Source organism: Thunnus maccoyii, chromosome 18 (assembly GCF_910596095.1).
Source record: "Thunnus maccoyii chromosome 18, fThuMac1.1, whole genome shotgun sequence".
Taxonomy (NCBI): Eukaryota; Metazoa; Chordata; class Actinopteri; order Scombriformes; family Scombridae; genus Thunnus; species Thunnus maccoyii.
Window position 1 is genome coordinate 15,106,186 of NC_056550.1, and position 230,049 is coordinate 15,336,234.

General features: G+C 40.6%; 8 protein-coding genes and 1 long non-coding RNA gene across 27 annotated transcripts; 3 read left to right on the forward strand and 6 right to left on the reverse strand.

Moving 5' to 3' along the window:
• Positions 1-600: 600 nt before the first annotated feature.
• On the forward strand, positions 601-15,330 carry gprc5ba (G protein-coupled receptor, class C, group 5, member Ba). Its single transcript, XM_042393986.1, has 4 exons — positions 601-1,460; positions 9,008-10,037; positions 10,272-10,393; positions 11,741-15,330. Exons 2-4 carry the CDS (start codon positions 9,008-9,010, stop codon positions 11,783-11,785), a joined length of 1,197 nt encoding a protein of 398 aa, XP_042249920.1. The 5' UTR covers positions 601-1,460; the 3' UTR covers positions 11,786-15,330.
• Positions 15,331-18,401: 3,071 nt separating this feature from the next.
• iqck (IQ motif containing K) lies at positions 18,402-34,036 on the reverse strand. 6 transcript variants are annotated; one of them, XM_042393884.1, is made up of 11 exons: positions 33,471-34,036; positions 33,253-33,380; positions 33,007-33,157; positions 32,804-32,901; positions 32,028-32,080; positions 31,812-31,889; positions 31,540-31,624; positions 24,881-24,992; positions 20,414-20,545; positions 19,865-19,915; positions 18,878-19,042 (listed from the first exon to the last, which is right to left on the reverse strand). In XM_042393884.1, exons 1-11 carry the CDS (start codon positions 33,520-33,522, stop codon positions 18,942-18,944), a joined length of 1,041 nt encoding a protein of 346 aa, XP_042249818.1. In that variant the 5' UTR covers positions 33,523-34,036; the 3' UTR covers positions 18,878-18,941. The 6 variants fall into 6 exon arrangements, with proteins under 6 accessions (XP_042249822.1, XP_042249818.1, XP_042249817.1 ...); XM_042393883.1 differs by having other exon boundaries at positions 18,878-18,995; positions 33,471-34,035; XM_042393888.1 differs by lacking the exon at positions 19,865-19,915 and having other exon boundaries at positions 18,402-18,917; positions 33,471-34,031.
• Positions 34,037-35,216: 1,180 nt separating this feature from the next.
• Positions 35,217-71,348, reverse strand: sun1b (Sad1 and UNC84 domain containing 1b). Of its 7 annotated transcripts, none has more exons than XM_042391988.1 (23): positions 71,214-71,348; positions 58,680-58,777; positions 47,430-47,621; positions 47,030-47,283; positions 46,134-46,391; positions 45,820-45,954; positions 45,204-45,332; positions 44,268-44,351; positions 43,276-43,383; positions 43,021-43,140; positions 42,785-42,878; positions 42,268-42,326; positions 41,617-41,819; positions 41,132-41,404; positions 40,402-40,494; positions 39,783-39,874; positions 39,512-39,656; positions 39,068-39,382; positions 38,849-38,933; positions 37,711-37,826; positions 37,358-37,525; positions 37,174-37,266; positions 35,217-37,084 (listed from the first exon to the last, which is right to left on the reverse strand). In XM_042391988.1, exons 2-23 carry the CDS (start codon positions 58,760-58,762, stop codon positions 36,968-36,970), a joined length of 3,216 nt encoding a protein of 1,071 aa, XP_042247922.1. In that variant the 5' UTR covers positions 58,763-58,777; positions 71,214-71,348; the 3' UTR covers positions 35,217-36,967. The 7 variants fall into 7 exon arrangements, with proteins under 7 accessions (XP_042247922.1, XP_042247921.1, XP_042247920.1 ...); XM_042391987.1 differs by lacking the exon at positions 71,214-71,348 and adding an exon at positions 64,544-64,722; XM_042391986.1 differs by lacking the exon at positions 71,214-71,348 and adding an exon at positions 61,061-61,412.
• Positions 41,685-42,317, forward strand: LOC121883625. Its single transcript, XR_006092251.1, has 3 exons — positions 41,685-41,775; positions 42,049-42,127; positions 42,240-42,317. It is a non-coding gene; the product is annotated as an uncharacterized LOC121883625 (long non-coding RNA).
• A 70-nt stretch (positions 71,349-71,418) lies between the features above and the next one.
• On the forward strand, positions 71,419-87,009 carry LOC121883623 (centriolar coiled-coil protein of 110 kDa-like). Of its 5 annotated transcripts, XM_042391994.1 has the most exons (15): positions 71,484-71,628; positions 72,373-72,583; positions 73,399-73,527; positions 74,533-75,760; positions 75,991-76,112; positions 76,339-76,516; positions 77,094-77,203; positions 77,347-77,463; positions 77,602-77,703; positions 77,785-77,901; positions 78,184-78,257; positions 78,389-78,454; positions 78,577-78,636; positions 79,069-79,147; positions 85,699-87,009. In XM_042391994.1, exons 2-14 carry the CDS (start codon positions 72,419-72,421, stop codon positions 79,142-79,144), a joined length of 2,544 nt encoding a protein of 847 aa, XP_042247928.1. In that variant the 5' UTR covers positions 71,484-71,628; positions 72,373-72,418; the 3' UTR covers positions 79,145-79,147; positions 85,699-87,009. The 5 variants fall into 5 exon arrangements, with proteins under 5 accessions (XP_042247930.1, XP_042247927.1, XP_042247928.1 ...); XM_042391996.1 differs by lacking the exon at positions 85,699-87,009 and having other exon boundaries at positions 71,419-71,513; positions 72,412-72,583; positions 79,069-80,260; XM_042391993.1 differs by lacking the exon at positions 85,699-87,009 and having other exon boundaries at positions 71,434-71,513; positions 79,069-80,260.
• Positions 87,010-92,987: 5,978 nt separating this feature from the next.
• Positions 92,988-107,554, reverse strand: LOC121884839 (nuclear GTPase SLIP-GC-like). Of its 2 annotated transcripts, none has more exons than XM_042393873.1 (24): positions 107,411-107,554; positions 103,273-103,354; positions 102,815-102,930; positions 102,538-102,585; positions 102,386-102,415; positions 102,109-102,142; positions 101,839-101,928; positions 101,344-101,437; positions 98,927-99,143; positions 98,592-98,807; positions 96,807-97,013; positions 96,526-96,701; positions 96,170-96,263; positions 95,998-96,085; positions 95,687-95,808; positions 95,176-95,349; positions 94,918-95,072; positions 94,631-94,748; positions 94,295-94,403; positions 94,077-94,210; positions 93,766-93,847; positions 93,548-93,629; positions 93,395-93,459; positions 92,988-93,257 (listed from the first exon to the last, which is right to left on the reverse strand). In XM_042393873.1, exons 2-23 carry the CDS (start codon positions 103,337-103,339, stop codon positions 93,417-93,419), a joined length of 2,496 nt encoding a protein of 831 aa, XP_042249807.1. In that variant the 5' UTR covers positions 103,340-103,354; positions 107,411-107,554; the 3' UTR covers positions 92,988-93,257; positions 93,395-93,416. The 2 variants fall into 2 exon arrangements, with proteins under 2 accessions (XP_042249807.1, XP_042249806.1); XM_042393872.1 differs by lacking the exon at positions 107,411-107,554 and adding an exon at positions 106,866-107,000.
• A 2,234-nt stretch (positions 107,555-109,788) lies between these two features.
• On the reverse strand, positions 109,789-120,732 carry LOC121884838 (nuclear GTPase SLIP-GC-like). Its single transcript, XM_042393870.1, has 24 exons — positions 120,599-120,732; positions 119,169-119,250; positions 118,711-118,826; positions 118,435-118,482; positions 118,283-118,312; positions 118,019-118,052; positions 117,751-117,840; positions 117,257-117,350; positions 115,711-115,927; positions 115,376-115,591; positions 114,377-114,583; positions 114,096-114,271; positions 113,739-113,832; positions 113,567-113,654; positions 113,254-113,375; positions 112,684-112,857; positions 112,426-112,580; positions 112,139-112,256; positions 111,803-111,911; positions 111,576-111,709; positions 111,262-111,343; positions 111,044-111,125; positions 110,891-110,955; positions 109,789-110,753 (listed from the first exon to the last, which is right to left on the reverse strand). Exons 2-23 carry the CDS (start codon positions 119,233-119,235, stop codon positions 110,913-110,915), a joined length of 2,496 nt encoding a protein of 831 aa, XP_042249804.1. The 5' UTR covers positions 119,236-119,250; positions 120,599-120,732; the 3' UTR covers positions 109,789-110,753; positions 110,891-110,912.
• A 1,893-nt stretch (positions 120,733-122,625) lies between these two features.
• LOC121884771 (nuclear GTPase SLIP-GC-like) lies at positions 122,626-144,213 on the reverse strand. Its single transcript, XM_042393764.1, has 24 exons — positions 144,096-144,213; positions 140,262-140,343; positions 139,636-139,748; positions 138,571-138,600; positions 137,009-137,042; positions 136,777-136,860; positions 135,914-136,001; positions 134,855-135,071; positions 134,506-134,718; positions 134,161-134,349; positions 133,860-134,035; positions 132,809-132,902; positions 132,647-132,734; positions 132,333-132,454; positions 130,018-130,191; positions 129,751-129,911; positions 129,482-129,599; positions 127,488-127,596; positions 127,245-127,378; positions 126,951-127,032; positions 126,737-126,791; positions 124,430-124,498; positions 124,167-124,228; positions 122,626-124,024 (listed from the first exon to the last, which is right to left on the reverse strand). The coding sequence occupies exons 2-23, from the start codon at positions 140,326-140,328 to the stop codon at positions 124,177-124,179; spliced, it is 2,469 nt and encodes an 822-aa protein (XP_042249698.1). The 5' UTR covers positions 140,329-140,343; positions 144,096-144,213; the 3' UTR covers positions 122,626-124,024; positions 124,167-124,176.
• A 52,730-nt stretch (positions 144,214-196,943) lies between these two features.
• Positions 196,944-218,320, reverse strand: pdgfab (platelet-derived growth factor alpha polypeptide b). 3 transcript variants are annotated; one of them, XR_006092322.1, is made up of 7 exons: positions 216,852-218,320; positions 215,456-215,552; positions 210,737-210,880; positions 209,270-209,460; positions 200,751-200,877; positions 200,029-200,153; positions 196,944-199,286 (listed from the first exon to the last, which is right to left on the reverse strand). XR_006092322.1 is itself a non-coding variant. In XM_042393047.1 (6 exons), exons 1-6 carry the CDS (start codon positions 216,912-216,914, stop codon positions 199,273-199,275), a joined length of 636 nt encoding a protein of 211 aa, XP_042248981.1. In that variant the 5' UTR covers positions 216,915-218,311; the 3' UTR covers positions 196,944-199,272. The 3 variants fall into 3 exon arrangements, 2 of the variants coding, with proteins under 2 accessions (XP_042248981.1, XP_042248980.1); XM_042393047.1 differs by lacking the exon at positions 200,029-200,153 and having other exon boundaries at positions 216,852-218,311; XM_042393046.1 differs by lacking the exon at positions 196,944-199,286 and having other exon boundaries at positions 199,312-200,153.
• Between the last annotated feature and the right edge of the window lie 11,729 nt (positions 218,321-230,049).

The window sequence follows — 230,049 nt, forward strand, 5'->3', positions numbered from 1 at the left end:
AGGCAGGTATTTTGAAAGTTTACTATTAAAAAATTAGCCTATAAAGTGATAAAATAAAATAACATGGGAGCAGGTCTTTGTGGAATGCGTATGGCAGCGCACCAACTGGTTCTGTTGCTGTTGTGGCTCAGCCGGTAGAGCTCCTTCTGTGCACATGTTGAAGTGTCCTTGAGCGAAACACTGCAGTGCCCTGCATGGTAGCCTACTGCCGGTGGTGTGTGAGTGTGTGAATGAGGGAAATGAGAGGCAAATTGGACAAAAATGCAGCACCATTCCATTTATTTAGCTTGTCATTTGGAAGAAACAGATCAGTATTATAGTAGACATGATGTGATTTCTATATTGGTGAACTAATGAAATTTACCTTAAGAACTTTATTCTGAAACATGTAACCGGAAATTAATTTTTAATAGTTTAACTTGGCACTCTCATGTCTCGTGGCATACTTTCTATTACTTTGGCTCAGTCAACGAGGGGAAAAACAGTTCTACAAACTGGAACTAAGCAGGAATAGAGTCCGAATAGTGCATACAGACTAACAGTGATATTTAAAATAGATTTTTAGAAGGTGTGTGTGTGTGCGTGAGAGAGAGAGAGAGAGAGAGAGAGAGAGAGAGAGAGAGAGAGAGAGAGAGAGAGAGAGAGACAGACAGAGACAGAGAGAGACCGGCTGCGCGTCTAGAAACGATTTAATAAGGTGCTTCCCCTGTCAGTCGCCAATTAATTTATCTGTGAGTTTAACAGGGTTCCGTTAGAGAGAGGCAGGACAGAGAGGAATCAGTGGGGACTGTGGAAGCTCCGGAGAGCTGTCACTTTCTCTGTGTGTATGTGTGTGCATGTGTGTGTGTGTGCGGAGAGGGATTATCATTACGCACGTTATGCGGAGCGCAGTTTTGTGATGCATTCAGTCGAGAGATGTGCAGCGGGGAGCAGTGAGCGTCAGCCCGGACATTCAGCGGCTTAATCAGCGCTATAGCAGGAGAGGAGGATCCGGCTGGTTTTGGGGCACCGTTTCTACGCATCACAGGATTTCGAGACATTGTGTGTTTTGTTTATTTTTGTTGAATGCTCCTTTATTGGTGCAGAGTGAAAAGTCAAAGATGCGTACCACTGAACAAAGGATTTAGGGGAAAACGCCAAAAAATTATCTACCACAATTCAACTCTGACACCTCGGCGCGTTTCGTCTCTTCCGTCTGGACTTGTCAGGACTCGGTATTCATGCCCATTCTGCCTCTGAGGACAACGGACACGGGCTGAATAACCGGGTTCCTCTGGTTTGAAAGCTGGAGGAATCATCTGGGTTGATCGCGCACAAGTCCATGTGGATGGAGAGAGAATACGCAAACACAGCGAGCGGAGCTCATTCCGAAATGTGACATTTTTTGTCCCGTCTCCTATCAAACCTGACAGCTGTGCATCTGCCTTCGTTCTCCATCGGATTTGTTTACATCGATTAAGGTACGTGCTGCTCACCATGTAGCCCGTGTAGGACATTGATTAATAAGAATGGGGGTCGGTAGGGGAGTGTGATATATTCAGTGGGTATAGGACTATTTTGGCTGAATAACCCACAGAGCATCTCGGTTATTTTGAATGCATCTCCTCTGCTTGTGTCGTAACAAGGTTGTTTCGGTGTTTATCACCACTGAGGTGGAAGTTGCATCACTGACAGCAGCCCTGGGAGAAAGGCGATGTCGATGCACCAAATGTAAAGGTGTATGAAGCAGAAAAGGCACGCTGTGTTGTAGAAATGTTGCAGAATTGTACATTTACGCACAAGGCTTGGCACAAATGGCCTTGACCTCCAGGGCATTTGACAAAACCATGTTAAGCTTAACCAAAGGCAGGTCTGTGGAGGGCTTTGACCTGTGTGAAATCTAATGAATGACTGGCTGTGGCACATTTTTCTCACGAGGATGAAGACGGTGGTTTCTTAGCTGCGCTGCTATTTTCATCCCACAATACACAGGGATATTTTAGGAGTGCCAATCACTCCTCCATTCTTTAGTTTAGAGGTTAGATGTCATTCTTTATTTTTGGATCTCTCTCTCACACACACACCTCAGTAACAATGGTCTTACTGCTGGTCCCTCAAACAAACACACTCTTCTGGAATCCCCCAGGGACCCTCCCATGTGGCCAGCATTGTTCAGAGAGGGGGTTTGCTGAAAAAAGAAGAGAAAAAGAGCATTCTCTATATGTGAGTTTGCATTAAGCTGCTCCTTAGGTCAGCTAAAACCAAGGGTGTCCCTTATATTAGACATGTCCCTCCCACGCTGGCCTCATAACAAGAGCCAGGGCCCAGGATAGGTTGTCTAAACTCAGAAATTGAACTTTAGATACCCTCTTGAGTCCAATTAGAGAAAGGACATTTGTATGGAAATGGATGTCAATGTATAGATTGACTTTCTGTTGGTCAACAGATAGATGATACATGAGCCTTGAGCCAGTGTCAGTGCGGTATTTGTGTACTCAGAAAGCTCCCGGGCCTATTTTGGAGTGTTCTGTGTTCCATCATTAATCAATATTCAGCAGAGTGGAGCTGTTTATTTTCAGGCTGCGCTTTCATGAGTTAGTTAGCTTCCTCTTGGGAAAAGAGGATGCTACAGTATCTCCTTGGGGCTGATGCCATATGTACCTTGTTTGTATGAATGTGTGTGTGTGTGTGTGTGTGTGTGTGTGTGGCCTCTTCCTGTACACATGACACAACGAGGAGTGCGAGCCCACATACACGGGAACTTCCCTATGTGCATTTGCGATCATGCGCACACCCCTCCCCTCAAACACACACACACACACACACACACACACACACACACGCTCCAGGCACATGGCTCGCTCCAATTCTTCCTCCGCACATCCGGCTGTTCCTTGTTTCTCCTGCTCACACAGCCCCTCTGATCACTATCACACTGTCTAACCATATCTGATCTCTCTGGTGCTCCTGTGATCAACCCCCATTCATCTCACCTTAGATCCCATCAATTATCTATAATATAACATGCTTATTGATGTCACATGAAAGCAGAACACATGACACCGGAGGTCTGTGGTTCTGGTTTCAGGGTACAGTTTTGGGGTTTGGGATGATCTCACATCTGACCATCAGTTGTTGATGTAGACAGAGGAGTAGGGAAGGGGGGGGTGGAGGGAGGTGTGAGGGTTGAGATTAAACATTGGCACTGTTAATTGCCAAGTCAATTAGCATATGGTCTTGCTGTGAGCCCAGTCACATGGTAATGAGGCCTAATTAGGATGGCCAGGGATGTCTAAAGAGGCAAGGGAAAATACTTCCACTGTCAGTTTCTCCATGCTGACACCCAGAAGACTGGTGCAGTGAATGGACTACCTCTTTCTCAGTGTCACCCTTCAATCTCCTTACATTTTTCTCCTTATCCTTGCTTTTCCACTGCATCTGGGAGTCTATTTTCCCCCAAAAACTTCCTCACCAACTCTTTAAATATTTTAGCACAGCCATAGGTCATACCTTGATGTATGCTGCATCTCTTCCCCTCTTTTGTCTCCTTCATCCCCTTTCTTTACTTTCATCCTTTTATCTGTCTGTGGGATTGGTGATGTCACTCTGGAGGTTTAGAGATGGAGGCAGAGATACAACGATGCAGTGCACTTTGTGGTTATTATGCATGTTTGTAAAATAAGAAGTGGATGAGTTTCCAGTGGTGAGCTAAATACATTCCTTTACATTTGGTCAAGAAAAAACATAAATGTCTGCAACCATATCTGTCCGACAGTGAAGTCCATCAAACAAAAATCATCACAAATGGATTGGAGTAGACTGCTACAATAAATATCTTGTCAGAACATTAAAAAATTATGGCATACTTGGTGTCAAAGGTATTGTAGATATGTTTTAAAGTATGAAACTATGCATAGGAAATTTAAATGGCTCACTGTGTGTGCTGCTGTTTAGCTGTGATGTCATGTCAGTTTATTTCAGCCAACCTGGACCAGATATATCTATCTCAAAACTACATGCTTCAAAATCTCATGTAAATTGGCTGTGTCTTTGCAATTTTCTGCGTAGGAGGTCTCTGATTCCAGCTGAATGCATCGTTGGAGAGGCCATGTCTCCGCAAAGTTCAGTGCTTACAACAACCATGTGTCTTTGAGTGTGAAAGAAACATCCTGTCTGTTCTGGATGCCAGCTAAATGTCAGTAATGTAAATGTAAAGAAGGTTTGTTCAAAGAGAAATAAGTATCAGAGAAGTCCTCAGTTAAGAGAGTCTGGTCCTTATTGGTACTCATTACTTTTGTGATGTCTCTCCATTTTTTCCTGGACATTGTTTCAGACCAGATTCAAACTGTGGAGGCCAGTTCAAACTGGTTGTTCTTACTCAAGATGCAAGTTGAGAAAGAAATTGCAAAGGTTAAAAGACATGTCTGATGAAACTTAGCCATTAAAGCATACAAGCTTATTTAGAAGCACAGATGTGTTTTTAATCCAAAACAAATCCCCATACAGTGAGCCAAGACATCCAGACAGCCTGGGTTAATGTAACATGACTGCTATCTAAGGCATTATGTAAGCCCAGCCACTGATGTAAGATGTTCATTTATGAACTGTCAGAAAAGGAAAGGTCTGGTAGTGTTAGAATAGACAGTGGATAAGGCATCATTAGTGAGCAGATACCAGCATAAGTCCTGCATAAATGACCTGCTCACCTCAACAGCTGGATCCATGTGTTGCCAGACACATAGGCACAACCATACACACACTCGTATTGACTCACACACACACACATTTTCTCAATGATCGTCCCTTCTGAATAAAACAATAGGAGGGAAAAAAAGGAGAATTGTAGCAGGTCGTCAAAATGCAATAATCCTCCCAATTATCACCATGGTAATTAGACAGCATCTGGTTGTGTGCTATGTCTGATAATTATACAAGGCGGTAATTGTACAGGACTGCTCCCTGGATTTCACCATCCCTGCCTATCCAGCCGGGAGCAGATTTGAATGACTGCAGTGCTACGCATTTGCACTCTCATGCCTGTATTCCTGTTGTGTGTTAGCAGCAACAGCAGCAACAGAAGCAGCAGCAGCAGTGCTATAAGGAATGCACGCTGCATACTTGCCACATTCAGCTTTGTGTGAGAATGTGGCGCCGTCACACACACACACATGCATAATACATGCCACCAAACAGAATGTGATATTTACATGCAAATAGGCCCAGCACACATGGGCTTAGTGCCAGCCTGTGTGTATATATATATATATGTCTGTGTGTATGAGTAACACGTGCAGCATGCAGAATGCATGCAACCCTTCTACGTGCAGAATACAAAGATGGACCTCTGAGTGCCAGCAGGCTGCTTGGCACTGAGGAAGATGATGCCTGAGAAACAGCAGCCATGCAGCAGAACTAGCAGGAGCTGGATCCTTCCCCCCCGTTACATAAGATACCCAGCAAAAATAAAGGCAAGGGGGTAGGAGGGAAGGAGGTGGGGGTGAGAAAGGAAAGGAGAGGAGAGGAGAGGAGAAGAGAGGAGAGGAGAGGAGAGGAGAGGAGAGGAGAGGAGGGGAGGGGAGAGGGGAGGAGAGGAGAGGAGAGGAGAGCAGAGGAGAGCAGAGCAGAGGAGAGGAGAGGGGACGAGAGGACAGGAGAGGAGAGGAGAGAAGAGGAGAGGAGAAGGAGAAGGAGGGAAGAAGGAGAAGCCAAAATGGTGGGGGTAAAAAGAGGGAGAAAATGGGAGAGGAGGGTGTAGATGCATCTTTCACAGCACATCTTCAAATGTAGCAGAGAGATGAGACTGCTCTGGCTGCTCTGGAGGAGAGGGGGCATTGAAATCTGAAAGAATAGAGATTTTGAAATGGAGGGGAGGACAGAAATGGCTGCATGGAGCGGGAGTGACAGAAAGAGAAACATGTCTAGAAAGACAGAGGGAGGGGAGGGGAGAGGAGGATGAGACGGCGGCAGCGTCCTCTGTGCCGCACAAAGCGGAAGGCCAGGGGCTCTCTCTTTCTATTTTGACACGACTCATATTAGTGAGGAGAAGGAGGGGAGAGGATTTGAGTGTGTGGCATGTATGCTGTAGGTGTGTGTTATGTGCTGTAAGTCGTGCATGTTTGTGGAAGGTTTGCATGAGCATTTGCGATTTTGTACATGCATGTCTGGCTGACTGCGTACATGTGATTCTGTGATTGCATGTGTGTTTTGCCACTGGCAGATCTCTGTGTGCGTCCATCAGCTTTCAGTTCGCCAGTCTGCCAAGTCACACTCAAAAAGCAGCCAGAGAAACCATCTGTGCAAGAGGGGGTGACACGGGTGAGAGGGTGAGCGAGTGAAAAAGCGGGCACTAGTGTGCAGAACGCGAGCTCCAGTCTTTCTGTCTCTTGATGTGAGTGTCCCGACTGACCGTGTGGTTTTACAGGCTCTGTCATTAGAAGGTAACAAGAAGGTGGTGAAGAAGAACAAAAAGAAAAGTGCAAAAAAGACAGAGGAGGAGCAGTCTGCGAGGCTTGTTGTGGATGAGTGAGCCTTCTCTCTTTGTCTCCTTTCCCTTTTGTTTTATTCCTGTCATTTAGAGATGGGGCGTAACCATGGTTATCAGGGGCTCACTTGACAAACAACATGATGTTTGGAGTTCATCAGGAGTATGTGTGTTGTGCAGGCATGCATGTTGGTGTTTGTGTGTGTACAGATCCATCACTATGTTTTCTTTTTTGTTCTGGTGACTCATCCCTCTGTAAGCACTGATTGATGTTAATGTAGACCAATAATAACCGGCGGCTATGAGCTGCCGCGACAAGGAGAGAAGGAGACGACAGGAAACAGAACAAAAACGAGGCTGAAATTATGACAGGATACGAGGGAGTGAAGAATTTTAGTAATGAGGAGGCATGGAGGAGGAATTTTGGAGGGTGTAAATCTCTGAAGGATACATGAAAGAGCTCTAAACAAATGAATATGCACAAACCACACATCTATATGCACACATGCATTTTTCACTGCTTTGCCCTCTGGTCTCAACGATATAAATAATGAATTTTCACAAGTTGTAAACAACTGCTGCCTTAAAATAGATTTTAAAAAATGGATATGAGGAAAGACACATCAAAAGCCTGTAAGTAAATGGATGGACCAGCTATGCTGTCAGTATCCGTGTGTAGATGTGAGTATGTGTTTTGTGTGTATATGATCCAATTTCTCAGTTCTTATTGTCTTATTCGATGTGAGCTCAGTCCCTTATTAATGTTATATCAATAATGTTTTTTTCACATTTTCATGGCCCATTCTTGTGCAAAAGTGGACACATCTTTTATGCTAAAATACTGTATAAGTTTTACTGTAATAACCTTCTTGAAAAGTTACAGGTTGATTGCATCAAAAAGATACATCATACAATCAAAAACAAGGCTAGTCTTAGTACATTGGTGGCAAATCTCCCCCACCTCCTCCCACCTTTGTTCTAATTTGCTTGTGGAAAAAAAATCAGAGTATCTAGTGGCTGCATCAGCCCAGCTCCGTCTCTTTCTCACTGTCTGCCCCATTTAAGCTGCATGCTGGAAGGACTGTGTGTGACCTGTGGCCCTGGCTGGTGTGTATTTAAACCTAGCTTTCTTCCCTGATGGCCATGTATGTATCCCTCCCTGACTTACTGGCATATATAGAGAGAATTTGAAGCTGAAGATATCCAGTGTCCTTTATGTGGTATGTAAATATTGTGGCACAGTCTATTTGTGGACACGTGGAGATTTTTTATGTCAAAACTACAGTGAGTCTGAAAGTCCTCTGAAATAAACAATCCAAAGTGTAGCTTCAGGCACAGAGAGAGAGGGGTGTGTGTGTGTGTGTGTGTGTGTGTGTGTGTGTGTGCTTTGTGGAAGCTGATTGTTTAAAACACTAATGTATGAGCCAGTTTGGAAAGAATTTCTGAAAGCTCAGTGATGCAGCGGAGACAGTTGACAGTAACCTGGCAAGAAAATGTGTTTGTGTGTGTGTGTGTGTGTGTGTGTGTGTGTGTGTGTGTGTGTGTGTGTGTGTGTGTGTGTGGTTTTGTGGCCGCTTTAAGTACAGATCAACCTCCCATAAAACACACGGCTTGTCAGGTGAAACGACAGCGCTGATCATCCCAGCAAAGACCTCAATGAAACGGAAGAATGTTTATTTGTGTGTCTGTGTGTGTGTGCCTGTCTGACAGTTTTGATGAATAAAGGAAAAGGAAGACTGAGACAGCATTGATTTTGCAGTTTTTTTTCTTCACTGGGACGCTTCTCTCAAAAGTACATGAGTGTTTGTACTTGTGCTCCAGTTGCTGTGTATTTTCATGCAGTGTATAATACATTGTCTCATGCCTTGCTAGATGCCCTTAGATGCCTGATAGTGAGTAGAACTGCTTGTACGCACTAGTTCCCTCCTCTGTATCTCTGTTTTTTCATTAAAATATGCATGATGCTGCAGCTCTCCTGTCAGTGCTCCGGCAGCCGGTTCACTGGACGAGACTGGACATATCGTACACCTCTAAACTCTCAGTAGAAAAACTGCAGGTGCTCCGACTCTGACCTTACGTCTTTGTGAATGAACTAAAGGCAGCTGCTCTGGACTTTTCTGGATTTGTTGGTGTTTTTCTTCCATGTGTATGTTGTTTATTTGGAGGGGGTTTGCAAAATGAAACCTTTAAAGCCTTTAAAAGGTTCAGAAAAGGGCAGAGCTCTTAGTATTGGTGAAACAGGATGTGTGTGTGTTTTGTGTTTGAAAAGGCTTCAGTCATTCACCCTGCATGAACTACTGTCCTTTGTTTCCTCTCTAAAACACAGCAGTGGCTGATTGTCTGTATTGTCAATCACAGGCGGATAATTGCTGTGGGAATGACTGACTGCTCAGCTTTGTTGCTTTCCAAACATTTATGACCAAAATGACTCACTTTTCATTCCCTGTCTTTCTCCCCTTTCTCTACACTGATTTCCTCCATATTCCCTTTGCCCCTTGTTCTCTGCATCATCGCATTCTTTCCTCTCTTTTGTTGATTTTCTCATAGATGGCGTTCCACCCAGTCCTCCTCCTGCTGCTGCTGACTGTTACCCATCGTGCCAACAGTCAAGACTCGGAGGACTCTGAGGCTCTCCCAAGAGGCTGCGGCTGGGGCCTTGTGCGTCCCTACACCCTCCTTTGTGACCTGGACTCCATATGGGGTGTGGCTGTCGAGTCAGTGGCTGCTGGTGGGGTGCTGGCTGCCCTCTTGCTAGCCTTAGTCCTGCTGTGCCGCTTACACCACATCAGCGAGGCTGAGAAGCGTAGCGGCGTGGGACCCATCCTCCTGCTTCTCCTGGGCATCCTTGGTTTGTTCGGCCTGAGCTTTGCTTACCTGATTGAGCAGGATGAGTCGTTATGTCTGCTCCGCAGGGCCTTGTGGGGTCTTCTTTTTGCTGTTTGCTTCTCCTGCTTGCTGGTGCAGGGTGTCCGTTTGCGCAGACTGGGCCGGGAGCGCCGGAGTCCCGGGGGCTGCGCTCTAACAGGCCTGGCGCTGGGTTTGAGCGCTGTGCAGGGCATCATCGCTGCCGAATGGTTACTTCTGACCGTGCTGAGGGAGGGGCGAGATGCCTGTCAGTACCTGCCTCTGGACTTCTCACTAGCCTGCAGCTATGTGCTAGCCCTCCTACTAGCCGCGCTGACTGCCGCCTCCCTGGCTCTGTGTGGGAAGACACGTCAGTGGCGCTGCAATGCCATCTGGCTGCTGGTGAGCTGCCTGCTGTCACTGCTCCTGTGGGTGGCCTGGGTGGGCTTCTATCTGTATGGCAATGCCTGGCTAGGGAGGTCCCCAGATTGGAATGATCCGGCACTGGCCATCGCTTTAGTAGCTCAGGGCTGGCTGCTGCTGATCTTCCATGCCATTCCTGAATCCCACATCTGTCTGAGACCCCCACCACAGCCCACTGCCCCGGATTACTTTGACACCTCCCAGAACTCGACACGGATGAGGGAGACCAGCTTTGACGAAGATATCCCCCTCTCTCACAGGCAGTTTGTGGAGAACCAGGGCTACGGATACAGCGACGAGAACACTGCAGGTACAGTGCAATCCAATATTTTAGAGCAGACAGGATATATATGTGCGGACAGACTGTAGGTGGAATGTAGGCCAAAGTGAGTAATAGAACACCAGGAAAATGTGTATGTGTAGCTAGAAATAAGTACAGGAGGAAATTTCTGTGGTGCCGCATTACACAGCAAGTGTTTCTTTCTTCAAGAGAGACAGTGATGTGTTGAGTCACAGTGAGTAATCTCTGTCTTTTTCATACCAGGCTTGAGGAGCGGTGGCGGTGCCGGGCAACACAACAGTAACACCGGCGCCAGGCCCAGCGCTCCTTTCCGCAGCAACGTCTACCAGCCCACCGAGATGACCATGATCCTGAACGGGGGAGCGGTGAGTACATCCTCCCAGTCACAGGTACACGCCGCTTACATGCCGCTCTCTCATTCGACCGCCCCGACAAGACTGCATGCACATTTGTGCGTTCCAGACTGTACGCCATTGCACAAGAATGAGGGAGAGGTGTGAGTGTGTGTGCACTATGCATCTGCGTGTGCATGTTCATGTGCCTGTGTGCGCTGTATTTTGTAGGCACATGCATGGATGGGTTGGTCATGAATGGTCACTCATCTGACATTGATTTGTGCACGGGTGAGTGTGAGAGAGCCTCCATGTGCTCCTGTGTGTGTAAATAAGCTGCGATGCTATCTGTCCACTGAGTGATGCAACTGTCATGCCCTTCATTATGCAGGATGAATGGGCACTCTGGCTGGCACAGATGAATTGCTTTCCAGCCGCTGTGTTATGTATTTAGCTGCCGTACAACAGCACGACACAACACCTCACACACTACAGGAGGCTAAAAACTGCTGAACAACACTCTCTACTGACGAAAAGATAATTTGTAGTCACTATTCTTAGAGATTGCAGCTAGCGTTTTCGGTCATGCTAATTTAGTTGACCAAGGGAATGTAGAGACTCCTCCTGAGCTGCTCTGCATAAAATATCATTAGTTTGCAAGAGCTGTTTTTGTGGTTCTGTGTGCATCCATTTGAAAGGCAGACCTAGTTTATCTGGCATGATTCATATTCAAAGGGAAGTGCTTTGCAGAAGGAATGAAAGACATTAAATAAGAATTATAGCCTTTAACACAGCACAGGATAAAATTAATTTAAAAAGATAACAGCACAGAGCACTAAATAGAAAAGAGCTTCAGTTGCAAGTGTAAGGTGGATAATGGTTGAACTATGTCCGGTAGAGTTAACAGAATAGTTTGACATTTTTGGGAATTATGCTTATTCACTTTCTCTCCAAGAAATGAGAAGATAAATATTACGTTGCCACCATTAGCTGGTTAGGTTAGCTTAGCAGAAAGACTGGAACCAGGAGGAAACAGCTAGCCTGGCTCTGTGAGAAGTATTTCCCCAAAACGCTTTCATAGCATAACATAGTTTTATCATCTGGAGTTTTGTTCCAGCTTTATGGTGCACAATAAGTGAGTGCTGCTTCTCCGTGGTTTGCCTTAAAATCTGGGACAGTTAGACATCTACCGGATGACCCAAAAAAGGTTTATCTTAAAGTAAAAGGCAGTCAGAGATGTATTTTGGTCCTATAAGCAATGAATACATTTGTAGACAAGCAGGTGTGTGTTTAAAGATGCATGTGTGAATATATACTTGATTCTATCCGGAAGGTTTTTCAATTGCAAACTTAATTTGCTTCCTTTTCCTTCTCCTACAGGTCCCCTCTGCCCCTCCAACCTACACGGGGAGGCAGTTGTGGTGAGCGAGAGGATTGGACAGAGGATGTGTGGTAGAAAATGAAGAGGATGGAGAGGGTGAGGAGGGAAGGGTACAGGATGAGGGGCCAGCCTGGTTGGAATGAACTTAAAACATGGGCGCCAACGGGGCCCTTTCACCCTGTGCACAGACTTGGGACTTGAGCACTGACTGTGTGCCAATCAACTACTGTATGAGTGTGTGTGTGAGAATGAGAGAACGTAGTGTATGGAGGACAGAGCTAAAGTCTTCTGAAGCTCTTCTAGCACACAAATCTCCATAGAAGGGTTGAAAAAAAAACTCAAAATATGACCAGCAAGTGAAACAAAAATACGCAGATCTGAAAATACCAACATGCAGTATTCTTTTTGTTTAATTTGCTCTCCTGAGACTATAGCACTGTAAAGCATCCTTGAAAACTGTGAAATCTATCGTTTTTTTTTCCTCTCTTCTATCTCTCCTCCTGTCAGTCAGAATGCCTGACTGACATTTCTGCTGCTCCTCACAATGCTGGCGCTCAAGTGGAAACATTTGGCTCTGTCCTCCATGCATCCACAGCATAGTTGAAGACAGAGCACATGGGCAACTGTACAGTTCGAGCACCGCCCTCTTAAAAAGAATCCAACCTCTGTGGGTGTGTATGTGCAGGATATGAGAAAGTGAGTGTGTGTGTGTGTGTGTGTGTGTGTGTGTGTGTGTGTATTCCCTGCATCTCAACTCTACCACCTCAACAAAACCCTCCCTCTCCAGACTGTTACACCCGACCCTCTGGCTTCCTCCTCCTCTTTGCCGATCTCTGTTTCCGGCCTGCATTTCTCTGCACTGTCTGTGAATATAACACATAACTCCTCTCACCTTGCCTCATCCTCTTACCTGCATGGACACTAAAATGTGAAACAAGCTGTGAAGCCTGAACTGTGATCGGCAGCGAGGTCCCTGTGACCAGAGACGCAACAAAAGCAGCCTGGAGCACCTGAACGGAAGGACAACAAGCTGCTAATGAACTGCTGTTAGATATACAATGGAGTAGAGTGGATTCTGATTGGATGTTGAGGGCGCCAGTCATCAGTGGGGAGGTGCTGGTTCATGAATCTAGGTCAGACTGCTGTGCTCTCCCACATCTCCGGTGGCCACTGGCGGTTTGAACCAGCCAGGAGAAACTGTCACTTTATATCAGCAGGAAATGGAGCAAGGAAATTAAAAGGTCTCCTGTTCTTTGTTCCTCTATCTATGTTTAAGTGTGCGTATGTGTCGTGATTTTATGCGTGTTGGGGAGATGATGGAAAAATTCAGTCAAGGTTGCTTTCTGGTGCTAAATTTCTCTCTTTATTACTCCTCCACACAACTTCCCAGTGAGGCACAGGAGTGCAGAAACAACACTGACAAGCATTAATACAGATACAGTAGTCAAACTGTGAGTGGCAGACTATATTTAGAGCGGTGGCTGGTGTGTGGAGATATCTTAGAGCCTTAGAAAGATCAGATTTACAGTGCAAGGTAGAAAGAGGGAGATCAAACATAAGCTCATGCAGAGGATTGGAGTAGGAGGAGAAGGAGGGGTTTGAGGAAGGAGATAGCAAGGTCCAAGGGGAGTCTATGCAACAGTGAAATCTCTGTGACTTCCTTCAGTCAGCCTCTGATCTGTGTGAGAAAATGGCTCCCTGGTCCTGGTCCATCAGTGTATTTGTGCATGATGGTGGGGGGGGGGGGGGGCGTTGGCCGTGCTGCTCTGCTCTGTGTGGTTGTCTTCTTCATCTGGTGAAGCGTCTCTACCCCTCCTCTTCCTCCTCCTCCTCTTCCTCTTCATCCTCCTCATGTCTCTCTGTGGTCGGCGAGCTGAAGTCCCCCCGTGCCAAGAAGGACTCTTGTTTCACTGGAGTCTCCGATTCACGCCCTTTCCTTTCATCATGACACCGGCTCTCTCTTTCACCTGAGAAGCTGTGTACATAGTAGTGCTGTAAAGCTTTGCTTGCTTGATTACTTTTTTTTTTTTTTTTTTAACTGTAGGAGTTTAGACACCAGTGTGGTATGACCCACTGGAGAAGTGACTACTGCAAACTGTTTTTATCTGATTTTTTTTTTTAACTGGTTTGCTTTGTGTTCATACATTTGCTTGTTGCTTCATTATGCTTTTATTTTTCTCTTGCTGGTGTCTTTTTTTTAACTAGCATTTTTAAAATGTTTTGCCAACACTAGATATGCTTTTTTTGTTTGATTAATGTTCAAGGAGCATAATTATCAGTCAAATCAGTGGTCCACTCTTTGCTGTAACAGTTACGGGGATACAAACACACTTGTTTTTTTTTTTTGTTTTTTTTTCCGAAAAATGACAATGGCTGTGAATAATTTTTGGCACTTCATGCAGTAAACAGTGACTTATTCTGTGATGCTTTAGGGATAATTATAAAAAGCAGAGCAGGGAGGGCTGAATAAACTAACTTTAAGCCAACCAATAGTCATGGTGGTGACACCTGGTCTTACAGCAACACTCGACTAAGAAAAGACTGAGGGTCAACCCTTGACTGCTGCTGTATGTTTATGTCTTACCCACTGGCTATTCTAAAATAGGACTGGTACCGACAGGGCAGCTCCATGCCCAAAGAGAGCTTGTCCTGCTACGTCAGGCTCTGTTTGGGCTAACCCTGGTCGTAAACAGGCTACGTCTCCAGATCTGTGTGCCGTAGCCCATGAAGAACTGTCCTCAGGGTTTTGGATGATCAGCAGTAAGGAGACAAAGCTCTGGAGACTCAAGTCAGAGCTGAGGGGGGAGGTTTCAGTTCTTGTGATGTTTTCACTCAATATGGAGTACAAAAAAAAAAAAAGAATAACATGTGACTTTGTAGATTTTGCACTCGTCGACTACCTATCTGTGCATGCTTATCACCATTTCTACATGTAAGACCTTTCTCAGACATACTTTTGAATACTAACTCTATTTATGTAAGGGTCATGTGACAGCAATCATAATTTCAGTGTATATCAGATGACACACTTAATGTCTGTGCTTTCTTAAACACAAAAGAGAGCTGGTTCTTGAGAAGCAAAGAGATTACAGGTAGGGGAAATGGTCCAAAATAGTATGATTCCCCGAAAAGGAACTAAATGCCATCATAACTGGACCTAATTATTACTTCCTCTGTTAGCTTGAAGACTCGAGGGGGGAAAAAGAGAATTTTCTGACTGATATCGTCTCTGTGTTTAAAATCAGATAGACTGTGGTGAAATTTTGCACAAAACTTCTATATGTTATGTTTGTCATCCCCTGGGCAGCCCATTGAACACCCATCCTCCCTGGGTTTGACATGTCTTTGCCTGTCGTCTCCTGATTTGTCTTGCCTTCAGACTGTTCCATCGGGGCAGCTGACAGGGGTGATATTGGTTTTCACAGCTGTGACCGTGCAGTGACGCAGCATGCCTATGTATAGAACTTGATTCCCCTGATTAGAAAAATGAAAAAAAAAACAAACAAAAAAAAAAACCACGGTTAACTCTCTTGTTTCTGTAACCGATTCAGGAAAAAAAGTTCAATAAAAGTGTCATGTTTGTAGTTAACTTTTACTGGATGTGTTTTTTTTTCCCCCACATACATGAATCCTGATGATTGTCATAAAAGGCTGAATTTTTGAGGCAGATACCAACATTGATATTTGACAGTTTAAAAATCTGATTATATATAAATAGATATTTGTTTTTTGACAGAAACGTATTGAAAGAACCCTCGAATTTGGTTATTTATGACCAAAAAGGACATCTTACACTTAGAGCCCAGACAACTTTATTCTTTATGTCGGACAAACTAATTAATCGAGACACAGTTTTTCTTTATTTGTGGGCTTTTATTTAAAATACATTGGAAATCTAGGCAAAAATCATTATAATTTTTTAAACCAAGGGAGTAAAGAAAAAATAATTTGAAATCTTTTTCAATCTAAGTTATATTCCCCATCTGCAATTTATAAAACATGTTACAGGTTACACTGCTTGACGCCTGCTAAACAAATAACACAATATGTAAAATTATGACATTTCGGCACCACGCCACACATAAGCAATGCCGCTGTTCTCTAATGCCGCCATCAAATTTTACATACTCTGATGTTTTAAGTGAAGAAGATGCTTTTGAACAGCATTTCTATTGCCAGTTTTCTTTTTTGTCATTTCAATGCCATTTTCAATCTATGAAATGAAACTGTTAATGACATGGAAATGGGAAACGGGATTCCCGGGAATACCCATTCAAACCATTTCCCATTTCCTGAGAAATAAACTTTTTCTTTTGAAAACATTTAGAACATATTGGAATATATTTAGAAAATATGCAGGCCTACAGTTTACTTTCTTTCTTTCTTTCTTTTTGAAAACATCAAATTACTTGCTTTAACAAATTTTGCTTGTTTATACAATGAAGAATTGTCAAATAGCCTATCACATCCATGAGGCTCATCTCAGCAGACAGATCAATAGACTTGGTATTTCATATTATTCACATATATTCTAAAGTGACATTCAAGCTGTGTGCAAAGTTTCTACAGTATTATGTTCATTGTAATGCTGACTAATATGAATTCTGTTCTTTTGTCTTGATTATTATTACCACCAAGTAATACACTACAGCAGTCAGGTTGGGAACACATGGGTTTATGCATATTTCTCCTTGTTGCATTTAGTGTTGCTTGAAATATGACCAATGCATTTCGACTGTGGCTGAAGTTGTACCTCAAAAACAAGTCCAGTCCCCAGGATTCCTGGGATAGTGTGCTTCTGTTCCCGGATAGACAATGTCTCATTTTCAGGAAAAATATTAATCCCTGCTACACACCAGTTCTATTAATGAGGGTGAGTTTCAAAGTAGAGCCAATTTGACACAATGGCTCTTGGTTGTTTAACAAAAAAAATGCATGGCTAATTAGTTAGCAAACAGAGTTGCCAAGCGCAAGGCTAACATTAGCTGGCCAGCTACCACGTGTAGCAAACCATTATCTATCTGTCCAGCCCGTTCTCGTTCCCATGGCCTCAAATACCAACGCTTTGTTATGCCCCTTGGCGTCTGATACCAACGCACAGTTCACCCTTTAGCGCCTGTATGAGACGCACCAGGTTTTCAACTAATTCCAATGTAAGCCTATCCACATCATTATTAGACACCACGAGACTGATGACGTCTATAAAAGGTGACAATTTTCCTTCTTAGGAAGAGGCGGGTTGGGTAGATGGCTACATAGTTGGATGGCAAAAAGTGGCTTTAGCTGCAGGAGACCACTGTTTGCTTCCTGCCTCCAACAGCAAATGTCACATTTCCAACCTTGACTCTAGAGAGTTTTTTGTCGTGGTGTTTACTGTTGCCATGACGACATTAAAAGTGATAATTTTAACCCAAAACACGATCTTTCCCTAAACCTAATTGATAGGGAAAATCTTGTATTCATTGAATAATTGTTGAAGAGACTCCACAGGCTCCAGTTGTTGCTTACTTGAATATATGAAGTTTATTGAGAACAAATATCTGACGTCATAGAAACCTTTGGCACAGTGTACACATGGATACAGTCATACCAAAAACTTAGCACAAACAGGAAAACAATCACTTCTTATAGAGTTGCTCAGGTCACACCACCAGGAAGGGGAGAAAGAAGGACACATGGTGTCAGAATGAACTCTAATTGGAAAATAACGCGGGCAGCTGTTGTTACGCATCCAAGGCTTACCTTATATCCCAGCCTGGCACCGTGAAGCTAAAACGTTTTTTGTATGAGACCTTGGAGGCCAGAGTCAGGCCCTGTAGATAAAAAGACTTAGCTCATAAGTTGAACATTTCCATAAATTGAACATTGAACATCTCTTCTTCACAAATGAACATTTTTTCTCTCACATTAATCAAGTGGTTTTTGTGCCTAAACCTAACCAGACCACACCAGTTTCTCTGAGTGTGTAATATTGCTGCAGATGGGTCTACATTGGATTTAGTTGAAAGTCTGGTGTGTCACTATAGAGACACCTTGGGGTACCTTTTGCGTCAGCATGAGATGCCAGAGGGGTGTGACAAAGAGTTGGTATTTAAAGACCTGGGATGAGAACAGGTTGATCTGTCCATCATTTATTGTTCACTCGTTTTCACCGATTGAACATCCAACAACTATAATACGAATCTTACTGTTGTTATTCTGTCATGTCAAATTCCGATGTTTGATCTGTCTCTCGGAACTATGAGCTAAAGGTAACTAGTGAGTATGACAATTTGAGAGGAACATCTGGTTGGATGCAGCTCTCACTGTTTTTTTATACCATCGAAGTCCACAAACGAGATAGAGAATGAATGGGAAATTATCTCTCTACCTTTTTTTTCTTGGATCTACACTGATCTCATAAATGGCCTCTATGGAATCCAAATGACGGAAATCCGTCGTAGCAATGAGAACTTTAATCCCTGCAAACTTCACTATGTTTTTCCTTCATTCATGAAGGTCACATAGCCTGCTGTTTTACCAATCAGAACAGAGTGGGTTCCTTGGGAGGTGGGCCTTAAACAGAGCTAAAACTGCCTGTTTCAGACAGAGGCTGAACTGAGGGGCGGCATAAAGGGTCTGTAAAAGATAAATAAGGAATGTTTTTAACTGTAAATCATGCAAAGATATTCCACTAGAGCTCCAGATTAAAAATACAGACATGGAAATGTGCATGATATGTCCTCTTTAGAATCAGTGTATTCCTAGACCACATTTTCTTCCACCTCCTAGGACAGGGCTAAAATGTTCCAGTTTTACTGTCCAAACACCAGGATGTCAATCTGTAAACACAGTCGTATTCTACACTTCCACCTTCAGACTGGAATCGCAGCCCAGAGCCAGTTGTTATCTGGCTTTGCTCTGACAGCTTGGTGCCAACTCCCTCCTGCCGCCGTGTGATCCAGTTTCAGTTGGGCTCAGTGCTGCCAGACTCTGGCTGCACTATCAGATGTCCCCAGAATGAAATGGGCTGTTTTATCGCCTCACCCAGTGGCAGCTGTCTCCCAGGCATCCGCATACCTGCAAAAGGAGATACATGACCCTCCTCATGCTTCACTGTGAGGTGCTGTACATCAGTGACTGGGATGGTCAGGAAAGCCGTCCGTCACAAGATCGCCTTGCTGCTCTGCAGAGACACTGGAGAGGGAACCAGAAGTATCCTCACAGGTACGTCGGGAGCAAGGAGTGGTGGAAATATGCCAGAAGTGCACTCAGCTTAATTGACACAGAGTCAGGAGAAGACACTTTTAACCTGCACAGTCCTTTAAGTTGGCATGAAGGAGAGCAAAAAACTACAGTCAGCTGAGCAGTAGGCAGCCTTTTTATCCTGAATATTTTTGCAAATCAAATTTCATGAACTTTCCATGATCCGTGACATTTAAGATGATATTTGATCACAGCAAAAAAACAGACAGCTCAAGGTGCTGGTCTCAGCATGCATGATGCAGTATGTATAGCCATTAGGAACAACATGCAGGAACTATATTAGAAAAACACAAATATTCTAACAATGATGTGAATATCCAAATATAAAATACATAATGTACAAAATATACAAACAAAGTCCCACACAAGATACTGAAAAAGCAGATTACATGTTTCTTTTTTCATCTGTGACAATTACCAGCTTTTCCATTAAATACATATACTAAGCCTAAGCCTAACCAGTGACAGGGGTCGCAAATTAGCCTCGGCTAGAAATCCTATATGCAACACATCTGTTTCATGTTGTTTTAACCTGTTACAATGTTTTTGCATCATCCCTGAGAAATAAACTGCTAAATAAATAATAATGTTAAAATACTTATTGTTTAATATTGTATACAATATATCCTACTTGCCTTACTGAGGCTTAAGTTCAGACTACAAACTCAAGCAAATATTTAACAGTGTTATTATCACTTGTAAAAATCTGAGGAGGATATTAGATATTTAACATTCCTTTTTGATGCACTGTCAGATAGTTGCCAATCACCCACCGGTGATGTTTTTAAACACTATGTTTTTATCCTCTGTTTCACTGACAGGGTAATTTCCTTTCCTGATAAACAGGATAAAATGTGCTGCTCTGCCCACCGAGTCACCTTTCTCTCTGGCCTCAAATCCTGGCTTGAATGGAAACGATACATCCTCCTCTGTGGAGTGATATGTATTACTCAGGAGAAAGGAAATGACAAGTCAAGGAAATATGATTTGGTTATCTTCCAGTGAGCCATCAGCTAGAGGTGCTAAAAGGTAACAGTCTGTTACAAGTGTGCAAGAGGTTTCACTCCCGACAATATAATATGTGGACCGTACTATAAGGGTAAGTGATCCATCATAAAGGCAATGAAAGCAATGAAACCAATCAACTAATTAGACACGGATATCAGACCATAAATCCATGTCCAATTGGTTACAGGGCGTTTTTAATGGCTTGTTTGACTGATCACTTTGGTCAGTTTGACATCAACCTAACAGAGTTTAATAGCCTCGAAATACCAAAAGAAGTTTGTAGACACAGCTAATGATTTCAGTTAATAGTACCAGCAGATTAGGTCACGTTGTGAGTTCCTAGGAAATGAGTCAGTGATGGTGCGGAGGCTGCGGGTCAACCTGCGTAGCAGTGTGGAGGCTAGGGGTCAGCCACTCACCGCTGTCAGAGGTCATCTGGTTGGTGGGAGTGTGGACCACGGTGCTCTGAGGGGTAGGAGAAACCACCTGGATGGATATCTCTGAGTTGCCTGGCAGAGGGCTTTCTGGAAGATCTGCCATGGCCGAGCCCACTGAAGACAAACAAGACCTGCATCCTTAATATGAATAGGTTTCATTGTTTCTTTAGCAGAGTGTCACAAATGTTTATGGTGCACCTCAATGATAAGCTTTACTTTTGAGAATTATGCCATTCTGCTGTGCAAAAATGAAAAAAAACTCACAGAATCATCAGATGGATCCATAAATGTTCTACTAAAATGCCCACAAGGCTTTTTTTCTGTCAGGTTTTCTCGACTTTATTTTGCACATTTTTATTTTTCAAGCACAAATGGATAGATATCAATAAATCCTTTTAGAAAGACATCTTTGCAATCCTCCTCTTTATATGCAAAACTACATAGATATGTAATTATACCATGAGCTTTCTGTATTGATAGGTGCATGTTAAAAGATAGGTTAACATTTTTTTAAAGGTGCCCATATGAACATTGAAACAGGCTTTTCTTGCTGTAATCATTGCTCCTGTTCATACTGACAATTAAGAGATCCAAAAGCGCTTCCAATGTAGGTGATGGGGTTCAAAATCCACAGTCCTCGTTTTGAGCAAAAATCTATTTAAAAGTTTAGCAGTCTGAGTTAGTCAAATATAGAGGACATCTTCCACACTTACAGTCTTTTTAGTAAAAAAAATCCCTCTTTTTGTCTTGATGGACAGTGTCTCCCTGTTCAGCTGCAGTGGAAGGATTGGAAAAAAAAGAGGGAATTTGGCTCCCAAAAGACAGTAACTTTTTAAGATATTGACTTGATTTGACTAATTTGGATGGCTGAAGCCTCATATTAGTTTCAAATAAACTTTTAAATACATTTTTGAACAAAAGGAGAGCTGATTTTGTCTCCCATCACTTACACTGAAAGTGTATTATGAAGGGATCTTTTAATGTTTGGTATAAACAGGGGGAATGATTACAGCAAAAACAACAAATGTTCATTTGGGCACCTGATTATTGTTTTAGGACAGACTTGAAAAATTGTGAGCCTATCTTAAAAGGCCTGAATGATTGCCCAGTTGCCCACATTTTAATAACACCCAGGCTGAAAAACAGGGAACCTGTTAAACATATGATTCAGCCAGTTAGTGACACTTGCTCACTGTGCCAGCTGCAAGGCCTTTGTAGTGGCCTTTTGTTGTCTACTAGTGAAAAGGCAATGGCTTTGACATGGATGGATGTGATACTATGTTGAATAGACCACTACTGTATATTTGGCCTTTTACACTACAACAAAAGCCACTAGCAGATTGTAACCGGTGGCGGTGAAAGATGTTTTGATTGATTTACACACTAATGACTGTAACTGTGGCAGTGAGTGAAGTGTTAAAAAGTGCTGATTAAAGTTTGATCATAGTTTCATCTTTCGCGTCAACATCTGTAGCAATGCAGCTCATGTACCAAAAATAATTTTCTTGTTAGAGATACCATGACTGATACTTTTAATAATCTGCCCTCTATAAATGTGATATGGAGGTCTTTATAATAAATGAAAAAGACATTAAAAATGCAGAATGCAACTTGTGCCAGACTTGGGAATAATAACTGTAATGACGTACACATTTATATAACTGCTTCATCTCATGATACCATTGACAAGTAGTCATTACTATTAATACCATTAGGGGGAAACATGTTTTTTCAAAGTTAGTTGACTACTTGGTGCTCTCATGGTAAACATCTAACATGTCAAGGACAGTCATGTGATTATTCATGAGCTGTTGAGAGCTGCACCTGTCCCATAAGCCGTGACCTTTTGACCTTGCAGTATCAGTGTGTGTCTGCTCTCTGCTTCATTTTGCTCTGTCTTTTTTTTTTTTTTTTTTTCCTCTCCATCTCTGACTAATTCTGATTTCAGACTGTGAAATGTGAAATGGCAGTAGAGGTATCGCATGCTGGTCTCCTCGGGTCAAACGAGATGAGTGCAGCTGTTGCTGGGTCGACTTAAAGAGCGTGTATACAGTAGGGAGGGGGCTTCCCTGAATAATTTCTTCCTCTTTCTAACTCACCCTCTCTCTGCCTCTCTGTCCCCAACCTAGGTCATTTATCTCAGTGCCGGAGAGCGGTGCGCGCTTCATTACATCCAAAACAACAACAGGCAAAACCAACTGCAACTTCAGCAGCACTCTCTTCCACTCCCTCCCTCCCTCCCTCCCTCTACGCCTGCTTCTATCTCACACATTTCTGTTTCTCTTCCATTCTCATCCATGTCAGATTCAGTTGAAGAGGTCATAAAATGGCCGATGAGGACAACAGTCTGGGCAAACACTCTTGTACACTCACAAACACTCTTTTACACACACAGACACACACACACACACACACACACACCTCCCCAGGCCCCCTGCTAGAATGTCAGGTCAGCAGTCATGGCGCAGTAGAGGTAGCAGCAGTTAGCAGCAGCAGCACAGTGTGGCTGTGGCACCCCAGTGGAAGAATGAATGGTCGTCGGCCTGCACCGCGGCTGCAGTGAACGCCTTTGTTGTGTGGAATGTGTCAGCGTGGAAACGACCTGCGTTTATGATAGTGCTGGTCATTGTGTGTGCGTGGCGAAAACGACCAGTTTCGGTGTGAAAGTTGGAGAGGGGTTTGTGTTTGTCATCATCTATATGCACATTCATTCAAAGCGGCCATAATCAATATCTTTATATTAACAATGGATTGCATGACTACTTGAATGTGAAAGGGGTCACCAATAGAGCCACAGAGAATAACCATCCGTCTCTGCAGTTCCCCTCAGTTCTACAGAGTTTTATAGCATCATTCAGCTCATTGATTTGAGGTTTCTGGCCTGTAACTTTACTGTTTCTCACTGTGTTGTTACTGGGGCAGAACAGGCAGCTATTTTAAGCGAAAAAGCTCTAAAAATCTTTGGTACGATATCTGTCTAGCACCAAACTACAGACAGAATTAGAGACTAGCTGGTAAACATGGTGGAGCATTTAACTTCTAAAGAGACAGATATTTCCCTCAGGAGTTGTTGAAGCGCAAACCAAAGCTAAAATGAGAATGAATATTGGATTTGAATAAACATGACTCTAAATGAATGCTATGTTGCTCTGTATCTGCTAAATGTGTCTATAGGAAACAGTCTGCTAACAAGTTTTTATATCAACTAAAAAGGTGATAATTTGTCAATGTTATGTTCACAACTTGTTTCCTCTGCCCTTAAGTGGCCCAAAAAATCAGTTATTGCGGGTTAAAAAAAGCACAGTGTATCCTTGTCTGTTTTTCTTTTTTCAGTAGGTTCAGTCAAATTTGCTTAGTACTGCCTCTCAGGGAGGCAGAATCTGGACATTTCAATCGTTTGTCCATTACTTTTAACTCTCTATTTTGACTTTTCTGTCCACTCGCGGAATAGTTTTCATGCACTCAATTGCACACAATTGGAACACGTGGTGGTAAGGTGACTCACGAGGGTGGGAAACAAAACGAAAAGGTGAACAAAAGGTGTGTCCTGTTGTAGCTGGAAGGCCACTAGCTACTAGGACAATAAATATAGAACAATATCAGCATCGCAACAATGTGTAACCCTATTTGTGTGTCCTCCAAAGAATGTGAATGTATTTTTTATTTTTCTACCACAATTAGCCCAATGTACCCTCCGGCTGCATAAGTGCCTCTAATTGGGAGTTGTGTGTGTGTGTGTGTGTGTGTGTGTCCAAGGACAAAGTTTTGTCACTCTCCTTGAGCTCCAATTCCATGTCAGTCATACTGGACATGAGCCTGCATTCTCAGCTGCTCTACTCTGTCCTTCGCGTGCGCTCACAGTTCACACACATACACACTCAAAGGCTTAAACACATTTTATCATATACCTCTCTGTTTCCGTCTCACTCCCTCTCCCCTCTCGTCTCTTTCTTCACATGTATCCCCAGCCCCCATCCTCTGCTCTATCTCTCTCTCTCTCACACACACACCCTGAGCCCTGAAGACATTTTCTTTCTCTCCTTCACTTATCATCTACTCTCTCTCTCTCTCTCTTTCTCTTCCACTGTCTGCTTTTCTTTCTCTCTCCATCTTTGTCACTGCCCTCATTCTCTCTGTGTCACTACTTTCCTCATCTCTCTGCTTCAACTTCAAAGCCTCGTTGGGATGCATACTGTATCTTTGCAGTTTGCGTGCATGTGCCTGTGACTATATATTGGTGTGTATAATGCTGTATGGGTTGATATCTATGCATTCTAGCTTCTGTGTGTGTGTGTGTACGCGTGTTGGCTTACTGCCTGCATATCAGCAGCTGTTGTCGGCCACAGGAGAAAATTCAAGATCAATGGTATTGTGTTGCCAGCAAGCCTGGGGCCTGGCATTCAGTGATACCATGTCAGTGTGTGTGTGTGTGTGTGTGTGTGTTCTCACCTCTGCTCTCTTGTCGGGCCCAGAATTGCTTGACAGTTTTGGCAATGTCACGGTTCTCTCTCAGTTTTTTCTGCCACTGGCGCAGCTCCTGCACATCTGAGCGTGCCCTAATCTATAACACACACACACGCATACACAGCACACGTGCGCAGGCAGCACATGCATAAATTCAAATGAGCAAACATTATCAATAACTTAATTATGTTGCATGCTAGTCAATACTCAGGCCAGTGGTGTCTACAAAATCCTATTGTAAGCGTTCATAATGTTTAGATAATATATTGTGCTTCTATAACTGTGTGTGTCTGTGAGTTTGGATGCTCTCATTTGGGTGTGTTCACACTCTTGGCAACAGAATGAATAAATCAGTCAAATTCTGCTGAGGATCAATGCAACCTAATTGTCAATAAGCTGTCTTTGATTCTTCTCTCTGTCCGGCCTGTAGTTAGCATGAGTTGTGCTTTTGTTCTTGGAGGACACCCCTTGTAGTTGCTGTGAGTTCGTGTGTGGGCTGCAGGCTTTCCTGAGAGATTGCTTAACAGGCTTGCTGTTTTAGATGAATAGCAAAATGTCCCTTAAGAGCTTATTCTCCTTTCCCTTCTTTATCTCCTCCTACTACTACTGCTCCTATCCCACTAACTAGGCCTGCTTCCCTTTATTCCCTCCTTTGTCTCTGGTCATCTCCCGTCTTTCCTCTCTTTTCCTTTAGTACCCAGGTGCGACTCTCCTGAGAAACAGTCTCTTCTGCCAACATCTTATTATGTCTTTATTCTCCAACACATCAATGTTTCATCCCTCTCCATAAATCTCCTCTTTACTCCATATTCTCTCCCACTTCTCCTCTCTCCAATCCTGTTTTCCTACCTCTCCAAAAGTGGGTCTATTATATAACATGCAGCCTGGCAAATGGGTTGAGGAGCGGGTATGACTAGTGAGCTCTGATAGTTAATTCACCGGGTGTCACAGTGCTGCAACAGCCCCTCTGCTGATGGGAGCAAACCATAGAAATGGAAATGAGGGTTGAGGGTCAGTAGGGGTGGTGAGGGGTGGGAGGGTGGGTGCGGGTGGCAGTTGGGGGGGTGGAGGGGGTGGTGGTGGTGGTTTGGAGTCTGTCGTGTTTGCTCACCATCGCTTTGTGTCTGTGTGGCCATTTCTACTCTATGTCACTTTCCATTTCTGTCCACTTGTATGTGTGTGTCACACACACATACAAAGACAAAAACTGTTTTTCTCAGTTCCTGGAAAGCTGACTTTGTGAATATACAAGCTTTCTACAGGATGCTGACAGTTCATGTGTAATAGTGAGGAGACAAAAAGCTGAGTTGAGTGTGTGTGCGTGAGTGTTCTGAAGCCTGTCTGTGTGCATCAGCACTGCTGATTAGCGGGGGTGAGGTATTGTTTTGACTGTATGCATGAAGCCTGTCTAGGGCTCATTGTGTGTGTGTGTGTGTGTGTGTGTGTGTGTGTGTGTATACGTGCTCTCTATGAGCGTTTATACATTTAAACTTGATGTACGACTCCAAATTCAGTTTTTTGTCATCTATTCTTCCTAGTTTGAATCCATCTGTTAACACAGTATCTTTTTGGTATAATCTCTGTTTGTTTCACTGTGCACGTGAGTCACTCTACTCATGCTGTGAGGATGGATGGATGCATTAAGGTTGGTATTAAAGCAGTTAGAAGAATTAGCAAGGCATTGAGAGGGTGCACGCATGCATATGGAAAACAAAATCACACACACTCAACAGCAGCACAAAACACTAAAAAGAGAATCTCAATCCTATTAAGCTCTACTGGCATCTGTTCTCAAAGTCGACATCACCAGCAGCACAAACAGAACCCCCTTACACTCACCACATACCCACAAAATTCATACAAGCACAACGTGACACAAACTGTACACAGTATGCCCTCCTCACCCTCTCTCTCTCTCTCTGTCTCTCTCACACACACACTTCAATCCCAATGCACAGCCTTAAGCCGCCTTCCTTTTTGTACAAAGCTGCCTGTGAGACTGAATTCCTCTCCCAGTCTCACACTCTGCAGCAGCACAATGGCTTCTGTTTGGAGGAACCGGCTGTAGCCGTGCTGACAGGCTGCACAAGACCCAGGCATCGTAGCTTGTTCTATACCCTTCACACACACACACACACACACACACACCCATCTCTTTGTTGCGCAATGCTTTCATCAAAGTTTAACCATCCAAACAACCTGTAAATTGATTTGTGCCTCTGTAGACTCAAGCGCAGTAAGTGGTTACGTTGTGACCCCACTGTCCACTTAGAAGTAAATAAGATCTAGAATACTGTCAGTATTACAGAGGAAAGTGGATATCCCAGGACTACCGGTGTAGGCCTTTCATGCTGTGACCAGTCCATCACATTCATTCATTCAGCCTGTCCCTACAATCCCTCTTCAGGAGGGGGAAGTGAGGTTGAAGCAGCGCTACTGGCTACTGGAGGTCCTGAGTGCCTGTGACATATTTTCTGCATGAGTGTCACTGCATGGCTCTTCACCGACTAAACACTGGACCTCCATTCAAACCATTCATCTGTCGTGGCCCTCAGATCATTCAGTTGGAATCACAGACCTACTTCTGCTGTTGACTATACAGCTCTCTCTCTCTCTCTCTCTCTCTCTTTATGTGTGTGTGTGTGTGTGTGTGTGTGATTCTTTCAACCAGCTCTAGGTTATGTCAAGTGGAATACCACTCACTGTGCCCCACTTTTTGACAAAAACTGGGACTACTAATGCAAGAGGAACTTCCTCAGACATGTCAGGAACATAACAGGGCTACTATTCTTATTTGAATTTACTTACCTAATTAAAATAAAAAATGTTTAAAAAACATTTTTTTAACAGATATAACATAGTTACTCTAAGAAAAAGAGCATCCAATTCAGGTGAGAAAATCTACATCTGCAGGTTTAACTAAAATCTAATATTTGTTTGACAGTTTGAATGCCGATTTTATTTTTACAAAATGTAAGAAAACAGTGAAAAATGCATTTTATTATTTCCTGCAGTCAAAGTTGAAGTTTTTAAATGTATTATTTTGTCTGAGCAACAATCCTAAAATAACCATTTTACTATAAATGACAAAGATAACATTACATTTGAGCGGCTGAACCAATAGACTTTTTTGGCATATTTGTTTAAGAAATGACCAAATTATTATTTGATTATAAAAATAGTTGCCGATGAATCTTTTGTTGATCGACTAATTGATTAATTGACTTATCAGCTGTGGCTCTGCACCAAAATTACCATGGAAATGACTGAAGAATTTAAGTTAAAAAAATGTGTGTATATTGCATAAATCTGCTTCTGCAAATGGAGACACTGGAACTGATTATGCCTACTTCTCTACCTGACCACAACCCCCCTCCCCTCCCGGATATTGACAGCCTACAGTAATTGTAATGCCTATTTATTACACAGCAGCCACATTACTCCAACTCAGCTGACTAGACCAGAGAGAGTCTGAGAAGTCTTAGTGATTAGTGGTGTATGTGTGTGTGTGTGTGTGTGTGCATGTACATATGTGTGCATTACAGTAGCAGGCATGGATGAATGGATTAGAGTTGGGCTAAGGCACACAGCGTAAAGAAGATTATGTAATATGTTTAGCCCTGGCAGCGCTTTATAGTTCTACGTGAGTGAACCAAGAGACAATCGCATTGTCTGGGTCATAGATGTGTGTGTGTGTGTGTGACAGTGTGTTTCTGTATCTCCACTGCTGCTCTTCTTCAGTCTTCAATATGTTTTGATGGAGATTAATAATGGAGGGATAAAATTCCAATCGACAAAAATACTGTCTTTCCCCGCTTTCCAGTCTTCAGTCTGTCCGTCTTTCTTACACACACACACACACATAAACACACACACACACACACCCTCTGCAGTCAGCGCTGCGTCAGGCAGGTTATATAACAGAGAAGAGAGTGTAAGAGTGAGGGGAAAAGAGAGGCTGTAGGGGGATGGACGGTTGAAGAGAAAATAGTATATTGATGAAAAGGCGTACAATTTGGATAAAATATATATAAAAATGATTATCTTAGCATTAAGAAGTCACATAGAGGAATCCTCATTGAATCAAATGTTGTATTTTGCACTTTTCTACAGCAAAATACCATAATCATAAGTCTTGAGAGTTTTGTCAGAATGACAATGGGATAATTCTATTTGCAAAACACATAAATACAAACAGGAACTAATGAAGTTTTACAGTGCATCAGTGCTTCACAGATAACTTCGTTTGTGCTAATGTCCTCATCTGTGCTCTGCTGCCCGCTGTGTTGTTACTGCTGTTTTTCTTGAGTCAAGGTAACAGCAGCCATGACACATTACGGAACGCCTGTCAGGACTTTGCTCAGTGCCTACCCAAAATATCTCTGCCCTGTGTGTCTTTAATAAGTTATGATCCTCTGTGTCTTTAAGAGGCCAACCCTCAACCTCAGACCCTGATTGTTCTGTGTTCACAGCCCCCACAAGCCTCTCAGAGGCTTCATCCTTCATCTCTCTGCCTATTCTTACCCTTTACAGATGTATTTCCCTCCATCTTCCCCAATTCCTAATCTGAGGCCACTTTACAGAATCAGCTTGTCTCGTCTCTTTCCTCCCTTTTGTCACCCTTCTATCTTTCCAAAAATGCTCCAAACATAGCCCTGAGCTTCATCCTTATATCCTCCCATTCTCTCTTTGCTTTCTCTTTTTTTCTCTTTCTGGATGTGTCTCTCTTCCTCTAAATCCCTTGGGGTGGCAGGCTGCAGTGCTATCAGTGGCCCTACTGAACCTCTCTTAGTTCAGTGTAAACACAGTGAGGAGTGACAGTCAGCTGACTCACTGCTGCCACCTGATGTGAGCAGAGGCTAATCCGATTTTGTGTTGTAACAGAAAACAAGAGGAGGTGTTGCCCCCTGCTGGTGCAATAGTAGACCAAATCTGAAAGCATGTACACACACCTTAAAGGTACACTATGCAGGATTTCCCTAAAAAACAATGTATAGACTCATATAAAAGTAATCCCTCCTAATCATCACTTATGACCCATTAGAAGTGTGTGGTGGTGTATGTATCTACAGAGACCCTGCCCTCTACCTGTATTTTTTTATTTTCTTATTATTTTGCTGTGTTCGAGACATTTCTAGGCGTCAAACTTTGGGCAGTGGGTGTGTAGCCTCCAGCCAATAACAGTGCGCAGGGTGTGAGGTCGGGACTCGTAGCATAGCGACCAGGTTACATCACTGTCTCTGTCGCTCTCCTCTGTTCCGCTCTGCTCTCTGTCTCTGTATCATGGATGTATAAAGAGCAGCAGGTCTGTGTGTCTGCTTGACCGAGGGTGGGGCTGAGCTACACAAACACAGAGCAGAGAGGCCGCAGTGGCCAGGATGAAGCTCTGCATTTACACAAAATTCGATGATACAGCACTTTCCTGCAGGTTGTGCGGAGGTGCGGGCGTGTTTATTTGTGCTTTAGAACGTAACCGCCGTGAAACAATCAGTATTTTATTTGTCTGATTCATAACTTTGTTCTCGCCAGCGCCGCTCGCTCTCTTCTTTCACTCTCTAGCTCACTCGACCACCACTGCTCCCTCTCTCTAGCTCGCTTCTCTTTCTCTCGCCAACTTTGAATGCTGTGCGTTTACAAATGCTAACTGACAATCCTGCATAGTATACCTTTAAGTAAATCTTTTCATGCATAACCCCTTACATTCATCTACATGCCCACGTACATGCATGTGCAAACATAGATTTTCAGATCATTCAAACAGAATGTGATGTACGTGACAGCACAGCTGGCATCATTTCCTCTCAATGGTTTGTGCAGCAAAACTGAAACTGAATCCTCTCCCAAGCAGGGAAGGACAAGAAACAAAAAAAACATAAGAGCTTCTGGAGTGACAAACAAAAACATGACCTCTGCTTACATCCTTACACCATAGGAGATTTATCTGTGTGTGAAGCAGAATGAGAGTGTGTGATCGTGGGGAAATTGCTGCTGTTTGCCTCTGGTAGTGCCTATTTATATCACGAAGCCCACACAGGAAGGAATTAAGCTCGGCATCACTGATGACATAATCAAACTGCTGAATGAAATTGCAGTCCCTGTGGATAAGGGGGGCTTTTCAGCAGGATGGGATTATACAACAAGATTGCACTGTGGGCCAATGCACTCACAGCAGGGTGCGTATTGTATCATAACGGACACATACACACACACATACACATACACATACATACACACACACACACACAGGCAGGCAGGCTCACTGTGTGTGGGGTAACTGCAGGGTTCCTTCACGCTTTCGACTTCAAAATCCCAATTTTTTCCACACTGTAACTGGAAGTGGTAATTGGAGTTGGTCAGCCGGACTAACCCAGGCAATATCACTATGCAGAAGTTGTAGTGAGTACACAGCTAAAGCGTAATATGAATTCAGAGTATTTTCCCCCTGTATTTTATTATCGTAATTCCTGAATCTTCTGAGATTTTCCAAACTTCTCATGCTTCTTTAGGCCTGTGTAAGCCACCTGTCATTTCTTCTAACTATGTCTATCTGCATTCCCAGTCCTAGCTATGCTTTAGTGCTTTGATATACGATTGGACATACAGCCTGTAAACACCATTTTGCCTGTTAGTTTTGTCCAGCGTACCTTGTATCCCCTCCAGAAAGCCTGGATGAGCAGAGCAGCCTGATCCTCTCTCAGCAGCAGAAACAGAGGGATGGGAGGCCTAGGACTGAAGATAGGGAGAGAGAGAAAAAAAGGAAGAGAGACAAGACAGTAAATTTATTTTTTTTTCATAATTATTTTCCTTGAAATTAATGTTTTAATTAATGTGCTTTTATGCAGAACTGGTCACTGTGAAACTCATGAATGCCAAAGTCTTGTATGTGTGACAGGTGACAAACTGAAGAGACACTCACTGCATGCTGAGCCAGTCCTTGACAAAGTGGATGTTATGGAAGTTCAATGGGACCTGTCCTTGCCTGCGGGGGTTATGGCTGAGAAGAGAGGAGGACACATGACACACACATATACTTCTCACACATAGAGACATTTAAGAGAATTCATGGGATGAGGTGACGTGAGTGTTATAGAGTGAAAATAGATGTGTATACAGTAAGTGGATGGGCTCTTACTTGTAGAGCCACTCAGTTAGAAAGTCACATGGATTAAATGCTGTTGTTTTCCTCTGAAACACAAAAGAAAACAATCAATGTGATGCAAAATGCAGTGATGGAAAAAAGTATTCTGATCATAAAATTTAACATTACCACAATGTAAACACACTCCATTACATGTAAAAGTCTTGCTTTCAAAGTAACAGCACAAAATTTACAATATGTATTTAAAATATTAAAACTAACATTACATCAAAAAATGACCCTTGTCAATGTTATATTGTTATAGATTATATCAATTCATTATTATTACTGATGCAGTAATGTGTAAGTAGCATTTTACTGTTGTGGCTGATCAAGATGAAGTGAATTTAAATTACCTCATATACTAAAGCGTATTGAATCTATAACAATGAACCATATTTTATAGGCTGATTATATGTTTTGTGGGTGAATTCTTAATCTAAAGTATACAGTGATTACAGCTATAAAAAAATCTAAAATGTAGTGAATAGTTTTAAGTAAAAAGTAGCAGAAAATGGAAACGTAACTGCAAAGTACCTAAAAACTGTTTTAAATCACAATACTTGAATAATGTACTAATAATAATAATAAATTCCACTTCAGACAGTCTGTAGACTTTGATGTGGTTTGGCATGGTATATTTTACTATTTTTACCATTACAAACAGTGCAACCAAACACACAAATTACTTCAGATTAATTTAAAATGTAGCAATATGGGTTGCCTGTTGTTTGTTTATTAGTTACATATTTATCAGATGAAATTCTGACCTGGAAACAGCCCTGTTTTTGGGCTTCTTTCAGTAAAGCCTCCAATCCAGGCAACAACACTGGAAACACTCTCTGTTCCACGAACTGTGTGACAGGACCTGACACACACACAAACACACACACACATACACAATATATGGACCAGAATGGCAGAGACATTTGCACACAGCTTAACCCTGCAAACCAAAGTCCATTCATCTTACGTTGATGGAGTTGTGGAGGCGATGTAGTGTCCGTTGTTGATAGGGTTTTCTGGCTTGAAGGTGGAGCTTTTCCTAACACAGAGTATCCAGTGAGAGCAGGGTGGCACAGAAGAGGGTCAAAGTCTTTCAGGGGATCATCATCCACAAACATCTAATGGAATCGGTGATTGCCATAATTACTTCAGAGGATGCTGGAGTGACATGAACCAGACTAATGTAACAGACAGGGATATTTGTACAGCTGACCTTGGTTGTGGTGTGTCCATAGAAGACAGGGGAGTGTGTACTGGCGCTGTACTGGGAGAGCTGAGTGCTCTCTGAGCTGGTATCTGTCCACACAGCATTGGGAGGACTGGGCTGCTCAGCTTCATACTCTCCAAAATACATTAAGCAAAGAAACAGCTTTTATATCTAACCTTTTACATTTCACAAACACCTTAGCAAACGGAAAATGATCATCTTACCTTCACACACTTGTTGCCAAAGTGATTTTTTGGCATCGATTATCTTCGCCATTATTTTGCCTGTTTTGTTCTGCGGTTGCCAGGGACTCCCGGTTGCCAAGGAAGTAAGCACATGACTTCCGGTCTCAACACAGTTAGGACTGCAAAAACCTTGGACGGTAAGTTCGACAGAGAAGCACTGGACGACACTTAGAGGGCAAACTGGTCTTCAAAAACAGAGGAATAACCAAAAACTTGTTCCCTAAACCAGCTAACCCTCTTCTTATGAACCGAGTGTTACGCTTCATGATATCATAGTTGCATATTTGAGCTACAAAGCGTTACAAACTAATGAACTTAAAAAGAAATGAATCTCAGATGACCTCGTGTACATCCGTGCTCACAACAGGCAATGACGTATTTTTGTCACTTCAGCTCCTTTGATTGTTAAAAATACACTGTAGCATTTCATTTTAATGCCATAGTGCTCATATTAGCCGCTAGAGGGTACCCAATGATACTGTATGTTTAACCCTTCAAGATTTGGAGGTGAAGTCTACTGTAGAAATAAACTGAAAAAAGTTCAAACAAAAACAGACAGACATACTATATTATCCTAGTTATACCAAAATAAACTCTTGGTTTTGTGTCTTGATTTCATCTTCTCTGTTTTGTTTATTTGTCTTAAAGGGTAAGTTTCTAGACGCTTGAACATATTTTCTCAATTAAGTTTGTAAATCTACTTGCTTTGCCCTGATTAACTCTACTGTGGATGTTTTTAATGGGGTTTCTTAGTTTGATGAGTGAAAATTAAAAATATTTCAAATTAATGTGTGAACTAGGGGAAGTAAAGTTGTACATAATTTGTTAATTACAGACTCCAAAATATCCTCTATACAAGATTGTACCATACCATTTTGTCGCACTGCATTTGGGCTGTCAGCTTTCTCTGTGAAAGCCACAACTCAGTGGAATGCCCTATCTGATGATATGAAGTTCTGTACTTCAATCAATGAATTCAAGGCCAAATTATACAAATACTAAAGCTAAAGCTATCAACTGTGTGACCACTGAGTCTAAACTCCATCTATGGTCTTCTCATTAGCACAGGTAGTCTTGCTTTTAATTTGGCAAGTTCACATTATTAATTTCTAATTGACATTGTGGGTGTATGTGATGTGCTGCTCTGTGTAGCTTTGTATTTTGTATGGTGTGTTGTGTGTTTTCGTTTTTGCTGTGTACCATTTGTTGTTGGGCATTTGTATGTTTTGTGGGGGACAACGGATGCAAATTAGCTTCGAGCTAACTCCGGTGCAGTGCATCTTTAATGTTTAGAACTGCACACTGTCCCAATCAATAAATCAAATCTACAATCTTTCCAAATTGAAGTGTTGTTAAGGTGATTTTCACCAATTCACATTATGGATACATGACAACCACCATAATCCAACATAATGTTTTGTATGTTTTCAGGAGTAGATTAAAAATCAATATAAGGTATCTGTAAAGGTGTTTGGCATCTTGTATTTTTGTTTTTCATCAAAATGTGATTTCATTACTTATGTGTTCATTTCTGATACAATTTCAGATCTATTATTATTGGCTCTAAGTAAATGGTGTTAATGATCAACCAAAACCAACCAACCCAAAAAAACAAACTACTGAATTGTAAATAGTCTTTTTCCTACAAATATTCAAAAACAAAAAAAATGCACATGTAGATGCAGATCATACTCTTTAACCATGATTATGTTATTCAGACAGTTATTCAAAATTAAAGTCTTTATTGGAATATATTCCAAAGCAGTTAAGTCATCTCATGACTGAACAAAAATAGCCATTTATCTTAAAAAAAAAAAGAAAAAAGTCCCAAGATGATTCCAAAATGCACTGAACAGCTTTTGACAAAATGTACATCGCAGTAAATCATATCTCGCTGTCACTAATTGACTTGTTAATAAATAATATTGTGAACAAAACATTTTTGTACATAACATTTTAGACATCCCCATATTTGCAACCAAAATTGATGACTACACACACCCTCATTTTTTAAACAAACCGTGAAGACCTGTGCCACAAACATATCTCTGACAAGTTGTTGCAGTGCATCCTCTGACATTATCAACCCCTGACCCCCACCCCCCGAAAAAAAACAGAAAAAAGCAAAAACACAATGAGCAACAGCAGAAATAATGGTAGTAATACAATAATAATAATAATAATAATAATAATAATAATAATGACGGGATGATTTTTATAAAGCAACACTGATAAAGCAGATATTACCAACTATCAACAATGAAATATACAGATTACATTCCTTCAGGGTATCAGAATAGAGGGAGCCCATGTGAGGAGGACGTTTGTAACTGAGCTAGAGGGAGACAGCACATCCCATTGGCTTAGAGTCCGCTCTTGATAGAAACAGCAAAGAAAAATCACACTCTTGTCTACAGGAGTAATTGTATTATTTACCTTTCAGCATTGATTGGTAATTTAAGATCCAGGCAGAGAGGACACACTCTCATGTAAATCCATGATGCATTAAGAGTACTGTTCAGGAAGAGTCACATGCTAGAATTAATCCTGGAGTCCATCCATAACCATACACATATTTTATGTCTATGTTGCTTAATGTAGATAGTGAAGAGCCTCCTATTACTCCAGTCACATAGAGCTCAGGTCAGTGGTTATATAGTGTTGCTGTGTGGTTAAAGGATGACTTGCATCGTGCCTCCATTTGAAAAAAACATTCAGGGCCTGTCCGTAGGCAGCATGTTCGTTTCAAAACAAAAAATTAGTTATGGCTATATGGATGCATGATGGCAAGCCTTGAATGTAGTGATCAACAGTAGAAAGCCTTGCATGTCCAGTATACACCAACTGTGAGTATGTTGCAGTCCTGCAGGCTGCCAAAATAGCTCAATTAAAGTCATTGCAGAGACCTGACAGCAACAAAGGGGTCGACATGCCTGGACAGCTTCACAGGCAAAGGTGCAGTGGCTTTGATCCTGAAAATAGATTCTAACAGGAAATCAAAGTTAAATACACATGAGTAAGAACACAAACCAAATCAGACTTATATGAAGAAATGGTGGGGATGAGTCTAACCCCCCTGTTTCAACCATCCACCTTCCCGTAGAAGTGGAAGGTGCCAAGAGTGGGGTGGATTTGTCCGTTCAGTGGAGTCTGGCGCCCCCATGGGCTGATTCAGTGCAAGAGGTGTCTTATGAGAAGGGGACTGGACTTTTAGCTTCTTCCGTGGTTCAATTCCTCTCCTGCCATCCTCAACATTCCCCGTACCTTCCTGTGATTCTTTCAGTGATACAAAACACATGTCCGCGATTCAGTCTGGCCACATTCCTCTTAACAATCCACAACTTCTGTGTCTTCATGTCTTTCATACAAAAACGTCCACAAGTACTGCCGAGTCCCCTCCGTTTTTAAGAAGTAGGCGAGAGCTATGTACAGATAGGGTGATATGTCTGACATGAGTGTGTATAGTAGTGATGGATTCACTGAGGCCGAGGTTCTCCGTGGACTCTGAAGCGGTACAGGCAGGTGTACTCTGGATGCCCCCAGTTAGACAGCACCCGCACCTCAATTATCTGGAAGGCCTTATCATTCTGCTCCTGAAAGAGAAGAGGGGAAATACTCAGCGCCTGCTGGAAGACACTGAATTTCCAACAAGAAGGAAGTGTGTCTTTGACAGACTGATTACCGTAACAGGGAAGGTTTGCAGTGACTCCCCATCTTCATTGTATACGTATTGTCCCAGCAGCTTCCCTTCCTCTTGGTACTCATCATCTAGACCCTGTGCACAAAGAAACATCAGTTAATTATAGACGCTTGCATGAGTTTACGAAGTGTATGATTTCGTGGTTTTATGTTATTATGCTTCTTACATAGACAGTGAAGTTGCGTGGCGCACTGGTGATGTTTCCGGTTGGGGACAGGGCTTTGGGAATGTGCTCCACGCAGAAGGATGTGGGCCGGATCCTCAATGAAAGCCGGATCACCAGATAGCCCTGAGAGCCTTTGAATGCCCAACAGTTACCTGGGTACACATCAGGCTGATGGAGGGAAAGCAATAGAAATTAGTTTTGTAACAACATCCAAGACTCTGACTGTGAGTGATTCTAATCAGTTATATTTACTCAACAACATCCCCCCCCTAAGATCTTAAATCTATCATAATAACATGTTTCAATCACCAGTAAGATATTTCTTTGTTGGATATTCTCATAGTGAGGCTCACCTGGATGACAACACGCGGAGACTGGGAGAAGTACCAGAGTGGCAGGCCAAACAGACTCATGAGGGCTGTCTTGGTTTCATATGTCTCAGAGCAGCGTGTACTGAGGATGCTGCCACCTGAACACACACAGAGGAAAAATAAAACAGTTGTTACGCTTAAAAATATAATTACAATTTCCTGGCCCACAAATTAGCTATTCATATAAACTGAGGTTAAAGGCTAAGTATATTTATCATTCCACATTTGCAGGACAATTTACTTTGTGTGAAACATTTTTGGTTTTACATGCTTATATCACTGTTTGTTTGTTTTTTTCTTAAAGCCATCTGTCAACAGTTAAGGCAGGCACCATGTCCTTATAAAGATGCATAATTCTGGTGTGTTGTGTCCTTCGACTGCTGGCTCCTCTTATCTCTCCTCCTAAAGAGAATGACTAAGGAACCAAAATCTGCATTTAAGTTTTCTCTTCACACCACCAGTAGAGCTGCTTGTGTCAAAGCAAATATTCCTCGTGTTCGCCCACTTGTGTCCTCATCATTTGATCCTTCTTCTGTAAGTGCTGTCTGTATCTGTTAGCACCACAATGTGCCTTTGTTTTAGTATAAAGCATACTTTATTCATGTCACTTCACAATTGGAACTCTATAAAAAGGCATAAACTATGTAACGAAATCAATTTTCATGGCACATATATCTACTGCTGTGCCTTTTATAACAGTTACAAAGCCCAAGCCTACTGTTTTTTTTTAAAGATTTTTTGGGGGCAGACAGAAGAGCAGCAAAGGTCCCTGGCCAGAATAAAACCTGTGACATTACAATTATAAGGTTATGTGTCTTAACCACTAAGTTACCAGGACGCTTTGATGCTCACACCTACTGTGAAGTGTATCGCCCATGTAGGTCAGCAAACCGCTCAGTAACAGACTTGACAATGGAGCCTGAGCATCTGCTGTTAATACTCTGTTGTCCTTTGGCCTGGCTAATGCCTGCATGCTCGTTATATAAGAGACATACTGTTCTGCACATTAAAGCAAAGTACTGAGATATGGAACAGCTAGCTCGCTAATCTCTACCATTCATTAAAGGGTTAACTACTGGCTTGCATTAAGGCCCAGGATGGACAGGCATTGATGTCTTACCTCCAGACTCCAGGGCATAGTCCACCAGACCCGTTCGATCCTGGGAGTAGAGCTTCAGCGCGTTCTGGACAATCAGCTTCACTTGCTGGGATACAGACCACAACACAGAGTTAAAGATTAAATAAGAGCCTCAAAACAACACTTTTAAAGAACTCATCTTAGATTTGTGATTAAGATGGAAATCCACAGTGATGATAATGTTGACAGAATGTTGATTACCTCTTCTGTCAGTCCTTCAGTAGAGGCAGTGTGCTGGACAGTCCCAGTTACTGTCTGGATGATGGTCTTGGCTTGGGACTCTGCTTCTCCCAAGGTCTGGGCTCGGTTAAGCTCCAGCTGCTGGGACACGTTTCTCAGGATACTCAGCTCCAGTGAGGCCAGTAAGGCTTGCAGGTCAGGCGTGCTCACGTAGCGCTGGGACAGCCAGTAGATCAGAGACTCAGGCACCTCTCTGCGCTCCTCAGCTGACTCGCTGCTGCCGAAGAACAGAGCCTGCAACTCCTTACGTACCTGGGAGGACACCTGAGCTGATATCTGGAAAGGGGATAAACAAATATATTGAATAAAGACATTCAATGGACACTGAATATCAGGAAAATCTGTTATATTTTATGAAACAGCATCACAGAAAAGTCAGATTAAGTCAATATTTGTGTTACTTACTGTCTCCTGCAGAGAGCCCAGCTGCTCACACTTGCCCTTGCATCCTGCAACACCCTGCAGGTCTTGCCTGATTTTGCCCAGTTCCAACTCAAGTCTCTGCACCTCTGCCAGCAGAGCATCATGGTCCTCCTGCTTCACACCCACACTGAGAGAAAGACAGAATCCACATATCAGCTGCCATAATCTTGACAAAGTTTCTTACAAAATTTGCATAACACATAGAAGAGAAACAAAAAATGAGGAAAAATCAGTCAGCATGGGGTTTTGGTACCTGACAGGAGCTGTGTCTGCTGCTGAAATGACAACTTCTTTCTCCCGTTTCTCTTTCTCGTGCTCATACAGCTGCTGCTTCTGTTGCACCTCCTACAACACACATGGGTAACCATTACTAAATACAGAGAAAGAAAATTTCACTCTTAGAATTGTGAAATCTCCTAGATAACAGATATACCAGGTCAATGATAACTGTCAATGATGACTCACCTGTCTGAGCTTGTCTGGATATTTGATATTTTTAACATCATTGTCTTTATGGTTGTGTTACATGTCTCATCATTTCATGCTATTATGATAGTTTGTTATTTAATAATTAGACTCCATGCTTTGTATAACTGCATGTTGTGTCTTCTTGTTAATGTTCGCATCCTCAGTCTGTGCTTTTTCATGGATTATAATATTTTGCTTGTTTTTATATTTTATCTTAGTTTTCCTTTTGATAGTAAATTTTACAAGTTTTAATGCTTTATGTTTATTGGCCAATTCAACACTGGGTCCAAGGACAATAATTATAAATTAGATAAACATTGCTGCAAAAGTGCCACTGTTATCAGTGTGTGCTTAGCCTGTAGAAATAACATAAATAACAAAAATGTGCAGTTTGTCTGATGTACCTCAGTCTTGGCAGCCAGAGTGTTGAGCAGCAATTCCAAATCAGCCAGCCGTGCTGTCTGACTCTCTTGGTGCAGTTTCTGCTGCTCTTCACTCTGCGCAGAGCAGAAAAAAGCAAGATACACGTAAACTTTTTAAGCAAAATGTCACTCTTATAACTCAACACTTAAACTTTCAGGAACAACATGATCTGTAGCTGGTTGAAGCTCCATGAGGGCCTAACCCGTGTAGGTTAGCTTGAGGAGGAAAAACTACCACGCAGGACTCCGATGTAAAAAAGGATAAAACAAGTATTTATTCCACAGTTTGTAATATCTTCTTACAGGAGTATTCAAAGCTAAGTTCTCCTAATCAGCAAACTGTACTACGGTAAGAAAACAGTGTTGCTCGGTCCTTACTTGACCCTCAACTTTCCAAACCGCAGGTTCACCCTAGTAAACACAAAGGACCTATATCTCTTAAAGCGACAGTAACCTATTTCACTGTTTTAACAGAGGGCTTAAATAATGTTGCCTTTTACAAAATATCATGCTTAAATCAACATGAATTAAATCAAATAATTATTAGCTGAACTTTAACAAATTACTATTAATTAACTTATTCAATGACTTATACATAACAATCACTTATGTATCCCAATTTACATAGACTGTTTAACAAAATACAGACTGCACTTATTTACCAAACTAAACATACATACATGTAACTTGGCTCCCACATGATCTCTCTCACCTGTGCTCTGTGTGTGTTCTCCTGGTCCAGCTCTCCTCGCAGCACGCTAAGCCTCTCCTCCAGCAGTGAGGAAACCCACAGTCCCAGACTCTCCCTGTCGGTCTGAGTGTGGAGCTGCTCCCTCAGGGTGCTGTAGAGACCCAAAATGTCAGTGTGATGCTGCTTCTGCTTGTCGTCACCCTGCTGGACTCGCTCCCACAGCAGGGCTAGTTGGCGCTCCACACGTTCAAGACGCTCTAAGTCCACACTAGAGACCACCACTGGGGGGAGGATCTACAGAGAGGAATGAAGGAGTGAGTAGAGAGGAAGAGGACAGTGGAAATTATATAGCATTATATATGTCTTTAAACTAAACTGTATTTGTGAGCACTGTGGTCATTAAAAAGTTGAAAACTGCAAGATACTTGATGTAATGAGTTCATGTATAAACACAGGCTCACAATGAGTCAGTGCTTTCCAATAACTGCTTCATCTCTGTATCTTACCGGTGCCTGTGAGATCGGGGTAGCTGGCGTCTGCTCCAGTGGAGTCTCTGTTGGAGGGACGGGGACAGAGGCGGGACCGGGAGCAGAGACTGGCCCCGAGTTAGAGAAGAGGGTGAAGGGAGATGCAGAACGCCACTCCGTTAGGTTTATAGCTGGGAGGTAGGCAAGCAGGGTAGCAGTGGACGGACCCCACAACCATAAAGCTGCATATAGATGATAGAAAATGGGGGTTAAAGTGCATTCACCTGCTGGTACATCACTCATTACAAACTCATGTTGTGTAGACAAACTTTACTCTAACATTTTAGAGATGGATTTTAAATTAATTCAAGATCAAAAGTTTTTTTTTTAAATATACCAAATATGTCAGGCTGAATTGTGGGTAAATGTAAACAAAATAAATAAATGTGTTTGTGTTTCGCTGTTGTGTAGGTATATGAGAGCAGGGCTGAGCCACATAGTGGAGTTGCCCACTAGAAGCCCAGAACGGCTGACCTGAATCTGATACTGGGTATGCAGAATACTCAAGGGATGCGTGCTGGTTAGGACATCTACTGCCTGACTATAGACTGATTTTTCTCTCTCTGTGCCCACTAAATGGGTTTCACCTGTGATAAAGGAAGGTTGAAGCACACACTCTTATAAACTCACCTAAGAGGAGCAAAAAGGGCAAAAGAAGCAGCAGGAGCTTCCAGAGTTTGGGAAGGCATCTGAAACAGAGTCACACACAGGTCAGATAAATAAACAACTGACAGGAGTACATGATGTTCATTCAAAAAAACCTTAATGAATCAAAACTGTCTAAGTTCAAAGGAAAATTGACAGCACATAAATGTCACCACAAGATGTGTTAAAATATGAATCAAAATGAAGTATTTATGGTATTGGGTAAAAATTTAAATCATTATTACTGTCCCTGAAAATGTAGCTTTACTGGAAACATAAATACATGAACATTTATGTGGTACATTTGTATATTTATAATGATTGTTTTATTCTTATTTACATGTTTAAGACATTTCTCTAAAACTACAAGCTGTCTTTTCTTAAACAGCTAACTCAATTTTTTTGTTGAAAAGTCATTCACTCTAACTGATTATGCATTTTGAATATTTTGAAAACAATTAAGCTGTTCAAACTGTCTAATCCTGTGAATTATGGCTCTTACCGTGTCAGAAAGAAGACATTGAGGAGAGACATAAGAGACACCAGCTGGTACCATCCTTTTGCAAGAAACCACAGAAGACCTCTGCCTGCCTTCACTGGGCAGATTGAAGAAATGTAAAAAAAACAAACAAACAAACAAAAAATATACATAAAGACCAAGAATGAGAACATGATCAGACCATTTTGCGCAAAAAAGAAACATTTTTCTAAGTTGATGAGAGAAAAAGTGCCACCAACCTGGAGCTGCCAGGAGCATCCAGAGCAGCGAGAGCAGCCTCTGTGCTGCTGTCCCAACCCCTGATCCCACTGCTTTGCCTGCTCTCACCACACAGTACCCTGGCTGGAGGAGGCAGTAACCTGGAAGGCCAAAGAAAAAAGTGATTAATTACAGCACAAATTACCTATACCAACAAAAAAAAAATGGGGTATAGAGAGCTAAACAGAGTATACAGAGCTAAACGTCATCTCAACATAAGAGAAGTGCAGGTTAACCTGTGTAAGCTAGAAGGCTCCACAGCGCCCCCACCAGGCGCCGAGGCCTGGAGGACTGTGTGAGGACGGTGTGTGTCTCAGAGTACTGCTTCCCTTTACAGTCATCACCTGTGTCAACCGAAATGACGGCAGGCAAACAGAAAACACAAAGGGTGTGTGAATGAACACATTACGATGGATTGCAAGCATAAAAATCAAAGTAATAATTCTGCAAATAATCAATGCAAAGGAAGTTTAAAATAGTATAAAATGAATCCGCAACAACAAATTATATGTATATAGTAAAAAGAAAATACAAGGGCCACTTGTATTCATATTGCACAGTCTGCAATATGGGTGATGACAACATGCAAAGCTAAATGTGTGATAACACCTTATCAAACTCTCAACGCATCATGAAACAACCAAATCTCCTGATTGTTCTTCTACTTCACTATAACGGTTTAATTACAAGCCCTTGTTTTCAAATGTGGCACTGGCTTTGCTGAGAGGAAGGACAACTTGACTTCACTATAAAAAAAAAAACAAACAGTATTAGGCTTACTTCTTTTCTAACAATTAAAACATTTTATCACTGTCTGTTTATTTTGTGTGTCTGTTATTTTCCGTCATTTCATGTTTTTTATATTTATTTTCCACAGTATAAGCCTACAGCTAATTTCAAGAACTTTTTCCACTTCTGTTATCTGCTGTAATGCAAAATAAAAACTAGCTGACTGTTCTTCTAGTCTGTCTAGTGATGATCAGCACTAATGCGAAGTCTTAGTGTTAAAGTGAGCTTATGGGACAAACTTGAGTGAAAAGAGAAGCATCTGCTGGTCACGGCGGTCAACAGGCTGCTGACTAGTTAAAGCAGTTCACACAGCCTCTGCTCGCTGATCCTAACACAGGTCACGCATATTATTAACTCTGCCAATCACGGCTACGACGAGAAAAGCATAGAGAGAAAGAGAGAGCATGTGTGTGTGTGTGGGGTTTGTGTGTCTGCTTACACAGGGAACCATTGAGATTAAGATGTGATGCGTCTTCAGTCACCAGATCCTTCACATTCATGCTTCCACAGAAACTTGAGTGAGCTGCAACATACATACGACACATTATTTACTTAACGAAAAACATGTTGCAGTGAGAAAACCAGGGAGAAATGAATGATGGATGATGAAGAAGAACAGTAAATGCACGTCACAAATGTGATGGCAGAGGAGCTCTGTCTTCATGAGGAAAACGAGAATAGAGCTGCATGAAAAAGTGGAAACAAGAAAAGAGAAATGTAGTGACACCCATCCTTCAGAGTAAGAATAAGAGTTGATTAAACTCTTCTGCAGCTGTGAAAAGAACAAATTTATGTCAGCAGTATACCAGAAATAAAACTATCCTTGTACAAATTGCTGTCAAGTTCTGTGCAGCGTGCATTTTACTGACTGCACACCACATCCGAGGAGCTTAAAAAATTGCAGGAGTTGCTGATGAGGTAGGAGTGTCTTATCAGTTCTGCTTGAGTGGTCATTTAAGTGCACATATCCTCTCACAACCTCATGTGAACTAAAAGACTCCCATTAAAAATGCAAATTATCATGTGATGGTTTTGTCCGAAATCAGGCAATAGTGTTTTAGGGTGGGTACAGTTTTAATTTCGTTTCTAGTATACTTCCTCCTTTAGAAATAAAAAGGAACAGCGTGAAAGTGAAGGCTGGATGAACTGAGACAGACACAGAGATGATGAAGAGATTCTTCAAAGTCAATCCCAAACAGACAATTTTACATATTTATCTTAATATGAGGCTTCTTTCTCCTTAAACAAGAAAGTAAGCGCTTAGTAAGGAAAGAAACGGTGAAGAGAAAGTTTATTATTAGAAGAGCAGTAGAAGAGGTCAATGAGGTCAGGAGCTGTGACCCTCGACCTTTTCGGTATCGGGGAGGGGGGGTACCTTGTCCTTCATAGCCATTTGCCCTGTAGCCCATCATTCTGTGGAGAGTGGTCTGCTTAAACAGCCACAGTTGGGACAAACCGGAGGACACCGCTTGTCTCACTGAGTCCGAAAACGACACAAGGACACCTGGTGACACACCCACCCCAAACACTCACTGTTAGTCAAAACGCACACCTGAGTCACTGATTAAGACATAAAAAAGTACAAATAAAAATAAGTGATGGGATGAAGAGCAGGTGAAGAAGATGATAGGAGAATGTCCTGTAGATACCCTGAAATGAAAAGGACAGAAATGTATGCACAGCCTAGTGAGAGGAGATGTAATAAGGTTACATATAAAATAGAAGTATACCATGACTCAGCCAGAAACATTAAGAGTGATGAAGAGAAGCCTGGCAGCCAGGCAGAAAGCAACAAGAGTGGAGATTTCAAGAGTGCTGCAATAAAAGAGTCTAAAATCTGTTATCACGCTTAAAGTCAGTTTTTCCTCGAGATCAGTGAGAATCTCACTCTGAGCTGAGCAACTCAGATAAACTGTCACCCCAGAAGACAAAAGAGAGAGAGAGAGAGAGAATACAGAATGATGGGTAATGGATGATCTCTTGTTGTATACCTTTTCTCGGTGGGCTCTTGGCCCTTGAACCCAGCCAGAGCACATTGTTGAAGAGCAGAGTGACTAAGGACACTATGGGGGCCAGGGCTCGTTTGCTGTAGCGTATACACGTATATAACATTGACATCAGGACACCTGGAGAGAAACACCACTACTAATTATATTCTCATAATCACGATTTAATAAAGACATGGAGATACCCGCCTTTCACCTTCCAGCTCCAATAATTTCAACATTTAGACGTACAAATGTGGGGAGGAAAAGCGGTCTGCAGTTCAAATATGACATTTCACTCCAACTCCAGAGTTTCTCACCTGTCTTGTTCCTCCGACTCCTGTCCCTGGAGTATATGCTGGTGAAAGGTGACGACGAGAAGGTGTGGGCATCGGTGGAAGCTTCTGCAGCCTGAGAATTCGATGATGATGATGAGTGTGTGGTAAGGGACTCTGTCCTATGAGAGTGTACAGAGCAGTCTTTACAGATGTAACCGTTGGCGAGCGTGGCGTGGGACTTTGATGCACTGGCACTGACGTCACCATTGATACTTGATGAACTGTGGTCAGTGCTCTTCCCTGAGGGAGAACAGCATATACACAGATAATTGTCATTAACTTAAAAAAAAACCACACACAAGGAAATGGTTAAATTCATAAAGTATTAATGCATGCCATTGCATTGCTTGAAAGGTATACACTGTTTGAGTTGTACAGAGCAACAGTAAATATCCAACAGATGCACCCAAAGAGCCCATCTTTTATTTTAGATCTATGTCTGCGCAGCAAAACAATCTGACTTTAAACTGTTTTAATGTTCCGTATTATTAAAATTCATTTATCGTGATAATTTATTATGAAACAAATGAGCAGAAATGTTAGTAATGCATTTCTTTTTCACACTTGACTACTTGACATGTTGAAAATATTAATATTACATATCTTTTACCTTGCTGAGTATTACTTTTTGCCTTTGCAGTGCTAATTTCCCCATGCAGGTCAACAGTTTTGTTTCATGATATACTAGGCTCTTGACCAGGTATACCAAACCAACAAAATAAAACTTTAAACTAACGTATAAATGTAGACTATAATAATGTCAATCAACTGTATATCCTGCATGGTGGAATTAAATTAAAAGATGCTTGTATAACTTCTAAATTTTGTAAAAGCACAATATGTAATTTGTGATGGAATCTACATTTTCAACAACTGACCCCAATGTCCATCCACAGAAGTAGTGGTAGTGGTGTTGGTTGTGGTGATGGTACGTTGTCTAAGGCTGGACTGGTCCAGGATGGGTGTGAGCAGTGAGGCCTCAGATGCAGTGTGGCTTTGCTGAATGCTGCTGCTGTTATTAATCGGGGTACTAACAGCAGAGAAGGAGAGGGCTTTCCTCGGTGTGGCGGCTTGGCTCAGGGATAAAGACAGAGAGCCAGAACTGGACTGCTGCTTCCTGCTCCGCACCGTCCTGGGAGAGCAGAGACAGAAAACATCAAGAGGAGTTACTCTTGTTGTGTGTCTAGAGATGAGACAACACCAGAAATATTCACAGCATCAAACATTTACTGATTCTCTCTGTTAAGCTGACATGTGTGTATCCATTGCTAGTCTCACCGTGTTTCTCTCCTGGTGCTAGTGTAGCTGCTGTTGCTGTGGTTCTGGGAGTAATCAGCCAGGCTGTCGTTGCCATAGTGACCAGCACTGGTCTGCAGACGCAGGCTCCGCCGTGACATCCTGGGCGACTCGTACACAGGAGCAATCTGGTGCTCCTTTTCAAAGTCTAACGCTGCTGTCGAGTAGCTGGAGCTGAGGGAGAATGAAGGGAGAGTGGAACTTTCTTACGTCTGCTGCAGAGAAATCAATTTGAAGACATATAACATTGTTCAATAGAACAGGCCTCGAGTGACCTTCAACCTCAAATCAAAACTGTACAACAACATCCTGCACTTTTCCCTGATGCGTGTGTGTGTGCGTCATCTTCAACATGTCAACTTTCAGAGAGGCTTTCGTCTTTTCCAACAAAAACAAAACAAAACATGGGGACAGACAGTCCATTTGGATAGAACACATTAGCTGTGATGCTGTTGTTCCCTGCAACTGGCGATGGGCCTGACAGGAAGTGACTCACTCACAAGGGAGAGAGAAAACAAGACAAAAGAATAGGCTCAGTGTGTGTTTGAAAGTTGAATTGGAAAAGCTACACAAATAAACTTGACAAAGTATGCAAGTAGGCTGAAAAACACAATCAACCCCACTCACTGCAATATTAAGCCAGCAGTTAAGTGGAAACACCCCATGAATGTTGTAAATTTTGACTTTGCCATGCGCTGTGCAACTGTGACTCACTGGGCCACACCCACCTGGCAGAGTACTATAGGCAGGCAGAGCCAAGGCCAACATTCAGCCATGACTAATGGCAACAGGGCAGCAGTTGTGAAATCCACTAGAACCATTATAAAAACTAAGGCTGTACCTGACTCAGAATTTTGTCAGTCAAATCAGATTTGGCTGTTCAACATGAAGATTCAACTATTCCTTCCTTCCTTTTTTCCATATAGACTATCTGGCAATCAGAAAATCCATTGGCATGAGTTTCAGTAATGATTCTGACCACATTAACATAGTTAAAAACAACAGAGGCATGGGAACATATTTTCGAGCATTTAAAAAAAAACGAATCAATCAAAGACAGATGCATATGCTGCAAGATCTGAATTGCCGTCATATACTGTAGGGCTACCTTATGGATTTGTCTGAATAATGTGACAGGCTGCACATGTGTATTCCTGTTTAAAGTAAGTTCTTATAGCCTCTTTTTTAAAATTTAACTTTAAACATTAAAAACATGTAAATAAATAAACAAATGAAACAGTTTAAAATAAATTCACTGCATAACCGACATCCTTTCTTCAAAAGTATAGGCCTAGTTCTGTATTTCTCTTTAAACATAAAAACGAATAAATCTAAACAAGAATAAATTAACAAATTAAATTATTTAATACTGGAATTATTTTTAGATGATACATAAAAACAGTAGGCCTGAAAATTTAAAATAAATTCAAAGCATTAACAACTTTGAAATAAGAACCTCTAATCTTCAACATAATGCTACTGTATTTCTATTTGAACATAAAATAAATAAATCTTAAGTGTAAACAAGTAAATAAACAAATTAAATACTTGCAAATATTATCTCTGTGCATTTTTGTAAGCGTCTATGTGTTTTATCCTGTTACTGTAATGCACACTGACTGACACAAAAACAAACAAACAAACAAAACAAAAAATAACCGAGGGGTCTCCGACAGATGATTCGAAACTGCTTATTTAATCCCTCTTTGCTGGTGCATACAGACAAGAATGCTAAAAAATAACACAGCCACCAGTGACCACTAGCAGTTTACTCATTCAACAGTGATTTTGTACAGTCAGTTATGATATGACAAGCTGAGCCGAAATGACCTGACCATGTTGAACTTTCTTTGCAGGCTGTGTACACATTGTGCACACTACAGCGTGTGGCTCAACTAGGTCAGGCAGAATAACTCCACAGACGTGCAGGCGAGCGCAAATGAAGAGGAGGGGCACAGAACTTTATCTGTCACTGGAGGACAGGGAATAAACTTCCTGCGAGACGTATGAAAAGGAAGAACCTTCCCTGAGTAAACAAGAGCTGTTTGCTTTAAGGCACAAGCACACAGTCCCTGTCAGTGGCCCTTGCACACAGTGGTCTGTACAAACTGCAGACTGAGCATTAGCAGCAATATATACAAGCATGCATGCATGTGTACCCTGCATGTTGCTCTCTGGGCCTCGCTCTGGCTCTAAACCCTGAGGATTACACACTCCCACCAAGAGCCAATTATGTGCTTTCAACCTCGCTCTGCATCCTGCCTTCTGCTCCAACTGACTCTCCATTGAACACATGACCAGAGCAGCACCCTTCCCTCTGCAGTATATCTTGTTGGTCTGAAACTGACCAGAGCTAGCTTCTGCTGCTAAGAATTTGCCTGAGAGTGTGACTGTGAGTACATGTACCAGTCGTTTAGGACCAGAACCCTTGTTTACATGCGCAGTTACATTGGATATGTGTCTTCACTAAAAAAACTATTATTTAGCTAGTTTTAAAACTACTAGACTATAATAAGTTTTACTGTTTAATACAACCCTCTCTTGAAGTCTTTCTGTCCTAGGACTGTAGAGATGAACCGATGTGTGTCAGAAACTGAATACAAAAGTCAGAGATATGGCTACGTTGATTTAAAACCACACATCCAAACAAAACTGCAAAACTTGTCCTGTCCTGTCCCCTGTCCTGTGATTTCTCAGTGACCTACTCACGAGCCAACATCCAGTCTCTGAAAAAACAAAAATCTCCCAGAAAGAATGCACACACACAGCAGTAACGTATGATATATGGCTGCCACCACCAAGCTTGCTAAATTGGCTGTGGTATGTTATGAAAGCAGCACTGACATTGGTATTACCTGCAGGAGAAAGTAACATTTGCAACTCATGCTACTTCCAAATGCTACTTTACTGAAAGATAAAAATACCAAATTTAAATTCAAGTTCAATTAAAACTATCAATCAATATTGAGCTTTAAACGGACTATGTAGCAATCATAGTTATATTGCTGGAGAGGAACACTTAAACACTGCCAGTAATACCAGCACAAGAGGCCATGCAAGGACAGCTGAGCAGAGTGGTAAAGTAGACTGTAGTAACAAAGTCAGTAGAGTAGAGAACTTGGGGATCTTGAATGACACAGTCTGAGCAGAGCAGTGAGATAACATGGTGTACCTAAACACAGGATATCAACAGAACAATCGGTTTCCATCACATCCAGCCTACACTGAGTGCACTACAGAAAAATATCTTATTGACAAACCTAACAGTTGCATTATAGTTATTTAAAAAAGTTAATAAAGTTTGCTTTCAGGTTACATCATGCGCCAAGAACAACTTCCTTCATGAGGGCATGTTTTCATGTGTACGCAAGCAAACAAATGCAACGTAGTTTATCATAGCAGAAGGAAATGATCCCGCATTCACTGGTAATGTCATTGATTCAGAGCCCAGGGCGTTGAAGCTCTTTGCAGGACAGGGTGGGTCATACAGTCATGAGTGTGCAGCTCTAGCAAACACACCCCCCTTTATCAAATTATAAAACGATGTTTCAAAACAAGCAGCTGTTCAAATAGCAGCCTGTTTCATCAGAGGCTGTAAACTGTCTTTACTTTGCAGACTTTTCAATTTTTCTGGGTATCCAAATTGAATTGCGTGGCTCTCTCTCTCTCTCTCTCTCTCCCCGATGGCCCCTACAGCCCACATCAGGGATATATATAGAGACGGACACAGTGCTTTCAGAAGTGAGTGAAGAAGACACAGATGAAGAGACAGACATACAGTATAGAGAAAGAGGACACTTCCATCCTGATATTCAGCTTCCTGGAATCTCTCCTTACATAACACTAAGCTTTGATACTCTTCCCACACTCAGTAGGCATAGCCGGCTTTCTTACAACACACAACTACACAAAGAATCAGATCAGATAAGATTCTAGGTTTCAGTATTTTTCAGTTTTGCTTTTTGGTGTTTCGCAGATATTAATATTCAAAGCAACAAGCAACAAGGAAGCAGGAAGCAGGTTCAGGGTTGATGTGAATCAGTATACTGTCAGATACGCTATCACGATACATGACCGACGATAAATAGCCAGTTACTTTGATCCGAGGGCACTTATCAAACATCACAAACTATTTTATATAAAAAGCTGAAACAATTACTCAATTAAGCAATTATATGTGTTGGTTTTCTTAGTTTTCTATGACAGTTAACTGAATACATTCAGGTTTTAGACATCAATTAATTTAGAAAGTAACTAGTAGATTGATTATTAATGAAAATAAGCTTTGAGTTTACTGAATCTGGTTAGCTCTACAAACAGGTAATAAAGCTAATCACGGCAAATACTAAGATATGATCTATGTCTGGCTTAAGACAACTTTACATTACTTCATTACAGGTACAATTGAAATGGAATCAGATCTTCCAGCTAGCCTCCGGATGAGGTGACTGCATCTCAGCTATTCATCCTTGTGTAAATGCGACATGATCAATGTGTTTGTATCATAGAGAAAGAATCTGCCCATGGGGTAGAAGCACCGTCATTTCAGCGTCTACTCTTTACTGGCTCGTCTAGATAACATACCCTGGAGACAACAAGAAACTCAATTTTTCACGGCAGTGTGGGGTTCACAGAGGCTGCCAAAAATGACAACAGCAAAACCGGCTTGTCATCATTTTTTTCCCCCCAGATCTGTCCACAGAGCTGCAAGATAAATCCTTCCATGACAAAGGTAATTCTGGTAACATTGCTTCTGGTGAGTCTACACCTCCAGTACAATGTTTGGTTTGCTGCCACTACAGGGACTTACCCACCCACTCATTTACTGTCTGTTTTGCATATTGTATGCAAAAAAATGAGATCCTATCACAGAGCATACGTATTGCACACAATGAAACATCACGTAAGCATCAGGTTTACATGTAAGGGCTGTGATCTGGTTTATCATCTATACTAAGATATGACTTACATTTTGACATTTGGATTCAAAGAAATATTTCAGTTTGGTTTGCCGTATCACCCCAAAAGATGTATGAAACATAACTTCAAAACAAAAAGGACTGATATGAAAATGGAATAAATGTCTTCCACGGAGAACAAAACATTGTCAACATAAATAAAATTGCCTTTCGGTGGGATGCCCCGATAGGCTACTGGTGAAGAAAAATACCACATAGCTGCAACCTTTGTTGAATGCCATACCTCTCTCTCTACCCGTTTCTTGTCTCTCTGCATTTTAAGCCTTTGAATAAAGACAAAAAAATAAGAAAAAGCTAATGATATTACAAGCATAGGAATCGATCGTATAAAAGACACTAATCTTAAATTCTGGGATGAAAGTGTACTGTTGTGAGCTCAATTAATAACACATGTGCTCCCAAAACTCTTGACAAAAAACACTGGTTAACATTTGTGGTCTCGCTCTCTCTCTTAGTCACACACACACACACACACACACACACACACACACACACACACACACACACACACACACACACACACACACACACACACACCTCAGAAAGAGATTATAGAAACCACGTGGATTGTAAACCTCAGCTTCAAAACCTCAAGTGTGGTTACAAAAGCCTTGTCAAGAAGCTCGCCAGAGAGCCTATACTGTCACACCAGTAAGAAAACAGAAATGTGTTTATAAGAGGGGGCGTGTTGTCCCCAATGGAATTCTTAGGAGGAGCAAAAATTGCCAATCAAAGTTACTGAAAAACATTTGTTAGTTAGCCAGTGTGTACTGCTTGTCTCAAGTAAGACTAATCAGAGATTCGTATCCTACTGTGTAACAGATTAAAAGCTTGCAAAATGTAACCAGCCTGGAGTCAGACATCAGATATTTAATTCCGTTTATGACATTTTCGACCAGCAACTTTGCAACCGCCGTCTCATGAAGTGGAATTAGTTTGGTTGGCTCTGTAATCTAATCACAACATCACAAATTAGTTTTTCTCCCTCGTCTCTAATACACAGCACAGATATATATGAGACATGAGATAAATGAGGCAACCACACTGAATCTACATGGGTGTATCAGTGAGATGTTCCAGTATGGCTGAAATATGACTTTTTTGTTTCACATTCCAACAATTTATTTAGAACTCCTCCCTACAACACTGTGGGACCACACTGTGTTTATTGAAGTTATACTGCACTCAGTTTTTTCTCTAAAAATCAACTGCCTCTGGTAATCCTTGTGGAAAATATTAAATCTGAGCACAAAGATAGCACATTCTGCCTCTCTGTTTCCTCAAACTGTTACAGAGAGGAGAAAGTCTTCTATCCCCCTGAGGTGCTGAGGCCTATATTTACCAGAGGCCAGGAACTGGGAGTCTGGGACTGAGTGTGGGGGGCCTTCGAATTTCCATCTGACTATCTCTGGGTGGGTAGAATTTGGCACTGATTAGGATCATTCCAGCCCACCCTCATTTTCCCTCCCACAGACGGCACTCTCCTTCTGCCCCACTCTCTCTCAGTGGTGTCTTTCACTCTCCATGCTATAGCACTATAGTGTGCCGTTTCATGTTGCCATGGTTGCTATGGAGACTACTCTAAACAGCTTCCTGGCTCGACAGAGACTGATCAGTAACAGTTACTGGACATATACTACTTCCAAATGACAGATGCTGTGATACAAACAAACACAGCAACAGAAATGCTTCTAACATGTGAAATACCTCAAAATATGACTTATGCATACAAGGAAATAGATTTGCCTTTTTATTGTAGTAGTAAGAGCTTGACACGCAGTTACAGTGTGTCTGTGACTTAAACCCTCATAAGGAATAACTATGGCACAGCCTGACTTTCTAAAATCCAGCTGTCGCTGTTTGCTTGGCACTTGACCAGTGGTGCATGTACTGAAATACACTAAGACCAGATGTCAAAACAACTGCGACAACAGCGTGAACAACAACAACTGTCCAACTGGCTAAGAGTACACACAGCTAGAGCCTGCTCTGATTGCATCCCTGAACCATGTCTTGCGGCGTGTGGCTCGCATGTACTAATGTGAAAGAACCAACTATATTTCATATAATCTCTCAGATTTGTGTCAGTTTTAAAAGAAAATAATACTTTAAATAGTCTTAATAAAATTGCCGTTTCAACCAGCTTTAGTCTTGCAAAAAAACTTCGCACTTGTGTTTCTGTTTGCATTTCTCAAATCTTTGCAAAGATGGGAGGTTAAGTTTATACGTTTTCTACATCTTATCTCTCATCCAATTTTCATTTTTTTAGTTATCTACTGCTGCTTTCTACAGATAGCCTCATATCAGATAACTCCATCACTACTGTTGCTTACTACTGTCACAGTTCAACTATAAATTATGGGGGAAAAACACATCAACCAGAGGCCCCACTGACCCACTTCTAACATCATTAAATATGAAGGATGTGTGCAAATCAATACACAGCGCACACATCTGCTTTCAGTGAGGACATGCATGTTGCCAATGAGTCTTTAAAGAGGTGACACAAGGCAATGCTGAACCACAGATTGTGAAGACCCGCTGTTACACTTTTCTGTTGAAATGCAAATCACATGCATTACCTCTATAAATTCTAATGTGAGCAAAGAAATACTTGTTCATCTGTACTTGTGTGTGAATGTATGGATGTAGGAAAGGGAACTGAAGGAAAAATTATGAGGTTACACATGAATTCAAATGACAGTATTTCCATTGTATTCCAGCACATCTCTCCACCCTCTTCACTGTGGAGCTGAGTGCAGTGTATTACTGCCTTTTCCAGTAAATGAATGAATATAGTTTTATCTTAAAAGCTAAAAGGGATTTTACTTTATCTTCTAAATAGCTGTATGTAATTTTTAGGGGAATATAAACCTGATAAAAAATATTTACAAAAATATAGATTACTGCCTCAGAAATCATATTTGTAAAACAAGTCTAAGAGACAATATCAATGATAGATTGATGCCATTAGTAATACTAGTAAGTAATATTGATTTCTTCACGATTTTAATGTAAAGAAAATACTGCTTCATTACATAAAAGGCAGCATAAATGAAAGTTTGTATTTCAATGCAAGAAATGCGAGAATTAAAAGCAAACCCAATGATATGTTGTTATTGAGCCATAAGCAAAAATAAATAACTAATAAAAATGGTCAGAATGATTTGCCTCCTTGAAAAGCACAACCTCTAAAATTGAAAGCTTGCTAGATTCCTCCGTGCATTATTTAAGACCTATGAATTAAAAGTTTGATTACGCTTCAAGATGTAGTTTTCTCAAAACCGTCACAGTGGGCAATAAAAACTTCCAACAGCATACTCATGAATCTTGCCTTTTATCTACCAAAATCAGACAATAAGAGTATTCAAGTCAAGTCAATTTTATTTGTATAGCCCCATATCACAAATTTCAATCAAATCTGCCTCAGGGGGCTTTACAATCTGTACAGCAATACAGCAGTCCATTATTTTCATCATCAATTAATCTGTTGATTATTTTCTCTATTAATTGATTAGTTCTTTGGTCCATTAAATGTAAGAAAATGGTGAAACATGTTCTCCAAAAGGTGACATCTTGTATGTATTTTGTCCTGACCAACAGTCCACAACCCAAAGATATTCAGTTTACCATCATAGAAGACTGAAGAAACCAGAAAATACTCACATTTAAGAAGCTAGAACCAGATAATTTTAACATTTTTTATCTAAAAATATGGTTGTTTAATAGTTATAATTAACAGTAGGCAACTAAACGATTCAACTAATCTTTACAGCTCTAAATAAGAGTGCGGTTTGGGTTACGCATTGCAGTCTCCTTTACTGAAATTAGTGAATCAGTCCAGTAAAGAGGAGAGTGAGAGCAGCTGTAAAGAGGTAATAGTGCACCGAAATCTCCCAGTTCACTAATAAAGACCTTGTAAATGTTAGAAATCTGTTATTCCGAGCTGCATTTACGATATTAATTAAATTAACACAAGGTTGGTGGTCGAGGCTGTAATGGTCTCCCTGGTATGTGAGGGGCTTCAAAGAGCCCTGAGTGGTGATGATAACAGAGTGTGACTGGCTGGCCTCCTCTCCCTCTTTCTCTAGGACCATTCAATGCCACAAACTTGTCACTGCTCTTTTGAGTTTTGACAACAGATGGGCCAACGGTTTCTGTCACCTGACTCCAGCTGTCTCCACACTGCTCTCTTGTAGTGACTGTAGTATAGTGCACATGCAGTATACAGACGCCCTCTAAAGTCTAAACACAATCAGCTGTCAGAGTTGCATGAGTTCATATTTCTGAACTTTGGACAGCTAGCAAATACAACACTGACTGTCAGGCTGTCCTAATGCACGCTAAGACAAAGACACGTAATGGCCTTCAGTTAACTGATTCACATTTCACTAAGTTTGTTTCTCATGAGAGCTGAAGATCAATGGCCTCTCAGCTGCAGTAGACTAATAAAAGCCACAGATCTCTCTACTCGCTAGTCAAGAAGCATAAACTATTAGTCTAATCCTGGGATCAGGGCCATGGTTGTGACTGTGAGGTTCATTAATAGCTTCTCAGCTGACTGTATTCAAAGGAACACGATTAGCTGGTTCCAGCCTTTCAGTCTACCTGGCTGATCTCAGTGTAGTGTCAAACAAGCTTTTGTACATTCATCTTGCTTTGCCTCAGTCCACAGTGCGACTCGTGAGACTTGCTACCAAATCTGGATTTCCCATTCCTGGAATGCACTCTGTGTGCTACAAAGCCGACCTGAAATTAGGAGGATGTTGAGGGGGAATCTTTTGTATATTTTGCCATTTAAGTCCTGAATACAACATCAAATGCTTGTTCTACTACATTACCTGCTTTTCCACATCTCCATATGAAAACATCCAACAGGTTAATTCCCACTGCATGTTAATGCCATTCACAAAACCTATAAAATATAAGAGGTGCTGACACATTAAACACAGAATACAACTGTCACATACCGTGATGCATAATTATTTAAGGGATGGCAGCCTGAACTTGTCCAGCTAGATTACCAGACACAGCTGTAAACCTAATGAGGGGACTCTGTTCAAACTCGTTTTTTTTACGAGGCACTTTCATACTTTCACTTAAAATTATGGGGAGGCCTCTGCTTTCAAATGTCGTGCAAGAACTTCCTTTCGCTAAAGTCAGAAATATAGCTAGGGGGAAAGGTGACATTTAATTTCATGACCTACACACCCAAATGTCTTCCTGTGTTCTGAGAGCTACTGACATCAGTGACAGCGCTGAAGACAACATTCCTCCACATGCACAGACCTCCCTGGTGAGGTGTTGACCACACCTACGCTATGAGATATGATGAGAAGCATGAGAAACAATGCATGGATAAGGAGCACGATGGAAGAGGCTGGTGTTACAGGAATGGTATGTACTCACTGTGCAGTCTTTAATGTCCCAAATAAAAAGAATTGTGTGTTAAGCTGTCTGGGTACCTTGATTCTACAATATAAGAATATTGTGTATAGAAAACTCTCTGTACACGCTCCGTTTTTTACCCTGTGCAAGACTCCCCATTTCCCCACTAAGCATACAAACACACACACCAACTGAATCATGGGGCTGAGTCATCAAAACCACAACCACAGGATTTTTTTTAGACAAGCAAATAACTTATTTTAAAAAATACTCTGGAAGTTACAGTTAAAAAATTATAATGTATAAAAAGTATATACATTTTAATCTTTTTACTTTCTAATCATATTTCCAATCTAACTGGGAAGCTAATAATCTTGATGATCAAAACCCCGACAGAAACACTGCTTGGCTATCAAAGCAAGTTGAATCCTAAAAGAAATATACAGTGGGTTCATTGCTTTTTAAATGTTTTGTCTTTAAATAGGTCTGTAAAGAAAAAAGGCACAGAACCAGTACACACGTGGTGAATGTAAAACAACCTTATGATAAGTTGACAGCCTAGAAACCTTTCATTATATTACACCATCATAATTACATGCATAAACTGTCAACGGTTATTCTAATATTAAGGTTGACAGTGTTCAATAGCTTACTCTGTTCAGGAAAAACAAGAGTTACCGGTTGACACTGCACAAAACCTTATAACTAACATGCAGCAGCAAGATCTCACGGACAATTTTACTCCATTCTAAATTAATTCTCTAAAGCTGCCTGGAGTCACATATGACAGTCAGGGAGTAACTGACATGCCATAGGCCTTACTTTTTGATGCTGCAGCCGGTGCTGCAAAGCACTGAGGTCTCACCTGAGAGAGTAGGTATAGCCGGTGTTCTCTGGAGCACACTGTGGAGGCGTGTATGTGTGCAGTTGGGAAAAATCCATGGTCATTCTTCTTTGTTTAGACTGCAAGAGTCAGGATGCAAAGGATAGGACTCTTTAAGCCAAAGCAGACATGGTGGAGGGAGATAACAAGTACTAACTTCCATACACACTCACAAAAAAAAAAAAATCAAATTAAAAAAAATGCATGCACTGCCTTGTTCAGCCTGTCTCTGGATTTTAAACATTTCATAATGCAGAAAAACTAGTTCTGCTAATGAGCTCAAGTTTTGCCTCTTTGTAACTGTAATATAAAAAAAGACTTAGAGCCACGTGTATACATTACATACAACACAGCACTGGTAAAGTCCCTGCCTCTTTCCAGATCAACTCTAGCGCTATTCACGGGCTGCTCTCCAGGACAACACAACGAACAGTCACTGCTACGCTGTAAAATCATGTCAGAAAGCCCAGCCCTGGCAGGCCCTAATGAGAGCTGCTGGACATTCCTTCTCCTCAGGAACACAACAATGCTACTGTGATTTTGCCTGTGGATGAGACTTGGCCTGACCTCTTCCTGCATGTTGGCTCTGGCTGGTTGTTGACGGACGCTACGGACGCCAGTGAAGCTGTAATGAATGACTTGTTTCTTCTCCTCTGGTCAGCAACCAGGAGGCAACCGACAGGCTGGTAGAGACAGGACAGAGACACTGACGATACCCTCTCCTTTAGTGTTAAACCGACTCCTCACCAGAACAGCTACTCCTACAGTGACTGCTTGGGTAAGCTCTACACACAGTAAAAGCAGTAGGCTATTATGAAACCAACTAAAACTGCAAGGGGTGGGGCTGAGTTTCAGGCAATGGGCGGGAAACAGCCGGCCTGAGGGTTGAGCTTACCACAGTGAAACTTGCATTATTTGAACAGGCTGTACTATGAACATAACTACATGCAAGTATACAGTTGAACCAGCTCAAATGCATTTGTCCCAGTAAAACACTTCAGGTAGTTTGCAAAAGTCAGATATGAAAATGCAGGTAAAACTGAGGTGACTTCAGCCAATTTATATAAAAAGTTCAACCCCTTCACTGTGTCTGACTGACCCAGCATTTATGGTAATAACAGGCATGCTGCATGCCATTCAATCCATGTGACCTATCCTTTCTCACATATCCTCAACCATAAGGGAACTTTTCCTCAAACTTCTAATCATCTTTTCAATGAAACGCAGAGATGATGCAAAGATGGAGTGGCACAAACAGATGGCTTTTCCTAAAATCCACCACCAAACCCATAATCTTAATCATGTTTCAAATCCAAATTCAAGTCTCCAATCCGAAAAGAGGGATAAACGGAAACAAATATCCAAAAGCCATAAGGACTACTTTAGTTCAGCCCGGATTAGTTTTTTGACTTGTAAACTGGTGCAACGAATCGTGATGCAAGTGCTGAATTAGGGCACTACAAAATTAAATACCACCCATCTACAGTGCATCAACCGTGATATGGGCCAAAACCACTGCCAGATGAACTCAGAATAAAAGGGAGTGAATAGGTTTAATACCTTGCTATAACAAAAGTGATCAAACATCAGCCTGATTTAATTGTAGTCTGACCACATGTGTTCTTTAGTAACGAGAAATCTGTGTTTTTATTTCAGCAAGTGGCTGAATTCTGCAGTAATAATGTGGCATTTAATGCTTGAGCTCATAATTCAATAGACAGGTTGAACAATAACAGACCATGCTGGCACCCAACAAACACACACCTGCAGTCTAAACATGCTACACAGTGACACCTTTCCCTCAGTACACACGTCTGTTTTGCTTGCTCCTTTACGCAAACCACCTGCGACGAACTGTGACTAGTGACCATACTATTAATAAGAGTGTTTCGGACTGGCGCCGTTTAACACACATATTTAGTTTAATAATAACTGCAGATAGTGTCCGGCCAAATGACATGTAAGCCTCGTTACATTCTCACATCGCCCAGTGCTAAATTTAGACGCCATGTATTTAGACAACGCCGTCACTCACGAAAGCACTGACTTACAGGCTGCGCAACGACGCACAATCCCCATTTCTTATCATACAGGCGTTTTTAACATTTCCAAGTGAACATATGCACTAGTTGGCCACTACTGATGATGGATAACGCGTTAAATGTCTAATAATGTTAAAGATCTGTTAAAAATCACCCTTGGCAATAAGGCCTGAGATTGCGTTCGCTGTCAAAACAGTTGTAGGTAAAGGAGCTCAGCAAGGACAAAATAAATCTAGATAAAATCGAAATGGCACATTCACAACAGAAATTTGTAGCTCAAAAAACGTGTGAGATGTTATTTATAGTAGCATGTCAACTTGCCCGCGTGGTTTGAGTCCATGTATGTTGTTATTATTTAGGAGCGTATTCCAAACGAACAGGATCCATACATTACTATCGCGGAAGATGCGCAAACTTCTGCCAGCATCCCGACGCGCGGAAACCCAATGGTTACTTATTACTGCGGACCCTCAGGTCTTCAACGTGATTTTCCCCGTAGAAAGACACAAAAGTTTGCAAGTAGCTAGTGAGTGTGTGTTATGCTAGTGCACAACAAGCAGATTTCCAAAATGGCTTCCCGGGCGTAACAAAGCCAGAAGGATCGCTGCCGAGCTGATCCTCCCACTCCCAGGCCCTCCATTGTCGGCCAGGGCGCACAGTTTAAATCTATTGGAGGAAAGCAGCACTGCTGCAACGGCATGCACCGGACAGCTGCTGGAGCTCTGTGCATTCAGAGGCAATCACACTATTGTCAAGTTGACATTGAACCCTGAAGGGGTCTCAAGTGATACTGAAAGGTCCCTGCAACGCATCTGCCACCAAAACCCCAAATAACCCTTGTTATAAATTATATGGTGTGTGCGCGTGTGTTATATATATTATTATTGTATAGTATAAATATGATGACACGTTTGTTTCTAATGCCCCTATATCATAAATGATAATAAACACATTTCTGGCAATTCATTATTTTTGCTCTTAATTATCATGTAAACATGCACAATATCAAGGATTATAATCTGTGCTACATTCTCCCATATTTAATTGCAGGGACACAGCCAGAAATACTGAAGTCATGAGTATAAATCCTCCCCTCAAAACATTTTTGACCACACAACAAAAGTAAAGTGTTATATTTTCTAATTATTTCTATTTTTTGTATTTGTTTAGTAACTGTTAAATTATATTTTCCTTTTTAAAACAGAGCGATGAGGGTTTCAAAACCATCTCTATACTGCCAGGAACAAAATCCATGTGCTGGAATACTCCATACTTAATTACTATTTTTGTCCTAAAGGCATCAAAGCATAAATATATTAAGTCTAAAAATACTAGATAAAACTTAGGAAGTGTCTACTATGTTTAAGTTTCAAGTAGAGAATATGAACTCCCTCCATGTCCCTAAAAAAAACCCCAAAATCTCAGGGGGAAAAAAAAATCTGAATTGTTGCAATATTGTTGCAGTATTGTTACCACAAAACATTTCAAAGTGAACTATTGCACTAATGCAATGAGGGAGAAAAAGTTACACAATAAAATAAGTACCAACACTGCTCACAAAAATGTTAACTGGGAAACAATACAGTGTTTAATGTACTGCTATATCACTCACACCTGCAACTGTAGACCTGTAATCCATAGTTTCCTAAAGTTCTTTAAAAGTGGGCCACTTTGACTTGCTATATTTTCATTAAGAGATTAGCTGAATTAATATTGGTAAAGAGACAGAAGATCACAGGATCACGGCATGTGTGACTCTGATATGCCCTTTTTTGTCAGTGTCAGTCTTAATACATTTCTTGCAAGAAATGTATGAGATATTGTGTGAAAGTACATAGAAAAACTATTACTTTAACCATTATTTTCGAAGGAAACTTGCTGTTTTGCAGGAACACCAGGCTTCACATTCATATTGTAAAAAGTGAAATCTGGGCCCTGTAGTCTGCTGCCGGAGAGGACAAAGAGTTAACAAAAAAGATAAAATGTACGTGTAATGTAACACAGTGCTTCATTTTAGTCCAAAATACAAAAAGGAACTGAAAATATTAGGCTACCAGACACTGCAGCAGACAGGTTCAATCTGTATTACTACCAATAGGCCAATCACTTTGCCAAATCAAACAATCTCCTTTACAATCAAATCTGGATCAAGAATATTCACACTGCTAAAACCCTCATTACTTCTTCATTTGGCCTGTAATAAACAATTACCAGGAAAAAAAATCCAAACAAAGTAAATCATCCTAGTTCACAGGCTAAGATGAGGACAGTTTAATTCTAGTCACATTGAATCAATTTTGTTTACTAGATATAGCCCAAAAATCACAGATTTGTCTCCGGGAGCTCGACAATCTGTACAACATACGACAAACTATCCTTAGAGCCTTGAAGAACAACAAAAAGAAGGTCTGTTCATCCTGGTTGTCTTCTTCCAGGATATACAGACATGCAATAGTTATATTGAAAGAGTCAACAGAAGGGTTCAATTACATTATGGAAAGACCAAATGACAATACTGGGCAACTAAGGTAAGTGCAAATATGAAGAAGGATCTGATAAGATACAGCAAGGTGCAATATTATAGTTTATAATATTCTATAATACTCTTTTAAAACAGGCTTAAAACCTTTTTTTATTAAGGAAGGCTTTTTCATCATAACTCTTGTTATTTTCTTTATGTGATATGTTATATATTTTTAAAGCTGCAGCACTTTCTGAAAACTGGAATACCAATTAAATGCATTATTGTTATTATTAACACATTCCTCAACTGAATATCACGGTTGAAAAAGGTCCAGCATCAAGTCAGTCACTGAATCAGAACTAGGGGTGTTGCTCTGCAGCTGAGTGGAAGGATTTTTTCCACTTAAGAGACACTTAAAGTATATCATTGCTACCCATGGACGATATCTACACGTTATAATTTAGGAGAGCATATAAGGTATTGGGCGAGGCGCCATCTGCTGGACAACATTTGGGTACACTTCATGGACTCAAATGCCCAATATAACTGCCACCTTTGGACGTCAATGACAGAAGGCGCGATATGCCAAAGACAAACAACAGGACCCACGCCCTGTTTCAGACTAGATTTTTGCCCAAACTCTCACATTTAGTATCATCCATATAGATGCGTTACAGAGGTGCCGAATATCGCCTCTTCTTCAAGCCCAGATAATAGTGCAATGACTCCAGCCCTCATGAGTTTGGATCGGAGAAACTGCAAATCATTGACTGAAGTTAATACATCTTTGTGTTTAGTAGGACAAGTCAGTGATTCCTGCTACAAATACAGCAATGATTAATCACAGTTTGCACTTTCAGTTACACTTCCTATCACCAAAGGAAGAGAAGGAAGAAAAGAAAACAAAATGTGTACAAAATGAGAGGGTCTCACGAATTTTAACGAAGACGGTTGTGTCGTTTCTGATGTTAAGTTAAAGGAGATATCGCCATGACAAAGCAGGTGTGTTCAACTAACCCATAAACTGCCCAGTGACCATCATCCTCCACAAGAAATCTCTCACACCAGTTTGCACTGGTCAGCAAAAACAAAAAGCTAAAGTCAGGTTTCAAGGCTCCTTTATGTCTTCTTATCAGCATGACTTCTCTGCAGATAAGACTGGCAACATTGCACAGTCTATAAAGATATTGTTCCACATTAATACTGCACCACAGAACAAAGCCTTTAGCTACTTTTAGCTAATTTAAGGCTAGAGATACATTGTAGCCTCTCAGCCCAGACAGTTCAAGATAGCACAACTTAATTTACATAATTATCAATACAGACTTTTGATGACTCACATGGTGTCTCTGACAGCGGATTTAGGGTGAACGCTGGTTTTGTCAGTTTGGCTTTATCTTGTAGGTAGGTTTGTATCCAGTTGGTTAAAACTTCACTCGCTATTGCACATGTACTCCTGAAAAGAGGACCTTGCTCTAACGTTCGCCTTTCCCGCACACGGTCATTTTTTCCGTTGCGACACCAGCGTCACGTGCGTCAATACTTATATGGTAAAAATGACCATATATGGGATCTGTCAAAAAAAAAAGCAACTGGTTTTCAATGTAAGACAGCACCACTCAGTGGCCGCTCATGAAAACGACAATGAAAAAGACATGACATTTAAAACTACTACTTAAGGATGAATTAGAGTAATGTGGGACAATTTTTGCAATTGGCACTTCAGCAATAGCCAATAGCCTACATTATATCCGCACCCAATACTATTCTGAAATGCGCAAGGTGTTTTCTAATCATATCAGAAAAGAGAATGCAGATATCACACTCGGAGAAGAAATGGCAAATATGAAAGTGTTCCGAGTGCCAAATTGTCCCAGGTTATGTGTCTTTCCTTAAGTGGGACAGCTCAGGCTGAAACCTAGGACACTCATTTGGAAGCTGAAGGTCTCAATTGCCTTAATTCATACAATAAAAACTTATCTGGTCAGTAACACCCAAGGCCAAAGTGCATGCCAACATTTGGTCATATCAGTAAGTACAATGTTTTTACTGTTACAGATGGTATACTAGTGTGTTTATATTATGCATTAATATTAGTAATAATATAATTTGCAACCTGCCTAAAAATAACTTCAAATCAAGCATTACAAGACTAAGACCCCTGAGTAACTATTGGTATTGCACATTTAATGTACTTAAATGTATATTTCACCAATTTTACAACATATATGACTGTCCCATATTAGTAAAACCATGCTGTCCCACGTTTTAAATTACATTTTCTAAAGTGAGACAATGAACAATGGACTGAAATTTAAAAAAAATATGAAACATGTTTTCACCATATTATAGCATATTTTGAGGCATGAATATATCATAAACACAATCTCACAATTGGCAACATTGCTTCATTTATGACACATTTATATCCTTAACATTAAATTACTCAAAGTATACTTTATCACTGACCTTTGACTAGACTTCCCAGCAAGTACTTCCTTTTGGAAGATTGCCCACCCCAATCTATGGCATCATGTTGTTGAAGTTGTGTAATTTCAATTACATGACACCCTAGATTTAATTTGACAGCATTCCTAATCATTAGCATTTGTTAGAAGAAGAGACAGATGCTCAGGTGTCCCACATTACACCAATTCACCCTACTGATTTGTTTATTTAAGTGTCCTGCACCCCTCTGGTGCCCGGCCCATATGGGCTTACAAGACACTAGACAATACCAGGATGGCCACATGACAGATCATGATGTTATGTTCCACAGACTCAAAAGAGAACATTTCAGAACATTTAGTTTACATGGAAGAGGTGTCCTGTTATAATGGATACAGTGTTCTCTGTCTCAGCAGCCAAGCCTCCCCTATAAATCTTGCTAGAACAAAAATCTCCATTTTAAAAAGCCAACTCAACATATCAGCTTCAGACAACCAGAACAAATCAGGGGTTTTCAACTGGATCTTTTCAAACAAACAATTCCTCAAGTCACTGTACAAAGGGCAATGAAATACAAAATGAAATGCATCCTCAACAACAGCAAGATCACAAAAAACAAACTTTGCTCATCAGGAACACCTTTATATCTGCTTACGTCAACTGCCAGCAGTAAAGTACCAGTTCTTAACTGAGCACACAGAGACCTTTGCCTTCTCTGTAGATATAATTTTATATATGGTTCTGTATAGTAATCATCTTTGATTTGAATGTAGTATCTAAGCTTGGGCTTCTTACAGTTGTCCTCCTTCCATTGTTCCTAATGGATTTTTATAATTTTTGTTTGACTGTATTTATATTACACTTCAAGTTATTTCTGAAAATAAAATTCAAGTCAGGAAGTGAAAATATTGCAGCAACCTCTCTTGACCAAGGATAATTGTGTGCACGATGCCAGTTAAAAATCTTTCTGGTCAGTTGTTCCTGCTTTACAAGACATGACTCCCATCCCAAGTCCCCTTCAACAGCTTGCTTAGCAGTAAATTTATGCATCCCAAGAAAACACCTCATGGCTCAATATCTGGTCAGACTCAAAAGAAGGTTCACCATTTTCCATTAAGATCTCCACTGGAATCAACTTGCTCTTTCATTGCCCCAGTTCATTTATTTCCCTCCAAAATTGCTGTGGATTATTGAGTTGATTATTGATGTTCTAACTGGACAGCTTGTCCTCTTTTAAAATATCTCTTGAAAAACTTCAATCTTCTATCAACATTAGATTGACAGTATTTAAATTCAAGTTTTAGAATCCTTCTTTTACTCTGATCCTTACACTTAAGAAATGATTCTCTGCTAAGCACAAGTCAACCCATAACTTGTTTAATTCATCATTCCAATATGGTTGCTTTATTCTCTAATGCTTCTTTACCATAACCTTTTTTACTACATGGTATTTATCCATTTCCTTATACATAAGGTCACAAATCGGTCATAACAATGATCAGCATTTTCTTGTGTTTTCTGGCCATTATCGAGTTCATCTATGACCTTGAGAGGCACTTTCAGAAGAAAGAAAGTCAACAGGAACATTTCTATTTTGCCTTTTCACTTGTTGCTGAGAGCCTACAATACTATGGCTAGTAAAGAATTCTCCTGTTTGGAATCGTAAACACAGCACTGAATGGTCAGGGAGTCTACTACCATCATCAATCAAATTCATAGCTTCAGATCCAGCCCTTTCTACAAGATCAGATGGTGTATAAACTTTAAATTCAAGACATGTTTTTGGTCCGCATGTGGTGTCACAATATAGTCTACAAAAGCTATTCCCCTGATAGAAACAGAAGTAAAATGATCAGTATCTGGACCCATTAAGCACACAGTATTTAGAGTCTTTTAGAAAGTCAATAAAGGCCTCCCTGTGTTTATTTACACCAGTGTCCAAAAGAACTGGGAGAAATGTCGTCTACATCAACATAAACTTTTCAGTCTACAATACGACTATTCATGTCACTACAAATATAGACCGAGTCTTCACCATTGGATTGCATCAATGCCAATAATGATGAAGGAATAGAGTGACACCCGGTGTTCAAAACCTACTACTACTACTACTACTACTACTACTACTACTACTACTAATAATAATAATAATAATAATAATAATAATATATAATAATAATAATAATGATAATAATGAGAAGAAGAAGAAGAATTGAAATGTTTCCTAACTTGTCTGTTAAGCCAGGTAGAGGTTTAGGAAAATGATCTAAGATATGAATAATATTGGCTTTCAGGTTGTCATAGCTGCGTCAAATAATCCTTGATTAACCAGTTTCAAAGTAGTTAATTACCCAACACAAGAAAGCACTGAGGAAAACTGATACCCTCAGTACCTATGTGGGTACATACTGTACACACACACTCATACATCATCACTCTTATATGTTAACACAGTCACTACCCACTGATTAAAACATCCTCTTGTACCTCCCTGTCTAAGTAACTTTTATATGAGGGCCTTGTTGAATCCCGAGGAAACTATAGTAACAAGCATTTGTATTTTGACTTTGTAGTACCATCTTCAAAGGCCAACGACAACCCAGTCTGTGAGAATGAGAAAACCTGAAAAACTGGACATTCGTCATTTGTGGAATGATGGTGATGTGATCCCATTGTCCCTGAGACCACATGACCACATTATGTGAAAGGAAAGATGATTGAGCTTGTCTCACGTCTCTTTCCTAGTGTTTAAAGAGCTGTCAGTTCACAGTGCGGATAGTTGATCTCCAATCAGTGACTATGAAAATCTCAATTTTTGTAATGTGTATCTACTACCTTCTTCCTGTGCAGCCTGAAGACATAGACCGCTGTAAGTAAATTAAACACTACAATTACTGCTAGCTTGGGTTTCCTCAGTCGTGAAAGTTTTTGTAGTTTTGCTAGTCTTGGTTCCTATTGATGTATGGCTGTAGCCTGCTGACTGTTGACTCTTTTTAACAGATGCCTACTGTGAGAGTTGTCTAACAGCAGCACAAGGTATGGTGAATAACTAATCAACTTGCCTTAGAGCTAGAGGCAATAATTGATAAAAAATGATACACACTGAATAATCTCCAAAGGGATTTCTTATAACTAAGTGTAATTTGTTCATATGGCTTTGTCTACTGCCCTCCAGAGATTGAGAAAGCCATGAAGGAAGCCCCACCTGAGAGCAGACAGACAGTAGTTAAGAACCTCATCAGCGGGGGTGTGTGTGAGAAACTGCTGTCCTACAAACACAACCCTTTCTCTAAAGACAAAATTACATCCTCCTGCAAACACTTGCTGGGTAAGATCAGGTTGTAATCACAGTTGTTTTGCATACATGTTTTCAGTCTAATTAGTAATTTATTCTTGAATCCCCATTCAGATTCTCACTACAAACAGTTCCATGCAGCTTTGGTGAATAAGGAACCAAAACAACTGGGTATAGTCCTGTGCTATGAGCAGTCCACAGCATGTGTTGGGGTAAAACGCCAGTCTTTTGACGTAAGCTGTGACTATATTGGAAAATATATGAATGTCAATATGCATCAGTAATTCACCCAATTATGTCAGTGTTTTGACAAACAGTATTTCACTTTTGTGACAGGAATCCAAAACCACCTTTACAGAAAGTGACATTGATGCTCTACTTCGGGACAACAAGGAAAATGTGCGCATTGCTCAACCTATACATTCAGGTTCACCTGTGCAATCAAAAGATGAGTTGTGAAAACAGTCATGTTGCTTGCCACTGAATGTGTGGGGCTTGTTGTCATGATGCTCTATTTTGATTGTCAGTATAATAAAGACATTGTTGAAAGACAGAAACACATGTTGTCCTGAGCTGTAAATTATATCTGTATATATCTGGACCTGCATTGCCTCTTGTTGGACTAATAAGTCTATATATTTTTTAAGCCAATTATCCATATTATAGCAATCCTTTATCTGTGGTCTCCAGTTCATTCAGATTGCCTGTTTTACTGCCAGAATTCAGATGTTATGAGGCACTGTGTTTGCTTTTGCTTTATTCTTAAGTTGTTTCCCAAGTAAACATATGGCTGGCATATTTAACATAACAGATAATTACAATTACAGCCATCCAGAACTTCTTCACATCAATGCAAAGCCATAACATGTGTATGATTGTGTCAACCTCATCACAGCCATTCCAGCACATTTCTGATGTAATCGGATTAATCTTCCTTAATATACATGGTGTTAAATAAGCTCTATGTAAAATTACTAGACATTTTACTATTTTCCCAGAGTACTCTTGAGCAGCAATGACACTACAAGGTTGTCAGTATGTTTGTGGTAATTTGATTATACACATCTTTATTTAAGACTATGCTTATTGTGACCATATATCATGTTAAAATAGTAAAGATCTAAAAATTTGATTTTGATATGACCAAGATGAAAACATAACAGTGGAGTGGTATCAAGAAATGGCACAATAACAGGAGAATTTGTTTCCAAGCTTCCTAAGATAACATTAATGTTTGGAACAGCAAATATAGACAGCTGTGAATCTGCCTCCTGCTCATTGGCATAAACAAGCACCTCAGACTGCTCCCTCATCCCTGGTGGTCCCAGGATAAACGCATTGGACAGCACTTTTGTAGACAGTTCAAAAATGGTCTAAAGCTACTGTTTTCCTGATAGTCAGGAATATTTATCATAGCTGAACATAAATAAATATTCAGAAACCTCAAGACATATAAAGAAACGCGCCATCAGTGCCTTCCTGGCCATGTACTGCTGCAAAATAAAATGGCATGGAATAAATATGCATCTTAAAAAAATATACACACAGGTTCATTAACAGCTCATTAACAGTTTTTTTGTTTGTTTCCACAGGGGTTTGTAAAAATATTTAATTGTGCATTATAAATGATAATTAACTGAAACAGAGATATGTTGCATTCTTACCTGGATTTCAAAGTGCTTAGATAATGACAATGCCAAAACTGAAATACCAAAGTGCCCTCCTCGCCCCCACCCTCCCAGAGGCCCCAGAGAGCTACAGGCTTGGGCTGGGGTTTTGTGTGGCAATTATCGTGGCAATATAATTAGCTGCAAATTTGTTTGTGAATTTTGGAACATGCACCACTAATGCACAATACCAGCTGGCATAAAGGCCCTGAGGTGGACCTGCTTTGTAACCTGTTCTTGAGGCGCTGTCTCAAAGAATTAAAATCTAAATTTCAGACCATTATTTCTACTTATGCTTCCTAAATTAACTTATGTTTAATCACATTAACACACATGCTAATTTTTGCTCAACTGACCCCTATGAATGCAGATGGAAATGAGCTAATAGCTAAATCTGGCATAAATCATCCCTTCCCAATTTGAGATGAATGTTTTTGTGCATGGTCCTTGTTTAATAAAGACTACTAATAGTAATAATGATCCCTGTGATGAACAACAGGATCACTATTACTTTTCATCAGACAAAATCACAAATTAGGTGATTTTAGATGTAAATAGTGAGGTAATTGTTTCACAAAGCCCCGGTTCCCTTTTCCTCACCGTTTCATCCTTTACTTCCCTCTCTTACCGACATCTGTCCCTCCTTGCGGTCGCACTAGTCGAACAACAGTAAATTAATTAAACATAACGAAACATTTACTATTTCTTGGTGCGTGAGTGAAATTGTGGATGACAGAATGTCCCGAGAAGGTGACGTGACCAGGTCGCGTGGACACGTATTGGAACGTGGCCCACGTGCTGTTGCTAGGAGGCGCTGTTGTAGCCCGGAAGAGTCGAAAATGATGATGATGATGATGATGATGATGGGCAACCCGAGGTGGAGAGGAGACACGTAAAAAGGTCTGTGTTGTAGCCACCACTTTGCTGTTTCCTTGAAAAAGAAAATGTGGGCGACTCGTAGCACTCGGAAAAGCGAGAGAAAGAGAGGAGATATCACTTTGTATCCGCTGTAAAGGTAAGAAAATGGGTAATGAGCATTAGGCACGGCACGGGCGTATCAACTGTCATCCAGCCGGGGCACATCTGTACTTAAACGCCTTTCTGCCTTCAATAGATGCGTAAAAATCGAACATCTGGCAGATTATACATTTAAAACTGCCCGTATCAAGCTTGCTCTGTAATAGCTGGATACAAAAAGAAAACCATTTCCACCTCTGCTGTGCTGTCACTAGACTGATGAATCAATGTGGAGTAGCTGCTGTAATCACGCGACTGAAGACCACTAGGTTACTGGCAGCATCGTGAGGACACCACCTTGCATTCAGGGATGATCATTTTAATAGATTAACTCTGTAAAGAAAATGACAATTATCACAATACATTTGTTATTGAAACAATGTTTTAATGTCATCTGCCATCTGCCTGTCTTTAAAGGGTTTGTACTATCCATTTGCTGACAGACATTTCAGAAATAGAGATTGTATTGATCAGACACACCATTCCCTATCCTCTCCCATGAGATGTGGAAGTCAGTCACCAGCAAGGTCTGATAGGCAGGAATGGCTGGAATGTGATGAGTGAGATAAAATCACTAAGAGCAAACAGACCCTCTTTTGTTGCAGGCGATGTTGTCCAGCTCGTTCACTTATGATGCACAGATTCTTTCCACTAGCGACCCACACCCAGTGCAGTCTAAGCTCACATAGCCAATGATTTGTGGACGTCCATCTAATTCAACGCTCTCCATTTAATTTAACAGCCGGGTCTCAAGGCTACATGGTGTGTGTTTCCTGCTCAGAGTGTGGATGTGTGGGTGTCAAGAGATGGAGAGCTACGATGAGTTCTGTCTGCGGAGTCTGGCTGTACTGCAAGAGGAGGGTAAATTGAGGAAGAGGACATGTGAGCCACTGTGTTCCCTGAAGGCTCGCTCTGTCATCCGCTTCCATGGAAGAGCGGTGCTTTCACCTCTGGTAAGGAAGAAATAAACAAATAGGCTACAGCTTGTGCTGAAGAGAAAACATGAGATTTATCTTAGCCAATTCAAGTTTCTACATCACACAGCTTTCCTCATCAAAAAGTAGACAGAAGCCATAGCTAATGGATGTTTCTGGGAGGTTTGCAGATGGCTTGACATGGTTCTGCCTTACAAAAGGTTTGGCTGGTTTCCATAGAGAGGCTTTATATCTCTCACTGCCCTCATGTGTCTCTGTTGTAGTATCACCATTTTTCATATAGCAACAGAAAGAATTGCTTACACTTGTAAGAATGTGATAATACACATTTCAAGCATACAACATCAATTTTAAAAAAAAATGATAAAGGTAACATTTAGGATAATACACCTATTTATTTGTGAGACCTACATCATATGTCTGGGCTGCCTGGCCTCAATTAGATCAGCACTTGGCGGAGGAAAGAGAGAGGAGATAATTGATGACGAACATCAAGTCTGTTTGATGTTAGTCAGGAGAATCCATCTACTGTTGACTGCTAACAAAATGAGTTTTCAGGGCCAGTGTGAGGTTGAGGGTTTTTGAAGATTTCTCTTCCACTCAAATAAAGTACACACAAAAATATACTGGAAGTAGGGTGATTGTGTTATCAGCAATAACTGTAAATCAAGCACAAACAAACCTCAAAAAAATACATTTTGCTCATTGAAATCCTCGTCATAAAGACTTCTTGACTAATCTCTCCTCGCGTGTGATGTTATTGCTAGAATCTGTTCAAATGAAAAAGTATTTGAATCAATTTTTAAAATCAGCATGCGTTTTCCTTTTTCCAGTTGAGTGCAGAGCAGCGCAATGAGATGTGTGACTACAGACGGAGGGCGGTCCAGCTGGAGTTGGACATGCAGAGCAAGCAGAGGAACAAGATTTTTGCACGCGTTCAGGACATACTGGACCAAGCTCAGGTCAGTAGCACAGTGTGGTCTTGGTCACAGGCCCAGGTGTGTTCTGGTAGGGGGATCCAGTGGATAATGGAGTGCAAGACGTTTTGCGAAATCAATACAAAGTCAGGCTGTTTCATAGAAAGAGCAGGTACAGCAATATGCTACATCTAGATGCTTATGGAACTTAAATAATATCAATATAACTACTCTCTGTTCACAAAAGAAAAAAGTATTCCAGTTTATTTTGTATCTTTTCGTAAACAAGCCTCATCCAAAAGTTTCAAATATGCCCATATTTGATATAGGTCTGTGTGACAGTCACACGATATAGCATGAATCACAGTCTGTCCCGTAATCTCTTGTGACATTTGGAGACTTGAGTACAAGCTGTCTGACTCAACACTTTTCCTAAGTAGGCTCTGCTATTTTTACCTGATGATGGCCCTGTTTTGTCAACTCAGCATCCAAAGCAATATTGTCCACTTGCAGATCTGCTCTAGTTGAGAAATGTCTGGTCTTTGAATAAAGGTAATTGGCCTGTGATTGTCTGTAATTACTCTGAAACTCGGGGATATGTTGTACTGTAGAAAGCCCTTAACAATCCAGGCTGTGCTTTTTAAGAGAGTGAGAGAAGTGTGTTTCAGGTGATGCATAGGTGTGGAAATAGAATAAAGGCATCCAGTGTCTTGGTTAAGATTAATTTTTGGGTTGCGTACACATTTTCAAGTTGGAAGCGGAAACGTTAGGGCCAGGTTAGGTCAGGATTATTCTAAATATCAGAATAAACTTCTAATCAGAATCTCAAATCAGGATTACACCAGTTTAAGCACTTTGTTTAGTTGATAATAAACACTGGACAATCTAATTTTATTTTCTTTCAATCTTTTGTTAGTGATGAATGAACTACTTTAAACCAACACAGTTTGGTGAAAAGTGGAATCCATCAACTGGTCATTCTTCATTGTCATTTTAGATTTTTTTTTATTATTTGATGATTGGTTGTTATCACTTTTTATCTCTAAACAGGCACACAAAGTACCAAGTGAAGAGGCTGACAAGTTGCCAGATTCTAAATCTGCAACAGTTGGTGGCTACACCCTGATCACTGACTCACCTGGACTTGCCAGGGACTCCGGACTTGGGCTTCAAACAAGTGATCAGACTGCCTCTGCATGCCCTGACACCGCCATCCTCAATGGCTACAAAGCAGCGGAGGAAGTGAAGGTAGAGAGGGAAGAGAAGAGTGAGGAGGAAGAGGAGGAGGAGGAGGAGGAGGAGGATATTAGTTTGGACAGCCTTCTCAAGCGATCAAGGGAGTATGTGAAGAGAGAGCAGAGTCAGCACGGGTCAAAAGTTGTTCACACAGTCACTCGGACGCCCCCGCCTGAGATGGTCTCTGAGCAGGAGAATAAGACCAGTAGTCCAATGGGGGACACTGGTGTTGAGTTTGGATTCAGTCTGCACCATAGCCCCAATGGCCCACCTCAGACCCAGATCCAGCATCAAACTCTGTATGATCCCAATCCCCAACAGTCTGCCAGCCTCTCACCTAGTCTAACTGATCGGTATGTTCATCTCCCCAGTCCAGAGTCCAGCATTAGTCCCTGTGCACACAGACGCAGACCACGCCCAGTTTCTACAGGGAACATCCATATCTCATTCCCCATTGGGCCAGCAGATCTTATTCCCCGAAGCCCAGTAAGGTCAGGGGAAGGTGCTGGCATCGCGGACTGGGGAGAAGCACTCTCAGGGGCCACAAGATCTTCTGATCACTGGGGCTCAGTGGGGAGTGAAGGTGGGGGTGGTGTTAGCAGGAGTGGCAATCGTCGATCCAGTCATTGTGGTACCAGTCCAGGGCGGGAGATCTGTAGCCCCATCAGCACCTCAGGGCCCAGCCCGATGGGACACCATGACATTTTGGCTTCAGGATTTCGCCGGCGCTGCCACACCTTGGACAGTCAGTTGCATACCTATCACTCTGGATTTGAGCACATAGACCGCAGCCAGGAGAGGGTCCCTCGCTTCATGGCAGGAGTTACATGGTTGGCCCCAAGTCGGCGGAACCCTGCAGCCCCCTTGAACCAGTCATATGAGATAGAGAATCCTTCACCATCTCTGCTGAGGCCCCGCGTGACTCCTGACTTGGCTCAGGTCAAACTCAGGATGGAGCCTGAAGATCCTCAAGTGCCACATAATGGCAGGATCACGCCAACTGTCCTCAGAAATGCAGCTGAGGCACAAGGCAGCAAGACAGGTGAAGCTCTACATTTGTATACTCGGAATTGAAGCAACTCTTTATAGAACAGTTTCTTTAATGCATATGTATTTACTAAAATCTAAATAATGTGTTAAATAATTTACACTAAGATCATTGTGTCTCCCAGAGTGATGAAGAATAAGAGAAAATGGGGGGAAAAAGATGAAACTTTTAAAAAGAAAAAGTAAAAGATAAATCATTCTGTGTGTGTTTGTGCACATCAACAGAGGAGACCCAGAGGCGAGCACAGGCTCTGGAGGACATGCAAAGGCGTCTGGAGGAGGAGCATGCCTTGCAGATGTCTCTGCTCCTGGCTGAGCAGGAGAAAGAGCAACAGCGCCTCCGTCTGGTCAGCACATAGAATCACAAAATCTACTATAAATAGAAGTACCGAACATGTATTTTTTATGTAGAATTTTATCAGTTTTTTACAAACTTTACTTTACATTACTTTCTATATGTATATGTGTGTTTGTACATTAATGTGTGTGTGGATGTTTAAAACTGTGAACATGAATACAGTAAAAACAATGAAGTTTATGTGTGTTAATATGTTAATATGTGTGTGTGGTTAGGAGCTCGAGGAGACAGAAAGAAGGCTGAAGGAGCAGGAGTGTGTGAGGCCTCTGACTGGGGATGCTTGTAGGTGGAACCGTAGGTCTGTGAGTGACAGCTGTCCTGCTGTGAGCCCCTCCTGCCTGGGACTAAGCCCTGCCCAAACACCAGCCGAAAGATCACCTGGGCACAGTATAGGTACCACTTCATCATGCTTATGATTGTGTTGGAATTTGTAAAACAGTGGAGACAAGAGATCACATGCTCAGAGATAGATGAATAACTTGGTCTATCAACTCCGGAGTGACTAACAGAAATGAGATATTTCTCTTGTAACTTCACATACAGTTTTTTGCTTTTATTGTCCTTTTCGAAAACCTTAAACATTGTAAAGATAAAGACAAAATTATTGTTTTGTAAGCATTCCACAGTTACATCTCCAATGGGTCTTAGTTAAAGACATACATTTAAAATGTAAATCCGATTTTTCAGACAGAAAAAGAAACTATGTAATATTTGTACCTATTTCACATATATTGATCTGAGGAATTTTCACATCTTCAGTTTTGGAGATTAGTTTTGAAATTAAGGAGATAGTATTGTAAACTTAGATTATTGTAAGATAATTGTACTTTTTTTTTTCATACTGGCACATCCATGACTAGTAATGGTGTGCTCTCGCAGTTCACCGTCTCTGATAGTAAGTGGGTTTCCTCTCAGAGAAATAGCAGTAATACTGCAGGTAATTTAAAAATACCTCTCTGTTTCTCTCCAGGTTTTCCCAGTCCTGTCAGTTCCAGCGTGTCCTCTCCCTCTGTCCATCCTCCTGTCTATGTGTGGGGGCCCACTTGGGTAGCTAACAAACCTCGGGCAAGGCTAAGTCTGGTGGGTACACTCTAGTGCATCAGTAAGAGTGAGTGCATGACTCTGCGTGTGTTTATCAAAATACTGACATTTATTTCTCAAACCCTCTTTTATGCTCTTATCATCTCATTTCCATCTTTCTGCACCTTTTGTTGTATTCCCAGGTTCTGACAGCAGAACAGCAGAGAGCGTTATGTCGAATTGGCGCCATCACTCGTGGCTTCCTCACACGGAGACTGCTCAAAATAGACAAAGTCAAACACCTGCGTCAGACCATCGTGGTGAGATTAAACTCTCGTATATACACAAAACACTAAGTTATAATAAGTATAATAATAATTTAATGAATTATTCGTCATGTGGCTGACTGAGAAAAAAACATATGTTTATAAATTTTTACTGTATATATGTGTCCTCAGGATACACAAGAGTTCATCCGTTCATTCCAGACTGAAGCTCCACAAAAGAGAGGCAGCTTTTCACCACAAGATCTCTCCCTGCAGGAGAGAGTTAGAGCCCAGGTATGAAGTGCTGTTCCTGTCTAGAGACAGCAGAGGTCCATCTTTCTTTGTGTTTATGTGTGTATGTCTTCTGTTCTTCAGTTACGTGCGGCCCTTTATGACATCCATGAAATCTTCTTTGAAATGCCTCTGGAGGATCGATTAGCATTGCTGCAGCAGGACAGAGAGCTCCGTGCAGAGAGGAAGTTACGCGACATGGTAAATTGAAAATATAGGCCAATAATAAATCACACAGCCATATTTAATCTAACAGCCCTTTTCACTCTTTTACCATTCAGTATAAACTTAAACACAAACTCGACTTGAGTTTGTAACACATTTGGTGAAAGCAGGCTCATGTTTTTTTTGGGGGGGGCGGGGGGGGGGGGGTGTATTGTAGCTTGCCAGGCATCCATTTCTCTGGACAGTTAGTGTAAAGTCCACCTAGGTATGAATCCTCCTATAAATCTAAACTGATTGGTGATTGTGTCAAACCTACAGGAGAAAGCCAAGTGTCCCAAGGAGAGAGGGGTTCTATCTGCTGCCACACAGAGGTCTCTGGACCGGAAAAAGAGGTAAGATGGGATAGAACATGTTTCAAAGCCTCACATAGTGCTGTAGGGATCTGCTTCGAGATGTTGATGTTTACAATGATGAGATCGAGTAATCAGTGGTGTTTTTATTGTATGTATTTGTACTCCTTCAGGGTTGGTGAATCCCCAGCGCAGGCTAGGAAGATGCAGCAGAAGCCAAAAAGCCCCACGACCAACAGGTGCCAAAAGCAGCTCTGGCATTTTGTTATCACCTTGCAGTGACAAAAGAGTGCTTCTTGTTTTCCTGCATTTAGATAATCTATATCTGTTCTTTATATGCCTTCTTTTTTTCCTTTCACAGAATCCTGAGGCCAAGCCAAGGCCAAAATTCTCCTGTCTCAGGTCAGCTGAACCGCCAGGGGTGAGTTTGTACTTTTACTTGCTCCACCATGCTTAACTTTTGGCCCTTTATCTTATAATTGCAGAGTGCAATTGTCATTAAACACATAAACTGTCATATGTTATTTGGTTGCTACTCCCCTGCCAAAGCTGTTGATCAGGTTGTTGTTGCTACTGTCCTGATTTACAATGATTAACAATGCCAATGCTCATAACAGAGGCGATGCATGAAACTTTTCCTGTTTCATGCCAGGTTTATATTTCATGGATCAACAAAATCATACTTTGCTAACTTGCACATCAGTCAAGTTTTGTTGATTTAAGTAATGAGCTATGATTCCAGCATCGTTTCAGTAAAGTCTCACTAAAAGCAACACTGTACAGAAACTTCAAACTCAGCTTTAACCAATGTTTTTAAAGTAATCACATTATGACAGCGGTTGTTTCCTCTCAGGAGCTGGTACAGAAAAACCCCAGAGGAGAGAGTGAGGCGTTCAGAAAACCTGAAGAAGCAGCACTCTCTGGGTTAAAAGGTGACACAGCATCCTCTGATCTGTGAACTTGAATTTTTAATCTTTTTAATAAAAACCTTGAACCACCCAAACTCCAGTCAACGCTGCTAACAAGGTGATTGTGTTTAATCTACCCTCTGATATTCAGATGATTGTATTCACTATCACACTTACCTATATACTCCATCACAATGCCATTGTTTTTGACTGTTGTAGCTTGCTAAAATAGTTTCTAGTGTCCCTAACTGATTGTTATACACAAGACTCACATGTAGCTGCTGTATTTAATGACTAGGTAGGTACATTTAATTTTTTTGGTAGTAGCTGTACATGAACGCAAGCTAGAAGAGGGTTAGAGCTAAAGGGAAAATAAGTTGTAAACATTTTAATTGTGCCTAAGAACTATGCCTTTGCTATCTGTAATATTTTAGCATGCGTATACTTACCAATTGTGGTCATACATATAGTGTGTATATCTGTAAGTAACTTTACAAACACCTGTGCCGTGTTAACAGTCCACAATGTAGATGCCATAAAATACAGACTATTTAAGTGTATATGATTAGTTCATTTAAAAATGTATGTTCAAGGGCTTTGAGTACCTACTTCTGCTTTCTTTATTTAATGGTGCTGAGTTTACATCTTATACATACTCTGAGACATTTCTGTGTGTTTCAACATTTGGCTTAAATTGATGCAAAAAAAAAAAAAACCCCAATGTATTTGTTTACACATTGGCACACTTTTGCATTATTGTAGCTTCACATAATAAGAGATGCACAGCAGACATACAGTGTGGTGCTTCCTCTGAAAACTCACTGAGTAAAACTAAATGGACCATATAAAATGCATGCTAAATTCTCTAATCCCCCACACCCACATTTCCCAGTACAATACAGTTCAGACTCTGAAGACAAGAATATTTACATGATGACATATTATCTAACCACACATGAATTAATTGGTGCACTGTTCATTTAGATGCCACATTGAATTATACTTCTGCTTCAGTAGTATTCAGTGTGTTGATGTTGTTTGCTGTGCCTTCTCTTTGAAAAAAAAAAAGTTTGTTTTTTTAATTTAAAATGCTGAGTCGTTTTTCTATGACCAGAATAAATTCTGTAATGATTTGAATTTTTTGGAATCTGATTTCATGATTAAATGTAAAGGTATTGGTGAAACAGGCTTGCCTCAATAAGGCTTACAAGGGAGTAAATGGTTTCATGTTACACTAGAAAAAACACTCTACCTACTGCTCTTACCTTAGCATGACCTCATGATGGAGTGATTTAGCTATTATTTTTCATTTCATTTTCACCTACATTTAGGTCATAAAGCCGCTGTAACCACCATGAATCAGAGGTTGACCACATCTGCTACCCATTTGACTAAGCAACTTAAACACTTTTTACAACTGCATTTCAAGAAGTGAGACTTTTATGACAATGACAAGATGTTGCAAAAACAAGAATAGCGCTCACAGTAATGTGCCAGTTAAAAAGTGCCTACTTTGAGTGCTGTTCTCGTTGTTGCAACATCCTGTTATTGTTACGTAAGTTCCCACTTCCTAAAATGCAGTTGTAAAAAGAAGTTGAAGACAAGGGAAATAAACTCTGTATGTGGTTACAGATCACAATTTTAAGTTTCTGTTAGCTATAAAATACATAAAAAATATATACATACATAAAAAAAAGCATAGATTTTAAGCCCTGCAGTTTCGAGGGCTTTAGCTCTGCTGTAAATTTAATATCTCTCGTATGTGTTTGGTAAAGGAACAAGCCAGCCATCCACATACATACATTTACACTTGATATCCTCTAAGAGGAAAGCTCTGGGTCGTCCTGTCCTTTCAACTCTTACCAAGATAGTCTCTGATGTGTTGTTAGGACTTATATTCCTGAACAGTGTACCAGGTTGGATGTCATACAAGTGGACCACAATGACTGAAATTGACTTGCACAAACAGTTGGATGTGCATACACAGTTCTCCTTTAAAAGTAAAAGCGAACATAGTTCTCCGCAGCACCCATTCTTGAGCTGAATAACAGAGTCTGTTTTCTTTTCACAGTTTGTAGAGTGATAAGCAGTGTCTTGATAAGTGAAGCTGTCAATAGCTTCAACTGATCGGACAAGAACTGGCCGATTTAAGAGTTCTTCTATTGTTAGTTTTATAGATCCTGTGAGATTCACATGGCGAGACTTTCCAAGGGGTTTGTAAGAGCCACTGCTGTCATTTAGTGGTGAGAGATTTGCTAATGTTTCACCAAAATGTGAAGGTCGGTTAAAAACTAAATAACTAAGGTGTCTGGGTATGTGCAGCCAAAGGAGAAAGCTTTTATAAATTCCTTGGGGGTTATACGCCATGCCACGAAGAAGAGCCCTTAAACTTCCATTGTTTCTCTCAAAACTGAATGTCGACGTTGCCCAGAGAGGCCCCCAGTTCCGCACACTTTCAGTTAAGTGGATCAACTGATGGCAGTTGAAAGACACGTTTCCTTCACCGTATAGTTCTTTCATGTTCACTACGAAGAGTACCAAGGACTCATGGGCCATCTGAAGGTCATGCTGAGATACTGATTTTTGTAGGAGAATGTGAATACTAAATGACAGGAGAAAAAAATGTTGCAGAAACGTAGGATGCAGCACACCTGGCAGGACCGCAATAGCATAAAATAAAAGGAATGCTCGCCACTCTGACGCTTTCCAAGAGTCAATACATTTCAGTGACCGTGGAGATCTGGTTATTTCTAATGGCGGCTTTAGACGGAGAAGAAGGGAGTCCATTTGTGAGATCTGTTGACCTATATACCAAGGTTCCTGAGAGTTGACTGGGTCCAACCACAGAGACATAAGCTGTCTGGACACGCCAAGTAGAACTGAGTGCATGTAATCAAGTACAAATCCAAAAACAATGTCAAACATGGGAAGCAAGGAAAGCAAGGACAATCCTTTTACTCCATTTTTTGTGACGCCAGCCTTTTCAGCCTGTCTTGCGTTATCCTTAAACATTACGTCTGACCTTGCTGCTTGTTTCTCTTCATCATATGGGTAGGACCTCTTGGATCCACGGCCTTTTTTGACCATTGTGCCAGGGTGTAAACACCAGTCACAACCATATTCACCATTGAATTGTTTGCAATTCCGGAGAAGTGGTCTCGCTACAGCATCAGAGGAGCAAACCAAGGCAAAGACTTTTGAGGAGTGAACAGTGCCATTGCTGTCTTTCCACTGAAATGGATTTTTGGCTAAATCGCAACAGTCATCTATAAAAGGCTTTAGAAATGTGTTCATATTGGGTTTTTTGGGGCCAAACCAAAGTCCTGCTACCATCACATTTTCCTTTCTTTGTGTGTAGGGAAGTTCATTTATCATAAACTGAAGGGGCCAAATTGAGTATGAGTTACAAATTGGTACACCATCACAATTCCATGACAGTGTAAGGTCATCTGCAGCCAGTGCTCCTTATTTAAGCAGATTCTGGTACATCCTCCCATCCATCACATCTGTAATCTCATGTCCATGTTTGACAGTCTTAGGTAACAACTTGTGGTTCTTAAGGATGTTTTTCAGAAGGTCTTTCAGCGATGTGAACAAAAAAAAGTGTCCACTTTCTGTACTGCTTGCTTTGTTGAATATTGCGCCACAGTGTAAACAAGAACCATTATCAGGATTTTCTCCCATGAAGTTTTGACAGACCTGACAGTAAAATACAGTAGACACGGCAGGAATCTTATCAGAGAGATACTTAGCTGCAACAACCAAGTTAGGAATGAGGAAATTCAGTAAAGTCATTAAATCACCCTGCGCAGCTGTTAGATGGTGACGCAGAATGAAGAGTATAACAGCAAGCAGGCCTTGTCCTTGAGTTACTGTGGCACCAGGATAAATTGGTTCCTCCGTCTGCACAGACAAAAACAAATATTTGACAGTGATTTTAAGTAGTATATGTGTTAACAGAAATATACAGTATAACGTCTTACCATCTCATTGCCAGTGTGTGTGTCAGAATCTATTGTTGAAGTAGACTCAAAGTGCCATGGAAAAATAGTTGGGTCCTGCATATAACAACACATAATTAGAATCTATATTAACGTGAATTACTGAAGTCTTGAGTGTGCGAAATGATGTGCAAAGCCACTGCCATAACCTCCAATTAGATAAGGAGTTTATTTTAGACAGCAATAGTCCTTTACATTGACTTTGCCAATGCTGAATGTTTCTGAATCTGCTGAAGGTTTTGTTTAATCTGGTCCTACAGGTGACTTAAAAGAGCAAGATTCAAGTGTGATTCTGTTCAGTTTGCACATGCGTTCTCAGAACTAACCATTTCAACGCAATCCTCTTGGTCTGAATTTGCGTCAGTGTCAGTGTCAATCATTTCAGGAGTATCATCGTGCCATCGTTTCAGGGTCTGCAGTGGGGACACATGCTTAAGTTTAGCACTTACTTCATGAGCACATACTGAAACAAGTGTTAACTACTGCCTTAATAGCTTTTCCACATATGACCCAAATGAAGAGTTTAACATCAAACATCATCACATCGTTCTATTTTGGTACTTTTGGTACTTCTTTTTTTAGCTCTTACATGTACGATCCTTATTTATTTAATGTATTGATCAATTTAAATTATCTGTAATTTGTTCTAGATCTTTTGTTGAATAGAGGATAATCTACTTGTTTTCATCTTTTTCTCTGTCTCTATAGGGTACTTTGCAACTTTCTTGTAATAAAGGGCCATCAATGTTGTGGGTGGGTGACTGTGAAAAGGTGGCAACAGGTGTGCATCATTAGCTGCACTAAGCAGTGAGTCACTAAGCTCTGTCAGATTGAGGTAGAAAGGATAAAACTGTTCTGTAGTAAATGACATTCTGCATAATTTGATGCACTTATAGCTGTGTGTGTGTTTAATTTGTGATTGTCAGCAGTAACAAAATTCTACATCAATGTTGTTGTTCATGTTTTGAAAGTGTTGTGTCACCCTATGGTAACCTGAGATGGTACCTACCAGTTAGGTGAGGCTAAGAAGGTAAAAACCTGGTCTATTGAATGAAGTAGGGAAGAGAGTAGGTGGTAGCTTGCTGGAAGGCTGCTGATTTTATTTGTTTGTTGCTTCGGCTTAAATTATTTTTGTTGAATTTCCTGGGATTCATTTTTGCCTCTGCTTTCATTAATATTTTTGTTAATAAATATCACTTTTTGTACATGTACTCTAGCCTGCCAACCTGCTTTTTTGCAATATCCCTTTAAAGGTTTCCAGTGCCCAAATACCATCTTCTGTCCTTTATATGGGGTGGCAGCACTACAGTGCCCAAAGAGCTTGTTTTTTTTATCTCAAAGAGACAGTTGCTATTGTTGTTCCATAAAGAAAAAGAAGTGAGAAAGACAGTTTTAAGATAGTTGTTGTGTGTGTGCCACTTGATGATTTCACACAAGCTTAAGACAGAACTTCATGTAACTTGTGAAAGTGAGCGTTAATCCTAACATGAGTGATAAGTCTTCTGAATCTTGGTGTAAAATATCTTTATAACACACAGTACCACATTACCTGTAGGTATTCTTTGAGTCTCTTTCTGAATTTCACTCTTGGTCCAATTTTAGAAATCAAGACACTGAAGTTGCCTGACTCTTCAAGACTTAGGAAACTTTCCTTGTCAATTCCTTCATCTGAAATTAAAAATACATTTAGATTAAACTTTGTTGGTTTCTACAAACATTCACATATAGAAAATATCAAGGATCTAGTATTATTGTGCTGCAATTTATTTTTACCTTCAAATCTCTGAATTAACTCACTGAGACCCCATTCAGTTAATTTATCCCGGACAAAATCAGATGTCTCCATGGAATTCCACTGCAAAAGTGGAAAACATGGAATTATTATATAGCTTAAACCAGTTATAATGTATTATTATATTTAATAAATTGTTATTAGGATGTATATAAAAATTACAGTTTGGTGGAAACACATGTACAATATACAACATCCAACCTACAACTATTTTTTGTACCGATTAAAGGGATTAATTGAAACCCATGCTGTAACCACAGTTAAATTATATTGCTGACTATGTACAAACAGTGTTAGTTCACCAAAACACTCAATCAGTGGTCTATTTTCATACTGCAGACTGTTTTATTCGGTTTTAATCTCCTTTGACTCTTGTGACCGTTTAAGGGAACTGTCTGAAACATGAATGTATTAAACTGAAGTTGCACTTTAATTAATTAAATTGTATCATTTGCTGTTATTGCTTAAATTAACAATAGCAGCTGCTGACAGTGATAAGACAAATTTTGAGAGCTGACACAATGAAACTTTGTATAAAAATATAACATTATAATTTCAGTCAGGATAATAACATTTCAGTCAGAATATCTGTTTCCAAAGCCAAAGAGGGCAAATTCCTGCATTAATTCTGACATCTCTATGCTGCATGTCATTTTTGTTACATTTTTATGTAAGATATCTTTAGATAGCCTTATTAGTACAAAGACTCTTCACAGTAGAGCAAATTACCTGCAAGTATTCTTTGAGTCTCTTTCTGAATTTTACTCTTGGTCCAATTTTAGGAATCAAGACATTGATGCTGCCTGAATCTCCAAGACGTAGGAAAGTCTCCTTGTCAATGCCTTCATCTGGAATAAAAAACATTCACATTAATCTTAATAATACAACATTGATTCTAGTTTTCATGAAGAATAATCTATTCAAACATGTGGACTTATTTCTTCCTGTGACTGAGATAGGTGGAAATACTTTGACACCACTTTCTGAGGTCTCCTGACTACACGTTTTATTGTTACTACTGTACATTGTGAGGCATCACAGGTCATGGGGACATCCTGATTGAATGAATATGTACATGCAAATTTCTTTGCATGAAGATGAGATCAGTGGCTGAACACTAGAGGAGCTCTGTTACCGCTTGTGGTCATGGTTACAATGTAACCATCAGTAATTCACATGTGCTTGGGTTGGACTGATTTTACACCCCAGATCAACTGTACACTCACTAGTCAGTTCTTAGTCCACCTCAAGGTTTTACCCTTTTGCTTTTTATAAGTTCTGACTTTTTTCACTTTGGGTCTCTGAGAAGTTAGTGTGTGGCTTTCAAATATTCATAACAGTTACGTATACAAAAATCAAGGGTATGTCATCATTTTGCTGAAACTTTAGACATTAATTACAAACATAATTGTTCCCACCATGGCAGAGTATTAATACAATACCTTCAAATCTCTCTATGAAGTCACTGAAGCCCCATTCAGTTAATTTGTCCCGGACAAAATTGGGCGTCTCCATGAAATCCCACTGTAAAATGATAAAAAAATGATTACTGATTGGTTAATATTACGATTGCTATTGAACAATGACAATCTCACAATTCAAGTCTAAGGTGTGACAGGTAGACAGAGTGCACAAACAACATTTTACGCTACACAGAGAAAGGACACATAGCTTAAATTGCTTTTAACCTCTTAACCCTAATGACCTGCTGCTGGGCTAGTCATTATAAACTCATGATGTACAGCAAATATTCTTCAAACCAACAGAGCTTTCTCAGTACTGGCCAAAGAACTATGACTTACTGTACCTCTCTCCTGACACACATTTTTTTCATTCTATTGATGCTTTTGAGTGTCATCTTAAAACACACTACTACTCTTTTGAAGCCTTTAGATGGCTCTTGTCTCTCTGTAGGAGTTTGTTGTATCTATGTCTTGAAGTTTCCGAAAGGTACCAAATATGTCAGGCTGAATTTTGGGGAAATGTTTATAAGATAATGCAAGACATCTAATAAAATGTTTTCATTTGATGGAATAGTGCAGTCATAAAAGACTCTTACCAGATATTTTTGATAGAAAAATCTGTACCTTGCATTGCATACCATGTATGGTTATATGTTTGAATTAAAGAGACACTTGACTTCAACCAACCTCAGTCTATTGATAATTTATCTATCAATTTTACATAGTGTAAACATCATATAGCTTCAATAAGGAGCTGGAACAAAATGATACATAATACAACTATGATACTTTGTAATAAGATAATTTTTACAACCCTAAAGCTTCTTGAGTTGTGCAATTTCAAAAACTGTCCTCAGCTGATTTGTAGATCTCGTTCATTTACAGTCTCTATGGCTTGTCTTTGGTGCCAAAACTATAGAGGCCGCAGACACCCAGGATTTGGTTTTAACTTTGGTAGGGACTTTTTTTTTAATCGGATGAACATAATAAACAATGTATGTGCACTTGCTCTTTATCTCTCTTTGCTCTTTCATATGCACACACACATACACACATTATAAGCCTGACTGCAAAAATGTAACTTTATTTAATACGTATTTGCTGGTATAACTCACCTGTAACAAGGAACAATTGTTTTCTTCTTGTTACATTTGATTTTAATGATGTAAACCTCAGACTAAAATTGAGATTTAAAATGAACATATCGCAATAACTGCTACAAAAAAAATAAATGTATAATAACCTGTAGGTAATGTGCTTCTCTGTTTAAACCAACTATCTGCTATAAGATTTTCAAACCTGTGATTATGCAGTTCTGTCCTTTCAGTTTTTTGATATCTTTAAATCATCTCTAAAAGGTTTACTTGTTTATTTTTCATTCAACTCCTAAACTTATGGCTAGATCATTCACTACAGTATCAGAGCTCACATGAGAGGCTGCAGCTTACCTGTCTGTAAGCTGCTGCTGACAGGATTTTTATAATAAAATGACGCCTGACATTCACCAACAAATCAGTTGGACAAGTGTGGCTAATTAGCCTTACAAATAATCCATGTTATAATGACCCATATTAATTTGAATCAATTTCATATCGTCTTTGTAAAGGGGTGAGAGATATTTTTCCTAATCTCAAAGAACATGTTAGGATTGATTACAAAACTTAAGCTCAAGCAGGATTTTTTGAGATCGGTAAAAATATTGGTACGGACAATTCAGCAACACCTTGACATTGGTAGGGACATGTTGCTACTGTCCATACCTAAATCTACACTCAAGCCTCTCAACACTTGTTGCCTTGTATAATGAAGGCAACAGAACGGGCCCTGGTGTGGCACTGTACTCAACCCTTCAAGTCAGATTATGTGAAATATTGTGTTAAATTGGAAATTCTGGTCGTTTTAATCCTGTGTATACATTATCATATCTAGCAATGCCTTTATAAACAAAAAAGGAAAACATTATAACCACCATTTCAGATTTGTGCGGTAAAATATTTCACTGGATTGAATCAATGGCTATAATACAGTATTTGCTAATTAAGATGTACTTACATTTTGTCTTTTCCACTTTTGAACTGAAGTTGGTCTGGTGCTCTGGATACTTTGGATTCACTCCCTCACTTCACTCACTCCCCTCCCTGCCCTGACAGAGATCACATGGTTCAATATGTCATAACAATAATAGCGTGCCACTAGATTTGTACCAAGTGTGATGCTGGTATGTGGCATATATTGCTCTGTGTGTTGTTTTGTGGCAAGTGGCCAGCTGACTATGTGGCTCCACACAACCCATACTTGATAATGATCTGTTAAAAAACAGGTTGGTTCGGACTGATTGCTTCGCAGCGACTCATACCTTCAACTCAGTGTTTTAACTGTAATTCTGTAATCAAATTAGCACCACAGATGCAATTATTTACCATATTTAAGTCGTTTAGGCATCATTAAGAGACAGAGGGTCATCTTGGAGTACTTTCAAACCTCCAATACCTATTTGCACCCACACGTTTTCGTTGTGACCCGGCTGTCAGGCATTCTTGACTAAATAGGCCTGTTTTAGAGTGGTTCAATGACAGCTGGTGATTATAGAAGCCAAGCTGAATATTGGTTCCCCTGAGCAGACTAAGGTGGTCTTGCGTGTAGATTTTGGGAACCCGTTCAATACCTAGGTCAGAGGTAGAGGACAGCTGTCTGCCAGTGCCTTATCCACATCAGCAGGGGGTATCGGTTATCTAAGGCAGAAACCATTACACAACTTATGCAATAAAATGTGATTTGTGGGAGCTAGCTGACCCCTCTCATTGTATAATATCACAGATGACCCCTAGTTTGTAGGTTATAGTATCAAAAACTTTATGTTTATTTCTGAAAGTGAGTTGTTCGAATCTAATAAAAGACTGGAAGTTATATATTTCTCCCCTCTCCTCCTTGGCCTAATCCAATAACACAGTTGAGGGAGGTGTGTGTTTAGGCATACAGTACTTAAAATATGTCAAGCTACTGATGCTCTTACTGCCAATTCACTGTGTACTTACTTTAATAAGTTAAGAAAATACAAGGTATTAACTCAATCTTACCACCTGTTCAGGTCTGGCCCCTTCAATCAGAGAAAGAATCCCATGAGCTCCAGAAACATGGTTTAAGTTTTCTGAGTGACGGTCATTGAGCTCTTGTAGAAATTTCTGAAGTTTGGGTATTTCTGTTTAATAAAAGAGGGCAGAGTATATACATTAAATGTTTACATCTCACTCAATCTTACTCAATTTGATTGTTTACATTTTTCAGGTGACAAATGCACTTTCAGGTTAAAGTTCAAAGACTTAGCCTACCATTCTCATCTGTATTCAGACATTTTCCCTGTAGAAACTCTTTGGAGCTCACTATAAACACTGTGAAACGGTCCTGTTCAAAATGTTTCTGAAAAAAGAAAAGCTTTGATTGTAAAGGAGTCTTCTACAGAGTTAAATTTTGAGTCAGTCTTTAAAACTCACCCAAATCCTTTTTCTTTGGCTGAATTTGATGAGTACATTTTTCCTGGTTAGCTCATTTTTAAAAAATCTGAAATCACGAACCTCATCTGCTGAACTGTAAGAAAAGATTATATTACTTAATCTTGATTCTATTGTCATACCATCAAATGGCACTTCACACAGTATTTTTGACATAACCTAAATTTCTGATTATCATCTTTTTTTTGTGTGTGTGTGTGTGTGTGTGTGTGTGTGTGTGTGTGTGTGTGTGTGTGTGTGTGTGTGTGTCTTTTATCAGAGTTGAAGTTGCAGGTATTGTAATCAATACCTGTCATTCAAAAATTAAATTAATTCATTTTGTGTCATGTATGAAAGTTAAGAGAGCCCAACATACAGTAGCTGAAGCTTTTCATGAAAACATGAAATACAGAAAATACAAATACAGAAAACACAAGCAAAAGGAAAAACACATTCACTCATTTGAGAATACTAATATTCATGTAATGCAAAAGTAGAAAACACAGTTGTTGTGGAAATTTAAAGATGAATTCACAGAGAGCACTTTGTCCTTCCAAGTTTTATGCAATAACCAGTTAACATTTGCAATTGTGGATCCCCCAGTTTGCTAGGCTGAAGAGATACTGTATGAAGTTCAGTGTCAGCATTTGCACATACAGCGAAGTGCATCACAATCATCTCATATTTATCAATCTTACAGTTGTCTTTTAATTAATACACAGTATTAATACAAATTTGCCCATTTTGCCCATTTGTGAATGTGTTTTCCTCATTTGTTTGTGCTTACTCAAGTTGTGCTCTTGGACACCATACAAGTCAAATATTTGAATATTATATTTAGTTATGTTTTGGTATCTTGAAATGTGTGTTACCGTGCTTTTGAAACTTCAGTAAGATCAGACTTAGTGCAGATGAAGTGAATCTGCTGATACTCGCCACCATTTCCCATGAGGCTACAGGCACTCTCCAGGATCTCCCAGGCTTCTTTTTCATCTGTTGCTCGATTCATTTCTGTTATGATCCACACAGTTGAACAACTTGCAACAAGCTGAAAGCGTATAATGAATAATTATTTATCGGTGCTTTGTAATGACATGATGTTACAGTTTTTTGGTAGCACAGTAATAAACTACAGCATGAGTTTAAATAAATAATTATCTCTTTCCACATTTCATCTCTGCCCTTGTTACAGTCTCCATTTCCAGGAAGATGGTATAAATTGATGGACAAAAATGGCAATATTATCCATTTAAAATGAAATCTAAAGCCCAATAAAGTGTGCAAAAAGTGAAGTCTGAATACTCTCTGAACCCACTGTATAACACTTTATATCTTTATATATCACTCTGCTGATGCTGTTTCCTGCCACAGCTCACTGGCCCAGTCCATGCTTTCTGTTTTGGCCAACTTTATTAATGCATTAATAATTATGTTGCTAATAACCATCAGTTCAGATGCCAGGCCAGAAGCAGCATCAATAGTAAACTTAAAGTGGGAATGAACTTTTTAAATATGAAGACATTCTTAAATATCTATGGGTAACAATGTTAATAGGGAATAAAAGAAATCCAGGAAAAAAGTGTGTAAGAGTTGTAAAGAAGCTACATAATAGTTGTGTTGAATGTTACTAAAAATAATCCACTAATGACTCAAATGTGACCCCTTGAAGTTTATTTCAAAGTATACCATATCAAATACATTTATTCAGTTAGAATCAGTGCAGACAGACTTCACACTAAACATCTGTATACAAACTCAGTGCCAAGATGTGAAAAGCAGTTCACTCAAAGCAGAAGGAAGAAAGACATTTCTTTGAACTTGACTTCACTTTTATAGTCAAATTGTCAGCTTATCTCTGAAGTTACATTTGAATAAAAGAACAGATTTTAGGTCTTATAAGATTGAAGAGTGGGCTGTTCACACTGTAAAAAGGCCTTCGCTACTGTCCACACTCCTCACTATTAAAATGTGGATTTGCTTAAAGATCCAATAAATGACATAGAGCTTCACTGGATGTCAGCAAACAACTATTTGCTGTGTAAGGATATAGTGGAGTAATGGCAACCTGAGCAGTGAATGACGTCACACTTTCTCTGTGTGTGTTGTTATCAGAGCATCAAAGATCTCTGTTCTTTGTTTTGGTAGCTGCCCCAGCCGTGTGTGCATTTAAGTGCATCTGATAATTAGGCTTGAGTTGATGATGGCTGCAACTCCACCTCCTCGGCCAGTATCTCGAGGAATGTGAATATTCCTCAATGTATTGCAACTTTAAGTAAATTAATTAATCATCATTTTTATTTGTGTTTAAGTCACACCTGATTAAAAAGTGTCAATCACTCATTATTTCCTGTATAAAGACTGTTCTTTAAAATTAAGGTTAAGAGCATGTTGGTTAAAATGTCAACTGTGGTGACATCTTAAAATAAAGTCACGCAGCAGAATGATTCTCACAGTATGTGTTTTTATTTTTTTCATTAGCTAATTTTTCAGATTTGTATAGAACACAGGTTTATATAAATTTTCCACAAAAAAATGACCATTCATCAGATTCTGTTGTTTTGCGATACAAAAAGTAAAACCGTGTACAGTATTCAATCTTACAATCAAAACTGGTGTTAGAGGAGAATCTAGAAATGCTCTCTATAGCAAACATGAAGCATTGTCACTCAAAAGTGAACTAATTTATTGGAAAGTACACCATTTCAAATATTAGTTAGAATCAGTGCAGACAGACTTTTATGTTAAAGTATGAAAAACAATGAAAAAATAGTAAATAACTGAATAAGTAAGAGGCCACATTTTCTCTATTTTTCATATATGAAGACACATAGAAATCATTAGTATTGTCCTTGAACACAGCACGAAGAACATTCTTTGAAAAAAGTCAATGTCAAATCCAACCTACAGTATGCACTGTATTCAAGGTGCAAGGTTCAATTTATACATCCATCAAATAATTGAAATCATAGTGCTTTCATTCTGATCACTCAACACTAAACTCATGATATAAAACCATGGACAAAAATATGAAAATATATTCAACAACAGGCAAAGCTTAAAAACAAAATGTCTCTGGAGACTCATAGTGGTCTTACAGCTAAGACACATACATCACAGCGTCCCTGGTTTAAATCTGACAAAAGACCTTTGTTGCATGTCATCTCCCTCTGGTCACATTTCCAAGAAAATAAGAAGTCTCTGCATGCTATTCAAACTATTAAGTAAACAATTAAAATAATCACATCAAAACAACATTCAAAGAAAAAATGGATAATAACTTGATACAAATGGTTGAGAGCAAATCCAGAGGCCTCATGTCGTCCATCAGCGTGTCCACAGGAACCTTCAGTGGGTGATCAAGCCTGTGCTGTTTTTCTCCACCAAGGAAACCTACAACAAGATAAACAGCAAGGTATGGCTGTCACGTCATCCATTACTAAACATCTTTCTTAGAAAGAATTTATACATTAAGAGAGGACTGTGAGTAGTGAGGAGCACATTGGATCATTGGTTTCACTGTAACATACCTGCACACAATTATCTCAGCTCTTACAGTTGTACTGCAGCTGTTGGGCCGGGTGGATCTGTGATGCTTTAATTAAAAACATTGTTAACATTATTCATAACAAGAAAAGCTCATAATGCAGGTCCTTTGAAAACAGCATTTTAACAAGTTTTACCAAATTACTGATGTTTCTTCATCTGGGCTGCCCATCAAATCATTGTGGTATAGCCTCACCATATCAAGCTCTGTTGTAAAATCTAAAAAAACAAAAACAAAAACCCGCAAAAAGGCATTGTATAAAACAAATGTATTATTAATCCCATTATTGGAAATTTGTTGATTTACTTTAAAACAATTACATATATATTTCTCATTTTGATATGTTCCCTTTACCTGGGATTGAGAAGTCATCCGTCTTGAGTGACAGGTCGATTGATTTCTGCATAGTTTCCTCCAGTATCTTCAAGATGGACTCCTAATTCAGCATCATAATCTTTGTCAGACAGCCAAGTATTGTTTTCTCTATGCCAAATGTATTGAGTCATAGGAGATCTAACTGTTTAAATGTGAGTTCAGAGGGCTGCTCAGACTGGGCAAAAAAATAAAATAGCTACATAGATATTTGTATGTTTCTGTCTGTTAGTAAAAATAAATATTACTGTTAACTCTTATCACCATATTTTGTATTATACAATCTGACACACCTTCAATCTTCTCATCCGGGCCAACATAGCATCTTTAGCCTGCTCAAACATGGTGTTCTTTGAATCATACACGTGCCTCTCAACAGTGTCCCTCATGTTTTTCAGTTTGTCCTTTCCACTAAATTTTGCTGCTTCTACAATGAAAAAGAAAATTGTTAATTTTTCTGCATGATTCTATAATAGTGTCAGGTTATGTATGTCATGATCTTCTTTCTTACTTGTGTAGCATTCTTGCATGATTTCCTCTATTGTCTCTGTCAGACTGTTGTAGATTTTTTTCTTACCATCCCGGATGATTTTGTGGAGTTTTGTCTTAATTTTTCCCTCCTAATAGAGAGAACATAACAGATAGATAATACAAAGAAAACTCATCTTTTTCTGTTCATCTAGGAGTGCTAAATCGAAAGTCGACGCGCAGAGTCGGCTTTGGAGCAGCAGTTCATTTTCCAAAAGGCATCTCCAGTTTTAAACAACTAAAATAAAATTAGTTTTTATCTGCATTGAACTGTATTTGTTAACAGCTGAGATAAGATGGTACTCTTCTCATGTTTTACCTCTGTCTTGAGAAATATCAGCTGTAGTTTGACATCTTTGTACTTGTGAATCAGCTTCTCTGTGTCAAGTGAAAATGCATTGATGACCCCGTTGAATGGTCCACAATTTCCTTCATTTCTGAAACATGTTGAGTTAAACTGTTATACACATGAAACTTTAACTTAATAATAGAATTTGTATATATTATAATATTACATAAGTTAGTATTTTTAAAATGTAAACATCCTCTATAGTTTCTACAATAAGCCCACAAAGGGTTTTGTGTCCTCATTATGTCTTTTCTTACGGGAAGGTTTTCCTGAATTTCTCATCAATGCTGTCAGTCAGGCATGACGCTAACTTCGCATTGACATTTATTTCCTTCCCTTTTTTTGGTTTGTAGGCGCCATTGTTCTCAACTACACACTTCAGAGTTCTGTGAAAACCACGACCTGATACCCTCTGAAACAAAACAGAAACAACAGAAACACTTTTAAGACAGTTAATATATTTAAATGAGGTGAAAAATGTGTTATTTTCATGTAATTATATTTCAGATACATACATGTGGACGTAAGAACTTCAAGAGTTTTTCACATGAACTTCTTGATATTTCAACCCCGTCACAAAGGCATTTTACGAAAGCCTTACAAGCCTCTTCCATGGGTTTCCTGACTTTATCAAGTTCCTGCCTCATCTTTTCTTCAATGTCTGAGCACACATCCGCTTTTTGGCGACCCTGAATCAAGCACAAAAATTTCAGTATTAAAAGGAATGAAACTATATTTACTGTTTAAGACAGTATGTGTTATTTCTTTTTTATGTATGATATGTTTCTGAGGATGACCACCGTCTAATTACTGTGGTTATGTAGCCTCTCTGCAGCAAGCAAAATTCAGGGATTCGGTGTTTAATTGGCATCAAAACATAGTTACTCCACATAGATTTAAGAAGTCTGTCATATGACTTTATCATGTTTATAATGAATCTGAGCACATTTTCTTGAGCTCACTTATTTGCTATATAATTATTTTCTGAAATAATGACAATTAAAGTCTTGTATTGCTTGATCTTACCACTTCTCTACATCTGGCCCCTTGAATCAGAGAGAGAATCCCATAAGCTCCAGACACATAGTTCAATGTCTCTGAGTGACAGTCATTGAGGTCTTGTAGAAATTCCTGAAGTTTGGGTATTTCTGTAACAAATTGGAAAGTTCGCATCTCACACATTTAATTTTATAGATCAATACTACTATACACATTTTATGATCAAATAAAATCAGCCATTCTTGTTTGAATTTAAATGGTTAAAGTAAAATAAAACAAACATGTATTTGATACATTTTCTGTTATCCAAAGTGTTCGTGTATGGAGACTTCACCTACCAGTGTCATCTGGCCTTAGACATTTTTCTTTTAGAAACTCTTTGGAGCTCACTGTGAACACTTTCAAACAGTCATCACTGAAGTGTTTCTGAAAAATAAAGTTGATTGTAAGGCTGGCTTGCAGTTGGAGACACTCTCTGTGTTTGATTTTCTGTCATTCTATTTAACTCACCTTAATTTGGGCGTTTTTTCTGAATTCTTTGCTGACTTCTTCCTTGGCTTGCATGTTTCTTTTCAATATGAGTGCACGCACATCAGTTGCTGAACTATAAAAAAAATTTGTATTCAGTGGCATCTCCTACAATTTTTGAAACACATTAGGAAAACACGTACAGGCAACAACAATATAATAGTTGATGATCTATCCAGGAAAAGAAAGAATTACAGACTAAGGTTGTGTGTGCCGTGACAACATTATACTGTGTGTACATTTGCTTGTGCTCCTGGCCGTCACACACGTCACACAAATGGCATTTGGATGTTATATTATTAATATATATACTACTTTTGGCATCTTAAATCACTTACGGATGATCCATATCTTCAATAAGATCAGACTTTGTGCAGATGAAGTGAATTTGCCGACACTCGCCACCATTTCCCATGAGGTTACAGGCACTTTCCAGGATCTCCCAGGGTTCTTTCTCTGCTGCTGCTCGATTAATGTCAGTCACAATCCACACAGCAGAGCAACTCCCAACAATCTGAATGTCAATCATGAATAATTCATCATACTTTTAATCAGTGTTTTGTAATGTTGCAGATAAAAACAGTAAAACATGAAACAGGAGTGCATATGAATAAATTACCCCTTTCCACATTTTATCTCTGCTCTTGTTTCGGTCCCCGTTTCCAGGAAGATCCACAAGTGTGACATGCTGAAGAAGTTCATTATTAGGCACCTTGACAGTCACACACTTCACCAGTGGCCAGTACCACCTCTTTACTTCTTTACCTGCTCCCTCCTTCGAATCACTTCTTGTATATTTGACAAATTTTGCAGATAGCTCTTTGGCCTGCAATAGACATAAAACATTAAACATTGTCAGCTTTGGACAGTGCCTAAGATTATCTGAGATATATTCATTGCAATATACTGTATGTATATGTACTGTAGAAGTGTATCATAGTAGCATAATGCAGCTTCTGTGTCCGAGCCCCATAAGTGATTTGTACACAAGTAGTATTTTAAAATTAATTGGGACTAGCAAATAACTGTTAACTGGTGCAAACAGTTTTTCTTTTTTCTTTTTAATAAAACTCTGGTAGCTGCTTTTATTTGCGTACTGTAGATGCTTTTTTGGGTAGACCTGACCTGCTCGAGATGAATGCATGGATCAGCTTTTCGGGATCCTGTTTGGGTATGATTCCTGTTACACTAGCAACATTTTTCAGATGATGAAAGAGTAACCCTATAATTGATTTAATATGACTGCTAAAATTCAGATCAGAGTCCAACACAACACCAAAACATCTGACCTCTCACATTTTTAAAGATAAAGAGTCAACGTTTGCAAGAATTTTATGTCTTTCATTAAGGGCACCAAAGACAATCACCTCAGTTTTAACTTTTATCAGCAAGAGATAATTCTGGTGCATCCAGCCATTAATTTGTCAACGCACTGACAAAGTGGGTCAATGTGACACAGCCAGCCAGTGACTCAGGAATGTAGGTTTGAGTACTTTCAGTGTAAGTATAGAAATTGATCTTTTGTTTTTGTAAAAAGGGACCATGGATATCCCGAATGGGGCCGAGCACTGATCTTTGTGGTACTTCACAGGTTATGCTGACTTGTTTGGAAGTAAGGCTCTCATTGGAGATAAACTTGTTCCTGTCCTGAATATCATTTTTATTTATAAATATCTCCTGCAAAAGCTGCCTAAGTATATAATTTCTCTTCTCAAATTCAAAACAACTGCTCACCAGACCAGATCTCAGGACTGTTTAACTCTAGTTACCCTTCCAGTAAATACTAGACTTGGGAAGACCACCTTCCACTTCTTTGCACCATAGAAACAGAATGAATTACAGAAGATTTTAAAACTCGAGTGTCTCATTCCACTAACCCATTTTAAACTTTTTAACCTCAAGTCTATTTAGTGATGCCTGATCTTTCTGATGCTGTAGGTGCTTTTGTTTGTCTTATTGGTTTGTCTGTGTGTTGTATGTCCATATTACCCTTTTGCTATGCCTGGTTATGCTTGTTTTCTTTCTCTCTCTGCTGACTCAGGTCTCTCTCACAAAAGAGATTTTGATCTCAATGAGATTCCCCATTAAATAAAGGTTACATATTTGAACCAGTTCAGAACATTACCAGAAATCTCAACAAAGAGTGATCAATCGGATCAAAAGCAGGATTGAGATTTAATTACACAAGTATATTAATTATCTGACTCTGTGTTCATGCCAATGTCATTTAGGACCTTAATAAACAGGTAGGTACAAAGCAGTTATTTAAATTAATTTAATTGACAATTTTCTTAATGATTTTCCTATGAAGGGTCAATTTGATATGGGTCTGTAATTATTGAGGACATATTAATCAAGTTTACTGTTTTTAAGTAACTTGCACTGCTTTAAATAAATCACTCACTGATTCACATGTCAAAATCTTCCTCTTGGAGTTGAGAAATTCTGGGATTTCTCTGAAATATTTGTTGTCCATGAGGCTTTCAGGGGATTTGTTTTTCCATTCTTCTCCATATAGTGCTGACAGCTTTTCAACAATGTCACGATAATCATCATCATCTTCCCATTCCTTATCTGCATTATTCCCAAGAAAGGAGGACCACAACTCATCTTTCCACTCCTAAAAAAAGAAATTATATTGACATTTATTACATATTCAGTGTAATTAAATAACATGTAATGTAACCAGCAACATACATTTTTAACTAGCTGCATGTGAACATATTTAGCTCAATTTACCTCTTTTGTAATGAACTCAATGTCAGCTTCATACTTTTGGTTCTGCATATTAGCCTCCACCTTAATCATGACTGTGGTACATGCACTGACACTTCCAGAGGGCAAAAGGTTCTTCTCCTCGATGATGGCGTTTATCAAGGAGCTCTTTCCAGCCCCAGTTTTACCAAAGACACCAATCAGCTCCCTCTTGTCTGTCTCCAAATCACTGATTTTGACCCTGTTGTACAAGAGTTTAAATATGGGATAAGACATTAATTTGGAAAATACACAAACATGTGTGGCTAGACAGGCAATGACCAAACCAGCATTAAACAGATCCGAAGTGACATTTTCAACAAGTTCTCCAAATTAAACGACCAAATACGTCGTTTGACTATGTGCCCTTCAGAATGACACATATAAGCTTTTCTATTCAGCAGTAATCTAAAGGGTGACATCATTTTCATTTTCTTCTTCAATCCTTGCAGTGCTTTCACACCGAATTCAGCTTCAGTACACTTTGACACTCTGGGTGCATCCCAAGTCTCTTAAATTGCATCCACGTTTCCCTCACTTGCGTCTTGGAAACCAAGCGAGGAGAGAGGAAACGAGGAAATTTGTTTTAAGAGACATGAGACGTGCTCTCCTCTGAAGCGTCATGTGAAGCGACGTCCGTTTCTGATGACGGCGACAGCTGATCACAGCTGGATCAGCTGTCAGTCGACTTTAACAGCTGTAGAAACCATTTCTACTTGCAGAATGCTTTTATACTATTTATTGATCATTTCCATCTGTATTTTTTGATAATCCTGATAGTGAATTCATCATTCAATAACCCAGAATATGATCAGAGTGTCTTCTGAACACTGGAAAATATGTATTTGGCTAAATGTTTCAGGGCAAATGGAAATGATGTAACTCATATCAAACCCGACACTCAGGAATTTTCAGCCTCACATGTGACTGAATGGAAATGACAATACATGATGTAAAATATAAATGTGTTTAATGTTATTATGGATAAAGTTAAAGTCAGGAAGAGTCTGTCTGTCAGCAAGAAACCGTTTAATGGAGGAAATAACATCATGAAAAAAAATCTTTCTAATAAATGAAGAAAATTGTTTATGGTGCTTTTGTTGATCAGACCGACAATTAAAAGATTTTTTAACTATATGATGAATATATAAATAAACATAAAACTTGGAAATGATACACTTAAATTTAATCTGTAATCTGTCTCCATCTCGGTATGAAACTGCAGTGATGTATCAGATCAGTCAGATCAGCTGCAGCGTCCAATCAATAACTGATATCCAATAAGGGGGCGTGTCGGCCGGTAAAAGACTTCCGTGAAGTCTGCTCTCATGTTTCCTTGCTCCTCGCTCCTCAGTGATCCCTCCTCGCTCCTCGCTCCTTCGAGCAAAATAAGAGACTTGGGACGCTCGTCAAAATGGCGCATCAGGAACAACTTCCGGTTCAGGCGAGGAGCGAGGAGACATAAAATAAGAGACTTGAGACGTACCCATTGATTTGTGTCATTGACCAATAGAAACTGTCTAAGCAGGGGTCTTGATCTTACTGTGGGTACATCTCAAGTCTCTTATTTTATGGCTCCTCGCTCCTCGCTCCTCGCTTGGTTTCCTTGCGCCTCTCCTTGCATCCACGATGGGAGGGACTAAGACGCAAGGAAAAGGCACAAGTGAGGGAAACGTGGATGCAATTTAAGAGACTTGGGATGCACCCTGTGTGTGTGGGCCTGGGCGTGGCTCTCCTGGCTCCCAGCTCTACACTCCTGTCTGCAATCAGCTCATCACCTCTCCCAGTCTGCTCACCTGCCTTTCATCAGTTCATCAGCTTGCAGTATATCCACCCCAGCTCTTCACCCACTCATCACCAGATAGTTGTATCTACTCCAGTGGTAGCTTACGCTTCAGGCCTCTCACTTGTTTACAGTGATATTTCTAAGTTTGGTATCATTGCTAACTGCTGTTTCTCTCTCAAGTGCTCCTGGACCGCAACTCATCTGCCTGCCTGCTTGCCTGCTCTCCAACCCACTACCACCTGCTCCCTTCTGCAAGCCCTTGCCATTGTCCCTCACTCATCTCAGCCCTCCAGTCCTCTGCCTCAGCCTGCTTCACCCCCACTCCATCCATCTCCATTCCCCACTTCCCTGGCAATAAAGCCATTATTCTTTCATGTCCACTCTAGTCTGTGTCTGCGTTTGGGTCCACATTGCAAGCCATAACATGACAGTTATATTTAAAGGGTGAATGACAGCTTGAAAACCATATATTTTGTCTTCTGTTGATTTAAGATGAGTCTGTGATTGAGAAAGGATGTGAAAAGTTTCCAAGACAGACCAAAGCTGAATGAGACCTGGCCAGCGGTGGAACCAGGCCCATACAACATAGAATATGGAAAACTTATTTAATTCTTACTTCAGGAAAGCGTTGAGCCTTGTGTTGTCTTCTTTACATAGTCTATTGTGAACACATGTCATGATGTTTTTCACATCAGACAATATGATGCGTTCTGTCAGAGAAAAATAAGATTAAGTGAGCAGGAATCATGCACCAGTGTATCCATTGAGTGGTAATGAACAGTGAGGTGTCTTGATATACAAAAATGAAGGAAAAGAACATGTAGTACAATTTAGGGTCCCTAAGAGTGTATCATCAGGTTTATACCAAGGCCACTTACCAAAGAATAAAAGGGTAGCTGGGTTTAAATGTCATTGTCATGACATTTGCTTGAATATAGAACTTCTGAGATATATATACTATACATGTGTAACTACTGTAATGTATGTATGTGTAACATAGATAAGATAAAGTATAGCAAATGAAATGTGCTATAGGCCTCTAGGAAATTTCAATACGTTAAGATTTTTAACTTAAAGTAAGTTGCCATTGTTTAGCAAGTCATATAAATACCTGAGTATGTTCCCAGTGCAGTGTCACAACGCCGTTTAGCTGGTGATTGCCATTTGCTTGACTCACACTGAGGGGCCATCTTTCTCTTCCCTAATTAGATTTTTTATATTGAAACAGAAACCAGAAAGAGTTTGTTACATGTTCCTCTCGATTATTAAAACTTGGTTTCAGTATTGTTGTTTGGTAAAGCAAAATATTACTGCCTTTCAGGCATCCATTGAAAACATCAATGAACACAACAGGTATTTAATTAGATACTGTGTCTCTCACCATTAACAGTTGTATTACTGGTGGAGGGCAAAACCTGCAGATGAACATGAAAACACATCTTTACAATTCACATACTGAGATTTGCAGTTATGTTTGCATCTAATCTGGCACGAACACCCCACAAAAAGTGTTAACAAATGATGCCATTGTGATCCAAATAAACAATTCTTTGAGGATGACTTTGTCGTATGACACCTCAGTGCCTTAAATGCATATGCATGAAGAAGAGAGGCACATTCCCTGATTAGATTCTTATGAAATTCAATGTCATCTTTACCTGATCAGAGTCAGCTGCTTCTTCATGCTCCTGTTGATATTTAAAATAGAATGTGTATTATCATAATACAGTAAATGGCATATTATACATAATTGTATGAAACTGTAAAACTGGACAGCGAAATAAAAATCACAACACTATACTCAACTTACTTGAGTAGAATCACTGTCTGTTTCCAGATTCGTTGTGTTTTGCTCTGCCTGGTGACAAAGGAAACTAGTTTAAAATCCATAATTGTAAAGAGCGTTCATAAATTTCTAATGAATGCAATGATTGTCAGTGAGATATTTTAAATCTATATGTACACATCATCAAAACTTTTAACACAGTTCCCTCCTCCTGTACATTGTAATACCGTGTATCTTCACTAGTGAGAATTATGAGATCAAATACATTTGTGTAAAGTATTGTCACAGTGCAGAACATTACCCTCAACAACTTGAGTCTCTTCTTGAATTTTGACCTTGGTCCCGTTTTTGGAATCAAGTTAGCAATTTCTTGATCATCAAGACAGTGAAGAAGAATTTCCTTGTCAATTTCTTCATCTGTAATTAAAAATTATTCAGTTGAATCTTAATCGTACAGATATATATTTCATTAGGAGTGAAATATGTGTGACCACAGATATTCATTTTACATTTTTGATGGAAATAGAGCCTATCAGAGCTACTAGTGTGGTTATGTTATATTTTTTTCATTATTTTAACTTCATTTTCAGTCACATTCAAACTTGATTTCAGTGCTGCTTGCACTGAGACCCTCATTGTACTAACTTAATATGTCAGTTGTGTACAGCAGAACAATTTTGCAGTATTTTCTGTCTGTAGTAGATATTTTGATTTTTCAGTATTGGTAGCTCATACCAAAGAAGCAGGGTTATACTTTACCTTTAAATCGATCTATCCACTCACTGAGACCCCATTCAGTCAATTTGTTACAAACAAAGTCATCCATGTCTGAGAACAGCAACTGAAAGGTAAATAAATAATTATAATGCTTTAATCAGTCATTACTGCTTGACATTATTTGAGACAGTTAAGATCAATAACATGCAACTGAAGGAAAGGAAGTGGTCATTTTTATGACCAGTATTCACACTGTTATTTGCAATAATTAATATTTTAATAATATTTTTTATGACCTCCTGTCACATCAGGATCACCAACTCAAAAACCTTTCAGTTTTGTGATAAAAGACAGAAAGGATTTACAGACAATGTGGGTTAAAAACTTAAACTAAAATCTTGGAATCTGTGTATTGGTTTCTTTTGTATGTTCTTTAGTACCACCCAGTGTTGATTCCCAATAGCTGCTTTGAAAAGGAAGTGAGGGAAGGTTATATTGACATGTTATGTTACTATTTCTCGGGTTTAAGTGCAGTATTTTTGATGTTGGTTACTTTATTGTAGTTATTATTAACTACATGGATGTATTAGTGTTTGGCAGTTAAAGCATTGGTGCTCTTGTCAATGACATATACTGTTGTATTTTCATCCTTTTTTACACATATTGACATATTTTTAAGCACCTGTTCACATGGGTTTATGTCAGTAATCTTTTCTCTATTGGTGTACTAGAGATATTATGTAGTACTTAAAAAAGGTACTTACTTGCTTGTATTTTGTGTTCTTTTTCAGTCTTACAAATTACATATTTTCCTCAATTAAATCCTGCCAAACATATCAACCTGTCTGATCCTTGCTGATCCTTGATGCAATGCTGGAGAATATAATGTTAAGCTGGCTGTATAGCTGAAAAGTATGTTGCTGGCAACAACTTTTAGTGAAGACAGCATACATAGTGCACCTTATGAACATTTTTCTACACCGTTATTTGCAAAATAAGCAATAATGCATAGTTTATTTTTATGACCTGCTGTCACATCAGGATCATTTCTTTTTCGCACAATACTGTGCTTTACATGTAACTTATATATAACTTATATACTTTGTTTGTGATTTTAATTTTAAAATAGAATTTTAATTACATTTTTTAAGTGAAAGGGTGGACTAGCAAAGCAAGAATTTCATTGTGCGGTATAACCATCTGTGCTTACCGTGCATATGATAATAAACTTCTTGAATCTTGAATCTTGAATGAAACGGATTATGGCAAACTCAAATCAGAAACTAATGCAGGAATTGTGTGTAGTTTTGATTCCTCTGAAATCACAATCCATTTTACATCTGGGCCATAAATGTTAGACGGTTAAAGGTTCAGGAGTCCAACAGATGTGGGTGGAAAGCTACAAACCACAATGCAAACAAAAGACAGCTTATCATGTTTGTTTTGTAACTGCTCTCTTTTCTCAGTTTTGGGTCTTACTGTAGGCCTAAACATTGTAAAAGTTGGTCACAAAGGCAGCTTTGGACTTTGGTGATTCCAGCAACAAACACTTCAATGCTACATGTAGGCAGTAAAGTTTTATCATGAGCCGTATAAACCCAATTCATTTGGAAGCAGTACCTACTCTCTCTCAATTAAAATGACAACAAGCCTGCTCTTGCTTTTTATCTGAACTTGTTTGACTGTTATAAAATCAAATTTTCACTCCAAGAGGTTAAAAGAAAAGAGATTTACATTATGTTTAGTTTAGCATCCTTTTACTGTCAACCACTGCCTTCCACTCAACCTTTCAGTTTTGCGATAAAAGACAGAAAGGTTTTACAGACATTGTGGGTTAAAAATATAAACTAAAATTAAAGCTGCAAGCAGCGTTGAACGGGCCTTCGCGCACTTGTGCACGTCGGGCCGCGGCGCAATCGAAGGGCTTCTGTGACGGGCATGTAGATGTCTTTAGACCCGGGCTGTTTTCAGACAGTGCAAGAAGGAGATGAACATCACTTCCTTTGTCCACTATTTTGCCTGCTGTTGGGGCTGCTTTACTGAAATTTCGTAGGGGGCGCTATTCAGCCAGTTTGCATCACTGATGGAATATTGTCGTGTACATGCGTTCAGGCCGGGAGTCTTATCAACCATGTAAAGTTTGGTGCAGATTGGAGCATTTACAATAAAGTTATAGCAACTTCCTCTGTCATGGCGAAACATCAAATCTCAATTGTGTGAGGATGAGAATTTTCTGCAGGGTGAGACATGGCTGTGTTGCTCACACCTGTGTCATAAAAATCATGCAAGTTTTGTGCCCATTCACTTGAATTTCAATTAGTAAATTGAAAACCCTTGATGAGTTTGTGTGTAAAACAAACTGATATTTCCAACTCATTGTGGCCAATTGCCGATGCCGATATATACACTTATTTTTACCAGTTGGCTGAGGAGGCTATTATGCATGCAAGCATAGATTATACTATGATCAAGAAAGACAATATATGAAGGAAGAACTTAGGAAGACTGGAGTTCAGTAGCTCAGCATTAAAGTTCTTCCCTCATATAGGCTATAGTCTTTCTTGATCATTAGTACAATATATGGTTGCATGTGTAATAGTCTCCTCAGCCAAGTGGAAAAAATATGTGCATATATCAACCTCGGCAACTGGCAAAAATGACAGTCAAAAAGTGATCATGTTAAATAATCATGATCTCAATATTGAACAAAAATAATTGTGATTATGATTTTTGCCATAACTGAGCACCCCTTAAAACAACATAAATTTTGATTTACATACACACACACACACACACACACACAAAGAGTTTAAATATTTATGTGATAAATTGTAAATGTGTATGTAATGAATTGTTTTCTTTAAGAAACTGTTACTTGAACATTTTTCAGTGTGCTCCTAAAGTTATATATGTGCTGCTGATTTTTTTCATTTAGGACCACATGTACTCCTTGAAAAAAAAGTAAGGATTGAGCACTGCTGTCGGATGTGTAGAAACACTAAGTAACTGGAGTGTGGCGCAGTCCAAGGGCTTCTGTCACAGGCATGTAGATGTTTTCAGACCTGGGCTGATAGGTCTTGAAGCCGATACCATTAACGCCCTGGGAGGAGATAGCGTTTACTCAAGGTCCAAAATTGGCACAAAGTCGTACTTTGAAATTGAGATTGCGGACTTCCTGTTGGATTTAGGTCAGGGGTGTCAGCATATGATTTGTAGGGCTTGATGAGACGAATAATTGAGTTTTGGTTCGATCTCTCTACGACATTCCTACGGGCCGTGGCGGCCGTTTTAGATACATAGGTGGCGCTCTCGAGCACATTTTGGCACTTTGTGGGTTAATTTTTACATTTTATCAAATTTTTCACCAGACCTGATGTGCGTGCCAACTTTGGTGAGTTTTTGAGCATGTTTAGGGGGTCAAATTTAGAGTTAAAGTGGCGGATTAATAAAGAAAGAATAATAAGAAAGAAACAAACACACGAAAAACAATAGGGTCTTCGCCCTTTGGGCTCAGGCCCTAATCATACACAAAATAATTCGTTTTTTAAAAGTAATAAAATTACACTCAGCAAGCATTAGTGTTCTTTGGAGTCGATGGTTAGGGGTACATGAAGAGAACAAGGAAAGACACTCACTAGTAATGGGCGGGCTGATTCTTTTCACAGAGAGCGGTTCATTTGATCTCGTTCAGTGGGTAGCTGCCAGGCTGTCTCGACAATGATTCCAGCTCATTCATTGGTGCTCATTCATGTTTTGAGCGACTGCACCACCGTAGCGGGCAGGCAGGCAGTGTGAGCAGTACCCCACGATAACAGTGAGTGGGGGTGGGCGGTATGAGCGGGAAAAGTCCGGGACTCATAAGCACTCGGTACGTTCAACAGGCTGAACACTAAAAAGATTCGTTCAAAAAGATTCGTTCGTTCATTTTTGCCCATCACTAACACTCTCATTTTAAGTCTACTCATACTGTTCAGATTTAAGTATGGCCTTCAGTTTTATGTCGGTTACACCAAAGTTTAATCATGGAGTGTTTCACTTAAATCAAAAACATGTTATTGATTAGATTATCAATACAAAACAGTGATAAAATAGAAAGTAGACTTCTACACATTATGTTTAACTACAGTCTCTCTGTAATATATTCAGTTGTGAAGATAATGCATAAAGTTAGTATACTTACATTTTGTCTGTTCCTCTTCAATGCACTAACATGACTGCTTGATGTACCTGGAGCTCTTCCTTTTATATTGTCTCCACCTCTCACCAGTGCACTCTGTAACCTCAGAGCCCAGAACAGACAAACCAAGCACTGGCTCTAGAAAGGTCCTCTCGCATTTTTCATGAGTTTCCAATCTGATGGAGCTTGAGAGGATCTGTCAGGAAGAATTCAATAATCTGCCCAATTCCAGGTGTGCAAAACTTGGAGAGACTTGCAGCTGTACTTGCTGCCAAAGGATTAGGGTACAAAGTACTGAATTAAGGGTCTGAATATTTAATATGAATGAGACATATCAGTTTTTGATTTTAAATATTTTTGCAAAAATTTCTAAAAACCTATTTTCACTTTGTCATTATGGGTTATTTGGTGTAGATTGATGGACAAAAATGGCAATTTTACCCATTTAAAATGAAATGTAAAACACAATAAAGTGTGCAAAAAGTTAAGGCTGAATACTTTCTGAACCCACTGTATAACACTTTATATCTTTATATATCACTCTGCTGATGCTGTTTCCTGCCACAGCTCACTGGCCCAGTCCATGCTTTCTGTTTTGGCCAACTTTATTAATGCATTAATAATTATGTTGCTAATAACCATCAGTTCAGATGCCAGGCCAGAAGCAGCATCAATAGTAAACTTAAAGTGGGACTGAAGTTCTTAAATATGAGGACATTTTTAAATACCTATGGGTAACAATGTTAATGGGGAATAAAAGAAATCCTGGAAAAAAGTGTGTAAGAGTTGTAAAGAAGTTACATAATAGTTGTGTTGAATGTTACTAAAAATAATCTTACTGACTCAAATGTGACCCACTGAGGTTTATTTCAAAGTATACCATATCAAATACATTTATTCTGTTAGAATCAGTGCACACAGACTTCACACTAAACATCTGCATACAAACTCAGTGGCAAGATGTGAAAAGCAGTTCACTTAAAGCGGCAGGAAGAAAGACGTGTCTTTGAACTTGACCTCACTTTTATAGTCCAATTGTCAGCTTATCTCTGAAGATATATTTGAATGAGAGAACAGATTTGAGGTCTTATGAGGTTGAAGAGTGGGCTGGTCACACTGTAAAAAGGCCTTCACTACTGTTCACAATCCTGACTATTAAAATCGGATTTGCTAAAAGGTCCAATAAATGACATTGAGCCTCACTGGATGTCAGCAAACAACTATTTGTTGTGTTAGGATATAGTGGAGTAATGGCGACCTGAGCAGTGAATGACATCACACTTTATCTGTGTGTGTTGTTATCAGAGTTTCTCTGTTCTTTGTTTTACAGGCTGTGCGTGCCCTGCGTGCATTTTAGCGCATGTGCGTGTGCAAGTTAGTGCATGTGAGTCTATCCGTGTTCTCGACGTCCGTTTCCAAGATGTCAGCCACGTAACAAACTTTCTCAAATTACAGCTAAACAGTACACTAAAATATGTTTCTGAAAGCATTTCAGGTGAGAAATAGGCAGTGCGACAGAATCTTGATCCATATTTGATCAGCACTGCTTAGTGTGACAGTTTGATCTGAGTTTCTGAGTTGTCGGCCTTTTTTTTTCTCCAACTTTATTGAGTGAACAACATACACGTTTGTTTAGGTCTGAGATATTGGTGCTATAGTGCAACATCTAGTGGCTGAATCATGTTTATTGCAACTTTGAGTAAATTGATTACTATAATTTTTATTTGTGTTAAATCACACCTAATTAAAAAGTGTCAATAACTCATTATTTCCTGTATTAAAACTGTGCTTTAAGATTAAGGTTAAGAGCATGTTGCTTAAAGTGTCAACTGTGGTGATGCTAACTAATTATGCAAACTAGATTTGACGCTATACCCCAAAAGAGAGTTGGTAAAAAAAAATTCCTGTCCTGAAAAGTCCTGATACACAAAAGTCATGTGTATATGTGAACTATATTTTATTGTATTGTTTAGTCAAAGCAAGATGCAAATGAGAAACATCAATGCACTAGATAATTTTATATTCTTCTCCGTGTGTCTCACTGTTATCACTTGTGTTGCTGGTGGATGGCTGATTCTGAAGATGAACATGAATATTTTATCTTAAAACAGTATTTGATCAAGAAATTCTATTCATGAAGCTTTGTCCTCTAACAGGCTACTTTGGATTGAGCACATATCTTCACAATCTACATACTGAAATTAGCCTGCAAGTACTCATGCAGTCTGGGATGAGCCCGGATAACCCTGGAAAATGGAGTCTACAAAAAGGGCAAACAGATGTTCCAATTCATTATCCACTTCCTACAGTCAACAACACTGATCCAGTGAGACAATTCTTCACTAAAAGATGACGTACAACATCTTAAAATCAAGTCAATCAGCAGAGTGATTCTCATAGTATGTCTTTTTATTTTATTTTATTAGCTAATTTTGCAAATTTGTATAAAACACAGGTTTAGATTAATTTTCCACAAAAAAATGACCATTCATCGGATTCTGTTGTTTTGCGATACAAAAAGTAAAACCATGTACAGTATTCAATCTTACAATCAAAACTGATGTCAGAGGAGAATCTAGAAATGCTTTCTATAGCAAACATGAAGCATTGTCACTCAAGAGTGAACTAATTTATTGGAAAGTACACCATTTCAAATATTAGTTAGAATCAGTGCAGACAGACTTTTATGTTAAAGTATGAAAAACAATGAAAAAATAGTAAATAACTGAATGAGTAAGATGCCACTTTTTTCTCTATTTTTCATATATGAAGACACATAGAAATCATTAGTATTGTCCTTGAACACAACACGAAGAACAGTCTTTGAAAAAAGTCAATGTCAAATCCAACCTACAGTATGCACTGTATTCAAGGTTCAAGGTTCAATTTATACATCCATCAAATCATTGAAAACATAGTGCTTTCATTCTGATCACTCAACACTAAACTCATGATATAAAACCATGGACAAAAATATGAAAATATATTCAACAACAGGCAAAGCTTAAAAACAAAATGTCTCTGGAGACTCATAGTGGTCTTACAGCTAAGACACGTACAACATAAATCGCAGCGTCCCTGGTTTAAATCTGACAAAAGACCTTTGTTGCATGTCATCTCTCTCTGATCACATTTCCAAGAAAATAAGAAGTCTCTGCATGCTATTCAAACTATTAAGTAAACAATTAAAATATTCACATCAAAACAACATTCAAAGCAAAAATGGATAATAACTTGATACAAATGGTTGAGAGCAAATCCAGAGGCCTCATGTCGTCCATCAGCGTGTCCACAGGAACCTTCGGTGGGTGATCAGGCCTGTGCTGTTTTTCTCCACCAAGGAAACCTACAACAAGATAAACAGCAAGGTATGGCTGTCACGTCATCCATTACTAAACATCTTTCTTAGAAAGAATTTATACATTAAGAGAGGACTGTGAGTAGTGAGGAGCACATTGGATCATTGGTTTCACTGTAACATACCTGCACACAATTATCTCAGCTCTTACAGTTGTACTGCGGCTGTTGGGCCGGGTGGATCTGTGATGCTTTAATTAAAAACATTGTTAACATTATTCATAACAAGAAAAGCTCATAATGCAGGTCCTTTGAAAACAGCATTTTAACAAGTTTTACCAAATTACTGATGTTTCTTCATCTGGGCTGCCCTTCAAATCATTGTGGTATAGCCTCACCATATCAAGCTCTGTTGTAAAATCTAAAAAAACAAAAACAAAAACCCGCAAAAAGGCATTGTATAAAACAAATGTATTATTAATCCCATTATTGGAAATTTGTCGACTTACTTTAAAACAATTACATGTATATTTCTCATTTTGATATGTTCCCTTTACCTGGGATTGAGAAGTCATCCGTCTTGAGTGACAGGTCAATTGATTTCTGCATAGTTTCCTCCAGTATCTTCAAGATGGACTCCTAATTCAGCATCATAATCTTTGTCAGACAGCAAAGTATTGTTTTCTCTATGCAAAATGTATTGAGTCATAGGAGATCTAACTGTTTAAATGTGAGTTCAGAGGGCTGCTCAGACTGGGCAAAATGGTCATAAAATAGCTACATAGATATTTGTATGTTTCTGTCTGTTAGTAAAAATAAATATTACTGTTAACTCTTATCACCATATTTTGTATTATACAATGCGACACACCTTGAGTCCTCTCATCCGGGCCAACATAGCATCTTTAGCCTGCTCAAACATGGTGTTCTTTGAATCATACACGTGCCTCTCAACAGTGTCCCTCATGTTTTTCAGCGTGTCTTGTCCACTAAATTTTGCTGCTTCTACAATGAAAAAGAAAATTGTTGTCAAACTTAATTTTTCTGCATTATTCTATAATAGTGTCAGGTTATGTATGTCATGATCTTCTTTCTTACTTGTGTAGCATTCTTGCATGATTTCCTCCATTGTCTCTGTCAGACTGCTGTAGATTTTTTTCTTACCATCCCGGATGGTTTTGTGGAGTTTTGTCTTAACTTTTTCCTCCTAATAGAGAGAACATAACAGATAGATAATACAAAGAAAACTCATCTTTTTCTGTTCATCTAGGAGTGTTAAATCGAAAGTCGACATGCAGAGTCAGCTTTGGAGCAGCAGTTCATTTTCCAAAAGGCATCTCCAGTTTTAAACAACTAAAATAAAATTTGTTTTTATCTGCATTGAACTATATTTGTTAACAGCTGAGATAAGATGGTACTCTTCTCATGTTTTACCTCTGTCTTGAGAAATATCAGCTGCAGTTTGACATCTTTGTTCTTGTGAATCAGCTTCTCTGTGTCAAGTGAAAATGCATTGATGACCCCGTTGAATGGTCCACAATTTCCTTCATTTCTGAAACATGTTGAGTTAAACTGTTATACACATGAAACTTTAACTTAATAATACAATTTGTATATATTATAATATTACATAAGTTAGTATTTTTAAAATGTAAACATCCTCTATAGTTTCTACAATAAGCCCACAAAGGGTTTTGTGTCCTCATTATGTCTTTTCTTACGGGAAGGTTTTCCTGAATTTCTCATCAATGCTGTCAGTCAGGCATGACGCTAACTGCACATTGACGTTTATTTCTTTCCCTTTTTTTGGTTTGTAGGTGCCATTGTTCTCAACTACACACTTCAGAGTTCTGTGAAAACCACGACCTGATACCCTCTGAAATAAAACAGAAAAAACAGAAACACTTTTAAGACAGTTCATATATTTAAATGAGGTGAAAAATGTGTTATTTTCATGTAATTATATTTCAGATACGTACATGTGGACGTAAGAACTTCAAGAGTTTTTCACATGAACTTTTTGATATTTCAACCCCGTCACAAAGGCATTTTACGAAAGCCTTACAAGCCTCTTCCATGGGTTTCCTGACTTTATCAAGTTCCTGCCTCATCTTTTCTTCAATGTCTGAGCACACATCCGCTTTTTGGCGACCCTGAATCAAGCACAAAAATTTCAGTATTAAAAGGAATGAAACTATATTTACTGTTTAAGACAGTATGTGTTATTTCTTTTTTTATGTATGATATTATGTTTCTGAGGATGACCACCGTCTAATTACTGTGGTTATGTAGCCTCTCTGCAGCAAGCAAAATTCAGGGAATCAACTACTCGATGGCTAAAATCTCTGTAGGGGTGACATTACATGTAGACCCTTTTGGTGTTTAATAGGCGTCAAAACATAGTTACTCCACATAGATTTAAGAAGTCTGTCATATGACTTTATCATGTTTATAGTGAATCTGAGCACATTTTACTTGAGCTCACTTATTTGCTATATAATTATTTTCTGAAATAATGACAATTAAAGTCTTTTATTGCTTGATCTTACCACTTCTCTACATCTGGCCCCTTGAATCAGAGAGAGAATCCCATAAGCTCCAGACACATAGTTCAATGTCTCTGAGTGACAGTCATTGAGGTCTTGTAGAAATTCCTGAAGTTTGGGTATTTCTGTAACAAATTGGAAAGTTCGCATCTCACACATTTAATTTTATAGATCAATACTACTATACACATTTTATGATCAAATAAAATCAGCCATTCTTGTTTGAATTAAAATGGTTAAAGTAAAGTAAAACAAACATGTATTTGATACATTTTCTGTTATCCACAAAGTGTTCATGTATGGAGACTTCACCTACCAGTGTCATCTGGCCTTAGACATTTTTCTTTTAGAAACTCTTTGGAGCTCACTGTGAACACTTTCAAACAGTCATCACTGAAGTGTTTCTGAAAAATAAAGTTGATTGTAAGGCTGGCTTGCAGTTGGAGACACTCTCTGTGTTTGATTTTCTGTCATTCTATTTAACTCACCTTAATTTGGGCGTTTTTTCTGAATTCTTTGCTGACTTCTTCCTTGGCTTGCATGTTCCTTCTCAATATGAGTGCACGCACATCAGTTGCTGAACTATAAAAAAAAGTTTGTATTCAGTGGGATCTCATACAGTATTTGAAACACATTAGGAAAACATGTACAGGCAACAACAATATAATAGTTGATGATCTATCCAGGAAAAGAAAGAATTACAGACTAAGGTTGTGTGTGCCGTGACAACATTATACTGTGTGTACATTTGCTTGTGCTCCTGGCCGTCACACACGTCACACAAATGGCATTTGGATGTTATATTATTAATATATATACTACTTTTGGCATCTTAAATCACTTACGGATGATCCATATCTTCAATAAGATCAGACTTTGTGCAGATGAAGTGAATTTGCTGACACTCGCCACCATTTCCCATGAGGTTACAGGCACTTTCCAGGATCTCCCAGGGTTCTTTTTCTGCTGCTGCTCGATTAATGTCAGTCACAATCCACACAGCAGAGCAACTCCCAACAATCTGAATGTCAATCATGAATAATTCATCATACTTTTAATCAGTGTTTTGTAATTTTGCAGATAGAAACAGTAAAACATGAAACAGGAGTGCATATGAATAAATTACCCCTTTCCACATTTTATCTCTGCTCTTGTTTCGGTCCCCGTTTCCAGGAAGATCCACAAGTGTGACATGCTGAAGAAGTTCATTATTAGGCACCTTGACAGTCACACACTTCACCAGTGGCCAGTACCACCTCTTTACTTCTTTACCTGCTCCCTCCTTCGAGTCACTTCTTGTATATTTGACAAATTTTGCAGATAGCTCTTTGGCCTGCAATAGATATAAAACATTAAACATTATCAGCTTTGGACAGTGCCTAAGATTATCTGAGATATATTCATTGCAATATACTGTATATATATGTACTGTGTAAGTGTATCATAGTAACATAATGCAGCTTCTGTGTCAGAGCCCCATAAGTGATTTGTACACACGTAGTATTTTAAAATTAATTGGGACTAGCAAATAACTGTTAACTGGTGCAAACAGTTTTTCTTTTTTCTTTTTAATAAAACTCTGGTAGCTGCTTTTAGTTGCATACTGTAGATGCTTTTTTGGGTAGACCTGACCTGCTTGAGATGAATGCATGAATCAGCTTTTCAGGATCCTGTTTGGGTATGATTCCTCTTACACTAGCAACATTTTTCAGATGATGAAAGAGTAACCCTATAATTGATTTAATATGACTGCTAAAATCAGATCAGAGTCCAACACGACACCAAAACATCTGACCTCTCACAATGTTTTTACAGGTTACATATTTGAAGCAGTTCAGGACATTACCAGAAAGCTCAACAAAGAGTGATCAATCAGATCAAAAACAGGACTGAGATTTCATAATACAAGAATATTAATTATCTGACTCTGTGTTCATGCCAATGTCATTTAGAACCTTAATAAACAGGTAGGTACAAAGCAGTTATTTAAATTAATTTAATTGACAATTTTCTTAATGATTTTCCTATGAAGGGTCAATTTGATATGGGTCTGTAATTATTGAGGACATATTAATCAAGTTTACTCTTTTTAAATAACTTGTACTGCTTCAAATAAATCACTTACTGATTCACATGTCAAAATCTTCCTCTTGGAGTTGAGAAATTCTGGGATTTCTCTGAAATATTTGTTGTCCATGAGGCTTTCAGGGGATTTGTTTTTCCATTCTTCTCCATATAGTGCTGACAGCTTTTCAACAATGTCACGATAATCATCATCATCTTCCCTTTCCTGATCTGCATTATTCCCAAGAGAGGAGGACCACAACTCATCTTTCCACTCCTAAAAAATGAAATTATAATGACATTAATTACATATTCAGTTTAATTAAATAACATGTAATGTAACCAGCAACATAATGTTTTAATTAACTGCAAGTGAACATATTTAGCTCAATTTACCTCTTTTGTAATGAACTCAATGTCAGCCTCATACTTTTGGTTCTGCATATTAGCCTCCACCTTAATCATGACTGTGGTACATGCACTGACACTTCCAGAGGGCAAAAGGTTCTTCTCCTCGATGATGGCGTTTATCAAGGAGCTCTTTCCAGCCCCAGTTTTACCAAAGACACCAATCAGCTCCCTCTTGTCTGTCTCCAAATAACTGATTTTGTCCCTGTTGTACAATAATTTGAATATGGGTTAATTCATTAATTTGGAAAATATACAAACACGTTTGATTGACAGTAACAGGCAGGCTACCAGAGTGTCAGTGTTACACCATACAGAACAAGATACAAAGTAAACAAACTGCTACAGCTACAAGACAATGGCAGACATTGTGTTTCTAGAAGGACAATGACCAAACCAGCATCAAACAGATCCGAAGTGACTTTTTCAACAAGTCCTCCAAATTAAACGACCAAATACATTGTTTGACCATGTGCCCTCCAGAGTGACACATATGAACTTTTCTATTCAGCAGCAATCTGAAGGACGACATCATTTTCTGCACTTCCCAAAATTGTTCTTCAAAGTCAGTTCTGTTTGCTGCTGAAGTCAATTCTTGCAGTGCTTTCATGCTGAGTTCAGCTTCGGTACACTTTGACACACTGAATTGTATCGTTGACCAATAAAAATTGTCTGAGCAGGGGGCTTAATTTTATTAAAAGCCATTAAATCTGCAAAGTTTTCTGGATGCAGTGGCTGATGGCTTCCAGTAGAATAATTCCTCTGTAGTCATTGTTATAATTTTGAACCATACAAGTTGGGCCTCTAAACACCTTCACCGTGTTTTGAGAGCTTGCTTGTGCACAAGCAAGTGATGTAGCAAACATGATAAGCTAAACAAAATTTGATGTGTGTTCAGTCTGAAATAATGGGAAGATGTGATAAGCTTAAAAATTTTATCTTCTATCTTTTATATCTTTGTCATTTTATCCCGTAAGCTAGATTTGAATGAAAGATGAGATATTAGGTATTTTGCATGCTTTGGCAGTGAAGCTTTGTGTAAATATGGTATCATGTGTATCTTCTCTTGTCAATAAGGATGGCCATTCAACTTTTCAATATAGACGACAATGATGTATGAAATTTGTCAGTGGTAAGTGATAAGGCACAAAACACTGTAATAGACTTATTTTAAAAACGTCAGTAAACAGCAGTTAGATGAGAAAATGCATAGTTGACCACAGACATTACAAAGGATCATTAAATAATAGCTGATTCAAATGGAGGATGATTCAAATTTTTTAGGTTATATACTGAATCTGGGTCTTGATTAAAATGATGCAAAATTTCTACGTATTCGCATAAATTAACATAACATGACAGTTAGATTTAAAGTATGAATGACAAACTATATATTTTGTGTTATGTGGATTTAAGATGAGTCTGTGATTGAAAAAGGATGTGAAAAGTTTCCAAGACAGACCAAAGCTGAATGAGACCTGGCCAGCGGTGGAACCAGGCCCATACAACATAGAATATGTTATTTAATACTTACTTCAGGAAAGCGTTGAGCCTTGTGTTGTCTTCTAGACATAGTCTATTGTGAACACATGTCATGATGTTTTTCACATCAGACAATATGATGCGTTCTGTCAGAAAAAAATAAAGATTAAGTGAGCAGGAATCATGCGCCAGTGTATCCATTGAGTGGTAATGAACAGTGAGGTGTCTTGATATACAAAAATGAAGGAAAAGAACATGTAGTACAATTTAGGGTCCCTAAGAGTGTATCATCAGTTTATACCAAGGCCCTTACCAAAGAATAAAAGGATAGCTGGGTTTAAATATCATTGTTAAGACATTTGCTTGAATATATAACTTCTGAGATATATATACTATACATGTGTAACTACTGTAATGTATGTATGTGTAACATAGATAAGATAAAGTATAGCAAATGAAATGTGCTATAGGCTTCTAGGAAATTTCAATACATAAAGGTTTTTAACCTAAAGTAAGTTGTTATTGTTTAGTAAGCAATATAAATACCTGAATATGATCCCAGTGCAGTGTCACAACGCCGTTTAGCTGGTGATTGCCATTTGCTTGAATCACACTGAGGGGCCATCTTTCTCTTCCCTAATTAGATTTTTTATATTGAAACAGAAACCAGAGAGTTTGTTACGTGTTCCTCTCGATTATTAAAACTTGGTTTCAGTGTAGTTGTTTGGTAAAGCAAAATATTACTGCCTTTCAGGCATCCATTGAAAACATCAATGAACACAACAGGTATTTAATTAGATACTGTGTCTCTCACCATTATCAGTTGTGTTACTGGTGGAGGGCAAAACCTGCAGATGAACATGAAAACACATCTTTACAATTCACATACTGAGATTTGCAGTTATGTTTGCATCTAATCTGGCACAACCACCCTACAAAAACAAATGATCCCATGGAGAGCCCACTTTTCTTCAGTCAAAAACATAGTGATCCAAATAAAGTGCCTTAAATGCATATGCATGAAGAAGAGAGGCACATTCCCTGATTAGATTCTTGTGAAATTCAGTGCCATCTTTACCTGATCAGAGTCAGCTGCTTCTTCATGCTCCTGATGACATTTAAAATAGAATATGTATGATTGTAATACAGTAAATGGCATATTATACATAATTGTATGAAACTGTAAAACTGGACAGCAAAATAAAAATCACAATACTATACTCAACTTACTTGAGTAGAATCACTCTCTGTTTCCAGATTCGTTGTGTTTTGCTCTGCCTGGTGACAAAGAAACTAGTTTAAAATCCATAATTGTAAAGAGCGTTCATAAATTCCTAATGAATGCAATGATTGTCAGTGAGATATTTTAAATCTATATGTACACATCATCAAAACTTTTAACACAGGTCAATGCTCCTGTACATTATAATACTGTGAATCTTCACTAATGAGAATTATGAGATCAAATACATTTGTGTAAAGTATTTTCACAGTGCAGAACATTACCCTCAACAACTTGAGTCTCTTCTTGAATTTTGACCTTGGTCCCGTTTTTGGAATCAAGTTAGCAATTTCTTGATCATCAAGACAGTGAAGAAGAATTTCCTCGTCAATTTCTTCATCTGTAATTAAAAATTATTCAGTTGAATCTTTATCATCCAGAAATGCAGATATCTATTTTATTGAAATATGTGTGTCCACAGATATACATTTTTTATTTTTGATAGAAATAGAGCCTATCAGAGCTACTAGTGTTGTTGTATTATATTTTTTCAGTATTTTAACTTCATCTTCAGTCACATTCAAATCTTGACTTGTGCTGCTTGCACTGAGACCCTCATTGTGCTAACTTAATATGTCAGTTGTGTACAGTAGAACAATTTTGCAGTATTTTCTGTCTGTGGTAGGTATTTTGATTTTTCAGTATTGGTAGCTCATACCAAAGAAGCAGGGTTATACTTTACCTTTAAATCGATCTATCCACTCACTGAGACCCCATTCAGTCAATTTGTTACAAACAAAGTCATCCATGTCTGAGAACAGCAACTGAAAGGTAAATAAATAATTATAATGCTTTAATCAGTCATTACTGCTTGACATTATTTGAGACAGTTATGATCAATAACATGCAACTGAAGGAAAGGAAGTGGTCATTTTTATGACCAGTATTCACACTGTTATTTGCAATAATGCACAGTATATTTTTATGACCTGCTTTCACATCAGAATTATTTCTTTTTCGCACAGTACTGTGCTGTGCAATACTGTACTGTACATGTAACTTATATATAACTTATATACTTTGTTTGTGATTTTAATTTTAAAATCTAAATTTAATTTAATTTTTTATGCGTGAAAGGATGGACTAGCAAAGTAAGAATTTCATTGTACGGTATAACCATCCATGTTTACTGTGCAAGTGATAATAAACTTCTTGAATCTTGAATGAAACTGATTATGGCAGACTCAAACTAGAACAGAAACTTATGCAGGCATTGTGTAGTTTCGATTACTCTGAAATCATATTTGCGTCATAAATGTTGGGCGTGGACTCAAGAACTTATATCACGAATCCAACAGCTGTGGGCGGAACTCTACAAACCACAAACACAAACTAATGACAGCTTAACACCTCTGTTCTGTAGCTGCTCTCTTTTCTCAGTTTTGTGTCTTACTGTAAACATTGTAAAAGTTGGTCACAAATGCAGTTTGGACTTCAATGCTACATGTAGGCAGTAAAGTTTTATAATGAGCCGTATAAACCCAATTCATTTGGGAGCAGTACCTACTCCCCCTCAATTAAAATGACAACAAGCCTGCTCTTGCTCTTTATCTGAACTTGTTTGACTGTTATGAAATCAAATTTCCACTCCACAAGGTTAAAAGAAAAGAGATTTACGTTATGTTTAGTTTAGCATCCTTTTACTGTCAACCACTGCCTTCCGCTCAAAAACCTTTCAGTTTTGCGATACAAGACAGAAAGGTTTTACAGACATTGCGGGTTAAAAACTTAAACTAAAATCATACACAATATAATTAGTTTTTAAAAGTAATAAAATCACACTAGGCAAGCAGGAGTGCGAGGGTTTGGAGTCGAGGGTTAGGGGTACATGATGAGAACAAGGAAAGACACTCACTAGTAATGGGCGGGTCGACACTCACATTTTAAGTCTACTTATACTGTTCAGATTTAAGTATGGCTTTCAGTTTTATGTCGGTTACACCAAAGTTAAATCATGGAGTGTTGCACTTAAATCAAAAGCATGTTATTGATTAGATTAATAATACAAAATAGTGACAAAATAGAAAGTAGGCTTCTACACATTATGTTTAACTACAGTCTCTCTGTAATAAATTCAGTTGTGAAGATAATGCATAAAGTTAGTATACTTACATTTCGTCTGTTCCTCTTTAATGCACTGACATGACTCTGCTTGCTGTACCTGGAGCTCTTTCTTTTATATTGTCTCCACCTCTTGCCAGCACACTCCCCTCTGTACCCTCAGAACAGGTATACCAAGAACAGTTTGTGCCCAAAGTAGTGTAAGTATGGTAAGGACGTCCTCTGAGTGAGGCGAAGGTCCTGAAAGATACATATATGCATTTTCTTTCATGTCCTTTCTGTGTTCTTTTATGAACAAAATGCATTGTACTTTTTCCTCACATTTGATCTGTTTTAAGTTTTATTTTGCCAACAGGTTATCAGATAAATCCTAAAGACTGCTTTTTCCAATGTTCTCTCTGTCAGTATAAAAGTCGAGTCATCCCACTGTCCCTGTCTGTGGAAATAAATAACCTGTGAAAAATAACCTCTTAGCTCTGTAGGCAGTCTGCTGTGTTTGTTTCTTCTGTTTTTGGGCTTTGACTAAACATTTTTGCATTGTGTGACATCTGCAAATGTTTTAATAGCTTAGTTACTAGTCATTGTGGTTTCTAACTCCTAATCTCCTCTTCCATCATTGCATGAAATTTTGAAATATTTTACTAAAAATCTTTAAGGAATCTCAGTTCAAATTGACACTGATAAAAATTTGGTAACATTTTACTGCACCAACTTGGAGATATGACCAAATACTACACAACCACATACATTTCTCTGAATTATAACCTTTCACCAAACAAATTCTTTAACAAGCTAGTTCATTCCCATGGCATCAGCTTCCTAATGTTATTTTCTATCACTGGTACAAATTTGGTTGCACTATTTGGAGAAATTCCACTTCAAAATCCCCTCCAACACTAAAACTTACACAAACAGATACATTTCTCTTAACTTCCTCAATAGGTTAGTTCTCCGTTGCCATCGCATCAGCTTCCTAATGTACTTATCTATACAAATTTGGTAGCATTATTCTGCAGCATCTTTGAGAAATACAAATTCAATTTGTCCACCAAGATGACAAAATATATAAATAAAGTTTGTAGTTAGTTTGGAGAATTCTGTAAATCAAATCAAATCAACCATCTGTATACGTAGTCTCTTTTTTTTAAGTGTAGCCATTCATTTAATAATGTTCTTCATACTTTAGTTTATCCTTGTTATGGTTTCTACTTCCTACTTTAAATTTATAAACATCTTTCCTTGCCACATCTGAGAAATCTCATTTCAAAATAAGCAAATAGAAGTGACGGTTACTCATTATTTCCCCCAGTTGGAGGGTTACAACACTGTTACAAATTTGCATGGCTGACCTTGTGTCACATGGTGCAGTTAATTGCTGGGAGAGTTCAGGCTTATTTCGACTAAATTTAAACCTTTTTATGTACTTATTTATTTATTATTAACTGAAAGTGAAGCTACTCTATCTGGCCAAATCTGGCTGCCTTAACACTTCAGAGCTCCAGGGAGTGCCCACAGAGACTGTGAGGGAGGTGCACTTCAACACTTTCTCCCATGATGAATGAGTTTTATTGACAAGATGTAAGTAGTCAGCAGAGAGCAACCATGGAGACTAGAAGGGAAACCATGGATATTGTCCATGGGGCCTGCAGAGGGAGCTGATCAGGTTCAAGTGCCGATTATTAATACACTCTAAATGGCTAATGTAATAACAAACTGCTCACTATGATTGAAGCATCAGGAAGTGGCCATATAGGTAAACCCTAACTTTAAAAAATACAGGTTTCAATCCAACTTTAACCAGATTACTGTGGACCTAACACATTTTGGGCCATTTTAAGCTAAGATGGCTGAGTTATTTACAGTATCTAACCCAACATAACTACTGATGAATCAGGTTGTCTTCGGTTAGAATGAAAAATTCTGGGTTTTACCCTATAAATCAAAGACCTAATGCTAAAAAGTTTTTGGGTGATTTTCAGTTTGAAGTCCTGTTACTGTAGATAATTCCTGACTCCCACTCTTATTGCATAAACATAGAGATGTTCATTGTGCGTATTTACTGATGTTACAAAATAATGTGACTTAATGCGGTTTTCTTTTTATTTCAGACAGAGAATAGGCTACATTGCACAGACAGATGTTAAAAACACTTGATATTTAACTGTAACAGTTAACAATAAATGTGTTAAAAAGTATAAAATGACAAATGCTCGGGATCAGCGGTGTGCTCTCCAAGCCACAACATATAAGAGGACGGTCTTGTATCTGTTAGGTGGAGAGAAGCAGGTGGACTGAAATGTAGGAGACAGCAGGAAGCAGGAACTGAAAAATCCATATCTATTTGTTCAACACTCAGGAATGTAGGCGAACAAAACAAAACTGAACCACAAAACTTAAATACAAACTGAACCAATGAGGGAATAGGGAACAGGTAACTAGACAGGAGAACAGGCAAGGAGCTGATTGGCTGGGGAAAACACTGGGAGCAGGGCACAACTGTAGGAGCCATGTATTTGACTTGTGTTAAATGTAAAATTCAAGCACTAGGGGGTCTATGGTAAAGGCCAGACTGGCCACAGGTTATTTAAGTTCATCCCAGTTATCACATGTGTTGCTGATGAAAAGGAGCAAACAGTTTTTGACTGTGCTCAGATTTATTGTTTGGCTGTATTTGTTTTAACTTTATGTTGAAAGCTTGGGAAGTGACAAACTATACAGGAAATGGATATTAGTAACAAAATAACTGCAGCATATATGAAGTATTGGAAAAGACTGAATATTGTTTCTGAGTACACATATATAGGTATTTTATGCCATTAGTAGCCAGTAGCTGCTAAAGAGTAAGAATTAGTCACTACAAGGATTGATGTGGAAATGATGTGGATGTTGTGAAGAGGAACTGACCTTAAAGCACTTGCTAAACATGTTTTACTGCAACATAATCTGGGAGTGGTTTCCTGATCATGCCACTGATATTAATGTTCTTAATCCCACTGAACATTCATTAAACACTGAGTAGCACCAGCAGTAATTTTGAGTGAGTATGTCATGTTTCATATATCAGGGAGATATTCATATATATGAGTTCATATAGTGACCTTGCTGCTTCAGAAAAGAAAAGCAAAATTGTTTAACAATGAATAAGAAAAACTACATCACAAACTACATCACTCAAAAGTTGACTATTAAGTTTACTGGAAAGTGTAGCATATGTAATACTTTTATGTATTTAGAATCGATGCAGTCAGACTTTTATGGTAAAATAGGAATAAAAAATGAAAACTGAATGAAGTAACTGAATGAGTAAGAGGCCACTGGTTTGTCACATTTCCTCTTTTTTTTCTTGGAGTGTGTACCACTCCAAGAAAAAAGGGATAATAACTTGACAAAAATGGTTGAGAGAAAATCCAGATCAGTGTGTCCACAGGACCTTCAGTGGGTGATCAGGCCTGTGCTGTTTTTCTCCTCTGAAGAAACCTGAAATGAGATAAACAGCAAGGTTGCAATATGGCTGTCACATCATCCATTGCTAAACATTTCTCTTACAAGCAACTTATACATCAAGAAAGAAGATGAATAGTGAGGAGCACATTGGATCATTGGTTTCACTATAACGTACCTGTGCACAATTAAGTCAACTCTGGCTTTTGTAGTGCATCTGTTGGGCCAGGTGGACCAGTGCTGATTAATTAAAAACACTGTTAATATTACATACATGTACATTAAAGCACAAAATACAAAACTTAACAAGAAGGTACATACAAAGCAGCACAAAACACAAAAAACTTACAAACGATAGCATAAAAGATACCAAAAAATGTGTTGTTATTATATTCTGTTAATATTAATATTACATACTGTTGTTACATCATGTTGACTTACTTTGTTTCGGAAGAATGGCTTTCTTTAAAAGCAAGAGGAGATGACATGGATGCTGGTCTCTTTACAGCTCTAACATAAAAATATAAAACAAAACACGATTTACACCAGACCTGAGTACATCTGTTCCCTCATAATTCTGCTAATTGCTTTGTATGTTATTATTTGTTGTGAAAAATATGTTGTGCATTGTGATACACTCCCACCCCTCTTTTTGTGAGGGATAGGGGATGTTTAGGGGGGAGGTAGCAGGTCAACAGTATATGTCACGTAGAAGTAGTATACACCATCTGAAAGCTGGGAGCCTGAGGATTAATTTGAGATACAGTTCAGCACTGCGTGTCAAGTTTTTCTAGAAATACATCTGTAATGAACATTGTGTTTTGGTTAGGCGCCTATTCACATTTTGAAAGTTTAGAGTGTATAAGGGCCTAGAACATTATGATGGAAGTATATGACGTCCATTTCCATGCTCAATTATGTCTCATAAGTTGTTGTAGCAATTTTTGGGTTAACACCATTTGTTATACAGATTTGTTGCAAAATTTAACCATTTCTGATCACTTGAGAATTGATAAAAATGGTCAAAAATCCCTCCAAAATACCACATTAAGACACCAAGACCTTGAAGAACACCACAGAAAAATTCATGCTGTGATTTGGTATCAAAACTTTTCACATTTGGAGTTTTCTGTAAGAATTGCATTTTTCTTTGATTGGATAGTGAGCACTTCTGTTCTGGAAATTGCTCAGAAACCCCCTTTTTGTCAATATACCTAGAAGAGCCATACATCCCCTGATTGTTCTAGGTCTCTAGTTTGTGGGTATTAAGTTTCATGAGGATGTGATTATCCTAGAGGTCACAATAGGTCATTTTATTCAGTGAGGTCAAGTTTCAACAAATGGTCTCACTATATTGAAATGGCTACTATGGGGACTTACATCATCACACATTAATACAATTGGGCACATTGACTCCACAAGAGTCTCAGCTTTCCAGTCATGCCAAATTTACACAAATCCAAGACTGTTTAGGGACCCCAGTATGCAGAGATATTCAAATACACAATGATTAGCACAAAGTGGGCATGTCTGTAAAGGGGAGACTCGTGTACCCATAGAACCCATTTTTATTCAGATGTCTTGAGGTGAGAGATCACGGGGGTTGGAAGACAGCCATACCAGTTTTTCCCTTGCCAAAATTTAGCCTAACTTTGGAGCATTATTTACCCCCCTTCCCAACAAGGTGGATTCCTTACGTCGTCACTACAGCCTCTGAAAGACAGTAATGTCACCTGCGGACGCCAGCATCCACGGGGAGTGGAAGAGGTTAAGTCCAGAGTGAGGGCTTTAACAGCAGTTTTCAGATCAGAAGTTCTTCTCTCTCTCAAAGTGTAAACACATAACTCATAAGAGTTATAGATCTAAACCTTAATTGATAAGGAGAGCACTGTTAAGCTCTTATTGACCTCAATACAATCTGCAGGCTGTGTCTCCTCACTCTCCCATTTCTTAAACTTACAGATTCTCTCTTCCTTCAAACACTGTGTGTACACATATCATACATCCTCATGCTCAGCTAGTCCTGCTGCCACTAACAATGTACAAATCTTGGGGATAGAAGCTTCCTTTTAGGCAAATCAGTTTCTCCTCAGCAAAATGTAACTTGTGCTGCATGTTGCTGGGATTCTTATGCTTTTTGTGTACCAACATGCTACGCTACTCCATCTCCCTTTATTATTATAAGAATATCAGAGCTGCAACCCTCATTTTTTGTGTGCAATTAAAGGTCTGAAGATGAAAATCTGATCTTGCTCATGGTTTAACTGTGTGAGCAAAGTTATCTCAGTGCATAACACTGCTGTCTTACAAACACTAGGTTATAGATTCGATCACACCTGCAGGCAACTTCATAAAACACTGACTGCAAGTTAAGTTACTTGAATGAGTCTCTGATGAGTAGATCAAATCCACCTGAGTATCATCTGAACACACGCTTCAAAGGAAGGAATACAGCTCAAGGAAATCTGACCTTCTGTACAAAGGAGTTAAGTTAGTCAATGCCACAAATGTACTTAAATTTGATTGCTGACAGAAATAGCAGAATCTTAAATATTTCTTCTTCATTTTACGTCATAACTTCTTGTGTTTTTAAATGTTTCTGAATCCTCAAACTTTCTGATTATTTCCAGGTTTACATGAAAATATTAGAGATTTTCACTGTGTTCTCAGACTTTTCATAATCCAATTCCTTTGAAAACATTATTTTAACAAAAGTTTTACCAAATCAGTGATGTTCCTTTGTCTTACCTGCACTTTAAGATACTGTGGTATTTTTTCACCATCTCAAGCTCTGTTGTAAAATCTAAAAAACAAAAAACAAAAAAACCCAAAACACATTGTATAAAGAAAATGCATTATTAATTCCATTATTGGAAATGTATTGACTTAATTTCAATAAAATATGTAGAGAATTTCTAGTCATTTACATATATATTTTTTCATTTTGATATGTTGCAGTTACCTGGGAGTGCTGCATCATCTGTCTTGAGTGACAGCTCAATTGATGTCTGCATAGTTTCCTCCAGTGTCTTCAGGATGTTTTCCTGATTCAACATCAAAATCTTTGTCACGCAGCCAAATATTGTTTTCTCTATGCAAAATGTATTGAATCATATAAGAATTGACTGCTCAGACTGAGCAAAATGGTTATAAAATAGACACATAAGTATCTATATGTTTTTTATTTAGATCAATAACAGTAACATTTGTTTTTACTGTATCATCACCGTATTTTGTATGATTAAAAGTGACAAACCTTCAACTGATTCAGCTGGGCCAACATATCATCTTTAGCGTTCTCAAACATGGTGTTCTTTGAATCACGCACATGCATCTCAAGAGTGTCCCTCATGTTTTTCAGAGTGTCCTTTCCTCTAAACTCGGCTGCTCCTACAATAAAACAGAAAATTGTTGTCTAGCTACATTTTTCTGCAAAATAACAATAAATTCAAATATTATTATAGTGTCAGGCTGGATATGTCATGTTCTTCCTTCTTACTTTTATAGCATTCTTGCATGCTGTTCTTGATTAACTCTGTCAGACTGCTGTAGATGGTTTTCTTTTTGTCCCGGATAATGTTGTGGAGTTTTGTCTTAATCTTTTCTTCCTTATAGAGAAAACACAGAGAATCAACATGTTTATAAATCAAATACTGATAATAGAAATAAGACTCATCATTTTCTCTTTTCTTTTACAAATTTTCGCTGAACCTGTTGTAAATATTTTTTGCCCACTTAGGTCAGATTAAAAATGTGTGTATGTTATCAAATGGAGCAGGTTCAGCTTGCAGCAGCCATAAATGTAGCATCTAACTCCAGTTTTGACTGACAAAAACAATTTTGTAAACATTTATGATATTGATAGAATTTTCCATGTATTGCAGTGAATATTAATGTGTCAACAGATTTTTGTGTTTAATTATTCCTTAATGTTGAGTCTTATTCTAGTTGTCAGATTAAGGAAAGATTATGGTTTGGGTACAAAAAAATGACTTGGTTAATATTACAAAAACATAGTAGTTTAGGTTACAATTACCACTTAGTTTAGGTTGGGGGACCAATGTCATCATGGTTTCAATAACAACCACTCGGTCATGGAAAACTGTGATCACGGTTCAAAGGGGTCATATCATGCTTTTTGTGATTTTCTGTCATGTACAGTATATACTGTTATAATGTCAGATGGCAACGTTAAACATAGCCAACAAAACATGAGGTGAATGTATGTAAAAATGCTCCCTGAAAGTCAAAAGCCAATGTTTCTGCTCATTCTGAACGCTCCGTTTGCAAAGTTATCTTTACTTCCCCATCGAACTGACGCTAGATTGTTCACATAAAAGTGGCCGTTTGTTCTGTAGTCTTTGTTGCTAAGGTCGTTCCATGTGCTGTTCATGTTATCCAGGTGTATATTTCTGACTGGATGTATTTGAGAAGTTGACATTTTGAGTAAAAACGAGAAAAAGAGTGAAATCCTACTACCATTGTATGTTTGTGTAGCTTCCGGAGGCGGAGGTCTGCTGAGGGGCAGCTTCTGAGAGCTGGCCAATCAGAACAGAGTGGGCTCATCAGGAGGGGGGCCTTAAAGAGACAGGAGCTAAAATGGCCTGTTTCAGACAGAGGCTGAACTGAGGGACTGCGGTAAAGGGCCAGTATAAGATAAATAAGGAATTTTTTGAACTGTCAGATATTCCAGTAGAGCCCCAAATATAAATATAGACCTGGAAATGTGCATATGTATCCTGTAAAGAAACGAGTGTTAACTATCGATAGGGAATGGGAAACAGATAGCAGCCATCTATATCAAAGTCTAAGATTTTGTTGACCCATCCATCGACCTCTACTTAGCCCCTCTGTGGACTTTGTGGCTCTAAAATAACTTCATACTGCATCACCTTTTGTTACTGGTGGATAAGAGTCAAATTACTTCGGCCACTGGAGGGCTTTGTTAGTTGAACGTAAACATTATGTTGTTTTAGGGCATTTTCTGAGGAGTGGTGCTTGTTGTTTTTGTTGGGAAGACAATCTCTCAGTGTCCCTTAACTAAACTAATGGCTTAATAATGGACAAGGGGTCAGCAGTAAGCTTCAACCATGGGACAATATCATTAGGGGGTAGTTAATCAGTGCAGTGGAAATGCAGGACTATCTGTTTATTTTGCTCCATTCATTTAAGAATAAAATTGATTTATAACACTGTTTAGGATTGTATTTGAGGGCAGATGTTTTTACATTAGTAAGTGAAGGCTAACAGAGTTACAGCTCTTTTCAAATACTCATTTGGCTAAAAGCTGTGCAAATATATGTTCTGTGTTGTACACACTAGAGATGTAAATGGTAAATGGCTGTTCATATAGCACTTTTTATTGAAAGCACTCTACAGTGTTTCTGCTGCACCATGCAATGCTCCAATAACATGGCACAACCATGATATTAATGCCTCCCTTCCTTCTTAAATAAAGGATAAGGATAGAATATAATGATTCTCGTGTTTTACCTCTGTCTTGAGAAACGTCAGTTGCAGCTCAAAATCTTTGTACTTTTGAATCAGCCCCTGGGTGTCAAGTGAAAACTCACTGATGACCCCGTTGAATGGTCCACATCTTCTGTCATTTCTGAAAAATAGTTGAGATGTTACGTAAGGGCCATGTTTGTATTTTAGTGTACTTTAATATCTACGTTATTATATTTATGCATGATACTATAGCCAAACTCAGAAAATGCTCAAATAATAGGTCTATATGTCAACATAAACACATTTCTTACGGGAAGGTCTTCTTGAATTCCTCATCAATGCTGTCAGTCAGCCATGAAGCTAACTTTGCATTGAGATTAATTTGTTTCTTTTTTTTTGGCTTGTGGGTGCCGTTGTTCACTACTACACACTTCAGTGTCTTGTGAAAAGCACTGCCGGCTCCTTTTCCTTTCTTAAAGAAAAACAGAATTATTTTAAGAACAGTTAACATATATTACATTATATGAAGTGCAAAATTAGTTCTTTTGATAAAACTATTTCTCATTGACAGCACTTACTGGATATAAGAAGGACTTCAAGGTTTTTTCACATGAATCTTTAGAATTTTTGACCCCTTCACTAAGGCATTTTTCAAAAGCCTCATAAGCATCTTTTATGGGTTTTCTGATTTTATCAAGTTGAAGCCTCATGCTGTCTTCAAGGGCTGTGCACACATCTCCATTTTTGCCAGTCTGAAATCAAACAGAACACATTCAAAGTAAATAGCAGTATTTAAAGCTATAAATACCACTTTATTGGGATCCATTTCAAACAGTATTTCATTTTTTTATTACTTTACCTTAAGGAAATTGTTGCCCAAAAACAATAATATAACTATATACATATATCCTATAATCATATTGTCATGTTTGGCTTGATAATTCATGGGGGTTGCTGGTGAAAAATCACACAACTGAAGAAAAACATCATAAAGAGGTTAAATTAACACACACTGCAAATCCAGGAAGCATATTGTAAAATGTCTTAAATGATGTTGATTTTGAATAAGCAAATGTAGTATTTTACAACTTCAATTCATTTTTAACAATCTCAAAAGTGTTTTTGTGATTAAATTGGTATTGTTTACCTTTACAACTGGCAAACTCTCTCTCAAACGCTCTTCTCATGGCCACAAAATGCAACGCAGCCATTTTTCAAGCCTATTTTTCATGCTGATTACTGTGGTTATGCAGCCTCTCTGAAACAACCAAACTTCAAGAAATCGTCTTTCTTGACCCTTCTGGTTTTGGTTCATGTATGTGCAGCAGCGTAAAGCCCAATATGGCTGGGTGACGGTGAATATAGATCAGCGAGTGTGGTGATTATTAAATACTCTCTCAGATAGTCACATCACTGGTCTCATACAAAATACAAAACTACACACAATAGCACATCACATACACCCGCCATGTCAACTAGAAATTAATAATCTAATAAACTAATAAAAGCTTGTCAAATTAAAAGCAAGATTATTTGCGTTCATGAGGAGACCATGAGATGAAATTTAGATTCAGTGGTTACAGAGCTGAGAAGTTTTTAGCAGATTTTTTAATTGGGTTTTGAATGTATTGATGGAACTGCAGCTCTTCATATCATCAGGTAGGGCATTCCACTGAGTTGTGGCTTTCACAGAGAAACCTGACTGCCCAAATGCAGTGCGACGAAATGGTATGGTACAATCTCGTACAGAGGATGTTCTGGAGGATCTAATAGAACTTACTGAGCGAGTGTACACAAAGTCACATAGTGGAGGAGGCGCCAAACCATTTAAAATTTTATAAACTAGGCACAAATTTGAGAATAATCTAAAATTCTGAAAGCTCAGTAAATTGTATTTCTCCAGTACCCTACAGTGATGGAAATGCATTGGCTTTTTGTCTAGAGTTTTTAGAGTTTGTTTGTATGAGGATTCAAGAGGTCTTATGGCTGTTTCTCCAGCATGCCCTCAACATGTGATGTAATAAGACATATGGGAAAGAATCATAGCATGCATAAATTTCTTGGCTGCGTCAAAAGAGAGACAGTTTCTAATATGTCTAAAATATGCTAAGTTGTATTTTATGGTTTTAATCGCTTTTTTAACATGTTTCTTAAAGTTCAAATTTGGATTCTATGTCACACCAAGATATTTAAACTCGGTGACTATGTCAACCCTTTCACCTTTGATGAGAATATCAGCGTTAGGAGGTTGTACCATGGTTTTAGAGAAAAACATACCCTTTGTCTTGTTTACATTTAGACTCAGACATGATTGATCAAGCCAATGTGTGATCCTTTCCAATGCAATTGTTAGCTTAGCAGCAGCTAACTCAGCTGTTTTTGCATGTGTGTACACAATGATGTCATCTGCATACATTTGTAGTTCTACATCATGATACTGTTGAGGGAGATCATTAATATATAGGCTAAATAATAGGGGACCTAAGACTGACCCCTGTGGAACACCCATTGTGCACTTCATGTTACTAAACGTGTGTCACAAATTTGTAATCAGGCATATGCATACAACTTACTCAATCAAATGTGATTTGTGGGAGCTAGCCGACCCCTCTCATTGTAAAATATCACACTTGACCTCTAGCTTGTGGGTATCAAAAACTTTACATTTATTTCTGAAAGTGAGTTGTTGGAATCTAATAAGAGACTGGAAGTTATTTATTTCTCCCCTCTCCTCTTTGGCCTAATCCAATTACACAGTTGAGGGAGGTGTGTGTTCATTCAAACAGTAACAGTCAAACAGTCAAAATATGTTGAGTTATTGATGCTCTTACTGCCAATTAACTGTGTACTTAACTTTAATAAGTTAAAATACAAGGTGTTAACTCAATCTTACCACCTGTCCAGATCTGGCCCCTTCAATCAGAGAAAGAATCCCATGAGCTCCAGAAACATAGTTTAAGTTTTCTGAGTGACGGTCATTGAGCTCTTGCAGAAATTTCTGAAGTTTGGGTATTTCTGTTTAAAAAAAAGAAAAAGAGGGCAGAGTATATACATTAAATATTTACATCTAGATACTTAATGTGATTGTCTACATTTTTCAGGAGACAAATGCACTTGCAGGTTAAAGTTCAAAGGCAAATGCTTAAAGTAGGTTGATACAAAATATGTACTTGATCCATTCAGCACATGTATTGAGACTTAGCCTACCATTCTCATCTGTATTCAGACATTTTCCCTGTAGAAACTCTTTGGAGCTCACCATAAACACTGTGAAACGGTCCTGTTCAAAATGTTTCTGAAAAAAAGAAAAGTTTTGATTTTAAAGGAGTCCTCTACAGAGTTAAATTTGAGTCAGTCTATAAAACTCACCTGAATCTTTTTTCTTTGGTTGAAATTGTTCCGTACATCTTTCTTGGTTTGCTCATTTTCTTTAAATCTGAGATTACGAGCCTCATCTGTTGAACTGTAAGAAAAGATTATATTACTTAATCTTGATTCTATTATCATATCATCAAATGGCACTTCACACAGTATTTTCTAAAACATAACCTAAATTTCAGATTATCATAATTATTTTTTCTTTTGTCAGAGTTAAATTTGCAGGTATTTTTCATCAAACCTGTAACCAATCACTCTGTCATTAATTCATTTTGTGTCATGTATGAAAGTTAAGAGAGCCCAACATACAGCAGCTGAAGAGCATTTCATGAAAACATGAAATACAGAAAATACAAATACAGAAAACATAAGCAAAAGGAAAAACACATTCACTCATTTGAGAACACTAATATTCATGTAATGCAAATGTAAAAAACACAATGAAATACAAAAACACTGCAGACTGAACAGAACATTTCAGGAATGATCTTTTTTGAGACCAACCTAGAAGTCATCTCTGCTTAGTATCTCCACAGACTTCTAGCTCGTCATCGCCAGACTAATTTGTAAATGCGAATTGCTAACCTTAATTGCTAATGCTAACCCTAACCCCTTACTCATCAATAAAACATGAGTTTGCCAGATTTGTCTGGTACCCAAGACCCATTGTGATTCTTGAATAGTCTTAACAAAACAACACCTATGTACACACATATTATAAAAAGAAAGCTAACAGCTTCAAGATTCTCTGTGAAAGTGTATTATTAATTTAAAGACTGTAATTACATCAAAAAAGAAACTTAATTTGAGATTTCCAGTATATCATAAAGGAACCCATGGATCTACTACTTTATATTATGTATTTATGTGAATGTGTATCTCCATTTGCTTTATGTTTCTATATTTGCCCATATTGACAAATTTATCAATACGTTTTCCTCATTTGTTTGTGCTTACTCAAGTTGTGCTCTTGGACATCATGCAAGTCAAATTTTTGGATGTTATATTTTGTTATGTTTTGGTATCTTGAAATGTGTGTTACCGTGCTTTTGAAACTTCAGTAAGATCAGACTTAGTGCAGATGAAGTGAATCTGCTGACACTCGCCACCATTTCCCATGAGGCTACAGGCACTTTCCAGGATCTCCCAGGCTTCTTTTTCATCTGCTGCTCGATTCATTTCCGTTACGATCCACACAGTTGAACAACTTGCAACAAGCTGAAAGCGTATAATGGCAAGTTAATTATGAATAATTAATTATCGTTGCTCTGTAATGACATGATGTTACAGTTTCCAGGTAGCACAGTAATAAACTACAAACAGCATTTTAAATAAATAATTACCTTTTTCCACATTTCATCTCTGCCCTTGTTACAGTCTCCATTTCCAGGAAGATCAACCAGTGTGACATGCTGAAGAAGTTTTTTATTGGGCACCTTAACGGTCACACACTTTACTAGTGGCCAATAACACCCCTGTCTGTCTTTTTCCCTTCTTGTGTATTGGATTAATTTTTCAGATAGGTCTTCAGCCTGCAATAAACATAAACATGAATTTTCTGCTTTTAGTTTTAAGTTTGTTGAACAATTTTAACTAAACCAAACTGAACTTGGCTGTATATATTGTGATTTGAAGTATATATACAATGTAAGGGATTCCTTTTTAATTTATTTTTATTTTGTACTTACTGATTTGCCTGTCAACATCTTCTTCTCAGATCTGAGAAATTCTGGAATTTCTCTGAAATAATTTTTGTCCATGAGTTCATCGGGAGATTTATCTTCCCATCCTTCTCCATAAAGCGCTGACAGCTTTTCACGATATTCGTCATCATCATCACCATCATCACAACCATCTTCTTTAAGGAATTTGTCAAAGTTCCACAACTCTTCTCTCCAGTCCTAGAAAATAAAAATAATAATTGCATTAAAATAAATAAAATGAAATGCTATGTACATATAATATTTATATAAGCCACAGCACAGTTTGTGCAGTAACTGGCTTGATGTAAATACAAACAAATGCAGCTTGTTTTACCTCTTTTGTAATGAACTCAATTTCTGCTTCATAGTTTTGGTTGTCCACGTTCGCCTCCACTTTAATCATTGCTGAGGTACATGCACTGCCACTTCCAGAGGGCAAGAGATTCTCCTCTCCAATGACGGCATTTATCAAGGAGCTCTTTCCAGCCCCTGTTTTACCAAAGACACCAACCAGCTCCCTCTTGTCTGTTTCCAAATCTCTGATTTTATCTCTGTTGAGTTTAAATACAGGTTAATTGAGTAAAAATACAAACACAGAATACAACTTGTAAGATCAGGAAGACAGCAACTGATGAAGAGCCCACTCAAGCCCACATTAAATGAGAGTGTTATTAAGGTGTTAGTCAAGAGCAAATGTTGACAAATGTCAGTCCTTATATACATATATATATAGTATATCAAGCTTTGTTTATGTGTCCATGAATCAAAGAAACAATAGATAATAATAATCAATAAATATATATGTACAAAAAAATAGTTTTGGGATTAGGTTGCATGACATATCTTATTTTAAGACAAGTAATAGTAAGGGCCTGACCAGAGCCGCGCTGGTGATGGCAAAATTTCACACTAAATGTATTACATTTGAATGAAATGGTTGCATTCATTAGGCAAAGTAAATCTGAACAACGATTTCACACTGTGTTCAGATCTGAGTTGATCTCTAAAGGTACTGTCATGTCAAGTCCAAAATGGGGGAGGGGGTGTTAATTGTATTGATAACAACTTATTCAAATTAGATTTGACACCATACCCTAAAAAAGAAGAATTGGTAAAACTGTTTCAAATTGACTATTGCAGTTGATACAACTCATTTTTTATTGCAATTCTCTTAAATTCTAATCAGTTTAATCAAGTCTGAGGTAATTCATATGTTGACCAATAAAGTTGGTTCAACTCATTTTCTTTTTTTCACACATGCTTTACTCAGTTTTCTCACTGTCTTACAGTTATGGTCTATTATTGATTTTGTCATACATATTAAGAAGTTTACTAAACTAACAAACAATGCAATACAACATCAAAATATAATGTACTGACATGTAATACTTACGTCAGAAAAGTGTTAAATGTTTTGCCTTGTTGTATATTTTGTCTGACTTTTTCCATTATTTCCGTCACTTCACCCAGTATGATTTCTTCTGTTAGAACAAAAGTACAGAACTAATTCAGCATTATTCATGCAAAACCAAGTTATTAGTGAGGTGCAGTGTAAGATGTTGTGTCTTGATACACAAAAGTCATGAAGGAAAAGAACCTCCACCTGAGGTGGAGTGGTAACCAGCATGTTGCACAAATATCGTTACCTGCAAGTACCTCAAAATAATAAGCTCAAAGATCTCCATTTAATTCTCTTTGGCAGCACCATTTGGCGACAAGCAGTAATTGCAGGTGTGTTGTTCTTTTGTGCAGATTATATTAATATATTACTGTATTTTTATTTGTAAAGCTTTTATTGCACTTAGAGTAACGTAATGAGTGTAGCTGTTGTCAAGTCGAATACTTCACCTCGTTCACTGTCCTCTGCTCCACTGTGTGTGCAGCACACACACAAGGAGCCCTCACTGAAACACGAGTGGAGTGCAGTAGAGAGGATATAGCGCAACCATAAATGATAGCAAAACACAGCAGCACTGTTTATTTATGTTAATTACCTAATTTATGTGCATTCATTTAATTTCGACTCAGTGTGAGAGTCTCTACTGCATTTTGTTGTGATTTATGGTCACATTACTTTGTCTCCTCTCCTCTGCTCTGAGGAGCACCATGGGGAAGGGCTCAGCCATCCGCATGTGTGCTGCACACACAGCGCAGCACAGGAGAGACAGTTACTGTACATGCAATAAAAGCTTTGTGTGTAAAAAGCCAATAAGAGTAAGCTTTTAAAAAATAAGCCACTAGTAAGTATTATAATACCTGAATTTTCTCCCGGTATAGTGTCACATTGTCGTTTAGTGGTTGGTGATTGACATTTGCCCTGAGGATCCAACTTTTTTTTGCCTAGTTAAAAAAATTTTTTTAAATTAAACAGAAGCCACAAATTCAAACATTAAAACTCTCATAACATTGTTTAGATGAAGCAGGATGTTACTACTTTGGAAAACATCAATGCACTAGATAATTATATATTCTTCGCTGTGTGTCTCACCTTTATCACCTGTGTGGCTGGTGGATGGCTGAACCTGAAGATTAACATAAACATTTTACTCTTAAAACTTATTTTCATCAAGAAATTATATTCATAAAGCTTTGTCCTTTCACAAGGTAAATGGGATTAGGCACACATTTTTACAATCTACCCGTATGTGCTCATCCAATCTTGGATGAACCTGAAAAATCCTGGAAAGTGGAGTCTACAAAAAGGGCAAACAAATGATCCCATTCATTATCCACTTTCCTGCAGTGAACAACACTGATAAAACGGAACAGTTCTCCATTCAAAGACATATGACATCTTAAAATAAAGTCAGCACAGGAGAGTGATTCTCATACTATTACAATTCCTAATGAAATTATGCATTTCATTCACAAACAAATAAATCAGTTGGGCATGCTGTGGCTAGTCTTGCATACAAATAATGTAATTCCACATGTACTATAAGGTAATGTTTCAGTCGAAACATTGTCGTGTCCATGTAGAATTAAAGACAAAGTGGGAACATTACAGCGATGTGCAGGTACTTTTTAGTTCTTTTGTGTAGATTATTGTTACCTGCAAAAATGTATGGATGCTGTAGCCACTGATGATTGTGGATCTAAGTGGTGAAGTGAAGATGTGTTTTTTTACACAACATAGCACTGCATGCTATCAGGTGCTGTTTATTAAGGTGACTGTGTGGGTAATATGTTGTGTTTGGTGTGTGTATTGGAGATATAACTGAAGATAGTGGTGACAAGTAAACACCACTATATCTAAAACAGCCATTACAACACAATCAAGCAGTAAATATGACATATCTTCATCTGAGATAAAGGTCAAAACACTGTCGCTGTTCTATTATTGTTAATTTATGATAATGAAAAAATTTACAAAAAGCTGTGGGACAATTTATGTAATTAGCTCTTCATCAATATATTTTGATATGAAGCCAATACATTAAATCTGCACCCAATACCAATCTGAAATCCCCAAGGTGTTTTCTAATCATATCAGAAAATTACATTGCAAATATCACAGTTCAGGCTGGGACATTCATTGGGAGTCTGAAAAGCCTGTGCTGAAAATTAATACAATAAAAATTTCTCTGGTCAGGAACACTCAAGGTCAAGTGCATGCCTATGTTTGGTCATTTCAGTAATTACAATGTTTTTGCTGTTACAAATAGTATATTAATGTATTAAATGTATTATGTATTAATATTAGTAATAATATAATTTGCTTAATAATATAAAATATATATTTCACCAATTTAACAACATATATAACTGTCCCACATTAGTAAAACCATGCTGTCCCACATTTCAAACCACATTTTCTAAAGTGGGACAATGAAATACAAAATATGAAACATTTTTTCACCATATTATTGCATATTTTGATGCATGAATATATCATAAAGACAATGTGATAAGAATTGGCAACATTGCTTCATTTATGACAAATTGAAATTTGTGCATTTGAGCTTAGGTGTCCCACATTACATTAATTCACCCTAATATTGTACAATGTAATTTGATGCAGAGTGGAGGCTACACTCTGTCACTCCTTACCTGAGTAGAATCAGCTGCAGCTTCATGCTCCTGTTGATAATGCAGAAAATAACAAGACTAAAGGGCAGCACATACTGGCAGCATATGACACATGTCAGAATAGTACACCAGCAAAGAGTTGATGCCTAAGGATGAATCACTGTCTTATTTCTCCAGCATTGACGCAAGTCAACTCCCCAGAAGAGCAGTACTTTAATGTTGTTCACCTGCTAGACTGACACATCCCAGCTACTATACTACATCTGCTGAAAACACCTGCGTTTTGGATGGTTATTCAATAGGCTAGTAAAATACTTTAGGGAGTACTTTCAAATGTTGCCAATTTGTCAGCCATCTAGTAGAAATAGGAAAATTCAGTTCTCAGCCCAGTTTTGGAGATTTCGATAGCTGTTGATTTAACACTGATGAGTTTTGGAGTATAAAGAGTATCAGCCTGCAGGCTGCCACCATTTTTTAAAATGCACTTCTACAGAAAATACTTAATGCAGAAGTTTTAACAGTTGCCGATTTTTTGCCCTCTGGTGAAGAATACGAGATTGTGTTTCTTCTGGATTGGTCTCTGTGAAGTTTTGGAGATATTGTTATTGATGGATTTTACACTGATGAAGTTTTGGAGAGTGTCTGTATTTCACTCTGAACTCTGATCCATTTTAGGCTACTACTATCTTGGATCCGTCATATAAAATTTAGAGAAGACACTGAAAATATAATCTGTATGACTGTAATAAATGCCTTGAATGATCTCATACATATGATATCTATCGTGTAATACGAGACCAAACTGGAAAGCTAGAAGCCTGAAAAATCTGCTGTTCCCTGCTTTTGCTTTTTGCTCTTTCTAATAACAGTAGACAGTTGTTCTGAGACAACAATGATTTCAAAGACCTGACATGTGTCTAAAACATTATCATAACTGCCATGATTGTCAGTGAGATCATTTTAATCTGTCATCAAGACTTTTAACAATATTTAATGATCCTTTAAATTGTAATAGCATGTGTCTACCCAAGTGAAAATAAGAGACCAAACACAGTGTTAGTGTCAAGTATCTTTGTAGAACATTACCTTCAACAACTGGAGTTTCTTCCTGAATATTGCCCTCAGTCCCACTTTTGGAAACAGTTGTTCAATGTCGTGATCATTGAGACAGTAAAGACTTTCCTTGTCAATGCCTTCATCTGTAATTAAGAAATGATCAGTTGTATCAAGTCAATTATTTGAAAATGTCTGCAGATATCTATTTCATAAGGAATGAAACAGGTGTAGATGCACTTTATTAAGCATTTTTTAATAGCATCACAGCCTCTCAGAGCTGCTACAGTGGCTGTATTGGTATAAACAAAATGCATATTCATTTTAATATATGTATCTATTCATCAGTCACTTTTTAGTTTTCATTTCAGTGCTGCTTGAGCTGAGATCCTCATCTCAATAAACAGGTTACTATTGATCAGTGACTGCCAATTTAAGTATCTTCCCTAGTGGTGTGAAAATGTACAAGGATTTTATTGTAAATGCTCTTGTATCCACAACTTGCCATTTGTCAACACTGATCTGTCAGCATTGTACTGCAAAACAACGTTGCAGTATTTTTCAGTCTGTATTAGTAGATATTTAGATTGGCTTTAGTATTGCTCAGTCCAGTATTGTATAATATCTATGCCAACCAAAGAACCAGGGTGATACTTTACCTTTAAATCTATCTATCCATTCGCTGAGACCCCATTCAGTCAATTTGTTACGAACAAAGTCATCCATGTCTGAGAACAGCAACTGAAAGATAAACAAATCATTATATTACATGAAACTAAGGGAAAGGAAGGGGTTATGAAACTCATAATAGCAGACTCAAATCAGAAATTAATGCAAGCATTGTGTAGTTTTGATACCGCTGAAATTATAATCACTATTACACCTCAGCCAGAATTAAACCCACAAGTCCAACGGGTGCGTGGGAAGCCACAAACCACAAATGCAAACTGATGACAGCTAATCACCTCTATTCTGTAGCTGCTCTCTTCTCTCAGTTTTGTGTCTTGCTGTAGGCCTAAATTTTGTAAAAGTTGGACTGTGGTGCTTCCAGTAACACTTTAATGCTACATGTAGGCAGTTAAGTTTTATCTTGAGCTGTATAAACCCAGTTCATTTGGGAGCAGCATCTACTCTCTCCCCACTTGTATCACAATGAACCTGCTCTTGCCTTCTGAAATTGTCTGACTGTAAGGCCTTTTTCAGATTAAACTTTTATGCTTTTTCGGTGTCTCTTGTCTTGAAAACAATTGTTGAGAGACAACTGTGACAGAAATGAAGCCCTGATAACTGATTAACCTTGTTCATCACTATACACCACTAAGAAAAGTAAGTGGCACTGCCAGATTTACAGCAGGCAAAAAAATGTATGAATACTTATTTATATTATTTAAATTAATACACTACAATATGTGGCTCATAAGTAGGGTCAAATCATAAAAATGCCATTTTATAATACTAGAACATTTCATGAAGGTTTAATAATGTCATTGTATCACTAATGACAAGTTTTTTTTTTAAACTGAAAGCAACAGTATGTTTAATTGTATCTCTCTTTTATTCGCCACTACTGCCTTCCACTCAAAAACCTTTCAGTTTGATCATAAAAGACAGAAGGGGTTTACAGACATTGTGGGTTATAAATTAAAAAAACTGTATGTGCATTCTGCCCAGGAGAGGAAAAAAGGGCAGAATGTCTGAGCAGCACCAAGAACAAAGAGATGTTAGTCTTGTGGAAACCCCACTTAAGACAGGGAAAACAGGAAATGGGCACACTGTCTGTGAGGAGCTGCATCTGCATCTGTTACAGTTTTTTTTCTGATTGCTTTGGTACTGTCTTTGAAACTATAGGCTATTTTTTGTAAAACTCTGCACACTAACCACAAAACAAACAAACAAAACATGTTTTTGCATCATTAGAGTACACACAAACCATCATTTGAATAAGCACATGAAGCACCAACACGCACTGACTGTGTAAATGGAAAACACTTGTGGCTTTTGCTTTGTCTGTGTGCAGGGCATAACAGTTTGCAATAAAGTTCTGTCATACATGTAGTGTGTGTGTAACACACACACACAGGTACCCAAATATGTAGTATGGATGTGTATTCCAAAGATAACACACTATCAATACAAATAAGGGAAATGTTGTTTTTTTTTGTTTGTTTGTTTTTTTCCCCCAAAATGTTCTAACACTCCTCAAACAACAAAAGTTTTGCCAGAACTGTGTTAATAAATTGCAAACTGAGTGTAAAGCAGTGAGTTGTGTTTACAGTTTTGCAAAAAACTGTGTTATAAAATTACAAATTGAGTGTAAAGCAGAGAACGTGCATTCAGTTTGGCACACTTGGTAAATGCATTGGCTACAAGTGTTAATGATTTCAGAGATAGTGCTTCAAGAATCACTGTTAAGCATTCCGAAAAAAAACTGTAAAACAAATTAAATCTCTCCTGATATAAATGACTTTATCTGAAAAGTGTTACTTTTGTCCCGATTGCAACCTACTCTGGGTCTGAACATTCAGTTCAGTACACACCAATTATTTAATCTGAAACTGTCTAAAAATGTTCTATTGCAACATCAGCATTGAAGCAGCAGAGCTACGTCTCCGCTATGTTAGACTGAAGGCGACCAGCGTATTTTCAGAGACCTTAATGATGCCAGTACATCCTGCCTACAAAATTCTGAACAAAAGTAAAACAAAATTCTTTCTATGCAATTGTCATATATTTAATTCCTCTACTGAAACGGCCTGTGTTGAACAACAACAAAAAATATGCATACTACTATAACTATTTAGTTACTTACTTATTAAATTTATGGAAGAATCAAAGCAGAAATGTGTAAAACATTAATTCAGAATTTCATTTATTAAACAACAAAAACTTTCAAATCATGGGTTCAGATTTTCAAATTCTGTGTGTCCCAAATAGAAAGACATTACATGACGTAACATAACATAACTTTTCGCCCTGCGTCACAGAGGAACAAAAAGTGAGCAATGGACATAAATGGAAGCTAGAAAAATCAAGCACTGTTGGGATTTTGGCAAACCAGGCAATCTCAAACTTTTTCATGTCGAGGACCTCCAAAATAGATGCACAATAGACCACAGACCTGTGTTTGAGAGGATTCTGTCTGAAAATATCCCCTCTAATATACTTTCCCTGGAAGTTTATGTAATATAAGTGAAGTTAATCTATTTGTGCTTTTGCTGGGAACGTCCTGCAGCCCCCTCAAACACGCCAGGTGGTCTGCTGATCCCAGTTTGGGAATCATTCTTCTAAACAACTTGATAACCACATTACCAAAAATCAATACATAGATACCATAGACTAATAGATACCAAATCAATACCAGCAGTTAGAAAATGATACTAATACCAGCGTTTTTAGTTATCATTGGTATCAACCTCACTCTATAACTCAGTGTCATTAATCTAAATTAGCTAGAGAGTGTTTGTTTGGATGCTGAAACACTTAGTTCCAGTCATACCTACAAAATTGCAAACCAAAATGAGAGAATTAGGCTACATAATCACACAGTTCTAACACCATGACATGTTCTTCAGTTCCTCTGATTTGAAATGACTATTTTTTGGGCTGCTTTGCTCTCTACTTGAAGGCTACAGGCAAATATTTCATTTGTAACTCTTATTCTAATGCAGCCTGTGTGCCTAAATAATGAAACACATAAAGTTTCTGTTCAATTGCCAATGTTTGTGCAAAAGTTTTTAAATAGATGAGTGTGTCCTGAATTGGATTTCTGGTTTTGCCATGGTATCAAATCAGTTATTGAGAGTAGTGGATGATTAATTTTCTGAGCACGTAAGATGTGATGGATTTAAATGAATGTGATGGTGTTTTCAGTCCAAAATGGCGTCAGCGCTACAGCAGTGGTTGTCAAAAAAGCAACGGAGTTTCGTCTCTTGTTCTAGTTCTATACTCTTTGCAATAGGTTCCTTGCTTCAGACCCGGAACTACACGCTTGCTTTAGACTATGGATGTATACAACAGAGTTGCCCGTCTCGTGCATGGATCCATGGTCTCGTGATAGCACACAATACCCGTTCAAACCGCACATCTTGATCTATGGTTTTGATGTGTTTTTTGTGTAACTTATGTCTCGGCAAAGCGGCGAGGCTAGTTTCTCAGGAAAAGTTTTTCGCGGAAGTTTAAGATTAAGAAAAAGTATGAAGGATAATGATACTGTGCCTATGCATTACACAGCAGTCACACTAATTATGAGATCTTTTTTCTCGTAATTTTGATCTTTTCTCGTATTTATGTAAGTCATAATTATGACATAAGGATGATTTTTTTTTCATTGGTGAATGCAATGTGCCTCCATATAGAGTAGCACAGTAAATACAGTTACTGCAGTGTCTCTAATATATTCAGACGTGAATATAATGAATAGAAGCTTAAACAGCATTTTGAGTACAAATCGAATGTATTATTATTATTGTCATTATAGAAGTTAGTGTACTTACAGTTTGACTTTTCCCGACAACACCTCACTGGTGTTTGATATCTTCTTTCTTTTATATTGTCTCCTCCTCTCGCCAGCCTACTCTGCCCTCTCTCTCCATTGCTGCTGGACTATTGACTCCTACTGGTTATTGTAGGCGCCTGCACTGTGGGGGATAGTTTGCATCTTCGGTCACAGATAATAAACTTTATTTATACAGCTCAAAACAGAGTTACAAAGTTCTTTACAAAGGAATATCTAGATAAAACAAATCGGCACTCTTCATTTTCTGTAAAAGTAACAGTGACAATGAAATAGAATAAATCAATCAATCAACAATAAATCGAGATAAAACGAGTGAAATAAACAAACAGAACACGGCTGTCTGCAGTCAAGGGCAACACAAACTGATCCATGATAAATCATAACTTTTGCAGTAGGGTTAGGGTTAATATGTATGTTCTATATGTGTATTTTATCATAGCTAGTATGACAGTGTCTATGTTATATTTGTCAAACTTCTGTTTTGTGTCTTGTGCACACTAAAAGTCATTCTGTGCTCAATCAATCAGTCAACATGTCAATAATAGCGTGCAATCAGTTGTGTGTTTCTAGTGCACATAAGACATGCACACTCTTTTTTTTTTTTCTTCTGTGCTTTTCTTGCTTTGAACACCAGAGAGCAGTAGAAGTCAATGTTTTGCAGGACAGATGTTTTGATTTATCCACACAGGAAGATTCTGTGAGTCAGTCATTTAATACATGTTTATGAAAATGAGTGTGGCATTATTTGGCTGTAGGGTTAAATAACTGAAATCTCAATTATTAAAAGTGTACTCATCACATCATCAATTTGACCTTAGTGACCCCTTCTAACATGGGAGAATAAATTGGCAGGACCACCCTGCAGAGAACTAAAACATGCAAAAACGACACCATCTTGAATTCTTTGCGTGTGATTAGTCAGTCAGAGTGCCTGTGATTCATCAAAAGAACAGGTATGAATGGATTTGCAGACAGCAAGACGTCTCAATGCCAGGACCAGAAAGCTCAGGACTGCACTGGTAATTTCCTATTTACATAATCTTGTCCAGCATGCATCATTTGTATTTCTGCATTAAAACATGAGACATAAAAGTTAGCAACTAGATGGTTAACTTAGTGATTTGAGCATTTAGCAGACAAGGAGCCCAATAAGAGTGGAGACCAAAACATATCGCTCAAAGGAAAGTGAATATTATTTGGATGCATATGGCCAGGTGACAAGAAATACAAGTGTTTGCTAATAAGTTTAACATATCAACCAATAGGTGATAATATGTCAGAGTTGTGTTTTTTTACAGCTTGTTTTCACTGTGTGACCAAAGGTTTAAGGAGCACATTTTAGCAGATGACAGGCTCAGTCCTGTCATGGTCTTGTCACAGTCTGGCTCTGTGTTCCTTAGTTGTTGTTCTCCTCTGTTCCACCAGAGACTCTCAGCCTTTTCTCCCATTTTGTTTGGACTGGACTGAATGGGAGAAAGCTGTTTTGAGTTGTATCTTTAAAGACTTCTGGTATGATATGATTAAGTTGCCTTTATTAGTTAGACTTTATGCATTGTGTTCTGGGTTTTTGGCTTTCTGTTTGCCTTGTGTTTTTCCTCCTGTGTTCATGTACTCCTCCTCAGTCTGCTTTTCCCTTCACACCTGCCCTGCTTCAGTCTCGTTAGCCCCTGCCCTGCTCCCTGTGTCTTCCCCAGCCAATCAGCTCCCAGCCTGCTCTTGTGTCTTGCCACCTGTTCCTTGTTGTTTCATTAGTTCAGTTTGTATTTAAGCCCAGGTTTTCAGTTCAGTTTTTTGGGGTCTTTTGTTTAGCTTGTTCTGCTCTGCATTGTTCAGTTTTGCTTTGACCTGCCAGCTTTGGCTGGAAGTTGTTCTTCAGCCTCGTTCAGCCTGCAGACACCTGCATTTGGGTCCACCTGCTCTGTTCCACCTAACAAACCCAAAGAGTTCAAGTGTTTAAAAAATTTTCACCCCCCTTTTAAGTACATAGAGGTGGGCAAAATATGAGAAATGCCCATCAGTATGCTAGAATACAGTTCAGCAATGCCACAAAATAGAGCCCTAAATATATCCATAGAATTGAATCAATACCTCTCTGACAGCAAGCTGCTGTATTGGATAGCGCTGTATGTATGTGTACCTAATATACTGGCAACTCTGCAAATGAGCGTCACGTAGCTCTTGTGCCAAGCCCAGCTGACCAGACCTTTCCATGACCCTGGTCAGCGGTGACAGCTGCACCCAGCCTCTATGGAACACCACAACATCCCACAACCTGCCAAACAACGGTTCCTTCAAGACAAGGTCCCTCTAAAAACAGACAGGCAGTCAGACCAGGTCTTGAGCAGGACCTGACTCAGCCCCAGCCACCCAGGTGTGCCCTGCTCGCCCCAGCACAACAACTGCTCTATTTACCACTTGTTTACCTCACTTCAACTCATTTCCCCTCATTCCCCTGGTCTATATTTGTAGTCATGCTGAGCGGTAGGGGGATTTTCCTGTTGACAGAAAAACAGATTAGTGGTATGAATGTGAGAATTAACGGACAATAAAAAAACTTAAGATCTCACCAGAGAGTAAAATGAGGGAGTACCACAAGGGTCAGGTGGTTGTTACACATGTGGACTTCAACCAAAAATAGTCTAATGGTCAACCTGCAAGACACCTGTGTTTGCTGTTTCCTGATTAAAAGGGTGTGTGTATGTGTGTGTGTGTCTTTGGGGCAAGTACAGCCACTTCCTCTGTCCAGAAAGGGTCATTTTTAGGGCATGACCATTAAGAGGCACTTCATGAAATGAAACTTGGCCTTAATGTTGATTCTTATCTGGCGAAATGATTTTATATTCTCAGCTCGTACGACTTGCACTATGAACCATTACGCCATAACTAATGCTACAGTGTTTATCATCATATACTAATCAAAGTCACACAAGCAGTACACCACACACATGAACACACATAAACTAGTTTACTGAGGCATTTGAATTGCAGTATTGTTTTGTGTTGCCCTTGAAATGTCCTCTGTTTTAAAGTCAACACTGTTTTCACATTTTGTCTAAAATAAAAAGACAGACCAGCCACACTTGGTATACATGGTGCACTGTAAATCCCCTTGTAAAGAACCAGTATAGAAATACTTGTTGAAAACATACTTTCTCCCAGTCAGACAACCCTAACTAATGTAGTATGTATTCATAAACCCCTTAGGAAAACAGACTATTTTGTATATTTTCTGCAGAAGGCCTACAGGCAAACTCACTGCTTTACTTAGCTTGGTAAAAATGTTCTTTTAAATGTTTTGCTCCACTCAGATGGAATAAACTGAATTAAAGTTGGATAAACCCGACTTCTTTGGCTGATTTTTACAAACACTGAATTTATCAACTTATGCCTATGGTTAGGTCTGAGTGAAGTGTGCATCTTTAAGGCTAACTAAGCCTTCATCCTGCATTGTTGTGTTTGAATGTTATGTGATGCTGATTTGATCCTTATCGTTTATGTGCAGGTTGGTATGGTTTATTTTTAAATGCCTGGTTTTTGCATGTGTGCACAGGGCACCCATGCAAAAGAGAATGACCAGAATGAAAAAATAAATAAAGTTTCAATGCATGAAGGTCGGTCTCTGATTCATATTCATACACACACAAATTGTAGGATATAAAAAATATTAATTAAGGGATTTTTCAAGAACATTTTGCTGCTGATTTTTTTTTTCTTGCATCATTAGTAGACAAAATCTACTAAGTGTTAGCTGGCAGGAAGCTTAATTTCAAATTAAACACCACAAAGGTGCCATTAGACATGTTGGTGAGGATTAACTCTGAAATTAAATCACTGACTCTAAATCAGAATCTTACTCATACCTGTACCATCTGTATACTTTAGTTGACTGCATATTGACTGCTTATTTTGATTAGAAAAAACAACCTGATTCTCTCTCCTTCTTTATCTCATATTCTTCTGCTTTGTTGTCATCACTCTTTCCTCACATGTAACCCCAGACCCCTCTCTACCAACCTTGTTGTCAATAATGTCTTCCTAGCACGTGTGTGTATGTGTGTGCATGCATGCATGTGTGTGCGTGTGCATGCTCAGGCGTATGGAGTTTGTCAGTATTCTAGCAGTGGGTAAACACTGCCTCCGGCCAAGAAAAGCTGTGGTGGTAGTGATGTTGTGCATGGTAATTGCAGGGAAGACAGGCCTCTGCCCAATGTAAAGCGGCTGGATTAACTTAGTGTGTATAAATCCAAACGAGCCAAGTGGACTGGCACCATCTCAGAGGATCTGGGATCCCTTCTAAATAAACACTGTAGAGGATGCCAGTGTGAGAGTGAGGCATGTATGGAATGATGCTTCTGCAAACTGAGGGGATCAGTTTGATTTAGGAGGCTGAGATCTTGATCATTAGGGTGGTTCAGAACATTTCCTCCTGTTAGAGTAATGAGTTGTTTCTTGGTAACTAAACAAAACCAATCACACACTCAGGATACATTTGAGAAAGAGGAAAAATGAAGAGACCCTGCCTTCTTTCATGGGTCTTCTTTCTTACTTTGTCTCACCCTCCGTTTCAGACCATAAAAGGCAGGGATGTTGTGTGATGGATGGTAGCAGAGCCTCTGACTGAACAGGGAGCTGTGGTGCCACTCTGCAGGGTCCCTGCAGTTTCTCCATTCACCTCCATTCACAGATGACAGCAAGGGGGAACCCCCTCTCCTGCTGAGCAAAAACACCACATCCTGCCTGCCAGCCCACCTCCCCAGACCTAGTAACGCTGCTGTATTTTTATGGTGTTCGACAAACTGCTCCTTAGCAACCAAACCAAAGGCACCAGGAGACCCATGTCCCTAACAGTGCATCTAAAATCAGCCCCCATTCTTCATGGGAGAGATAAAACTCACCGATGGTATGTGTGTATCTTTCCCTCTTATGAAAACCAGGCATGAAGTTTAGCAACTACTTTATCAGACATTGAATGTAGAGCTAAGTTCATGGTTTAAAATGAGGGCCAAAATTGGACAAAGATGACATGAAAGTCAAATTCAAAGCTATAATTTGAGAAACTCCTAAAGGCTTATATCATCCGCTCAAGCACCAATGGATAGCGATAGGGTTTAAATTACATTGTGCCATTTCCAAAACAGAGACATTTTGATAGCAAGGTTTTCAGCTCATTTTTTACTTGACAGCCACAATGTCTTCACCACTTCAATCCCAGTCACAGTATGTTGGGAATATGAAGTCAAGTCCTGTCCACAGTATATTATAAAGAACAATTTGGTGTGATATATGGACTGTATTTTATATGGCACTTTATACATAAAAGGAGGTCATGCAGTCTTATAGATCCATCCCAGGCTCCTCTTTACATCTCTATATGGAATCAACACCTCTGAACTCCAATAAATCTGAGTGGGCATGATTGTATGAGCTGAGTGCTGCACTGTTGACAGTCTGCGTTTCATTGAGTGGAAAGGGCACGCACACATCTGCACTCACGCATTCACAAATGTTGATGGAGCCGAGGCAGTCTCACAATTCTTTGGGATTCTAAGAACGTTAACAACATGCCCTTTCCCTCCAGCTCTTCTTCCATCCCCTCCCTCCTTCCCACATCAATCCTTCTTTCTCTCTCTAACCGACATCCCACCACCACTGGTTTCCCCCCAAAATCATCATGAATACAGACAGCTTCCTCTCTTTTCCATGTGTTGTATGTCATGTTTGATCCTTTTTGATACATAAATTGCAAGAATATTCTGTCTCCCACAAGGAGCCTTGCAGTGTGACGAGAGTCCACACAAAGTTCCTCTGAGGAACTATGAAGCTCTTGGTGCTGGTGCGACATGTGTCTCCATGTGGCTTGAATACAGTCTGCCACCGTGTCTCCCCCAGCGTGAGAGCTCAGGCGACGGGCTCATCTGCCGTCAGGCGTGGTGAGACAACTTCCACATCCTCCTCTGTCTCCTTTAATCTCGTCTCTCACCCCACCAGCATGGCTACACATATGGCGCACCGCCACACCACACAATTATGACCATCCGAGGGTACGTTTTTAATGTTCTCTAACGCCGGCTGCTTTCAGATTTTTGTCACCGGTTGTACTGTGGAGCCCGTATTGCACTGTTAAAACAAAATTCCTCTACTGTTGAGGAAATAAATGGAGTGGATTAGTGCTGGATTATTTCAGTAACAAGGTTCTGACACCAGACTTCCTGTGTTTGGCAAGACATCAGCTCTTGTCCCACATTGCATTACATGGTTGTGATTTATCTGGTGTATATACTCCTTTATTATTTCATACTCACACTTCCCGCATGATTTACTGCCAATGGAGGCTCATAGAAGAGCATTTGGCTTTGCTTTTATAGAGGTAGCCTCATATCCTCATATCCTTTTCTTCCTGTCTTTTGGTGGCTGAACGCTCACCCTGACATCAGTGATCTATAACCACTCTATAGCTGGACCTAATCGTTTCAGACTTCTCTCCCCCTCATCCACTATTGTCTTGCCTCCCTTCCTTTACTCCTTTCCTCTCTGTTTTTCTCTTGGGCTTTAGGTTTTTTATTTCCCTAAATCTGTTGAGGAGGAATTTTAATTTGTAGCTGGGTTCAAGAGAGTGTGACGGCGAGCAGGGAGGGAGAAACAGGTGCAGTGGGGTAGAGTTCCCTCCTCCCAGCTATGGAGACAGACACGATTGACTGTGCTGCATTTATTTTATCAGACACATATTTTAGAGTAAACTTAACCCTGTACATCCATAAAGCATGTGGTTCTATTTCTTGCTTCTGCCTTGCATACTTCTCACCTCTGATGACCTTACAGGGAGATAGGCAACTACACAGACAAGACAAGCAGACGGTTATGTAACACATACACACGTATGCATTCGCACATCATTTCTAATAGCAATTAACTAATTGTCTCACCTCTAATAATAGGGACGTTTTGCCTGAGGCCCTCAATAAGGTGTCTGGTATACGGTCCCCACCATGCAACTCATCCACTCCTCATTACAATGAAAAATTTCCCTGAATTTGTGATGTTGCTGACCTCCTCAATGAGTCTTCATGAGTGACGGTTTTATTAAGCTTCTCCTTTGGCACATGAATGGAGGGAAGGAATGGCAAGATGGAGAGAGAGGTGAGGAGAGAAAAAAAAAGAGAGATGCTGATTTTCCTCATGAACGTCCTGTATATGACACATTATTGAGGGTTATTAAAAGAGGTAAATCCACTAAAGTCAAAACATAGTTTAAGAACAGGCAAAGGAACAAGTTTTAATATTAGTGGTCAGTAAGCAAAGAATTTAAGAAGACCATTCATGGCCTGACCTTTTCTCCTCCCTCTCTCTTGTCATTCCCTCCCTCCTGTCGTTAACACAGAAAACAAATCCAAACTTATTAAGAGTGGGAAAACATAAATGTGGGCATATGGAACTTTACTGCTGAATGGAGCACACAAAAGACAAAGTGTTGGCGTCTGAGTTCTCAGAGAAATCCTTGTTTTATAGGCAAGGCTGTGTTTGTATTCATTTGGGCTTATTTAAAACTTTCCAATCTGCCTGGTAAATGTTTTAGGAAAAATTAAATCTTGCTGTGAAGCTGCTAACTATCGAGGGTGGGAGTGGTGCAAAGGGCAGGAAGACCCAGCATGAATGCTGTCTCTCTCTTTCACACACAATATTGACAGACAAATGGAAATACAGACAGACACAGACAGACATGTACACATAAATTTGCTCCAATTTACTGACTCTCAACTGCACACTGATGACATCTTTAGTGCCACTTCACACTGGTGCAGAGGTGATGGAGGAGGTAATTGTGCCAAGTCTGGTATCCATCCTTCTCTCAACAGAGATTAAGTTATTGGAAATAAATGGACACTTCTTCATAGGCACAGAGATAGGCAAAAAGTGACAGAAAGAGAGAAATGGAGAGGAGGCTTTAGACTAATTCTGAGAAAATACAGTGATATGCTATGACCTACAGATGGCGCAAGATAACCAGTCATAAAATAACATCTATCTTTTGCCCTATATGCTATTGTGGCAAGGAGTAACAGACTAGGACTAAATGTGTGATTCCTGTCAGTTTGTTTGTGTGCGTGTGTGTGTGTGTGTGTCTGTGTCTGTGTGTGTGAGGAAATGTGTTGTTCCCACAGTGTCTGTGAAGGGAGTTGACTCACAGTTAGAAAAACACTGACCCTATTCCGCCTGCTGTGCAATTGCCTTTCATAAACTTTTATGCACATGGGCTTATTGATCTCAAGCACCTTCATTGTGTAGTTGAAAAAACTTAACCATTTATTAGTGTGTCAGGCGTAAGAAAACATGAAACAAGTGGTGAAATGAACAGCTAATTAATAAATTAGTTGATCACAGAAAATTAATTGGCACCTATTTTGATAATCGATTAATTTTTTAAGTCATTTTATTTACCAAAGAATGAAGACTTTGCTGGTTTTCTTAGTCCTCTGTGACAGTAAATTGTCTTTGGATTTTGGACTGTAGTTTGGAAAATACAAGACATTTGAAAATGTTACCTTGGTCTCTGGGAAACTGCATGCCTCACTATTTTCTGATGCTTTATTTTAGACCAAACAATCGGTCAATTAATCAAGAAAATAATCTGCAGATGAATCAATAATGTAAATAATCTGTTGCTGCCCTACAGCAAAGGTGATGAATAGAAAATTTAACTACATTTTAAGGTGTGTGACCATTATTTTGTCCATTCCTTCAATATACACATTGCCCTAACACTAGCCTAGACTGCACACATCTCTCTATGCTCTGTATTTACAGCCTTCGGAGACGGCCAAATGATTTTTATCTACCTGTGTAAACATTAAAGCTATATCTGACTGTGGGAGCTCCTCTCTGACTGTTTGACTATACCACAGCAGTGTTAGTGCAAGCCTGACTGGCTTCACTAGGATCCTCCTCCTGGTTCCTTCACAAACAGAAATAGACTTTGAGGAAGAGCAGCTGATTGATTCAGTTTCCACGCTTCCCTTTGCTGGAGGGAGTCCGGGGAAGTCGGGAGGTGCACAGAGAGCTGACTGGAAAACTAAACATGACAGCGCCAGGGGAAGGTATGGCACCGTTAAAAGGTGGAGGGGGTGGCAAGTCTTTCAGACTCCTCAACAGTTGTTACTGCAACCATGTAGAAGCCCCCTCACCGCTCAACGTCTCAAAAACACACCAGAACACCCACAAGTCAGTATCAATATTTGCTGTACCAGTGCAGGCCTCCCTCCCTGTTATTGTGCGGGTAAGCTGCATCCCTGGACCTGCCTGACTGCCTGCTCACCCCAGGCCCTGCTGCCTTTAAACCTTGATGTATACCGGCTAACATGTGAGGCATGAGGAGACAGGTGAGAATGCCACACAGGAATACTGACCTGCACCATGTCAAACTTTTTGGCAGGAAGGCACGCCAAGATTTTTCTCTCTTCTCCTATCATTTTTTACTACCTTGAAGGTTTCCATGTGTATTGTGATGGGAAACTGGATTCTCAAGTGTATCATAAAGGTCGTCAAAACACCAAAGCAGCATCTAAGCCCTATAAATCTTACATTTTGGCCATGCTATTTCAGACTTATTTTGTACTATACTAACTCTGCTTATTTCCACAAGGTTTCTTTCGTCTTATTGGCCCATGTTTGAAGGATAGAGCCTGACTTTTCTGGCATTTTTACCTCTACAGGATAGCAGAGTCTGGCAGGAAACATGCAGAGAAAGAAAGGGATGATATGCAATAAAGGTCCGCAGCCGGAGTCGAAATGGGGACATCCAGATTACTTGCGTCTTTGACTGCTGGCCTGTCATGACAAGCGCAATTTTTAAGAGGCAAGCAAAGCCATAGGCTCTCATCAGGTGTGTGTTTGTAGGTGGGATGCACCTGAGTCATAAAGCTTTACTCTGCAACTACCAGACCTTCAGCTGATTAGATCGGCTAGCTGACCAAACTGCACCACCCAAAGGATCAAAAATAACAAGACTGAATGGAGCAATTGTAGACGAAAGAGAAAAAGGGAGGGCAGATAGACACAGCAGGGCCTGCATCAAAGTATTTATTCTGTATACCCAACCCTACCCCCCAGTGCCACCACCACATAGCCTCAGGGGGCTGCACATATAATATGATGTAAGCCAAAGAGGGACATTTTGCATGTATTAAAAGTTTAAAAATGAATATGTGGGCCCGGTTTGTGCTCTTAAATCATACGTGTGTTGCAGCTCTTGTAACGCAAACACAATGTGCCTGTTAGACAGATAACATCTGAATGAAAGTCTTGAAAAGCTGGCTATCTTGCTTTCCTGTAGAGGGGGTTAAATGGAAATACTAGATGAGCCCAGTGGCTTCACGCCAAAATCCCAAGCCTATTGAAGTTTATTCAAGCTCTAATTCAGCACTGCCAACAAATATTTCTTTGAGAAAAAAAACTAAGAGGAAAAACAGAGAAAGACACAGAAGGAAAGGTTTGCCAATGGAGAGGCTTTATGTACACAGAAGCGTATTGCAGCCAGTAAGAGCAGAAGCATCAAAATGCCTCAACATTGGATGGTTCCCAAGAGGGAAATGCTCACAGATATCATGTTTCTTCTTGTAGTTTGTTACACAAGTACCTGAAGTTGTCTGCAGCTGTTTTTCCCCCCTCTGTAAGAAAGTTGTCAAGGTTCAAAGAGGTCAGTTTTGTGATGAACAAACACATCTACAGTGTCAGCCTGATTGATTGCAAAAAAATGGAAATGTGTGCAAGCCCATGCTACTTGTGTTTACCGTATCTCTATTTCAGTCAGGCTGTTTTCAGATACAGTTATGAAGTAAGCCAGTGCAGCAATAAGCAGAATTGGGTTTAGTTTTCTGTCTCCATGGTGATGTTCTTCTCTGTTCCTCATCTTTCATGTCAGACTGTCACTGTCGTCCTGCAGGGTCAAGTGTTGGGTCACGTCAGTGTGGTGCCAAGTGTCCTGGTGTCTCCATTGCTGTAAAGCCAGACTAACACACACATGTATGTACAAGGAATTTACACGCTCAAACAGGCTGGCACATACATGAATACCAGTAGCACACACGGATGTACTGTATGTGCCATGCATACTGCACATGCATGCACAAATGTATGCACTCACACACACTGTAGACTCTATCTTGACTCTAGTCTCATTGCCACCTGATCAATCATCCCAACTGCCATTAGATCTACAGGAGAGGCATTCCTTCCTAACAACTGGAGAAGGGGTAGTGTCTGTCACTGTGTGTGGGGAAGGGGGGGATTGAGACATGAGAGGAATATGTCATGTCTGAAGTCTAATAAATTTGAAAAGGGATATATTTTCAGTCTAAGCAAATAAGCAAAGTTATTATGACTGGGAATAGCCAACAGAATGAATTTCTGCAACAGTGGACAGGATTTTCTTTTTTATTATCACTTGTGTATATGTTCTCCGTTTTCTTATTCCCTTCTCTCAAACTCTGTGAAACATAGCTGGCAACTGTAAGAGGGGGGAAAAAACAGTTGAAAAGTTAAAGAGAGAGTACAAAAAGCTGCCTCTAGCTCAGATCGTGTTGATGCATGTTTTGCATCACACTAGTGTAAAAGTAGTAGAGGAGGAGTGAAGAGTAAAGCCTCTGTGGATAAGGTACTTTATCTCCCTTGCTGTCTATATCTTTCACCCTGTCCCTCCTTCTCCAGCTCGCCTCTCTGCTCTTTGATTTTTCTCTTTCTTCTGTTTGCTGAAAGAGCTGACTGTGCCGCTCTCAGCGAGTGCTCCAAGTAAGCATGTGTGCAGTGTATTGTTCCCTTTTCCCCAATATGATGAGAAAAGCTTGAAATAACAATGTCTGGGGGCGGAGTGAGACCCCTCTGTTCTCTGTTTCATCTCCTCTCTCTCTCTGTTCTCGCCTTTCCAGATGACAGTGATGCTCTCTGCAGATCTCCTGCAGGTGTGTGCCTTTTGACCCCCTCTGGGACAAATTGCACACTCATCGCTGTACACACACACACACGTACACACTAAGATGTGAGTCTGAATGCGTGCACAGACGCGTACAAGCTTACACACTCGCATAAAGGCTCTAACAAATCCTGCACAAGCATGGAAATGTAATAGGAAGCCATCTGCCAAATAAAGTATGCAGTGTGTGTTCCATCCTCACAGCCAAAGCCTGTAAACACAGAACTTTTGGATTAAAACACTCTTCTAACAATGCAGGTGGCAGACTATGAACATGAAACCACGCATGCAGCTTCACCCCTTTACAGCTTAGGGAGAGGACAAACATATGCACGCCATGCAGCTATGTGGACAAGATTATCACAGGATCTGACCTGCTGACCTTGAAGAGGTCATGTGTGAGGCGCAGGCTGCAGCCGGTGGCCCCACCAACACCAGAATGTCTGACGTCTCAGGAATCTGTGCAGCGCCACTCTGCCTGACCACGCAGCACAACACAGAGCTCTTCACAGCAGTTGGGCCCTCTGTAAGGCGATCAGGAGGCCGGAGGACAAAAGTATAAAATAGTGAAAAATGACTCACTAACATCAGCTCATAATCAGCTGTGATAACAAGTTTGGTCCTCAAGTGGTTCTTTTTGTAAAGTGCCTTTGAATATAACCTCTATCCAGCAGTAGTTATAGCATAGTCATGACAAAGCCCAATCTTAAACCTTTAGGAATATGTTTGCCAAGAGCATGAAACACAATTTAGTTGAAACTTTTGTTACATATTTATAACTTCATGATATACTGTACTCTATATCAAAGCCCTTAAAGATGGCTGGAGGGGGAAGGCTTGGTTTGGGTGGCAGGAACAACTGAAGCATGATTTATTGCAAAAGAAAAAAAAATCCCTCAAAAAAACATGGACAGCAGCTTCACTATCATACAAAGCTATTTAGATCCTTCAGTGAACAACTCTACATGGGTCTCTCCTTATGTTCTCTCATGTTCCACATAATTCGAGGGCAAGTGTAATGTGTGTAGCACATGTGTGCAATACATAGCAGCCACATGTGAGATCTGATATGCATTTCAGAGGAATGAAGAAAGTTGAGCAGAAAATAAGTGAAGGATTCATTCAGGTAAAGCTGTCAAAACCTGCTCTCCTGTCTCTCATATCAAACACATCCTTTACCCGGGACAGGCCTGATTGCCTGGATTGAATATCCAGCGTGTGTTTATTAAAGATCAAACTGTTCTCTGCTTTTGTGGCAGGAGCTGGATGTCTTTTCTGTGGTAAATTACATCAGCAGTAATTTGTCTGTCTGATCAACTGTATCTATTTGTGTTACTGCACTCCAAATACTTCTGCAGGTGGCAGTGCTCGGCCTCTCAGTTGGTGGCTTAAGCTCACAATAAGTATGAAGGAACAGGAGATTGATTTGAGGTTGACTCTTGAGTCAGTGTTTATATTGTCAGGTGACCTCACAAGTAAAGTTGGCCACATTTAAAAGCTTCATGAAGGCTCTGCAGTGGTTACTCATGGCTCCTCTAGCCACGCTGTCTCTCTGGACTACATACCGCTTGTTATCCATCCACTGCCTTACCATCAATGCCACAAAAATCTCCACTCTTTGTGTGTGTGTGTGTGTGTGTGTGTGTGTGTGTGTGTGTGTCTGTGTCTGTGCGTGCATGCATATGTATTTAGCATGTGTTGCTATGTGTGCAAGGAAGCATATGTGTATATGGACTAAACTGTGTGTATATATCTAACTGTGTTTTTGCAGGAGCTTGCACCAGCCGCAATCACTTTTGATGGATATCTACTCTGGCTTGGGAGAGCTGAACGTTTTCCAGTGGGTGACTCATGGGGTTTCTGACGGATGCCTGTACCAATTTACTGCTACTGCCACTGCTGCTGCTCTTGTTCCCCACCCCAAGTGTGTGTGCGTGTGTGTGAGTGTGTGCTAGTCTATGAATAAGTGTCCTGTGCATTGGCTGGTTGTGGTTGTAGTTTCCAGCTTCTGCTTATGGACTTTCCACTCTGCTCTTGAACAGCAGATGGGAGACCGGGACAACCAGAGTTCTTTAATGGCACACATATACACACAAACTAAAACACACTTTGTTTAAAAATGCTTAGAAATTTGGTTTTCCAGGTGACTCACCCCTATCTTCTCCCTTTTTCAGACTCAGACATGATGATCACTTAAATTCCTGATCTACTCAAACATAAATGAGTAATATGTGATCAGTGTTACACACCCTCTGGTACAGACAAAAGTGCGTGCCATTCGTTTATAAAGGTTACATAACGTCATTGTTGGTACAAACAGACCAAAGTGTGGCGATAACACATTTGCTGCTGAATCCCTAGACGAAGCTGTGGCTCCGCAGGTCACCCAGTTCAGGTGTCTTGTGGAACTTGAACTTTTGAACTTGCAGAGCCCTGAGTGATAGATTCTTTACCTGCAACGCCTTACCTGGAAAAGCTGACTTGGATTGCTTTATTCATTTATTAGCTTGACAAACAGAGCGCCTCACAAGTTATTTCCTCTCTTTGGCATCTCCAGCCAAGACTTCAAAGGATCAGACACTTACCAGTAATCTGTGTTTCCAAGACAAACATAGAGATAAAGTGTAAATTGTGATATTATGCGTGTTACACAGGAAATAGGTCATCTTAACACAGTAATAATGTGATGTCAATGAATCCAATCCTGCCAAAGTTAACACTGGATGAGTAGGATTTGTCTGTTTGCAATGAAAAATGACAGCTGTCTAAAACCTGCCTGTCTGTGCTAAATCCTAGTCAGTGTGTGTGTAATTGGAAGGTATGTCCTCGTCAAGACGTGTGTCATAGAGTCCAGCAGATTTGAACAGGCAAACTGGAGCCTGCATGTGCACTCAAACCAGGCTTAGGTGGAGAGGTAGCACTCTAGAGCCTTATGTCATGGTCTTTGCTGGTACAAACACACTATTAAACTATAAGGGGTGAAATCCCTTTGACTGCAAGTAAAACACAATTTCTTTAGAATCTTCAGGAACTATAATACTTTAAAAGTATCACATATTTTTAACCTGAGGTAGTTCTCTCGCTAAAGGGACTTAATTCATCCTTAATTACCCTGGTCTAATCTAATCCAACCCAACCTGGTTGAGAAAAGGGTGAATAGTCTCATCTAGTCAACTAAAAAAAGAAGATATAGCTCAGATTCCCATAAACGACATGGCTGTAATGCATCAGCCATATTTAAAAACCGTGTGACTAATCGCTGACCACTTCAAAGCAATCAGAAACTCTTGCCCGAGCCTGTGGCCTGCCTGGAGGACATCCCACCTGGGAATCATTCAGAGATGATGGAAATACAGCTCATCCCTTTAAGCACAGCATATTTTACATCCCCCCTTTACATCTGTCGTCTGCTATTAAATAGCATAAAGAGAATGACTAAAATCTTTTGGCTTTGACACACATGAGAGTGACCTGACCACCCAGTCAGGGTCCAGCCTCCCTAGTTCATTCTCTATAGAAAAAATTTGCCAAATTCCAGTTGGCTGTTACTGCTGACCCAGGCGTCAAGTCTTTTATCGAGGATCATATCTGGCTAGAAGACTCTCACTTCTAGTTACTCCCTCTCTGTTTTCATCCCTCCCATCCTCATCTGTAAGCAAAGGAGACACTGTGACTCCTGTCTTCATCACAGGCTATTCTGGGCTGAGGTTACCCAGGACATCATGTGGCTTCACCCAAATTTAGCTGCCCGCAGTATGCCTGAGTTAAATCATCTGTGTTTGTTATGCAAATAATAAATATTCATTAATGGTTCTTCCACAGTTCCTCAGATTCTTCCTCATTATTTTGTGTCAGCTCTGTAATCTCTGAAGGGATTTTATCCTTCTGGATTTCTAGAAATAATCCTAAACTAATATTGACGTGTGCTAAAGAAGTGCGCCTGCGGTGGTAGAGTTGGACCAGAGGGCTGTGAAGAGGGTCGTGGAGCCAAGGCCAAACCGCGGGGCTACACAGAGAAGAGAGGGTGGCCAGCGGAACAACGGTGCATCAAAGACATCAAGCTGAACCACCAGCCTTGTCTCCGTTCCTCTCCGCCTCTCACACTCATACCCTATTTTCAGAAAGACCAACATGAGGGCAAACAGCAAAGCCTCCATTATTGTTGTTATCATTTCCAAACAGCAATTTTCCAGGCCAAAACAAATTTAGAAACGCTGGTATATGATGTGCGTGCGTGGAAATGCGCGGGCACTTGGGTGTGTTTTCACGCTAAGTTTTATCAAGCTGCACACACCTTTTCATAGATCTCCATGTGTTTACTCATGCTGGTTTAGCTCACGGAGAGTCATACTCTATCACTTTTACTGTAGCCAGTTGGTCCAGAGCCCCCTAGCTGCTCTGCCCAGTGCTGTGGCTCAGCTAGGGATGGACTTGGCTGGGCATGGCCGCTCTGGGCGCTGATCCCATTCCCACATTGAGGTGATGAAGGAGGACTCTGTCTCCCCCCCCCCCCCGACCCATGGCCACAGAGGTGAGGAGGCACCCAGGGGACATGCTGGCTGGCGTCTGAGGCCACATTCACACAGCTGACAAGACCCGAGTTGGCTGTTCTCAAGGTGATGGTGCCAGCGTGTCTTGCCTGCTGCTGCCCACGGCTACCCTGCCCAGCTGTGAAGTGCTCCATGACCACTACAGTATAGTCAGGTCAGCATTTCCCATCTCCATCGGTTCATGTTGCAAATATGGGTCCTGCTGTAGGAAAAGGGAAAAATATAAGAGATGACCATAGTTACTACGTGGTTTACGTTTCATAAAATAAGCACAAATCTACAAATTACATTTCTTTGTAAAATGAAAATGTTAGCCGGTCTGTATGATCGTATATTCAAAACATACTGCAAAACTGGCCTCCCATGTTGCAACCTGATAATGGTTTTAGGATTTGGCTCTGTCCGAACTCCACTCTCCACTTGCCCCCTCTTGTTGAGAGAGAAGGCACCCCTGTTCATTTTACTGCTCTCTTAAACACAGTCTCTCAACTCACCCTACATCTCCAATCCTCTGAATAGGGACTTGCATTTGTTTTGATAACACGGCAGAAAGGTTTAACTGTGCCGGCCAGCCCAGGTGCTGGTGAATAGGGAGCTGCGACAATGGGCCATTACATGAATGGAGCATCAAAGCTGCCACTGATGATTTGATGATGGTTGAGGGTCCCTGCATAAGGGTAGGGCCTCCTGCTTCAGAGAACTATTTGTGAGCGAAAAGCACCATCATACAGGTTCACCCTGCCTTTGATTTTAGTCTTTCATTAAGTGCAATAGTGGCACCGATGTCAGCTACATCTCACTGATCATTGGCCAGCAGGGATAAAGCGTTGGGTTAACCAGGTGTATTGTCCTGATTTTAATGGCAAACACAGGCAAGAGCTGACTGGGGATTTGGTTGAAATTTTACTGAAGAACAGAAGCACTGTAGATAAAAGAAAAAGGGGGGAAAAAGAAAAGAAAGCTTTCTTTTCCTTTTTTCTTTTAGTCAGCGAACTAAACACTCAGTTCAGGCAACGACCCACATGACTACCACAGCTTGCCACCTGTTTCGTGGGAAAGCAATGTTCAGGACAAGGGTTCTCAAATCCGAGGGGGGATAAAGAGAAAAAAGAAATAAAGAAGAATGGAAAAGCATTTAGTTTGAGCACGCCGGGCGCATACCGAGGCTCGACTCGGAGATTCCAAAGACAAGCTGATGGAAGCGAGCCAGGTCGCCTCACACGGGAGGGGAGGAGATATGAAAGAGAGGACAGAAGAAGATGGAGTAAGAGGGGAAGAGAGTATGAGAGGGGGGTTGCTGGTTACAGGGGGCATTAAAGAGATGTTTTCTTTAATCAGGAATCTGCAGGATGCTGATGGACAAGGGACAGTGAATGATGGAGGGAGAGGGTGGAGGGGAGGCAGGGAGTGACAAAGATAAAGGGAAATAGCTTGAGGAGAGCTACAGCTGGAGTACCTCAACACCCCCCACCCATCACCCTACTAACCCCTGCTTGCCTTCTGTTTGCCCTCGTACCCCTGGAAGAAAATGTCACTGTCTCCTTGCTAACACCCCTATATTAACTGTAGAAAAGAAAAGGATGAATGGAGCAGTGTAGGGAATGGGGGATGCTCTGTGAATTGTTGACCTCGGCTGTTCACTGACAGAACGGCTTTGAGAGAAGACGGTAGCCAAGCAGGGCCTTGCAAGTATTAATAGTTCAGGGAGATGCAAAGAGACAACCATGCCACAAGTGGTTTGTCATGTTCTCTCTACAGTTTCTCTCAGTGCTCCCACCATATCTTTATCCCACACGCACACATCACAGTCCCAACTCCACAGTCCCAGACTCTGAGCTCTTAGTCCAGACTCAGCGTATGTGTGGAGAACAAGTGAGGCTCTTTGTTCGCTGACACCGCCATCTGTCACTCCAGAGCAGTAACTCACTGACAGACTGCTCAGTCGCTGGAAGAGAGATGGATGAAGACACTTTGTACCTTGATGAGAGAAGGAGGGGAAATGGACTGATATGACCAAGAGATAGCAGAAAGTAGGAGAGGATACGTTATTATCAGTGAGGGGGTAAAAGAACGGAGATAAGGGATGAAGCCCACATTAGAGAAGATCGAAGAGGGAAGAGGGGAGAGCAGAAAAAACCCAACATAAATTTTCGATTCATTTAGTCCAGGTCAGAGCAATAGGAGCTGCATCCTCTTGAGACATGGCGGCATCACAGGCCAGATTACTGTCTCCACCGTCTCTCAGCTGGACCTCTCTTACAACCAATACCCATCCAAGAAGTCTTGTAACCCAGGCCATGAGAGGGTGGGGCAGGGTCAGGGGTTGGGAGTTATAGGTCTGACAGACAAGAGAGATTGATGCCCGTTGACAAAACTTGAGCCCTACTTGGTCTCAGCAGCAGCCCTGCCTGCTCCCCAGGGGCCTGGGGGGGGAATCAGAGATACGGATACAACCCCCCATCCCCTTCTCATTCCGAAAGACTCACACTTTGACTGCCCCCAACTCACATACACCTAAATGCTACCCCACTTTCCTGTCCTGTCTTGTTTGATCACGTCTTAAACTGTAAGAGGAAGCAGAGAAAGGCCTCAGTAAAAGGAGAGCTCTGACATATATTTTGTTACATCCAGTCGTGAATTCCTGCGGGGTGGCGTGCAGAGTTACTGTATGTGTGTCCAGCAGCTAGAGGAGAGCGTGGTGTTACTGGGAGAAGGTAAGATGGAGTGAGTCTGCTGGGTGGAGGTAGAGGTAGAGTAATGCAGCATGAACTGTCACAGATAGAGTTACATGGGGGACCAATTCCTTAGACCAAAACAGGCTGTTAAACTCAGAAATGGCCTTTCAGAGATACTGTTACACATAGTCAACTGGCTCAGTGACGGAATAGGAGTTGGATGGAAAAAAAGAAAGTAGACAGGTTTTGCTTTATTGTTTGTTTTGACATTAGATTGTTGTAGCACTTCCTCTTGTAGAAAAGAGTCAACAAGGAGAGCAGAACATGTAACATGGAGCCCGGCTATGAGTGCAGATCATTTACTCTCTCCGTCTCTCTCGTCTCTTGTTACATGAAGTCATTCATGTGGAACGTGAGAGCGTTCTCCAACCCTCTGCTCTCTGTGGAGAGAATGTGAGATGATGGGTATACTGTTTGCAGATATGTACAAAGTTGTAAAATTTCATCTGCAGGAGCTGCCAAATAAATAGTGCTCTGTGTGGACGTGTCTACACGCAATTTGTGTGTCTATGTGCGCTGGCAGAGGTGAAACTCTGAATGGCAGCCAATGAAGAGTCTTCAGGGCAGTCATAAAGGAAACCAATATTATGTAACACACATACTTTATGTACATAAACTGACCATCAGTCTACTGTATGCAAGACAGAATTTGATTTCCTCACATACGTGAATCAGTGTCAGTATCAGGATTTAGCAACAAAATAAATCTGAGAAATTTACTGTCATCAAACCATTTTTCCACGTCAGATTCTAAAAACAAATCTGTTCATGCACGTGATTCATATATGTTGCAATTATCATAAAATTAAGTTATTGTTTATTTAGTTTGTTTAGCACTCTATGTGTCTTGTGTATGACAGAAAAAACATACAGAATAGATACACAAACATATCTATACATTAATGTTCATATAATTTGTTATATATATATATATATATATATGAAAAATATAAAATAAAAAAAGAGAAAAAAGTAATAGAATTTAACAAAGTAATTAAAAAGTTAATATGGGAAATGGGATATCAAATATGGAGCAAATAGGACATGGAGCGATATGGAACAAAATGTCAATATGGATATTGTGGAGTATGAAATGTAAGAAAGGAGAAGGAGAAAAAGAGATTAGTATATTGCACAATATGTCAAATATACTATTCGATATATTGTGCTGGGATGTTTGTACAGGTATTTATGGCTATACAGTGTGTATATACTGTATGTAGATGTCCAAATGCTTGATGTTTTACTGTCTGTTTGGGTTTTTTAAGTCTAATGTCATTCTTGCTTGACACTTTCTTCTGCCAACTTGTACTGCAATAGAGGACCAAAATGGAAATGAGCCTTAGGGCTTTTTTGTATATTTTAATCCTCGACTTTTAAATCTTATATGAAGTCTGTCTTTGTGTTCAGCCTGTCATGTATGTTTTTTAAATTTTTTAAAATAAATCTATCAATCTATGTAAAAACTGATATCTGACTTAACTAGAAATTCAGAAGTTTGCATCTAAAACAAGCAATGACAGCAGTTTTGAGAGAAAGTTTCAATAAGATGGAAGTGAACTAGCTGACCTTCCTCCATCTCTGGCTAACTTTAGCCGATCAGAGGAACAAGGTGAGGATTAGGTGTAAACAGAGAATGACTGGCCGTTTGAAGCCAACCAGGAGGTCATGTTCACATCCCTGGCCACTTCCACCCTGTTTCCTCCATTGATTGGGAATGTTTATCACATTAGGGAGAGGTCAAGGAGGGGGTCAAGTCAGAGAGGGGCTAGTGGGCTGCCACCCAGCAGTCTGGCTTATGATACTGTCCAGAGCCTGACCACAGGCACGAAAACCTGTTAAGTAGGATTTAGTGGATTTTAGAGATAGAGGGAGAACATGTTTGTGATTAAATGAAGCTGAAGAAAGCTGGGTGTTTCTAGAGGAAAGTAGCAGGCAAGGAACAAGAAACTTCTTTTTTCCTGTACCAAGTGATTCCAGTGTTTCTGCCCACTGGCGCACCAAAAAACAACCTAAACCTACCTGTTAACATCCTCAGTCCACCATTAACCTGCCCATGTTTAACTCCTCTGTAATTTGTAGCGTCAGCCTGGTCTCAAATCAGCAGGACACTCACATGAAGCTTTCATCCCCAGACACAGGCTGAGTTCAGGGCCTTTCACTGTAACCTGGACCATGCCTTGGCTTAGCCTGAGGCACAGAGACATCCCTCTCATGAATGACAGGGCTGGGACCTCCCCAACCTCCCCATTTGACCCCCTTGTTGGCCTAATTGTGTGTAATGCCAGTGTCATGCCCCACCCAACCCCAGCAGGCCCTCGGGCTGCCACGGCGTGGCCCAGCGGCTACAGAGGCCAATTATTCCCTTATTGTTGACACAGACAACCTGACAGTCTCCCTCCCACATAACTCCTGTCCTCCCATGTACTCCTGTGTCTCTCTGTCTTCCCATCTTTTTTCAAGACCACCTAGGTGTTTGCAGGACCTAATGCACACAGAGGCCGTTTTTTTTTTTTTTTTTTTTCTTTTTCACGCTGTGTTGGCAGGATCCTTTCTGTTCTGCTCGCACTCTGCATACCAGCGGAGAGAGCCATTAACCATGCTGCCTCAAGGCACGACCGTGACGGAAGGGTGCAAGGGGGTTAAAGATCACCCGCTATAGAGGCAAAGTCATTTGTTTACTTCTTGACCCATAACAACTTTTATGATAAAGTTGTTATTTATTATTGTTGTTGTTTTGGGGATTTTTAAAAAAAAAAATTTCAGGGGGGTGGGCGGGGAGCTGGGGCGGGGCATCTCTTGCCAATAGCCTTTCTTTTTTCATGTTTTCTCTTTTCTTTACTCTGTATCTGGTTTTCTCTTCTTGCTGGTGCTTGGTACGGAGAAGCTGTGGGACACATTTGGCATGGAGAACTGTGTGTTACGATAACTCTCTGGTCTGGTCTTAATCCCTTAAAGACATAGTTTCTTGGCCAGTTTTCCTAAATGTAACTTTTACCAGCAGTGGCACAAACACCCTGTCTGCATTAAGAGAATGACCCCTTGCTATGCTAGGCATGTACTGTATCTTCCATTTTCAGCAAGTCAGCAGTTTCAGTCACTGGTGATGACCGCTAGTCATCTGTTTCAAAAGCAAATCCTTCAAACAAAGCTGAGTTATATAAACAGCATTGAGTGGAACACAGCAAACTATAAATTGTAGACCTTTTTCATCTTGAGCCCTGCATGGACACCAGCCAAAGTTTGAGGAGAAGACAATGACAAGACTGTGAGTGATTGTATTTGTGTGTGTGAGTTATGATCAGCACCTTTCTGCAAGTTGTCAGGCATGGCATTGGCAAAGGGATAGAAACGTAAGAGAACTTCATGATCACACTTTGATGAGAATAAGGGGGCTTGCCAAGTGCTGAAGGCCCAGAGGGACTGTTTGAGTGTGTGTGCGTACACAATGTGTGTGTAGATGTGACTGCTCAGCTCTTTGAATGCATATATACCTGTTTAAAACTTCCCTCCCAGGTAAGCAGTAACAAAGTCCTACCTATACAGTTAACAGCTGCATGATCACACCTTAGTCCTTTCCTTCCTCACTGTGTCTTCTCTCTCTTGTAAGGTCTTGTGGCAGAGTTGGATGGTATTTGGAGGCACAGTGCATTTTAACAAAGCTGCTTCTGTGTGGACCCACTCACTGTGGTCTCGACCCCTAACTACCTCTGCTGTCAGACCAAGATGGAGTGTGTATGTGTGTTTGGTATAGCTGTCTTGATCTCTCTCTGTTCAGCAGCCTAAAATGTTCACTCCACTTCTCAGTGTCCAAACAATATCCAGTATGTGACAGTTATTGTTCTACAGGGATACAAGTCCCACCAGGTGTGTGTGATGTGTGTGACAGCCTGATGATTTAGCACCACAGCTCTGCACTTTTTAACGAGTTAGAGGAGCCTGCCCAGATGGATGGATAAGTTGGACCCATGGGAGCCATACAGGCTCCTATAGAGAGGTCCCTGGACTGCATGACTCCACCCCAGAGACAGTGCTGCGACCGGGGTGTCGGTCTGGGCTGGGGCCGGTCTGTGGTGTGACGAATGGGACACCTGAGCCAAACTGTAACACCGCCAGCGTGGTGGGTCCCCCTAATCACTCTGGCTGCCCAACTTCCAGCTTCGGGTTTCAGATTCCTTAGGGTGTGATGGTGGAGCACTGGGGCTGAGGTGTCTGGTTTGCTTTAACAACAAACATTTACAGACACTCCTGCACATACCACTCAGTGCCCCTACAATACCTGACTTAAAAACAGACAAATGAGCAAATTAATACATGCAAGCACACAAAACACATGCATCTCACACCCAAGGCTCCTGGGCCCCGTAATTGTAACTGTGATGAAGTTACAGGGCAAATCACAGTCAACCTGGGTCTCACACTGGATCAGGATGACAGTTTACAAGACTAGGCTTCACCCAGCAGATGGTGGACAACTGGAATTTTCTGAAATATGATCACCTATATGCTAGATGATGCTCCTCCAATAAAGCGAAATATATGGAAAAAATATACCAGCTGTTGCTCTCCATTCAAATTTCTAGCCATGCCACTTTAAAGCCCCCACCCAATAACAAGTTTTAGGAAGTAGTATTATTAGTCCCTTACATACACAGCATTCTCATGATCAAATAAACCTTGGCAGAAAATGAAACGGCCAGTGAATAAACACTACTCTAAATTTGTCATTGACAGTTCAAGTTGGCCTACTTTGTGGATATAAGGGGGCAGAACTTAATGCTTGGTGATACAGCGCTCTGTTGACATGGCAAACTATCAGTTTACCATGTTAATTGAACATCTAATAGCTTGCGTAGAGCAGATGGCCTGAGGTGAAACATGTCCTGCCCCCTCTCTTTGGGTTTTTATTTCTGGATCAGCTGGAGGAGGTGGGGTGAGAAGGGGGCAGAGGATGGTGTCTCTGCCCAGGACTAAAGCCTCCCTGTTAGGGCACATGAGACTCACTCCTCCCCTCATCTTTGCCGACATCCACCACCGCCAAATTTAGGTGAGGGGAAAACTACGCAGGGAGATATTTCAGTAAACTCTGTGTCAATAGTGATTTGTGCCAAACCAAACTCCATTTGCACTTGTCTCTCTCCTTAATCGCTCATCTAAACAAGCTTGAGGGTTGGTGGGAAAGGAGGAAGAAGGGCAAGGGGGCGGGAGGTGGAAAGGTGAGGAGGCAAGAAAGGGGGAGTGGACGGGGGTTTGCCAAAATAAATGCATGAATGCCGTCTTTGACTGACTGGCATCTTTGAAGTGAGCTATAATTGCAGGCCTCTTGTCCAGCAGTGGAGCCTGTGGCAAGCCAGGCCCTGGCCATGCTGAGATGTCTGGCTGCAGCACTGAGGAAACGTCATGGCTTGACAATAAACAAAGTCGAGAGGCCTCAATTCAGCGTGATGCAGCGTCATGCTTTGGTGGCAGCGGAGTGGAACCACACAAAAGAAAATCAGTTATTGTTTCATTCATATGTAGAAATTCTGCATTCGTAGAAATTGGGTGTTTATAACCTTCCATTGCCTAATCATTGCACTGATATGAAACCAGTGTAGTTCCACATTGGGTGCACCACTTAGAAATCCCTTTACTAAGAGATGACGGCATGTATAACGAGGTAAGTACCAAAGCACTATAAGGGCTAAAGAGGATCCCTCACAAAGCTCCTTTCACAGCAGCACATATCCAGCTATTAGGTAACACTTGAGTCCCCAGCCCTCACAGAACAGCACTACCTGTGTGTACTGTACTCTGCTGCTCTCTGAGAACGCACTGAATGTATGAGCATGTGTTTATGTGTTCATGCATGTACATGTACATAGGTACATACGTGTCAAGGGGGCAAAGGGGGGGTCCTGAGACATGAGAGCCGGACGTGCTAGGGAAAAGCTCTCTCTGACCACGGTGATGTTTTTCCACTGGGGGGGAAGTGTGACAGGGTTACATGGCCTGTGATTAATACACGGCCCCTTGATGTCTTATTTAGAAAATAAACCCACCCAACCCCATGATTATTAGACTGAACTCCCTGAAGAATACCTTACACAATGCACCTTTCAGCTGCCCTTTTTAAACTGACTTTTTTTTTAGCAAAGGGTGTGTTGTCTGGGTTTTTTAAATGTTCCACTGCAGCACTTGTGAAAAGGGGAAAACCCAGCTTGGTATTGCATTACAATACTCCTCGGTGTATGCATATGTAACTTTGTACAACTTTTTTAAGACTGGAAAAGTAAACGGAGGAGGGATCAGTTAGGTGTTGCGGAGAGCAGAGCTGTACTTGTCAGGGCAGCACTTAAAATGGCTGCTAGGGGTTTCTTGTCCTTTGTTTCATTGATGAGAAGATGGAGAGGCTGATCACTTTGAAGCGGCTATTTTATGTTTGCCTGAATTCAGGCACCGTGCCAAATACGCATTCCAGGTCATGCAGATGCAGTGTCCCTCTTTAACCAGCGGGTATTTTCACAGCCCTGAGAAATGTAAATCAGTTCCTATCAAAACTGGTTTCAATAAGAATACTGTATCTGCATTTTTGGGTGTATATTGTCACTCAGATTTGTGCATACAAACCAAATCTGTGATTATTGACCCATACTTTATCTGCAACAGCACAAAGGTTTTTCATACCCTAACTCCAAACTTAATGTTACAAATATCATTCCTGCTCACCCACAGGTGTCCTTGTGGTAAACTCTACAGTAAATCCACTCTATTCTGCACCATGCATCCTCTATATGCTATCTGCAGCCGGCGGATTCCCTCCTTGCATGCAAACCCTGCTGCTGACTGGAGGAATCCAGGCCCAGGTGGGGGGTTTGCGGGTGAACCTGGCAACCATCCAAAAGGCTAAAATCCCCCCACCCACCCCTAAAGTCACACAGACAGCCCCTTTCCTCAGAGTACACACACCTGTGCCTGTGTCTGAGCCTTTCTCGACTGCCGGTCTGAACCCCAGGAACCCCAGTGCTGTTCTGCTGTTTGATCCAACAAAATCTCAGGTTTTCTTTCACTTTCAGGTGCCGCACACAGAACGTACACCTGCACTAATGGTTAAACACAAATGCACACATGCATATACATTCACATACACGAATATACCATGCATTCATGTTGTGAACTCACTCACACCACAGATGGCGACTAGATTCTGCTAGCTGCAGTAAAGTTTCCTGAGCTTGATTTGTACTTTAACTGACAAAATGGCATGGGTGGATTGAATAACGTGTTTTGAAGTAGCTAATTTTGGTGATGCATGCTACAATATAACAAAATGTTATTGTAAAACCATCGCAAATTGCAGTACTCAAAGAGTCCTATAAAGGATGGCTTAAAACTTAATCATTCCTGTGAGACAACGCCTGGATATATCAGTTTTGGCACAGTTTGTGTTATTGTAGGCAATGTTGTGTCTTCAGTGAATGAAGAAAGTATGACTAAGATGAAGAGTATGTTGGGCAGTAGAAACAAAGCGTAATCAGATTTCTATAGGTTCAAGTGCTCTTATGAGAGGCCATGGGACAAATAATTGATACAGAAATATTGTATAACATATATGTATTGTATAATAACTCATACACACACATGAACACACATGCCAGTGCTGTATTAAAGGAAAATGGACCCACATACACTGTGGACATAAATCCACCTGATGTGCTGTCCACTCAGCACCCATTTTTCAGACCTCCATCGGGGTAAATCACATTCTGTGAGCATTGGCAGGGTGGGTTGAAGCAGGGGCTTAGTGGGGTGGTCTGTGAGCAGAACAAAGAGCGACGAATGCCCCTTCTCACCCTCACCCCTCCCCTTATCATAGAACCAGGTTCACCTTCCCACTCCCAGCCCCTCCGCTCAGATGGAGGGGTTGAAATTACAGCAGTGCAGGCTCCAAATCTCCCTCCATTCTCCACACATGCCAGACAGAAGGGAGGAAAGAATAACAGGCTTTACCGCCTCTGGCCTGCCTTTCTCTCTGCCCAGGCCTATGGCTCAGCCCCACCAACAGATAATCATTACAGCTCATAAAAACATGGAGGAAAGGAGGGAAATGTAGAGGGAGGAGGACAAAGACAGGAGGGAGAGAGAGAGAGAGAAGTGATACTTCGTTGAGTTGAAGGTGGGAGGACAGAAACAAGGAACTGTGGGCAGAAAATGATGCAGGGCAGAAGTTGGAGTCTGAAAACGAAAACAGGTTGGGTGGTGGTGAAATCAGAAGAAATTGGAGCATAAAAAAGCTGCAAGGGTTGTGGGAATTGTTGGGATGTAGTGTAGTTGAAAGAAAATATAGCAAAAAATACCCACAACTGATTATGACTATAAAAAAACAAAAGAGTTAGAGAAGAAGGATGAGGAGAGACAGCCACAGCGAGAATAAAGTGACCAATGAAAGTAAGACAGAGACAGCACAAGAGATATGGAATAGAAATACAGGCTGACTAACATATCAAACACGTAAAAAAGAGAAGAAAATGATGACAGAAGACAGACCTGGATCATATCCAAGTCAAAAGAAAAACACACTTAAGCTGCATGCTGATCACACACACCTAGTGTGTCTCTCCATGTCTCTTTCATCTACAGCTCTGAAGCAACAGCCAGCACACATGAAAACAGTTCAGGTAATAAAAGTGTGGAGGGGTAGTTCCCCAAGTCATCCTCAGCCCGCAGACAGCGTGCAGACAGATATAGAGCCTGCTTGTGCAGAGGGAAGATGTCATACCTGGATGGAAAGCGAGTGGAGACAGGATGAGAAGAAAGTGATGGAAAGGACCCGTGACAGCAGAACATAATGAGTTACTGTAGGAAAAAAATGGGTTTATTCAAGATTAATGAGCCCATCAATCCATCTTGATATGAACAAAAAAAAATGGTTTAAATTCAAGGAAGTAAAGAAGAAGTTACATTTCAAATAAGGGCATGCATAATGTTTTAAATGCTCCATGCACTAATCAGGTTTTATAATATGTATGAGGTTCAGCACACTTTGTGATCTAAACTACAAAATTTACCCCTGTAATGTATCAAATATTCTCATGCGTTGGCTAGATATTGGTGTCTTATATAGCAGAACATAGGCCCTTAAATATTTTACCCTTTAATCCACACACAGCAGGACAAAGAGACCTTTTAGCCTCTTGTGAGCTGTCATCAGGAAACATCTTCAATCTCATTTTTGAAGTATGATGAGCTACCTGAAGTCATCTATAACATGCTTATGTAATGTCTACAGCGGCACTTTTGTACTTGTGTGATGACAGAGAGAGAGAGAGACAGAGAGAGAGAGAGAGAGACAGTAACCATGAGTGGAGAGGTGGCTGTAGCGTGAGTCCAGAGATGTGTTTTGCTGATGTTATCTGGACAGCTGTAAACAATCCTCACTCAGAACAGACTGGCCAAGACACTAGGACATACTGATTGTAAACTAAAACATACAACACCCACCCTCCCTCTCCCCCCCCACAAAAACAACCTCTATCTGCCTTCCTCTCTTACATGCTACAAATACATACTATTTGATATTTTGTCTTCATCACTATTTCCCTTTTTATCTGCCATGTAACTCTTTTGCTTTCTCTGATGTGTTTTCATCCTTCTCAATTTGTTATACACTTGTGGATCTTGTCTCTGCCGTGGATGTTATCGCTCCTATCATGTTCTCTCTTCTTCTCGTCTTTCTCCTTTTTCATCTTGTCTTTCTGTGTTCGTCACAGCTCACTGCCACTCCATCACACGCACTCCAATCATACCTCTGTCACTGCCAATCGTTTTGGTGAAAAAAAGACCAGCTTTTGCCTAATCTAATCCATTACCAACTACTTTACATGACTGCACCCTTATCCGCAACATGCAACGAGCTGTAAATATAATTTTAATTTGAATGCTCTTCATTCTCCACTCCGCGATCTGGGTCTTTGCCTAAGCAGATATGTGTTTGTATTATACAGTGGTATGAAAAAGTTTAGGCACCCCTGACAATTTCCATTATTTTCATTTATAAATCATTGGGTGTTTGGATCAGCAATTTCATTTTGATCAATCAAATAAGTGATGGACACAGCATTATTTCAGTAGTGAAATTAAGTTTATTGGATTAACAGAAAATGTGAAATATGCATCAAAACAAAATTAGACAGGTGCATAAATTTGGGCACTCCAACAGAAAAATCAAATCAATATTTAGTCGAGTCCCCTTTTGCAAAAATAACAGCCTCTAGACGCTTCCTATAGCCTCTAATGAGTGTCTGGATTCTGGATGAAGGTATTTTGGACCATTCCTCCTTACAAAACATCTCCAGTTCACTTAGGTTTGACGGTTGCCAAGCATGGACAGCGCGCTTCAAATTATCACACAGATTTTCAATGATATTCAGGTCTGCGGACTGGGATGGCCATTCCAGATCATTGTACTTGTTCCTCTGCATGAATTTCTGAGTAGATTTTGAGCAGTGTTTTGGGTCGTTGTCTTGTTGAAATATCCAGCCCCGATGTAACTTCAACTTTGTGACTGACTCTTGAACATTATTCTCAAGAATCTGCTGATATTGAGTGGAATCCATGCAACCCTCAACTTTAACAAGATTCCCAGTACCGGCCACACAGCCCCACAGCATGATGGAACCTCCACCAAATTTTTACTTTGGGTAGCAAGTGTTTTTCTTGGAATGCTGTGTTCTTTCGCAGCCATGCATAATGCCCCTTGTTATGACCAAATAACTCAATCTTTGTTTCATCAGTCCATGGAACCTTATTCCAAAATGAAGCTGGCTTGTCCAAATGTGCTTTTGCATACCTCAAGCGACTCTGTTTGTGGCGTATGTGCACAAAAGGCTTCTTCCGTATCACTCTCCCATACAGCTTCTCCCTGTGCAAAATGCGCTGAATTGTTGAACGATGCACAGTGACAGTGACTGCAGCAAGATGATGTTGTAGGTCTTTGGAGGTGGTCTGTGGGTTGTCTTTGACCATTCTCACCATCCTTCGCCTTTGCCTCTCCAATATTTTTCTTGGCCTGCCACTTCTGGCCTTAACAAGAACCGTGCCTGTGGTCTTCCATTTCCTCACTATGTTCCTCACAGTGGAAACTGACAGCTGAAATCTCTGAGATAGCTTTTTGTAGCCTTCCCCTAAACCATAATGTTGAACAATCTTTGTTTTCAGGTCATTTGAGAGTTGTTTTGAGGCCCCCATGTTGCCACTCTTCAGAGGAGAGTCAAAGAGAAGAACAACTTGCAATTTGTTGCCTTAAATACCTTTTCTCATGATTTGATGCACCTGGCTATGAGGTTCAAGGCTTAATGATCTCACCAAACCAATTTTGTGTTCCAGTTAATCAGTTCTAAGTAGTTACAGGTGTTCAAATCAACACAATGACAAAGGTGCCCAAATTTTTGCACAGCCTATTTTTCACGTCTGATTTAATTTCATACAACTTAATATTGCTACACTAAAATTTTTTGTCTGGAAAATACCCCAGTACTCAGCTTTTATTAGAAAATGAATGGCATGCCAATGTGATCATTTTCTGTGAAGACAGATTAAATTATTATGCAGCCTCAGAGGGGTGCCTAAACTTTTTCATACCACTGTATGTCTGTTTATTTTGATGGCAGGGTTAGTAGGTGCATTAGAAACTGTCAAAGCCTTGTCATACACTACAGCACATCCACAGCGGCCGCATGCTTGACTGCATCCAGAACGGGAATGCATTGAGAAAACTCTGCCAAGCCTATCCATCAAACCAGACCCCAGAGTTTGGTCGTGTGAGCCTTGTGTTTCTTGGAGGACTTCTCTTTCCAAAAGCTATGTGTTTAACGTGAGTCACAACAGTCGCAAAACTCACTTTTCTACTCATTATGTGTTTTAATGTGTAAACTTTTTTTTGGATGAACTTCCAAACACACATAAGGGACAACACCTTTCATCTATTAGCTAAGAAACTCGGCATGCAATCCGCAATGTTTATGTCTGTTTAGCCAACAAGTCTGCACAGGTCTGCCATCTGAAATCAATCAGTGATTCAGACACAATTAATATTTCCTCCCCAGACGTTTCTAATGAATAACTTATCAAAATGTCCTCTTCAACCCAGTGTGTGTCTACAATATGTGTGTAGGCCCATCTGTACAGTATCTGTGTACTTGCAATTGATAGGCATTGGCTAATATCTTGGAGTGAATTAGGATACTGTACATTAGCAGTTTTCTGCACAGTAATGACATTTCTCAGTGTGTCTGTTTTCCTGTGTTTTATAGTTTTGTACAGAGAAGGTCAGCAGGTTGCTTCACTGTACAGTAGGCCTCAGCTCCCTCCACTTCCCTCCCTTTCAAACTGCAGAGATGAGCTACAAAAAAAGAAGGTAGACAGGAGGCAGTGAAAGAAAGAGACTTATGAATATTGTGTGCATTTGTCATTCAGTAAAGGAGGAGGAAATATTTAAATGGGCACTTGGAAAACAATGGCCGCAATGTGGTGGATATATTATATTTATGAGCGTGCAAGCTGAACCAGCATTGGGTTTTGTTATGGAACAGTAGTTCCTGAATGGGACAATTTTCAATAATCACAACACATGGAAATAAATGGAGAAAGGTCATGAGCAGCATAGGGCCAAGCATCAAAGAACATGTGAGTGAGGGAAAGAAGATCATGTAATGTGACTGTTAAAATGATAAAAGGAGGGAATGTGGGAGGAAGCAGGGGCATGAGAAGAGAAGACGGGGGTGTAGAGGATTGTGTATATAGTTGTTCTGCTTGCGGATGTTGTAGACGGTAATGTTATACCTCCTCTGTGTTTTGACATTTGAAGACTAATGGAACAGTTTCATACCAACAAAAAGCCAGACGATTATTAGGCCTCTTTTCTAGACGTAAATAAAGGGTCCAGAGACATCACTTTCCCATGATGACACTTGTGCCTTTGTACCTGATATCTCCTGCTATTTATTCAGATTACAACCACAAATATCTCTATAATTGGTTTATTTATACTTTGCTCCTCTGTTGCATCCTCCTCTTGAATGCTGATAAGAAATCAACTCCATGGTTAAGCATGAGGAGGATTTTTTTTCAGTGTTTGGACCAAATGAGAGGCAGACAGACAGATAGACATAAAGTTGTTCCTAAGAGGAAATGCCGTCTGCATAATTTGGATGCGGGTGGATGGTTAGGAAAGAGAGGGGGAGAGAGAGCTGAAAGCTTGTGGGACGAGAATGAGAAAAACATATCCTACCGTCCACAGCATCAACAATGTGTTCTGCTGTGTGTGACCCTGACATGGATCATGTAAAACCACTTATGTTATTATAGAGGAGACCAGTGTATCAGTGAATGCATGTTCTACTAACATTTAAAGTCAGCTAGTTCTTATTTGACCTTTGTTGCAGGTTTGTCTCTGGACGTCACACAGAACTCAAGTCTGCAACTGTAGTTCCGCAAGTCAACTGTGCTAAACCACAGTATTACATTACATAACACCATGTAAAGTTAAGTTTCAGTTCAGTTTTTCTCTTTTACAGGATTTCCTTTTCTTGTATATCTACTTGTACATGCTCTTTACTCCCTCTCACACTCTCTCTTTTTATGTCATTCTTTTGTAGACCAGTCCAGTATAAAGAAAATTTTCATGAATGGTCAAACATCAATAGCATCAAATTAAGTTCCCATTATGAAGACACCTGTTCACCAAAGCCAGGCAGCATTGAAAACAGGGAAGGAAGGGGGTTGAGAAACCAGATGCAATGCTGGCCCATCAAGATTGACCAAAGCACTGTGTCAGTAGTAAAGGAGTGTGACACCACCAATGTACAATACAGCAGACTATATAACAGGCAGCTGTCTGTTGGTCTGGTAAGGGGAAATTGTGTCCCAAATCTCTTCTTAATCCTCATGGAAAATAAATTTAAAATCAAAGTTGGAAAAAAAAACATCCATAGGTATTAGTTATGAAGAGTTTAACACTCATAAACTCAGATAATCTGCTTCATCAAGATTATGCGGAAGTGGTTTCGAAGTTTTGATTGTCCTGATTGACTTGGCGACGTCAGCAAGCAGTCACAAAACTTTCATCACACTTTGATTCAAATATTGCTAAATCCTGATTGCTACATTGATGTGCGTGGCACCACCTTTACCAACTGAGTCCCACCTACTTCAAACCACTGAGAAGTGCTCAGACAATTGCTTGCTATTATAAAATTAGTTTTCAGGGCCTTTAAGGTAAGACTAATTTTTCAAACCATTCACCCAAACTAAACAACAAAATACAGTGCCAGTTGAAAGTTTGGACACACTGAGAAAGTGTGTCCAAACTTTTTACTGATGCAGTACATAATTTCTCTTCCAAAATGACCCATAAGAGCATTTTCTGACCTGCAAACTCTATGGTTAATGTTTGGTTAGATTTAGGCACAAAAAACAATTCATCAGAGAAGGTTGAGGCTGATGGTTTTCTATATTTTTCTTATTGTCAACGAATCTCATGTGCAGAGCCAAACCAACAATGAACTAATGCTACTTACAAGTATTGTCTGTGCATCCAAAGTCTGGTATATCTTGTTCCTCTGTGCCATACAGCTCTGTTGTTGTCCAAAAACTAAAAACGATGTCATTGGGCCTCACCGTAGCACTGGATGACATGTTCTTTCACCACAAAGGCAATTGTTACCGTAGTTTGTTTAGAAACGACTCCAAAGCGTAATAACAGCTATAACATTTTCACTCTCAGGAGAGCAGTTCCTTGTACGGCAGATGCCACTGCTAATTTGTTGGAATACATTTCCGTTTCACAAGAGGTTGTGATATGTAGTACAACATGCTAGCGACGCCCTGTAAATGTAACTGCATTCCCATGCATGCATAGTGGCATCTGCTGTACACAGAACTACTCTCCAGAGACTTAAAATGTGATTACTGTTATTAGTCTTGGCCATAGTTACAACAAGAGCTACTTAGTTAGTGTTCATAGTTAAGAGGAACCGATGTTGACGGTTACTGGAAAACAGGATGAGAAACAGTGAGCTCTCATATGAACGTCACTTGTTTTGGTGACCCATCCATCAACCCCGATGTCATCACCACAAGGTTTTACTGCAAATGTGACAACATCACGCTACTTCCACTTTTGTTCCAGACAGACAAGGATGATAATTCACATGCCCGCTGGATGTCTTATATGTTGTAAACATAAAAAGGTTGTCTTTGTCTTTTCTTGTAAGGACAATCTCAATTTTTCTGGTATTTTGTTGATCCAAGCTTGAACCATAATCCAGCTTTCATAAGAATGTGTATCATTTCCTATTTCATTTGTAGCATTCATCTTTTCATAATATTTTGAAGGATTAATAGGACTCTCTCGTCCTTACGGCTGTTGGTATTTCAGCATCATCTTTATAATCTCTCCCACTCTGCTGCACACAAAGATGTCTTTTGTACTCCTCCTTAAACGGGCTGCAACACCTTGACACTTACTACAAGCCAGGTGGCTACAATCTCTCTGTCAAGTGTGATATCATTCATCTAGAGCTGATAATGTCTTGGAGTCCACTGCCATCTCTCAGATTTGGTTGCTGTGGTCGTTGCCTGACGACGTCAGTGTTGTGGTCATGTTTAGGAGATAAATCAGGTAGTATCTTGTTTGTATGGTCTGTGGGACAGGTGATAGAGTGTGACTTCATGGTTGAGCTGTCTTCTTATTACTCTGGGGTCACATTACAGCATAGCCAGCCATTACTTTGCTACTATCTAAACTCAGCAGTATATATACTGAAGTTAAATATCAAGAGAGGTTCAGCTTGATGAGATTTCCATTTAACAGTTCATTTTATATAATTCAGGTCCCAATCCTGTTACCTTGGTAGTTTCTGCTCTTCCTGTGATCCTGGTTTTGTCAGCAACTTAAACTTTAAATGCCAGAATACAAAGGTCTATCCTCTGATTTACTTCTCAATTAACCTCCACACTTTCCAGCCTCTTTTTCCCTCTTTCCGTGTGACCTTCTCACCCCTTCCTCTGTTTTTATATCCCTGCCCCCCTCTTCCAAACACAGGAAACCTGTGCTGGAAAACTCAGCTTGTGTGTCACTCCACTTTAAAGTGAGAGTATCAAGCAGGAAAATAAATACGGGATAGAGAAAGTAGCAGCAGAACAAAGCGAAACAAAATTGGCGTGGCTGCATAGCCGGGTTCTGGCTGGTGTCCATGTTGATAGAGAGGCTTAGGCTGAGACTGGGAGGACGCTAGCTTTTCAAAAAAGCCGCCTCTGATGCTATCACATCTTATCGCTGTGTTATTAGACTGCCAGGGTTGTGATTGTTGCTTTGATTATGCTGCACGGGGTGTAAGGCAGCCCTCTTGTATTTCCTATCCCTCACTGAGTAATGATTTGGAAAGTCCTAAAAGCTTAGTGTGTACCCACCATGGCAACGATTGTGTGTTTGACTCTCCTGCTCTTCTCTATTTTTCATGCTCTTTGATTTACTTCCAACCAACCCAGGCATCCCTCTGTATACACCGGTCGCCGATCTCTCACCTGACTAATCCTTCAAAGCTGACAGAATAATTTGTCTGGCAGAGTCGCACTTATCCACTGAGCTCTGTAACTGTGTATCTTCATTGCCAGCCTACAACGAGGGCACCAACAGATGATCAAAAAGCACAGGCAGGATAATAATAATGTTTCGAAACTGTGATCTTCTCTTACAAGTGGTGCATTGTGGGATACAGGCTGTCAAATGTTCGAGCTGATTACATAAAGGTGTACATCACTCCTTTAATCACACATCAAAGACTCATCATTGTCATGGCGACAGGCTGGTCCGTCCCATCTTGTACACTTCAAAGAGGTGGAAAAATCTCATACGCAGACACACTCTCACACAAGTACCTCTCACTTTGTCTTTACACATAAACTGACACACACAGGCAATTTAAGTGGCTCGTATCAACAGCGCAAACATCCTTCAGTGGGTAAACTGATATCACTAGGTATGACTTAAAACACCATACATAGATGGGCAAGCGTCAAGATGAAAGCAGATTTCCCAACAAGTCTTAACGGCTTTGTTCTAGAAAGATCCTGAGTGGAGATTTATCTGCTGGAATGTGGAGGGAAATCGCAGCCTGCATATTAAGCAGCTTGGCAAGGGGAAAATTCGATACAGAGGACAGATATGTTTAGGTGGTGGGGGGCGTTAAACATTCCTATAAAGTTGCTGTAGGGACAGGCAAGGCTGTGTTCCACGACCGTGTCCACATGTTGACAGCTTTACGCCTGTGGTCCTGTACTTTAACTGCTGCCTTGGATAAACCCAAAAGCCATCGACTCTTACCGCTTGCTATATAAAGTGAGACCTAGAGAAAATCTGGCCTGGACTGAAGCTTGTTGCTCAGTTACAGACACTTTAGGTAATGGATGAATACTGTAGACAAGAATTGGAAGATATTACATACAATTTCATTTGAATGACAGTCTCTCCCCTCAACAGGTGCCCCATCTAAAATCCAAACAAAAACCTCAGAGAGCAGACTTCAGATGGTCACACTGGTTAAGTTCGTCGACCTATGAACCTTCCTCCTAACCCCAGTTAACAAACACACAGCTTGTCTTTCCTCAGTCTACCTTTCAGGTCTTAATCACAGAGGAGGAAACATTGTTGGTTTGGGGTTCACAGAAAAATGTCCCGGGCTGTTTATAAGGTTAAAGGGTCAGTCCAGCCAAATTACAAAGAAACATATTTTCTCACTTACCCCCAGTGGTAGATAGCCATGCAGATAGTTTGGGTTTTATTTGCTTGTGTTCTTTAATAATACCTTTAAAAAAAAAAGTAGGTCCTATGAAAACTGTCAACAGAATTTAACAGGGACATTGATTACAAAAATAGATGTTGCTGTTGAATTTTTTAAACAAATTTCTATTCACCTCCATTATAATAGTGTGGGGATGGAGACAAATATATAAAAACCTGGACAAATAAAATAATAATTTTATTTAATAAGTAACACTGCCAGATACCATCTAGGGCAATTAAGAGAAATGAGGCATAGCATTTGTTCAGACAGATGACTAAAGCCAGGACCAGCTGTTATGCTATCAGCTGACTCATAATATCCAGTCATATTCATACAGGTGTAGAGCTTAACCATTATCCATTATAATCTGACACTTCTCACTATTACTTTGCTATTACTCATGCCAACGCTGTTTGCTGCTGCACTATTACTCATGCTAACGCTGTTTGCTGCTGCAGCTCCCACCACCTCCCCAACCTCCTCCTCATTTGTTATATTTTCAGTATTGTTTATTTTAAGTTAAGACTTAATGTGCATGTTTGTTCTCAAAGAGGCTGGTCTGCCAAATCTCACAGTGTAACAATTTGCTATAAATGGTCAATTCCTTGTCTTAAGTGTTTCTGACTAAAATGTTTTTTGGGGGGGGTTTGGGGGGGGGGGGGGGGGGGGAGTCCAGGGAACTGCATCATCCTTGCTTTGATTCCTGTTGAAGGCCTTTGTTGCATGTCATCACACTGTTTTTCTCTTTCCCTACGTTTCTCTCCACTCATTTCAGTCAACTGAAGAATATAATTTATTTTTTTTTGCAGGGTAAGATCCTGTTCAACTGTGCAGCACTTTTATGCAGTGGATCACTCTCGCTACATTCACATTACAGGCTTTAATGCTCAATTCACTTTTTTCTTGTCAGATCCGATCTTTTTGTGTTGATGGGCCACATTCATGTTTGTAAGTGACATGTATCAAGCTTCAGTGGTTTAGACCTCAACACCTGTCATGCATAGGCAGATTTAACTGAAAGGTGAGCCGTATGCATACAAGAAAAACAACTATAACGTAATTTGTGCGACAATCAAATCATGAACATGGATGAGATGAGATCTGATATGAAAAAAAAATCAGATTTGGTTTGTTCATACTTCCATGAAAAAATAAGATCTCATGGAGGCAAAAAAAAATTGGACGGATTTGGACCACTTCAGCATGTAATGTGAACGTAACCATTGCGATTGAAATTAAGTTTACCATGCACGTAAGACAGGACTGTCGAAGATGATTGTAGTTATTTTTTATTGCGTAAATGTGTAAATACACTGTGCACAGCCATGCTCAGGGAAGCTGACCATCCCAACACATGTTTGCTTACAGGAGCTTTTTTAGGGGCCCTGTTTCCCAACATGTGTTGAGCTTTCTGGTCCATAGACAGTCCTCAACCAACCTCTCCACACCGATCCCTCTGTCCATTACCACCTCTCTCTCCACCCTCATCCCACACACACAGCGTCATAGTGAGACCATCCAACCCCAGCACCAGCTTTGATGACAGTATTAAGTGTTTCTAAGTGTAGCTCTCATAAGTGTAGTTCCCTGTTTTCCTCGATCCTGTTGATATGTAGCAATAGTGGGGGCCTCTGCAGCCCACAGGTGTTAATTTTACGCATGTGAAGTAGTCTGTTTTAAACCTGATCATGGTCATAAGGTAACCAAAGACAAATATGCAAGTGCATTAAGTCTGTGTTTTTCCAAGGGCCAGCTGATGAACTAATACACATTTGGTGGATATGAGCGGGCTACTTATAGGCTGAGAAGAGAAACATATTCTTGGTCCTCCCATATGGCATGGATGATATTCAGTGGACCGCTAACACTGTCGTTTTTCACGAGGCTAAAGTGCACATTTCATATGAGATGTGCCTGAATTAGCTGAAAGGGGGCAAACAAATTGTCTTTCAAACTCGGTCTCGACACAGTGTCTTCTCTCCCTCCCTCTATCTGCCCCCTCCGCTCTTTTAACTGGAGCTTCTCGAAGCAGGAGAGCTGCACAGTGAGTGGATTTCAAAAGCGACAGTCTGATGGGGCTCTTTATATGAAAGAAATAGCTCCAGTGTTCCCTTAATGGATTTTTTTTTTCATTGAGCACTTCTCAGAATACCCTCCCTTGACTTTCCTCTCCACTTTATGATAATGGTACATTCTGTCCTTATTGCCCAGAAGTAGTTCATTCCTCTTCCGTAGGATGAATGGAGAAATAAGTTATGAACATGCCATTGAATCTATCTTTTCTTATTCCCATAAAGAAATATCTATAAGTAATGGCATTAAAATGACAAGTTAACAAAAGGTCAACAAAGAATTTCTGCACGATTCTCTGCCTTTATCTGAATAAACATTTATTTGAGAGCAACAAATATTAACATTGTTCCTCAAATGTGTTTTGTGCTTATGCAACAATGTGCTGAGAGTTTTTATCATTCACAGAGTTCCCGTAAGGCTACCATGTGAGAAGAGTGTGTTTCCTTTTACTTTCACAGAGAAGAATGGCCTGGTTGCTCCCTGTACTGGTATCAGTGCAGGGCTCAGATATTTGAGTATAAATAGCGTGAAAAGAGGAGTTGTGCCAGACAGGAATGTCCTGCTCAAGGGCATCTGTTGGACGATGCCCAGCGTGCCATGATGGGTGTTAAAGTTTGCTGGAGAGCAGCCAAAAGCAGAAGGGAAGAAGGGGGACTGAAAGAGAGAGAAATTCCTCCAAGGAGACTCTTGTCTCACACTGTTCATTTCTCTACCATGCTCCATTTATGAGCAGAGGGGGGGGAAAAACAAGACAGAGACAAGGAAGAGATTGACAGATCTATGAGGCAACAGGTCGATACAGAAATATGGTAACTCAAAAGAGAGGACAAGGAAGATGAAATGAAAAATTGCAGGAAAGAGAAAGGAGGGAGAAATGAGTTTAAAGAGTGTCAGAGGAAATGAGGGAGGAAACAAAGACAGAAGATATCTGATTGGCTGGAGGCAAACAGGCAGAAGGGGACAGGAGAGGTGAGAGAAACAGAGGATGGAAGAGTTATTTCACACTTCTAGTTAGCATGACACTTTTCCTTCACTGTGTCCTATTAGTCCTCTGAGGGTGACTATACACAGCAGTATGCACAAAGCTGAACTCACTTAACACACTTTCATTACCTCATCCTGAATGTCCCCATTTCCTCTGTTTTACTTAGCCTATTTCTCTTCTCTCTCCTCTAGACTGTAAACATAACAGAAAGTTTAGTTTTTAATCCATCAAACACCAGGGCAACTGGCAGCTATTCTGAGTGGCCGTCACCTGGATATCAGAGACATGAAAACACACCGCTCAGGAATGGAATCTGAGCAAATGACCTTATAAAATAACATGCCAGACAAGCTTTCAACAGCTCCTTCTCACTTCTCAAACAGAAACCCTGCAATGCCAAAGCAGAGCATAAAGCGATTAACCAGGTATGTCAGGTATTGTGGAGTGATTTTGTGTATGTGGGTCTGCACTGCTGCGTGTCTGTATGAATATTAGTGAACTGTATGCAGCCACAGTAGCTTTGTTGCCTTGTTTGTAGCAACAGGAGCCGCTGTCAGTTGCACAGTGACCCCGCTATTTTGCAGGGGTCAGAGGTGAGAGGTCAATGAGGTGACACTGGGATTGTTGGGAGATATGGAGTGAACTGGCCCGGCCCCATCACAGCCCTGACACAAAAACAATAGGCTGTGACCCTGAGAAGTTTTTAGGCGCAAGCAAAGTTGCTGATTTGGATTTTAAATCAATTGTAAGAAAACACTTCAGCGATAACTCATTAAGCTCCTGGAGGGCTTAGAGAGGCACCAAAGACATGCGGTCATTTTGCCACCTCGGTGAAAAGGAGAATGAGGAATGACCACAAAGCAGAGTCATCGGTGCATTCCAGTGTGGCGGGATATGAATCACAATGCTGACACTGTGGAGACACTCTGTAACTCATGGCAATGGGATTACAATGAGGAACAAGGATGTTAGTGCCTGTAATTTTGGAAATTTGAGATTTTGTGATTTTGACAGACACCAGAGAGGTCATCTGCTGGGTTGTGTTGGGAGGGGTGATGCTGGTGGTGCCGTCCCTGCTCCCCTGGTGCTTGAGATTTCACAGCAGCGGTGAATTCCTAGGCTCCGGCTTGTCACAGTGAGATTTGTTTCATATGGCAACACAAAGGCAGTGTTGGCTGCTCGCGGGCCCCCAGCACAGAACCAGTCTTGCTGGAAGGGCCACGCAGTCACACAATGGCACCTCTGTGACTCCAGTGTGCCTGCAGAATTTTGCTTTTGATCTCTGATCACGCGAAGTCACACTCCAGAATAGAAATAAGAAAATCCTTACATCTTCCGTGGACTATCTGGCGTCTACTTCCACTGTTTTGTTTTGGCTCTCGTTGTCAAGAGCTATTTTCAGAGAGGGAAGCTTCCATTTTGATCTCCACCCACGGAATACATCTCTTGATCTGACACTGAGGAAAATGAGCAAAACAGGAATACGGGAGTAAGAATAGAAAAGAGAGACTGAATAAGACCAAGACAGGGAGAAAAAAGATCCTTGCCATGTTCTGCCCTTGCATGCTATTAGTGACAGAACGGGTCAGAGAGGCCATATTTTACAAGGTAGCATTCAGTGTTGCTGTGACCTGCAATGCAAACAGGTGTTCAACAACATTATCTGACTCACTGTCTGTCTCTGCCCCCAAAATTGTTGACCTTTTCTCCTTCAAGCCCCCCATCTGTTACCTCCTTAATCCTCCAGGCTCTTTTCACCACAATGGTTATCCCTCTTTAGATGCACATGAATCTTCATGAGACCACAGTAAAGATAAATGATGTCAACAAAGTCACACTGCTATGGCCCGTACATGAAGTAAACATGAATTCATATTTGTTTTATTCCAACATATGTTTTGAAGCTAAAAATTTCCAAAAAAAGACAACAAGGTGATCAAATGTAGGTTTTAGGGAAATAGATGTAACTTGACACTAAGGTTTTCAATCTTTTTTGAGTGTATTTTGGAGTGGTTCTTCCTTTAATACAGAATTAAAAGCATTTCTGCACATTCACATACAGTAAATCCCTGTATACCAGCATGAAATAATCAGTTCAGCAACCCCATTGTGTAGAAGCTTTGAGGTTAACCAGAAGACTTACGTGACTCCTCCACACATTAGACCACGCAATGCCACCTTGTAGCACCAACCGCAGTCTAACACAGCTGTTCAGAAAAGAGCATGCCACCCATATTTAAGCCAGGCACCCACAACCAAATGCTTGTGCCTCGCTAGAGCCTGATGAGACCTCTTGTTGTCGGATTGGGAACAAGACATGAAAAGAGACAGTAGACGGAAAGAAAGAACAAAATGTTGCCACTGCTGCCAGTAATTCAAGGATTTGATTTCGCATCTTTGTGTGTTATCGCAGGGTGGAGATCGACATGGAGAGAGGGTGAGAGAAAAAAAGAATAGAGAGAAGAGAGAGAGCAGTGTGGGCATGCCCGCTGTTTGCTCGCCTATCTCTCTTCTCCATCAACTCTGCAGCAACTCATCCAGCAACAGGAGGACAGCTTTCCACTGAACCAAAGCTGCAGCGAGATCTTCAAACACTCATGCACATGGCACAACACATACATGCAGAAGGATCACTTGCCTTCCAGCTGTTTTCTTTAACTCGCTTCTTTAGTAACTCTCAGTGCAGCAAAAGTATCCTTATTCTTCCTTCTTCCTGATTCCTGATTGATCTGATTGATTGAATCAGGCACTCTTATTAAACGGCATTCCTGAAGTACAGGGCATGCTGGTTGCCTCAATCTCTGCCCTGAATCTCTTTATTCTCCCTCCTGCTGCCTTCTTCATCAACTTTTTCACCTTATGTTTGGTTTTATCAGAGAGCTCAGATAAATATTCTGCACTTTTCCTCATCTCCACTTTCTTTATCTCACGCTCTCTAACTTAACCTTTATCTCATCCTGGTCTCCTCTCCTCTTACATATCATTGCACATTTAAATATGAGACTCAGTGCTAATCTCTGTCATAAAAAAGAGCCATTGTCCTAATTTGCTCTAAGATAAATGTCTCAAGCCTGTAATATCATCAAATTATCAAACACATTAAGATTTTCCTGTTGCAGTATTGGTTTCCCCAGTGCAAACATACTACCATTGTCATTCTCTGACTCTCATATACACACGAGCCCCTCAGCATTCAATGTCTCGGATGAACTCAGAGCCGAAATGCACACTTGCGCCACTGGCATAGGAGCAACAAAGGTCTACACAGGCCCTGTTGTCCTGGGACAGTAAGGTAGTTATCTGTGCCACAGTGGGAACATAAAGCAGTCAATAGATGAATGCTATCTTTATATCTACTGCACCAGAGGTGATTTGAAACACTGCCACTGGACGTCATAGAGCCCCACTCTGAAACACAGCCTTTGAAGCACTGACAGCGCCGACAGAATCAGGCCAGCTCTTTGATACGGGTGGTGGGGAAAGGAAAACTTGAGCGTTAAAAGGGAGCATTATTTAGTTACAGCTCCATTAAAAATGTTGAACTTTTGAGAATGATAGGAGGAATTACACATGTTGGAGTTGGCTAGAAAAGTGCATAGAAAGTGGTTTTTAACCACACATTGGAATGATGTTTGTTGGGGCTTCACTTCAAGTAAAGAGGGCAGAATAAGAATGTTAAGTACCTGTGTGTATATATATATATATATATATATATATATATATATATACACATATATATATATGTGTGTGTGTGTGTGTGTGTGTGTGTGTGTGTGTGTGTATGTGTGTGTATGTATGTATATATATTATTATTCTGCATTTACATGTTGTGCTACCATAGGTTAAATCTTTTAAATAAACATGATTACTGTATACCACACAAGCACAGAGACCACTAAAGTAATCCTAAATTGGGAACTTGTGGTGTTATTCTTTGTTTAATCAAAAGGCCTCAACTATAATGAAGTCCCTTGTTAGACCTGTTTGGGCTTGAGGGAATTTAGCTATCTACCCCAAATTCTGTTTATTTTACTCAGACTTCCTGTTTTCCTATCACACATCATCTAAAAGCTCTTTCTCACTTCCTGCCCGCGGGACTGCAGGTAAACCAAAACATTACGTCAGTGAGGAACTCACGTCTCGCCGCTTTGGGCCCCGGAGGACTTTTTGAGGCGAGTGATCAACACAATCGCTGGCAGTGGGAGAGAGAGTTAATTACTAAAAGCCGATTCACTCACTAATGACTGTTTCACTTCTGTGGGGTGTTTTTAATGGGATTCAGGAGTCAGGCTGAGCAACGGCACAATCTGTTTTTAATGGGACTTTGAACGGTTGGAGTTGATGCTGTTGCGCACAGAAACAAAGCCACTGCTTTTATTTGTGCTGCAGAGTGATCTCATTTGAGGCTTGGCAATAAAAGAATAATGGAGTGATTAGATCAGGAGGAACATAGAAAAAAAACTGAATGACATTATTGCCGGTTTCACACTGCTCAGAACACACCCCGAGGCATTTCTTTCACCATGATCACACTTAATCCCTGTTGTTGTGCTGTTACAACATAAACTTTTACTGCAATGCTGATTCAGTCTTAGGAAACTGGGTAAAAGAAAATCTTTTGTTTACACTACATACTGTATGCATATAAAGTAGAATGCATTGAGAATGAAACTTATTTCTTAGAAGATGGTTGTATTTGCTGATACACATACAGTAGATTGTAGCCTGAATCTAAGCATTTGGAGAGTGAGATGGTGTGCGTTGATACACAGTGGAAAGTTCTTCAGATCCTCCTGAAGACTTCCCTTTTTTGTTTTTATTTTTTCTGCGTTTAGAGACAATGTTAATGGCTGCACCTCCTCTCAGTTTCATTTTTTGCTGATGAGGCCTGCGTAGTTTAGGCGTTATGTAGTTAGCAAAGTTGAGTAAGAAAATGGTTATTATAATCAGCTTTTTTGTTTGTTTGTTTATTTTTTTTTATAATTATTTGATAAATTAACTTTTTGTGTTTTTTAACTCTTGAATATTACTGACCAAAACATAAGTGATAACATCATTACAGCACAATACCACTGCAGCGATAAAACACTATCTCACTTTAATATATTAGCAGCAAAGCATTCAACATGTTAAGCATACTACAGGCCTCAGAAAGGAGGCTCAGTCGATGAAAAGCAGAAAGGTGATTAGCAGTGTAACAATAGAGAATGATGACAAAGCATTGTGTGTTTCACTGCGGACCCCTGTATGTGACTGTCCACAGCTACAATGAGACAATGGCAGAGAAGAGGAGCCTCAAGTCACGGGGTGAGCCCTGGACTTATCACCTCAGCCCCCTGCTGCACAGCCAGGGATTACTGAGCTCTTTATAAAAACCACTTCCCTCCACATGCCTGCAGACCCCCCAGCATTCAGCACGTGTTCACACAATGTACATGCTCTGCACATATAGTCATATACACATACCTGCTCAAGTACACTCACTCATCTTCCCCCTGATTGTCTGTTTCACAGCACATATTAGTTGCTGTAGTATCAACTAGTAGAGTTTATACAAGAATGCAAACTATTTACATTCACCCTGGCTACTGAGATTGAATGACTTAATCATGTACTTTTTTTGGAAGATTTCTCGTTTTTGTTTAGTGCGTTTCAAGACATTGAAATCGTCATCTGTTAAGTGTTGTGAGAACATTTTTCCCATTCCCGTTCCTGTGGTCCAGACTGAAATATCTCAACAGCTATTGGATGGATTGCCATAAAATCTTGTAAAGACATTCATGATCCCGAAAGAATGAACCATTCATGATCCCGAAAGAATGAACCCTAATGACTTTGGTGATCCCTCGACTTCTCCTGTAGTATGACCAGCAGGTCAAAGCTTATCCAGTAAAATATCTCAACATCTACTTGAGGGATTGGCACAAAATTTCATACACACATTCATGTCCCCCTCAGGATAAATTCTAATAATGGTGATTCCCTGACTTCTGTAGTGTTGTAGCGCCAACATGGCTGTACACTCTGAGGCTTGTTGGACTTAACCTACTTGCACTAAATCCAGTCAACACACCCTACAGCACAAGATACACTTCTGCTCCATTGCAAAGACAACACTGAGCAGCTACTGAGCAATCTACAAGTGATTTGATAGCTGTGTGTGTCTGTTGTTGGGTCAAGCTTAAATAAGGAAGGGGGAGTGAAAGAGGAATTCCTGGACGCTGAGCGCATGTTCTGTTTTGCCCTCCTTTCTCCGTGAGCAGGGCAGAGGTGTCAATCATATATATTCGAGTGTACGTGCACAGCAGCCTCGTGCAGTGGCCCACAATGATTTACACCTCCAGCTCTGCACGACAATGAGTATGTCATTTAAAATAGCAGGTGTTCACTGCTGCTTAGCTCATGGAAAGCGAGTTAAAGAGAGAGACAGAGAGAGAGAGAGAGGGAAAGACAGAGGGGTGTGTGTGAGGGGAAAGAGGAGGGGGTAGGACTGAACCTGAATTAAACTCATAAATGGTGCAGTCAAACTGGCATGCAGGTTCACTGAGTTTCCCGACCACTGCGGGGCCTGTTTCTCATCCTGCGACAATAACTTTGCCAGGCAACTTCCAGCAGCACTGGTAGCAGTTATCCTGTTGCTGTTATTAGCTTTGGTGAAAGTCATGTCAGAGATATTCAGGTCAGACTAAAAACCACTGAATATAAAGCACTGGGGTTAGTGGGGAACTGTGCATGCATGTGTGTATGTGTCTGTGTGCACTTCTGTTTCTGCACAGTGGAATGACATCATCTTACTGAGTAAAGAGAAACGTGAAAGTTTAAAAACATATTTTCATATGCACAGTGAGCATGCTAGAGAGAGAAACCGGAACTTCCGGGTTTTGTTCAAGAAGTCAAAAAACTTCATTAAAAATGCCATAAATGTTTTCAACGGTATGTTGTGTGGTTCGCTCCATATGTCTCAATAAAGATTGAATAACGTTGTTTATTCAGTATTTTTGTTTTTAGCAGCCTTTGCTGGACATGATTTCAAGATTTCAATAGATTTCAAGAGCTTTTATTTTTCATTTCCCATGAGCCCTAGACATTCACAGGCTAAACGTCACGGCTCGACAGAAGAGGCGAGTCCATGAAGGAGTCGAGGTTTCATGGCTAGCTCAGATGTCTGTAATAACAGCAGGACAGAAAGCAGAGAATGCTGTAGAAGTTTTTAGACAGCAGAGATTACAACCAAAATGTTGAAAAAAACATTCAAAGGAAGCATTGGTGAGTTTTATGGATGTTGACGAAACCAAGCTATGATCATGTAAGTACCTGCGCTGCCATGCTAATATTTTCATGTGAGCTGTATTTTTTTCTGTGCACCTAAAGTAAACGTGTAACTTTGTTAAAATCACAAGGGTTTCAGCTTCAGTGCTGTAGTGCCCATTTGTCTTAGAATATGAACAGTAAGTTAAATACATTTTCAGACGGGCCGATGAAAGAAGTGATGAATGAGAGATTGCATTGACTCACAGAAGCTAGTGGAACTAGCCTGGACTGGATGTCATCATTTTGGGTCTTTATACTTTAACTGGAAATTCTGTTTCTGAAAACAGACAAACTGAGCCGTCAGAAAATGTAAAATTACTACAAAAGCAATTTTAATGGATTTTACCAAAAAAAGTAGCCAGATGAAACAAGAGTTTGGAACAGAGATGCAACGCAACAAAAGAACAACATGAAGTTAGAATAGGAATACAGAGAGAAATCCTCATACTGCACAACAAAGAGAACAAACGGGGTGCTGTGAAGTCTGAGAGCCGGCAATGTTAACAGGCTGTCAGAGATCCTTTCACAGTCTTTCCTCTCCCCCACCATCCCTCCATCACTCACTCCCTCCTCCCCCCACTGTCGTGACCTTCCCTCAGAAGCCACTCCGTCAAACCAACTTCCGCTCAGACTCCAGCGTCTGAGCCTCACCTCGCATCAAAGACGGTCATGTGGGGACTTTCTTACAGAAAACATCTTTACAGAAACACACACACACACAGCTTTTAAACGGATATAACAGCCAGTAGCCAGTGTTTTGTCATTCTGTCATTTATTCACCAGCTAGTCACTAACTTTGTATGTGCCCTTGGGTGCTGGGTGTAATGTACAGTGGGTTTTTAGAACTTTTTCGCTGAAATCAACTACCTGCTGTGGCTGAAAATGGCGATGACAACAGCGTGAGAGTAAGCCAAAACAGTAAAGAGCAATGCCTTTCTCTGTAAAAACATTGATTAGAACAGTTTCAAACAGAGCACTAGACTAGACTTAATTAATGTTTTTAGTTACACCTGCCAACACAGGTGAAAATGTTGGCCATGAAAAAGGCCTAAAGCACTATCTTAAGCAGTTACATGAATTAATAGTATTATTAAGTCTTCTTTTTGGAAAACCGTCATGTGTGCGTTCAACTACTCTTCAGTACCAGGTGTGTCTGCCACCTGCCAGCCGGTGTGAACAGTGTGAGGTCTGTTATGTGATGTTCTCATCATACCCCCATCAGACAAGGAGGTGTGTGGCTGCTTTCGTGGTCTTTCCCACACTCCGAATGTAAACTGCATGCACACAAAGTCTGCGACACAGACACATACCAAGGTCCAGAGTCCTACATTAATGTGGCTCGTCTAATTTTTTTCTTTCTGTGAGCACAAGAAAGTCTGTGTGTGTGTGTGTGTGTGTGTCTGCCCTGTCTATAGACAAGTGTTTAAAAAAAAGCTTAAAAGATAAGAATGTGTGTGTGTGTGTGTGTGTGTGTGTGTGTGTGTGTGTGTGTGTGTGTGTGTGTGTGAAGGCTTGTTCACAAGAGTTGTAGTACGGTTGTTAAACTAGGTGGTCTTATCTCACTGTTGAATTATGGGATGTGCGAGAGCACTAAGCCCTTTGTGTTTTGCTCACTTCAGAGACAGTTCAGCTTTCTTCCAAAGAATCAGGAGCTACGATGATCTGTGTCACACACACATCATCTAGTCAGCATATAAACGGTGCCTCCTTTTAGTTCACCAGCCCTTTCTGTGTTGAAAATAACAAAGTAAAGGACATCCTGAACATCATCATTGCCCTTCGATAAAGAGAATCGCTAAGAGGAAAAACAGAAAGAGAGAGGGTTCAGCTGAGTCCATTACTCCTCTGATGGTGGTTGGATCAAAGTAAATACTGATAATGGTTCCACCACAGTTAATAATACTGCTGCCCAAGAATGTTGGCTGGGCCGGCTACTCCCGACCTCACACGTATAATTGTGCACACACACACAAACATGCATGTGCACACACGCATGCACACACTCCTCATTCCTCAATAGCAGTGACACATTCCAAGCTTTCTTCCTCTCTTCCCACAAACCAAACACTGCTCACTCCTTCTTTCTAATTGTAGACTTTCGATTTATTTGATGTGCAAAGGGAAACTGGCTTCCCTAGCTGCGCTCCCATCGGAAAACATGCACACTCACACACTCACCCAGTCACACAAACAGACAAGCAATGACTCCATGCATCTCCCTTTGTAATTACAACACATACAGACTTCAGCCCCCATTAGAACCTGACTTATCTCCCTCCAGAGACCTCTACACTCTCAGTAGTTCCTCTGACACACCCTCCTTCACTCCCTGCTTCTCTTGCTTCTTCTCTCCCTCCATTAAACAAGACCTTACAGAGGCTTTGCCAGGTTCCCTACAATCAGATAGTGCTGAAGTTGAGTACTTCTGGATCAGTCAGTGTGAATTTCCGTTTTGCCCTTTTTCTTTCTCTCCACACAGACATACTGTAGACAAAGTCAATTATAAGAGATACAGTATGATTTAACCAAGAGGAAGTGAAAACTAATTCCATCAGCCCACCAGTAAACCCTGTATGGTTGTATGGATTAGCGCTGTTTGCTATGTGTTTTTGCCATCTCTTGTGAAAGAGTTTTTTTCCACGTGAGAGAATGTGATTACTTGTCTTTTGTAGAACTGAATATCCTTGATGAGATTATGTGAGTAGAATATCATATGTTATGCAGGTCTGCATACACACAAATGGAGAAACAGAGTGTGACTCTAGGAGGGGTCCTGTGTCAGCGAGTTCCCACTGAGGGGCCGAGCAGGCTGCTGTACATCTCAGGTTTATCAGCAGCATCAGTCAACTCATTTCCCTGGTGGATCCAGAGTGCAGCGATCTGGTTTCAGAGCCCATCTTTGCCCCATCTCCCATCTTTGCTTGGGCCCAGAAACATGACAGGTGATGGGACTGTGACATAGCTGTAACTAAGGGAGAGGAGAAGGGCAAGAACAAGGTGGAGAGAGGAGAGCCTGTTGTTGGGGATTAAGGAGGTCTTGGATATAGGGACGGAAAAATTGTGGTTGTCTCACCAGCAGGTAAAGGTTTTAAATTGAACCCAGAAAGGTTATAATTGAGCCTTGACACTTTTTCAGAGAAACAAATATCAGAATGATTGAAGTTTAGTGAGTATTTATGTTCTGTATCATCTTTCCTGTGTTGCTAATAAACTATTACATGTGTTAGGTGAGAAACGTTTCTGAGGGACTGCCACCCACGGGTAAAACCAGAGACCAGAACTCAGAAGTTCAGGTGACCCGCTTACCTACCCCTGTGCCAAACCCCACCACCACCACCACTCTCCTCAATCAACCCTCGCTGCCCTAATCCAGTGTTTACATAAAACGCTGGGCAGTAATGATAGCCATGAGACCATGGACCACCCCACGTCCCACTCCCTACACACCCTCCTCTCCCCGACCGCCCCCACCACCTTCCACCACTAACCCAAAGCTGTTTTCACAGGAGCCAAATACCTTAAATACATAATTAGCGGGGTCATTTGTGCGATGGGGGCCCCACCGAGGGCATGAGCGTGAGTTTGTGGGGGGCAGAGGGAGGATGAGGAGTGTAGCGGGGTCAGGATATGAAGACGTGAGAGAGCCGGACAAAGACGTGTATTCATGGCTGTGGCCCCGGACAAACTTGGCTGTCGCCATCTTCAAAGGCCACCTCTGCCTTTCCTCAAAACCCAGAGGCCACAGGTTGGGGCAGAGAGGAGAAACATAACAGGGCGACATGGAGGGAAAGAGGAAAGGGGAGGACGGGGGACGGAAGAGAGGGGTGTAAGTAATGAAGCAAAGGTTACAAGATCTGTAATCTGGGAAGAAAATAGTCAAAGTTGACTTGAGGGAGTTGAGGCTGGAATTTAACTCCTTCTGTCGATCATATCCGGTAAGTTTTCGATCCAATAATGTTATTATTGTAAGATTATGTAATGACCATACATATTTAAATCAAAATTAAGTAGAATTTATTTACAGTAAACATAGAAATGGAGGGAGTTAATTAAATCTTTACTCAACATCCGCCACTTTGCACCACCAGCAACATCCCCCATATGACCCCTGCACCCTGAACTCTGACCCTGTGCATTGTGGGTAGTCAAATCACAGTTTGCCCTCTGCAAGGGCCCAGAATTCCAGTGGTCCATGTTTCACACCAGGAGACCTCCTTTGTATTCTTAAACTACACACACACACACACACATTTGCACACTTGCACACTTGCACACACACAGAGCCAATTCAACAGCCTTCTTTACACCTTGTCTGCCCTCTCATCCCCCTCTGGCATTGTTTATGAAAGCATGTCCACTTAGTGCTGCCCTGTCTGCTCCCTCTTGCTGTGGTGCCGATTACCCACATCCTGAGTCCACTTCATTCTTGCTTTTTTCCCTCTTTCTCCTCATTTTTTTCCCCTGTCTCCATCCACTTACACTCCCACTCCTCAGGGTATTCTCACCCCTCTCTCCTGTGCTCCATCCTCCCTCCCTCTTTCCCCACCATGACATATTGCTCTCTTTTTCCTGCATGGTCAGTAGGCTGTACACGCTTTAATGACTCCTCACTCGCTTTAGCTCTCCCTCCTTCCTTATGAATGAAGCTGTGCATGTCAGATAAAAACAATAAAATCAATCCAACCCCTGCTCTTCCTTTTATCTTTACTTTATTTGCTTTATCCCCCGTTCCACTGGCTTGCTGAGCTGCTGTCTCTCTGATCCTTCCCCTCTTTCATGTTTTGCCTTTCTTTATCTGACTCCCTCCTGAGGTAATAAGCGGGGTGTATGGCCGGGAAGTGCAGAGGAGAGAGACTTTCATGTCCCTTAGCCCTGGGATTAGGGTGAGCTGCTCGGGGAAAAGTAATAAAGCCCCCAGCACCTACCGTCTGCTGCTGGTGGATCCTGGAATAAAGCCCAGCTCCTGCTCAGCCTGCAAGCCTGGAAAAGCTCACATTTCCTGTGTACACCACCACCCTCATATCCAGCCTCTGTCCTGCCTCCTGCAGCAGCACCAATACACATCGACTCCTCACTTGTGAACTCACATAATCTATGTCTCTGTTACATTTTTGCATTTTTTACTTTCATTTAGATAAAAATCAAAAGTTATTTGAAATGAGGGAGCAGGTAAGGTTTTTTTGGTGCAGGGTGGTCCCTCTAACCTCTTTCATATGCTGTACTGTTTTTTCAGCTTATTCTGTTCATTTACTTAATGTTTTACTTTCCATAACTTTACTTTTGTGCCCATTTAAGTACTGCAAAACATCTGTTTCATAACTTAATTCAGCCTCAAATACCATCCTTGACACACAAATCAAACAAATTATGGGACTCAACATTCAGTGAACAATTTCATGAGCAGAAATATATTTATTGTTGAAAACATAAATATATAAATTATGATTATTGCTGTCTTTATCCAATGGAGGCCCAAAAGAAAAGTGATAAAGGCTTAGTGATAGCGTAATGGCATTTTCTTTAATCAAATAGCTCGAAGCGTGGTCCCTTGTTTACTGAGAACACTATCTTACATTGATGTGAATGGAATTGCAAAACAGTGATGAAACATCAGACTTATAAATATAGCACCAGTCAACTGATGGTTAGTTAATTCACAGACAGGCTGCGTCTATTTAAGATCTGATGTTCACAACCCAGTGGCAGCTGATACAGCAACAGTCAAACTTTTCTTGTTTTACTTTCGCTTGACTCTCTTCACTGTGAACAGTGACTCACTCTTTTACTGCTATAAAAAATCTCCTTCAAACTTCCTTATTCAAACACAGGTTGGACTGTTGTTTTTGCTATGTGTTGGCCTGATTACACATTATTCACTCTTACAGGAACTGGTAAGGAAGAAATTGTTCCATCAGGGCACAGGTTGAGGCCAGAACTGCACTGTTTTCAGGCCACCTCATCATCATCTGTCCTGGTGGTATCTGGCTTCATAAAGTGTGAGTCCCATCAAAGGGTGGAGTGATCAGCGATCTGTTCTCCCATCAACAGAAGAGTTAAAGCCTGGTTAAACAAGGAGCCCATTCATGCGCTTGTCGATTCGCGTTGCTCACTCATTCGCTCTTTAAGCTGGCCGAGGTGGACTTTGCTCTTTGCAGGCTGAACATGTGTGCTGGTAAAGCAGGCCGGGCGGGCATCTTCCTTATCAACGCTTAAGTGATATGGGTGAAAAATAACTTCATGTACTGTAGGAGAGAGATTGTGTGTGAGCGTGCACACGCCCTCTCTACCCTGCCTCATACATGGGTACTTGCACACTAAAGTTGCTCTGACATAAAGTTTTAGTGTGTTTATGGGATTGGCATGCACACACTCTAATGTGCTGTCTGCATGTTTGTGTGAAATGGCACTCTTGTTACATAAATGATTGGGCAGTGCTTTTTAAGGACATAGAATAAGCTACAATATGACTACTCAATATGAAGTTGCCATGTTTAAGCCACTATATCCCCCTTTAAACACCTCTGACACACATTGCCAATGCACACAGGCTAACAAGCACTGACAGCCTTTTTTCTCCCTGATCTATTCCACCATGCCCCCTCCACACATTTTTGCATCTTTTCCAATGGATTAAATACAGGCATTCATCAACAGAAAGAAATAAACATAATTCCTGCTTGGCTATAAGTAAGCATAATATATTTCATAACAAAAATAAAGCATCTTCCTGTACTGACTCCCACATCTCCTCCTTGCACACATATATCCAAACCATATATCATACATCATTCAGATATACTGTAATATAATAAGAAACATGGATGACAAGATAAAACAACAACTAGAAAAAGGACATTGAGATTGTGATACTGATTGTTACAAAGAACCAGACCACACATTGCATGTCTCCAAAATCATACAAACATCCTTTTAGTTCTTTCTTTCTTTTGTACTGGAAGAGACAGAAAGCAAACGTCCACACGTATAAATAGTTTGTAAGTAGCGGCGTGTCTTCCTTTTCAGATTTTACTGTACAGAGCAAGTGGGCACAGTCACAGGCCGCCAGGGGTCTCTTGATTCAGAGCAAACATCTAAAAACTCAACTCAGAGCTTCTTGAAGAAGAAAAAACACATCTCCCATCTGTCTCTTTCTTTCTTTTTCTCTTTCCATTGTTTTTCCTATATCTCTCCTTCCTGTGTATGCAAGAGTCATTTAAACAGGGCAGGGCACTTTTATGTTGCCCAGCTGGAGGTCATCCACTGCTGTTTTGGAGTCTGAGTAACCGATTCCCACGAAAGCTTGATCCAGCTGTTTCATGGCCGTTACTGTTGTGCGTCTTGTTCAAACAAAGTCTGTCAAAATGTTCAACACAAATCCCTTTCATCATCTCCCTTCGGCGTCTTTATGCTCTGCCCGAGCTCCACAGCATCATTCTCTTTTCTTCCTGATCAATGGCAGGGTTCAGTTGACTCGGTAGATGGCGTACCACAGAGGAAGTCATCATCACTGGTTATTGTTTTTTTTTTAAAAGCACCTTTGGCATCTTATTTATTTTTGTCTGTTGCTTATTATTCAGTCACTCATCTTAACAGAAAAGTTTGTTTTTTTCAAACGAAGGTGGCATGGCGGCGGGGAAGAGGACAGAGCAGGTCTCCTGTTGGTGGCATCCTCTATTTAGGTCCCTCCCACGCTGAAGTCCCTTGTTCCAATTGGTCTCACCTCACGTCCACTGTGGGAGAGAGAGCAAGAACTAACATGAGAATCTGAATTTATAAAAACAACAACAACAACAACAACAACAACATGGGTTTCATCATGAAAAGAAAAGAAATTGGATTTTTGTAATTTGTGCATAATTGCATCAATTTCTGCATGCATTTCAACCAAGCTGACATAACACACACAAGATCCACAGTGTTCCAAATCATGTTTCTCCAGATTTCAAAGATAGTGATGAGACCAGACATCCTAATGTCCAGTCAAAATAATCATGTGTCATTTTGTGTGTGTCCAAAGTAAAAGGCAGAGGACTCGGCAAGAAAACTTTTGTGGTACAAAACATTGTGGAAAAAAAATCTCTCTTTTAGTTACAGCCAGAGATCACAGAGGATAAATATTGGTGATGATACAATAAATTGGAGGTAGGTGAAAGCAAAAAAAAGAGAGAAAGGTGTCTTTTTAGCAATGGAACAAGACATACAGTGAGTGTTGTCTTACTGTACAACACAACAATAACAGTGCACACAACCACACGCAAGCACAACACAGTGACACAAAATATGTGTTCATGCTCAGCAGGCCACAAAATCAACATGCAGCGGTGAGGAACAGAACATTTCTGCCCTCCCCCTTCTCAGACTGATTGGCTGTGACGTGATTGGTGACGGTGATTGGCAGGCCCTTTTTTTCACCCCTGATTGGGCCAGTGCAGTGCCAAAAGGTGAGAGGACACTTTTGTGCTAAAGTCCTACCTGTTCCCTTCACAGCTCTCCAGTGGACTTTGGGTAATGAGTGCAACTTTATTATGTCGCCAATAAATCCTTGCTGGGTCTTAGTTTTTTTGGTTTCCTTTTTTTATCTTTAGCCCTACGGTGGCCTGAAAACACAAAGTTGGGGAGAGTGGATTGGAAGGAGGGTTAAAAGCAAGAAGCAGGGTTTATGATACAGAAAGAGGCAAAACAGCCCTGGGACAGAAGCAGAGAGTGCAAAGATATGACACACTATAAATACTTCAGATGCCTTATCAGCACACATCACAGCGCTTATCTGCTCCCAGGGAGAGAAAGGCTTGAGATCAAGGCACTAGCAGTTTACCTGCTGTCTTGCCAAGCAGCCTTTGGACACCCTCCCTTAACACACAGGCTTTCACACACACACGTACACATCCTTGTCTAACAAGGCACAAACACACAAGCTTTACAGTTTTGCAATAACTGCCCACCTTACAGGTCTGTCTGCCTGTTTGTGAGCAATCATAGAAAAAAGGTCACTCAGTGCAAAGCCAAGAGCCAGACAGGGAGAAAGAACATCAGACAGACATGAAGAGGTCAGGAAAGGAAGATGATGTAGGGATGAGGGCAGGACTCAGCCATCAAACTCAGCCTCAGTGTTTGTTTGTTTGTTTGTTTGTTTGTTTGTTTGTTGCTTTGACACTATTTGCAATAATGTAACAAAGATGTATAACTTTGATTACCTGTTTCTGCATCTGAGTGCTCCACCACATGATGCTGTGACGTGCACACACACTCCAGGTGGTCTTCTAACCGCACAAAGACCTCTTTCAGCTTGGGTTTCCTTCTCACATACTCCACCTTGGCTACCTGAAGAGAGGAGGAGAGAAAAGGTTAGCTACAGAGGCAGCTCCTGCGCCATCATTACTCTTCGCCGTGCGTGTGTCGTCAATGAATGCACACTCTCTTTGCCCATCCACTGACATCAAGAAGCATAGCGCTGTGACTGATGACTCTTTCATAAACTGATTCATAAAAACGCCAGCCATAGCTGTGCCTCCATGTGTTTGAAGTATGACGACAGCATTCCTCAGAGGCTGATGCATTGGGTTCCGCTCACTGTGTGCTCTATGGGCTGTTGATCAGGTGTGTAAATACTGAATGGAGTGTATGACCTTGTCCAAGCAAGCTCAAACAATGGGAGAGGAGAGATGGAGAATAGGTGGGGAAGCAGTGTACGCCCTAAGGCCCAGGGAAGGTTTACCCTGGCAAGAGAAGAGAGGCTGGGAGATCCCCCCCTGCTCCAGGCCTGGAGCATCCACATCCAGACAGACACACACCTAAACTCCATTGCCTTGTCCTGACATGTAGGTTGGTTTTAAACCGCATTAATATTTCTTCATGGGCTAGGGAAAGTTGCTTAACTGCTGCATGCAAAAAATACAGTTTATACGGTCTAATCTAAGCAGTAGAACCCCAGAAAGCAGCCCTTCCAATCTAACAAACACAAAAGCAATGCAGGAATTCCTATCCTTCAGTCCAGCTAACACCCTCTCAGTTTAACACAACAGGACTGACCTCCACTTCCCACCCAACAGCTAGTAATGAAAAGGACTGATCCTCGGAGGGTTATGAATAGGCTATGTTGATTAAAGCTTAGATGAAAGCTGAATAGAGAAGGTTGCATGGAGGTTATGATGATCTTGTTGTGTAACCCAGGGGAGGTGGCTACATGCTTTTCCCTCTCTGATCTGAGTGCCAAGGGCAGGTAACCTCCTCATCCACCACTGAGGGCCTGGGGGCCACATGGAAACAATATCCCCTGCTTCACCTATCTTTCTGGTGACTGCACGAGAGAGGATATTGGCCGACAATCTCCCAACGCTCTCTAGTGTTATGAACAACATGGTTTTACAGTCAGCATGAGGCTCACACACGCACAGACAGAGGGCCAAAAGAGATGAGAGGCTTTCTTCCTCTATCCTGTGATGGCATAGCGCCAAAGCTGGCTCTTGGTGGTAAATTAGTCATGCAGACAAATGAACATACCAATCTCTGTCTGATAAAACAAAGTGTAATGTTGACATTCACACAGCAAGAGTTGCCTCATGTCAGTGCTGTAACAATGGCTGGGGAGTCACTTGGTGAGTCTAAAACTGAGACCAAAAGAAGTCAGGGACCAGCGGTTTCACCGGCCGCTCCTTTGCAACAGTGTCTTTCTATGGAGGGAGGAGAAAGAGAAAGAAGAGAGGGAGTAAAAAGAGGGTAAGCAAGCAGGGGAGGTATGCAGTGAGCAAACAGAGCACAATGGTGTCTGGGTTATTGGTGGTGTGTTTGCTGTTATCGGGCCCTGACACAGAGAGAGAGAGTGGGTGTGTGTGCAAACAGAGGGGGTTATTCAAGGAAGAGGGAAGAATGACTGACCATGATCATGACTAGCATTAGATGACATTCATGTGTTACCTATTAACATTTAGTTTCTGGGTTACCCATTGGGGAAATTTACTACACCGATACTGACAAGTAGATGAAGACAGATAGAAACGTTATCAAGAGTTTATTATTACCTGCTAAATGTGCAGACAGTATCCCAGAATGATATGATTTTCCCAGAAAACCATTGCCAATACTTAATCAAATTATCAGACTGAAAGACAGGGTACTGTAGGAGTGAGATGAAAAATGCAGCTGTCTCTGTGGACCGCTCTGCTGTCGTTGGTTACGGGAATCTCTCAGCTGAGGGGGGTGCAGAAGTACCTAACAAGAAGCCAAAAGAATCAGCCATGTCTGACACTTACTACTGAGGCTGATCCTAATGACTAACACACACACATACACATGCCAGCACAACTCTTCAGGCCAAACAAACAGCTATTGATAGAGGGATAAAGCAATGGGCCCCCTTGATGGGAGGCCCAGCGGTAGGCTTGTCTCCTTGCCCTTCAAACAGCAGGGTTATAAACACTCCCTGCAGGAGTCATGATACACACACTTACACATTTATATTTGTGTCTGAATGTGTATATGTGTGCCGCAATACTTCTCAAACAGCCTCTGCTCTGCCCAATTCATCAATACTCTCTCTCTCTCTCTCTCTTATTTCCTGTTTTGTGTGTTATGGGAAACTGTTGATGCTACAGAGGAAGGAATGGTGGTCTTCACTCCCAAAATTTTTCCACTTTACATCCATATTTAACTCAGCCTCCCCTCATTTTCATCCACTTCTTCACTTCTGTACAAAGAACACCGGCTTCCTATCCGGCGCACAGTCAATGACTTCCCACATAAAACATACATCAGAAAGAGACCCCCACACTACGACGAGGGGCCCCACACTGTCTTTGTATAAATCAAACTGCTCTAAACTCCCTAGAAAGCCAGGCCCTGAGAAAGAGTCCCCTGAGTGGCTGTGGAATGATATCTGATCCAGAGGGTTGGGGTGAGGCAGGGGGCTCTGGGAAGTGCACCCCCTTCGGTTTGACCTAGGCTTTCCTCTGAATCTCCGCGGCCCTCTGTGTGAAGCCGATTGTCCCGGTCGGGTTAATTGGGAATTCCCTGAGCACCAAGCACTGATGAGAGCATTATGGAGGGGAAAGTTTTACTCCAGCCTTCCAAGGAAAACACAACAGGGATGTGGATGTGCACCGCGGGCCATCGTGAATTGGAACAGTGACAGAATCAAGCAAGAATAAATAAAAATGGATGTGTGTGTCTGGAGAAAGGAGGGGTGGAAAGAGGCAGGGTGGGGTGGCAATTCATCTTTCAGGAGGGAAATCGGGCGACTGAGACAGAGCTTGTGCCCTGGAAAAAAAAGAGCTCTTGTTGAGATGCTACAACTGTGAGGTAGGGGATGTGCTTGGGAAGAGGAACGTCTGTCTCATGAAATCAAACAAGGAAGAAATGAGACCCAGAAGAAGAGATGCAAGATGATCTGCAGAGGGAGGGAGAGCAAACCACAGCAGACACAGACTGAACATCAGAGGAAGGCAGGCTAGACAACCTGCTGTTACCCTCTGCTTCAACCCCCCGCAAAACACACACACACACAGACACACTTGGGGTGACGGGTGGAAAGGGTTATCACAGGCGGTGTGTGCAGAAGAGAGGAAGCAACGACAGCATTTATCATGTTGCACAGGCCTGCAGTGCCAGAAAGGCACTGCGTGGCACACAACTCCCTCCCCACCTCTCCCAAACACACACACACACACACACACACACATTAATGTATCACCAGATGTGAATATCTATCTAACCCTGTCCCTTCCCCTAAGAGACCAAAAGAAACCATCATACAATATCAAATATCAAAGAATACCACAATGTGTCATTTTTCTCCTCCTTCGCATGTCTTTACAGAACAGCAGAATTGCAGACGAGAAAGACATTACTGAGCATTTAAAAGAGGGAGAGCGACCAAAAAAGATACAGACTGAATTGCAGAGACAGACACAAGGGTAAAATTAGTGAGTGGGAGATGGCTCTCTTGCAGGAGAGAGAAAGAAAGAGCAAAGAGGGAGTGAACAACTATTTCACATAACAGACAATCAGACTCCAAGAGTGTAGAAGAGAGGTGGAGGGGGAGGATGAAGTCATAATGGAAGAGCGAAAGGGAGGACAGGAGAGGAGGAGTGAAGCAAAATACAGAAATGAAGTAAAATATGATTAAAATACGACTGCTACTTTTCCTGCTCAAGCTGATGCATTCCAGCCGGCGCAGCAGAAGCCAAACTCTCCGGCTTCTGGCTTGGTCGGGACGCTCCCATGGTCTCTGACCCGCTCCGCAACCCCCGTCGTGCACACCACACTCACACATATACACACACAAACTCCCTCACCCTTCTTCATCTAGTCGAAAGAGTTGAGTGAATCAAAGGGAAAATAATTCACAGCTGCAAAGGACTTCAAACAGGGGGGCCCCTCATTCCCATCTGCCCCCCCCTCTTCACCTAATCCACAGGACCCCTCAGACATTCATAAATCATGCACACTGTATCACCGTCACACTGTCTTTTATTTATGAAACACCCCGTAAGTCAGGGTCCCACAAAACCACATGGCTACAGCTACTGCTTCCCCCAACACCCGGATCTGCACCACTGTTGCTGAGGTAACTGTCAGTGTGTGTGTGTGTGTGTGTGTGGGTGGGTGTGTGTGTGTGTGTGTGTGTCTCAGGGTCGGGGCTAGGGCCAGTGCAAGGAGATGTGTGGACCCCCACACTCAGCACTGTGGCTATATCCGCCTGGCCTCTGTCAGCCTCCACTTTGATCCAGCAGCCATCAACACTTCATTACTCTGCGGCCCGTCTTCCTCTTGCTGCCACTTCACACAAATGGCCTTGTCCCTGCGCTGCGGTGGGGGAGTTTACGTAGCATAACGCGCTCTCTCTCTCACACACACACACACACACGCAAACAATCTCCTTAGGTTTACACAGATGTGCGCTGTCGACCCTCTCCGACCTCTGCAAAATACTTGTACATATGCTTAAAGGGCCATCAAAAGTTTCCAGCTACTAAACCAAACCAAATGATAGAAACTGTACTTTATTGTTGCCAAAATATGCTATACTAATTAGATCAAACTACCTTATAAAGGCAATAGAAAGCACTGGCTCTCGTGTTTTGCTTCAATTTTAAATTGTGTCAGTAGTTATTTATGTGAATTATGTTACTTTTTTTAGCAGCTCTTTCCCCATTTTTCTCTTCACTATCTATTATCTAAAGCACTCTCTGAGCTGTTGTTGCAATAGGATTTAATTTATTTGTGTAGTGGAAAACCCCCAAATTTACTGGGGTACATCAAGTATTTCTAATCTGCTCATTTTAAAAAATCTGGTTATTTTTTGTGAAAATGTCATCTCATTATTTCTGTATCTGCTTATGTGGGTTCATGAATGAGGAAGGGGAAGATAATGAACTTACAGACAACATGTACTGCATAAGTCTTAGAGTTAATGAGTGAGAGGATGAGTGACAGCTCCATTCTTTGCCTGTGTCATGGCCTGTTTACTCTGCCCCACTGGAAGAACAAGAGGCATTTAGATTCACACACATACTGGTGCACAAAGACTAATGTGCAAAAGAATGCAAAAGCGCACATACGTGTGGCGATCACTACGTAACTCACTCTCCCTTCTGTGCACACCTTGTTCACTAGTCTCCTCCATCCTTCCTGTCCAAAATCACCTGTTATTTTGAGTGAGTTTGTCTAGTGAGCAAGAAATGAGAACCCCATCAAAAATTCTGGTCACAGGTGCAGCCGTGAGCACACGGAGAAAAAGATATGAGGGAATACAGAAGAGATGAGGAGAAGGAGAAGAATGAGGGAGAATGATAAAATATGAAAGAGGAGAGATGAAAGAGTGAAGACCAGAAGGGAGGAGATGGAGGGATGAGGGGAGTTTGAGGGAATTCATCTTGTTCCATCGAAATGATGCCAATGCTGACATTTATTTTGATGACTGTCATTTCACGCCATAGTGTATCTAGATCATAATACATCTAAGAGCACTATGACACAATAACACTGACAAAATGGTGAAAATATTCTGCAAGCCTTCGGTGATAAAACACCAAAAGAAAAAGAGAAAGAAGAAGAAATGTGGAGGAATCACTTCGATGGAAAAGAAAGGATAGAGCAAAGATGCTGGGATAGGGGGAGTGAATATGGAGTCATTGAAAGTGCAAAAGGAGGTGGGGTGAAGGAGGAGTTAAAGGAATGCTGGGATGATAGAGTTTGAATACATGAAAACATTTGCTCATTAAATATTCTGTTTGCATCTGTGCTCTGTCCATTTCCCCCATTTGTCTGTCTCTCTTTCCATCTCAGTCTCTCTCACTAAATCTCTTTTTAATGAATTTTGGACCATCCCTAAATGGCTCGCAAGACGCTTGTCTTTACACTTTCACTGTGTATTTCCCATGCCAAGGTATGCACACAACAGGAAAACAACTACCAACGTAGCTGCACATATATTACAACTGACAGTAATGGACAAAAGTGCAAAATAAGTTTAAGAGAAATGCAAGAGAATGAGAGGAGGGGAAAGGAGAGACAAGAAAAAGAAAGAGAGTGACTTTAAATCTGCCCCTTCTCCTCCCTCAGGCTTGTCCTATTTAAAGTTGCCTTTTTTTATTACCCTGCCACTGAACAGGAGAGGCTTGTACAGTACAGGGCCTGCACAGACCTGTTCTCTTTTTTTTTGGGTCCATAGCAAGGAAAAGGAAAGAAGGAGAGAAAGAGAAGAGGGGGCATAAATAAATAAAGGTGCATTTGGACAAATGCATAGTGGCATGAGATGGAAAGAAACACAGCGAATGTGTTCTTTTCCCATCCTTGGCCAGCAGAAGGAAAACAGGGTAGACAGGCAACATTTTTAGCTTTCTAATAAACGGAGGGAGAAGCACAAACTGAACCCCTATTCAGCCTAACTGCTGAGAGGACAGACAGGAAAAAAAACTTGGCATGAGACAATGTTTCTCACACACAATGTGGTGAATGTCTCCTGACCGGAGCGAGCCCTGACGGATGACCTTTCCAGGGATACAACGCCTCTCTGCCCCCCGCGGCTGAAACCACATGGAAAAAAACGGCCCCGTGAAACCCTGTCCAACATGCCTGAAGGTCCCTCTCCAGTCTGTGTGCTCATTTTGTCCTCGGGGGTTTGACAGTGTCATGAGGGGGACACGGACAAAGTCTTATGGATCATGGCATTCCAGGAATAGCTGAATCAAGCCTTAGTGTCTTGTATGCCGTCGTCAGTGTCTCCCCATCCGATCCGTCCTCGTCTCCGTGATCACAGACAGAGCTCCTATTGAGGACGACGGATACCGACTGTCTGGCAGACGGAGAGACAGACAAGCTTGCATGCAGACAGACAGACACACAGGGTTGTACTGTATATCAGAGATTGACTCTGTTACCGCACTATGAGTCAGCATTTCTGACCATAAACCCTGTGCCCTGGATGCAGTGCCCTGTGCCCTTCAATGGCCATCTTGTCAGTGCAGCCTTACTGTCTCTACTCTATAACTAAAAGAGGGGGTCAGAGAATGTCCTCCTATCCATATTGAAATCTCCCGACCTGTGCCAGTGTGCCAAGGGGCAGGAGGCAGCAGCAGGTGGGGTTGGTATTTGTTTTATTACTCTGGTCTATCGAAGCGGCATCTTAAAAGCCCTCCATGGAACAGGGGAGAAAGCAATGTCTCCGTGCCCATGGCCAGGCAGGATGACAATGATTAAAGAGTAGAGACAATAGAGTGCAGAGATAGACTCAGAGAGAAACACAAACACACACAGAGTGTTCCAGGCTATCCTGTTTATCCCCCACTTGTCTCTTACTCTTACAGAACAGAGCACATAACTCCCATACCTCCAAACAGAGCCATGCACCGGCTATCAGGCTGTAGTGTAAATACACCAGAAATATGACTCAGCTCCAGTCATGGTGTCTCCTCTGATCCTGAACAGAAGGACATGTTTTCAAGCTACCGATGCCAAAGAGCCTCTGAGAACAGTGCAACCCCCTTCGCTCTCTCGCTCTTTCTCTTTGTCGCCTCGTCTCCTTCGGGCTCCCTGCTTCCAGAAAAGACAAAGGGCCCAAACAAACAGAGAGTAGAGAGATGGCTGTGCAGTAACCGGTGACACTCAGACATTCTCAAGATACAGGAGACTGTTTCTCTCTCTCTTTCACTGGCTGTCTTATATCTGGCAGGAGCATCCCTCTTGGGTCGACCCTTCAACAGATGTCCTTGCTGAAGGTGCCAACAACCCTCCCTGTCTGTCCTCTCTGTCCTTCTCTTCCTCCCTCCTGCTGTCCTGGCACGGCCACCCTGGCCTCTTGCCAAGCATGGGAAAGAGTTGATGAAGAGAGAGGATGGTGATCGGCTGTAATGGAAGGAGAGAGGGGAGGGGGCAGCGGAGGTGAGGTGGCCACTATTTTGGATACTGGCCAAGGAGGCTCAGGGGAGAGGGTTAGACTGAGATGAACTGTAGAGGAAAGAGGGAGTGAGGTAAGAAAGGAAGAAAGGTTGACCCAACCTTGCCTCCCATGTAATTTACTTACCTGGTGAGAGGAAAAGTGGTGGAGATCTATGTAACTATAAAGAGTGTATGTGTTGTAAATGGGGAGACTATGATATATTGTGTGTTTAACCTTGCAATGCAGTAATGTTTTTGGCAACTCATCAAGCTTGCAGACAAGAAAGTGAATGTATGTGTGCATATCTATACTGTAGGGGTGTGTGTGTGTGTGTTTTACCTTAACGGTGCGGTGGTGCTTGCGGGAAGGGTGACAGCGCATGTTGCTGGTGTTGCAGCAGCCCGTGCAGCGCTTCACCTCCACACAGGGCGGCCATATCAGGAAGTTAGCAGACGTGGGATCCACCTGGCTCCTGGGGATCTCGTAGATCACCGTCCGCGTCTTACACACCGCTGGGACCGCCTCTTCCACTGGAAGACAGACAAGAAGAGGGAGGAGTCAAGTTAATGCGTTTGGTCTGCATGAATGTTCAGTGACACATTTTCCAAATGCAAGCGCACACTGATGTATTGTTGTATTCCATCCTTTTCATTCCCAGCTGCTTCATGCATTCCTTCACTGCTCATTATTTGATGACTCACTTGATGTGGGAGCTGTTTGTCTTACCTCAGATCACACCCAACCTCCTTTAAGGCTGTTAAGAAGACAAGCTATCCAAAAAGCTGATCTCATATCAGCTAAGGAGCTTTGGGATCAAGTCGGTGAGACAGAAAAAGACTGCTCCTTTGTTCAGAGCCCTCAGTGGGGTTAATGCAGCGTGACTAGGCCAGAAAACCTTTATGTCTGCCGGTGGGAAATCTAATAATGGCCTTTGACCCTGTTGGCCATTGTGAAAAGAGGAAGGCAGTAAGCATTCATTTCAGATTTAATGCTCTGACAGGCACTCAAACCTAAAGATGTGACAGCAAGTGTACAGTAAGATACCATTATGTCGTAAAGATGATATGTGCATCATGTACAGAACGTGAAGGCCTTTGTGGACAGCTGCCAAAATGTTATACTGTATCGTACACTTATGATACAGTGCACATACATGAAATACGACCAGTCGCTTTATCCTGCAATGCTTTAAATGCTGTTGCTGTTGGGAGAGATGTGAAGAAAATGCAGCCAATCTTAACACACACATTGCACACTACATGGTATTCTCCACGCCTCGATCAGATATCGTACCGCGTGGCGTTTTATGAAGAAATCTGACTGGGAGCCCAGACGGGCTGCAACTTGAACCCTGAATGCCTGGAATTTCCACGCTCAAGGATATATTTCTCTCCTGACGCGTGTGCCTTAGATCTCCAAGCCTCTGGCCAATTAAAAGGCTTCATGTCAGACGTCCTCGTCAACCTCACACACCAGTCTCGTTTCTCATGATTCCTTGATTGCCATAAATACTAGGTAGATGTCTTCATTAAGATGCCTTTTATCCACAAAAACACTATATAAAAGCCACTAACTATTAGCTTTATTTGAAATTAGTGTAAAGCGATCGGTTTCCTCTTGTGGAAACTCATATATGTACAGTAAGGGGGGGATATTTAAGATAGAAGTTATTTTTAAGGCATTATGACACTGTAATGCTGTGCCAAGTTGTGATGTATATAGTATCAAACATGGTCATCATGATGCAACCTCTGAGCTGCGCTATGAGCTGCGCATGACAGCATAATTGTATTATTTCAGTCTTACCAAGGCTCCTCTTGCGTCGGGTGTGGAGCTGGGAGCTCTTCAGGTCGTTGTAGTAACCAGGGTGACGGGAGTAGTTCTTGTGGTGGTTGTGGTGGTTGTGGTGTTTGTGGTGCTTGGGCTCCTCAATAACATCATTTCCCGTACCTCGTCAAAACAGAAGGCAACAATATTAATAATGTCACACAGACAAGGCACAAACACACACACATACAAAAGCTTATTCAACCAATAAACTAGCTATGAGACTGTTAACCGCTGCTGGAGCTTTAGCAGTGTTGACTGACTGTGGTGGGTGGCTTGCAAGGCCTCACCAGAAGGCCGCATATGATCCACTATTGATGTTTTATGTACCCTTCCACAACAAACAATGTGTTGGTTAGTCACGCGACCATAATGAGATGGTAACTTCCTACTGGCTTCTTGTGCTGTATGTAACACATGCTTTGATTCCCTGAAGGGCTTAGGGTTCCCTTTATCGTGCTAGCAGGCGGGCAGGCAGGCGACTACTGATGATGTCACAAATTGAGGTAAACAGTTAAGAGTACACAGGGTACAGGAGGCACAGTTTTACACAGACCTCTGTGTAATTGCAAGCTTTGTGTGTCAGCCTCAGTCACTCATTTGGCTAAACCTTCCCAGCAGGAATAAAGTAGCTAGACACAGGTGAGTCAGCATGCTCCTTCAAAAACAACTAGCTTTCACACAGGGGACTAAAGTGGTCATTTGACAGGTAGTACTCAGTCGCCATTATCCCTGCACCTAATTAGTGGTTTCATGTCTCTCATTTACCTGAAAGTGTTTACTTTTTCAATCATTCCTTGGCTTGGAAAAGTACATGTTTTGTTCTGCTGCAGTGCTACCCTCTTAAACCTCTCTAACTCCAGTCTAATATAGCCAGCTCAGCGCATTCACAGTCATGGTCATCTGATAAAGCTTGCTTGTTTTGGTCCACACCCAATATGAAGTGGATTACAGAAGAGTGCCAGAGCAGCAATAAAACGATAAAGCTTTCCCAAAGAGCAGAGTCTGACAGTGTTTGCGAATTGGGTGGGTCTACCTGTCTGTAGGTACAGCATACCGACCTAGCTAACACAATCCTACACCTGTACACTTAACATAAACACACACTCACAACTACACAAACTCCTCTCATTATCCTCCATAACATGTTAAAGCCCAATGTACACCAGCACAACAAAGCTTAGCCATAGGCAAACACATTCCACTCATCCAGCTTCTTTGTGCTCTGACCAGAGTCATCTGAAGGGATTTCCTCTACCTATGAATGGTCCAATTCTAGGATTGGTTGTTTATTTGCTTTTAGATGCCTTTTCTGCAGGTATGTCAGGTTCCCACCCCAAGATCATCTCCTCAGTGAGAGTGGAGGAAATTTCCCTCTAGCTTGTCTTGCAGTCAGTCAGACAGCCAGTGACCCAGAATCAAAGGTCCACAGAGAGGAAGTGTTGACTGCAGCTGAGGCCTGCAGTTAAGCAAAGGGCTGAGCAATCAGTGTGCAAGGCCAGTGTACCCACATACAGAGACACACACTCTCCAGTGCATGACACATAATTTCAGACACACACCTACACTGTCTGCGAGGCTGTCAGGTGGACTCATTGTCACAGCTGGCTGATTTTCCAACCTAACAACCTTTTAACACTGCAGGTCACTGACTGAACTCCCAGTGTGCCTCCTCTCACTCTGCCCTACCTATCCTTCTCTTCATCTCCTCCTAGCCACCCGGAGACAGTTTGTGTCAGAGCTGACAGGAGAGAGGGAGGGAGGACATAAAGAAGTCTTTTATAGACTGCACAGTCCATTTTTCAGCACCATAGAAGGGCCTTTCTGTAGTTTTTTCTATATTCAAAAGAGAGGGATGAAGAAAAAAGAAAATAGGGAAAGAACGCAATCAGCGATCAGGCAGGAAGATTCAGGAAAAAATGAGGTAAGAAGAGAGGAAAAAATAGAGGCAGAATAAGAAAGAGTGTTAAATAGAAAGGTGGAGACAGGGAAAAGTAGAGTGAGGGGTTTGCTCCTCCGTCGGTTCCAGGTGACTAAGAAGTAATAACATGCCCAGAGCGTCGTCAAACTGAGACAAGAGAAAAGAGGACAAGAGACAGTCTCTTGCCATGAATCAGGCTTTTATGACTTGCAAATTACTCCCTCCATTAGCTCAGGGCCCCGTCTCCCTCCCTTTACTCCTCCTCCTCCCTTTCTTTTCCCCTCTACCTGTAAAAAAAGAAACATGTTGTTGACTTGTTGTAATAAGGGTCTCCATAATTCTCTCTTTCTGTCTCTCCCCTTTGTTCCTATTATCAACATGCTACATGGCTGAGTTGACAAAGTATTAGTTTAGGTCATACGGGCAACAGGTCCTCCCTGTGGGTGTGCAGGCTAGTAGGAGACACAATAAGTCTGTTTTTAAAGGCACTGTAAGTTTATAGGAAGTGCTGCCAACTGTAAAGGAGGTAAACACACTGCCAGCTTGTCAGAAACAAAGCAGATTGCTTACTTCTGAGTGACGTGTAGCGTGAATATAACCTCCAGAATCCTAATGCTCCCTCCTCCACCTCTGCCCCACGCCAAGAGTCAGGTTCCCCTTTTCTGTCAAAGTCCTTCACTGAGAGAGATAAGCAAGCAGGCCATGGGGCCGCATGAGAAGGGAGACAGGGATAGAGAAGAGGTAAAGCGAGCAGAGGAGCACCTCAGGGGCCAGACAGCCATCTGCAGACTTCAGCAAGGTCATCTCATCTGTCACTCAGAGCCGAAGACACCATCCTCACAGGATGTGTGCACATTGAGGCCCAAAAAGAAATGCAAGCCTGCACTAAGCAAAGCAACACTAAATGAAATACACAGCCGCTAGCTAGATAAGCCCTGAAGGCCTTCTCAGTGATCCTGACACATCCGTTCTTACAGGCTGAATTATAAAGTCATTCTTCCAGTTGACAGAGATCTCAGATAAGGACAACCAAGTGCTATGAAGACAACCACAGGGGAAAAATTATCGCTGCCTACATCAGTAAAGTGCTTCAAAAAATAAATGATTGACTTTGAGGATCTTCCGGATCCACTATTCATCACTGTCATCATTTTTTCTTACAACTCCCAGGTCCCAATGTGCTGCATAGTATCAAGGATAGAAACAAATAAATTTTAGCCTTTCCTTCCTCCTTTCCTGGCTGGCATACTATGCCATGTACAGTCCAGCCTGTAGTACTACGGTAGCTTTACTGTCCTGGCCATTCGCAACAAAAGCTCTGAAAATACCCCTCAGGCTGGCGTCAAAGGTCTTTTAATGGGCTGGCCAGGGCCGCCAAGCTGGCCCTCAGACAGATTTATGTCCTCGTAATAATAATCAGCCTACTACTGTTACCCTGCAAAACATTCCTCTGTTTGAAGAAAGACATGTTAATTCAATTATAAACACCTCTTCTCATGCTAGAGGCACTTTGGGGATCTATTCTGGGCTCAGCATAAAATGGGGTGATCACTGTTATGGAGCGCAGGTTGGTTTGATTGTGAATTAATAAAATTAAAACAAACCCACTAATGATACAGGACTATTAGTCCTAATTGATACGTCCATCAGAAAAGTAATCATGTGGTTAAACAGAAGAATACTTGAGTGAAATACCAGCTCTAATGCTGCCTTGCTTAATATAAGTTTTGAGGTTACTAATGAGCTATGACCAGTGAGGCAGCTTACATCATTAGACTGTTAAAGTAAATTTAGTAATTACCTATTTCCATCAACAAATCTTTAGGGGGGAGCCATGTATTTGATATATGGCCGCTGCCTGTGTAAATACAGGCTCAAGTGAAGGCAAACAGCTTCTTCCAGCGCACCCCTGTAACTTAATCTAAGACAGTCTGACACAGACTGGTCCCCCACCACAGAAGAAGCAGCACCTCCAAGAACCCAAAGCTGAAGAAACCCGCCTGACCTGCGTGCCGCTGTCTCTGTTTACAGGGCAACATATGTGACAGTCTGGTAGCTATATCATTGCTTATTGTGGTAATAGCAGCTGAAAGAATATGCAAAAATAAAAGCCTGCCAGTGAACGTCCATCTTTGTCAAATGTGTACAGTAGATGCACCTATCACGGCTACTGCTTTATCATGCACGGTAGAGCTATACTTGGAAGCTCCCCTGGGTGCACAGATCCCTCAGCAATTTCCTGTGCAGTGCTGTAGTCATGGGCATGCCTTTTGAGCTTGATTTCAGGAGCTTACTAAAATGAGCCATAACTACACTAATTCCCTGCTGAATATACCATGCAGAGTGTGCAAAATCAACACGGACTCCTGTTTGTTCATTAAATTCACTAAACCCTCAGCTATGGCAAAGTCCTGGCATCTTATTAAATTAAATGCCATTCAAACATCTGATTTCCCCTATTCTCCCTAAACATTGGATCCAATTGGATCCATGAATTGTGACACTACACTATTAATTTGTGTAATTATTACACATAGGTCACCTCGACTTCCAGTAAAAGTATAGATACTGTAGTTTCAAAGGACAAGCACACTGTATTTTACAGTTTATGAAAGCTGATGATGTAGATCATGGTGGCGCTTTTAGTACTCCCACACTTTTCCTTTACTCTAACATCAGCAATAGCAGTCTCACATGTGGACAACATCCCACTTAGGCGTCAGAGTCAAAAATGTAAATCAGGTCTGTTGAAAAAAGTATCAAGAGGCAGAATTTACCTACGGAGTCAATCTCCAATAGCCGCTGGAGGTCGCTGATGCTGTGGATTTCACTGTGGGACAGTCTGTCTATCAGCTCCTGGGGAAACTCCACTTCCTTCAGGAGGCGGGGGGGGGGTTGCAAAGAAATCAAACAAGAGAGGAGGGTTAGAGATGTGTCAGGTCAGTGGCAAAACATTGCTGTAATTGTTTGTCTGTATAAATAAATGTGCTGTGTTTAAACAACCACCAAGAAGATCAGTGCGTTAACCACTTCGCAACAATGTGCCAACTACAGTAAGCAGTTCTGTTCTTAGGCTACGTCCCCCTCATGCATGGTGAGAATGTGGATCCGAACTGTCTTCACAAATTATGCAATGTAATTATGCTTTGCTAATGCGCAAACGTTGTATTCCAGTGGGATAATATACCAAATATTTTTTGATTTGGGTCTTTGGCTACTTCTGCACCCAGGTATTTCTAGAAATTATGTTTTTCTTGTAAAATTTCTATTTTTTTTTTTAAATGTTCCCAATTGCCTGCATGCAAGACAATGATTATGGGAAAGCTATCATGAAATTGAAATCGTGTTAATATGACTATTACTTTTAGTATAACTTGGATGCTGGGTGAAAGAAAGTATCCTAATTATCTTAGAAAGCCCTTTGTTTCATATTGCTTATCTTCCTTGTTTGCGGATAAGTAAAACAACTTAAAACCGTTTGCTTTCTAAAGGAATTTGGAGCACTACTACAAATCGGGGGCTACGTCTGCCCGTGTGAACGGCAGCTCGCCACACTTTGCACTTGTTGCGGTCCTGCAAGCACCTCAACTTGAGCAAACCGTGCAGTCTTACAGGAACAGTGGCTATTTATATCGCCCGGAGCGGTTCCCATGAATGCTCTTTGCCCAACCAAAACGTTTGCCCAGTTGGCTCAGGCTACAAACAGATTTGGCACAAAAGCCAAAAATAACTGCGATATGCGTCCAAGTGCAGACGCGATGCTGGTTCCGAAAAGCGCGCAGTCACTGCTCCTCATGGTAACTGGAGATGATATGTTGTTTGGTCACTCTCGGATTCATATCTTCACACTGTTCTTAAAATAGCCCCTCAGATTAAACTGCTCATTTTATTTTCTTAGATGAAACCGTTTGTATGTTATAGGTTAATTAAAATGAGGCTGTGCCTTAAATTATGCACGTCCTTATCTTCGAGCCTAACAACATCAAAACTTGGAGCTATTACTCTGTAGTTTTTTTTTTCTCGGGGCATCAAGTTGTGGTGTCTAGCTGTTAGAGAAATGTGCGCTCTGTGAGACCCTTGCACCCTGCACCACTTTGTATGACATGGGGCCAGAGGGACACAGTCTATCTGGTCCCGTACCACTCTGGCTGCGTGGAGTCCTTGTAACTTTACCTCAGAGGTGGCCAGCAGCAGGTACGTCGTCCACAGCAGGAAGTAACAAAGTGCGGCTCTCATCTCCCTTTAATTTAGATTTAACCCCAAACAAGAAAAAGGTGCTATTCTGTAGGAGCCGCAGAGTCGCTCCTGGCCCCAGAGGATCCACAACCATCCCCTCGGGGAGGGAAACCGGGGTGTCAGAGCTGTTTAGCGGGCTCAGTCAGACTCCTGCTGCACTTGCTTGTAACTGTGAAAAGCTGAAGAGGCTGGAAGTTGACTCTTGTTATTCACATTGGACTGCGTCCTCTTCAACAAGCTCTGTGCGGCAGATCGACATAGCTCCTCAGGCGCAAGTGGGACAATCCCAAGAGACAAGTCTGAGGCGCGTTGCACTTGTCCTTCACCCTCTAACAAATAAACTTCAGCCCAGTTTACTGAAATATTCAAGAAACGCAGCTCCTCTTCTTTTGGAGAATTTCAGTATCAGACAGAATTAAGACGCACGAGTTTTTTCTATGATAGGATTTAATAGCCCTAAACGAATATAATCCAATAAGCAGATCCTCTGAGAAAAATCACAAAGGCAGTCGAAGCAGGGGGAAAGTCGTCCGTGTTGTGCTTTCCAGAGCCTGTCTCGCAGCAGTCTGCACAGGTCCTTGGCTGTGTAGGACTCTGAAGTGAATGGAGTCAGAGCGCCTCTGAGCCGCTGGATATAGAGCCAGCAGCTCCGTGCCCGTTGCGCCTCCCCTCGCGTTTCGGTGATCGTGCGTCTATTTAGTAAGGGGAGCTGGTTGGCTGGTTGGATGACTTAAGACTCAAGAGCATGTTCCCATCCCCCCTCAGCCCGTGTGTGTGTGTGTGTGTGTGTGTGTGCGTGCGTGCGTGCGTGTGTGTGTGTGTGCCCTTCAGCAGACAGCCCACTCAGAGATTCAGGCTGCAATTTATATTGATTATCGCTGATTGGAAAGGATGCGAAAAAGTGACAATTAACTTTGGACAAAAATTGAAACAAAAAGACGGATAATGAAGATGATGACAATGAGATATTGTACTCATTCCTCATTGTCAACTATTGCATATATATGTGAATTAGGGGCTGATGAAGCCATTTATTGCATTTAATCTGTAAAAATAGACAGAAATGTAGTATTTTCTGGAGGAAAGGATGTACAATCGGCGAAAAGTTAGACAAAGTTTTTGATGATGACTATTATCATCATCATCATACATCATGGCGGTGGCGGTGATGATGATGGTGACTCATGATGATGTCTCACAATGATGTTGAGATTGTATCACAAACTGTGCATCTGAGTTTAAGGCAAAGGAATGTATTATGTCTATTATATATTAACGCTAAAGAAATATGTAAGAATGTCTGTAAATGTAGCAAAACGCCAACAAAAATGGCATGAACGATGACAGATGATGACAATGACCCTATATTATCTTAACCATTCAATACTGTGTGTGGGCATGACTTTGGGACACAGGAAGCAACTAGTTAACAGCAGGTTAACAACTGACTGGTCCTAACTTGTTGTGAGGAAGCTGGAGGCTGAGAGGTGCTCTACTGTGCTTGGAGGTCTGGGAGAGGAGCCCCGGGGGCCTGATAAACGAGGCATACCTACAGGAGCAGAGACACAGACAGAGACAGCGTGCACACGAATGATCAGCCAGAGGTGACAATCAGCAGGGAGCCATAGGTCACCTAACCAGGTGGTCTGCCCTCCACCTTGTCCATTCAACTAGATCGCATAGCGCAAGGCCAGCCTGAGGGCTTTGTGACTGGAAATACTGCATGGAGAACACACTGCAGCAGCAGCAGCAGCAGCTGGTGGAGTAATTAATGTAACTATTTTAATAGGCTTATGAAGTTCATTTTAGGATGGTGTTGTAAAATGAATATAATATTTTTATAATAAATGGCCCTCTGCTAAAGCTATTTATGTGACACGTTTCTTTGACTGAAGCCTCTTTTTTTAGATTTAAAAAAAAAGACTGCCCTGCAATAATCGTTCTTTCTCCAGTTTGACATTGCACAAGTGACTGCACAGAGGTATGTGATTTTTTGGCAAAATGACTAACACTGGCTGGTGATAGACAGGTTTATCATACCCCCCATGCGCTCATGGTTACATCACAGGTCAGCCTCCCTCCCTGGATGTACACTCTCACTGAAATACATGAATCGTGCTTCTTGTAGGTGTACACTTCACGTCACAGTGGGAAAGGGGGAGTCAGAGGAAGAGGCATGAGAGCAGTAGGAGAGAGTGATTGTTACGTGTGTGAGGTGAAGAAGTGAGTAAAGGAAAAAAGTAGCAGGTGAGGATGACGTGTTACAACTATTTTGCTGTTGATCATTTTTACTTGTCTTTTTTGTTTCGGTGATTGTGAATATGAAAGGTGCTTTTGGCCAAATCATTAAGAAGAAACAAAAATCTTAAACTTGAACTTGAGATACAGAAGAGTGAGGCAGATGGAAGACAGATTGGATGGAAGAGGTGGTGAGAGGAAGATAAAAAGAAAACATTATATAAAGGAGGGGAAAAACAAACTGAACTAAGTAAAAGAAAGACAGAGAAGAAGAATGACTAAAACGTCTCTCCCTCCTTCTCTTCTACGTGAGCTATTAGGCAACATGTTTACTGGCAACTGAAGTCTGTGTACCTAACAACATTAACCCCATTAAATGGTTTTATAGATGCTGGTGCACAGTAAATCTAGCCATAAAGACGCTGTGGAGAGGACGTATTCTGAGTGAGGTGATGACTCCTGTTTCCCCCCCCGGGCCACACATAGTTCCCAGTGAGAGGAGAGAAGAAAAAGGGTGAACATTTTTTTAAGAATGTGGTGGATATGAGTAGCATTGCCTTTGGGGGATTGAAGTGTGCCTCTTAGTCTGGATAAAGGACATCTGTTTTTATCATTTATAGCCATAGTAAGAGGGCGTGATCATTTGAGGAGTCTTGACCTTGTGAGCCCAAATGTCTCTTAAGCTGGGACAGGGAGATATTATTTTTGGTTGGTTGTCAAGCATAGTGTTGGACCTGGTTCATAGTCAAAATAAACCCATATATAGGGTGACTGAGGAAGAAATGAGGCTGGTTCAAAGATGATTTTTTAATAATGTTAAAAAGAAAGGAGGTAAAGCATGATGATGGAAATCTATTTGTCTGATGTTATATACAGTATCTACCTTGACTTCTTATCAGGTATTTTCCCATCTTTATTACCTCAAAATATACTGGTTATTTTTTTATTTTGTTTGTTTGTTTCACTGACAAAATTCTAATATACTCATAAAATACATCATTTAAGACTTTGTGGGGGATAAAATGATAATGTCCAGGACTTATTGCTATCATTGCTCTTTTTTTTTTACTGTCCATCAACCTTTAACAAGATGGAGAATCATTATCTCCGTCCTAATGAAGAATCTGTGGAAACTGGTTGGTGTTTTAAACCATTCATATGCCTGACTAAATTTTCTGTGATACTTGTATGTCAGCCAAAGTATGATAAAGTCCTGAAACCTATTGTATATGCTCAAAGCTATATCTTGTATCCCAGCACAGAAAGTGTTATAACACACACATTATTATCCTTAACCCAATCTCAACTTGATCCCTGAACAGCTGAACTCTGACCCTGCAGCGAAAGCAAAGAATCTCACACTTCATTGTGCTGGAAAACCATAAAAAGATAGCAGAGCTGACAATAGAAACTCCACATACTGATAGCCACATATTCACGACAGTTATGATACCTGCAGCTGTTATGTTTCCTTTCCAATGAAACCAAGTGCATATTTTCCACTGTGCATCCCTGTTCTATTGCACCTCATAATGTCAAAGACCAACTGGATTACAGAGTGGATTGCCTTGCAACAGAGAAACAAACACAGCTCTTAATCTGGTGTCTCCCTCAGCGCTAACCAGCCATATCATGAGCACGTATGAGTCACGGACACGAGCGACTCCTTTGTAGACTCATGAATGATCTCCTCCCTCCTCCTCAGGGTAGAGCTAACTAAAGCCCTAACAAGCTCATCAGCGTCTATGATGACAAAGTTGATTCCATTAGTGGGTTGTGTCTTGATGTTTTTAGTGTGGAGCTGTGTGTTATTTGACACGAGCTCATGTCTTGTAATAGGCCCATTAGAAACAGCGGTTACATTTATGGTTGGGTAACTCATGTACGCACACACACTCACACTCACACGGGTAAGTAATTCAGGTGAAATTTCCCAGGAGCAAAGGTACATTCCTGAGGCTGGTAGCGATATAGATTGGACTTGGAAGTTATCCAGAGCAGAGTGCATATCCAGGGCAACCTCTACACACATAAACACAGAGTCACACTGACAAATACTCAAAGACACACTCTTACTGCTTGTTCACCTAAATATTAAGCAGTGTAGGGAGGCAAAGTACAGCAGCCATACTTCCAACTGGTCCTAGAAGCAGCTGCTTTTTTATAGGGATGATTACTGGCAGCCATTTACAGGCGTTCATCTCTCCAACATGCATAGCAACCTGAATGAAGTGCTCTGTGGGGCCTCCCAGCACCCCTATGAACCCCTTTTTCCTTTAAGGCACTATAGGTGTGCAGGCATTCAGGGGGCACAATGCCCAACTGCTCTTTCATAAGTCACAACTGTGTAGTGTAAGTTCACCTCTGGGATCAAAAATTATGCCACATGCACACATAAATGCACAAAGCTGGTGGTACAAGGTATGCAAGGCAAACATCCAGCTGCAACACATTATACATTACAGGAGCACACTTCAGTTGTTAAGGGACCACGGCATCCTCTCCGTGTGATCTCCAGATCTGTCAAGCTGCGGTCTGCTCTTGTCATAACGCTGCCTTGACTTTTTCACTCTGTAGTCTTTCCATGAAAGCTATCCTTAGAGAGCCAGAAATAGGTGTTCGGTGTGAAGGAGAAATGACACCAAAGAGAGAAAATACTGGGAACACGCTGGAACAAATCTGTGTTTGTGTGTGTGTGTGTGTGTGTGTGTGTGTGTGTGTGTGTGTGTGTGTGTGTGTGTGTGTGTGTGTTTGCTCGTTCCCTGCGGGCTCAGCATCCAGTTCCTGCGGGTTCCAAGGACTTGACCCCGTCGTTTAGGTCAGAGATGGACTCCTGACCGCAGACTCCAACCACAACAGTGCAGAGGAGGCATCAGACAGCAAGTGTCAACTCCATATGTGAGGAAAGGAAATGCCATCTAGAAACAAAATCAGACTTGTAGCTCAGGTATGAACAGTGGGAACCCTAACACTTACACTTACTTACACACCTGCACTCTCTTAGGCACGTTCTCCAATTTCCACAAATGGACAGACAGACAAACATGAAGCAATCCGGCACAAGTCCTTACATGCAGTTCCCCGTTCCCCCTGTCCCAGCTCCTTTTTCCCCTTAAAACACTGCCTCTTTATTCTCTATGAACGAAAAAAAAAAACTTTTTCTGCACACACACACTCACACAGAAAACAGGGGACTTCCAGCCACAGAGAAATAGCAGCATAATTGCCGGTGCTCTGTTGTCTATCAAGACCTGACCTTTTCAACATGTGTGTGCCATGTTGGGAGCGGTGGGAACCGGCAAGGAGGAAGACAGGGGTCTCCCCAGCTCTGTGGTGGTCTGACCCAACCTCCCCCCTCCTTTCTACACTCCAACTCCCCTAAAACTGTGGGAACTCCCACTGCGTCCCCGTGTTCTGTGGATTTGGAGGCTAGGAGGGGAGGACATGGCTAACCAACAAATCAGACTCTTGGCAGGGGGATATCAAAGGCGGGACAGGACGATGTGGAAAGGACAGAGGTAGACAGAGCTGCCCTGTCTCACTGCAGTCCCAAATGGATGGAGGAAAATTTGAGGTCTATGTGTTGAGCCTGGACATTATAGTGGCACAAATGTAAGCTTTCTGTTAGTGCCAGTGGGAAAATAGCTGACGAGGATTGCCTTACATGAATCTGGCCCTGAAATAAGGACAGAGAGAATGAAACATATACAGGGACATATTCATAATAAACATAGGGGAGTTTATAGGATTATACACCAATGGTAAGCGGAAAGAAATGGCTTTGACTTGCAAAGGAAAGTCATCCAAACAAATAGCAAGAATCTAATATAGTGAAAACGTAGATGTGGGGTTCATGAGGGACCCTTATATGAAAACTAATAAAAAGCATATTAAAAGCAAAATGGATCACTCATGGGCCCAATGACAAGTCATCTTTATGTTGCTATATGACAGACAAGCTCACTTCTCAGAGGGGGCACACAAAGCTGTCCTCAGAAATGTATTAGGAGCCTGTAAGCCCATAATTACTCCAATTGGCATGTCAGATGGGGCTTTCACTTTGTTATTTACCGTTCCTTCTCCATGTGTCTTTCACTAGCCATAGGTCGTCCCACTGATGGTGAGGGGACCATGAGATGGGGGAACTACTGGTGGTCGTGATGATGGCGGTGGTAATGTGTATGTGGGAAGGGGGCAGGGCTCTGTATCAGGGGGATTAAGGGGAGATTTCTCTGCTTGACTTGAGCGACATTAGCTATCCGTGAAGTGAAGAGGAAAGAAGAAGACTAGGACGGAGGGAGGAGGATGAGAAGAGACAAGGAAGGGTAGAAAGGGTTTGAAAGAAAACCAAACCACCAAACGAAAGCCCCTGGATTAAAGGGTGATTAAGACCAGTTATACAATCCACTTTGGCACACCTGGTTGCTTGATGCTTTACCATGGTTTGAGGTATGCTATGACATAGAGCAGGGCCCAGGATTGTGTTTGAGATTTTCGTCAACACAGCGCCATTCCTATAGCAACCACACCTCCAGGAAAGACGCCCACCCAGTTTATGGGTCATACCGTGATGCTGTTTCGCACGCATCTTGGTAACGATTAAAGGTGGTTAATGTGAGCCCCCTACCCCAACAAGCTCCCAGCTAGCTCCTCTGGAAGCAGGACTATAGCTGCTTTTAAAAAATAATTACAGCAGATTTTTGGCTTTTTTATTGTTGTTGTTATTATCGAGGGCCATAAAAGCAGTACCAGATCCAGGCCCAGCATTGAGGGATGTATGTAAGCAAGTGAAGGGGAGAAAAGAGAGGGGAAAAAATCAAAAGATGGGACAGAGTTAGGGAGACCCCCATTGTTTTTTTGTTGGTTTTTTTTCTGCCTGAATTAAACAGCCCACAGAGGAAAGTAACAGAAAACATCCTTGTTGTATGGACTGTATGTATTTGTATGGATTTGAAATATATGGATTTTAAACAGCATGCTAACATACCAACTCACAAACATGGACACACCTTGTACCACAGAACATATCATCAAAAAACCCACATTACCCCTGAGGTAGCTACAACTCTCATATCACATATTGCAACCCACAAAAATAATGAAGAAGACTTGGTTAATAACTTTAACTAAAAAATGAAAACAGTGCTTGACACAGTCGCTCCAATCAAAACCAGGAAAATAAAAACAAAAAGGTTGTCCCATGGAAAAACAGTCAAACCATGGACCTAAAAAGAGACTGCAGAATTGCTGAGTGCAGATGGCGAAAAACAAAATTAGTAATACATCACACTATACTCATTGAAAAACTTAAAAATTACAACAAGGCAATTCGAACATCACGGCAAAAATATTTCTCAAACCTGATAAACACGAACATTCACAATTCCAGACTGCTTTTTAGTACAATAGATTCTCTGGTAAATCCCACAACTAACTACAGTATTGAGCTTCCAGGTTCTAAATGTAAAGAGTTTGCTCACAACTTCAGAGAGAAAGTAATCAACATTAGATCTGGTATATGTCAGCAGAACAAGCACACTGCACTTTTACCTATATCCTCTGTACTGAAACTCTCATGAAAATAGTAACAGAACTGAAGCCATCCACATGTTCCCTTGACCCAATTCCTACCTCCCTTTTTAAAACTATTTTTAATTCTGTATGTGAAGACATCCTTGCCTTAGTAAATCACTCCCCACAGCCTGGTGTCTTCCCCACTGATTTTAAAACTGCTCTAGTAAAACCTCTTTTAAAGAAAGGGAACCTAGATTTTTTAGCACCCAGCAATTTTAGACCCATTTGAAATCTCCTATTTTTAAGCAAAATTTAAGAGAAATTAGTTTTTAATCAGCTAAGTACCCTTTTAAACTCAAACACTAAATGAGAAATGTTTCAATCAGGTTGTAGGACACATCACAGCACAGAGACAGCCCTGCTAAAAGTAATGAGTGATATCCAACCAAATCTTGACAGCAACAAGCCTTCAGATCTGGTGCTACTTGAGTGCTACCTTTGGCACTGTGGACCATAAGATTCTTTTAGATAGATTAAGTGAGCATGTTGGACTGTCTGGAATTGTTTTTACCTGGTTTACCTCATATCTTTGCAGAAGAAAATTTTTTGTATCTATAGATGACCACTCCTCCAAACACTATGAGGTTACCTGTGGGGTACCACAAGGATCAATTTTAGGACCGTTACTTTTTAATTTGTACATGCTACCCCTGGGCAGTGTCATCAGGAGGCACGGCATCTCTTTCCACAGCTATGTTGATGACACTCAGCTATATGTGGCCGTGTCTCCTGATGACACCAGGTCAATTGACTCACTTTTTTTTGTCACAGAATTTTTTACAGTTCAACCAGGATACAACAGAAGTAGTGATCACTGGTTCAAAGGCTCAGAGAGAGAAACTGTCCTCCAAACTAAACACACTAGGACTCAACCCAAGCCAAGGGGCAAGAAATCTAGGGGTGATTTTTGATTCTGGTTTTAATTTCAAGGCTTGTGTGCGGGGCATCACAAAAACAGCATTTGATCATTTGAAGAACATCTCAATCTCCAAAGTGAGGCCATTTCTCTCTCTGAGCAACACAGAGAGGCCAATACACGCTTTTATAACTAGCGGGCTTGACTACTGTAACACTATCCTTTCTCGTCTACCGAAGAGTACAATAACTCAGCTACAATTGATTAAAAATTCTGCTGAACGAGTGCTGACTAAGACCAGAGGGAGAACACACATTACACCTATTTCAAAGTCTTTACACTGGTTACCTGTTAATTTTTGCACTATTTGTTATTTTAACTACCCATCTTTTATTGTTGTCTTATTCAATTAACTTTTTTGCTTTCTAGCTGTTTGGGCATGCATTAGCCTCTAAATACATTTTTAACATCCTATGTTTTGTCATTCGCTTGTAAAGCACTTTGAATTGCATTTGATTTGTTTGAATAGGGCTATATAAATAAAGTTTGATTTATTGATTGCTGGAATCAAACCAGAGATGTAGCAGCCACATGGCATCCATCCCAGATTGCTGGCCCTCCAGGACACCCTGAGAGCCCCATTCTTGTTTGATGTCACACATCTATGTACTGTATAAATAATGATACAGCAGGCATCCATACACAGAGGTCTGTTATAAGATCTGGGACTCTAATTAGAAAAATAGAATTTTTTTGGTCTCTATGCCTTTGATGCCACCCCATACTGTCATTATGGTACACAGACCAGAACCATAATAACACCTCTTTTCCTCCTCCTCCTCTCCTAGGATTTAAAATGAAGTGTCAAAATCCTGAGGCAGAGGGAGATCACAACACACTGATTATCAACAGGAAGTGCCTCCATTATGAGCTTAAAGATAGGAGAGAGTGCTCTCTGGTTACAGCACTCACTCAAATCCACACATTCCTGCGGGGTTTAGGGAGAGCCAGGTCACCCCTGCTCCTCAGCCACTGCCTCAGCCCAGGGGCATAGCTCAGGGTACAGCTGGGACATTGAAGGGATTTGAGGGTCTTCAAGGAGGGGCTGGAGGGTTGCGGATTCCTAGGGTGGCCTGACAATCAAGAGATGCTTGACAACCATTGCCTTGTGACTTAACACACCTGTACTGAGTGGTTGTGTTGTGTGGGATGAGGTGAGTCGCCTGGGATGTACGGATAGACTTAGTATTAATTCCTGGAGAATCTTATCTAGATATCAAAGAAGGAATATCTCTTAATTGTCAGCTATTGAGTTGTGATGCTCCAAACTGGAGTGGGTGTATTGAAATCATAAGAGCCTGTAGCATCATCCAAAATGTCTGAAAGTCAAAATTCTATTAACATTATCTGAGTGGGCGTCTAAAACCATTTCCTAAATAGTTCAACTGGGGCTTTTCCCTCATTGCATTCCTTCATCTTCCTAATGTGATTAGAACAGGGCTCCACTACTTTTATGATCTGCACTCAAAACCCTAACGACTCCTCAGAGAGTAGGAGGCACTGACAAAAAGGAACAATTGAGACAATTGCTGAGCTGCCTCCCCAGGGAATGAAGTCAGAGCTGAAGTGAAGAGATGGATTGTGTTTTGGCCGGGATCAACGTGGGTAGGAGATTGCAGAGTCATGTGCACGATGGAATATCTCACTCAGAAAAATGCTACTGACCCATTATTTCCCCTTGAGCATGCAGAATGTTAGGAGAACATTTCAGTCTTTTGTTTGTTTTTTCTACACGTCGTTTGAAGGCAAGTCACACAAGGCTCTGTTGGCTGGGAATAACTTTGAAACTGAGGCCAAAATTGAGGCAAGTCGGGGAGGCCTGGTCCCAGTGTCGGTACATGTATACATGTGAATTATTTACTTGTCGTCCAGCAGGAAATGAGGAACGATAACAAGCTTGGGAAAGAAAAGCAGAAAAACAAACAGATGGTATCTCATCCCCTCCTTCATTTCTTGCTTTCTCTCTTTCTCCTTTCTTCCCTCTGAGGCAGTCGGCCGTGTCCTACTGTGGACAAACAGCAAAGGACGTGTCACTTTAAAGAAGAGGACATTTCCAAAGCCTTACATCTGCTCCTTTGCTGATTTGCTCCTATTAAGGCATCAACGAGAAAGACGATTGCCTTTTAATGTAACTTATTATTGTGCTCTAGTAACACCATATTGGTATTTACACAATTTTGGTTGTCACTATGTAGAGCAGCAGCAGTTAACTGAGCTGGACCTTGTGATGATCTCCTGACCCAGTTTTTGACTCTCCTTCTCCTCCTGACCTCGATGCAATACCCCCTGTCCTCCCTAACCTTTCAATCCCATCAGCCTCACTATTGCCCAATCACCTGTGACCAGGCCTGGGTGGTGACCTATGACCTGAAAAGGTCACGATTAGAGCTGAGAATCAGAGCTCTAGAAGTGGGGACAGGCGGGGATGAGATGCCACTGGACCAAGAGCTTCGACCCAGCCAGGCTGAACTCTGCTCTGGAACAGTCAGGTCGCCACACCCAATATATCCAGACAAGAAAAGAGATGCGTATCAAAGGCTCTGGTCATTAGTGCAGGCGGCTGGGGGTTGATTCTTCCTCCGGGGTGTGAGGATCATGGAGGAGGGAGAAGGAAGGGAGAATCAATGGAGGTTGTAGCCCAGTGTTGGCAGGCATTTTAATTAGCCTGGATCCACCCAGACAAGAGAGAGGGAAGCAGAGATGGCGGCTATGGGAACATCGGGAGTAAGAGAAGAAGACAGGAAACAAAAGAGAGAGAATCAGGGATAAAGAGAAAGAGAGGGGGTGAGGGTCATGCGCCCAGGGGCTACACTCACTGTGCCAGATCTAAATATGCAGCACCAAATAAAAAATCCTCTCATGAGATCACGGGTGGCTGTGTCTGGTTATGGGATGCAACTAATAAACATACAAGCATGCACACACACACAAATCACTCCCAGCCATCTTATCTTGTAAATATTTGGCAATCATTGCATAAAACTTGGAATTTGGATTAATGTAAATTAGGAGGCAAAACGTTCCCATGCGGGACACATTCTTTAAGATCTATCTTGCTGGTTAAATGAGTGGAATTCACACCACTCTGGGGTGCACTTAAAAACCAAGTGAACATTTTCATGTTCCTCCTCCATCTCCTACTTTATCCTCTCTGTCTCCTCCCTCTCCTCCTCCCCACCAACTCACTGAGTCTGTCCTCTTGTATGTTTGGGCAACAAGATGCACAGAAGTCCCACACCAAACATTCTCCAGTGTGGGAGTAGCCGGGAGTTGTAGTACAGCCAAGCTGTAGCAACACAAAAAGGATGGATGGAAGGAGTAAAAGGGATAGTGGTGCATTTGGGGTCAAGTCCCTGCTACTGCTGCTTTCCTCCCCTCATGGACCACTTTCTTTCTCTCTGAAAGGGAGTGAGAAGAGGCACAGATGAGAAAACAAAGCTAAAACTCAAGCGGATAGGATATGGCAGGGAGAGCAAGTCTGAAATCATTTAATGAGTAACAAACTGGCTGTGAACATGACATGGAAAAACACTCAGAACAACTAGAAAAAACTGCTTCACTTGTTCAAAGACATTTAACACAATATGTTAAAAGATATGTATAACAATGTGTGGGCTGGAGGTATTTGAACCACTGTATGTAAGACAGAACTCGGATCCAAGAATTTGTTTTTATTTTTTTATTGCAGCTTTGAGCTTTAAAGACTGTCCAAACTGTGGCCAACTTTAATTTACTGAACAGAAATGATGAGCTCTACATGATCTGTTGTGGCAAAGTAATTGAATATAAGCATAAACATACAGTATGTATACTGGGAATAAAATTCACATTTAATCATCAACCTTAACATGGCATGCTCTCCAACCAGTGGTTTGCAGGCCTTCATATAAAAATGAGAATAATACTGGGAAGCTTTAAATGACTGTAATCAACTTTTCATCCATTTTGTCGGATAAAATCACTTCAAGCAAAAAAGTACTTTTTAATTGGCTGTTGTTGACCGACTCTTGATGGTTGGGCCTCTCCTGACTTGACGATCATGTTGCCTGCAATATGAACACACAGTTACCTGAACTGGCAGCTTAGCTGGTGAAATGTTGTTGCTCTCAATGTTACAGGCACAGTGGGACCACAGGAGCTGTATGACGGATTATGAAACCATGAAAGCATAAAGGAACCAAACACAGAGCTGAGTGACTTAAATTAAAAGTTGGTAAAGGAGTGTGTGAAAGTGCGTATTTGGTGGTGCTCAATTTTTGTAGCGCTGGCACAGTGCCACGGTGTCAAAGCTTCATCTTACTGCTTATGTGACAGTGCCAAGTTTTGTCCGCAACTGGCCCACCCAGAATGGCCCAGTAATGGCTGTGCGTAATCAGGTGCTTTGGACGTACACCAACCACACTCACA

What these genes read in the sequence shown, in the direction of transcription:
- LOC121884839 (XM_042393873.1), bottom strand. Translation starts at nt 103,339, where the DNA reads ATGGATGACTTTGTTTGTAACAAATTGACTGAATGGGGTCTCAGTGAG. An exon ending in CAGACAGTGATTCTACTCAA is followed by an intron (nt 102,416 to 102,537) that starts GTAAGTTGAGTA and finishes AAATATCAACAG; the next exon opens with GAGCATGAAGAAGCAGCTGA. An exon ending in GAGATAAAATGTGGAAAGGG is followed by an intron (nt 96,702 to 96,806) that starts GTAATTTATTCA and finishes ATTGACATTCAG; the next exon opens with ATTGTTGGGAGTTGCTCTGC.
- iqck (XM_042393882.1), bottom strand. Translation starts at nt 33,522, where the DNA reads ATGGCGAAGATAATCGATGCCAAAAAATCACTTTGGCAACAAGTGTGT. An exon ending in AAAAACAGGGCTGTTTCCAG is followed by an intron (nt 32,081 to 32,803) that starts GTCAGAATTTCA and finishes TTTGTGTTTCAG; the next exon opens with AGGAAAACAACAGCATTTAA. An exon ending in CTTTCTGGAGGGGATACAAG is followed by an intron (nt 24,993 to 31,539) that starts GTACGCTGGACA and finishes TGTGTGTTATAG; the next exon opens with ATTAGGGCACGCTCAGATGT.
- LOC121884771 (XM_042393764.1), bottom strand. Translation starts at nt 140,328, where the DNA reads ATGGATGACTTTGTTCGTAACAAATTGACTGAATGGGGTCTCAGCGAA. An exon ending in ATGGATAGATAGATTTAAAG is followed by an intron (nt 139,749 to 140,261) that starts GTAAAGTATCAC and finishes TCTTAATTACAG; the next exon opens with ATGAAGGCATTGACAAGGAA. An exon ending in ACTGAAGTTTCAAAAGCACG is followed by an intron (nt 132,903 to 133,859) that starts GTAACACACATT and finishes CTTTTCTTACAG; the next exon opens with TTCAACAGATGAGGCTCGTA.
- sun1b (XM_042391985.1), bottom strand. An exon ending in GCAGACACAGCTCCTGTCAG is followed by an intron (nt 39,657 to 39,782) that starts GTACCAAAACCC and finishes TCTTTCTCTCAG; the next exon opens with TGTGGGTGTGAAGCAGGAGG. An exon ending in CTATGCCCTGGAGTCTGGAG is followed by an intron (nt 37,827 to 38,848) that starts GTAAGACATCAA and finishes GTGTGTGTTCAG; the next exon opens with GTGGCAGCATCCTCAGTACA.
- pdgfab (XM_042393046.1), bottom strand. Translation starts at nt 216,914, where the DNA reads ATGAGAGCCGCACTTTGTTACTTCCTGCTGTGGACGACGTACCTGCTG. An exon ending in TGCTGCTGGCCACCTCTGAG is followed by an intron (nt 215,553 to 216,851) that starts GTAAAGTTACAA and finishes CGCCTCCTGAAG; the next exon opens with GAAGTGGAGTTTCCCCAGGA. An exon ending in CCGACGCAAGAGGAGCCTTG is followed by an intron (nt 209,461 to 210,736) that starts GTAAGACTGAAA and finishes TCTGTCTTCCAG; the next exon opens with TGGAAGAGGCGGTCCCAGCG.
- LOC121884838 (XM_042393870.1), bottom strand. Translation starts at nt 119,235, where the DNA reads ATGGATGACTTTGTTTGTAACAAATTGACTGAATGGGGTCTCAGTGAG. An exon ending in CAGTAACACAACTGATAATG is followed by an intron (nt 117,841 to 118,018) that starts GTGAGAGACACA and finishes AAATCTAATTAG; the next exon opens with GGAAGAGAAAGATGGCCCCT. An exon ending in TGATATTTCTCAAGACAGAG is followed by an intron (nt 111,912 to 112,138) that starts GTAAAACATGAG and finishes TCTCTCTATTAG; the next exon opens with GAGGAAAAAGTTAAGACAAA.
- LOC121883623 (XM_042391996.1), top strand. Translation starts at nt 72,419, where the DNA reads ATGTGTGGGTGTCAAGAGATGGAGAGCTACGATGAGTTCTGTCTGCGG. An exon ending in AGAGGAAGTTACGCGACATG is followed by an intron (nt 77,902 to 78,183) that starts GTAAATTGAAAA and finishes TCAAACCTACAG; the next exon opens with GAGAAAGCCAAGTGTCCCAA. An exon ending in GGTCAGCTGAACCGCCAGGG is followed by an intron (nt 78,637 to 79,068) that starts GTGAGTTTGTAC and finishes GTTTCCTCTCAG; the next exon opens with GAGCTGGTACAGAAAAACCC.
- gprc5ba (XM_042393986.1), top strand. Translation starts at nt 9,008, where the DNA reads ATGGCGTTCCACCCAGTCCTCCTCCTGCTGCTGCTGACTGTTACCCAT. An exon ending in CAGCGACGAGAACACTGCAG is followed by an intron (nt 10,038 to 10,271) that starts GTACAGTGCAAT and finishes TTTTCATACCAG; the next exon opens with GCTTGAGGAGCGGTGGCGGT. An exon ending in TGATCCTGAACGGGGGAGCG is followed by an intron (nt 10,394 to 11,740) that starts GTGAGTACATCC and finishes CTTCTCCTACAG; the next exon opens with GTCCCCTCTGCCCCTCCAAC.